Source organism: Hippopotamus amphibius, chromosome 5, assembly GCF_030028045.1.
Source record: "Hippopotamus amphibius kiboko isolate mHipAmp2 chromosome 5, mHipAmp2.hap2, whole genome shotgun sequence".
Lineage (NCBI taxonomy): Eukaryota > Metazoa > Chordata > Mammalia > Artiodactyla > Hippopotamidae > Hippopotamus > Hippopotamus amphibius.
In genome coordinates, this window is record NC_080190.1 from 137523132 (window position 1) to 137731495 (window position 208364).

Sequence of the window (208364 nt, forward strand, 5' to 3'; positions counted from 1 at the left end):
CCATATCCATGGTTCCTCTGTATGTGCAATTTTGCATCTGTGGATTCAGCCAACCACAGATCTTGTAGTACTGTAATGTTTACTATTGAAAAATATCTGCATTGGGCTTCCTAGGTGGCGCAGTGGTTAAGAATCCGCCTGCCAATGCAGAGGTCATGGGTTCGATCCCAGCTCCAGGAAGATCCCACATGCCGCGGAGCAACTAAGCCCGTGTGCCAAAAAAGAAAAAAAAAAAAAAAAGAATGAAAAATATCTGCATATAAGTGAACCTGTGCTGTTCAAACCCGTGTCATGCAAGGGTCAACTGTGTAGTGAATACTCAAGGAATATTTGTTGAGAGACTACTTGAGGAGCAAAACATAGTTCCTTAAGGTCTGAGATAAGCAAAACATTTTTATTCTTCTAACCTAGATAGAAGATGTTTTATTCTAAGTTAAAAGTTTTTTATAGTCTTATATGTCATGTGTACAGAAGAGCTGTAGTTTTCAAACTGTGGAAATAAAACAAGCCAAACTTTATTTGGATGATAGGATTGCTCTAGAGCAGACTGTCAAAAAACCACTTGAGCTTCCATGTTACTTAAATTTGGTTTAAAGAATTCCTGCAAAAAAAAAGAACAAGAAATGATTGAAACATAAACAGCTTGAGAAAATTTAAATCCAAAACAACAAAAACAAAAGCTTACACAGAGTTGTAAGAAGGATCAAAAAAGTTAACAAACGTGTCAGCGCACCCTAAATGTTAGAGGCATGGTGAGGTTGGTCTAAGGGATGGGGGAAAGGACAGAGGACACACTGATAGGGATAAATCAGAAGAGAAAAAAAGATAAGCAGGCTAAGACCATAAAGGCCTGCTCATCAAACCCTCCCAAGAACCAGAAAACTAAGGATTTTGAGAAACAAAAATCTAAGCTACAACATGGAAGGTAAGAAAAAGGGGACTTTTACTGGGTTCTTTAAGTATTAGGTCAATGGGTTACACACACATTACATTATACTATTATATGACTTTGTAAGGACATTGTTAAACTCTAACATCAGTATCTGATCAAAACTGTATAGTCACATCAGCATCTGCAGGAGAAAAGGACCCCGGCTTGATTTCCAGTTCTTTATTTTCAGTTCCTTCTTACATTCCCATCTTGGGAAGACAGAACTTAGAAAAATTCAGCTTGGGAAATCTTGGGAAACTGAGCCCATTCTTCCATAAATGTTTTGTGGAACAGAAGACTAGATAAGGAGTAGATAGAAGCAATAAATGGTCATTCCCTAAGGGCCTTCCAATTCAGGAGGCTGTGCCATTCAAAAGGGAGGCAAGGTGCTCCTACCCATCAATTTGTTACTGGAGAGTATAAGTGTGTGTGTGTGTGTGTGTGTGTGTGTGTGTGTTGTGTGTGTGCACTGTGCAAGTGTGCATGTGCACTAGTCTGTGAGTCAGAGGGACATGGATGGGACTGATCAATGCAGTCTCTGACTTATCTTGTACCTATCAGCAGCAGGGTATACACTCCCATGAGTGCTGTCACTCTGGAAATGGGATGCAGTTTTGGGTATATGTCATAGTCTTTCCTCCTCAGTAGAGGAGAAAAAACAGAGACAGAGAGATGGGACATACACACTCTGAAATTCTCCTGACTTGGGAGTCAGAGCAGTTGGGATGGAATCAGTCCTCATCCCTTCCTGCCCTCTCCAGATGGCTAGGTGAGAGGTAGAGTTCTAAAGATAAGGAAGAAAGAACTGAAGGCAGACTCTCACATGAAACTCACTCTGGATGTTGTGGGAAGATATGGTCTTTTTCAAAGACATAGTGGAAGCAGTAGACTTGAAATTTGTAAAAGATGGTGTGGCTACACGAAAATAAGAGAAATAAGGGAAACAGTGAAGTAATCATTAGCAAAGTCCTCTAATATTAATCTGTGATATAACAAAGCAATCCTATAAGCAAAGAGCAAAAATTACCTGCAAACAACTTTCTTTCTAGTTCTTCTTGAATTTTAAGAAGAATCCTTTCCTGTTCTAAGGCTTCTATATACTTTGAGTAGCACCAAGTTGGCTATAAAAACAATTTTCAAAATTAATTTTGGAAATATTTGCCCCAGGAAATAGACTAAAGGTAATATAGCTTATGTCAGCTCCCTCATTTAAACCTTTTATTGTTGAAACATAAACATGCACATTTCATAAATTTATATGAATTTTCACAAACAGAACTTACCAATTAATCTTTTAACTGGGCACCACAAATTGTTATTGATCTACATTTATGTAGGTATATTTATGATGAAGTAAAAGTACTTTTCTATAGCTTTGACCTAAATTTTTAATAATTAAATTTTTCTTCTAGTTTTATTGAGATATAATTGAAATATAGCACTTAAAGGTGCACAACAATAATGATCTGACTTAGATATATCATGAAATGATCACAAGAGGTTTAGAAAACACCTATTATCTCATATAGATATAATATCAAAGAAATAGAAAAAAAATTTTCCCTATGATGAGAAGTTGTAGGATTTATTCTCTCAACAGCTTTCATTTGTAACATACAGCAGTGTTAATTATTTATATTATGTTGTACATTACCTACCTAGTTCTTATTTATCTTATAAGTAGAAATTTGTACTTTTGATTACCTTCATCTAATTCACCCTCCCTCCACCCTCCACCTCTGGTAGCCGCAAATCTGATCTCTTTTTCTATGTGTTTGTTTGTTTGTTTTTGAAGTATAATTGACCTACAACACTATGTTAGTTCCTGGTGCACAACATATTGATTATTTGATATTTCTATACATTTAAAAATGATCATTGTGATAAGTCTAGTTGTCATCTGTCACCATATAAAGATATTACATAATTATTGACTATATTCCCCACACTACACATTTCATGCCTGTGACTCATTTATTTTGTAACTGAAAGTTTGTACTTCTTGCTACCACTTACCCATTTCTCTCTTCCCACCAATACCCTCCCCTCTGGCAACCATCTGTTTGTTCTCTGTGTCTATGACTCTGTTTCTGTTTGGTTCTCTTTGTTCATTTGTTTGGTTTTTTGATGCCACATACAAGTGAAATCATGCATTATTTGTCTATCTCTGTATAATTTATTTCACTTAGCATAATACCCTCTAGGTCCATCATGTTATCACAAATGGCAAGATTTCATTCTTTTTATGGCTGAGTAATATTCCAGTGTGTGTGTGTGTGTGTGTGTATCACTTCTTCTTTATCCATCCATATATTGATTGGCACTTAGGTTGCTTCCATATCTTGGCTATTGTAAATAATGCTACAATGAACAAAGGGGTGCATGTATCTTTCAGAAGCAGTGTTTTGGTTTTCCTCAGATAAATACTCAGCAGTGGAATTGCTGGATCATATGATAGTTCTAGTTTTAAGTTTCTGAGGAATCTCCATACTATTTTCCATAGTGGTTACACCAATTTACATTCCCTACAACAGTGTACAAGGATTGCATTTTCTCCACATCCTTGCCAACACTTGTTATTTTTTGTTTTGTTTTTATAATAACCATCTGGAATGTGAGGTGATATATCATTGTGATTTAGATTTGCATTTTCTGATGATTAGTGATGTTGAACATCTTTTCATGTGCCTGTTGGCCACCTGTATGTGTTCTTTGAAAAAATGTATATTTGGGTCCTCTGTCCCATTTTTTTATGGGTTGTTTGCTTTTTCGATGTAGAGTTGTATGAGTGCTTTGTATATTTTGGATATTAACCCGTTGGATATACTGTTTACACATATCTTTTCCAATTCAGTAGGCGACCTTTTTGTTTTTTTGATAGTTTCATTTGCTGTGCAAAAGCTTTTTAGTTCAGTGTGGTGCCATTTGTTTATTTTTGCTTTTGTTTCCTTTGCCTAAGGAGACATATCCAAAAATTTTATTAAGTCAGGGTGTACAGCATTTGACAGCAAAAATTTTACTAAGACAGATGTCAAAGAATATACTGTCTATGTTTTCTTCTAGAAGTTTTACAGCTTCAGGTCTTATATTTGTCTTTAATCCTTTTGAGATTATTTATGTATATAGTGTGAGAAAGTAGTCCAGTTTGATTCTTTTGCATGTAGCTGTTCAGTTTTCCCGACACCATTTATTGAAGAGGCTGTCTCTTCCCCATTGCATATTCTTGCCTCCTTTGTTATAGATTAATTGCACATATCAGTGTGGAATAATTTCTGGGCTCTTTATTCAGTTCCATTGATATATGTGTATGATTTTGTGGCAGTACTATACTGTTTCGAAGATAGTAGCTTTATAGTATAGTTTGAAATGAGCATGTGTGATATCTCCTGTTTTTATCCTTCTTCCTTAAAATTGTTCCAGCTATCTTAAAAGTGTTCCAGCTATTCGAGGTCTTTTGCATTTCTACATAATTTTTAGAATTATTTGTTCTATTTCTGTGATGAATGCCACTGGGATTTTGATAAGCATTGCACTGAATCTCTAGATTGCCTTGGGTATTGTGATCATTTTAACAATATTAATTCTTTCAATCCATGAGCACATTATATCTTTCCATCTGTTTGTGTCATCCTCAATTACTTTCATCAGTACTTTATAATTTTCTGAGCATAAATCTTTTATACCCTTTGTTAGATTTATTCCCAGTTATTTTATTCTTTTGAATGTGATTGTGGAAAGGATTGTTTTCATTTCTCTTTCTGATAGTTTGCTGTTATTGTGCAGAAATGCAACAGATTTCTGTATATTAATTTTGTATCCTGAAACTTTGCTGAATTCACTGATGAGTTCTAGTAGTTTTTTTGATGGAATTTATAGAATTTTCTACATACAGTATCATGCCATCTGTAAATAGTGATGGTTTTTCTTCTTCCTTTCCAATTTGGATTCTATTTATTTCTTTTTCTTGCCTAACTGCTGTGGCTAGGACTTCCAATACTATGTTGAATAAAAGTGACCAGAGTGGGTATACTTGTCTTTGTCCTGATCTTAGAGGAAATGCTTTCAGCTTTCCATCATTGAGTATGATGTTAGCAGTGCACCTGTCATATATAGCCTTTATTATGTTGAGGCATGTTCCTCTATACCCATTTGTTGAGTATTTTTATCATCAATGAATGTGAATTTTGTCAAAAGCTTTTTCTGCATCTATGGAGATGATCATATGATTTTTATTCTTCAGTTTGTTAATGTGGTGTATCACAGTGACTGATTTGCAAATACTGAACCATCCTGTATCCATGTGACAAATACCACATGATCATGGTGTACGATCCATTTAACATATTGTTGAATTTGGTTTCCCAATACTTTGCTGAGGATTTTCACAGCTATGCTCATCAGTAATATTGGTCTGTAATTTTTTCATGTGTGATATGTCCAGTTTTGGTATCAGGGTGATGCTGGACTCATAGATTGAGTTGGAAGCATTCCTTCCTCTGCAAAGTTTTGAAATAGTTTGAGAAGGATAGGTGTTAACTCTTTTCTAAATATTTGATAGAATTCACATGTAAAACCATCTGGTCCTGGACTTTTTTGATTACTGAATCAATTTCATTACTGTTAATTGGTCTGTTCCTATTTCCTATTTCTTCCTGATTCAGTCTTGAGATATCATACATTTCTAGGAATTTGTCCATTTCATCTGGATTGTCCATTTTAATGACATATAATTGTTTGTAGTATTCTCTTATAATCCTTTGTATTTCTATGGTGCCAATGTAATTTCTCCTTTTTCATTTCTGATTTTATTGATTCGAGTCCTTTCTAATTTTTTATTGATGAGTTTTGCTAAAGGTTTATCAATTTCATTAATCTTTTCAAAAGCCAGCACTTAGTTTCATTGATCTTTTGTTTACTTTTTTTGGTCTCTATCTTATTTATTTCCTCTCTGGTCTTTATTATTTCCTTCCTTCTGTGACTTTGGGCTTCATTTGTTCTTTTTCTAATTCTGTTAGATGGCAGGTTAGGTTGTTTATTCAAGACTTTTCTTCTTTCTTGAGGAAGGCCTGTATGACTATAAACTGTCCTCTTAGAATTGCTTTTTCTGCACCCCATACAGTTTAAAAAAATTGAAGTATAGCTAATTTACAATGTTGTGTTAATTTCTTCTGTACAGCAAAGTGATTCAGTTATATAGATATATAATATACACACACATATGTACAATCTTTTAAATATTCTTTTCCATTATGGCTTATTACAAGATATTGAACATAGTTCCTTGTGCTATACAGTAGGACCTTGTTGCTTATCCATTCTATATATACTAGTTTGCATCTGCTAACCCCAAACTCCCACTCTATCCTTCCCCCACCCCCTTCTTCCTTGGCAACCACAAGTCTGTTCTCTATGTCTGTGAGTCTGTTTCTGCTTTGTAGATAAGTTCATTTGCATCATATTTTAGATTCCACATATAAGTGATATTATATAGTATTTGTCTTTCCTTTTCTGACTTACTTCACTTAGTATGATAATCTCTAGGTCCATCCATGTTACTGCAAATAGCATTGTTTCATTCTTTTTTATGGCTGAGTAGTATTCCATTGTATGTATGTACCAAATCTTTATTCATCTGTTGATGGACATTTACATTGTTTCCATGTCTTGGCTATTGTAAATAGTGCTTCTATGAACATAGGGGTGCATATATCTTTTTGAATTATAGTTTTGTCCTCATATACGCCCAGGAGTGGGATTGTTGGATCATATGGCAACTATATTTTTAGTTTTTTGAGGAAATTCCATACTGTTTTCCATAGTGGTTGTACCAATTTACATTCCCACCAACAGTGTAGGAGGGTTCTCTTTTCCCCACATCCTCTCCAACATTTGTTTTTTTGCAGACTTTTAAAATGATGGCCATTCTGACTGGTGTGAGGTGGTACCTAATTGTAGTTTTGATTTGCATTTCTCCAATGATAAGCAATGGTGAGCATCTTTTCATGTGCCTGTTGGCCATCTGTATTTCTTCTTTTGACAAACGTCTATTTAGGTCTTCTGCCCATTTTTCAATTGGGTTATTTGGTTTTTTGTTGTTGTTGTTGAGTTGTATGAGCTGTTTTTATATTTTAGAAATTAAGCCCCTGTTGGTCATATAATTTGCAAATATTTTCTCCCATTCTATAGGCTGTCTTTTCCTTATGTTTATGGTTTTCTTTGCTGTGCAAAAGCTCATCAGTGCTATTCACTCAATTTGTTTATTTTTGCTTTTATTTCTATTGCCTTGGGAGACTGACCTAAGAAAACATTGGTACAATTTATGTGAAAGAATGTTTTACCTATGATCTCTTCTAGGAGTTTTACAGTGTCATGTCTTATGTTTAAGTCTTTAAGCCATTTGGAGTTCATTTTTGTGTATGGTGTGAGGGTGTGTTTTAACTTTATTGATTTACCTGTGACTGTCCAACTTTCCCAACACCACTTGCTGAAGAGACTGTCTTTTTCCCATTGTATATTCTTGGCTTCTTTGTCAAAGTTTAATTGACCATAGGTGTGTGGGTTTATTTCTGAGCTCTCTGTTCTGTTCCATCGATCTATATGTCTGTTTTTGTGCCAATACCATGCTATTTTGATTACTGTGTCTTTGCATCCCATACATTTTTGAGTGTTGTGTTTCCATTTTCATTTACCTTGAGGTATTTTCTAGTTTCCTCTTTGATTTCTTCATTGACCCATTGGTTTTTAAGTAGATTGTTGTTCATTCTTTTCCCACTTTTCTTTCTTAATTGATTTCTCATTTCATAATGTTTGGTAGGAAAAAATGCTTGATATAATTTCTAGCCTCTTAAATGTGTTGAGACTTGTTTTGTGGCCTAACATGTGATTTATCCTTGAGAATGTTACATGTGCATTCAAAAAGAATGTGTATTCTGCTGTTTTAGGATATAACGTCCTATAGATATCTAATAAGTCCAACTGGTCTATTGTGTTATTTAAGACCACTTATGCCATATCGATTTTCTTTCTGAATGATCTGTCCTTTGATGTCAGTGGACTACTCCTACTATTATTATATTATTGTCAATTTCTCCCTTTAGGTCTGTTAATATTTGCTTTATATATTTAGTTGCTCCTGTATTGGGTGCATGTATGTTACAGAGTATACTGTTCTCTTCTTGTAGTAATCCTTTTATCATTATATAATGCTCTTCTTTTTCTTTTGTTATAGTCTCTTTTAAGTTTATTTTGTCTGATATGAGTATTGCTACTGGAAATTTGTCATTTCCATTTGCATGAAACTTCTTTTTCCATCTCCTTACTTTCAGTCTGTGTGTCTTTAGCTCTGATGTGACTCTCTTGTAAGCAACATATTAATGGATCTTGTTTTTTAATCCAATCAGCCACCCTATGTCTTTTCATTGGAGTATTTAGTCCATTGACATTAAAGTGATTATTGGGACTTCCCTGGTTGTGCAGAGGTTAAGAATCTGCCTGCCAGTGCAGGGGACATGGGTTCAGTCCCTGGTCCAGGAAGATTCCATATGCCACGGAGCAACTAAGCCCAAGTGCCACAACTACTGAGACTGCACTCTAGAGCCCACAGGCTACAACTACTGAGCCTGCCTGCCACAACTACTGAAGCCTGAGTGCCTAGAGCCCGCACTCTTCAACAAGAGAAGCCACTGCAATGAGAAGCCCATGCACTGCAACAAAGAGTAGCCTCCTCTTGCTGCAACTAGAGAAAGCCTGCATGCAGCAATGAAGACCCAACACAGCCAAAAAAAAAAAGGGGATTATTGATAAGTATGTACTTATTTTGTTATTTGTTTTCTGATTGTTTTTGTAGTTCTTATGTTTTCTTCTTCTTTTAGTTTATTCCCTTGTTGCTTGATGATTTTCTTTAGTTGTATGCTTGTGTTCCTCTCTCTCCAATTTCTGTATGTTTATTGTAGATTATTGATTTGTGGTTTTAATGGGGTTCATATATGTTGATGTACAACTATATCTGTTTTAAACTGATAGTCATTTCAGTTCAAACATATTCTAAAAGATCAACAGTTTTTACTCCCCTCCCCTACATTCTGTTTTTTGATTTCATATTTTACATCTTCATGATTAGCCCCATTTATTTAGTTATAGTTGATTTTATGAGTTTTGTCTATTAATCTTCATACTAGCTTATTTAGATGGTTGATTCACAGCCTTTACTATATATTTTATTTTATTAGTGAGGGTTTTCCTTTTCTATAAACTCTTCTTGTTGTATCCTTTTATTTCCGCTTAGAGAAGACCCTATGCAGTCATCATGATCCCAGTGGTTTGGTAGGAGGGCTGGATATGAAGTGAGCACAGGTCATGTCTTCCCCCAGGGTGCTGTGGCAGCTATCACCTTTGTGGACTAGAGTTATCACCAGGTATAAGCAAGGGCCTCTCCTATGCTCAGTGGCCATCACCACCCTATCAGGGATGGGGGTGGAGGTCCAAAGTTGCTGGAGCAGAAGTACTGAGGGTCAGGTCTGATTCCTTGCCCTCTAAATGTGCACTCTCTTTCCTCCTGACAATGGCATGTTCACCCTAGAGGGAAAGATCACCAAACAAAGAGGGGCCAGAGCAGGTGCTGGGATGGCCATGGGAAGCTGGCCAGAGTTCTGGGTAGTTTCAATCTGCTTCCTCCACCTTTTTTTCCTTTGGGAGTAAGCAAGCATAAGGGAAGTCTAGGTTTCTTATGGCCCTTCAGTAAGTCCTATTGGTTTTCAAACTAGCAAAGGGGACTTGTCTTCCTCATGTTGGGTCTCAGAGCTGGGGTTCCCAGTATATACTTTGAACCCCTTACTCCCCAGGAAGGATCTCTGAGCCCATGGTATCCCCCTCCTCTTCTGTGTCTCTTTCTGGAGGTGCAGGTCCTGACCTGATTGCTTCCCCTCACTTCCTACCTGACTCTGTAGATCTTTCCTTACAGCCTTGGTTGTAGAACAGTCTTTCTGCAAATCTACAGGTTGTTCTCACTGAGAACTGTTCCACAGTAGATGTATTTTTGATATGTTCATTGGGGAGCTAAGTTCAGCATCCTCCTATCCTGCCATCTTGATCTCCCAATCAAAAGTAATTTTTGATTGGTACATCTTTATTGACATTCTATTATTTGTTTTGGGGTTGTCTGTAGTTCATTTTCTTCCCTTTCTTCTTTTTTTCTTTTCCCTTTTTATTTGATGACAATTTTAGCATTATATTTGTGTTCCTTTTTTTCCTTTGTGTGTGTATCTATTATAGGTTTTTGGTTTATGGTTACCATGAAGTTTATATACAGAAATCTCTCTCTATATGGTTATTTTATGTTTCTGATCTCTTAGGATCAAATGCATTTTAACAACCCTGCTTTTTTACTGCTCCCCACCCAAATTTACTAGTTATGACTTCATATTTTACATCATTTTGTTTTCTGTATCCCTTAACTACATATTGTGGCTATAGATGAGTTTTTTTTGCTAAAACTATTTTTTAATTAATTAATTAGTTAATTAATTTTGGCTGCATTGGGTCTTCATTGCTGAGCACAGGCTCTCTCTAGTTGTTGTGAGCAGGGGCTACTCTTTGTTGCAGTGCATGGGCTTCTCATTGCAGTGGTTTCTCTTGTTGCGGAGCATGGGCTCTAGGCACTCGGGCTTCAGTAGTTGTGGCACTTGGACTCAGTAGTTGTGGCTTGCGGGCTCTAGAGCACAGGCTCAGTAGTTGTGGCTCACAGGCTTAGTTGCTCCGCAGCATGTGGGATCCTCCCAGATCAGGGTTTGAATCTGTGTCTCCTGCATTGGCAGGCAGATTCATAACCACTGCGCCACCAGGGAAGTTCTAGATGATTTTATGACTTTTATTTTTTAACCTTCCTACTAGCTTTATAAGTTGTTAGTATACTACCTTTACTGTATATTTGCCTTTAACAATGGTATTTTTCCTTTTGTACTTTTCACATTTCTAGTTGTGGCCTTTTCTTTTCCATGTAGAGGAGTCCCTTTAACATTTCTTGTAAGGTTGGTTTCGTGGTGCTAAACTCTGTTAACTTTTGTTTTTCTGTAAAACTTTTGATATCTCCTTTAAATCTGAATAAAAGCCTTGCTGCATAGGCTGTAGGGTTTTCCCTTTCATCACTTTAAATATATCATGCCATTCCCATCTGGCCTGTAGAGTTTCTGCTGAAAAGTCAGCTGATAGCCTAATCAGAGTTCACTTGTACATAACTTGTTGTTTTTTCCTTGATGCTTTTAATTGTCTCTTTTTATATTTAATTTGTCCATTTTAATCAGAATGTGTCTTGGTACAATCCTCTTTGGGCTGATCTTGTTTGGGATTCTCTGTGCTTCCCAGGCCTGGATGTCTGTTTCCTTTTCCAGGTTAGGGAAATTTTCAGCTATTACATGCTCAAATATGTTCTCCAGCCCTTTCTCTCTCTTTCTTCTCTTTCTGGACCCCTATAATGTGAATGTTAGTATGGCTGATGCTGTCCCAGAGGTTTCTTAAATTGTCCTCATTAATTCTTTTTTCTGTTCCACTTCAGTGATTTCCACTACTCTGTCTTCCAGTTCACTGATCTGTTCCTCTGTATCATCTAACCTACTGGTGATTTCCTCTAGTGTATTTTTAATTTCAGTTGTATTCTTTGGCTTTTTTTGATTCATCTTTATATTTTCTAACTCTTTGTTAAAAACTTCTAACTCTTTTCATCCATTCTTCTCCCAAGTTCTTTGAGCAACTTTATGATCATTACCTTAAACTCTTTATTGAATAGATTGCTTATCTCCACTTAGTTCTTCTTCTAGAGTTTTATGTTATTCCTCCGTTTGGAACATATTTCTTTGTCACCTCATTTTGCCTATTCACTGTTTTATTTCTATGCATTTTGTAGGTTGTTTATTTTTCCAGATATTAGAGAAGTGGTCATATGTAGGAAACATACTATGGGGCCAGAAGTGCACTCCTGTCTGGCCACCAGATGTTTATGATTCAGGGGTGCTCTCTTTGTGGACTGCCTGGGTCCTTCTGTTGTGGCAGGCTGACTACTATGGGTGTATTGGTAGGTGTGGCTGGGCCCCTGTCTGGTTGGTTGCCAGGACCTGCCTTGTGTAGGGACTGCCAGCCACTGGTAGGGGGGGCTAGGTTCTGGCATAGCTGGCTGCAAGATCAAGGAAGTCCCGTTCTTGGTCCACCAGTTGGCAGGACCAGGTCATGAGACTGGCTTTTGAGCCAGGGGTCCTGGAGCTAATGTAGGCCTGCTGATTGGTGGGGCTATGGCCCAGGGCATCCCAGGATGGTGCTGGCCTATCAGTTGGTGGATCTGGCCTCAGAGCTGGCTGCCAGGCTGCTGTGGTCTTGGGGCTGGTCTAGGCCCTTGATCTAAAATGTTTAACTCCTTGGCCCTAGGTTGGGGGTGGGGTGGGGAGCAGAGATGTGAGAGTTATGATGTACTATTTCTCAATGAATCAATGTTGCAAAAGTTTTATAGATTTCTTGACAGCTATTCAGTCACATTTGTACATTCAATTCGACTATGAATTTAGGTGCTTAGGAAAGATCCAAGTTTTTTGGATCAATTACCATTTTTCAGTGTGCAAAATCTATCTGAGACAAATGCATATACAGAGCATCCACACTTGCAAAATCACAGTGTATTATTATTTTACCAATTACTAGAGTAATTCAAGATGTATACCTTAAATAGCAACAATAATAATTATTTATATTTATAAAATGTCTGGTTTCCAAAAGCATTTTAGTTTCTTACAAAAGTCTTAAGATATATGACAGGATATCATCATCATCATCATCATCATCATCATCACCTATTCTCTCTCTCTTTTTAATAGATAAGGAAACGCGCTCAAAGGAGAAGTGAGTTTTTTTTAGGCTTCAAAGTAATACTGACTTGTAAGTGACAGAGTAAAAATTGGAGGCCTAATATCTCTAATCCCATATCTCCCCCCTTTTTTACACAGTGTTTCTGAAACTTAATGCTAGTCATTTGCTAATAAATGTACTTCCAAATGGCATTATTAGGTATCACACACTTTTAGATATACCTTTTTCAACATACAGTTCCATAAAATTGGACATTTTTCTTCTCTCAATAATAGCTTCATAATCTATCAGTTATCTTAGCTGGGTAGCTGAACACATTTGACATTCTCAATTATCAAAAAAGATTATTTCTTAAGCTACTATTATCCTATCATACAAACACTTTCAATACCAGTCTTTAAATTAAACTCATGAAATTTCTGGCACATGATATTAATGTATGTTATAAATGTAAATATAAACATAAAAACACTATGTGTATTAGTTGATGATCATGTACTAGCCAATTTTATGACCACTTCAAAGAATTAAAAAACTGAAACTAGTATTTGACATTCTTCTTTCTTCTCTTGACCCAAGAATATATCAACCTATATATATTCTCTTATTCTATATCATTATCTCTTTTCCAATAATATAGTTATTTCAACTTCTGCCACTAAAATCTTCATATGTACCAAGAAATTACTTTCCCTGATTATGCTGTCCAGGATCAGCTGAAATTTTAATGTTCTCTGAAGGCTCTGGGAAATTCTCTTCTAATCTCTTTTAGTGATATAATTTTAGCCTCATTTTCAAACATACCTCTACTACTATAAAAATGACTCAGTTATTGCACCCTGCTATCCAATGCTCTGTAGAAGAAGTGATATCTGTGATATATTTCCTGCCTACCTGTTGGCCGTATGCTTGCAGGCCTAAACCTGGGTCACTGATTAAAGCAGCTGTTTTGATAGCAGATCCTGAAGTACTTGGATATTGTTTGATTCCATCCTGTAATTATATTAAATTAAATTATTACCAAAAGAGGTAATACTATATTAACATAAACTTACAGTTCAGAAGTTATAACATCATTTGAAAAAATATATTGTGGTGAGCACCACACCTGAGGTTTCATAAAGTCAATGTCATGAATATGACATAATACACTTTTATGATCTTTAATTTTCTTTCATACTAATATAAAAATACTAAAAAATAAATGAGAGAAATTATAAAGTAGAATGTAAAAATCACCCCCAAATTCTAGCTTCCAAGAAAAACCACTACAAACATTTTAATGAACACCCATCCAAACTTCTCACTAGAGAAATGCTTAGATATCATCTACAACTTTAACATTGATATTTTATTGCATAAATTTCACACAAATGGAATCACACCATACGAACTCCTTTAAAATCTGCTTTTTCATGCAAAATAGCATGAAAACATTTCTCTGTGAATAAATAAAGAATGGGAATATAAAGAAAGGGTCTTTGTATCATTCAACAAGTATGCCTACTACAGAACACACAGTATATCCTCAAATATTTGTTGGATGATGAAATGCATAAATTACATCATTTTCAATGGATGAATGGTCTTATGCGCTCAAACATTTGTTGAATGATTAAAGAATAAACTACATTATAATTTCAACAGGTAAATAATATTCTAGCAAAGGAATGTACCATAGGTGATTTAACCAATATGCTATTAGAAATTTAGGTCATTTAAAATTTTTACCCATAAATAATGTGGTTTACAAACACCTTTGTGTACTTTTAAACTTCTCTCCTTTGGATTAAATGTCTAGAAGTCCATTTGCCACATTCAACGGAATGAATATTTTAAACAATATAGGTTGTCAAACTGCCCTTCAGAAACAAAGTACCATTTTACACTTTCTCCAATAATGCATGAATTTACAGGCCACTTCTTCATATCCTCAACCAACACTGAATATTTTCTTCTTTGCCAGTCTGCATATCTTTGGTCACTAGTGAGGTTGAACATCTTTTAACGCTTTTAATCATTTGTATTTGTTTTGTGAATTGCCTGTTAATGCCCTTTGCCCTATTTTTGTGTTGAGTATTTATGATTTACTTTTATAACATCATACATTTTACACTTTTCCAATTTGTCTTTTAACCTTGTTTTTTGTCATTTAAAATTTAAAAATTTTTATTGATCCTTTGTTAATGAATTTGCCACTGTTCATTTTAAGTACTTAATATTAAACTACATGAAAGTTTTTCATGAGATTCTTTCTCCTATCACAACTTTCTTCAGATTACCTAGTTTCATTTGATTCCTTTATAAGAATGATAGATGAAGGATATAAGTGATATTAGTATTTTTGTTATAAAGGAGGACAATTACTGATACAGTATTAATAAGATAACAGCCAACATATACTCTACGACATGTATTATGCTTCACATACTGTATTTAATTCTATCCTGTGATATAAGTTCTATTACTATCTCAATTGCCTTGAAATAAAATGAGGTTTTGGGAAGTGAAGTGGTTTCCCTGAGATATTAGAAGTGATAAATGGTAAGGCCAGGATTCAAAACCAGGCAGTCTATCTCTAGAAACTGCACTCCTATCCACTACACTATATTGTCTCAGATCAAATAATACCTTACAATTGTAGAGTGGAATACATGTTCTTTTACTCATATAATTTTGATTAATCCCTCTCAAATCATGTGACATTAATATTATCACCATTGGTTGATAGATGAAATTGAGGTTAAGAGGGTTAAGAGTCATGCCCGTGGTTCCCTAGAGAAATCCAATACTTTTCACAGTAACTTTTTTCAGAGGGTACATTTTTGTGTTACAAAAACAAATCATGAGTTTTCCATATTCACTTTTTCCAACATTTCCTCATCTGTCTTTATTGACAATAAAATCCTGGAACAGACATTGACTCTATTGATCTTCCTTAGCTTACCCGTTCGGTGTTAAAATAAATGAATGTGCGAAATTTGTAGTTACTAACAAGTGATGGCAATATGTTTATTGTAATAATAAGAATATTCAAAAGCAGAATTCCTATATTTTCTTTAGTATTATTCACCCTACAAAACAAAAGTCAATATTTGTACCTAACGCTGTTGACAGATATGGACAGATCAGAAGATCACTTAAGGATATTTGCATTTCTATAACTGAAGTATAATATGAACGATATAAACATACATCCTGGATTTTCTGGAGAAGTAGCAATTTAAGATTTTCTCTACCCTCATCACACCATATGTTCCAACTTTTGTTTCAGACAATATATTTACCATATATTTAAGCCAACCGAAAATACTTAGGATGGCACTTAGAGAGCTGTGAAGTCCTTCCTAAGAGTTTGGGATACAGTAAGAGATCTTTAGATCCTCCTTACTTCTATATTATTTATTCAATAAGTATATATTTAACCATTTGTTAAAATCCTACTACTTAAGACTAACTCAAACTTGTCTTTGTCTTTTCTTTGATATCCTTTACCTTTCCCCACAAATAATTAATTGCTCATTTTCTGGGATTTCAGTCTTTTGTTTATATTCTTTCCAGTTAAGTGTATGTGTGTGTCTATCTACCCTTACACTATATGTAAATTACATTCATATCCCTAGCATATGTAGTAGGGATCAACATATGAATAGATGATCAATAAAACTCTATGTAGTAGATGATCAGTAAAAGTCTGGTGAAAGAAGGAAGAAAAGGATTAGGATGGGAAGCTCTTTTGAGAGACTATTCAGGCCACATTAGGCCTAAATGCAGAAAGAAAATGCAGCAGACTTAAGTGAGACTCATCTGATTTGTGAACTCACTCACGTGCCACAGGCGGAATCAGAAAAGCGCTCCAAGCATACATAAGTTAGACAATATTCTACTTTTTCTCCCTAAATCAACTCTACAAATATATTTCCTTCCTGAGCCTACCAACTTAGGATCACATTCATGCAGCTCAGTCAGACATGGACTTGTCTCCAGGGACTGGAGAAGGTAAATGAGAGGATTTTTATTTAGTGAACTTTGTTTCTTGTCAGATCACATAGATTGGGCCAGATGCCTAGTTGGTTTGAGGGGGAAATCAGCTTTTGTATCATTTGATCTATTGTTTATCACCTAAACCACTGGAAGGAAAATAACTGCAGAAATTTATAAATAATCCAAAAATAATTATATTTAAGTTTAATAACATTTGGTTTCTATATATGGGATATATATAAGTATATATTTGCCCCCTGGTTAAAGAACTCATAATAATACATCAACAAAAATATGTGAAGCCACATTGTGAAGAAGTGATTCAGTAGAAGCAGGATTTTGCAGACACCTATACCTATTTTCTCACTCTTATGACTTCCCTGATTCCCATTCTATACTGGAAGTACCCTCAAACTCCAGACAATAGAATACATCAACCAAAGATAAGCTTCTGAAAATCTGATAATTTTTTGTAGCATCATTCATTTAAAAATGTTATTATATATTAAATACTTAGAAAAACATTTATAATGTTCACATAAGATATGAATAATAACAATACCACCAAAGCTTAAGAAATGCAATATCACCAGTACCTCTGTTCCCCTTTATGTCACTCTCCAATCCCATCATCTCTCTCCACCCAACCCACAAAGGTAACTGTTATACCAAATTTTGTATGTTTATCATTCCTTTTTCTTATTTATTGTTTCCCACATTTGTATTAATTAGTTTCATATGAATTTTAACTTTATATAAGCAGAACTGACTGGTCCTATTCTTTTGCAACTTTTCCACTCAGCATTATACTCCTGATATATAGCTATGTTTATTATTCTGGTTATAGTTTATTTGTTTTCCATCACAGCACAGTATTCTATTACACAAATTTGTTTTCCCAATCTCCTGTTAAAAGACATTTGGATAGCTTCTGATTTTCTGCCATTGAAAACATGGGTGCTATAAACCATGTATATAACTCCTGATATTTGTGTCCATGAATTATTCTAGGATATTTGTATATATAAGTAGATTTGATAAGTTGAAGGCTAAGTGCATCTTTTAATTTACTGGATAAAGTCAAATTGCTTTCTAAAGCGACTAATGATGTACACTCCCAACCACAGTATATAAGAGTTCTGACTGTTTCCTATTATGGTGGCTGAGAAAAATATAAGACATTTCAAAATGAACAGAAAATGTTAGGTTATATCTATGTAAAACCATTACAAGAATAAACAGAAAATGAGAACTCCAATATTTTAGTTGATGACAGTAGTCAAGAATTTCAATCACGAATCAGAGGAAAACTCTAATATAGCAGCCCAAAATGGATAAAATATTCCTGCACAAACATTTGCACATATGAAATAATACTCCAAATCATAAATGCAGAAACTCAGAACAGAGACAGATAAGAAATTTTAAAAGGAAAATGTAAACTGACAGTTTACTGAACTTAAAAAAAGACTGAAAAAAACAAAACTCTCTCAGAAATGAAGCTATAAGGTACCTAAGGGTTCGTGAATATGAATCATGAAGAAAGTATATATATACATATATATACATATATATAATATGAATATGAATTCTCCTCTTCCAAAGTTGGCAAAAGATATAAACATACAGACTTAAGAACTTGAGCAACGCTCAAATAGAATCAACCCAAAGAAATTTGCACGAAACATCATAATCAAAATTCTGAAAACTAAAGACAAAAAAAACAATCTTGAAAGAACTTAAGAAACAATACCTTACGTACAGGAAAAGAACAAAACAGAAGGGTTAAAATGGCAGTGGAGTAGAAGTATGTGGAGTTCATCTCTCTCCACAGATGCATCAGGGATACATCTATAGATGCAACAATTCTCACAGAAAACCAGCTCAACACTAGCAGAAGACCTGGAAAGGACTATAAAGATCCCTGCATAACTGGGTAGGATGAAAAAAAGAAGGGAGAAGAAGGAGGAGAGGAAAAGGGATAGGACCTTCACCCCGAGGCGGGGGGAGCTGAAGCAGAGGAGAGATTCCTGAATTTGGAGAAACCCCCTCTCTGATGGGGAATTCGATGGGGATAGAAGGGAGGCATCTGGGGCTGTCAGAAGAGGGTGAGGTGGCCAATCTGTGGCAGATGGGACAGAGAAATACACAGACAGTCCATACTGCGGCCCTGTGTGCCCTAGACTGAGATGTGTGTTCACAGGTGTGCAAGGGGGCTGGGGGCTGGAGTGTGGGGACTTGAGAACAGGCCCAGGGTGAGAACTGCTATTGGCTGTGCAGAGCTGGACTGACCGGATGGGAGGGAAGAAATCCACAGCAGGGTGTGCCTACCAGGGAAGACTGGGTGGCCATGGAAGCAGGGCAATACTGCTGAGTCACATGCAGGGGGAGGAGCCACTCTTGTAGCCTCTCTTTCAGCACCTGCAATGAACAATAAAGGAAGCCCTCTCCAGGGCTGGCTGTCCCATGCCAGTCAATGAGTAATAGAAAAGTCATCAAAGGCTGGCCATAGTGTGCCTGCTGCCTAGTGCCAAAAAAAGACTGGCCAAAGCTGGCCATCACTAGGGCCATATCTCTTACACCTGTGGCTGCCGGCTTCCCTGCACATTGGGCACTGCCACCGGGGCTCCCACAATCCAAGCAGGGAGCCACTCTTGAATTACATGCAGGGAGAGGAGCCACTGTTGTAGCCACTCTCTCCCCACACAACAGCACATACAGATGAACAATAAAGGAAGCCCTCTCCAGGGCTGGCTGTCACACACTGATTGCTGAGAAATACAAAAAGCCCCCTGAGGGCTGGCCTTCATGCGCCTTATGCCAGGCACTGGAAAAGGCCCTCACTAGGGCCATAGCTCTTGCATCCGTGGCCATTGGCTTCCCTGTACATTTGGCACTGCCGGGGTTCCCGCAATCCAAGTAGTCATACCACTGATGCACCCTGTCCTCACTGAGGCAGACCCAAGAGCTCCAAGGCAGCCTCAGGACCAGACTCCTGTGGATGGACCACACACAGATGTGGGGATAAAACCAAAGGTGAATGCCAGGGACAGAGGGACTAAGGAAGAGGATCAAAAATCTTGCCATCATCTGCACAAGCTGCAGATTAAATCCCAACAATCAACTAGGTAGACCCTGTGTCTGGAATATCTGAGTAGACAATGAATGTTCCGACAAATGAAAAAGGTCTAGTGCTGGCAGCTGTGGACTCTGGGGCAAGTTCATGCAGGAATTGGGCCATATCAGAGTCTAAGCAGACCCTACAGGGCCCACAGCAGGTCCAGAGTCCAACTCAGAGGCAGAGGAGGGCCTCTTGGGGAGGCAAAGGAGGCCTGTGGCTCAAGGCATATACAAGGACACTTACAGCTGAGACCCCAAGGAAACATAATTATTATTGTTAATTCTATTGTTTTGATTCATTCTGTTGCTGGTGCTGGCTTTTTTCTTTTTTTCTGTTGTTGTTTTGGTGTTTTTTTTTTTTTAATTTAGTCTTATGGGATCCTCCCATTTTATAAAATATATTTTTATTGTTATTTTTTATTTTTTTATATTTCTGTTTCTTGTTGGCTTTTCTGTTGTGCTGTGTTCTTTTCCCTTATCATTTTTTCTACTTTTTCTTTAATATATTTAAAATTTTTTCTTTCCATATTTCCATTTTTACTGTTTTCCTATTGTTCTGTGTTTTACCACTTTTTATTTTATCTTATTTTATTTTTAATCATTTTTACTGGTTTGTTCTGTTTCCTTGCTTTACTCTTCAGTTGACACACTGTTTTGGTTTTTGTTTTTAGGTTTTATCTTTTTCTTAGCTCTAATTCTAGTTGTTTGATTTTGTTTTGGGGTTCTTCAGTTTATCCGGTGGGTTCTCGCTCTTTGTTATATTTGGTCCTGTTTCTGTTTCTTTTACGTAAGTGTGTGATTCCTTATTTCTATTTTTGTTTGATTTTGTTTTCACCATTTCTCTGGGGTTTTGTTTTGTCTTTTTTTTCTCTTCCTTTTTTTTATATTTCCATTTCTATGCTGCTCTTCTGTTGTTCTGTCTTCTTTCCCCTTTCTCTCTCTCTCTAAAATCATTTTTGTCTGTTTTATTTCTTTGCATCAGTTTTTAATTGGCACTCTGGTTTTGTTTTTAAGTTTTTCTGTTTTTGTTGGTTTTCCTTTTAATTGTCTGATTTTGTTTTGGTGTTCTTTTGTCTGGTTGTTCTAGTGCTTTATGTTTCATTGGGTTCTGTTTTTGTTTCTTTCCTGCATGTATGTGTTTCCATGTTTCAGTTTTTGTTTGTTTGATTTAACTTTTTACCATGAGTCTGGGGCTTAGTTAGTCTCTCTCTCTTTTTTAAGTCCCCTTTATTGCAGGGATGAATGACCTGCGGGGTCTTGATTCCCCAACCAGAAGTCAGGCCTGAGGCTCTGGGGTGGGAGCACCAAATTCAGGATACTGGACAACTAGAGGATCCCCAGCCATAGGGAAGATTAATTGCTGAGAGCTCCCATGGAGACCTCTACCAGAATCCAAGACCTGGCTCCTCCTGACTGCCTGCAGCTCACAGTGCTGGATGCCTCACATCAAACAACAAACAAGACAGGAACACAATTCCACCCATCAGCATACAGACTACCTAAAGTCATACTAAGCTCATAGACACCCCAAAACATACCACCTAACATGGCCCTGCTCATCAGAGGGAAACAACTCGGCTCCACCCACCAGAACACAGGCAGCAGTACCTCCCATCAGGAAGCCTACTCAAGACATTGGACCAACCCCAACACAGGGGGCAGAGAACAGAAGCAAGAGGAACTATGACACAGCAGACTAGGAAAAGGAGACCTCAAATACTGTAAATTAGACAAAATGAGGAAACAGAGAAACATCTTGCAGGCAAAGGAGCAAGATAAAAGTCCACAAGACCAAATAAATGAAAAAGAAATAGGCAAACTACCTGAAAAAGAATTCACAGTAATGATAGTAAAGATGATCCAAAATCTCGGAAACAGAACAGAGAAAAAACAAGAAACATTTAACAAGAGCCTAGAAGAACAAAAGAGCAAACAAACAGTAATGAACAAGATTAAAAATACTCTAGATGTAATCAGTAATGGAATACTGAGGCAGAAGAATGAGTAAGTGAGCTGGAAGATAGAATGGGGGAATAACTGCCACAAAGCAGAATAAAGAAAAAAGAATGAAAAGAATTGAAGACAGTCTCAGAGACACTGGGGACAACATTAGGCACACCAACATTCAAATTATAGGCATCCCAGAAGAAGAAGAAAATAAGAAAGGGTCTGAGAAAATATTTAAAGAGATTATAGTTGAAAACTTCCCCAACATGAGAAAGGAAATAATCAAGTCCAAGAAGCACAGAGAGTCCCATACAGAATAAACCCAAGGAGAAACACACCAAGACACAAATTAATCAAACTAATGAAAATTAAACACAAAGGAAAAATATTAAAAGCAGTAAGAGAAAAACAACAAATAACATACAAGTGAACCCCCAAAAGGTTAACAGCTGATCTTTCTGCAGAAACTCTGCAGGCCAGAAGAGAGTGGCATGATATATTTAAAGTGATGAAAGGGGAAAACCTACAATCAAGGATACTCTACCCAGCAAGGATCTCATTCAGATTTGACAGAGAAATGAAATCTTTACAGACAAGCAAAAGTTAAGAGAATTCAGCACCACCAAGCCAGCATTACAACAATTGCTAAAGGAATTTCTCTAGGCAGGAAACACAAGAGAAGGAAAAGACCTACAAAAACAAACCCCAAACAATTAAGAAAATGGTAATAAGAACATACATATCAACAATTACCTTAAATGTAAATGGATTAAATGCTCCAACCTAAAGACACAGACTGGCTGAATTAATACAAAAACAAGACCCTTGTATATGCTGCCTACAAAAAACCTACCTAAGGCCTAGGGACACATACAGACTGAAAGTAAGGGAATGGAAAAAAGATACTCCATGGAAATGGAAGTCAAAAGAAAGCCTGAGTAACAATACTCATATCAGACAAATTAGACTTTAAAATAAAGACTATTAAAAGAGACAAGGAAGGACACTACATAATGACCAAGGGATCAATCCAAAAAGAAGATATAACAATTGCAAGTATCTATGCACCAAACGTAGGAGCACCTCAATACACAAGGCAAATGCTAACAACCATAAAAGGGGAAATCAACAGTAACACAATAATAGTAGGAGACTAACACCCTACTTTCACCAATGGACAGATCATCCAAAGAAAATAAATAAGGAAACACAAGTTTTAAATGATACATTAGACTAGATGGACTTAATTCATATTTATAGGACATTCCATCCAAAAACTACAAAATAACACTTTTTTTCTCAAGTGCACACGGAACATTTTCCAGGATAGATCACATCTTGGGTCACAAACCAAGCTTCGGTGAATTTAAGAAAATTGAAATTGTATCAAGCATCTTTTCCAACCACAATGCTCTGAGATTAGATATCAAATACAGGAAAAAAAAAATGTAAAAATATACCAACGTATAAAAAATATGCTACTAAACAACCAAGAAATCACTGAAGAAATCAAAGAAGAAATAAAAAAAATACCTAGAAACAAATGACAATGAAAACATGATAACCCAAAACCTATGGGATGCAGCAAAAGCAGTTCTAAGAAGGATGTTTATAGCAATATAATCCTACCTCAAGAAACAAGAAAAATCTTGAATAAACAACCTAAGCTTACACCTAAAACAATTAGAGAAAGAAGAACAAAGAGACCCCAAAGTTAGCAGAAGGAAAGAAATCATAAAGGTCAAATCAGAAATAAATGAAAAAGAAATGAAGGAAACAATAGCAAAGATCAATAAAACTAAAAGCTGGTTCTTTGAGAAGATAAACAAAATTGATAAACCATTAGCCAGACTCATCAGCAAAAAAACAGAGAAGATGCAAATCAACAGAATTAGAAAGGAAAAGGGAGAAGTAACAACTGACACTGCAAAAATACAAAGGATAATGAGAGACTACTACAAGCAACTATATGCCAATAAAATGGACAATCTGGAAGAAATGGACAAATTCTTAGAAAAGTACAATCTTCCAAGACTGAATCAGGAAGACATAGAAAATATGAACAGACCAATCACAAGCACGGAAATTGAGACTGTGATTAAAAATCTCCCAACAAACAAAAGCCCAGGGCCAGATGGCTTCACAGGTGAATTTTATCAAACATTTAGAAAAGAGCTAACACCTATCCTTCTCAAACTCTTCCAAAATACAGCAAGAGGAACACTCCCAGACTCATTCTATGAGGCCACCATCACCCTGACACCAAAATCAGACAAAGACATCACAAAACAAGAAAATTACAGGCCAATATGATGAACACAGATGTAAAAATCCTCAACAAGATACTAGCAAACAGAATCCAACAGCACATTAAGAAGATCATACACCATGATCAAGTGGGGTTCACCCCTGAAATGCAAGGATTCTTCAACATACGCAAACCAATCAATGTGATACACCACACTAACAAACTGAAGGATAAAAACCATATGATCATCTCAATAGATGCAGAAAAAGCTCTTGACAAAATTCAACACCATTTATGATAAAACTCTCCAGAAAATGGGCATAGATGGAAACTACCTCAATATAATAAAAGCCACACATGACAAACCCATAACCAACATCATTCTCAATGGTGAAAAGCTGAAAGCATTCTCTCTAAGAACAGGAACAAGACAAGGGTGCCCACTCTCATCACTATTATTCAACAGAATTTTGGAGTTTTAGCCACAGCAATTAGAGAAGAAAAAGAAATAAAAGAAATCCAGATTGGAAAAGAAGAAGTAAAATTGTCACCCTTTGCAGATGATATGATTTTATACATAGGAAATCCTAAAGATGCTACCAGAAAACTACTAGAGCTAATTGATGAATTTAGTACAGTAGCAGGATACAAAATTAACAAGCAGAAATCTCTTGCATTCCAATACACTAACAACGAAAGAGCAGAAAGAGAAATTAAGGAAACAATCCCATTTACCATTGCAACAAAAAGAATAAAATACCTAGGAATAAACCTACCTAAGGAGGCAAAAGACCTGTGTGCAGAAAACTATAAGACACTGATGAAAGAAATCAAAGACGATACAAACAGATGGAGGGACATACCATGTTCTTGGATTGGAAGAATCAATATTGTGAAAATGACTATCCTACCCAAAGCAATTTACAAATTCAATGCAATCCTTATCAAATTACCAATGGCATTTTTTCACAGAACTAGAACAAGAAATTCTACGATTTGTATGGAAACGCAAAAGACCCTGAATAGCCAAAGCAATGTTGAGAAGGAAAAACGGAGCTGGAGGAATCAGGCTCCCTGACTTCAGACTATACTACAAGGCTACAGTGATCAAGACAGTATGGTACTGGCACAAAAACAGAAATACAGATCAATCAAACAGGAGAGCCCAGAGATAAACCCATGCACATAATGTCACCTTATCTTTGACAAAGGAGGCAAGAATATACAATAGAGAAAAAACGGCCTCTTCAATAAGTGGTGCTGGGAAAATTGGACAGCTACTTGTAAAAGAATAAAATTAGAATACTTCCAAAAACCATACACACAAAAAAACTCAAAATGGATTAAAGAGCTAAATGTAAGGCCAGACACTATAAAACTCCTAGAGGAAAACATGGGCAGAACACTCTATGACATAAATGAAAGCAAGGTCCTTTTTGACCCACCTCCTACAATACTGGAAATAAAAACAAACAAATGGGACCTAATGAAACTTAAAAGCTTTTGCACAGCAAAAGAAACCATAAACAAGACAAGAAGACAACCCTGAGAGTGGGAGACAATATTTGCCAATGAAGCAACTGACAGAGGATTAATCTCCAAAATACACAAGCAGTTCATGCAGCTCAATATCATTAAACCAAACAACACAATCCAAAAATGGGTGGAAGAACTAAATAGACATTTCTTCAAAGAAGACATGCAGATCGCTAACAAACACATGAAAAGCTGCTCAACATCACTAATCATTAGAGAAATGCAGGTCAAAGCCACAAGGAGGTATTACCCCACACCAGTCAGAATGGCCATCATCAAAAAATCTAAAAACAATAAATGCTGGAGAGGATGCAGAGAAAAGGGAACCCTCATACACTGTTGGTGGGAATGTAAATTGGTACATCCATTGTGGAAAACAATATGGAGGTTCCTTAAAATACTAAAAATAGAACTACCATATGACCCAGCAATCCCACTACTGGGCACATACCCTGAGAAAACCATAATCCAAAAAGAAACATGTACCACAATGTTCATGGCAGCACTATTTACAATAGCCAGGACATGGAAGCAACCACAATGTCTATCAACAGATGAATGGATAAAGAAGATGTGGCATATATATACAATGGAATATTACTCAGCCATAAAAAGAACGAAATTGAGTTATTTGTAGTGAGGTGGATGGATCTAGAGTCTGTCATACAGAGTGAAGTAAGCCAGAAAGAGAAAAACAAATACTGTATGCTAATGCATATATATGGAATCTAAAAACAATGGTACTAATGAACCTATTGGCAGGACAAGAATAAAGACACAGACATAGAGAATGGTCTTGAGGACATGGCGGTGGGGGGAAGGGGAAGCTGGGATGAAGCGAGAGAGTAGCACTGACATATATATACTACCAAATGTAAAACAGATAGTTAGTGGGAAGCTGCTGCATAGCATAGGGAGATAAACTTGATGCTTGGTGATGACCTAGAGGGATGGGAGGGAGGCTCAAGAGGAAGGGGATATGGGGATGTATATGTAAATACAGCTGATTCACTTTGTTATACAATGGAAACTGCACAAAACTGTACAGAAATTATACTCCAATGAAGATCTGAAGAAAAAAAAAGAACAAGATAACAAATCTTGGAACATCAAAAAAGAAGAAAAATGGAAGGAGCAAAAGCAGGGGTAAATACAATAGACTTTTCATCTTGAGTTTCCTAATTTATGTTTGATGGTTCAAGCAAAAATTATAAAATTGTCTGATATGGTTCTCAATATATGTTGAGAAATATTTAAGATAATTATAAACAGGTGAGGGGAAAGAGACTTAAAGAGAGGTAGTTTCTACATTCAAACTGGTAAAATGTCAGCACCAATAGACTGCAATAAGTTATGCATGTATAATGTTATATCTAAAGCAACCCTGAAACATCTAAACAGAGATACACCAAAATGAAATTCTAAGAAATGTTCAAGTAATCCACAGTAATGCAAGACAAAAGAAATAGAAAAAAGAAACAGAGGGAACAAATAAAACAAAAAATAAAATGGCAGACTTAAGGACTAACATATCAATAATTACATTAAAGATACATAGACAAAATACACCAAAAAAAGACAGAGATTGGTAGAGTAGACTGAAAACAAAAAACAAACACCACCATGACCAACTATATGCTGCTTACAGGAAATTCAATTCAAATATAATGATATAGGTAGTAAAATAAAGGAATGGACAAAGATACCATGTGAGGGCTTCCCTGGTGGTGTAGTGGTTAAGAATCCTCCTGCCAATGCAGGGGACATGGGTTCCATCCCTGGTCTAGGAAGATCCCACATGCAACTAAGGAACTAAGCCTGTGCACCACAACTATTGAGCCTGCACTCTAGAGCCCACGAGCCACAACTACAGAGCCTGTGTGCCACAACTACTGAAGCCCACATGCCTAGAGACTGTGCTCCGCAACAAGAGAAGCCACCACAATAAGAAGCCCACGCACTGCAATGAAGAGTAGCTCTCCGCAACTACAGAAAGCCCGCATGCAGCAATGAAGACCCAATAAATAAAAAATAAAATAAATAAATAAATTAAAAAAAAAAAGAAAAAGAAAAAGATACCATGCAAAAATCAAGATAGCAAGATGGTCCTGTAGCTTTGGAGAAGTTTGGCAGTTCCTCAGAAGGAGCCAACAATTCCACTTCTAGGTCCCAAGAAAAACAAAAACATGACTATATATAAGGTTGTACAAGAATGTTCACAGCAGCATTATTATTAATAGCCAAAAAGTGGAAACAACCCAAATGTACATTAACTGATGAATGGATAAGCAAAATGTAGTACAGCCATATAGTGTAATATTAGTTGGCCATAAGAAGAATAAAGTACTGATACATGCTACAAAATGAATGCTAAGTGAAAGAAGCTAGTCATAAAAGACCACATATTGTATGATTTAATTTACATGATATGTCTAGATATAGAAAGTAGATTAGTGACTTCCAGAAGCTGAGAGGGAAGGAGGAAAGGGGAGTGACTGCTAATGGGTATAGAGTTTCTTTTTGGGGTGATGAAAATGTTCTAAAATTAAGTAGTAGTGATGGTTGCACAACTCTGTAAATATATGAAAAGCACAAAACTGTACACTTTAACAGTGTGAATTTTATGGAATATGAATTAAACTTCAATAAATCTATTATTAAATAAAAGCACTCAAATAAAAGAAGAAGAAGGAGAAGGACAAGGAGAAGGAGGCAAGAGTGACTATATTAACATTTTATTGCAATAGCCCAAAACAGGAACCAACTCAAATGTCCTTTAATGAGTGAATGTTTAAACTGTGGCACAATGTACCACAGAATACTACTCAGCAATAAAGAGGACTAACTATGGATATACACAACAACATGGATGGATCTCGAGGGTATTTATGTTGAGTGAAAAATGCCAATCTCAAAAAGTCACATATTGTATGATTCTATTTGTGTAACATTCTCAAAATAACGAAAGTATATAAAGGGGAACAGATTCATGGCTAACAGACATTATGAATATTGGATGGATATGACTTACAGTCACAAGGGACATCTTTCTGCTGCATCTTGAATATAGTATTGGTTACTTGAACCTACACATGTGACAAAATGACACAGAACTATACACACACCTTGTATCAATATCAATTTCCTGATTTTACTATTGTATATAGTTAATGCAAGGTGTAGCCACTAGGGGAAACTGGGTGAAGGGTACATGGGACTTCTCTACTATCTTTGCAACTTCCTGTGAATGTTAATGATTTCAAAATAACAATTTTTCTAAACAATAATTTGGAATTTTAAATTAAAAAAATACAGCACAGCATTATTTTGAATATGAAATACTTTAGAATACCTTTCACAAAATATATTCAAGACATGTCATTGAAAATGACAAATCAGTGGGATGAATTGGGAGATTGGGATTGCCATATATATATTACTAATAAGAAAAAAAATCAAATTGTACACCTTAAATATATGTAGTTTATTGTATGTCAGTTATATCCCAATAAAAGTCCTTTAAAAAAAAAGAAAATGACAAATCATTGATGAGAGAAATGAAAGAAGAACTAAACAGAGATAAACTGTGTTCATGGATTAGAAGACACAATATTATTATGACATCAATTCTCAAACTGATCTATAGGTTCATTATAATCCTGATCAAAATATCCAGATAGTTAACATGTGAAAAGTTGTTCCACCTTATTAATAATTAGGTGAATGTAAATAAAGGCATTGGCATAATGACATGCCACTTGTCATCAACAGACTGACAAAAATTTCAAAGTCTGAACATACCAAATGGGGAGAAGCAGGAATATAGATTGATACACGCACATACTCTATTACTCAGGCATTCCAAAAACATTTTTATACATGTGAATATGAAGACATTTACAGGAATATTGTCTGCAGTGCTGTTTGTAATGGTAAAAATTGGGAAAAAATCCAACAATAAAGAAATAGTTAAAAATAGTATATTTATTCATATGATGGAAATGCAGAAAATAAACTGAATAAATGAGATCTAAGTAGAACAGCGTGGGTAGAATTAAAAGACAAAATTGAATTTAAAATGTAAGATGTAGAAAGCACAATATGTTCTATGGAATGAGTTGTGTCTTCCCAAATTCACATGTTGATGCCCTAACTTCCACTGTGACTGTATCATGAGATAGGGTCTTTAACTGGTATTTAAGGTTAAATGAGGTCATGAGAGTAGGGTTCTAATCCAAAGGAATTGTGGCTTTATAAGAAGAGGAAGAGAAAGATCTTTCTCTCTCCAACTTGTGAGGACACAACAAGAAGGTGGCCATCTATAAGCCAGGAAGAGAGGTCTCACCAAGAATCATATCAGCTGGCACTTTGATCTGGGACTTCTAGTCTCCAGAACTATGAGGAAATTAATTTTTGTTGTTTAAGCCATCCAGCCTGTGATATTTTGCTATGGTATCCTGAGCAGACTAATAAAATGCGGTACCATTATGTAAGTTAAAATACATAAAAAATAGTCCTCTGTATTGTTTATGAGTCCATATACCCATATAAAACACTATCTTAAAAAGGAGCTGGGAGAACATATCCCAAACTTAATGGTTGCTCTTGGAGTTGGGAAGGGTAATAGAACTCAGGGCTGGGGTTAAGAGAGCATACTGTTCTGCAATATTTCACTTCTTAAGGAAAAATGAAAAGGAAATGAGGCAAATGTTAACAGCATTTATTTGGACCTGTGCAAATATCAGTGTTATAATCATATTACTTTTGTATCTTTAGATATCTTTTAAATTTCTTTTAAAAAACAGAATAGGGATAAACTTACAAATAAGATGAAATATATTACTTCTTACCCCTTTTCAAGCTAAAGAAAATAGATAAATATAAAGAGAGAGAGAGGAATTGATAAATGAATGGACAGACTAAAAGACAAACAGGCAGGCTGGACAAGTTATGACATATTTATAAATTTCACAATCAATGTATCAGTCTCTAATTTTAATATTGAAAATGCTGCCCCGCCCGGTACATAATATTTTTTCATTCATTCATTCATTCATTCCCATATTTATTTGGTAACTAATAATTAATAATTGAGAATGTGCTGGATAGTGGTGGTAGTGTTTAATAAGACAGATAGTATCTTTGAGGATCTCAGTCCAGTTAGAAAGATGCAAAAACTTACTCACAAGACAATATAAAGTGTTCTTCAAGAGACGTACATAGAAGAGATGATGCTTGAGATAAATTTTTTAAAGTTCGAAAACAAGTCTGAAACCTCTGACAAAAGGCTTTAAAAGCCACTAAAATCTGTATTCCATGACTTCTCTGTATTTTTGCTCAGCCCAAATTCTTCTACACATATCACATAACTTTTAAAAGTCTGATTAAACCCAAAATGATTGTTGTCTCACCTTTGCAAATTTTTCATCTTCTGTGACTACCGATTTTTTTTTCTGCTTACTATATTCTTGTCTTCTCTCCAAAACACTCATAATTTTTTCATCAGTTAAGTTCTTCCTAAACTCACAAAACTGAGGCCAAAATTTAAACAGAACTCCAAAAATTGTCATCTGTATAAAAAACAAAGTATGTCTCAGATTACAATTTTATACAAATGTACCAGTTTAAACTCTAATTCACCATAATAATGGATTAACTCTTCTATTCTTTAATATACAGCATGTTTCCTTCAACTTATTGTCTCCAGACATCTTGGTATAGTTTAGTTCAGCACATGCTTATCATCAATGTTTTTTTTACTACCAATGAGAAGTCTTTCTTTTAAAAAAAACATACACTTGAATACAGTTAAAAGTCACTTCATGCTTTATGTTTCCCTAACCAATTGATTGTATTAATAAAGGATCCATTAGGTCTTTTTAAATAAGAAATTTATGTTTTCTTTGAAAACATATACCAGTTGATCTGCTACACACTCTGCTGTTTTATGCAAGTATTCCAAATATTCGGTTCATCAAGGGGAACTCCTCTCCGCCCCTCTTTCCCTTCTTTTAGAGAAAGGAAATACTGTTTTGCCTCTGGAAAAGCTCTTAAACAAAGCTGCAGATCTAAGAATAAATCTTGAGTAACTTTTAAATGATATAATTTCTCTTTTATGTGAGAGCAAGAAAAGTAACATTTAAAAAGCAGAGTGGTATACTGGACAAATGCTTTCTATGAGGACACTTAATGTTACATTAAGTGATTAATTGTGATATTTATAGAGATAAGAATTGTTGCTCAAATTCCCATGCCAAGTTTCTCCATTAGTTCCAGAGGTATACATTACTTCCGAGAAAGTAGGACTTGCCACATCAGATCAAGTCCAACATCTTGTTGCTGGGAATGACCTATACCTAATGCCCTGGAGAAAAATGAACCATCCCATTAGGCTCTAAGCCAACTCTTCAGGGGGAAAGTGGAATTTTTAAAAAGTAAATGCTGCAGTGATCAAGAGCATCCTGAATTAATATATTTCATGACTCTTCGTTTCTGTACATGAATATCATCATTACTAAAATTATTTACTCCCTTTATAATACTATCTTGTCACTGAATTCTCTTGGGATTGTGAACACAAAAGCTAAAGCTACTTTATTTGATGAAGTGCAGGCTTTTTAAAATTTTTCACTTACAGTTATCCACCATGCATTGAATTAAGTAATCCCACGCTCCAATGTTAAATGATCGTGGTAGTTTTTATATACACTTCTTAAACTTAAATACGCCTCCTCCACCTCTATTTACCAACTATTGATCCTCCTTCTCAGTTATCTATCCAAAACCTGAGTTATTCCCAGCTCTCAAAGATATTTATTTTCATCTAGAAGGCTTTCCAGTAAAAGTCACCCTATTAGGACACAATTTTTCAAGGCAGACATAAAATCCCTCCACTTCTAAAAGTTGCAATTAAGATTAATAACATACATGATATTCATGAAAATTGTCCTGTACCTCCAGAATCTTAAAAGACAGCCAAACTATGGGTAAGAAAATGTTTTAATAAATATAGAGCTGCTTTGCTCACTGCCAGCAGATGGGCAAAGGCTCTAGCAGGAGTGAAAAGGGCCAGTGAAAATATGGCTGAGTGATGAAAACTTTCAAGCTATTAGGAATGCAGGTGGGGATAGGCAGATGCTATAGTGAAAACAATACTAAAATAGGCAAGTTTTTTATTTACTATTCAGCCCTTTTCCTCAACTTTGCTCTCATTTCCAATTTGATCTTTTCCTGTCATGAACCATCTCTTCTCATACCATTCAAAATATTCAAAAATGTTACTAAGTGTCTATTCTGTTCCAGGCACCCAGGCCACAAAGGTAAATAAGAAACATTCCCTACCCTCAAAGACCTTACAGTCCAATGGGAAAGTAAAGCATGAGAATAGCCATTTTCAATTTTGTGTGATAGGTGTTCTGACAGGGACAGATACGAGATATCACAGAAGCACAAGGGAGAGAAGACGATACTGTAAAAAGCTCTGGAAGGAAGAAAGTAAGCCCTCTTTATGTAAGTACAAATATTTCAGTAAGACTGGGAGATAGATGGCAGGGAGTGGGAAGACGTGGTTAGAGAGATATGTAGGAAGGAGTACGGTCTTCATTCTGAGGACAATGGGGAGTAATTGAAATTGAAAGCAGAGAAGCAACATGATCAAATATACATTTTGAAAAGATGGCTCTGTCTGCAGTGAGTTAAATGGTTTCAAGAGAGCCTAGAGGCAGGCAGTTGTGGTAATCAATCTGAGACCTTGCAGATTGAACTGAGGTAGTGGACATGGAGTTGGAGAAAAGTAGATAGAATATCAGACAAGAAGGAGACAAATGGATACATATTAGTGATTGAAGATCCCAAAGGGAAGGGAATGAAGGAGAGGGAAGACATGAAGATGGCAACCAGATCTCTGGCTTGTACAGCTGGGTAGGAGGTATGCCATTCTCTGAGCTTCCTCAGGGAATACAGGAACAATAAATTTGGTGAGGTGAAGCCCCTAAATATTCTCTTGTTTTCTGATACTCCAAAGTCCATATTTAAGACATGTCTGGGACTTTGTTTTGGGAAATCAGGTAGAAGGTATAAACTAGAGGACACCAATAACACTCACTGGTTGCAATCCCTGGACAGTGTGGCAGAACCAACCAACGTAAGCAGCTCCAGACATTCACCGTCAGACCTGAGGCTATGATCTAGATGGGCAAGCCTTGGCCTGGCTATCAGGAGACCTAAGCTAGGCTAAGTGATCTTTTCATTAACAGATGCTACAATTCTGACATCATGTTTTTTCTATTTCTCTCTAGCACATCCTCAATCATTCTCCTATATTTTTGCCTATTTTAATGCATAATTTGGATTGTGAGTCTACTTTCAGTTCCTTTTAGGACTTAGAACACAGCTGGCTTGCAAATGAATGTTAAGGAATAATGGTTTTATTCCATGCTCAAGGGCACTCATACCCTAAATCTCTGTTTCATATCACTTAAATCATGACATGGCCTTCCCTATTACCCCTATTATAATTTATTTTTCTTAATCGTTTTTCAGGAACAACATCACTAAAAGGCTTTTCCAAATGCAAATAAATTATGTTCAGCAAATCACTGTTTTCTATTATTTATCTTAAAAAGAAGTAACTTGAGCAGGTTAACAGGCATGATTTTCCTTTCATGAGCTTGTGTACGTTATGTTGGTTGGTTACCTAAATCTCCTCTCACTTATTTTATGAGCTATGTGAATATTCCAGCTTTTAAAAATACACAAATCTTGGGACAAACATATTTTACACATTTTTGTGGTAGCAGGTATTTTAAAAGGAAATATGAATGGTGGGAAAGGAAGGTGGAATTAGCTGGAGTTTTATAAGTTAAAAATAAAATGATTACCATGCAAAGTCAAAGTACAGAATTTAAATAATTGTATCTGCTGTATATTATCATCAACAAAATAGTAAGTTACTATGTTCTGTGGCATATGCGACATTTTTTTTAATTACATGGAATAAAGCCCAGGATTAGGAGGATTAGAACCTTGCCAAATATGAACAGTGCAAAAACTTTAAAAGAGTATCTAGACTGTCAATCTATTTTAAAGTATGTTTACTACATGCCCTGATTTCTTACCTGCGCCTCTCTAAATACATATGGTCCCAACTCCTTCCTGTGTTCAATAATCTTCCGGGCTTGCTCTACTGGAATGTCAATTTGTAAAGCCGGTGGAATACTGGAATTAATAAAGCAGTTGATAATAGTCATGATCTTCTTGTGGATGACAGACTCATCACAATGAGAATGGCACAAGTCCTAAACAGGGAGGAAAGATAAAAAATTTATGGTTAACGCATTAATAGAACACTTTATACAGTGTGTCAATATGTCTTTCAGATATATATATACGTGTATGTATATATATATATATATCTCTTAACTTTAGGTCAAGACGGTACTGGGACATGTCAAGACTATCTTAAAAATCATAGCTTTTACTCCTCTTGGGTTTGAAGAACCTAAGACTTTTTTTTCTTTTTTGGCTCCTAGCATGTGTCTTCATATCTATGTGTGTCTCTTATTGACAGCATCTAGTGCCATGTTTTTCCTACCCATTCTGTCAATCTCTGCCTTTTAAAGGAACCTAAGACTTTGATGCATATACCTTATGTAAATACTGGTTTCATTTAATCCTGATTGTTTCTTCTCCTGGCAAAGGAGCAGCTTTAGTGTCTACTTTGATTCATTTAACAAATCCATACTAAGTGCCTGCTATATGCCAGACACTGAGCTGAGCCCCAAGACACAGTACCTGTCCTTTAAATGGAAGAGAAGCATGAAAACACATTATTCCAATTTGAGATAGTTAACAAGTGGTAAAATAAAGGTATACACAGGGCCCTAGGAGAGCACTGAGAATAGGCAAGGTGCTTTAGGCTCAAAAAGGCTAGCAACACAAGCAGGAATATCGGTGGTGACAAGGTGTGTTATTATGCATCTCTTAGGATCTATATTTTTTCAGATAACCTATTACATTTGATCATCTCTGTAGCTAAAGAATTTTGAAAATAGTAATTGTACATTAAAAATACCCAGTTTTCTGTCACAGATATAAGGCTATCATTTTTTAAAATAAAGAGGTAGCTTAGCTTCAATTATGACATTTGTGTCCAAGACATTGTTCTCTAAATCACTAGAAAGCACACAAATTTGGAAATTTGTAATTCTAGACCAGAAATGAGCCAACATTTATTAAGTACTCACTATATGACAGGCATTGTAATAACTGTCTTATGGACAGTACTAAAGAAAGAAAATTTCTAGTGTTTGCTATATAAAACTTTACATACATAAGTTATAAGTTTGGCATAAGTTAACATGAAAAATCTTGATACAAATGTTACACTGAGACAACAGTTAGCATTTTTTTACTCAATTTAGTATTTCCTCAGAAAATGCCTATTCATATGCATATGTTTGGTATGTTACCAAAAATTACATTTTTTGCCGTTACTAGTGAAATTCTCATATATTTGGTGAGCCTCATTTATTATTATGGAATATAAGGATTGTGAAATAAAAACACAGTTGTGAAATTATATGGTTTTAATTTTGAGAGTGTAGAGATAGAATTCAGACAGAATCAGGATTGGTATTTTTTTCCAATTGTTCTGCCCTACTATACCATTAGCCAAGTTCACTTTTAGCTATTGTTAAGGTCTCAGTTTAAGCACACAGTTGACCCTTGAACAACGTGGGGGCTGGGGCACCAACCCTGTCTCACAGTTCAAAATTCACATGTAACTTTACAGTTGGCCATCTGCATCTGTGGTTCCACATCCTTGGATTCAACCAACAGTGTATTGTGAAGCACTGTAGTCTGAATTGAAAAAAAATTCACGTATAAGTGGACCTCACAGTTCAAACCCATGTTGTTCAAGGGTCAACTGTACTGTCCTCTAGCAAACATTCTGTGTCTCCCTCAGTACAGGAAATGGCCACTGCTCCCTGTGCTTCTCCCACCAGGGTACTAATCACACTCTTATAGTTGCCTTGTCTATCACGTGTCTGTCCCTCCCGTATCACTGTAAGCCTTGAGAGGAAACACTGTTTTGAGCACATCTGTATTCTCAAGATTTAGCCTGACCCTTGATAGGTGCTCAGAAAGTATTTGTTGGATGTATATATCCTTCCAGTCTTTTCTCTATGGGAACACAAACACACATACACACACAAATATATATTTTATATTTATAAAATACTGCTTTCTAGTAGCTAGGTTTTATATATATATAAAATACTGCTCTCTAGTAGCTAGGTTTTAAAAAATCAGTAAGATGAATATCTTTTCCCATCATTGATTAATCTCCTACAGCATAATTTTTAATGGCTTCAGAGTATTCTACTGCATAGATGTATAGTAAAGTCACCAATATCCTGTTGTTGAACACCAGGGTTCTTTTCAGTTTTTCACAATTCAGAACAATGTTGAAGATCACTGTAGCCATCTCTTTGCATGTTACTACAATCATCACTGGGAGGGAGCATAACTTAGCCGTTAAGGGCACAAGCTTTAGCAATAGAATGTCTTGGTTCAAATTCCAGCTCTACTGGTTAATTAACTATATGTTGTCAGAAGTTTCTTAATTTTTCTGTGCCTTAGCTTCTTCATCTGTAAAATGGTGAGAATTAACACCTCTGACCTAGGATTCTTATAAAGAATAGTTATTACATGAAAAGCATTAAGATAATATCCAACAGATGTAAACACAATATCAGCAAGCCATATAAAAGTGAGTTCAGTAAGACTTGCTAGGAGGAATGCTTTCCCCCCGGCAAACTTCCTCAAGACCCAATTCAAGTAACATTGCTTCTTTTGAAAAAAAAATGTTATGGAAGTATAGTTGATTTGCAATGCTGTGTTAGTTTCTGCTGTACAGCAAAGTGAATCAGTTATACATATACATATATCCACTCTTTTTTTAATTCTTTTCCCATATAGGTCATTACAGAGTATTGAGTAGAGTTCCCTGTAAGTCCTGTCACTTCTGCTGAGAACTCCCTGACCTACCACCCTCCCTGAATCATTCCCTCCTCTGTGCCAAAATTATAACTAGTTAGAACGTGGATCATAATCAACATTATTAGTGATATTTTATTTTCATGGATGATTCCCTCCTTGAAGGAGACCAATGTATGGTATCCAGTTTTTTATTCCTACAATCTAGCATAATAGCTGGTACATTAGTGATTTAGTAAATACTTATTGAATAAACAAATTCAATCCTATAGCATGATTTTTAATAGCTACCTAGTATTATATGTCCTCCATTCTATACCACAGAAAAGATATTTAAATGAAGACCAAGGGCAGGGACTTCCCTGTTGGCACTGTGGTTAAGAATCCGCCTGCCAATGCAGGCGACATGGGTTCGAGCCCTGGTCCAGGAAGATCCCACATGACGTGGAGCAACTAAGCCCATGCACCACAACTACCGAGACTGTGCTCTAGAGCCCATGAGCCAGAACTACTGAGCCTGTGTGCCACAACTACTAAAGCCTGTGCGCCTAGAGCCCATGCTTTACAACAAGAGAAGCCGCCACGCTGAGAAGCCTGCACACTGCTGACTACAACTAGAGAAAGCTCGTGTAGCAATGAAGACCCAAAGCAGCCAAAAATAATTAATTAATTAATTTTAAAGAAAGACCGAGGGCAGCCTTAAAGGAGAAATAGTCACAAAGTTAAGGATTGACTATGTATAAATCTATGTTTTCTTAAATGCTTATTTTGCACAGTTTATCTCATTACCTCATGTCCTAGCAGGGTTGGACTTATGTTCAGTTTAGCTTAAAGACTGTTCTGCCCACTCATAGTAATTTCCTGTTCTGGAAAACAGACTCTACCTCCTTTTCAATTTTCAAAAAAAAAATTTTAATATTACTTATCTTGTGACAGATTTTGAAAAAACTTATCTGAAAATATTTTTTTTTCCCCTGAGGAAATTTCTATGTTGAGAAAGGTACAAGAACTGTTGATAACAGAAAAGAGCAGAAAACAGTTCCATGGAATGCTGGAGAAAGTCTGGAAATAATCTTGTATTGAGTAACTACTAACTGTATAGAATAAACATGCTGCAGGGTATTAGTACTGCATAATATTACACATACTTAGATTATAAGCCAATTGAAACCATTATCCTCCTAAATTCCAGTTTTATTTTTACTCCCTATCTTGATGATGGGATTAAATAGGCTGCTTGCAAGGCAATGAGCCTGCTAACCCTGGAAACAGGGATGCCCACTCTCAGGGATTTCTAGACAACATTCCTATATTCAAGTATAGATTACATAATCTAGAAAGTCCTTTCCTCCTCTTCAATGCAGACATTCTATATAATTCCATCAAACAATTAAACCTGACAATAAACTGCTTTTGTACTTGACAACTTGTTCTTTCACTTATTTTTTAAGAATTTGGCCATTCTAATAGAAAAGCCTCTCTCATCTCTGCTGATTTATTTATCTGTAATCCACTATCTTTTATTACTATTGTTGCAAATATGGTTAGGAAGAATTCTTGTAAAGAAGTCTTGGTTAAAGTACTGAACATGAGTATCTTCAGGAAGAAGTGTGTACAGTACATTTACAGATAAGTGATATGGAGAAATATAGTTAAAACTTTTCAGGAAGATTCTCATTAGATCATAATAAATGTGAAACCTTGAAAAACCCAATACTATCATTTCAGGGCTAACTCTTACTCTTCACTATATAATAATAAATGTACTTAACACAGAACAATAAATACCTCAATATTCACATATTGGTATGAAAACATCAAAGTTGGGATATCTTATTACAAATCTTGCCCATAAAGTTAGGAATCTGATATGTTAATGCATCTCCTCCTTAAAAAGAAGTGGTTTTCTCTAGCTTCTAATACAATACCTTATATTTTTGTACTTCTTGCCAAAAGAGCACCCCATTTTCCAATAAATCTCCTTTTAGTGCAACAAACCGTTGAAATTGTCTTGCAGTAACTGGATTCAATAATGCCTTACGGAAAGCAATGATTTCACAAGATGAAGATATCCACTTACTCTCCACAGGCTATCCAAATCAGAGAATACAGAAAATTAGCTGTGTTCCAAAAATTAATAATAAAGTCACTTATTAGGCTAAGAATTACCAACATCTATCTCCTGTATTTTTGACTGTTGAAATTTATGGCATGGATAAATAGAATTTGGCAACTTTCCCCCTCTGCTCTCCCTTTTGTCTCCTTCATACTTTTATGGCATTTTTTTAAGAGGTGGAGAGAAAAAGAAATGATTGGATGACCTAGAACATATGACTACCTTAAGAATGTTAACAATTCATTACAGTTTGGGACTGTGGTAAAAAACTACACTTTGGTGTACAGTATGAGCTCTGTGCTTAAACAGAACAAAGTAATCATAATGTTATAATTATATATTATTATTTTATAATTATGTATATTAGACGTTATATATTAATATATAATTTTTCTGTCTTTTAAAAAGTTGAACTTTTTTTTTTCAAAAATTTTAGAAAAAATTACCAATTAATCCTACTAATTTACATAGGAAATTTACTGTGGAGCTTCACTATAATTCTATCCTCCAAAGATTATGGTTTTTTTTTTTTTGGCCACATTGCATGGCTTGCGGGATCTTAGTTTCTCAACCAGGGATCGAACCTGGGCCACAGCAGCGAAAGTGCTGAGTCCTAACCACTGGACCACCACGGAATTCCCGAAAGATCATGTTTTTAGGTGAGACATCTTTATATTATTTTTAAAATAAATTACTATTAATAATTAATAATAAAAAGAAATAATTATCAAAGCATATTTTTAATAATAAACTTTCTCTGACCCAGGATTCACTTTACACAACAAAAAAGCCATGCTGTTTCACTAATACTTAAAGGTATTACTTATTTTATCTTCACAATTTTGAAGTATATGATGTCTACTTTTTTTACCTTGACCATTTTAGATCACATATTCATCCTCCTTTAGCCTCTCAGATTAAAAAAAATAATAGATTTTATTGAATTTACTGAATAGATTTTGTTTTCATTAGATAAATTTATTGAAGTTCCCCAAATCTGAGTTTAGCCTACAACCATGCAAGGAAGCATCACTCTAAAGGCAATGTTTTAGATGAACTTAGGAACTGCGGTAACAATCAATGACAAACACCCACTGCACATGATAAATATCCATTACTAACAACGCGTAAAATAAGTTTCTTGAAACAAATCATATGTGACCAACAATATAAGTGTTTAAAAGAGCTATGTAAAAAGTCTATTAGAATACAAAGGAAGGAGTAACTAATTCTGCCTGGAGGAGTACGAGCTTTACATAGAAGGGCTTTGAGGATGACATCTGAGTTGGAAACTGAAAAGCCAAGGCAACTCCAGGCAGTCTAGATGAATGGTGGTGCCTTTACCCCAGATAAAGTGAATAGATGTCTATCACTATTTTAGTGAGGAACATGTGGTGTTCCAAGGACAAAAAGTTAAGACCCTCACCAGATGGTCTATATTAAAATTATAGCCCTATAAATAGGAACAACTATGTATTAGACTGGGTTGTTTATTTAAAACCCACTCAACAAATAATGTTTTAAGACCTGCTTTTTAAGATACTAAAACTTAGTAATTTAACGAAAACCTGTAATTTAACTAAACAGAAAGTAACAATATATAATGCACAATAATATGAAATATAAGCCCATTCTATTCAGTATTAAAAAAAATACATAGCAAAGGACAAATACAAGAACAGTTTATTTCCTTTCAAGAGGAAAATACGGAACAAAAGCATCCTAACAGATACATACACTCCTCTAACAGTCTAATAGATTTTTATCTTTGTTAGGTTGTAGGTGGTCACCTGGGTCTAGTCTGACATTTTATCAAGACCTATAGGAGGATGAATACACATAAATTTGTAGGCTCAAAAAGAAGACTGTGTTTATCTTGCTTGTTAAGAAGCAAAATAGGCAATTTCTAGGAAGGTATCATATTGTAGTGGTTTAAATAATCACCAAAATGATAGTTGTCTTAATTCTTTTAAAGTTAAAATGTAATTCTAAATAAAGAGGAAAATGTAAGATAATTTAAGTTGCTGATTCTGCTGCATACTCCTCATTCTTCTTGTGTAATCTACTCCCAATAATAAATAAACTACCATATGCTGGAATGAACAGCCTGTCTCAATAAATCCATCACAAGCAAAAGAACTAAAAATATATATTTAAAGTCCAACCACACACTTCTAAGGTTGAGCAGGTCAAGGACGTCTTTAAGAAGAGGGCTCTAGTAGAATCACACTTTCCCCCAGATTCCATCAGCCAATTAAGAACAGTGTCAGCGTCTGGTGGCTTAGAAAGCATTATCTACAATGAAGGCCTTTGTACAAGAAGAGGAAGAAAAACAATACTTTGACAGTGGAACTTACAAGAGGAAAAATATAATAAATATTACTTGCCTTCCAGACTCCGATTTTCCTTTCATGCTTCTGTAGTAAAAGCTCTTCTGCTATGTCTCTCATCTGTACCTAGAAGCAAAACCAATGATTTTATCCCAGTTATTCAGAAAGTCTACAGTGTTGAAATTGTTTACTGATTTAACACCTTTTTAAAAATGAAGTATAGGTCAGTGTGGATAAGAGAGAGAACAGGGAGAAAGAGGATAAGACTTGGAAATGGAAGCCCTGTCCAGGTTCCTGGGCAAGTTACTTAAATTCTCTTAACAGTTTCCTCATCTGCAAAATGGAGATAATAATACCTGAGTAGACAATAGTTTCACTTGGGTCACATGGAAACTGAAGCTGGAAGGATAATTAAGACTTTCCCAATTTTTGTGCTATTCTCTAGCCACAACTAATTTTAGAAGAGTATAAAAGTTACCCAACACAGGGAGGAAATAACAGAAGATATTTCTTGAGGTTATTGCCTATTCACAATATTTTCCCTTTTTTGGTAACCACTTCTGCTAAATCTGTGCTACGTGACTCTACCTCCCTGCCTATAGCAGGTAGATCCAGGAGCTGACCTAGAGAGACAGGTACTAGAATCACTGCAGCTGAGTCTTTTGGTAGTCACAGCCTGAAGAAAAGATCTGAGAAGTCTTCTTGCTGGGTTCCCAGGGCTGTCCTGGCCCCTGGCCTTTCTAAAGCTTGGGTGTCAACTCTTCCCCTAAGTGTGTGAGATGCTCCAGCATCATTTTATTACAGATTCTTGATCTCCCTTCCTTTTTGTCTTTGGCTTAAGGTTGCCAGAATCAGTATATATTGTTGGACACCCAAAGAATTGCTAAGTCAGGAAGGAGCTGTAAATTACAATAAAATTATTGTGGTAAACATAGTGAAATAATGGTAAATAATATTAGTAAGCCAAATATCTTTTTACTTGGCTTTGGATAGACAATTAAGAGTTAGCCTGAAGAAAGGAAATGAAGGAATCTGAGCTGTCCCAAAGTTTATTTCCAGGAGCTTTTTGCCTAAAACAAGTCAGGTCTTCGTCCCCATACTGTAAGTTCTATGTTCCCAGCTGTACTGTGCTTTCCATAACCTAAGGTACTCAGAAGACTAAGGATATTTCCAGATAAGTAGGACTCACAATGTGTGATAAATTACACACGGAGGCAGGGTTTTTACATTCTTCTTGATCAGTACTAATGGCACGTTCTCTGCACACTAAAGCCCAAAGTTATGTGCTCTTTACTCCTTCTGTTCTTTTTGTAAAGATCAGGTTTGCCTGTTTTTAGGTGTGTTAATGACATTTAAAATGATCGAAGCAATACATGCTTCTTATAAAATAAAAACTAAGCAAAGCAAAACAGCAACAACAAAAACCCTACTTTACAAAGTAAAAATCCTTCATGCTCCCCATACCCGTTCCCAGGAGGCAGATCCTTTATATAGATGGATAAATAGAAGGAAAGAGAGAACTGTGTAAATAGACAGATATAGAGATAGGAGTATACAAAAATGGGATCATCTGCTGTGTATTATTCTGCATCCTGCCTGTTTCACTCAATAAATAACATCTTTCATTATCAGTATATGGAGAATCTCATTTTTATAATCCCATTTTATATGGAAGTCTGCATAGTTTTCTACAGTATGGAATTATCATGATTCATTTAACTATTCCCCTTTGTACATCCTTGCCCATTGCCCATTTATATGAAGAGTCAATAATAATAACATAAAAAATAATAACTATATTAATAGGCAATATGTGAGGTGTTTGCTGTGTGCCAGGCACCATGCTAAGAAACTGCACATATGCCATTTCATTTCCTCTTCATAACAATCTTATGAAGCTATTACTCCTATTAACTCCATTTCTTTTCCCAATGAGAAAACTAAAGTTATAAAACCTAGTGTTGTACAATTAATATGTGGCAGTGCTGAAATTAAAACTTGGGAAGTCTGACTCCCTGCTTTTAAGCACTATGCCTTAGAAGTACAATGGCTGGGTCAACAGGTATGCACATTTGATATTTTGAGAAGTGCTATGAATTGCTATCCCAAGATTATACTGATTTATATACCTTTATCTTTTGACGTGCTGCAAACTGTTCACTTGCAAGAAACAATGGCAACCACACATTTTCTAGCCTATTTAGGACATGCTTCTGAATTTCAATTAGAACAGCTGCATCAAGCTGCTCGTGGAGAATCTTTCCCCAGCCGCCACTTGAATTCATTATCTAAGAAAATAAAAATGAAGCAGAAACAAAAAAAACCTTCTGTTTAGGTAAAGAAATACTAATAGTCATTCATTTATTCATTTACCCCAAGACCATTTGCTGAGCCCCTGATAGGTGCCAGAATTTTCATTTTCTGTGAAATAGCTCCTGGCTTTACTGTGTATAATAAAGACAGATAACTCCCCTAACATCAAACAGAGAATTGTGGTTTATGTGACAGGTGTTTTAGATGTATGATTTTGCTTATTATAATATATTTCAAAGAACACAGGGATTTTTATCCCGTGTGACAACTGCAATGCCATTTTTTCCCCATGGCTTTAGTTTCTTCAACTGTAAAATAAAGGTGTTAGTCTTTTAGCTTTCTGAGCTCTCGTCTAGGTCTAATAGTCCATGAATCTCTGATTCTACTCAAATGGACTTGTTTGACAAAGGATTTTCTTTTGTGTCTGAGAAAAACAAGGCATTAATTAGTTAAGAGACAACCTTGACTCAGATATTTAAAATATGCATGTTATCAATAAACATTGGGTTAGAGATGGTGGAATGATGGTGATGGTAGCAATGTAGGGCTGTTCCAACAACTTCTAAGAAGATAACAGAAATAGCAGGAAGTAGAACAAGGCCAGGTTATACAGACAGTAGTCTCTGACTTGCACAGGTAGCCATTTTATAAGATGTAATTTCTCTGTGGCTGAAATCTTCTTTCTACATAATTACTTGCTTCAACAATACTAATGGCCATAAAAATTAATTAATTAAAAAACAATACTAATGGCCATTTCCTACTATAAATCATTCTGGTTTTTAGCTGTTTCTGTGTACATACCTCTCAAAATTGGTGAGTTGTTTGTATACAGAAAAAGAATTGGACTCCTCATTGGAAAAATCACCTCTCCTTAGCTCTCCTTTGATTAATAAGATTAATTAAATCCTAATATTAATATTGCTTTATATAAAAACAAAAGAGAAACTATCTTAGCCATCCTTTAATAACATTAATCAAAAAATATTAACAATAATACAGTTTCTACATAAAAATAAGAAGATAAGAGAGTAAGAGCAAAGACTACGTTGCTAATCAAACTGCAAACTGGCAACACAACTAAGATTAGAACTAGAATGGTCTATATAAAACATAAGGTGATGTAGATATCCTTAAGTATAAAATAGGTAAATAAAAATAAAAGACAAAGATGAGGAACAAGGGTCATTTGGAAAACTCCTCTGTAGTAAGCACAATCATTTGCTATGACAGCAATGGGTGACTTTTTCTGCTGAAATTTTTAATTCTCAGCAAGTTTTACTATGGAAGGCTCACACAGTAGCATCAGATACCATGAAACCTCACGCAATGTAGCACAAGCCAAATAGAAAACAAATGCTTTCCATGTGTTTATTTCATACTTATGTTTATTGAGATACTCCCAGCCACTTTTGCTAATACATCCCAGATTTGTATCTTAGGGGACTAATGGCAAGACATTTTTGTCAAGGTTGCTTAATTCTAGAATTTCTTCTCTCTCTTACTCCCAAGGACTTTTGTTTATTCCCCCTGCCCCATCAAGGATCTAGATTTTTAATTTGGTATGCCCTACCTGTGAACACCTCTGAAATTTTCTTTAATTTACTGAATTAATCTGAGACTTGTATTTTACAAATGTATGCCATTAGGGTACACATCCTTTTAAACTATGAAAATAAAGAAATCAAATGTATTTGATTCAGCAAACTTCTAGTACTAGTAAACTTCAAGTTAAATAAATTATAACACAGTTTTATATTTCAAAAGCATTAAAATTGAGCCATATCTCATGTGATCAATTACATGAAGACTCAAACCCACTGCTGAATACCAATCTGACATTTTTGCTGTAAATAATGACATTGCATAGTTATTAATAAGTTGTGATTAAGGCCATATGATTTTGGCTCAACAAAATGGCAAATCTATGTTCCTGGTCAATAAAAATAGTTTTGGGAGACAATACAATGGCAAACATGATTTTTCAAAGATCAATTACATTTGGAGTAATTTCAGTTAAGAGAATAACAGAAAAGAGATAGAGATGGGGCTTAATGGCTAATAATGGCTGTTTTTTCTGCTTATTGTAAGGTGCAAGAACTTTGTCCACCTTGTTTACCACTTATCCTGAGCACCGAGAACAGTGTCTGGCATATCACAGGCACCTTTATTTGCTGAATGAATGGCTGAGTGGATGAATGAAAGTTGTTTTTATTCTATAAACTACTTTAAAAAATAAGCTTTTTTTTTTTGCCTTTTTTTTAAATTTTTATTTTTTTAAATAAGTTTTAATAATATATAATACTTGCGCGAATTTTAAGACATTTGTAGATAATTATGAAACCTAAAAAAAAAAAAGGATAACAAAAGTGTCTAAGATATGTCATAAAAGCAAAAGCAAAAAAAAGATAACTTTCAGATTGTTGGCAAAAAGAAATAAATTACTAGTTTTCATACTTAAATGCAGAAAATATGTTTCCATGTTGATACCTGATCCTGTTGATATAGAGAAGCTGGACTGTTGGGTCCAAAGAAATATTTTTTATTGAGGTACTTGTTTTTAATATATATAGATTTTGCCTCCCTTTGCTTTCGATCTCTGTAAGTTATTCTTCGGAATTGTTCAATGTCTGTCCAGCACATAAGGTCCATGCTAAAATGAAAACAAAGTACAGCCTTTCTTATTTATTTCTTTCAATTCTATTAAACACCAAACAAGTTGTTGTTTTGACAGAATTTAGAAAGTGCTGTATTGAGTAGTTATCACAACTAATGAGACCATGGAACTAATGAGTACAATATTGTGTCTTATCCTGGCTAAATATATGAATGAATACAGGGAGTACTGCGATCAGAATTCACCACCATACTGGTAGGGTCTCAGAGTTCTTCCATTAATGATGGACTAGTGTTATGAATTTAAAACATGGAGAAACTTCCATCTATTGCATGTCTATTTGGCAACATGCTAAATTTAGAATAATTATCATCACAAAGAAAGGAAACTATATATGTGAAATTTGGCTCCCAGGTCTAACTAGTTTTTGCTAACGTGGGAGAAAATTATTGGAAAAAATATGATTAATACTTCAGTTTATATTAGATAAATGTGTCATAAGGTACCAAGATTCTATGCAAAACTACGTTTCATTTATGTATTAACTAACAAAAATCACAAAATAGTACAGTAATTACAATAGCTTAGTGAAATATAAAAGAGAAACTTGTTGGAAATAGTAATTAGAGCACCTGTCTAGAAAAATGCAAAGGAAAGAAACATTAGAATAGGGAAAAATAAAACATACTGGTGTTTTAATTTAGCCAATGCTAAAAATATCAATAAATATTGTTTGACCGCTTAAAATAATATTTTGGAGGCTGCTGTTATCAAAATTCAATTCCCAACAAAAAGTTATCCACACAGGCTTCAGATAACAATGCTCATCAATTTTTACTGAAATGGGTAAAATCTAGCACCAAATCATTTTTATCATGTGTTGAATCAAAACAAGTAACTTAAAAAATAAGTAGCTTAGAAAAATGTTTTAAGAGAGAAATAAATTTTAAAATGGTTATGTTCCTCACCTTGAAGAATGAGCCTCAAGAAACTGACGGAAATGTTCAAACTCCAGCTTGTTGTTAAGCAGATCATTAAAATTAAAATGCCTATATTCTGCAGGAACATTATTCCAGTATTCTGTTTGTTTAGAGACATGAGGAAGTGATGAAATACCAGTTCCAATTTCACAAGTAGTGTCCTAGTGAAATAATACTTTTCATAAAAATCTCTTAAATACAACAAATTATTTTCCAAATTTAAAGAAAAACTGAGATAAAAATTAACTATTAGGCATTTATCAATTCAATGGTAGAACTGGGTAAAGAATCTAGAATCTGGTTCTAATGCACATCAAATTCTGTTCTGTTCCTTTCCATTCCATCCCCTTCTTTTCAGGAACATTAGTAAACATTTACTATATACTTGCTTATAAAATGTTAATTTTATTATTTTTGTTGGTACAGAAGTAATATGACTTTTGTAATAAAAAGAAAACAAAAAGCATACATAGTACTATCATTCAGAGATAACCACAAGTACTTTTATGTGTATCCTTTCAGTCTTTTTTGTACACACACATGTAGTTTATGAAAAATGGAAATAGGACTATACAACTATGTACGGTTGTGTAACGTGGTTCTTTTTCTTAAAGACATATCATGAACATAAAACATTATTTTGTCTATAAAAATTTTTAAGTTATACAGTAATACAAGATACTTTAGATGTAATCTTCATAAAACAGTTAATTGTTAGGTATTTTTAAGACCTCTGATGTTTTGCGAACAGTTTACAAGCACTGCAGGGCAAAGAGCTAGAGAGGTTTATTCTTCAGAAATCCTTCCTTACATAACTCCCTATGTAATTAATTCACCTCTCTATCTGTTTTTGAAAAGCATCAGACCATGAGATAAACTACCTATATTTAAAAAATCAATTTTTGATAGGTATAAGTATTATGAATAGTATTATAAATTTTTAAAAAATTTAAAGATACATTATAATGTACTATCTTTATGAATTTTACGTATCCTTTCCAGATATTAATAGAATCTCAAATAAAGAATTTGTGTTTGTAAGGCAATATCATGAAGGTTACATTTAAAAAAATAACTTTATTGTCTGTGTAAAACGTTATTATAAAAGAATAAAGATTTCAGATAGGTACAAAGTAGAAAATAAAAAATCACCTGAAACCTTAACACTCAGCGCTTACTATCTTTAATATTTTGAAGAACAGTTTTCCAGATAGCTTTCTGTGCATATATGTATACAAGCAGAATGCACGTATAATTTTATATGAATAGGGTTACATGATACCAGTGTTTTTGTTCCCAACATTTTTATATAATAATACATTGGGGGCATTTTCCATGTCAATAAATATGAATCTAAACTGTCATTTTTATGAAGATACATACTTTTAATCTTATGGCCTTATGGATCTATCATGGTTTACTTGGCCAATCACAAATTTGCAAATTTATAAATCAACATAACACTTAAATATCCTAGTCAATCCTATGACCTTTTTATTGACTCTTTTAAAGTTTTTGCATATTTTCTCTTTATTGTTTTGCTTACTGCTGTCATATAACACTTCTTTTTCTGTTTGGAAAACTCAATTTAATTCTACTGTGACGTGACAACAAATACAGCTGCTGCCATACAGAAAATAACCAGTAACATTCAAAGGAACATAATTTGGCTTGAAGGCTCTTAGCTAAGGCAAACAAGTATCTTGGTTCCCTATGCTATGTCATCTGCTTTATTTTTCTGGCTTTGTTGTTAAATGTGTCAATAAAATGTGATACCTGTCAAATGAAGCATGTTAGGCAAAGAAGCAGCAGAAAATGAAACTGCCTGTCCCTTACTTTATCAACACATGATCTCCTCAATATATGATCCCTACTCTCCCCTGCCCCCAATATATGCAGTGATAATCCTCTCCAGGTTAAAATCTTTGTTTTTCTAATTAGAGAGTCTCTTACCTCAGCTTTCTTGGAAACTGTCTCTTTATGCAAAGCCTGTAGCTTTCTGAAGTATGTGGAATCTAGCTGTCGAGTTTCTTCCATCAGCTCCACCTATAATAAAACAATAATAAAGTTTGTAACATCAAAAGAATGTGCATTATGAAAAAGTGGGGAAAGAATGCACATTTGCCAATAATAGTGGGCTAAAAAAACAAACACACTTGCCAATAAAGTAAGTTAGTTTGGAGGTCAAAGCAGGAAGACCCACATGGTGAAAAACATTAGCTATAACAAAGTCAGACTTCAAGTGCACATGATAAAAAATGCATACATTTCTATGCAATGATACAATGCCACCAAAGATCATTCCTCCTTTCTGGACACCCCATGTGAACTAACAGACAATGCAAACATGTTGGGTGGGTCACATTTCCAGCTTCTATTCATTATAACAGGATAACTGTCATGAAGATAGGCACTGCTAGCTTTAGGGACCAAATAATCCACAGCAGAACAAAAAAAATGACTGGACTCTATTTATTATTATTACTCTGTGAGCAAAGGTTATATTTCTATAGCAAGATAGGGGAGAGTCAATCATCAAATTTAACGTCTCAGTAGGACTTACACTTCAGAGTGTATATTGCACGTGCTTTATATAGTCAGGAGAACAAGATCATTTTCCATTTCTCTACTGCAGGGAAAAATCACTTTGGTTGACTGAGAACTTCCTGTATTTAATAGTTAATTTGGGTTAAATCTTCTTGTTTATCCTTTTTGGGAAAGAGTCTACATAATCCAGTCAGCTGGACTTTTAGAGAAGTCCTCTGGGCTGAGTTTAAGAAGTTTGTCGAATTAAGAGAAATTTATTTTTCCTCTTATTAAAAAGAGTGTATAATTTGTCCCAGACATTTCATAAGAATCACTGCTAATGCCAAAACTTCTTGGTTTAGGGAAGTCAGTTATAATTCTAAATCTGTTTTGTCATCCTAGGGCCATATCTCAGATCCATTTTCCTCTATACCATATACTGTATTTAAAATCACGACTGGGGACTTCCCTGGTGGTCCAGTGGTTATGACTCCGTGCTTTCACTGACGAGGTAGTAGGTTTGATCCCTGGTTGGGGAACTAAGATCCTGCAAGCTGCAAGGCACGGCCAAATTAATTAATTAATTAATTAAAAAAAATAAAATCATGACTGGAGAGAATTTTTCTCTTTTTTTTTCTCTTTTTAAAAAATAATATTTATCTTTTATTTGGCTGTGCCAGGTCTTAGTTGCAGCATGTGGGATCTTCGTTGAGGCATGTGAGATCTTTAGTTGTGGCATGTGGAATCTAGTTCCCTGACCAGGGTTCGAACCCAGGCCCCCTGCGTTGGGAGCATGGAGTCTTAATCACTGGACCACAAGGGAAGTCCCTGAAGATGATTTTTCGAAATTTTCATATAATATCCCAATTTTCCTAGTGTAAAGTATGTATTTTTGTAGTTGAAAGGATACAAATGTTAATTTTTCAGGAGAAAAAGAAATCAGGAATGAAAAATTCATTATTTTGGTCAAAGAATTTATTAAGTCATAGGGTTGTGTTGGTCACAATACAATAAGGTAATTCTATCTGAGGTGTTTCGTATTCATTTCATCTTTATTACCTAACCCACCCTTTCTGGAAGAAGACATGGCCAAGAAGTTGTTCAGGAGATCTGAACAAAGATGTGCAATACAGACACAGCAGGGATCCGCCTGAAATGACCTCAGGTACAGGGTCCGTGCGTTAACTTAATAATAAAAATACCCACAAGTGGTTTTAATCTGTGAATTAAAGAAATTTCCACCACCCATCAATAAGAATAGTGAAAATATTTAAGAACTGAGACTTAAAATGACCTCTTTTGGAATGAAAAAAGATGTACTGACACTTTTATCAAATCAAGCAGTCTGACCTGATGAACAGCTGAGGGTGCTTGAAGTCAGAGAATGTGCTTTCCACAACACATACAAAACGTTTATATTTTCCATGGATGTAATATTTACTGTAACTCATCCAGAATAAAAATAAACAGCCTCCATCCATTAATCAAAATTAAAGCCACTGATGAGAAATGGCAAGACATGACAAAGCCTGTATATTATCATGGCATATTTTGTTGGTTCACAGGAAACCAAAACAGATTTTTCTCTGCTGACATATTTATAGACAGAATTAAAAATGGCATTGATTTTAGTCTTTTCTTAGGAGACAACAGGGAAACTGGCAAAAACTAAGTTAATAAACAGTTTCCCTGCCCCAATTTTGTGTCTGCCCAAATTTTAACTCTGAGTCTCTGGCCCATGTGAAACCTTTTCCAGCTTTTCTCTCTTGTGAGTCAATAATGCTGCCTATCAATGGTTTTGTAGTAAACCTGAATTGTTCACACACAATTGATCAGTGCCACAATACCTTTCTGTAAGCAACTTGGTCTGATTTTACCATGTTTGTCCACGGCTCAAGAAGGAGGAGAAGGATATATTCTTCTGCTCTGTCAAAAAGGTCTTCAAATGGTGGCTGTATTTTCATATAAATTTCTTTTTTCTTTTCCTGTTGGAGTCCAATGTCAAGAGTGGCTGAAGGAGCAATGTATGTGGCAAAAAGATACTAAGGGAGAAGGGGGAGAAAGGAGAGGATATTGGAAGAAACCATAAAGGTTAGTAGATTCCTCAGCAAAGGCATTTTTAAAAAGGTGAGAGAAGGCAAACAAGCTCAAGTGATTGTTTTCTTGAAAAGATGTGTAAAACTACTTAAGACAAAGCAATGTACTTATTTAAAATTTTTTCTTTTTATTTTCTTCTCCTATTTCTTCGTTGGTAATTAGTCAGCTAGTCAGTGGATCTTATATAGGAGTATGTGATTTGAGTATTCCATTTTTTCTCAGATTACTACTATGTATTACTATGATTGATTCTAGGTTATGTTTCCTTTTTTCCTTATGTTCATGACATTTCTAACATATTTGTGCTACTTTCCAAAGTGGCTTGAAATGCCCTTTTGGGAAAAAGAGGCAAAAATACACCAGGGCTGAAAACTGGTTATCAATCTTCCAGAGACCCAACAGACTACCTGCCCTATCCAACTGAATTCCAGAGTTCTTAAATGTCTACCTCTGGTGTCCAATGCTGTGGAAGAGATACAAGAAGGAAATAAGAGTGAATGGAAGATATACATGGAACTTACAGCTTCCTAGACAAAGCTACATAAATGTCTATTCCATTCTACTCATGTCTTATCTCTCAATAAGAGCTATCTAAATCTGAGAAGCAATTTAGTAACATTTAATTTTTAAATTTTACATACAGGAATGCCATGCTCTGCACATCAGATTTAAATGAAGTTTTTTTTTTATTGTTTCATATTTAAAATTAATGAATTTTATGGCCTGTAAATTAAACCTCAATAAAGCCGTTAAAAATTTTAAAAGAAGAAAGACTATTAGTGATTTCTCCCAAAAGTGACAGATACTCCTCTATTTTACAGATTATCTGATCTCTATCATAATTTTTTCTTCATTCTGTTTTATTTACATCACTATATTAAAATAAGTAGTTATCTAAAAAAAAGAATCTCTAATTAACTGCATTTTATTTCAATTTTATTTTTATACTTAGACTTTGGACCTGATAATGCCTAGATTCAACCCAGGCAATAAGATAGATAGGTAGACAGATAGATACATATTTGTACCAAATACCAAATAATAGTCTTCTGTAAAATAATCTTTTAAAAGTTTTAAGGTTCACATTAATAACATAAGAATTTACTGCATATCTACTACATCTGAGACACCTGAATAGGTGCTATGTACATAAAGATTAATGAAGCCTGCCCGAAAGAAGCCACTTGGTGTGACATGGAGATGAAAATCACTGGTTACAATATACTATAACTACTATAATAAAGGTATGCATTGCAAATAAGATATTCAATAATTGCCATTCTTTTTAAGCTTAACTCCCATTAATCACCTCTTAGACTTTATACTCAGATACATATTGTTCTGTAATTTCCCTAAACTTTGATGTTTTGCCATTCTATACCATTGCACATATTGTTCCTTCAATCTTGTATATTTGCCCTACCTCATGCACCTTGTCTGCCTGGTAAACCCTGGTTTTTTCTTTAAAAACTGATATGGATTTCTCCTTTTTTAGGAGCCCTTCACTCATACCCTCCTCTCAAGATCATGCTTTCTACTACTATACCTCACACTATAATGCAATCATGTATTTATGTGTCTTCTCTTCTAGAACAAGGTCCCTGGGGGCAAATACTGCAGCTTAGTCTTCTCTGATTCTCTAACTTCTAAAACTGTTTTTGGTAGAGAATAGATGCTGTAAGTGTTTATTGACTTGTACTGAATCCACAGGAAAGACTCATTTTTGTCTTGGAATAGGGAAGGAAAAGGCTCAGAAACTCTTCCAAGAGAAAGATAAGCTTCTTCCTTAATCTTTAATCTGAGTCTTTTAAGACATAAGTTAGACAAGAGAGGGGAGATGATGAGAAGGATAGTTCAAGAAGAAGGAAAACATGGCCCAAGGCATGGAGGCCTAAGGGGGTTTATATAACCTATGGAGAAACTCTAGGCTCCAAGTAGCTAACACTGGCCACAGGAAAAATGTAGAATAAGAGAGGATGCTATAAAGGGAGTTAGGCTCCAGAGCATGGATATGATCTGTTAACTTTTGGTAAGGAATCTGAATTTTTTTTAAATAAATTTATTTATTTATTTATTGGCTGCATTGGGTCTTAGTTGCTGTGCACAGGCTTTCTCTAGGTGCAGTGAGTGGGGGCTACTCTTTGTTGCGGTGCTCAGGCTTCTCACTGCAGTGGCTTCTCTTGTTGTGGAGCACAGGCTCTAGGCGCACGGGCTTCATTAGTTGCAGCACACGGGCTCAATAGTTGTGGCTCATGGGCTTAGTTGCTCTGCAGCATGTGGGGTCCTCCTGGAGCAGGGATCTAATCCATGTCCCCTGCATTGGAAGGCAGATTTTTAACCACTGTGCCACCAGACAAGTCCCAGGGAATTTGAATTTATTTTTACCTAAAATTTTTACCAAAAAATTGAATATATTTTTACCTAAAGATATATGGGGAGGGACTTCACTGGTGATCCAGTGGTTAAGAATCTGCCTTTCAATGCAGGGGACGTGGGTTCAATCTCTGGTCAGAGAACTAAGGTCCCACATGTCTCGGGGCAAATAAGCCTGCGCACTGCAACTACTAAGTACACAAGCCACAACTAGAGAGCTCACGTAGTGCAACTACAGAGCCCATGCACCACAACTACACTGCCCAAGCACTGCAACTAGAGAGAAGCCCGCAGGCTGCAATGAAGATTCCACATGCCACAACTAAGACCTGAAGCAGCCAAAAATAAATAAATAAATAAATAAATAAATAAATAAATAAATAAATAAATAAAATATTTTAAAAATAAAGAAATGGGAAATCTCTGAGGAATGACATCATTAGATATGAATTTTAGAAATAAATCATTATGGCTTCATATGGGAGAAATGGTTTGAGTAGATCAAGATTTGAGGCAGTCTGGAAGTTATTTTAATAGCTAGACAAAAAACTGTTTGTTTTTTTGCAATAGCCTCCTAACTGGTCTTCTTAGATTCTTCTTTGCTTACACATGGTCTTTTTTTTTTTTTTGACCACAGCAAACAGAGAAATTCTTTTGCATATCACTCTGCCATTCAAACTCTCCAGTGACTTCCCATCTCACACAGAATCACAAAGTCCTTATAAGTAGCCACAATTGGCGTATTTGGACATTTCTCAGTGCTGACATAACATAGATTATAGTTCAGAACCTGCTAGGAGGGAAGCCCCTGTAAACACCCCAGGCTCTCAAAACACTCTAAGAGCAGGGGTGGATCAGATACAGACCCTTGCCTCGAGTCTCTGAAGTGCCAAAAGAAAATAACCACCAATCTGCCATTCTATATCTAGTAAAAAATACCCTTCTACAGTGAAAAGAAAATAAAGATGTCATAAGTCAATAAACAAAAGCAGAATGCATTGCCAGCAGACCTGCACTAAATAAATAAAAAAAATTAAAGGGAGGCCCTAGACAAAAACAGGATTGAATAGAGAACAACAGAAAGTATAAATGTGTAAGGAAATATCAGTACATATTGATTGTAAAATGTGATAATAATGAATAAGGTCAGAGAAAATAGTAAATGAGCCTAAGAAAAAAGAAGTCAGAATTGAAGGTTCAAAGAAATTTTATGATTTGTATGCAAATGCAAAAGACCCCAAATAGCCAAAGCAATCTTGAGAAGGGAAGATGGAGCTGGAGGAATCAGGCTCCCTGACTTCAGACTATATTACAAGCCTACAGTGATCAAGACAGTATGGTACTGGCACAGAAATAGAAATATAGATCAATGGAACAAATAGACAGCCCAGAGATAAACTCAGGCACATATGGGCAACTTATCTTTGACAAAGGAGGTAAGAATATACAATGGAAAAAAGACAGCCTCTTCAATAAGTGGTGTTGGGAAAACTGGACAGCTACATGAAAAAGAATAAAATTAGAACACCTCCTAACACCACACACAGAAGTAAACTCAAAATGGATTAAAGACCTACATGTATGGCCAGACAGTATAAAACTCCTAGAGGAAAACATAGGCAGAACACTCTATGACATACATCAAAGCAAGATCCTTTTGGACCCACCTCCTAGAATAATGGAAATAAAAACAAACAAATGGGACCTAATGAAACTTAAAATCTTTTGCATAGCAAAAGAAACCATAAACAAGACAAGAAGCAATGCTCAGAATGGGAAAAAATATTTGCCAACGAAGCAACTGACAAAGGATTAATCTCCAAAATACACAAGCAGTTCATGCAGCTCAATATCATAAAACCAAACAACCCAATCCAAAAATGGGTGGAAGATCTAACTAGACATTTCTCCAAAGAAGACATGCAGATGGCTAACAAACACATGAAAAACTGCTCAACATCACTAATCATTAGAGAAATGCAAGTCAAAGCCACAATGAGGTATCACCCCACACCAGTCAGAATGGCCATCATCAAAAAATCTAAAAACAATAAATGCTGGAGAGGGTGCAGAGAAAAGGGAACCCTCATGCACTGCTGTTGGGAATGTAAATTGGTACAGCCACTATGGAAAACAGTATGGAGGGTCCTTAAAAAACTAAAAATAGAACTACCATATGACCCAGCAATCCCACTACTGGGCACATACCCTGAGAAAACCATAATCCAAAAAGAAACATGTACCACAATGTTCACTGCAGCACTATTTACAATAGCCAGGACATGGAAGCAACCACAATGTCTATCAACAGATGAATGGATAAAGAAGACGTGACACACATATACAATGGAATATTACTCAGCCATAAAAAGGAATGAAATTGAGTTATTTGTAGTGAAGTGGATGGACCTAGAGACTGTCATACAGAGTGAAGTAAGCCAGAAAAAGAAAAACGAATACCGTATGCTAACTTACATATATGGAATCTGAAGAAATGGTACTGATGAACCCAGTGGCAGGACAAGAATAAAGATGCAGATGCAGAGAACAGACCTGAGGACATGGGGCAGGGGAGGGCGCAAAGCGGAAGCTGGGACGAAGTGAGAGAGTAGCATTGACATATGTACATCACCAAATGGGAAGCTGCTGCATAACACAGGGAGATCAACTCGATAATTGGTGATGACTTAGAGGTGTCAGATAGGGAGGGTGGGAAGGAGTCATGGGAGGGAGGGGATATATGTATAAATACAGCTGATTCACTTTGGTGTACCTCAAAAATTGGCACAAGAAGGTAAAGCAATTATACTCCAATAAAGAGCTTAGAAAAAAGAATTGAATTAAAGTTCAGAATTAAAGTGCAATTGAAACGACCAACCATGAGGCCCATTATACGTAGAAAAGCAAATGAGGTTAGAGTCAGGGTAGTAATACAAAAATAAGCAGGGCAGAGTATCAAAGAACTAGAAGTGAAGGTAAAGGAGGAACCCATGCAGTATAGTTAAAAGGGAGGCCTATAAAGTTCAGTATATAATAAGCACTCAATAAATACTTGCTAAATGAATGGAAGATAGTAGCCTAATCTGAAATTATGATCTGAAAGGGAAATTTCAGAGTTCAAAAATTTTAAGTTGGAGTAGTTCCAAATTATGATGAATTCTGGTATATGGCCATCCCTATAATTAACTTAGGAGAAATGGAGATAAAAGACATTGGGAATTGGGTAAATTAAGAAACACTCTAGCATATATAAGGATTATTAGTGTGGATGTTGAAAAAGCTTCAAGATGATAACAGGGAAAAAGTAGGGAGAAATTTCATGAGTCATGTATTGAAATTTTCTAGGAAGATAAAGAAAACTTAAAAGGTCTTTAGATAACATTAATGAGTTTCAGGAGAGAGGAAATGAGCAGATGGAGCAGATGTTAGTTCTGAAGCTATTAAAAGATGAGTCATGAAGAGCAGCAGAGAACATCTCTTTCTTCCTAAGTGTTGTGAAATACGGGAGAAGGGGCATATTTAAGAGCCATTCTGGATGCTCTATTTAATTAGGTAATCTGAAGTCTGGAAACTCCCTTCCCTGAAACATAGGTACACAGCCTGCTGGATTTAATAGTCCAAAGTGAACCATACTCTTACCAAGCGATTCTAAAATATTTAAAATGAAATTTGCTTCACATACACACGGCAATTTTTTCTAATCTTGGGAGTTATTTAGAAGAATGATCTCAATCTAACCTAACAAATCTACTCAAACATTTTCTAAATGGGAAGCTTTTAAAAGTGCACTAATTAAAATAACGTCTATACTAAGGTAAATTAAGAAACTAAAGCCAAACATGATCAAATTAACAACATTAAAAAATGTCTCTAGAATTTGTTTCGGTAATTTCAAATTTACCCCAAAGGAAAGTAAATTTGACACCCCAACCGCTTACGTTAAAATCAGTTCCTATTTAGAAAAAAAAAAATAGTAGTCAGGTTTTATTGGGGCAGGAATATCCTCTAATGGCAAAATAAAGCAACTGCAAAGCTGTGGTTTAAGAAGACTTGATGTGCCACATACCAAGCTCTTTGTATAGACATCAGGGTGATTCCTTTGATCTAAAAGCATAACAGTGAAGAGGGTAAAGTACAAAAGAAGTTGAAATGGTGACTAGAATAACAGTGATAGAAGTGACTGTGAGCTTCTGGTGGACATCCAAATCTATTCCTTTCCTTTCCACTCCCAGTCTTGCCTTCATTCCTCTTGTCTTTTAAAATCTACTGCTACCCACAGGCCTTATAAGAGACTCTACATGCCATTTATATACTCTATCATACCGTCTGGAATTTTGCTTTATGATTTTCTTCAGAATAACCTTCACTTCACTTTACCATTTACTACATTAATAGCACAGCGTCCTCTCTCTGACCATAACTCCTCATCTTTTTGTACCTCTCACCAAGCTTTGCTTTCCTTTCAGCACAATCTGTAGCTTCTTCCTGTCCTCTAAATAAATCATGCACTACCTACTTTGTCTTACTTTCTTACACAGTTGGGACTGAACACTGCCCATCATTTCAACTACACTCTTAAAACATCCTTAATTCCTCCCACATGGATCTTCTGCCTTGTCGAGGCCCAATTCTGGGTCAGCCTAATCATTCATTTGTGTTTCCAATTCTATCCTCAAGCCCCCAATAACAACTATGATAATTGGTTCAATCATAAATACTCTTTAAAAAACAAACAACAACAACAACAAAAAACCTCAGCTGTGATCGCAAAACTTGGCAAGATTTTGCTTATTTTTAACCTTTGCCAAGCTCCTTAAAGCTCCCAACCTTACTCTTATGCTTCTCCACATTCAGTGGACTTTATCTTCCACTTAACTGGAAAAACCACTGGTATGGATGCCCTCGACTGTCCTCTCAAGACTTCTAAATCTTTTTTTTTTTCTCTAATGTTTCAAAGGACTCCTTTCCAAGGCTAAATGATTCATGTGTGCTGTTGACTCCATTTCCCCAAAACCTTGCAACACCAATTGTGTCCTTAATCTACCTTTCCATAGATTTCACCTCCTTTCTAATGCTTCAAAGGTGTTCAAACAAAGCATCTCTCCTACTCTAAAATATTTTCACGGACTTCTCTGGTGGTGCAGTGGTTAGGAATCTGCCTGCCAATGCAGAGGACGTGGGTTCGATTCCCAGTCTGGGAAAATCTCACATATCACGGAGCAACTAAGTTCATGCACCACAACTACTGAGACCCCGTGCTGCAACTACTGAAGCCTGCACGCCTAGAGCCCATGCTCCACAACAAGAGAAGCCACCACAATGAGAAGCCCGCACACCGCAACAAAGAGTAGTTCCTGCTGTCCACAGCTAGAGAAAGCCAGTGTGCAGCAACAAAAGACCCAATGCAGCCAATAAAAATAAATAAAAATAAATTTAAAACTTAAAAAAATATTTTACCATTTTGTCCACAAACTATCATTCTTTCTCTTCCCTACAAATGTTCATACTCACTTTTCTCTCATTCCTCAATCTACTGCAATCTTGTTCTCATGCCAATTAAACTGATCTCTAAGATCACTAAGAACCACATAATTCCCAATTCAATAGTTTCTCTCCTTAATCTTCATCCTACTTGATTCCTTACATGGCTTTAACACTGTTGACTCTCTCCTCTGCCTTCAACATTTTCTCCTGATTCTCTGCCTACTTCCATTCTTAGGCTCCTTTGATGACTCCTCTTCCTTCATATCCCCGCCAACCAACCCCCCCCCCCCAAATGGAGGAAGGCATTCATTAAATTTCCATGTTCAACTATATTTTCTTCTTAATTCACAGTCTTTCAGTTTCTCACACATGCCACGCACTTTCTCAAAGGACTTTCACAGTATGTACTGTTTACCTTCGCTGTACTTCACCTTTGTTCTCTTTTCCCCTTTGCTGGGCTTACTCATCCTATAGGACTGAGTCTTCCTTGACTCCTGAAGTATAGCTTAGGTATCATTCCTTTTTTTTTTTTAAAGAACTTTTATTGAGATACAGTTAACATACAATAAACAGCATATATTTAGAGTGTACAATTTGGTATCCCAATCTCCCAATTCATTCCCAACCCTCCCCGCTTTCCACACTTGGTGTCCATATGTTTGTACTCTACATCTGTGTCTCTCTGCCTTGCAAACCAGTTGATTTGTACCATTTTTCTATATTCCACATATATGTGTTAATATGCAATATTTGTTTTTCTCTTTCTGATTCACTTCACTCTGTATGACAGTCTCTAGGTCCATGCATGACTCTACAAATGTCCCAGTTTCATTGCTTTTTACAGCTGAGTAATAGTCCATTGTATATATGTGCCACATCTTTTTTATCCATTCATCTGTTGACGGACATTTAGGTTGCTTCCATGTCCTGGCTATTGTAAATAGTGCTGCCATGAACATTGGAGTGCATGTGTCTTTTTTGAATGATGGTGTTCTCTGGGTGTATGCCCAGTAGTGGGATTGCTGGGTCATATGGTAACTCTGTTTTTAGTTTTGCAAGGAAACTCCATATTGTTCTCCATAGTGGCGATATCAATTTATATTCCCACCAACAATGCAAGGGCATTCCCTTTTCTCCACACCCTCTCCAGCATTTACTGTTTGTCGATTTTCTGATGATGCCCATTCTAACCGGTGTAAGGTGATACCTCATTGTAGTTTTGATTTGCATCTCTCTACTAATTAGTGATGTTGAGCAGCTTTTCATGTGCCTCTTGGCCATCCGTATGTCTTCTTTGGAGAAATGCCTATTTAGGTCTTCTGCCCATTTTCTGATTGGGTTGCTTGTTTTCTTGATATTGAGCTGGATAAACTGTTTATATATTTTGGAGATTAATCCTTTGTCTGTTGATTCGTTCGCAAATATTTTCTCCCATTCTGAGGGCTGTCTTTTCGTGTTGCTTATAGTTTCCTTTGCTGTGCAGAAGCTTTGAAGTTTCATTAGGTCCCACTTATTTATTTTTGTTTTTATTTCCATTATTCTAGGGGGTGGATCAAAAAAGATCTTGCTGTTATTTACGTCGAAGAGTGTTCTTCCTATGTTCTCCTCTAGGAGTTTTATACTGTCTCGACTTACATTTAGGTCTTTAATCCATCTGGAGTTTATTTTTGTGTATGGTGTTAAAGAGCGTTCACATTTCATTCTTTTACATGTAGCTGTCCAGTTTTCCCAGCACCACTTATTGAAGAGGCTACCTTTTCTCCATTGTATATCCTTGCCTCCTTTGTCAGAGATTAGTTGACCGTAGTTTATCTCTGGGCTTTCTCTCCTGTTCCATTGATCTATATTTCTGTTTTTGTGCCAGTACCATACTGTCTTGATCACTGTAGCCTTGTAGTATAGCCTGAAGTCAGGAAGCCTGATTCCACCAACTCCGTCTTTCCTTCTCAAGAATGCTTTGGCTATTCGGGGTCTTTTGCATTTCCATACAAATCGTAAAATTTCTTGTTCTAGTTCTGTGAAAAATGCTATCGGTGATTTGATCGGGATTGCACTGAATCTGTAAACTGCTTTCAGTAGTATAGTCATTTTCACAATGCTGATTCTTCCAATCCAAGAACATGCTGTGTCCCTCCATCTGTTTGTGTCGTCTTTGATTTCTTTCATTAGTGTCTTATAGTTTTCTGAGTACAGGTCTTTTACCTCCTTGAAGGTTTATTCCTAGGTATTTTATTCTTTCTGTTGCAGTGGTGAATGGGATTGTTTCCTTAATTTCTCTTTCTGATCTTTCATTGTTGGTGTATAGAAATGTAAGAGATTTCTGTGTGTTAATTTTGTATCCTGCAGCTTTACCAAATTCATTGATTAGCTCAAGTAGTTTTCTGGTGGCATCTTTAGGATTTTCTATGTATAGTATCATGTCATCTGCAAACAGTGACAGTTTGACTTCTTCTTTTCCAATTTGGATTCCTTTTATTTCTTTTTCTTCTCTGATTGCTGTGGCAAGGACTTCCAAAACTATGTTGAATAGGAGTGGCACGAGTGGACATCCTTGTCTTGTTCCTGATCTTAGAGGGAATGCTTGTGGTTTTTCACCATTGAGAATGATGTTTGCTGTGGGTTTGTCATATATGGCCTTTATTATGTTGAGGGAGGTTCCCTCTATGCCCACCTTCTGGAGAGTTTTTATCATAAATGGGTGTTGAATTTTGTCAAAAGCTTTTTCAGCATCTATTGAGATGATCATGTGGTTTGTATCCTTCCGTTTGTTAATATGGTGTATCACATTGATAGATTTCCATATATTTAAGAATGCCTGCATTCCAGGGATAAATCCCACTTGATTCATGGTGTTTGATCCTTTTAATGTGTTGTTGGATTCTGTTGGCTAGTATTTTGTTGAGGATTTTTGTATCTAAATTCATCAGTGATATTGGTCTCTAGTTTTCTTTTTGTGTAGTATCTTTGTCTGGTTTTGGTATCAGGGTATGGTGGCCTCATAAAATGAGTTTGGGAGCATTCCTTCCTCTGCAATGTTTTGGAAGAGTTTGAGAAGGATGGGTGTTAGCTCTTCTCTAAATGGTTGATAAAATTCACCTGTGAATCCATCTGGTCTTGGACTTCTGTTTGTTGGGAGACATTTAATCACAGTTTCAATTTCATGACTTGTGATTGGTCTGTTCATAGTTTCTATGTCTTCCTGATTCAGTCTTGGAAGGTTATCCCTTTCTAAGAATCTGTCCATTTCACCCAGGTTGTCCATTTTATTGGCATATAGTTGCTTGTAGTAGTCTCTTATGGTGCTTTTTATTTCTGTGGTGTCCGTTGTAACGTCTCCTGTTTCATTTCTAATTTTATTGATTTGAGTCCTCTCCCTCTTTTTCTTGATGAGTCTTGCTAGAGGTTTATCGATTTTATTTATCTTCTCAAAGAACCAGCTTTTAGTTTTATTGATTTTTGCTATTGTTTTCTTTGTTTCTATTTCATTTATTTCTGCTCTGATCTTTATGATTTCTCTCCATCTACTCACTTTGGGTTTTGTTTGCCCTTCTTTCTTTAGTTTCTTTAGGTGTAAGGTTAGGTTGTTTATTTGGGATTTTTCTTGTTTCTTGAGGTAGGATTTTATTGCTATAAACTTCCCTCTTAGAACTGCCTTTGCTGCATCGCATAGGTTTTGGATTGTTGTGTTTTCATTGTCATTTGTCTCTAGGTATTTTTTGATTTGCTCTTTGATTTCTTCCGTGATCTGTTGGTTATTTAGTAGCATACTGTTTAGCCTCCATGTGTTTGTGTTTTTTACAGTTTTTTTCCTGTAATTGATTTCTAATCTCATAGCGTTGTGCTCACAAAAGATGCTTGATACGATTTCAATTTTCTTGAATTTACCAAGGCTTGATTTATGACCCAAAATGTGATCTATCCTGGAGAATGTTCCATGTGCACTTGAGAAGAACATGTAATCTGTTGTTTTGGGATGGAATGTCCTACAGATATCTATTAAATCAAGCAGATTTATTGTGTCATTTAAAGCTTCTTTCCTTAATAATTTTCTGTGTGGATGATCTGCCCATTGGTGTAAGTGGAGTGTTAAAGTCCCCCACTATGATTGTGTTACTGTCGATTTCCTCTTTCAGAGTTGTTAGCATTTGCCTTATATACTGAGGTGTTCCTATATTGGGTGCACATATATTTATAATTGTTATCTCTTCTTCTTGGATTGATCCCTTGATCTTTATGTAGTGTCCTTTCTTGTCTCTTGTAACATTTTTTAAAGTCTATTTTATCTGATATGAGTATTGCTACTCCAGCTTTCTTTTGACTTCCATTTGCATGGAATATCTTTTTCCATCCCCTCACTTTCAGTCTGTATGTGTCCCTAGGTCTGAAGTGGGTCTCTTGTAGACAGCATATATATGGGTCTTGTTTTTGTATCCATTCAGCCAGTCTGTGTCTTTTGGTTGGTGCATTTAGTCCATTTACATTCAAGGTCATTATCGATATGTATGTTCCTATTACCATTTTCTTAATTGTTTTGTTTATGTTTTTGTAGGTCCTTTTCTTCCTTTTGTTTCCCACTTAGAGAAGTTCCTTTAGCATTTGTTGTAGGGCTGGTTTGGTGGTGCTGAATCCTCTTAGCTGTTGCTTGTCTGTAAAGCTTTTGATTTCTCCATTGAATCTGAATGAGATCCTTGCTGGGTCGAGTATTCTTGGTTGTAGGTTCCTCCCTGTCATCACTTTAAATACATTGTGCCACTCCCTTCTGGCTTGCAGAGTTCCTGCTGAGAAATCAGCTGTTAACCTGATGGGAGTTCCCTTGTATGTTATTTGTCGTTTTTCCCTTGTTGCTTTTAATAACTTTTCTCTGTCTTTAATTTTTGTCAGTTTGACTACTATATGTCTTGGTGTGTTTCTTCTTGGGTTTATCCTGCCTGGGACTCTACGTGCTTCCTGCACTTGGGTAGCTATTTCATTTCCCATGATACGGAAGTTTTCAACTATAATACCTTCCAATATTTTCTTGGGTCCTTTGTCTCTTCTCCTTCTGGGACCCCGATAATGCGAATGTTGGTGCGTTTAACGTTGTCCCAGAGTTAGGTCTCTGGTCTCTTAGGCTGTCTTCAGTTCTTTTCATTCTTTTTTCTTTATTCTTTTCCACATCAGTGATTATCACCATTCTGTTTTCCAGGTCACTTATTCGTCCTTCTGCCTCAGTTAATCTGCTATTGGTTCCTTCCAGTGTATTTTTCATTTCAGTTATTGTGTTGCATATCTCTGCTTGTTTGTTCTTTAATTCTTCTAGGTCTTTGGTAAACTTTTCTTGCAACTTTTCGATCTTTGCATCCAGTCTTTTTTCAAAGTCCTGAATCATCTTCACCATCTTATTCTGAATTCTTTTTCTGGAAGGGTGCCTATCTCTTTTTCATTTAGTTTTTTTTCTGGCGTTTTATCTTGTCCCTTCATCTGGTACATAGTCTCTTGCCTTTTCATTTTCTCTGTCTTTCTGTGGCTGTGGTTTTCAGTTCCACAAGATGAAATACTGCTGATACTGCTTGATTCTGCTGTCTGCCCTCTTGTGGAGGAAGCTGTCTAGGAGGCTCGTGGGTGCTTCCTGATGGGAGAGACTGATGGTGGGTTGGGCTGGGTGGGTGGAGCTCAGTAAAACTTTAATCTGATTTGGTAGGCGGAGCTCAGTGACACTTTAATCTGCTTGTCTGCCAATGGGTGGGGCTGTGTTCCCACCTTGCTGGATGTTTGGCCTGAGGTGACCCAGCACTGGAGCTTACAGGCTTTTTGGTGGGGCTAATGGCGGACTCTGGAAGGGCTCATGCCAATGAGCACTTCTCAGAACCCCTGCTGCCAGTGCCCCGTCTCCTCGGTGAGCCACAGCTGCCCCCAACCTCTGCTGGCAACCCTCCAACACCAGGTAGGTCTGGTTCAGTCTCCTATGGGGTCACTGCTCCTTTCCCCTGGGTCCTGGTGAGCACACTTTTTTGTGTGCCCTCCAAGAGTGGAGTCTCTGTTTCCCCCTGTCCTGTCAAGGTCCTACAATCAAATCCCACTGGCTTTCAAAGTCTGATTCTCTGGGGATTCCTCCACCTGCTGCTGGACCCCCAGGCTAGGAAGCCTGACATGGGGCTTGGAACCCTCACTTTAGTGGGTGGACTTCTGTGGTATAACTGTTCTCCAGCTGGTGAGTCACCCACCCAGCATTTATGGGATTTGATTTTAACGCAGTTGTGCTCCTCCTACCATCTCACTGCAGCTTCTCCTTTGTCTCTGGATGTGGGATTGTTTTTTTTTTTGGCGAGTTCCAGTGTCTTTCTGTCTATGATTGTTCAGCAGTTAGTTGTAATTCCAGTGCTCCTGCAAGGGGGAGTGAGCGCACATCCTCCTACTCCACCATCTTGATTCCAGTCAAGTATCATTCTTATGTGTGCCCACAGGACCCTGTATTTGTATGTTTTTCTCCCTGGGCCATAAACTCTATGAAGATAGATTTGGTCTACTTTGTTTATTACTGTATCTCTAGCATCTAGCATAATAATAAATTTAAAATGAATGAATCGATGAATGAATGAATGAAAGACTTCATCCACTGTCAGATACTTAATCAACTACATGTGGAAGAAACCCAAATATATACAGCTTTAGATATGATTTCCTTTCTGAACTGAAAATCTTTGCTTCTAGCTGCCTACTTTTTATAGCTACATGGATAGCCTATGGACCCTCCAACTCAATGACTCAGTAATATAACAAATTATCTTTTCCTTTTCCAGTTTTCATACCATTCACAGCACAATTTTTGACTCTTCCCCACTTTCCTCTCCTTCCTACTCAAATGCAAGTCCTATGAATTTAATTCTCTACAATAAAACAAGGAAAAACTGACAAGTATAAAAACATGATGAGGAAATAAGGGGCAGCAGTTTCATCCCAACAAAAAACATAATATAACACAGTGTTCTGTCCAAGCTAGAGCAGACCCTTTCCAGGCTACTGCCTACTTCCTGACCTCACACTCTTACTGTGCTCTACAAAGCCACAGGGGTCCATGTATACTTTTTGTTGTTGTTTGACTATTTTGTTCCAGTTTTATTGAGATAGAGTTGACATGTAGCACTGTAAAAGTTTAAGGTGTATAGCATAATGATTTGATTTACATACATCATATTGAAATAATTACCACAAGTTGACATCCATCATCTCATACAGAAACAAAAAGAAAAGAAAAAGGATTTTTCCCTTGTGATGAGAACTATTAGGATCTACTCTCTTCACTTTCATATATACCATACAGCAATGTTAACCACAGTCATCATGCTGCACACTATATCCTTAGTACTTTTTTATCTCATAACTGGAAGTTTGTACCTTTTGGCCACCTTCATCCAATTTTCCATCCCCACACCTCCCACCTCTGGTGACCACAAATCTGATCTCTTTTTCTCTGAGTCTGTTTTTTTCATGAATGATTTAACTGCATATCCCATAGCCTCAAGGAGCTGCAATTAGGGTAGCCATGTGACTTCATTCTAGTTTAATCCTACTGTCCTGGCATAATTATTAATAGTCCCTCTTTTATTTTCAAAAGAATCCTGGTTTAGATGATAAATTACATGATCTCTCTATATTTAACTGCCACCAGTTAGATAAAATTAAAGTTTCTCTAAAACAAGACTCCTAGAAGTGCCTGACACATATTTAAAGCTAAAACTAAAGGAAAGAAAGGCAGAGGATATTCCTGTGTAAGGAACACACATTTGTCTAATTTGAAACCATATGAATTGAACCACTGATATCAAAAGCCAAAATCCCAAAGCAGGAACATTTCATTTAGAACTTGGATTGAAGCTTCACAGACTTCCTTGTTAAGAATAAATGCTCTAAGTCAAAATCTTAAAGGAATTTTAAAATATTTCCTCTCTCTGTACCTAAATGTAGGTATTTGTTCAATTCCCCTCCCCACTTCTTTTTTTTTTGCTTTCTTGCAGCCAGTTTATCAGAACATTGTTCATTACCACCTAAGTAACTTCTCTTTGTTTAAGCATCAACCTCTACTATGATTACTAGCATAATCTTTAAAGTGATATACTCCCCTCATCTTCTTGACTCTTTACCAGTTTTATTATAAAATCACAGAACTGGAAGCATTAGAAAGGTTCTTGAAGGCCCACATTGTGCATGTTTATTGGCTTCCTTTGAGGCTTGGTCTCTGATCTCCCCCTCTTCCTCACCTCCCAAGGTGGGTGGGGACAAAGGTGTTTAAGGGGGTAAGGAGGAGAAAAGTGATTTGTCAATCCTTAATCAGGCCACACAGTAAAATTATAGTACATTAAACTTAATTTTGCCATTAAATCTGAAAATGTCTTTCTAATATGTGTTTCTAACAATCCAGAGATAATCTTTAAGTGGATAACTGACCAACTGACTATATATAACAAACATAAAGGATGTAATCATATATATGAAACAAAATTAAAAAGCTAAACAACACCTTTAAGATCTATAGACAGATGGTGAAAATCATTTTTAAGTTGATGTAAATTGACTTTAAAATGAAATATAATGATTATGTTTTATTATAGCTAAGTAATATAGTCTAATTACATGTTAGAAACATTGTTTAAGTATCCTGCATTATTTGCTTTTTTATTGGCCACCCAGTTCTTCCTTTTTAACCACTGAGTAAATAACAATGTAGCTAATGTTGGAAGAGAAAATGCTCCCTTCATATTCCAGTCAGCTATTCTAATTCACATTAAAGTGGACATTCACTCACTAACAGCTGTGGTGGACATGATTCCAACTTCAACATTAACCTGTGATGCTTTAACAACACAGCAGGGAAGTTTTTGAGAAGGGATACAAGCACTGCCTGTCTGTGATCAGACTGCTTGGCACTGCACTCAGCATGGCTCTCTCTAAACCCCATCTCTCCTGGAGACACTCAAAGGTTATATAATCAGGAAATGCACAGTGGGCGGCTTGCCCGGCCCTGCTCTACACCTGTGCCTGTGACTGGCTTTCTTGGCTTCTGTGTCAGATGTGAAAACAAAAAAACCAATGCCTCCTCCTGAAACATCTCTTACAGTCCTGAAATTCTGGTAGTTAATTTTCTTGTTTAGCTAAACTCTCAAGACTATGAAGAAAAAAAGATGTAGGACAGATAGATACCTTGGAGACAGAAGGAAGAATGGAACTGGAAAATGGAATGGAGACACAAACTAGGAGAAATGAAGATAGAGATAGAGAGAGAGAGAGACAGACAGGGAGAAACATTTTGATAAATATTTGCCTTCTAAAGGATAGTAAGATGACAAACAATATTTAATTTAAAGTACTTTTAATACACATGAGCTTGTTGGAATTATAGGAAAAAAACAAAAATGTTTCTGCTTCCTTTCAAGGAAATCTCAGATGCTTCATTACTTAGTGCTAATATCCTGAACACAACAACTGTACTGCACTACACAGGAGATGGCTCAAATTAAAATATGACATTTCCCATTGCAATTTATATTTTTTCCAATGCTAAGATATTTTCCATGCAAGATTTCAGCATTGCCACTTAATAGTTTTCAAAATCATTTTGAAAGTGTATGGTATGAGCATATTCTTGGATGAAAGTGGATCCCAATCTCCTTTCAAATTTTATAATGCATTCCAGGCTTGGTTTTCTGACATTTTATTGAGTCTCATAGACCCTGGAATGTATTGATGTTTTCTTACTGCATCATAAAGTCTAGATGAACATACCTGAGGAAGGAGAATTTGGGGTTTATTGAGTTTATTCTTGTTTTTAACAGTGTAAAAAGCAAAAAGAATAATGAAATAGCTTCCAAAACTATCTGTGCTATTTGGATTTCTCTTTGTACCAAAGACTGAATGATGACAGCTATGGGGTTAGATTCCAATTATCATGCTGTAGAAGCACCCAATAAAGTACTTTCTCTGTGCCAAAGGTGAGCATAGTCTTGGGGAAAGCATCTTTTCCATAAATAGGGGCCATTTGATGAGCTGCAGCTTGACACTCATGTGTTCCAATGAAAATAAGAATAATTTCTGTGTAGCCTTAAAAGGCAAAGTCAAGAATAACACCAAATGTTGTAGCACATGTGTTGATTTGCTATGTTACATTTCAGCTGTGAGTTATGTTAATGGAACAGTTTCACATAATTCATCTTGATGTATTTATTTTAATAATCATGTATATGTATCTTTCTATGATTGCCTGGTAACAGTGATTGCATGATGTTCTGCTGTCACCACCAGGCCAGGGCTGGAAGTAAGAAAGAGAAATGTAAAATTTCAACTGCAGAACTCCATGACATAAAATGAGTCCACTAGGTACAAGATGTGTAAAAAATTATATGCTGTGAGCGCTTAATACCAGATTACAGGACAACTAGCAGAGCATATCACCAGGTTAATAAAACTGGGGACATTTAAGAAGTAGATTTTCAAAATAACTTATTAAAGTATTTCATAGATTAGGAGAAAAAATTCATGCTTCAGCATTTGGTGTCATTAGCGAGTCCTTTTCCCTTAGACCCATTACTCCACTGCAATAGTAAAAGAAAGAAATCTAATCATGTAAGGTTACACAAAGATTATGTATCTTTCACCATCTTCTAGTAATTGTCCAACATGCCCACCAACAGAGTAGAGGAAATGTAAAGCCATCCGCTGTTGCTATTGCCTTCTACTTATTGGGAGGTAGTATTAGGGTCCCTGCCAGATGCTCTGACAGGAGGGTGTCAACAAAGACCTTGCTGGCCACCAGGAAGAAGAAATATCCCATAAAACCCATGATACTATTTCATATATTCGAAAGACCAAAGAAAGAAACAACTTTGGCTACTGAAATATACAAAGATTTTTCTTAAATTCTTTTTTTTTTTTTTTTTCAGTTTATACTAAACAAACCGTGCAGGCTCTTGAGATTCTGCAGCAAAGATAATATGCTTTCTTTGGTAGGTACAAGTAAGGAGTTCATATGCTGTCTCTAACGGGTAGAGAAAAAACTTGAAGGTGGAGGGTCAGGGTCTCCAGTAACAACATCAGAAAAACACAAGATTGAGAGGATCAGAGTGATCCTTTTCCCTTGTTATTATCTCTTCCTCCATTATGAACTGGAGCCAGCTCACAAGAGCCAATTCATGAATTTTCAGGAACTTGGTGAGTAGGTTGTTAAATTCAGTCACTATCAAAAATCATATAAACTTACAATTAAATAAATTATATTAAAAACAAAGATAATGAATACTCAAAACCCACTACTTCCTAATGACTTTACTGTTTTACGACTGTGCTCATGAGGTTATTTACCTCTATCTACCTGTCTGGTGAAAATACTATATAATGGTGGGCTGCTGCACCTCTCCTCCCAACTCTGTGTTCAGTCATGCCATGTTGGCAGCTTGAAATCATCCACGATGAGAGTATTTACACCCAGAGATCATGAAATGCTACAAATCAGGACTGCTTCTCCACTGCCCAGAGAGGTGGTTATGAAACATTTGTCATCATACCACTGATTATAAGGCAAAGATACTTCTCTTTTCTTATCATGATTACTAAAGAAAGAGAAATAAAGTAGGAAAAAAGAAATGACACCAACTAATTCAAATACTCACTGGAGGCACAGCCACATGCCAGAATATACTAATTCAGGCCAGAATATGCCAATTTATAACACAGTTAACTTCAATACTGTTTAACTGGCATCCATGATAAAAAAAAAAAAATACGGCTACAGTAAAGTTAAACTACAAGAGCAGGGCAAGTAAGTTTTTCTTTGAAATTGTTTGCTTACATTCTGAATAGTCTTTACTTAGAAAAGGGCAAAGTTAAGCTTCATATGTTAAATTTACCTTCAGTCCGATTAGGAAATCAGAAGAGCTAAGAGTTTAGTTGGGAAAAGCTTGTTAACTTGTCCTCATGAGCAAATACAAGGAGCAGCTACAAAGAAGAAACATTAAAGCATCATGAGAAATAAAACTGGTACTAATGGATCCTGATGCAGTCTCTGGACCCCAAAGAGACCAAAACCACTTCACAGATAATCTTGAACACAGCAGAACAGATGTGCACTACACTGTAACAACAACAAAAAACCGTATTACTGTACTTGAAGGCAAATAGCAAGTAATGTGGGATCTTCTCAACTGAGCTCAATAATTCCATCCTTGGAATTCATATAAAAAAATGAAATGAAACTGGGCTCCAAAAAGCTAAAGGCAAAGAGTCCCTAGAGGAGTTTATAAAAGGAATGTAAATGCCCTGATATGGGGACACTTTCAGAAATCACAAAATATTTACTTCAGCAAAAAAAGAAGTCTGTTTTCATAACTTCACAGCTCTAGCAGACATAGAACATCATTATCTGAGCTCATATGAGGCAGAAAAAAGAAAATAACGAGCAAGTTCAAGCAAGCCAATGTTTTTTTTTTCTGCAAAAAGAGGAAAAAATGATGATTTTTAACGACCTCTCATACCCCACAAGGAACTCAAAAACATTACTGAGGAGCTATGCCGAGAGGGAATAAATTACAGATGGAGACTTCCACAAATGAATTTTCACGTGAAGGACCTTGGGGTTTTTCACTTAGGAATCTTAAAGATGGGATCTAGAGATTGCAACATCCTGATACTGAGAGGCAAACTACTGCAGAGATCAACATGAGATGGAGTTGCACAAAAAAGATAATGTGATGACAATCAAACAGAGATTTTCTGGCAATTACTCAGACTCTACTAAGCAGAATTCAATGCAAAAGAGAAACTAAGAAAATGCCAACAGGATAAAAAAGTAAAACAAACTTGAATCATTTTGGACAGAATGAAAAATCAAAAGGGAAAACAACATATTAAGTAAAGCCAAAAACAAACCACAAACTCAAGGGACAAAATAGACTAGGCTTAAGACTGACTTGGGCTATTGCTTAAGGTATTTTAAGCAATATTGACTAAGTATATGATAGAATAAAATAAAAAAAAAAGTTATTACTAAGCAGTTCAGGCAACCTAAGCAACAAATGAGGATTTTATTTTTATAAATTTTGGATTCAATTTAAAAAACATTTTAACAGACAAAAGCAACATATATATTTAAACTAATGGAATTATTTAACCTCTAATAAAAATAATTCATTGAAAATCAGTGAACAAAGAATAATTCAGTAAGCAAAGCATGACTATATTAACATTTTTGGCCTAAAAAACCTGCCTCACAGAGAAGCTAATCCATGCCAACAAAGCACAAGAAACTGATCCTAAAACCAGCGCATCAAGGAATTTCTTTACAATGAGAAAATCAACCACCAAACAGGTGGGATATTTATATTCACCAGCACGGCACCTTGGAAAGCAAGCTCAAATGTAGCAGGTTGCTTGGAGTCAGAATAAGGGAAGTTAACTATGATCTTATGAATGTTCTTTCCTTCCAGATCTATCAGGCTGATCAGGTGCTCATAGGAGCAGCTGGCTGAGGATAGCGCTTCAAGTACGTAGACAAGGACTGCCTCTGTGACACTTCCCTTTCTACATGCTGCTGCTGATCAATGCCTCTTCTTGCCCGGAACGCTCTTTTTTTAGATGTATTGATATGTTCATTACAAGTCTTAAGGCCTGTGAAGCCATTCTGTCTCTAGACCACTGCTCATATCCGTTCTGAATTATTACACACTGATTTCACAGCTTAAGTTTCAGAAAGCAACCTTATTTTTAAGTTCCTTGAGTGAGGTGGGAGGAGACAGGGAGATTCATTGCTGCTCCAGTGAAGCTTGTAAAGAGCTCCTTATTAAGAGCAATCTTGGACTATAAACACAGTATGTCTGGAAAGACAGAATGTTGATCATCGTTGAAGCTGGGTGATGGTATATGGGGGGTTATTAAGCTATTTTATTTAAAATTTTTTTAAAAATTAAAAACACCTGGTTGGCAGTCATTTATAAATAATCAATTATTATCTCTAATTAGGTTTATAACATGTTGCTAAGAAAATAAGAATGCCAATGAGTTCATTCAGTCATTCAAAATATACTATAGCACCTTTTATGTGCCAGCTCCAGTTCCTGAATATACAAGGTAAACAAAGCAGACTGTCTTCTTGGAACTTAAAGTCCAGTGGGGGAAAATGTTAAGGGTGAAATTTGATATTCAATATTCATAAAGATATTTTAAGATGTCAAAGTGAAAAATTAAACAAGCTGATAAACAGGTACCCCTTTTTTTTCTAGAGACAATCAGAAAGCAATGACTTTGAAGTTAAGAGTATAGGGTCTGAGTTATTGCAGCACTCTTTACAATAGCCAGGACATGGAAGCAACCTAAATGCCCATCAACAAATGAATGGATACAGAAGATGTGGCATATATATACAATGGAATATTACTCAGCTATAAAAAGGGATGAGATGGAGCTATATGTAATGAGGTGGATAGAACTACAATCTGTCATACATAGTGAAGTCAGTCAGAAAGAGAAGGACAAATATTGTATGCTAACTCACATATACGGAATCTAAAAATGGTACTGATGAACTCAGTGACAAGAACAAGGATGCAGATACAGAGAATGGACCGGAGAACTCGAGGTATGGGAGGGAGCGGGGGGTGAAGGGGAAACTGGGACGAAGCGAGAGAGTAGCACAGACATATATATACTACCAACTGTAAAATAGTCAGTGGGAAGTTGTTGTATAACAAAGGGAGTCCAACTCGAGGATGGAAGATGCCTTAGAGGACTGGGACAGGGAGGGTGGGGGGGACTCGAGGGGGGGCGTCAAGGAAGGGAGGGAATACAGGGATATGTGTATAAAAACAGTTGATTGAACCTGGTGTACCCCCCAAAAAAATAAATAAATAAAAATAAATAAATAAAAAATAAAAGTCAAGGCTCTAGCTTCCATAGAGCCATGTAAAACTGAAGACATCTATAATTCAGTTCTCATTTTCTAAAGTGATACTTGTCTATCTACCTAGCTGCTTGCCAGTTTTGAGTCATGTTTATACATGCAATGTTAATCTTTTATCAATGTTTATGATAATTTTATTAATCACAAGAATAAAGCAAAATTACCTGTACTATTTAAAAAAAAAAAAAAGAGTATAGGGTCTGGAGTCAGAATACTTGGTTCTAGTTCCAAGCTAACTAATTGCTAAACAGAAAGTACTGCCTTAGGAAATTACTCAACTTCTCCAAGTCTCAGTTTTCTAATCTATAAAATGGAGAGAACACCCCTCTTAGAACTGTCAAGATTTAAATAAAATTATCCATGTAAAGTGATTTCTATAGAACCTGACAAATAGTAAACATTAAATAAAGGTCAGGTATAATGATAATCATGGTTTAGAATAGGTCAGGTGTTGATATTTCTGGAAACAAAAGGATTAAAAGGGGATCTTTTTTTGGTCCATAATACTATAACATTCAAAATTTTAGGACTGAACATGGGTAGCTGGTATAAATATCAGGAAAAGGGGAAAGAAATGAATAACTGTAAGCCAGAGGACTGGCTGCTAAATGTGTTCCTACTGAGTCCACGTCACTAGCAAATGCCACAAAATGTGATGGGAGACGAGAACCCTGCAGATTCCATGCTCAATGATTCACAGTGCTTGAGAGTCCAAGCCTGACGGCTGCTTGAGAGTCCAAGCCTGACGGCTACTTGAGACACCATCTCTCTGGTAACAAAAACAAATAATGTAACAAAGCCTGAATAATAACAGGCCTGACACTCAGAAACAACCTAATCATGAAGACACTAAAATTTACCATTAAGCTATAAAGAGGTACATGATTGTTCACATTTAATCATCACCCTAGAGAAAAAAGATGGCGGCGAAGTAGAGAGACGTGGAGTGCATCCCTCTCCACAGATGCATTGGGAATGCATGGAAGGACGCAGTCATTCCCACAGAGAACCAGCTGAACACCAGCAGACGTCCTCGGACACCAGAAAGGGCTGCGGGGAGCCCGACATAGCCGGTAGGGAGGCATCTACGACGGCTCAAAGAGGGTGAAGCGGCAGAGCTGTGGCAGACGGGAGGGAGTGAGAAACATACGGAGGGTCCAGGGTCCGCAGTGCAGCTTAGCGTTCCCGGACCGAGACATCGATCCGCAGCTGAACGGAGGGTCCGGAAGCGGAAGCGTGTGAACCAGAGAGCTGGTTCAGGGTGAGAAACATTGTTGCCGGTAGGTGACGGACTGAGAGGACAGAAGGGAGGAGGTCCGCAGAGAGGAGTGCCCGTCCCTGAGAGTTGCCCGGCCATGATGGCGGCTGGAGGCTGCAGGCTCACGGGCGGTGGGGAGGAGCCGCGCGCGTAGCCTCTCTCTCTCTTTCGGTGCCTCTGCAACAGGCAGTGGAGAGACACCCATGGGCCACCTAAGGCGCTCAGGGATAACAAGCACCCTCAGGCACTTGGGCGGGGCTAGATTAAAACCCCTTGCATCGCCAGCAGCAGGGACGCTGCTGAGAGAAAAAAAAAAAAAAACAACAACAGCATTAAAAAGAAAAAAACCCCGAGAGAGGCCCAACTCTAAGACTTTCTGTTTACGCCTGAGCCACCAGCGTCCCTCTGCAACAGGCACCTCCAAGCCCGACTGAAACAACAGTGCGCCACTGCTCACTCACTCCCAGAAGGAGCCACTATTGTACCCTCTCCCTCCCCACACACCGACGCTTACAGACGAACAATAAAGGAACCTCTGCTGGTCACAGAATAACGCAAAAAAACCCAAGGCAAGGAGAAGGACACTTACAGCTGAGACGCTAAGGAAACAGAAATAGTAGAATCAATACCTATTGAACTGGTCCATTCTGGGATCAGTTCTGGATTTTTTTTTTTTCTTTCTCTCTCTCTCTTTTTTTTTTTTTTTTTTTTTTATTAAACACGATCTTAGCCCTAAGGGATCTACAAGTTTTATAACATAATTTTTTAATGATATTTTTTATTCTTTTTTTTTTTTTTACCTTTTTATATACTTCTATATCTAGCTAAGTTTTTGCTGGTACAGACAATATATCTCTCATACTTTCCTTTCATCCCTATCTTTTATACATTTCTATACCTTTCTTTTTATTTGCATATTTCCAACCACATTATGCTCTTCTGTTCCCCTTTCTTCCAGCCATTTTAAGTTTATTTTATCTTAACATACTTATAAGCAACACTATCGGTCTGCTCAGAATCCTTGCTCTATTCTCCAGATGACGCACCACTTTGGTATTTAATATTAGGCTTTTGTCTTTATCTTAGTTCTTAGTACAGTTGTCTAATTACATTCTGAGAATCTCCATTCTCTCTGGTGGTACTCTAGCTCTTTTTTATATTTGATCCTAGCTTACAAAATCTCCCTGGATTGATGTTTGTATGTGTAGGGTGTTATTTGTTTGTTTGTTTGCTTTTGCTTTTGTCTCTGATTTGTTCTGCTTCAGTTGTCAATTTCTGTTGGGTTTCTCTTTGAATATCTGATAGCACACTGGGGTTCTGTCAGGTCTTTCTAGAGCCTTATGTCCTAACGGATTCAGTAATTGTGTGTCTTATACGTGTATGTGTTTCCAAGACTTAATATTCGTTTAATCCAATACTTGGACATTAGTCTGAGGCTTGGACAGTCTTCTATAAACACCTCTATCGCCAGGACAAGCAACCCCAAAAGTTTGGACAACCATGAGGAAACAAAGAAACACCATGCAGGCAAAGGAGCAGGAAAAAAACCCACAAGACCAAATAAATGAAGAGGAAATAGGAAAAATGCCTGAAAAAGAATTTAGAGTAATGATAGTAAAAATGATACAAAATCTCGATAACAAAATAGAGAAAGTACAAGAAACAGCTCATAAGAACTCAGAAAAACAAACAGCAATGGATAACAAAATAACGGAAATTAAAAATACTCTAGATGCTATAACCAGCAGAATGACTGAGGCAGAAGAACGAATAAGTGAGTTGGAAGATAGAATGGGGGAAATAACTGCCACAGAGCAGGAAAAAGAAAAAAGAATAAAAAGATTAGAAGACAGTCTCAGAGACCTCAGTGATAACCTCAAACGTACCAACATTCGAATTATAGGCATCCCAGAAGAAGAAGAACAAAAGAAAGGGTCTGAGAAAATCTTTGAAGAGGTTATAGTGGAAAACTTCCCCAACATGGGAAAGGAAATAATTAACCAAGTCCAAGAAGCACAGAGAGTCCCATACAGAATAAACCCAAGGAGAAATACACCAAGACACATATTAATCAAACTAACGACAATCAAACACAAAGAAAAATATTAAAAGCAGCAAGAGAAAAGCAACAAACAACATATAAGGGAAAACCCATCAGGATAACAGCTGACCTTTCTACAGAAACTCTGCAGGCCAGAAGGGAATGGCAGGATATACTGAAAGTCCTGAAAGAGAGAAACCTACAGCCAAGAATACTCTACCCAGCAAGAATCTCATTCAGATTTGACAGAGAAATCAAAAGCTTTCCAGACAAGCAAAACTTAAGAGAATTCAGCACCACCAAACCAGCCTTACAACAACTGCTAAAGGAACTTCTCTAAGTAGGACACACAAGAAAAGGAAAACACCTACAAATACAAACCCAAAACAATTAAGAAAATGGTCATTGGAACACACATGTCAATAATCACCTTAAATGTAAATGGATTAAATGCTCCAACCAAAAGACAAAGGCTGGCTGAATGGATACAAAAACAAGACCCTTCTATATGCTGCCTACAAGAAACCCACTTCAGAACAAGGGATACATATAGACTGAAAGTAAAGGGATGGAAAAAGATATTCCATGCAAATGGAAGTGAAAAGAAAGCTGGAGTAGCAATACTCATATCAGACAAATTAGACTTGAAAGTAAAGACTATTAAAAGAGACAAGGAAGGACACTACATAATGATCAAGGGATCCATCCAAGAAGAACATATCACAATGGTAAATATCTATGCCCCCAGTATAGGAGCACCTCAATACATAAGGCAAATGCTAACAGCTATAAAAGGGGACATCGACAGTAACACAATAATAGTGGGAGACTTGAACACCCCACTTATATCAATGGACAGATCATCCAAACAGAAAATAAATAAAGACACACAAGCTTTAAATGACACATTAGACCATCTCGACTTCATTGATATTTATAGGACATTCCATCCAAAAACGACATACTACACTTTCTTCTCAAGTGCACACGGAACATTTTCCAGGATAGATCACATCTTGGGTCACAAATCAAACCTCGGCAAATTCAAGAAAATTGAAAACATATCAAGCATCTTCTCAGACCACAACGCCATGAGACTAGATATCAATTACAGGAAAAAAACTGCAAAAAATACAAACACATGGAGGCTAAACAATTCACTCTTAAACAACCAAGCAATCACTAAAGAAATCAAAGAGGAAATCAAAAAATATCTAGAAACAAATGACAACGAAAACACAACAACCCAAAACCTATGGGATGCAGCAAAAGCAGTTCTAAGAGGGAAGTTTATAGCAATACAGTCCTACCTTAAGAAACAAGAAAATGATTGAATAAACAACCTAACCTTACACCTCAAACAACTAGAGAAAGAAGAACAAAGAAACCCCAAAGTGAGCAGAAGGAAAGAAATCATAAAGATCAGAGCAGAAATAAATGAAAAAGAAAGGAAAGAAACCATAAGAAAAATCAATAAAACTAAAAGCTGGTTCTTTGAGAAGATTAACAAAATTGATAAACCATTAGCCAGACTCATCAAGAAAAAAAGGGAGAAGATGCAAATCAACAGAATTAGAAATGAAAAAGCAGAAGTAACAACGGACACCTCAGAAATACAAAACATCATGAGAGACTACTACAAGCAACTCTATGCCAATCAATTGGATAACCTGGAAGAAATGGATACGTTCTTAGAAAAATACAATCTTCCAAGACTGAACCAGGAAGAAATAGAAACCATGAACAGACCAATCACAAGTACAGAAATTGAGGCAGTGATTAAAAATCTCCCAACACACAAAAGCCCAGGACCAGATGGGTTCACGGGCGAATTCTATCAAACATTTCGAGAAGAGTTAACACCTATCCTTCTCAAACTCTTCCAAAATATTGCAGAAGGCGGAGCACTCCCAAACTCATTCTACGAGGCCACCATCACCCTGATACCAAAACCAGGCAAAGATGTCACAAAAAAAGAAAACTACAGACCAATATCACTGATGAATATAGATGCAAAAATCCTCAACAAAATACTAGCTAACAGACTGCAACAGCACATTCAAAAAATCATACACCATGATCAAGTGGGGTTTATCCCTGGGATGCAAGGATTCTTCAATATATGCAAATCAATCAACGTGATACATCATATCAACAAATTGAAGGATACAAACCATATGATCATCTCAATAGATTCAGGAAAAGCTTTTGACAAAGTTCAACATCCATTTATGATAAAAGCTCTCCAGAAAATGGGCATAGAAGGAAATTACCTCAACATAATAAAAGCCATATATGAAAAACCAAAAGCCAACATCATTCTCAATGGGGAAAAACTGGAAGAATTCCCTCTAAGAACAGGAACAAGACAAGGGTGTCCACTCTCACCACTATTATTCAACAGAGTTTTGGAAGTTTTAGCCACAGCCATGAGAGAAGAAAAAGAAATAAAAGGAATCCAAATTGGAAAAGAAGAAGTAAAATAGTCACTCTTTGCAGATGACATGATATTATATACAGAAAACCCTAAAGACTCTACCAGAAAACTGCTAGCACTAATTGATGAGTTTAGTAAAGTAGCAGGATACAAAATGAATGCACAGAAATCTCTTGCATTCCTATACACTAACAACGGAAGAGCAGAAAGAGAAATTAAGGAAACTCTCCCATTCACCATTGCAACCAAAAGAATCAAATACCTAGGAATAAACCTGCCTAAGGAGGCAAAAGATCTGTATGCAGAAAACTTTAAGACATTGATGAAAGAAATCAAAGACGACACAAACAGATGGAGAGACATACCATGTTCCTGGATTGGAAGAATCAACATCGTGAAAATGTCTGTACTACCCAAAGCAATTTACAGATTCAATGCAATCCCGATCAAATTACCAATGGCATTTTTCACAGAACTAGAGCAAGAAATCTTACGATTTGTATGGAAACGCAAAAGACCCCGAATAGCCAAAGCAATCTTGAGAAGGAAAAATGGAGTAGGTGGAATCAGGCTTCCTGACTTCAAACTATACTACAAGGCCATAGTGATCAAGACAGTATGGTACTGGCACAAAAATAGACAGGAAGATCAATGGAATAGAATAGAGAACTCAGAAGCAAGCCCAAACACATACGGGCACCTTATCTTTGACAAAGGAGGCACGAGTATACAATGGAAAAAAGACAGCCTCTTCAATAAGTGGTGCTGGGAAAATTGGACAGCAACATGTAAAAGAATGACATTAGAACACTTCCTAACAGCATACACAAACATAAACTCCAAATGGATTCAAGACCTACATGTAAGGCCAGACACTATAAAACTCCTAGAGGAAAACACAGGCAGAACACTCTATGACATCCATCAAAGCAACATCCTTTTTGACCCACCTCCTAGAATCAGGGAAATAAAATCAAGAATAAACAAATGGGACCTCATGAAACTTAAAAGCTTCTGCACAGCAAAAGAAACCATAAACAAGACTAAAAGGCAACCCTCAGAATGGGAAAAAATAATTGCCTATGAAACAACGGACAAAGGATTAACCTCCAAAATATACAAGCAGCTCATGCAGCTTAATACCAAAAAAGCAAATAACCCAATCCACAAATGGGCAGAAGACCTAAAGAGACATTTCTCCAAAGAAGACATACAGATGGCCAACAAACACATGAAAAGATGCTCAACATCACTCATCATCAGAGAAATGCAAGTCAAAGCCACAATGAGGTATCACCTCACATCAATCAGAATGGCCATCATCACAAAGTCTGGAAACCACAAATGTTGGAGAGGGTGTGGAGAAAAGGGAACTCTCCTGCACTGTTGGTGGGACTGTAAGTTGGTACAGCCACTATGGAAAACAATTTGGAGGTTCCTTAAAAAACTACAAATAGAACTACCATATGATCCAGTCATCGCACTCCTGGGCATATACCCAAAGAAAAGCATAATCCCAAAAGAAACTTGTACCATAATGTTTATTGCAGCACTATTTACAATAGCCAGGACATGGAAGCAACCTAAATGCCCATCAACAAATGAATGGATACAGAAGATGTGGCATATATATACAATGGAATATTACTCAGCTATAAAAAGGGATGAGATGGAGCTATATGTAATGAGGTGGATAGAACTACAGTCTGTCATACAGAGTGAAGTCAGTCAGAAAGAGAAGGACAAATATTGTATGCTAACTCACATATACGGAACCTAAAAATGGTACTGATGAACTCAGTGACAAGAACAAGGATGCAGATACAGAGAATGGACCGGAGAACTCGAGGTATGGGAGGGGGCGGGGGGTGAAGGGGAAACTGGGACGAAGCGAGAGAGTAGCACAGACATATATATACTACCAACTGTAAAATAGTCAGTGGGAAGTTGTTGTATAACAAAGGGAGTCCAACTCGAGGATGGAAGATGCCTTAGAGGACTGGGGCGGGGAGGGTTGGGGGGACTTGAGGGGGGGGGAGTCAAGGAAGGGAGGGAATATGGGGATATGTGTATAAAAACAGATGATTGAACCTGGTGTACCCCCAAAAAAATAAAAAAAATAAAAAAAAATCATCACCCTAGCCTTACCCCTCACCCATGCCCATTCACCTTTTAGGAAACACAGCTTGATTCTTAATACTACTGCTGTATGAAGAAATAACGATCTCTGTTAGTGCACCTGAAAACACACCATAAGCCTAAAGAAGGAGCACTTAGCTCAGAGCACTTTAATGAAAATGTCAGGACCACCCTGAAGTACTTAAGTCCTGTAAATGCCAAGTAAAGAGAGGAGGTAAACAATTAAGGTAATGGATGATAGCAAGCAAAGAAAAAAACTAAGCTGATTACCAAAAAAATCTTCAATACTGCCCCTCTTATGCCATAAAATTTTTTTTCAAAGGAATCTGTGGTCAACACCCAAGGTTTGGGTTACCTAAAATTAGCTCAGACTTCATTGGATAACATTGTCAGGACAATGCAAATTTTATAGAGAAAGAGCTACATGGTCTCTTTCTTAATCTGTCTAGGACCCTCTGGAAAAGTAGGCAAAAAAAAGAGCACATTCTTGAACTTTGATAGCATTTGGGTGGTAGCACCTGTATGTGCTTTGTTCCTCAAGGTGCTCCCAGCATGGATCAGAGCTTCGTGTATAATAGTTGTTTGATAAATGTTTGTGGAAATATCTGTAACATTTTTAGGCTAGGGCAAATGTGCTTCCAGTTTATATTTATTTCCTGTTTCTACAGTAATAGAAAATGGAGCAGGAGCAAAGGGGTCAAAAACATGGACATTCCTGTAGAACCCTGAGGTAGCTCACAACCTGGAATGAGCTTCATCTGGATCCACATTGTGCCTAAGATTACCTAATAAAAAATGTAAATGATTGGGGACCAGAGAGGATGAGAGGGATAGCAATAAATCATTGTTGAATGAATACACTAATAAATTCTGCCTTATTATTATATCGCAACTTACGGCTTCCTAAAAATACCAACAGACAGTATAGGTCTGAGGACATTAATTGACTTAGATTTCTTGTTTCCTTTCTCTCTTTTGAAATTTTGCAAATGTAAGAGTAAACCCTCATAGACCCTGGGCACAGACGGGTAGTCACTTAGACTGACTTATTTACCATGGGACCCATCAGCTGATTTCTTTGTAAGGATATAGAGGCACAAGAGTTGCTCGCTAGAGCATTAGGCCAGAATATTTCCAAGCTGTCAAATTACTGGGTGGAGATGTTAGGAACTGGACTTCCAAATATCAAGATTTCATCTAGCTATGATTAACGATGCTGAAAAGATTTGAGATTTAGTTTAAGTTGTTGATATGAATAAAGCAGAACAGTATAATTTTTTTGTTTGAAGAGTTGTCACCCAAAAGACAGATTTATTTTGTATTGCTTCACAGGACAGGAATAAGACCAAAGGGTAAACGTTTTTGGCTCAAAAATGTAAAAGAAAAGGAAATAGTTCCCTCCCTTCTACCCTTCTACAGGTATTTGAAAAGAAGTTGATTATTTAAAAAGAAAAAAAAAAGATAACCAACTTTTATTTGCTGACAAAGAAAGAACTTATCTAATTTCTGGTTAAGATGCTATTATCTGGTTTTATTTTAAATGTGACTGAAGCACCTCCATAGTTATCTCTCTCCCCCACTAGAGAGTGAGCTCTTTAAGCCAAGAACTTTGTCCTAATCATCTTTGTATTCACAGAACGTCACTTGGCACATAGCAGACTCACTGTGAATGTTAATTAATAAGTGAGTAATAGAATATTTAAAATATAGCTTAAAAGGTTATAATTATATGAAGCATATTTTTATTTAAGTGGTATTTTGAATCTCAGAATAAATTATAGTACTGGTTGAATGAATAGCTATTGGTTAGGAACTGCTGTTCTTCCATCCCATTTTCTTCAATTTCTTCAAATTCCTGTCTTCCTTCCCCACCAACCAGGTAACTGATAGAACCTTAAGCACTGACTTTAATAATAATAATACCTACTTATTTCATAGAGTGCTCTACATTAAACTGCGAAATATTTTCACCTACATTATCTTATGCAGACCTTACAAAGTCCTCAGAGGTAGACATGATGAACTTATATATGTAGAGCAGAGACGGCAAAGTACAGCATTGAAGTAGATTTTGAACCTCAAGTTCGAGCTTAATTTTATTCGCAGCTATGAAATCTTGGCAAGGTTAACATTTCAGAGATTTAGATTCTTTTTTATCTATAAAAAATAGGATAAAAATACCTCACATGCTTACTATGGGTATTAAATTAGAAAATATATGACTGCTTCTTGCAGAGCCTCCCTTTATTTGGTATGCTGGCAGGCTAGATTACTTGAAACTTTTTCTCTATAAACTGCCCAGAAATAACAAATAAAGTATAACTAATATCCTCTTAAATTCATAGGTGCAGTAATAAGGAAAATTACCATGGGTCAAAATTAAGGAGTACACTGAAAACCAGGGCACTAAGCATGAGCCGATGATGAGACTACCATGGGGTGAACCAAGGATGTGGGCTATAAGAGCCACAGGGTACAGGAGATAAGGCCGTGGACCTTCACAAAGAGAAAATGTGACACTGAGACTCACACAGACACCATGGTCCTCGAAGGGGTACACACAAAGTGAAATGTAGAGTGGGAAAAAATGTACATATATACACCTACCAACCTAGGAAATAAAAAAGAAGCTTGCTTGTCTTGGCTTCTACTCTATGTAAAAGAAAAAATATCTCCTGAGGATTCACTATCATGAGTTCACCATCATTTGGGTTTGGTTTTAAGGATTACACTTGGCAAATCAGGAAACTCCAAGATGACAAAGTAGCATTAAAAATATGCCTCGCAGAAGCACCACAGATAAAAACCTCATTATAAGAGCTCATAATTCAAAATTACTCATACAAAACACACAAGGAAGGAATCCACCAGGTCAGCAAAAATAATAAATAGCAGAACTAGTTCTCCCAAGAACTACAAATCATGGAATTATTGGATATTGTAGCAGTCAGACTCTAGGGTGGCTCCCATGAACAGTGTCTCCTAGTGTTCATTCCCTTTCATAACCTTCTCCCCCTAAGTGTGGACATAACATGTGGCTTGCTTCTAACCAACAGAATATAGCAACACTGATGACATTTATGCGATGATGTGTACATGATTATGTTACATAAGATGGTAATGCCAATCTTACGAAGAAACTCTCCCTTGCTGGTTTTGGAGAAGCAAGCTGCCATGTTATGAGCTGCCATGTGGAGAGGGCCACATGGCACAGAGCTGAACAGCCAGCAAAAAACTGAGCTGTTATTCTGGTGGCCTACAAGGAACTGAATGCTGCTAACAACCTGTGAGCACTGAAGCAGACCCTTCCCCAGCTGAGCCCCAGATAAGAAACCAGACCTGGTCAATATCCTGATTTACAGCCTTGTGGAGGACCCAGCAAAGCTGTGCCCAGACTTCTTATCCACATAAACTGTGAGGTAATAAGTGTGTGTTGTTTAAGCCACAAAGTTATGATAATACTTTTATGCAGGAATAGAACGCACAGCTACAAACTATAAGAGATGTTTAAAATGCTTAGACACATAAAAGAAGACGTAAAAACGTGAAGAAAAATAAGGCAAAAAGATAAAACACCAGGAAGATTTAAAAAACACAAGTGGAACATCTAATTATAAAAAAAAGTAATTCCTTAAATGATTTAGCTCAATGGATGGGTTAAACACCAGATTGAAATCTGCTGAAAAAATAATATACAAACTGGAAAACTGATTAAAGAAAATTGATCTATTTCAGATTACAGATATTATAAGACAAAAAACCTTGAGAGATTAAGGGACATATAGGATAAAACACCAACACTGACCAAAGAATCCAGAAAAGAGAAGTAGAAACACTGAAAGAAATAATGGCTGAAAAATTTCCAGAACTGATGAAAGACATGATTTCTCAGATTCTAGGAGGAACTTAGACCCAAGAAAGATATTTGTAGTAAACACAATGAGGTAGCATGTAGAACCCCAAAGTCAAAGGGAAGATTATAAAAGCAATGAGAGGGGAGAAGAAAGATGGTGGCAAAGTAGAAGGATGTGGAATGCATCCCTCTCCACAGATGCATCAGGAATACATCAAAAGATGCAATAATTCCCACAGAGAACTAGCTGAACAACAGCAGAAGACCTCTGACACCAGAAAGGACTGCAAAGATCCCTATGTAATTGGCCTTTTCATATATTTCTCTTTCTAGCTAAGTTTTTTGTGGTGCTGATTGTATCTCTCCTACCTTCTTTTCATTTCTATCTTTTATACATTTCTATTTCTTTCTTTTTCTTTTCATATTTCCAGTCATACTACGCTCTTCTATTGCCCTGTCTTTTATCTTTTTTTAGTTTCTTTTGCCTTAATATACTTATAAGCAATATTATTGGTCTGCTCTGTTTCCTTGCTTTATCCTCTAGATGACACACTGCTTTGGGTTGTTTTTCTAAGATCTTTATCGGAATATAATTGCTTTACACTCTTGTACCAGCTTTTGAGATACACCAAAGTGAGTCAGCTGTATTTATACTACTTTGGTTTTTATTATTAGGTTTTATCTTTATCTTAGTTCTAAGTATAATTGTCTGATATCATTCTGAGAATCTTCAGTCTGTCTGGTGGTACTCTTGCTCTTTATTATATTTGATCCTAGCTTTCAAAATCTACCTGGATTTGTGTTTGTGTGTGTGTGGGTTTTTTTTTTTTTTTTTTTTTTTTTTGGTTTTGAATTTCTCTTGGTTTTCTCTTTGATTGTCTGATGGCATACTGGGGTTCTTCTACCAGGTCTTTCTAGTGCCTTATGTTCTACTGGATTCAGTATTTGTGTGTCTTATACATGTATGTGTTTCCTTGATCTAGTATTTGTTTGACTCAACACTCTGCCACTAGTCTGGGGCTTGGACAGTCTTCTTTAAACCCCTTTATTGCCAGGACAAGCAATCTCTGAAGTCTGAACTACTCCATCAGAAGTCAAGTAGCAGGCTCTGGGGAGGGAGCACTGAATCCAGGATGCTAGACTACTAGGGAGTCCTCAGACACAGGGATGATTAACTGCAGAGAACTCTCACGGAGCCCTGTATCAGAGTCTAAGACCTGGCTTCGTCCAACTGTCTGCAACTGCCAGTGCTGGACACCTCACACCAAATTACAAACATGACAGGAACACAAACCCTCCCATCAGCACACAGACTACCTAAAGCCACATTAACCTCACAGATACCCTAAAACACACCAACTGACATGGCCCTGCTCATCAGAGAGAAAAGACACAGAGCCACACACCGGAAAGCAGACACCAGACCCCCCACCAGGAAGCCTACTCAAGACACTGGACAAACCCCACCACAGAAGGCAGAGGGAAGAAACAAGAGGAATTACTACTAGGCAGCATACGGAAAGGAGGCAGCAAATACTCTAAATTAGACAAAATGAGAAAAAAAAGAAACACCATGCAGGCAAAGGAGCAGGAAAAAAACCCACAAGACCAAATAAATGAAGAGGAAATAGAAAAACTGCCTGAAAAAGAATTCAGAGTAATGACAGTAAAGATGATCCAAAATTTCAACAACAAAATACAGAAAATACAAGAAACAGTCAATAAGGACTCAGAAGAACTAAAGAGCAAACAAACAGTAAAGATGATCCAAAATTTCAACAACAAAATAGAGAAAATACAAGAAACAGTCAATAAGGACTCAGAAGAACTAAAGAGCAAACAAACAGTAATGGACAATAAAATAACCAAAATTAAAAATACTCTAGATGGTAAAAACAGCAGAATAACTGAGGCAGAAGAATGAATAAGTGAGTTGGAAGATAGAATGGGGGAAATGACTGCCTCAGAGCAGGAAAGAGAAAAAAGAATAAAAAGAATGGAAGACAGTCTCAGAGACCTTGGTGATAACATTAAGTGCACCAATATTCGAATCATAGGCATCCCAGAAGAAGAAGAAAAAAAGAAAGGGTCTGAGAAAATATTTCAAGAGGTTATAGTGGAAAACTTCCCCAACATGGGGAAGGAGATAATTAACCAAGTCCTAGAAGCACAGAGAGTCCCATACAGAATAAACCGAAGGAGAAACACACAGAGGCACATATTAATCAAACTAACGAAAATTAAACACAAAGAAAAAATATTAAAAGCAGCAAGAGAAAAGCAACAAATAACAAATAAGGGGAAACCCATATGGATAACAGCTGACCTTTCTGCAGAAACTCTGCAGGCCAGAAGGGAGTGGCAGGATATACTGAAAGTCCTGAAAGAGAAAAACCTACAGCCAAGAATACTCTAGCAGCAAGAATGTCACACAGCTTCAATGGAGAAATCAAAAGCTTTACAAACAAGCAAAACTTAAGAGAATTCAGCACCACCAAACCAGCTTTACAACTGTTTAAGGAACTTTTCTAGGCAGGAAACACAACAGAAGGAAAAGACCTACAAAACAAACCCAAAACAATTAAGAAAATGGTAATAGGAACATACATGTCAATAATCATCTTAAATGTAAATGGATTAAATGCTCCAACCAAAAGACACAGACTGGCTGAATGGATACAAAAACAAGACCCTTCTATATGCTGCCTACAAGAAACCCATTTCAGACCAAGGGATACATATAGACTGAAAGTAAAGGGTTAGAAAAAGATATTCCATGCAAATGGAAGTCAAAAGAAAACTGGAGCAGCAATACTCACATCAGACAAATTTGACTTTAAAGTAAAAAATATTACAAGAGACAAGGAAGGACACTACATAATGATCAAGGGATCCATCCAAGAGGAACATATCACAATTGTAAATATCTATGCACCCAACATAGGAGCACCTCAATACATAAGGCAAATGCTAACAGCCATTAAAGGGTAAATTGACAGTAACACATAATAGTGGGAGACTTGAACACCCCACTTACATCAATGGACAGATCATCCAAACAGAAAATAAATAAAGACACACAAGCTTTAAATGACACATTAGACCATCTCAACTTAATAGACATTTATAGGACATTCCATCCAAAAATGACAGAATATATTTTCTTCTCAAGTGCACACAGAACACTTTCCAGGATAGATCACATCTTGGGTCACAAATCAAGCCTCGGTAAATTCAACAAAATTGAAATCATATCAAGCATCTTCTCTGACCACAATGCCATGAGACTAGAAATCAATTACCTGAAAAAAAATGTAAAAAATACAAACACATGGAGGCTAAACAATACACTATTAAACAACAAAGAAATCACTAAAGAAATCAAAGAGGAAATCAAAAAGTATCTAGAAACAAATGACAATGAAAACACAACAACCCAAAACCTATGGGACACAGCAAAAACAGTTCTAAGAGTGAAGTTTATAGCAATACAGTCCTACCTCAAGAAACAAGAAAAATATCCAACAAACAACCTAACCTTACACCTAAAACAACTAGAGAAAAAAACCCCAAAGTGAGCAGAAGGAAAGAAATCATAAAGATCAGATCAGAAATAATTGAAAAAGAAATGGAAAAAAAGAGCAGAGATCAATAAAATTAAAAGCTGGTTCTTTGAGAAGATAAATAAGATTGAGAAACCATTAGCCAGACTCATCAAGAAAAAAAGGGAGACGATGCAAATCAACAGAATTAGAAATGAAAAAGGAGAAGCAACAATGGACACCATAGAAATACAAAAGATCATGAGAAAACTACTACAAGCAACTCTATGCCAATAAATTGGATAACCTGGAAGAAATGGATACATTCTTAGAAAAATACAATCCTCCAAGACGGAAACAGGGAGAAATAGAAAATATGAACAGACCAATCACAAGGATGGAAATTGAGACAGTGATTAAAAATCCCCCAACACACTAAAGCCAAGGACCAGATGGCTTCACAGGTGAATTCTATCAAACATTTAGAGAAGAGCTAACACCTATCCTTCTCAAACTCTTCCAAAACATAGCAAAAGGAGGAACACTTCCAAACTCATTCTACGAGGCTACCATCACCCTGATACCAAAACCAGGCAAAGATGTCACAAGAAAAGAACATAACAGGCCAATATCACTGATGAGTATAGATGCAAAAATCCTCAACAAAATACTAGCTAACAGAATCCAACAGCACATTAAAAAGATCATACACTATGATCAAGTGGGGTTTATCCCAGGAACGCAAGGATTCTTCAATATACGCAAATCAATCAATGTGATACATCATATTAACAAATTGAAGGATAAAAACCACATGATTATCTCAATAGACACGGAAAAAGCTTTTGACAAAATTCAACATCCATTTATGATAAAAACTCTCCAGAAAATGGGCATAGAAGGAAATTACCTCAACATCATAAAAGCCATATATGAGAAACCAACAGCCAACATCGTTCTCAATGGTGAAAAACTGAAAGCATTCCCTCTAAGGACAGGAACAAGACAAGGGTGCCCACTCTCACCATTATTATTCAACAGAGTTTTGGAAGTTTTAGCCACAGCAATCAGAGAGGAAAATGAAATAAAAGGAATCCAAATTGGAAAAGAAGAAGTCAAACTGTCACTCTCTGCAGATGACATGATATTATACATAGAAAACCCTAAAGATTCTAACAGAAAACTGCTAGCACTAATTGATGAATTTAGTAAAGTAGCAGGATACAAAATTAATGCATAGAAATCTCTTGTATTGCTGCACACTAACAACAAAAGAGCAGAAAGAGAAATTAAGGAAACAATTCCATTCACCAATGCAACAAAAAGAATAAAATACCTAGGAATAAACCTGCCTAAGGAGGCAAAAGACCTGGATGCAGAAAACTATAAGACACTGATGAAAGAAATCAAAGACGATACAAACAGATGGAGGGACACACCATGTTCTTGGATTGGAAGAATTAACACTGTGAAAATGACTGTACTACTGAAAGCAATTTACAGATTCAGTGCAATCCCTATCAAATTACCAATGGCATTTTTCACAGAACTAGAACAAGAAATCTTACAATGTGTATGGAAACACAAAAGACCCCGAATAGCCAAAGCAATATTGAGAAGGAAAAATGGAGTTGGTGGAATTAGGCTTCCTGACTTCAAACTATACTACAAGGCCACAGTGATCAAGACAGTATGGTACTGGCACAAAAACAGAAAGGAAGATCAATGGAACACAATAGAGAACCCAGAGGTAAACCCACACACATATGGGCACCTTATCTTTGACAAAGGAGGCAAGAATATACAATGGAAGAAAGACAGCCTCTTCAATAAGTGGTGCTGGGAAAATTGGACAGCAACATGTAAAAGAATGACATTAGAACACTTCCTAACACCATACACAAACATAAACTCCAAATGGATTCAAGACCTACATGTAAGGCCAGACACTATAAAACTCCTAGAGGAAAACACAGGCAGAACACTCTATGACATCCATCAAAGCGAGATCCTTTTGGACCCACCTCCTAGAATAATGGATATAAAATCAAGAATAAACAAATGGGACCTCATGAAACTTAAAAGCTTTTTCACAGCAAAAGAAACCATAAACAAGACAAGAAGACAACCCTCAGAATGGGAGAAAATACTTGCCAACGAAGCAACGGACAAAGGATTAATCTCCAAAATATACAAGCAGCTCATGCAGCTTAATACCACAAAAGCAAATAACCCAATCCACAAATAGACATTTCTCCAAAGAAGACATGCAGATGGCTAACAAACACATGAAAAGATGCTCAAGATTACTAATCATTAGAGAAATGCAAGTCAAAGCCACAATGAGGTATCATCCCACACCACTCAGAGTGGCCATCATCAAAACATCTAGAAACAATAAATGTTGGAGAGGATGTGGAGAAAAGGGAACTCTCCTGCCTTGTTGGTGGGAATGTAAGCTGGTACAGCCACTATGGAAAACAGTTTGGAGCTTCCTTAAAATACTAAAAATGGAACTACCATATGACCCAGTAACCCCACTGCTGAGCACATACCCAGAGAAAAGCATAATCCAAAAAGCAACATGTACCATAATGTTCATTGCAGCACTATTTACAATAGCCAGGACATGGAAGCAACCTAAATGCCCTTCAACAGACGAATGGATAAAGAAGATGTGGCACATATATACAATGGAATATTACTCAGCCATAAAAAGGAATGAAATGGAACTATATGTAATGAGGTGGATAGACCTAGAGTCTGTCATACAGAGAGAAGTAAGCCAGAAAGAGAAAAACAAATACCGTATGCTAACTCATATATATGGAATCTGAAGAAATGGTACTGATGAACCCAGTGACAGGGCAAGAATGCAGATGCAGATGTGGAGAATGGACTTGAGGACACGGGGCTGGGGTGGGGGGTGGGGGGCGAAGGGGAAGCTGGGATGAAGTGAGAGAGTAGCATTGACATAGATATACTACTAAATGTAAAATACATAGCTAGTGGGAAGGTGCTGTATAACAAAGGGAGATCAACTCGATTGATGCTTTAGAGGGCCAGGACAAGAAGGGTGGGAGGGAGTTGCGGGAGGGAGGGGATATGGGGATATATGTATAAATACAGCTGATTCACTTTGGTGTACCTCAAAAACTGGTACAAGAGTGTAAAGCAATTATATTCCAATAAAGAGCTTAAAAAAATAGTTAAGACCACCTGGTGGGTATAAAACAAAATTAATATATATGTATATTCTGAATCATTGTTGTATACCTGAAACATTATAAACTATACTTCAATAAAAAAATGTTACCCTGATGTTCAATAAGGCAAAAATCTCATATTGCTGCAAGAATTTCTTTATATTAAATAACACTGTGATAAAAGTGCTGTGGATTTACCTAGCAATCCTCTTACTCCTCACTTCTATTTCACTCTTATCTACTCTCTCTACTCATCAGTTCCTACATTCTGCACATAATTTTTCTCCTAGGCTCTAATTTTTACTGTTTTTTTCTCTCTTCCTCCTTCCCATTGATTTTTTATTTTGAACATGTTTATGTGTATGTGTGTAAACATGTATAATACTTATGCATCATACACATTTACTAATTTTTTAAAAACCTCCATGTATATGCTATGGAGAGTGGTAAATTCTAAATGTATAGTCTTTGTTGGGATACAGTTTGTTTGAAAGATTTCTACAAAGATGGAAGAAGTTACAAAAGACAGTGGTACCCAGATCCACTTCATTCTATTGTAGTGGTGTATCACTGAAGCAAGAACGTAATGTTTAAAAAGCAGTAGGACTATTGGTGGCAGCAATCTCGGCTCCAAATCTTGGCAGCGATAAATGGTCTCCTGGCAAATTGTTGCTACAATCAAAGACTGTATCTCTCCACTCTGATGGTGATTCCCTTCCTCCTTGCCAAGAACATTTCATTTGGTTTCTAACTGAATGATTCTGTCTTGAAGCTGTGCAATGAAACCTTCAGGATGTGCCCAAGACTGTAGTTCAAACTCTTGGACCACAGTTAGTCATGTTAAATCACTGTCACTGACCTCTCATTTGGTCTGCCTACAGATATTTCTGCAATACTTCTTGAGGTAATAAAACTTCAAGGTATGTAATTTGTCGACCAGCATACAGAAAAGCATATGTCTTTTATAATCACCTCTTGTTCTCCTACTATGCAGCTCATCAGATGTATAAAAACAATACAAAAATCAAGTTCACAGCAACTTTAACACAGTGCCAGCTGATTATATTCTGCCATTGGCATGATCAATCCAAAGATCAGTATTGCAAATCTACCCTGAAGGAAGCTATACAGCATTTCTATTTTAAAGAAACCAATAGTGTTTCATACTGTGAAACAAATCTATAGGATCATGGTACTAGAAGCAATTCTTGCATCTGGAGGCACAGAAATCTCAGATAATTAAAACCTAAACCAATTTAGACAACTGTTCCACTAACCGAAAAATAGAATAACCATGGATACAAAAAGCAAGTCAAAAAGATCACACGATTTGCTCCTTTTATTTCCCCTGATTAAACTAAAACCAATGTCTCCATCGCTCCCCTTCCCCCACTCTGTTTTGACTCCTCAAAAGAGAAGCTAGGGAAGGATAGAAAATTTACAGGCCTCGATAATCCCAAATCAGAATAATCCATCTCAGAATAACCAAAATTTGAGTGTATCTTGTTTCACAATAATTTGTAGCTAGTTGAACACCATTACAGAGAATTAACGTGTACCAAGCTTAAATAGAATTTCCACTTTTACAAGTACATGGAAATAATGTGATTACAACAGCAACAAAGAAACCTACTTAACTGAGCTGCTGAAGATTTCTGGAGGAGTAAACCTTGCAGCAGTGAAAACATAATAAAAATAATGGGTGGCACTTTAGCAGTCAGAAGCAATAAGTTAAGGGAAGAAGGATAAGTAGAGAATTACAGGTCAAGGATTAACAAGCAGAAGAGCCAACTGTGTGGTCTCAGAAAATGGTACTGGCAAATTAGAGATATAATGTCATGATTTCATGGGGCCACATCTGGGCTCTGTAGGACCCGAAGCCCTAATTCTCATGCTAAAAAGTACAAAGCTCTGTCAGCTGATTTATAAAACATATAATAGTTATTAATGCCAAAGTCAGGGTGGTGGAGGTAACAACAAATACCTAGTAGTACTCTCTGATGTCCTGAATAAGATTATAATAATATAATAAACAATATGACGAAGCTAATCTCCTCGGCATTGTTCAGGGAAAGGTCCCCTGGAATGGAGTTATTTCAGATTATAAGAACCACGTAAGTGGTCAACAGATATAGAAGTGATTAGCAGTTTTCTAGGCTTGATGACCTCACTCCATAAAAGATCAGGAGAGCCTAAGAAGAAAAACTGAGAAGTTAGCTTCAGTCATAATTCTATTCCCTTTCCTTCTCCCCTCAAAAAATGGCTACTCTCTCTCTCTCTCTCTTTCTCTCTCTGCAGAGAATCCTCTGTGCTTCATCTTCTCTTTTGCTTTGGAGAGGGCTTAAGATGTTCTTTCCTCCAAGTCTGATTATCTGTCTTACATGGCGTGTAGCACAGACGCCCAGGTGATGACACAGGGCCTATGCCACACGGAATCAGTCAATATTCTTTCCCCCTCTTTAGACAAGCCAACAGCCTAAGTATTTCCAACAGCTGATTGCTGCCGGAAGCTCAGAGAACAGCTTTGCTCACGGCCTCTGCTCCCAATCACTTCAATGATTCATTACAAGTCCTCTCCCAGGGTTCTCTTTTAAATCACTCACAACCAATCCCAAAAGGCATAAATTAGAAAAAAAAGATAAGCTGTCCTTTACTGGAAGAACAATTAATCGGCAGCAAAAAGAAAATAAGGCAAACCAAATAAAACAGGTAAAGCTGAGAACCCAGCAAATCAGATTATAAAACAATATTCTATTGACATTTAAATAAAGTAATTCAATGGCAACAACTTAACTGCTGCCTTTTCGCCCACACTCCCAGATTTCTCCTGTTTGAGGCTGCACACAACTTTTCATTGCTGTGTACTTTGAGCTTCACATTGAACCAACATTATTTACCACTTACTTGAGCTTGCTTGCATACTTTAAAAGGGTGAAGTGTTTCTTGGTAGAAAAGCTGATGATAAGCTTGTAGGTCAAACCAAAAGTACACACTGTTCTTCCACAACTGCAGATGGAAAAAGTACATAAATCATTACCACCCAATTATTAAAGCCCTACAAATTTCTAATTTCAAATAAAAATAATTGTTTAGCTCCTTGGTGTTACTATAAATCAGGTTCAATTTAAGATGATTTTATCTTCTATCACAAACTGGCAACATACAAAATATTTATTGGTATTGTCACTAGATCATTATATCTTTCCATATATGTTTCTCACATAATTGGTCAGTAAAACAGTAAGTGTTCTAGTTAATAATTAAAAAATAATCATGTATCTCTTGTATGAAACCAAAATCTGAAGGTATTTTGATCTCTATGGGCAAATGTATATTATCCCAGAAGCAAACACTACTCTAAATAATAGAGCTAGTGAAATAGTTTTCATTTGAGCAAAATAAAGACTGTTTGTGACAACTAAAAAACAAACAAACAAACAACCTGGAAATAAGTTTGTCACTATTCATCACAACTGTAATTGTTAGATTTATTAAAAATAAAAATTAAAGGATTGATAGAAATCACCACTGAAGTTAATATATATTACGTTGAAACAAAGTTATATGAAAGTTATAATCTATTGTTAATAATGCAAGTCAACCCTTGTTTATCTATATTTTACTCTTCTTTGTAATTTTAGTAGGATAGTGAACCAAAGAGAATTATAATTAAGATATTTTAAATTTTACTAAATATTTAGCATGAAATTTCTTACCAGAGGAGATGGGAATTTTAACATCAAATATAATTACTTGAGCATTAAATTATTTCAATCTCTCATTATAAATGAAATAAGAGTATAAAATTAGATTTAAAATAATTATCTCCTACCTTGTTCCCTGAGTTCTCACAGAATTTAGTAAAGAAGAATCCAGCTCTATTTTCTACATACAAAGATTGCAATAAATTTTCCATGTCAAATCCTCCCAAGGCACCATCTGCCATGGTTTTAATCTAGATAACAAAACAGAAGTATATTATCCACCCAGAAACACTGTAATTTTTTTATGGCATTGTACAACAGGGTTTCATAAATTGTGCCAGGCTGTCATTTCCCCACTGGACTATTTTATTTTATTTTTGTACCATATATATAATTAATGCAGTATGTTTGCATCTGACTGTCGCACAAGATTCATTTATGGAGCCAACTATAGCAGCAGAGTTCATTCTATTATAAACCAATCTGATTTCAAACTTAATGTTAAATTGACTTCCCAGCCTCAACTATTTTCACATTTCAGGCGCAGTGATACCACTTTAGGAGTCTTCCAAATCTCTGTTGGTGGCCTCTTTCCTACATATTTACTGTTATTTTAGCCTTGAGTTGCTGCTATAAGAGCTACAAGAGAGTTATAAAAAGAAATATCTTCAAGGCCTCTCAGTGCTGCTCATTAACTGTCCTTATGGGGTCCCTCTTTGGACAGTCTCACCCTATACAGGTCATGGCCTTCGGTGTGTAAATGGCAGTATAAGTTCTCATAAAACTGCTATTTATGGGCTTCTCTGCCAACAGTGCTGGCAAGCCTAAAATCGTTTTTTACACAGAAAGCTGGCTATTTCTCCAAGCACAAGAGTAACTCTAGAATAAGAAAGGGCATCCACTATTCACATGAGCTCTTTGCTATTTGTTGCGAGAAACCCGGACTTCTTTGTAACCTTAATATAACTGTGGAATGGATGATTTAGGGTTTAAGTCAGGTTCTTGCTCTCTGTTTTAGTGTCTCTCTACCTCTCCCTTTATCCCCCTACTAAACAAATTCTGAGGTGAAAATTTAATGTTTTTATGATGTTTAACCACTGGCATGTCAAAATTAAAAAATCATTATTTGGGTAGGAAAAAACACTAAATAGAAGAAAAGAACTGTTTGCTTAGAATAAAATAAATAGTACAAAATTATACCTAAATGTTCAGACCATATTAGGACTACCTAGGTTTCTACCTAAAATATAATTGCTAGAGAATGTGAAATTTTCATTTAGAACTGGTGTGTTAAATTCACACTATCAAGGTAACCACAGTCTGGAAATACGCTGCTGTATAAAAATTCTAACCTTTCAAAATATAACATCGAATATTATTTTTTATAAAATGTTAAAAATTTAATAAAAATCCTAGAGGGTCTTATTTTGTGTCTGAGGTGTGATACCAAAATCAGAACATAGCTGTTTTTGAAAACAGTAATCAATGGAGTATACAGCAACATGGTACTACAAAAGGAAATAGAAAGGTTTTGTATAAATAATTTTATATAAAATTATTGCAATTTTATATAAAATTATTGCAAGGAAAAAATAAATCTTCATTTAGTAAAGAAAAAAATTATTATGGTAAATCAATAAAAATTATCTAAAATCAGAGGACATTGATTAGTTTAAAAGAAGAATCAAATTACTCAGTTCTCAAAATACTTACCAAAGGTTCTTCTGTATAAGTATATCTTCTATCCAGCTGGGGCTTCAGACATTCAGAAATGTCAGTAAAAGATGTTAAACGAATAACTTTACTGCTTTCTGACATGTGCCTTGACCTAAATTATAGGGATGAGAACTAACTGATCAACAAATATTTTGAGCACTTTTGGTATACATGCACCAAATCTTAGGAGTGCTTCTAAGCATTGTGAGAGTTAGAAAAACAAAACAAAAGTATAAGCATCAGGTCCAGCCCTCAAAAGGCAGCTGAGAAAATGAGGTGTAGTCATACCAAGAGACAACTCTCCATAAAATAACTGGGACTTCCCTGGTGGTGTGGTGGTTAAGAATCCACCTGCAGTGCAGGGGACACAGGTTCAATCCCTGGTCCAGGAAGATCCCATATGCCACGTGCGAATATGGGAGCAACTAAGCCCGTGTGCCACAACTACTGAGCCTGTGCTTTAGAGCCTGCAAGCCACAGCCACTGAGCCCCCATGCTGTAACTACTGAAGCCTATGTGCCTAGAGCCCGTGCTCTGTAACAAGAGAAGCCACCGCAATGAGAAGCCCACACACTGCAATGAAGAGTAGCCCCCAATCGCTGCAACTAGAGAAAGCCTGCGTGCGGCAACAAAGACCCAACACAGCCAAAAAATAAAATTAATCAATTAATTAATTTTTAAAAATTAAAAATAAAGATAAAAATCACCAAAGAATTTGAAAAAAAATAACTTCTGGCTGAATGAATTCATGAACATATCACAGATGCCAAATGTCTGGGATGGATAATAAGATGATGGGCGTGTAAGAATGAGAAGTCCCTTAGAGCTATCTTATTAATTACAGAAATGAGATTTTTCCTGAATAATGCGTAGAAGATATATATTCTGTGTGTGTGCGTGTGTGTGTGTGTGTGTGTGTGTGTGTGTGTGTCTTTAGAGGGGTTCTTCACATGGGGAGAATAGTGAACAATATATGAAGGTAAGTAAGGAAAGTCTTGTTTAAAATGCAGCAAGTCAACTAATTTTCTTAGGGCAAGAGAACACTAAGAGCTAAACTGCATACCAAACACTGTGCCAAATATAATTCATATGATCATATTTAATCCTCATAACAAGTGGGATGCATAACAGTTTATATGTGGTAGTTTGAGAGGAGATGATGGAAGACTCTGGAGTTAGACTAATGACTTTGGACATTATCTTTCTATTTTTTCTCATCCAGCTCCCTCTCCCACAGCCCACACTGCAGTTATTCCAAACCTCATTTTCCAGCTTCAGAACATGTGTCTGTTCCAACTCACCCGTCCTCCTCCACTCCAACCCACCAGCAGATTACTCTGCAGGTTCTTCTCAGACAAAATGTAGGTACAACATGCTTCAGTTTCCCCTCCCCCATGTAGCAGACACTGTTAATTGACTGGCTAACTCAACACCCATTTCTGGTGACATGATTCTATCACCAGCATCACTGAAATACTAAAAAAGCTAAATATGCACTTAGGAAGAATGTGGGGGGTGGGGGGTAGTCATGTAACACAGTTGTGACTAACAAGGTATAAAATGAACTCTGCTGGGGAGCATCTATGAAAGTCTGCTTTCCTGACTACAGGGAGAGAATTAATGCATATTGCCCCTCCTTCTTCTTTATGATTTGAAAGCCTGAGTCAGGAGCTGTAACACCACTGACTATAAGGGAATGGCCAAGAGCATTACAAAGATTTAGGCCCTAATATTCAATACTTCTGATCTGGTGAACCAATACTGGCAGTTGCCTACACTCAGATTTGTTGTTCTGTGAAAAAAATAAGTCCAATTTGTCTAAGCCATTGTTATTCAACTTTTCTGTTATTTGCACTGAAAGAATTTCAAATTTATCTATCAACAAATATATTCACCTATACCCATTTGTACTTCTTCCTGTCTCAGGAAGAAGTGTCCTATCTCTTGTCCAAGATAGCCTCATTGCCTTGGTTACTGAACCCTTCCCTCTATTTTTCTTTGAAAAGAAAGGTACAGAGAGTAGATGAGTGGTTACCAGGGCTTGGGGAGGGAAGAATGAAAAGTGACTGCTAATGAGACAGAGCTTCTTTTTTGGGTGATGAGTTGTTTTAGAATTATATACTGGTGATGGTTTCACAACTTTGAGAACTAAAAATCACTGAGCTGTACACCTGAACATGATTAAAATGATGAATTTTATGATAGGTAAATTTTATCTCAATAAAAAAGAATAAAAGTGAAGTAATAAATCATTGAACGAATAATTATCCACCAGCAGACCAGACCCCATGCCAAAGTTAATACAAAAGGGTATTTTTTTGGACTTCCCTGGTAGCACAGTGGTTAAGAATCCACCTGCCAATGCAGGGGATATGGGTTTGATCCCTGCTCCGAGAAGATGCCATATGCCATGGAGAAACTAAGCCCATGCACCACAACTACTGAGCCTGCGCTCTAGAGCCTGCAAGCCACAACTACTGAGCCCGTGTGCCAGAATTACTGAAGCCCACTCGCCTAGTGCCCGTGTTCCACAACAAGAAAAGCCATCACAGTGAGAAGCCCATGCAGCCCAACGAAGAGTAGCCCCCACTTGCTGCAACTAGAGAAAGCCCACATGCAGCAACAAAGACCCAATACAGCCAATAAATAAACAAATAAATAAATAAATATTTTTTTAAAAAGGTATTTTTTCAGGCTGAAGCAAAATAATTCCATTTGAAATAAAGAACAAGGAAAAGGATAAATAATTGGGCAAATCTAAATGAATTTTAAAAACATACTGTATTAAATATGTACAATATTATTGAGAGTATTTTGAGTTCTCAAGTTTGAGAAATATTACGGAGCAGGGAAAAGAAAGAATTGAAGGGCAATCTTTTCAGAGATGTCTTTTGATTGTATAGCTCATGAGAAGCTAGAGATCATAGCCACCACCCCTTTAAAATTAACAATCTCAGGAATTCTACTCTTAATTTAGAGTATGCATGGAAGTGTAACCCTCTAATATCTATCACTGAAACATAAGAACTCATGTAAAAAAATGAAAGTGCTATTTTCAATTCCTATTTAAATTTTAAATTCTTCAAAAATTTTACCATTGCATAAAAAGCACTTGGAACACAAAAAGCTGCACCTACCCTTTCTCAATCACATCATCCTTAGAAGAAACTGGATTCAAAGACTCACTCTTCAAAGGTTTTTGAATTGCTGTTTTTACTCTAGGTGGTTTCTTGAGAGATTTAGAAAGTTGTAATAAACTAGATTCTTCTTTCTAAAAAGTAGTAAGATAATGAACATGATGAAAAATGGGCAAAATGGGGGGGAAAAATAAAGCATAGCTCTCCATATACACCTCAAATTTGTTTTAACCATTAGAGGATTTCTTTCCTCACTCTATCACCTACTATGCTATGCAGGTAAATATAAAAATATTCTTCTTCTCAAACTCTGACTTTTATGCAACCAGAAGGCTGAAATCCCTACACCTATTTAGAGCATTAAAAAAAAAAAAAGGCCAAAGGCTTTACATTAATATGAAAGAAGACTCTTTCCTGTAAAAACTTTTCTTTATTCTATAACTGAATAGGTTTTAGTTCTCTGTGCGTGTATGTATACGTGTATGTATATGTGAATGTGTGTGTGGTGGGGTGGGGAATGCAGGTAGCAGGGCAGGAAAGGATATGTGGATACCATTGGTCCTTAAGAGACTTTTACCTTAACAGAACTATTTCCTTCCATTTTTGGACATTTTATTTTCATGGGTATTGTTCCCATTCTTAAATGTTCTTTATGGTGAAAATTAATTATTTAAATCTAGAACATGAAATGCTATATATAAGAATCAAAAAAGTACAAACACCTAAATGTCCAAAGAGAGGAGAAAGAAACAATTATAATATATACTTATATGCGCATATATATATATATTTATATATATATGTAACATTATACTTAAAAGGATTATGAAAATTATGACACACATAGAAAAAGTGATGAAGATGTTAAAAGAAATTACCAGAATCAAAAAATACAAGTAAATTAAAACTAAAATTCACAAAAAGCCTAAGAGAAAGCAAATTAATAGCTGTCTAGAAGTTGGTGAGATCAGAGTGACTTGCCTCTTCAGTTTCCAAATTTACAGTACTTTATTACTTTTATAATCTGAAAAAGAAACAAACTTTTCTTATATGTCAACTTCAATTAGAATGTAACAGGAGAAGAATCAAGATGGCGGAGTAGGAGGACATGCGCTCACTCCCTCTTGCAAGAGCACCGGAATTACAACTAACTGCTGAACAATCATTGACATAAAAACACTGGAACTCACCAAAAAAAACCACCCCACATCCAGAGACAAAGGAGAAGCCACAACGCGCAATCGCGTTAAAATCAAATCCCATAAATGCTGGGTGGGTGACTCACAAGCTGGAAAACAGTTATACCACAGAAGTCCTGAGGGTTCTGAGCCCCATGTCAGGCTTCCTAACCTGGGGGTTCAGCAACAGGAGGAGGAATTCCCAGAGAATCAGACTTTGAAAGCCAGACAGATTTGATTGCAGGACCTCCACAGGACTGGGGGAAACGGAGACTCCACTCTTGGAGGGCACACAATTAAGTGTGCTCACCAGGACCCAGGGGTAAGGAGCAGTGACCCCATAGGAGACTGAACCAGACCTACCTGCTGGTGTTGGAGGGTTGCCGGCAGAGGCGGGGGGCAGCTGTGGCTCACCGAGCAGACAGGGGAACTGGCAGCAGGGTTTCTGAGAAGTGCTCATTGGCGTGAGCCCTTCCAGAGTCCACCATTAGCTATATCAAGAGAATGTAAGCTCCAGTGCTGGGTCGCCTCAGGCCAAGCGACCACCAGGGTGGGAACACAGCCCAACCCACTGGTAGACAAGCAGATTAAAGTGTCACTGAGCTCCACCCACCAAATCAGATTAAAGTTTTACTGAGCTCCACCCACCCAGCCCAACCCACCATCAGTCCCTCCCATCAGGAAGCACCCATGAGCCTCCTAGACAGCTTCTTCCACAAGAGGACAGACAGCAGAATCAAGCAGTATCAGCAGTATTTCATCTTGTGGAACTGAAAACCACAGCCACGGAAAGACAGAGAAATTGAAAAGGCAAGAGACTTTGTACCAGATGAAGGGACAAGATAAAATGCCAGAAAAACAACTAAATGAAGAGGAGATAGGCACTCTTCTGGAAAAAGAATTCAGAATAATGATGGTGAAGATGATCCAGGACTTTGAAAAAAGACTGGATACAAAGATTGAAAAGTTTACCAAAGACCTCGAAGAATTAAAGAACAAACAGAGATATGCAACACAATAACTGAAATGAAAAATACACTAGGAGGAACCAACAGCAGATTAACTGAGGCAGAAGGACGAATAAGTGATCTGGAAGACAGAATGGTGATAATCACTGATGCAGAAAAGAATAAAGAAAAAAGAATGAAAAGAACTGAAGACAGCCTAAGAGACCTCTGGGACAATGTTAAACACACCAACATTTGCATTATAGGGGTCCCAGAAGGAGAAGAGAGAGAGAAAGGACCTGAGAAAATACCGGAAGAGATTCTAGTTGAAATCTTCCCTAACATGGGAAAGGAAATAGCTACCCAAGTGCAGGAAGCTCAGAGAGTCCCAAGCAGGAGAAACATGCCAAGACATATAGTAGTCAAATTGACAAAAATTAAAGACAGAGAAAAGTTATTAAAAGCAACAAGGGTAAAATGACAAATAACATACAAGGGAACTCCCATCAGGTTAACAGCTGATTTCTCAGCAGAAACTCTGCAAGGGACTGGCATGATATATTTCAAGTGATGAAAGGGAAGAACCTACAACCAAGAATACTCGACCCAGCAAGGATCTCATTCAGATTCAATGGAGAAATCAAAAGCTTTACAGACAAGCAACAGCTAAGAGAATTCAGCACCACCAAACCAGCCCTACAACAAATGTTAAAGGAACTTCTCTAAGTGGGAAACATAAGAGAAGAAAGGAACTACAGAAACAAAAACAAAACAATTACAAAAATGGTAATAGGAACATACTTATCAATAATTACTTTGAATGTAAATGGACTAAATGCACCAACCAAAAGACACAGGCTGGCTGAATGGATACAAAAACAAGACTCATATATATGCTGTCTACAAGAGACCCACTTCAGACCTAGGCACACATACAGACGGAAAGTGAGGGGATGGAAAAAGATATTCCATGCAAATGGAAATCAAAAGAAAGCTGGAGTAGTGATACTCATATCAGATAAAATAGACTTTAAAATAAAAAATGTTACAAGAGACAAGAAAGGACACTACATAAAGATTGAGGGATCAATCCAAGAAGAAGAGATAACAATTATAAATATATATGCACCTGGAATTCCTAGGTGGCGCAGTGGGTAAGAATCCACCAGCCAATGCAGGGGACATGGGTTCAAGCCCTGCCCCAGGAAGATCCTACATGCCGCGGAGCAACTAAGCCCGTGCGCCACAACTATTGAGCCTATGTGCCACAACTACTGAAGCCTATGCACCTAGAGCCTGTGCTCTGCAACAAGAAAGCCACTGCAGTGAGAAGCCCACGTACCACAACGAAGAGTAGGCCCCGCTCGCCGCAACTAGAGAAAGCCTGTGTGCAGCAATGAAGACCCAACACAACCAATAAAATAAATAAATAAGTAAATTTATAAAAATAAATAAATAAATAAATATGCACCCAATATAGGAGCACCTCAATATATAAGGTAAATGCTAACAACTATGAAAGAGGAAATGGACAGTAACACAGTCATAGTAGACTTTAACACCCCACTTACACCAATGGACAGATCATCCACACAGAAAATTAATAAGGAAACACAAGCTTTCAATAACACAATAAATCTGCTTGATTTAATAGATATCTATAGGACATTCCATCCAAAAACAGCAGATTACATGTTCTTCTCAAGTGCACATGGAACATTCTCCAGGATAGATCACATTTTGGGTCATAAATCAAGCCTTGGTAAATTCAAGAAAATTGAAATCATATCAAGCACCTTTTCTGAGCACAACGCTATGAGATTAGAAATCAATTACAGGAAAAAAACTGTAAAAAACACAAACACATGGAGGCTAAACAATACACTACTGAATAACCAACAGATCACGGAAGAAATCAAAGAGCAAATCAAAAAATACCTAGAGACAAATGACAATGAAAACACAACAATCCAAAACCTATGCGATGCAGCAAAGGCAGTTCTAAGAGGGAAGTTTATAGCAATAAAATCCTACCTCAAGAAACAAGAAAAATCTCAAATAAACAACCTAACCTTACACCTAAAGCAACTAAAGAAAGAAGAGCAAACAAAACCCAAAGTGAGTAGATGGAGAGAAATCATAAAGATCAGAGCAGAAATAAATGAAATAGAAACAAAGAAAACAATAGCAAAAATCAATAAAACTGAAAGCTGGTTCTTTGAGAAGATAAATAAAATTGATAAACCTCTAGCAAGACTCATCAAGAAAAAGAGGGAGAGGACTCAAATCAATAAAATTAGAAATGAAACAGGAGACGTTACAACGGACACCACAGAAATAAAAAGCACCATAAGAGACTACTACAAGCAACTATATGCCAATAAAATGGACAACCTGGGTGAAATGGACAGATTCTTAGAAAGCGATAACCTTCCAAGACTGAATCAGGAAGACATAGAAACTATGAACAGACCAATCACAAGTCATGAAATTGAAACTGTGATTAAATGTCTCCCAACAAACAGAAGTCCAAGACCAGATGGATTCACAGGTGAATTTTATCAACCATTTAGAGAAGAGCTAACACCCATCCTTCTCAAACTCTTCCAAAACATTGCAGAGGAAGGAATGCTCCCAAACTCATTTTATGAGGCCACCATACCCTGATACCAAAACCAGACAAAGATACTACACAAAAAGAAAACTAGAGACCAATATCACTGATGAATTTAGATGCAAAAATCCTCAACAAAATACTAGCCAACAGAATCCAACAACACATTAAAAGGATCATACACCATGATTAAGTGGGGTTTATCCCTGGAATGCAAGCATTCTTCAATATATGCAAACGAATCAATGTGATACACCATATTAACAAACGGAAGGATACAAACCACATGATCATCTCAATAGATGCTGAAAAAGCTTTTGACAAAATTCAACACCCATTTATGATAAAAACTCCCCAGAAGGTGGGCATAGAGGGAACCTCCCTCAACATAATAAAGGCCATATATGACAAACCCACAGCAAACATCATTCTCAATGGTGAAAAACCACAAGCATTCCCTCTAAGATCAGGAACAAGACAAGGATGTCCACTCGTGCCACTCCTATTCAACATAGTTTTGGAAGTCCTTGCCACAGCAATCAGAGAAGAAAAAGAAATAAAAGGAATCCAAATTGGAAAAGAAGAAGTCAAACTGTCACTGTTTGCAGATGACATGATACTATACATAGAAAATCCTAAAGATGCCACCAGAAAACTACTTGAGCTAATCAATGAATTTGGTAAAGCTGCAGGATACAAAATTAACACACAGAAATCTCTTACATTTCTATACACCAACAATGAAAGATCAGAAAGAGAAATTAAGGAAACAATCCCATTCACCACTGCAACAGAAAGAATAAAATACCTAGGAATAAACCTTCAAGGAGGTAAAAGACCTGTACTCAGAAAACTATAAGACACTAATGAAAGAAATCAAAGACGACACAAACAGATGGAGGGACACAGCATGTTCTTGGATTGGAAGAATCAACATTGTGAAAATGACTATACTACTGAAAGCAGTTTACAGATTCAGTGCAATCCCGATCAAATCACTGATAGCATTTTTCACAGAACTAGAACAAGAAATTTTACGATTTGTATGGAAATGCAAAAGACCCCGAATAGCCAAAGCATTCTTGAGAAGGAAAGACGGAGTTGGTGGAATCAGGCTTCCTGACTTCAGGCTATACTACAAGGCTACAGTGATCAAGACAGTATGGTACTGGCACAAAAACAGAAATATAGATCAATGGAACAGGAGAGAAAGCCCAGAGATAAACTACGGTCAACTAATCTCTGACAAAGGAGGCAAGGATATACAATGGAGAAAAGGTAGCCTCTTCAATAAGTGGTGCTGGGAAAACTGGACAGCTACATGTAAAAGAATGAAATGTGAACACTCGCTAACACCACACACAAAAATAAACTCCAGATGGATTAAAGACCTAAACGTAAGGCCAGACAGTATAAAACTCCTAGAGGAGAACATAGGAAGAACACTCTTCGACGTAAATAACAGCAAGATCTTTTTTGATCCACCCCCTAGAATAATGGAAATAAAAACAAAAATAAATAAGTGGGACCTAATGTAACTTCAAAGCTTCTGCACAGCAAAGGAAACTATAAGCAAGACGAAAAGACAACCCTCAGAATGGGAAAAAATTTTTGCAAACGAATCAACAGACAAAGGATTAATCTCCAAAATATATAAACAGTTTATCCAGCTCAATATCAAAAAAACAAGCAACCGAATCAAAAAATGGGCAGAAGATCTAAACAGGCATTTCTCCAAAGAAGACATATGGATGGCCAAGAGGCACATGAAAAGCTGCTCAACATCACTAATTATTAGAAAAATGCAAATCAAAACTACAATGAGGTATCACCTCACACCGGTTAGAATGGGCATCATCAGAAAATCGACAAACAGTAAATGCTGGAGAGGGTGTGGAGAAAAAGGAACGCTCTTGCACTGTTGGTGGGAATGTAAATTGATACAGCCACTATGGAGAACAGTATGGAGGTTCCTTGCAAAACTAAAAATAGAACTACCATATGACCCAGCAATCCCACTACTGGGCATATACCCAGAGAAGACCATAATTCAAAAAGACGCATGCACTCCAATGTTCATGGCAGCACTATTTACAATAGCCAGGACATGGAAGCAACCTAAATGTCCGTCAACAGATGAATGGATAAAGAAGATGTGGTATATACATACAATGGACTATTACTCAGCTGTAAAAAGCAATGAAAGTGGGACATTTTTAGAGACATGGATGGACCTAGAGACTGTCATACAGAGTGAAGTGAATCAGAAAGAGAAAAACAAATATTGCATATTAACACATATATGTGGATTATAGAAAAATGGTACAAATCAACCAGTTTGCAAGGCAGAAACAGAGACACAGATGCAGAGAACAAACATATGGACACCAAGTGGGGAAAGTGGGGAGAGTTGGGGGGAATGAATTGGGAGATTGGGATACTAAATTGTATGCAGTTTATTGTAAAAAATAAAAAAATAAAAAGTTAAAAAAAGAAGAAAAAAAAAGAATGTAACGTGTTGCTGGACAGCAAGACATATATTTGTTTTTTTGTTTTGTTTTTTTGGCACACGGACTTAGTTGCTCCGCGGCATGTGGTATCTTCCTGGAGCTGGGATCGAACCCGTGACCTCTGCATTGGCAGGCGGATTCTTAACCACTGCGCCACCTAGGAAGCCCAACATATATTTGTGATGCTTTATTATCTAGAACAAACCATAAAATCTTATATACACTCTAGGTGCCTAATGGCTACTACGAGGGTGAGTCAAAAATTACCCGCACTCTGGCTGTGTAATTTATAGAGGTTTTAATATAACCGGAGTGTGGATACTTTTTGACTCACCTGCATATTTTTTTTAGAGAATTGTATTAAAAAATTAATTAGTTAAGTACATTTTACATATAACTTTCTAGGTATCAGGGCTCACATATGTTTTAGTAATTCAGAACAAAGCATGACTTTAAGTAATATCACTAAATGAGTGGGACCACAGGGTTTATTAAAAGTGTATCATACAAAAGTGGTCAAATTCATAGACACAAAGTAGAATGGTGGTTACCAGGGGATGCAGGAGGGGTTGGTTAATGGGTATATAGTTTGAAATTTTCTAGATAAAATAGTTCTGAAGATGTTTCACAACAATGCAAATATACTTAACCACTGCAGTGTACACTTGAAAATGGTTAAGATGGTAAATTTTGTTATGTGCTTTTTTAACACCATAAAAAAGTTTTCTTAACACAAAAAAAAATTAAGCGTATTATACTTAAAATGAGAGGATGGCCTGAGTTAGAATTTTTGAGCTTTCTGGCTTGGGAGAAAGCTAGAAAAGTAGCCAAAGAAACTGACAGAGAAAAAAAAAAACTGACAAAAGAGCACAGTAGAATCAGGGGGCAGATAAAGGAGCTGTTCTATATCATGACTGTGATGGTAGCTACACAATGTATATATTTATCAAAAATTACAGAACTGTAGTACAAAAAAGGGTGAATTTTACTGTATATAAATGATAACTTCTAAAACAGGAAAAATAAAGAAATAGAATCGAGTTCCATTACTTACACTGTTTTCTGTGGGTGAAACAGAATGAGATCAGAATGAGTTATCCAGCTAGAAAACACCAACGACAACATATGCTGATGGTACTCAGAAAGCCAAATGTTATCAGATGATGTGCTCCCTACATTACACCTCTAAGATTTGTATTCAGTTGGTGACTGGGTCACAAAGTCACATGGGCAGGAAGCTCAGACTGATCAGTAGAGTGGTTTATGAAAAGGCCGCAAGTGCAAAGGAGGCCAGAAACAATTGCTAAGAAACCATTAGTTCACTACAGTGACACTAACTCAAAGTGTGGTCCCCAGACCAGCAGAAAGAACATCACCTGGGATGGAGTTTGTGAGATATGCAAATCTTTGGGCCCCATCCCAGAGCTACTGAATCTTGATCTTTAGGTGGAGCCCTGAAGTATCTATTCTAACAAGCTCTTCAGGTGACTCATGTATGCTGAAGCTTGAGAACCACCAGCTTGTAGCTTTGCATACGAATTACCCAGGCATCTCATTAAAATGTAGGTTCTAAAATGTGACTCTAATGTTCAGGCAGGATGAGAACCTCAGTTCTAAGCCAACCTCCTGATTTTAGACAGTGACTCGCACCCAGTCTATATCAATTAAATCAGACTCTCTGAAGGCGGGACCAGGCATCAGTGTGTTTAAAAGCTATGTGATTCTAGTATGTATACAGGATTCAGAACCCATTAACAAAAAAATTGTACGGTATTTCCAGTTCTAAAGCACTACTTGTAGAAGCAGAAGTTTTAAAACTATATTATACATCTTCCCGACTTTTAAAAATAAGATATCCTGATCATAATCTTTTTTGAAGGGGTTGTGTGTGACTATGGCCAATAACACTTAACATTCTGTGACACCTTTAAAGGCTAGAAAGATTAATAAGGCTCTTATTAATGCAAGTCTTAGCTACATTTATTATATCTCTCTGCCAAAGCATGGAGGGTTATTTACCTCTTCTCTGTAAAGCTGGTTAACTTTTCTTCTCTTTGTGGACTTTTCCCCCTCTATTTTTTTGTACTATCTTATTCTTCCCCATCGTGAAAAAATGCTCACTGTTTCTAATTTTGTTCTAGGCACTGAGGAAAAGCAGTTAACAAAGAAAAGTCCCTTATATTCTAGTAGGAGGTGAAAGACAATAAACATAAATCATGTGGTCTTAAGCACAATAAAGCAAAATAAAGCAGAGCAGAAGGCTCAGATAGTGAGGGAGGGCAACTGTGCTGTCGTACACAAGTGTGCTTATATGGAAGAGTCAAGGATAGCCTCTGATTAAGTGATATCAGAGCAGGCACCAAAGTGAGTGAGGGACAACATATCTGGAGGAAAAGTGCTCCAAGTGAAGGGAACAGCATGTGCAACCCTCTCAGGTTTTTGCTTGGTGTGTTCTAAGAACAGCAAAGAGGCCAGTGTGGAGTGGTGCAAGCTAGAGAAGAATGCTAGGAAATAAGGTCAGGAAGTTAGTTGGGGTGTGGGCAGCTGTGTAAGACTCTGGCTTATATTCTGAGTGAGAGAGGAGGTCACTAGAGAGTTTTGAGCAAGTGAGTGACATGACCATGCATTTTTAAAAGATCACATTGGCTGATTGGTAGCGAACAAACCATAGGTTTTCTTCTTTTCTAACTGTTGCAGCGTGTACATTAATAACAACCAAAAAGAAATCTTATGATGAAACTTAAGTACTAGTGTATAAAACCCAAGCATGGATATTTTACTACAAACTCAAGAGATCAAAGCATCAATGTACATCCTACCTGTATCTCAGATATCTGTGGAATGCAAGACTTAGGTCTTAATGGCAAGAGAGTTGCCATTTGTGGAAAAGGGTCAACATCCTTCCTTGGTTTCTCTTGACGAAGGTGCCAGAATTTCAGTTCAGCACTAGCATGTTTTGTTGATGATGAATGAGTAATACAGAATCTTGGTGCCCTAGTTAGAGGAAAAACAAATTTAAGATTAAACCAGGCAATAAACCTCAAAAATCAAAAGCCTACCAAATATATAATATCTGTGCTCACAATTATCAGTCTTGCCACATCCCTTTTCTAATAATTTCTTCTTCTTTTTTTGCTGCCTAGCCCCTCCCTCCAATGTTATTCTATGATTTATCAACTGCCTGAAATCACATTCACTTCTACAATATAAAGAGGCAATATACATGAAGAATAAACAATTAATAAAATTACATTCACATTATTATCTGCTTGATAAGAAAAAGAAATCTATATATCTATTCGATGAAGGAATTTTTAAAGATAATGTAAAGTTTCTAGTAAAACAAACATAAAATGAACCTGTGATCTGTTTGAAAGCAATTTAGAGTTTACATATAGTTACCAAAAAAAACTAGTGGATAAAATTAACATTTAAAAATATATAAATGTTTTTATAATGCTTAAGTAGACTACTAAAGTGGATTATGAGTCATATGATATATTTTCAAGCCTTAAATTTAAAGGTAGGAATTAGTTTTATAACAATTTATATAATAAATGAAAGACCGATGCTACTGCCAGAAATTTAGGAAAAAGAATGTTTGGCACAATATCAAGGCCCCACTTAAATGGATGGATATTCCCGTACTCAGTCTGTGGGCTAACTCTACATTGGCATTAGGGTTAACTTCAGCTGTCAGGGCCTGTTGTTAATTGCTTCTTGGACTAGGTTTCCCCCCTGGTGCCATGGCCCAAAGACTAATTCCCACTTCATATTTCAGGTCCTGGTAGAAAATTGCCTCCCTTTAAAAACAGGAATAAGGTAGATATTTCCCTGATGTGAACACTGTTTAGGAGTGGAAGAGAATCCAAAGTCCATAATTAGTTTAGGATCAGAAAGCACCCTGTAAAGATCTGGGTGGTCATTTTACACTATATTTCAAAACTTTTACTTGCAGACTTGGAAAAATCCAAAATTCACTCTTATTTTCATGCCAATTAGTAAGTGGGCATATTTACAAGATCCTTATCAAATAAATCATACATGTGCTGGACAGGAAATCTAGGTATATCAATTTTCTGATTCCCATCATTACAATATATTCAGATGACTCCATAAGTCCCTACTGCCTTGACCATTTTAACCTTGCATTCTTATTTAATTCATTGCATTGATTTTTTTATTAGCCACTATGTGAATTCATCAAATACTGTGGACTACATTTCACAGTCAGTCCTAAGCAGGTATTGCATTCTTTTTCACACTTCCATCATACAGGTTCTCATGTACATTGTATACCTCTTAACTCTGCAGCTCTAGAGAATGGGAGAAGATATTTGCCACATAATTCACCAAAGGGACTGTATCCAATATATGTGTGTGTAAACATGTATATGTATATGTGTGTGCATATGTGTGTGTATATCTATCTATATCTATTTATCTATCCATCTATCTGTGTATCTCCCAATAGAAAAATGGGCAAAAAAGATAAATAAGCAATTCACGAAATTGAAATCCAAATGACCACTAAATATTGAAAAGGTTATTAACTTCAATAATCAGGAAAATGCAAGTGAAAAACATAAGACACCAATGGCATAGCAAATACATAGGCAAAAATTTAAGAATCTGACAGTATTAAATGTTACCATGGATTTGTAGCAATGGATATTCTCATATTCTGTTGGTGGGAGTGCAAATTGGTATAACCATTTTGGAAAAATGAATATGCTTACAGCACTGCTTGTAATTGTGAAAAAAGAAAATGACACATTTTTTAAAACAATAAATAAATTACGGTATATTCATGCACTGGAATATCATATACAACAGTGAAAAAATTAATAAAACTCTTAAATACACTTACAGTCATATCTTACAAATATAAGGCTGATAGAAGACACCAAAGAAGGTATACAACATGATTCCATTTTTATAAAGTTGTAGAACAGGCAGATAAAAAAACATGTTTAGGGATTTGGACTTCCCTGGTGGCGCAGTGGTTAAGAATCCACCTGCTAATGAAGGGGACATGGGTTCAAGCCCTGTTCTGGGAAGATCCCATATGCTGTGGAGTAACTAAGTCCATGAGCCACAACTACTGAAGCCCAAGTGCCTAGAGCCCATGCTCCACAACAAGAGAAGTCACCTCAATAAGAAGCCCACTCACCTCAATGAAGAGTAGCCCTCCCTCACCACAACTAGAGAAAGCCCACGAACAGCAATGAAGACCCAATGCAGACAGAAAATAAATAAATAAATACATTTATTTTAAAAAAATACATGTTTAGGGATTTATTTGCATACGTGGTTGGTAAAACTACAAAGAAAAGCTAAGTGAGGATCACAAAAGTCAAGATAGTGGTTACCTCCAAGTGGGGGTGAGGATGTTGTGATCATGAAGGCATCTTCAGGGGTCTTGGAAATGCTTTATTTCCCAGCCAACATGGTGGTTACATGAGTGTTTGTGTTTAGGTTTGAATTTTAAAGAATACACAGGATTTATCCAGATCAAGAAAAAAGGTAAGAAAGGATACTGGGAAAATGGCAATGTCAGCAATATTGTTTTTCTACCTCTCAGAATCCCTTCGTAATATGTGGAACCCTTCATTTAGAGAGTCCCCAGTATACTTCCCTCCCCTTCCCAAGGAAAATCCCACACGTGTCTAATTTCAGATTTTCTCTTGCAAGCTGTTTTCTTTCTTGCCTGTATGGTCTTCTGTTGTTTGATTTGTCCTGTTTTTGTTTTTTTTTTTTCAGTGAATTAGTCTTCATAATTAGTATGGTGACTTGAGTTTGTAAAAGCTGGGTTTTCCATTTGCACCTCTAATTCCAGTTCATCACCACAGGATTCAGTCTGTTCTCTTCTATATCTTCTATATTTGTAACTCTTCCACATTGATGAGAACTCTGGTTCCCATTATCCACAATATTTTTACTTGTTTGCTTAATCTAGATGACTGGCTTATTATAAAAGGATATAACTCAGGAATAGCCAGATGGAAGAGAAGCATAAGGCAAGGGATGTGGGTGCACCACCCTCCCAGCACATCTACATGTTCACCAACCCAGAAGCTCTGAAAGACCCTTTTAAGAAATCTTTGGAAAGTTTGTCTTTAAGAAGACAAGCTATGTAAGACTTCCCTGGTGGCACAGTAGTTAAGAATCTGCCTGTCAGTGCAGGGGACTCAGGTTTGATCCCTGCTCCAGGAAGATTCCCATATGCCAAAGAGCAACTAAGTCCATGTGCCACAACTACTGAAGCGAGCATGCCTAAAGCAACATGAGAGAAGCCACCACAATGAGAAGCCCCTGCACCACAACAAAGAGTAGCCCCCACTTGCCACAACTAGAGAAAGCCCCCATGTAGCAACGAAGACCCAACACAGCCAATAAATAAAAATAAATAAATAAATAAATAAATAAATAAATAAATAAATAAATTTATTTTTAAAAAAAGAAGACAAGATTGGGACTTTCCTGGTGGCAAAGTGGTTAAGAATTCGCCTGTGAACTGCTGGGGACATGGGTTCAATCCCTGGGCCAGGAAGATCCCACATGCCACAGAGAAACTAAGCCCATGTGCCACAACTACTGAGCTCACGTGCTGCAACTACTGAAGCCCGCACGCATAGAGCCTGCGGTCCGCAACAAGAGAAGCCACTGCACCACAACGAAGAGTAGCTCCCCTTCACCACAACTAGAGAAAGTCCTCACACAGCAACAAAGACCCAACGCAGACAAAAATAATAAACAAATAAAAATTTAAAAAAACAAAAAAAATCCACAACAAAACAAGCGCAAACAAACTCAACAGGAATCTATTAAAAAAAAAAAGGAAGACAAGCTAAAGACTAGAAGAAAATATTTGCAAACTATATATCTGACTAATGGCTAGTATCTAAAGCATAAAAATAACTCTAAAACTCAATAATGAGAAAGAAAACAATCCAATTAGAAAATGTACAAAACACACATATATGTCACTGAAGTATATGCATATAGAAGATGTTCAGCATCATTAACAATTGGAGAGATTCAAAGTAAAACTATAATGAGATATCACTACACACTTACTAAAATAAGTAAATAAGCATTTACTGGCTAAAACAGAAAATTGTGACAACATCAAACAATTGCAAGGATGCAGAAAAACTGGATCATTCATACACTGCTGGTGGGAATGTAAAAGGGTACATCAACTCTGGAAAATAGTTTGGCAGTTTCTATTGAAAATAAAAATAGACTATATGACCCACTAATCTTACTCTTGGACATTTATCCCAGAGAAAGGAAGACTTATCTTCATGCAGAAACCTGTACATGGATGTTCACAGCAGCTTTATTAGTAATATCAAAAGACAGGAAACAACTCTAATGGGTGAATGAATGTGTAACATCCATACAACAGAATACTACTCAGCAATGAAAAAGAATAAAACAACTTGGATGGATCTCAAAGGAATTACGCTGAATGAAAAAAATAATCCCCAAAGATTATATACTGCATTATTTCACTTATATGATAGATTAGTACTTTCCAGGGATTATGAGAAAGGGGGAAGGAAAGAAATATGTATGGTTATAAGAGAGCAGTACAAAGGGATGAATGTGGTACTGTAACTGCTCTGTATCTTGACTGTAATGGCAAATGCATGTGATAAAACTATATAAAACTAACTATACACAGAGAAATAAATGCATGTAAAACTGGCAAAATATGAAAAAAGATTGGAGAGTTATACCAATGTCAATTTCCTCATTGCAATATTGTACTAGAGTTATGCAAGATGTTACCACTGGGAGAAACTGGGTGAAAGGTATATAGAATTTGCATTATTTCTTACAACTGCATATGAATCTATAATTATCTCAAAATGAAAAGTTAAATTAAAAAAAGGAAAGCTTCTACTGTATCAGTAATATTTTTTAAGTTGGGTGGTGTGTACATAGGTGCTTATTATAGTACATTTATACCTTTCTTCATTTCTTAAATATTCAAGTATAGAAGCTTATAAAGAAAGAGAAAAACAACATTCTCTCTATATATATAGAAAAATACAAAGTATACAAGTAATCTGGAATACCTAGATGGGAGATAATGTCAGAGACGGAGGCAAGGGACAAATCATGATGATTTTATTTGTTAACTTAAGGAATTTGAACTCTACACTGAAAGCTTTGGGGTAACTAGCGAAAGACTTAAAGCAGAGAAGGAACATAACCAAACCCATCACAGCCACAATGGACAGCCCATTGATCCTCAGATGGCACATATTTTCCCCACTAGGTCCATTCTCTTTTTCTTGCATAGAGTCCCTCAAGTCCCAGGTGAAATATGACCTCTTCTCTGTATCTTGTGCATTCACCACACTTTCTTTTATAACACTCATTTCACATGCATGTTCCTCCCAGTAGACTAGGATCACTAGACTTGCCTATGTTTTACCCTTGTATCCTTAGCACAGCACTTTGTCCATAGAAGGTGCTCATAGAATGTTTATTGAGATGATAAATCTAACTCAAGCTACATGTGCACACACTCACATGTGCGCACACGCATCAATTTGTTGACATACTGAGCGTAAAAAGGTCAGGTGTAGAAGGATACGCTCACAAAGTTAAAATGGAACTTAAGTACTGTCCAGACTTATTAGGGATTTAATGTCCCTCAAATATCAAAATTCTCTAAAGGATAGATACTTTAAAGAAGGCCAAAGATGTAACAATCTTGTCATTTAAGATTTCCATAAATGTTATATCCTCAAGACAGAAAAGTATAATTTGTAACAAGCTTAAGAAAAGTGAAAGCAAATAACTCTGATTCACATTATTTTTTCTTACCAATAAAGAAGTAAGGGTTTTACAACCTCAGTCTGAATATTTTTTAAGTGTTCTTCATTCCACTGAGATCCATCTAGCAGTTTAAATTTTGATAAGATTTCTGTAGAAAGATAGCAATCTCCATTGCTCACTAGATAGCATTTTTTCATCTTCTCAATATGTCTGAAATAAAATACATACACAAATACATACACACACTGACACAATATTCAACTAGCTAAATATTTTCCCTTCCAAAATGTTTCAGGCAAGTAATGAACTATCTTAAAACCAAAACAGGGAGATAAAAATATTTCTCACAGGTACCGGAATGGGAGGGGTATTTTTGGTAGGCCTTACAAAGATGTCTATATCCTAATCTCTAGAACCTAAGGATGTTACCCTACATGATAAAAGGGACTCTCCAGAGATTTTGAGGAGATTATCCTGGACTATTTAGTTGGTGCTGATGTAATCGTAATAGTCCTTCTAAGAAGGAGGCAGGAGGGTAAGAGTCATAGAGAAAAGATGTGAGGATAGAAGCAGAGATCAGAGAGGAGAAAAGACATCATGCTGCTGGCTTCGAAGATGGAGGAAGGGTCATGAACCAAGGGAAGCAGGTGGCCTCGGAAGCTGGCAAAGGCAAGAAGATGGATTCTCCTCTAGAGTGTCCAGAAGGAATGCAGCTCTGCATACCCATTTTAGATTTCTAATCTTTTAACTGTAAGAGAATATATTTGTGTTGTTTTAAGCCATCTAGTTTGTGGTAATTTATTACAGCAACAATTGGAACTAATACAATATTAATTCTGAAGAACCTATGTAGCTTGTTTTCATATCCCTTCCCTAACATGTCTTGGAAAGTGGTAGTGGCCTTCCACCCTGGGATCAATCAGGTCATGCTTCATAATGAACCATTTGGTAACCCCTGCTCTTATAACTATATACAACAATGGGCTTTACAAAATGAATGCCACTGAAATAACTGGAATAATCCAGTCACTAGCACTTACTCAATCAAACCTTTAATAGGAATTGCCGTCTACTATAGTTGATCTGCTTCAGAGCTCAGAGCAGAGCAGTAGAACACTGACAAGATAAGGACTTTCCTAAAGCAGAGTCCTGTTAAGGTTAAGACTCATAGTGACCTAAAACACATGGAGCGGCCAAAGACCTGCACCCCATCAGACCTTTAAGAGGCTCTCTAGAGGATATCCAGCATCATATCTAGCAGATATGTGATTCAGATATAAATGTCTAAGTAGCAGCTGACTAAACACCATAGAATTTGTTAACTGAGCAGGCCCCTTACACTGGCATAAGGTATCTTTTATGTAAATCAATATTATAATAAATCTTATTATTATTCTTTCCTCTAAAAGTATAAATTACACTTATATATTTATTTCAGGCTTTCTGCTTGTGCTTAAATGACCCAAACTAATATTCTATAATTTGGTTTTAAACTATTGAAAAATAAAAAAAGAGAAATACCTTTGATGTCTTCCAGGATCCTTAAGAACTTTTAACCTCTCAATATCCATCCATAGGCACCAATATCTCTCCCCTAATGTACCTTTTATAAATTTCTTAAATCTTTCGAACTCCTTTCTATTGCCAATGTCATAAGTTTTGTGAGAAATATACCAATCAGCCCTGCTTTCTAGTCCAATGCTCTCAGTTTTTGAAACTGCTTGTTCTAACATGTCTTCTGACTCTTCCTTTAGCATTTCACTTAGTGAAACATTCTTGCCAGAGGTAGGCCCCCAAAACTCATCAAATACCACTTCTGTTACATTTCTGAAATTTATACAATCTGGACTCTCTCTAAGTGGTGCTCCAAGAATTTGATGAATTGCCACTCTCAAAATAAAGCTTATATAAGATCTTAAAAATTCTTCACATGTTGAGAAACGCAATGTCAGGCTTTCATCAACATCCTGTTGCTTTTCAAGGTATATCCTCAGAAGAGCTTGAGAAGGAGTGTCTTGTAGAGATACAGACCCATCTTCTTCAAATTCGGAAATTAATCTAGTGGTTTTAGATGGGTCTTTTTTCGTCCTGGGGTGAACTCCATCATCAAAGATAAAACTCTCTGTATTAAATCATAAAAGGCTATTAGATCAGATATGAATGTAAAAGTTTTCTTTTAATTATTAACTAGACATTATAGAGTTAGGATGGCAAATGGTTTATCACAGGTAGTGACTGCAGGGACCAGTGTTGTGAGGAGTCTAGGACACAAATGGGACTAGTAGAGAAAAAAAACTGCCAACAGGGATTAGCCATGTCTTCCCTGGACATGAAAGGGGATATTGGTGGCAGATGAACTAAATATTTGATATCCTTAATAAAGGGATCTTCAAAAAGACATTATAAACTTTTAAAATGTAGTATTTCAGGCTGATAGAGAATGTCCACATACAAAGGCCAAATCTATTAAAGACTTAGAATATGTACATCAAACGATTATATGTATGTACTTTAATATTTCATGTTGTATGGCAAAATAAAATTAGCTTCCATAGATGATGAGACGATAGATGAACAGACCAGAACTGGAGTCATATTAAGCAATTTAAGAAATTCACTATTTTATCAAAAAGATTCAATTACTACTATACTTACAATCAATCTATCATTAAAACTACAAAATTGCATAAGGCCTTTGTGAAGACTTACAAATACAAATGGACTGCTTTTACATTTTTTCTAAAAATATACTCTAGTCCCTATTTTTTTGTCTTTCAGAAATCAGTGAAATGTCTGCTATCAGTGCTTTATTTCACACGGCACATCTACCCTTTGAGAAGCTGTGGGTCAGGAAAACCCTGATCCATGTGTCCCACCCTCAATTTTCTTAGTAACAGATTTCAAATCTCAATGAACTGGAAATGTTTAATTACAATTTTAATTGAAAATAAATATACTAAATTTCCCCAAAATTGAAATTAGACTTTTGTAAACCTGTGAAAGGATACTGGGTATGCACTCAACCCCACAGACTTGGAGGTAGAGGACAAGCCTGGCACTTCTGCTCACTGCCTTCCTGCTATCCTTTCTTTTTCTGTTTAATAACTTCACTCTCCAATTTTCTACTTTGCTATCAGAAGGAAATAGTAAGAAGTCTATAAATTCAGCAATTTCCAATTAGGAAGATGATTTCCCCCTTTATCTAGATTTAGGTTCGATTCTAAAGAATCCAGCCTTATCACCTCCAGAGGTTGCTTATATTTTTCAAAGGAATTATGTAACATCTGTTAGTGAATTGCTGAATTCCCCTCCTAAATCACATCGCTAGATGTTTTTCCCTCTAGCAGTATCATATGTTAATTACTCCCATTTTTGAAAGGTTCCCTTTATTTATGAAAAGTTTGTATCACCCACAAAAGTTCCCCACAGTAGAAATTTATTTGCTTTTCAAGGTGAAAAATAGTCTGAACTTAAAATCAGAAGGAAAACTCAAGTTCCATAAATCACTATTTACTTTTGGAAGGAGAGAAAGGTTGCACCCACTTTATTTCAAAAGCTTAATAATAAGAATTTGTAAACTGTGATAGGAAATAATGACAAGACAAACATTTATTGACTGTCTCTTAGGTACCAAGCACTAAGCATTTTCTATACATTCAATATATATGTGTCATTAGTTTAATCTTACAGATGAAAAAAGCAAGGCTCCCAGAAGTGGATAATTTGCAGAAGTCACAAACTAATAAGTTTGGGTTGGGTAATAATAAGTTGGGATCTAAACCCATCCTCTTTTCACTATATCAGATTGTCTCCTGAAAATAGTAGAAGGTGGAGTTGCAGGGGAGATAATTTTTTCTCTCCATCCACTAAGTGTTTCACTGTTAGTTTAGAATGACAACAACAAAAAGATGTAAAAAGGGTTCTGAGGTCATTCTTGTCCTTTTCTGCTTACCAGAAACAGATGAAACAACTGGTGATTCAATTTTGTTGTGGAATACACAAGACGGTAATGAAAAAGTTGATACTGTTTGCTGACTTTGTTTTGCTAATGTAAACCAATCTTTTGTTTGAGTATAGGAGGCCTAGGAAGAAAGGAACACACTTGTTTAACATAAGATTAGCAGTATTCTCCCAATCATGAATCTGGACAAATTATTATAATATTCAATTTGCATAGTACAATATGTAAAGGAAAAATTATGCCATTAAAGAATGTTGTACACAGAAAAATTCATTAGCTGAGAATAATAGTAAGGAAATTTCAGTTCAGATTATTTTCCTATTAGATGATCAAAGGGAAAAAATGAACCCACTACCCATTAAATTCTTCACTCTTTCACCAGTAGCATGCAACTCTGCTTCCTGGATTCACTACAAATTCACGCCATATAACTTAAATTTAGAAGTCACCATGGCTCATCAGTCTTTGGATGCACCTTTTGCCAGCTGCTCCCATTTACAACTTTCCCAATTATTTCATGCCCCCAATTCTGTCTGGCTTGGCTCAGTGTTTTTAACAACTCCTCCTTAATATGACAAAAACTTACTGTCAGTAGCACTGGAAACCTCTCCATGCTCAACTTCCCCTTTACCTCAGATTCAGTTTTCACAGCTTTGCTTGGATTGGATGCTTCCTGAAGGCTGATTCCTGACTCACCTACCCCTGGATGGAGCCTTCAATTTTTCCTCTCTTTTGTGTACTCCTGAGCCAGCTGACCCAATTCTCAACCTGACACGCAGCTTCTAGAACCCTAGTCCTAAAAAACTCCATCTCAGATTTCCTGGGAAGATTCTTCTTCCTGATTCTCAGTAACGTCCTCATCTACTTTTGTAGGATAATCCAACTTGTTAAACGGAAGCAGAGAAGGGAGTGTCCAGCATTACTCTCATTTCTCCTTTCTCCAACTAAGTCAGGTGGTTGGCCCTTAGCCTAAGGAACACTCATAGAGGAGACAAGGCTCAAATGGAATAGAATTGTTCCCTGACTACTATGCAGAATTAGCAGCGCAGGTCAGGCCACACAATAAGACCAAAAGCAAGAGAGAGAAATAACAGGTGCCATCGGTGTAGTCACTGCCCCTCTTAGACGTAAGGTTTCCTGGGTAAATAAAAGCTTTGAATCTAATTTCCTTTTGTTTCTTCTTTTCCTTCCTCTAAAACCAAGTCATTTATTACTAATTATATGTTCATTCAACATATTTATTGAATGACTACTCTATTCCAAGTAGTATCCTAAGCACTGAGAGGAGACCAAAATAATTAAGGAACTTTCAAGGAATTGAGAGAGACCAACATACAACAGTCCTTGCTATTTCAACTGCACGAAAAAGATGAGAGAGTAGAAGATAGGGGAGAAAAAAGTAGTTAGCCAGACATAAAAGCTGTTAACTATTCCACTTTATACTCTTAAAAGATGGGTCAACTGTTTGTGTTTATATGGTATAACTGAAGACTCAAAGAAATATTACCAATTATATCAATCATCCCTATCTATAGTCATAGTTTAATAATTTAAGAGCCCAAAGAAAACTGAATCCTCAAAGTTCAAAGGCTGTTAAAAAGATAACATATACTTCAAGTATTATTCAAGTTGACAGAAATGAGTTTTTTTCATCACAGAAAATAGTAAAAGTAATCTAGCTTGGATTTTTATTCTCTTATATTTGATTAAAGTTACACATAAGGAATCAGAACTTATCCCCCTAGATTGAGTTTTTCCTTTGTATGTTTATTGACCCCTAATATCAGAACATTTTTTGACATCCCTAACATTATTACAACACATAGGTTAAGAGAAAACAATTCCTAAAAATAAATATAAGAGAAAAGAAAAATTTGCCTTCAGTACATCCCTGAGCATTATTCAGAGGAAATAATGGGACTGGCATAATTTTTTTTAACATTTTTGCCAAATATTGCTGATAGAACTGTCAAACTACAAAATTAAATAGGAGCTTACACACGAAAAACAATGTTCAGATAAGATAGGATAAGGATATCCATTCCAACAGAGATGGCAAATAGTTTTCCTCTTGTGTGATATCTTTGATCAATTGGAAGTCCCTGCCTAGAATGCTGTGTTGAAAAGAATTTGGAGCCAAGTCCTAGCTCAGCAGGAAAATTGCCATGATTGATTAGCAATGTCTGTCATGAATGGAAACTAGGAGAATAGCAACACATGGGTAACATATTTGCAATTCCTGGTTTTGTAAAGAATCTTGTATTGGAAATGTGTTCCCAGAGAGAAGACTTGATAATCAGAGGCTAAAGAGAAGCAGAATATGTGACCACAAAATATGCCATGGCATGTGCATTACTGTGAGCTGAAGGACATCACAACCCTGCAGACTCAAGAAAAACTTTAACTACCTAAAAGAATTTAGATAGGGGACCTGGCTCAGAGAGAGCCAGTACTAGAGATAACTTTTATCTGAATGACTGACCTGTCTATATGGCAGGCAAACATCTAATTACATCCCATCTTCTTATAGTCCTGTGAATTACCTTCCTGCCCTTTGAAGCCACAAGCCGCTATCCCATTTCCTTAGCTCAAGATGGCATATACGCCTCAACTGCCCAACTTGCTCTTGGGTCTCATATTCTTATAGGGCTCCTGTACATACTAAATTACATTTGTTTTTTTCCTGTTACCCTGTCTTATGTCATTTTTTTTTTCTTAGACAAGCCAAAGAACCTAGAATGGCAGAAGGAAAATTTTTCCTCCCTGGCAAAGGCAAAGATCAAACAACAGTTTTCACTATACCACAATTCTCCAAAAGGACATTTGATTCTAGGTTGGATCTCTTCAAATGTACCCATACCACCCAACATTCTCCAATCACTGAGGGCAAATTTATCTGGTAACAGTTAAACAGTAATGCATTTTACTACTGAAGAATAATCTTGACAATAGGGAGGAGAAGGCCCAATTTATCAATGTTTTGTACAAAAATTATAGATTCCAATTAATAAAAAATTTGCAAGGAACAATGAAACCCTTGCTTCCCAGGTGAGGATGTTCTTCAATTTTGCAATTTTTCTTTACACAAGAGGATAATAATTCTAATTGCATTTCAGGTGAAAGAGTGTAGGGCAAATAAATCAGCATAAATCCAAAAGAATTTTTGCTAAATCTAGTTTAGAAGTATTTTATTTTATTTTTTTATTTTTATTTTTTGATGATAATGGTCATCATCAGTATTACCACTTTTATTATTTTTTTGAACTTTTATTGATACAGTTAACATACAATAAACTGCATATATTTAGAGCGTACAATTTGGTATCCCAATCTCCCAGTTCATTCCTCCCCAACCCTCCCCGCTTTCCCCACTTGGTGTCCATATGTTTGTTCTCTACATCTGTGTCTCTATCTCCGCCTTGCAAACTGGTTGATTTGTACCATTTTAGTTTAGAAGCATTTTAAATCATTTTTCTATTCAAGTGGTACAAATGAAATTCATATTCCTAAAATGAGAAGTTTCACTGAAGTGCTGAGACACAAAGAAAAACACTAATACTTTTACCTCGCCAAGAGAAACGTAGAACTTTTTCATAATTACAACATCATCTTCTTCAACAGGAGGTGGTGGTAGACTGGGTGGTTTTTTCAGGACCCAGGGAGAAAAATCTGTACCTAATGTGATATTCATGCCTGATTCACTCCATCTTACTTGTGAAACCAATTTGGCCAACCTGCATTTCAGAAATCATACAAACTTGAAATAAGTTTCAAATACGGTAGAATTCAGAAAAAAAAAAAACAACTAAAATTTTGTTTTATGTGTTCAAATCAATCTCCCCTCCTAACTCTGCAGGATGATTCTCTTAGGATCTGCTAAAATTAATAGCTTATTCATAGAATTACTAATTAATAATTATTTTGTTTTAATTTATTTTATTTTTGTTTTAAAAATGATTGTTCTAAGCAAAGGTCAAATTTTAGTAAAAGTTCAGAAGGTTTAGGTACTTAAACTTTAAAAGTCAAGGAGCATGAAAGAAAAACTTGGCCCTGCACTACAATATTCTGTCTTTTTTATGACACATATTCATTTTTTAACACCCTGAACATAAATACCTTTATAGAAATAGAAAAAATTTAAATATAATGATCAAAGAAGCAGAATTGAAATATATTTATTAGGTACTGTTTCTATGAAATCTCTTTGGAAAAGTTAAATGATTTTTACCAATGCTCTATCTTATACTACACAGCAAGTGGAATATAAACTCTAATGGGTTTAAAGGTATATGATTTTATTAAGAAAGTACAGAAAAATGATTTTTGGTGAAAAAAATTTAAAAATATGTATATTGATGGGATTACAATACCTGTATTCAAAGTAGCAATCACTTTCCAGAAATGCTGGAAGTCTTTCTTTTTTGACCCAGTGAATACCTTGTTCACGACTGAGACACTGTTAGAGGACAATTGAAAAAGAAAAAGTGTGTCAAAGAAAATCGCCACTTAGGACAATGATTGCCTAATCACTAGAGTAATATTACCTCTAAAGCTCTGTCTGTACCTTCCATGTGGACAGGAGAGAGTAAGAACCCCGAGTCACAAGTACTTCTTTAATTCTCTCAACAACCCTATATCAACTATTATCTACTTTTTACAGATTAACAAACTGAATGCAGAAAACTTAAGTAACTTATTGAAAGAAAGAGAATGACAGAAAAGTCAATCAGTCTCAGTATTTTCACAGTCATAAAATCGGTTAAAAATAACCACAAACAGAAAAAAAAACTAACCAGAAAACTTGGTGAGACTGCTAGAATAACTACAAGCCCTTCGCCTTTCCAATTTTAGAAAATTTTGCTAAATATTGAATATCACCAGGCATTATCACTGAGGACACTAAGGTTAACAAGAAAGATAGGGCTCTTCCTTTAAGGAGTTTACAGATAATTTAATAAGCAATAATAACAGAGTGCTGTAAGCGCCAGAAATTCAGGATTCTAAGGGAGGCCACATGGGCACAAAAACCAGTAAAGGGTTCCCACAGAACATGACTGAGAGAGGGGACAGAGTCAAGATGGAGGAATAGGAGGATGTGGAGTTCATCTCTCCCCAGAAGTACATCAAGAATACATCTACATAATGTTTACAGTTTTATGGAACAGTTCATTTTACATTGGTCAGTATGTTCCCTACACTACCACTGAAATGAAAAGGAACATTTTCATTTAAAGCGTAATACTTAAAAAAATAAAAACTTCATTGAATGATAAAAAAAAAAAAAGAATACATCTACAAATGGAACAATTCTCAGAGAGCACCTGCAGAAGACCTTGGACACCTAAAAGGACAAGAAAAATCCCCATGTAGCCATGTAGGACTTAAGAAAGAAAAAAAGAAAAGAGGAAACAGGACAGGACCTGAAACCCTGCGGGGATGCTGAAGGAGAATAGAGGTTCCCACACTCAGGGAAGCCCCCTCACTGACGGGAAGATCAGCTGGGACAAAGAAGGAGCTTCAGGGGCTCGGAGGAGAGTGCAGCAACCAGTGCAGGCAGGACAGAGTAAGACCTACACTGACGGTCCGTGCCACAGCCCTACATGCCCCAGCCTGAGTAGTGTGTCCAATGGTGCAGAGTGGGGCTGAGTGCTGGAATGTGGGGTTTGGAGAGCAGACCCAGGCAGGGGACAGCTGTTGGCTGTGAAGAGACAGCCTGAAGGGAGAGAGTAAGTAGGTCCACAATCGGGAATGACTGTGGAAGAAGCCTGGACTGCCACAGAAGCAGAGCTCCATTGCTGAGTGGCACAAAAGGGGTGCGGCCACCATTGCAGCCCCCTTTCCCATGTGTTGGCTCCTGCGTCCACAGGCACTAGGAGGGGCACCCACCTGAGCAGGCTTGCGAGCCCCACCCATCACCACCTCTGTCCCCACCCACCTGGGTGGGCATGTGTGGTCCCAGGCAGCCTGAAGAACAGATGCTGGTAGGAGGAACACATACAGAGGTCCGGATGAAACCACAGCTGAGCCCCAGGGACCATGCAACTAAGGAAGAAGAGCTAAACTCTCTCCTCGAAACCGCAGGAACCACGGATTTACACCCCCGCTGTAGGGGCTGTAAATTCAGTACCCGCAGAACGTCTGAATGGAAGAGTGCTACCACAGCTGAGACGGGTCTAGCTTTAGCAGATGTAGGCTCTGTGGGCATGTACATGCGCGGATTGGACCAGGCCAGAATCCGAGCTGCCTCCATAGCTACCACAGCGAGTTCAAGTACACGACTACCATAGTCCTTGGACCTGACTTGAGTGGATCTGCACTGGTGGCCTGGTGAAAACACTGTCTGACAGACGCCAGGGCCAATTGCCAGCATACCCACAGTTAAGTAGGGGGCTGAGAGCAGCTCCAACAACAGTGTAATTTGTGAGCTGACACAACAGGTGAAAAGTGACATGAGAGAATACATTCACAGTGAACAGCTCCAGAGGAGGAAAACTCAGTGGCTTCTCCCTCAGTAGGAGTGCTCCAATCTCACCTATCATGAACTACAGATAAGAAACACAGCTCAGAAACAGATTTAGGGCCTCTATTCCAACAATTAGGGAGCAGACCCTGCCCCTGACAGGGAAATAACAACCACAGAGCAAAGAGGAGACTCCATTCAATACCCAGTGCAGGCTCAGGTCACAACAACATCAGTCATCTCCTATGAAGGGGATAACAGCCAGCATACACTGAGGAAAGAAGTAGCAGACATCCATACTAGAAACAGCCCTTGCATCAAAAAAAAAATTAAATACACAGAGACTATACAGAGACATTCCCACATAAAAATAGTCCTCCAAGACAGTCTGAGGGTCTGGCATTGGGAGGAAGAATGCCTGAGTACAGGAGCTCCACAGGAGTCTCTGGAAGAGAGACTCTACTCTTGGAGTGTGCACACAAGACTTCATGCATGCTGGGACCGAGCACAAAGCAATACCTCCAAAGGAATCGGGGCTAGACCTAACTAGGGGTCTGGGAGGGTCTCCTGGGAAGGCTGGGGTTGGCTGTAGCTCACTGTGGGGGCAAGGACACTGGTGAAGGAGGCCCCAGAGAATACTGATCAGCATGAGCTTTCCAGAAGTCCCCATTTTGGCACCAGGACCTGGCCACACCCAACAGCCTACAGGCTCTAGAGCTGGAATGCCTCAGACCAAACAACCAGCAAAACAGGAACACAGCCCCACCCATCAGCAGACAGGCTGCCTAAAGTCATACGGAACTCAAAGCTACCTCAAAACACACCCCTTGTCACAACCCTGCCCATCAGAGGCACAAAACCCAGCTCCAGAGAGCAAGCACCAATCCCTTCCACCAGGAAGCCTGCATAAGCCTCTGGACCAATCTCACTGACCAGGGGACAGACACCAGAAGCAATAAGATCCTGCAGCCTGTGGAAAGGAGACCACAAACACAGAAAGTTAGACAAAATGAGACAACAAAGAAACATGTTGTAAACAAAGGAATAACATAAGAACCCACAAGAACAACTAAATGAAGAAGAGATAGACAATCTACCTGAAAAAGAATTCAGAGTAATGATAGTAAACATAGTCCAAAACCTCAGAGGAAAAATGAAGGCATAGATCAAGAAGATACAAGAAATGTTTAACAAGGAACTAGAAGATTTAAAGAACAAACAAATGAATAATACAATAAATAAAATGAAAAAATACCCTAAAATAAATCAATACCAGAATAACTGAGGCAGAAGAACAAATAACTGAGCAGGAAGGCAGAGTGGTGGAAATCACTGCCACAGAACAGAATAAAGAAAAAAGAACAAAAAGAAATGAGGACAGTCTCAGAGACCTCTAGGATAACTTAAATGCACCACCATTCATTTTACAGGGGCCCCAGAAGGGAAAGAGAAAGAAGAAGGACCTGGAGAAATTTTTGAAGATATTATAGCCAAAAATTTCCCTAACATGAAAAAGGAAACACATATTCAAGTCCAGCAAGTGTAGAGTCCCATATAGGAAGAACCCAAGGAGGAATCTGCCAAGACACACACTAATCAAGCTGACAAAAACTAAAGACAAAGTAAAAATATTAAAAGTAACAAGGAATGGGCATCATCAGAAAATCTGCAAACAGTAAATGCTGGTGAGGGTGTGGAGAAAAAGGAACACTCTTATACTGTTGGTGGGAATGTAAATTGATACAGCCACTATGAGAGAACAGTATGGAGGTTCCTTAAAAAACTAAAAATAGAACTACCATATGACCCATCAATCCCACTACTGGGCATATACCCAGGGAAAACCATAATCCAAAAATAAACATGTACCACAATGTTCACTGCAGCACAATTTACAATAGCCAGGATGTGGAAGCAACCTAAGTGACCATCAACAAATGAATGAATAAAGAAGATGTGGCACATATACAGAATGAAATATTACTCAGCCATAAAAAGGAATGAAATTGAGTTATTTGTAGTGATGTGGATGGACCCAGAGTCTGTCATACAGAGTGAAGTAAGTCAGAAAGAGAAAAACAAATACCGTATGCTAACTTATATACATGGAATCTAAAAAAAAAAAAATGGTACTGATAAACCCAGTGACAGGGCAAGAATAAAGATGCAGATGTAGAGAATGTTTTTGAGGACATGGAGGTGGGGCGGGGGGGACAGTGAAGGGGAAGCTGGGATGAAGTGAGACAGTAGCACTGAGATATATACACTTCCAAATGTAAAATAGATAGCTAGTGGGAAGCTGCTACATAACACAGGGAGATCAATTCGATGATGGGTGATTACTTAGAGGGCTAGGATAGGGAGGGTGGAAGGGAATCAGGGGAGGGAGGGGATATGGGGATTTATGTATAAATACAGCTGATTCACTTTGTTGTACAGCAGAAACTGGCATAACACTATAAAGCAATTATATTCCAAAAAAGAGCTTAAAAAAAAAAAAGCAACAAGGAAAAAGCAGCAAATAACATACAAGGGAATCCCCATAAGGTTATCAGCTGATTATTAAGCAGAAACTCTGCAGGCCAGAAGGGAGTGGCATGATATATTTCAAATGATGAAAAGGGAAAAGCCTACAACCAAGAATACTCTACCAGCAAGGCTCTCATTCAGATTTGACTGAAATGAAAAGCTTTACATACAAGCAAAAGCTAAGAGAATTCAGCACCACCAAACCAGCTTTACAACAAATGCTAAAGGAACTTCTCTAGGTGGGAAAGAGACTAGCACTTAAAATCACCTTGTACATATAAACACTGCTGTATCAAAACCTCATGGGAACAGCAAACCCCAAAACTGCAATATACATACACACGAAAAAGAAAAAGCAACCAACACAAACACAATATGAAAGATAGTCATCAAATCACAAGAGAAGAGAACAAAAGAGGAAGGGAAGAAGAAAGACCTACAAAAACAAATCCAAAACAATTAAGAAAATGTCAATAGGAACATACATATCAATAATTACTTTAAATGTAAATGGATTAAATGCTCCAAAGACACAGACTGGCTGAATGGATACAAAAACAAGACCCGCATATATGCTGCCTACAAAAGATCCACTTCAGATCTAGAGACACATACACACTGAAAGTGAAGGGATGAGAAAAGGTATTCCACACAAAGGGAAATCAAACACTATGGAATTAGAAATCAATTACAGGAAAAAAACTGTAAAAAACACAAACACAGAGAGTAAATAATATGTTACTAAACAACCAATGGATCACCAAAGAAATCAAAAAATACCCAGAGACAAATAACAATGAAAACACAATGATCCACAACCTATGGGATGCAGTAAAAGCAGTTCTAAGAGGGAAGTTTATAGCAATTCAATCCTACCTCAAGAAACAAGAAAAAACTCAAATAAAAAATCAAACCTTACACCTAAAGCAGCTAGAGAAAGAAGAATGAACAAAATCCAAAGTTAGTAGAAGGAAAGAAATTATAAAGATCAGAGTAGAAATAGAGATAAAGAAAACAATACATAAGATCAAAGAAACTAAAAGCTGGTTTGTTGAAAACATAAACAAAATTGATAAACCTTTAGCCAGACTCATCAGGAAAAAAAGGGAGATGACTCAAATCAATAAATTTAGAAATGAAAAAGAAGTTATAACTGACGCCACAGAAATACAAAGGATCATAAGGGACTACTAAAAGCAACTATATGCCAATAAAAGGGACAACCTAGAAGAAAAGGACAAATCCTTAGAAAGGTAGAACCCTCCGAGACTGAATCAGGAGGAAATAGAAAATATGAACAGAACAATCACAAGTACTGAAATTGAAATTGTAATTTAAAAACTTCTGCACAGCAAAGGAAACTATAAGCAACACGAAAAGACAACCCTCAGAATGGGAGAAAATATTTGCAAACGAATCAACAGACAAAGGGTTAATCTCCAAAATATATAAAGTTTATCCAGCTCAATATCAAAAAAACAAGCAACCCAATCAAAAAATGGGCAGAAGCCCTAAATAGGCATTTCTCCAAAGAAGACATATGGATGGCCAAGAGGCACATGAAAAGATGCTCAACATCACTAATTAGTAGAGAAATGCAAATCAAAACTACAATGAGGTATCACCTCACACCGCTTAGAATGGGCATCATCAGAAAATCGACAAACAGTAAATGCTGGAGAGGGTGTGGAGAAAAGGGAATGCCCTTGCATTGTTGGTGGGAATGTAAATTGACACAGCCACTATGGAGAACAGTATGGAGGTTCCTTGCAAAACTAAAATCAGAGTTACCATATGACCCAGCAATCCCACTACTGGGCATATACCCAGAGAACACCATCATTCAAAAAGACACATGCACTCCAATGTTCACTGCAGCACGAATTACAGTAGCCAGGACATGGAAGCAACCTAAATGTCCATCAACAGATGAATGGATAAAAAAGATGTGGCATATATATACAATGGACTATTACTCAGCTGTAAAAAGCAATGAAACTGGGACATTTGTAGAGTCACGCATGGACCTAGAGACCGTCATACAGAGTGAAGTGAGTCAGAAAGAGAAAAACAAATATCGTATATTAACACATATATGTGGACTATAGAAAAATGGTACAAATCAACCGGTTTGCAAGGCAGAAACAGAGACACAGATGTAGAGTACAAACATATGGACACCAAGTGTGGAAAGCGGGGAGGGTAGGGGGGAATGAATTGGAAGATTGGGATACCAAATAGTACACTCTAAATATATACTGTTTATTGTGTGTTAACTGTATCTCAATAAAAGTTCTTAAAAAAATAAAAAATAATAAAAACTTCCAACACACAGAAGTCCAGGACTAGATGTCTTTGCAGGGGAATTCTATCAAACACTTAGAGAACAGTTAACACCTATCCTTCTGAAACCCTTCCAAAAAACGGCAAAGGAAGGAATACTCCAAGCTCATCTACAAGGCCATCATCACTTTGACACCAAAATCAGACAAAGATACAACAATAATGGAAAGTTACAGGCCAATATCACTGATGAACACAGACGCAAAAATCCTCAAAAATTACTCGCAAACCAAATGCAACAACACATTAAAAGATGATACAACATGATCAAGTGGAATTTATCCCAGGGATGCAAGGATTCTTCAATATACACAAATTAATCAATGTGATACACCATATCAACAAACTGAAGGATAAAAACCACATGATCATCTCAACAGATTCAGAAAAAGCTTTGGACAAAATTCAACACACATTTATGATAAAAACTCTCCAGAAAGTTGGCATACAGGGAATCCACCTCAAATTAATAAGGGCCATATACAACAAATCCACAGCAAACATCATTCTCAATGGTGAAAAAATGAAAGCCTTTCCTCTAAGATTAGGAACAAGGCAAGGATGTCCACTGTCATCACTTTTATTCAACATAGTTTTGGAAGTCCTAGCCATGGCAATCAGAGAAGAAATAGAAAAAAAGGAACTCAAATTTGAAAAGAAGTAAAACTGTCACTGTTCACAGATGACATGATACTATACACAGAAAACCCTAAAGATGCTACCAGAAAAGTACTAGAGCTCATCAATGAATTTCGCAAAGTTGCAGGATAGAAAATACACAGAAATCTCTTGCATTCCTATACACTACCAAGGAAAGATCAGAAAGAGAAATTAAGGAGACAATCCCATTTACCTTCACATCAAAAAGAATAAAATACCTATGAATGAACATAAGAAGGTAAAAGACCTGTATTTGGAAAACTATAAGATACTGATGAAAAAAATCAAAGATGACACAAACAGATGGAGAGATATACCATGTTCTTGGATTGGAAGAATCAGTATTATCAAAATGACTATACTACCCAACAATCTACAGATTCAATGCACTTCCTATCAAATCACAAATGGAATTGTTCACAGAACTAGAACAAAAAAAATTTTAATTTGTATGGAAACACAAAAGACCCCAAAGAGCCAAAGAAATCTTGAGAAAGAAAAACACAACTGGAGAGGAGAAAAAATGGCGGCGAAGTAGAGGGACGTGGAATGCATCCCTCTCCACAGATGCATTGGGAATGCACCAAAAGACGCAATAATTCCCACAGAGAACCAACTGAACACCAGCAGACGACCTCGGACACCAAAAAGGACCGCAAGGGTCCCGACATAACCAGTAGGGAGGCATCTATGACGGCTCAAAGAGGGTGAAGAGGCGGAGCTGTGGCAGATGGGAGAGAGTGAGAAACACACGGAGGGTCCGTACTGCAGCTCAGCGTTCCTGGACTGAGATGTCGATTCACAGCTAAACAGAGGGTCCAGGAGCGGGAGCGTGGGAACCGGAGAGCTGGTTCAGGGTGAGAAAAATTGTTGCCAGTAAGGTGACGGACCGAGAGGACAGGAGGGAAGAGGTCCGCGGCGAGGAGTGCCTGCCCCTGAGAGCTGCCCGGCCATGATGGCAGCTGGATGCTGCAGGCTCACGGGCAGGGGGGGAGGAGCTGCGGGCATAGCCTCTCTCTCTCTTTTGGCGCCTCTGCAACAGGCAGTGGAGAGACGCCCTGTGGGCCACCTAAGGCGCTCAGGGATAACAAGTACCCTCAGGCACTCATATGAGGCTAGATTAAAACCCCTTGGAACTCCAGCAGCAGAGAGGCTGCCAAGAAAAACAAAACAAAAAACAAAAAAAAAAAATAAAAAAACCGAGAGAGGCCCAACTCTGAGACTTTCTGTTTACACCTGAGCCACCGGCGTCCCTCTGCAACAGGCACCTCCAAGCCCGACTGAAACAAAAGTGTGCCACTGCTCACTCACTCCCAGGGGAAGGAGCCACTATTGTACCCTCTTCCTCCCCACACACCAACACTTACAGACCAACAATAAAGGAAGCTCTGCTGGTCACAGAATAATGCAAAAAAACACAAGGCGAGCAGAAGGACACTTACAGCTGAGACTCTAAGGAAACAGAAATATTAGTATCAATCCTATTGAACTGGTTCATTCTGGGATCAGTTCTGGATTTTTTTTTCCTTTATTAATTATGATCTTAGTCCTAAGGGATCTACAAGTTTTATAACATTTTTTTTAAATTCTATTCTTTATTTTATTTTTATTTTTTTGCCTTTTTATATACTTCTATTCCTAGCTAAGCTTTTGGTAGTATGGACACTTTATCTCTCATATCTTCCTTTCATCCCTATCTTTTATACATTACTATTCCTTTCTTTTTATTTGCATATTTCCAATCACACTACGCTCTTCTGTTCCCCTTTCTTCCATCCATTCTTAGTTTATTTTATCTTAACATACTTATAAGCAACACTATCGATCGGCTCAGACTCCTTGCTCTATTCTCCAGATGACACACCACCCTGGTATTTAATGTTAGGTTTTTGTCTTTATCTTAGTTCTTAGTACAATTGTCTAATTTCATTCTGAAAATCTGCATTCTGCCTGGTGGTACTCTAGCTGTTTTTTATATTTGGTCCTAGCTTACAAAATCTCCCTGGATTTGTGTTTGTATGTGTAAGCTGTTATTTGTTTGTTTGTTTGTTTTTGCTTTTGTCTCTGATTTGTTCTGTTTCGGTTGTCAATTTCTGTTGGGTTTCTCTTTGAATATCTGATAGCACACTGGGGTTCTTCTGTCAGGTCTTTCCAGAGCCTTATGTCCTAATGGATTCAGTAATTGTGTGCCTTATAAATGTATGTGTTTCCTAGACTTCGTATTTGTTTAACCCAATACTCGGACATTAGTCTGAGGCTTGGACAGTCTTCTATAAACACCTCTATCGCCGGGACAAGCAACCCCAAAAGTTTGGACAACCATGAGGAAACAAAGAAACACCATGCAGGCAAAGGAGCAGGAAAAAAACCCACAAGACCAAATAAATGAGGAGGAAATAGGAAAAATGCCTGAAAAAGAATTCAGAGTAATGATGATCCAAAATCTCGATAACAAAATAGAGAAAGTACAAGAAACAGTTCATAAGAACTCAGAAAAACAAACAGCAATGGATAACAAAATAACTGAAATTAAAAATACTCTAGATGCTATAACCAGCAGAATGACTGAGGCAGAAGAACGAATAAGTGAGTTGGAAGATAGAATGGGGGAAATAGCTGCCACAGAGCAGGAAAGAGAAAAAAAGAATAAAAAGATTAGAAGACAGTCTCAGAGACCTCAGTGATAACCTCAAACGTACCAACATTCGAATTATAGGCATCCCGGAAGAAGAAGAACAAAAGAAAGGGTCTGAGAAAATATCTGAAGGGTTATAGTGGAAAACTTCCCCAACATGGGAAAGGAAATAATTCACCAAGTCCAAGAAGCACAGAGAGTCCCATACAGAATAAACCCAAGAAGAAATACATCAAGACACATATTAATCAAACTAATGACAATCAAACACAAAGAAAAAATATTAAAAGCAGCAAGAGAAAAGCAACAAATAACATATAAGGGAAAACTCACAAGGATAACAGCTGACCTTTCCACAGAAACTCTGCAGGCCAGAAGGGAGTGGCAGGATATACTGAAAGTCCTGAAAGAGAGAAATCTACAGCCAAGAATACTCTACCCAGCAAGAATCTCATTCAGATTCGGTGGAGAAATCAAAAGCTTTCCAGACAAGCAAAACTTAAGAGAATTCAGCACCACCAAACCAGCCTTACAACAACTGCTAAAGGAACTTCTCTAAGTAGGACACACAAGAAAAGGAAAACACCTACAAATACAAACCCAAAACAATTAAGAAAATGGTCATTGGAACACACATGTCAATAATCACCTTAAATGTAAATGGATTAAATGCTCCAACCAAAAGACAAAGGCTGGCTGAATGGATCCAAAAACAAGACCCTTCTATATGCTGCCTAAAAGAAACCCACTTCAGACCAAGGGATACATATAGACTGAAAGTCAAGGGATGGAAAAAGATATTCCATGCAAATGGAAGTCAAAAGAAAGCTGGAGTAGCAATAATACTCATATCAGACAAATTTGACTTTAAAGACTATTAAAAGAGCCAAGGAAGGACACTACATAATGATCAAGGGATCCATCCAAGAACAACATAACACAATGGTAAATATCTATGCTCTCAATATAGGAGCACCTCAATTCACAAGGCAAATGCTAACAGCCATAAAAGGGGACATCAACAGTAACACAATAATAGTGGGAGACTTGAACACCCCACTTACATCAATGGACAGATCATCCAAACAGAAAATAAATAAAGACACACAAGCTTTAAATGACACATTAGACCATCTCGACTTATTTGATGTTTATAGGACATTCCATCCAAAAACGACAGACTACACTTTCTTCTCAAGTGCACATGGAACATTTTCCAGGATAGATCACATCTTGGGTCACAAATCAAACCTTGGCAAATTCAAGAAAATTGAAATCATATCAAGCATCTTCTCAGACCACAACACCATGAGACTAGATATCAATTACAGGAAAAAAACTGCAAAAAATACAAACACATGGAGGCTAAACAATTCACTCTTAAACAACCAAGCAATCACTAAAGAAATCAAAGAGGAAATCAAAAAATATCTAGAAACAAATGACAATGAAAACACAACAACCCAAAACCTATGGGATGCAGCAAAAGCAGTTCTAAGAGGGAAGTTTATAGCAATACAGTCCTACCTTAAGAAACAACAAAATTATCAAATAAACAACCTAACCTTACACCTAAAACAACTAGAAAAAGAAGAACAAAGAAACCCCAAAGTGAGCAGAAGGAAAGAAATCATAAAGATCAGAGCAGAAATAAATGAAAAAGAAAGGAAGGAAGCAATAGCAAAAATCAATAAAACTAAAAGCTGGTTCTTTGAGAAGATTAACAAAACTGATAAACCATTAGCCAGACTCATCAAGAAAAAAAGGGAGAAGATGCAAATCAACAGAATTAGAAATGAAAAAGCAGAAGTCACAACGGACACCTCAGAAATACAAAAGAGCATGAGAGACTACTACAAGTAACTATATGCCAATCAATTGGATAACCTGGAAGAAATGGATACATTCTTAGAAAAATACAATCTTCCAAGACTGAACCAGGAAGAAATAGAAACCATGAACAGACCAATCACAAGTACGGAAATTGAGGCAGTGATTAAAAATCTCCCAACACACAAAAGCCCAGGACCAGATGGATTCATGGGCGAATTCTATTAAACATTTAGAGAAGAGCTAACACCTATCCCTCTCAAACTCTTCCGAAATATAGCAGAAGGAGGAACACTCCCAAACTTATTCTACGAGGCTACCATCACCCTGATAAAGACGTCACCCAGGCAAAGATGTCACAAAAAAAGAAAATTACAGACCAATATCACTGATGAATATAGATGCAAAAATCCTCAACAAAATACTAGCTAACAGACTGCAACAGCACATTAAAAAAATCATACACCATGGTCAAGTGGGGTTTATCCCTGGGATGCAAGGATACTTCAATATATGCAAATCAATCAACGTGATACATCATATCAGCACACTGAAGGATAAAAAACATATGATAATCTCAATAGATGCAGAAAAAGCTTTTGACAAAGTTCAACATCCATTTATGATAAAAGCTCTCCAGAAAATGGGCATAGAAGGAAATTACCTCAACATAATAAAAGCCATATATGACAAACCAAAAGCCAACATCGTTCTCAATGGGGAAAAACTGGAAGAATTCCCTCTAAGAACAGGAACAAGACAAGGGTGTCCACTCTCACCATTATGATTCAACAGAGTTTTGGAAGTTTTAGCCACAGCCATGAGAGAAGAAAAAGAAATAAAAGGAATCCAAATTGGAAAAGAAGAAGTAAAATTGTCACTCTTTGCAGATGACATGATATTATATATAGAAAACCCTAAAGATTCTACCAGAAAACTGCTAGCACTAATTGATGAGATTAGTAAAGTAACAGGATACAAAATTAATGCACAGAAATCGCTTGCATTCCTATACACTAACAACGGAAGAGCAGAAAGAGAAATTAAGGAAACTCTCCCATTCACCATTGCAACCAAAAGAATCAAATACCTAGGAATAAACCTGCCTAAGGAGGCAAAAGATCTGTATGCAGAAAACTTCAAGACATTGATGAAAGAAATCAAAGATGACACAAACAGATGGAGGGACACAGCATGTTCTTGGATTGGAAGAATCATCACAGCGAAAATGGCTGTACCACCCAAAGCAATTCACAGATTCAATGCAATCCCGATCAAATTACCAATGGCATTTTTTACAGAACTAGAACAAGAAATCTTACGATTTGTATGGAAATGCAAAAGACCCCGAATAGCCAAAGGAATCTTGAAAAGGAAAAATGGAGTTGGTGGAAGCCTGACTTCAAACTATACTACAAGGCCACAGTGATCAAGACAGTATGGTACTGGCACAAAAATAGACAGGAAGATCAATGGAATAGAATAGAGAACTCAGAAGTAAGCCCAAACACATATGGGCACCTTATCTTTGACAAAGGAGGCACGAGTATACAATGGAAGAAAGACAGCCTCTTCAATAAGTGGTGCTGGGAAAATTGGACAGCTACATGTAAAAGAATGACATTAGAACACTTCCTAACACCATACACAAACATAAACTCCAAATGGATTCAAGACCTACATGTAAGGCCAGACACTATAAAACTCCTAGAGGAAAACATAGGCAGAACACTCTATGACATCCATCAAAGCAACATCCTTTTTGACCCACCTCCTAGAATCAGGGAAATAAAATCAAGAATAAACAAATGGGACCTCATGAAACTTAAAAGCTTTTGCACAGCAAAAGAAACCATAAACAAGACTAAAAGGCAACCCTCAGAATGGGAAAAAATAATTGCCTATGAAACAACGGACAAAGGATTAACCTCCAAAATATACAAGCAGCTCATGCAGCTTCATACCAAAAAAGCAAATAACCCAATCCATAAATGGGCAGAAGACCTAAAGAGACATTTCTCCAAAGAAGACATACAGATGGCCAACAAACACATGAAAAGATGCTCAACATCACTCATCATCAGAGAAATGCAAGTCAAAGCCACAATGAGGTATCACCCCACACTGATCAGAATGGCCATCATCACAAAATCTGGAAACCACAAATGTTGGAGAGGGTGTGGAGAAAAGGTAAGTCTCCTGCACTGTTGGTGGGACTGTAAGTTGGTACAGCCACTATGGAAAACAATTTGGAGGTTCCTTGAAAAACTACAAATAGAACTACCATAGGATCCAGTAATCCCACTACTGGGCATATACCCAAGGAATACCATAATCCAAAAAGAAACATGTACCATAATGTTTATTGCAGCACTATTTACAATAGCCAGGACATGGAAGCAACCTAAATGCCCATCAACAAATGAATGGATACAGAAGATGTGGCATATATATACAATGGAATATTACTCAGGTATAAAAAGGGATGAGATGGAGCTATATGTAATGAGGTGGATAGACCTAGAGTCTGTCATACAGAGTGAAGTAAGTCAGAAAGAGAAAGACAAATATTGTATGCTAACTCACATATACGGAATCTAAAAATGGTACTGATGTACTCAGTGACAGGACAAGAATAAGGACGCAGATGCAGAGAATGGACTTGAGAACTAAAGGTTTGGGGGGGTGAAAGGGAAGCTGAGATGAAGTGAGAGAGTAGCATAGACATACGTATATATACCACCAACTGTAAAATAGATAGCCAGTGGGAAGTTGCTGTATAACAAAGGGAGTTCAACTCGAGGATGGATGATGCCTTAGAGGACTGGGATGGGGAGGGTGGGGGGGAGTCGAGGGAGGGAGGGAATACGGGGATATGTGTATAAAAACAGATGATTGAACTTGGTGTACCCCGAAAAAAATAATAAATTAATTAAATTTAAAAAAAAAACAAACACAACTGGAGGAATCAGGCTCCCTGACTTCAGACTATAGTATAAAGCTACAGTAATCAAAACTGTATGGTATCCACTCCCCTCCCCCACCACAGGCCACTGGGCCCACTCCCTGCCCACCTGCTGCCGCCAAGGTTCCTGTGTGTAACGCAAGTTATTGGCCACACCCTCCCAGCAGAAGGGGAAGCCCACCAACACCAAGGGTCACGCAGTCAGTACCACCTTCCCTGGGAGAATGCACAGCACACCTTAGGCTCATGCTGACCTCTGCTGTTGCAAGCATTCCCGCAGATTTCAGTTAGACTGCCATATCCTTCCTGACCCCCTGACCTGAAGTTACAAGTGAGCCCCAATCACCCTCCTTCGCCCCCTCTTGCCTGGGCAGGGAACTGACTCTTGAGACAAACCCACATGCAAAGTGGTGACCAAAACCAAAACTGATCCCTGAGGACTCCAGGACCAAAGAAAAGAAAGAGAAACAGCTGCAGGAGGAGCAGATTTAATGCCCACAAGAGGCTTGATAGAACCTGCATCTGTGGATCACCTGAATAGACAAGTGTTTCTACAATAGAGACTGTAGACATAGGTGACAACAGGGGACTGTGGGGACAAATACAGATAGGACTAATACCAGCTCACAGCCTGAGCTCTCCACAGTCCTCTCCACAGCAGGTGCAGAGCCATACCTAGAAGTATTGGAGGACTTCTTGGTATGTTTGTCGTTTCTGGTTTTAGGCATCTGTTAGTTAAATTTTTACTGTATATATTTGTATGTAGATTTGCTTGTAATTGATATGAGTATGCTCTTCTTTCTTTTCTTTGTTCCCTCTTTTTCTCTTCTCTTTGGTTTCTTTTGCTCTTCTCTTTTTGCAAGTGAAAGTGTGCACATCTTGTCATATGATTTTGACTGATTAGAGTTGCTTTTACCACCAGTCTTGGGGATCTGTCTGTCCTTTCCCCTTCTTCTCTTTTTTCTTCCTTCTTTTCTTTGCTCTCCTTCTACCTCCCTTTTCTCCATGTCGTGCAGCTTCCAGGGTCTTGGTGCCCCAGCTGAGGGTTAAACCTGGACCTCTGAGACAGTAAAGCGGAGTCCAGGACACTGGATCACCAGAGAACTCCTGACCCCATGGAATAATAATCAGCAAGTGCTCCCCCAGAGTTCTCATTCTCAACACCAAGCTCCAAATCCAACCAAAAGCCAGCAAGCTCCAGAGCCTGACACCTCAAGCCAAACAGAAAAGAGATAAGAGGAATTTCTACTAGGCAGCATACAGAAAGGAGACAGCAAATACTCTAAATGAGACAAAATGTTTAAAAAAAGAAACACCTTGCAGGCAAAGGAGCAAGATAAAAACCCACAAGACCAAATAAATGAAAAAAAAATTGGCAAACTGCCTGAAAAAGAATTCAGAGTAATGATAGTAAAGATGGTCCAAAATCTTGACAACAAAATAGAGAAAATACAAGAAACAGTTAATAAGGACTTACAAGAACTAAAGAGCAAACAAACAGTAATGAATAACACAATAACTGAAATTAAAAATACTCTAGATGCTATAAACAGCAGAATACCTGAGGCAGAAGAACGAATAAGTGAGTTGGAAGATAGAATGGGGGAAATAACTGCCACAGAGCAGGAAAGGTATTGAGAAAACTGGACAGCTATATGCAAAAGAATGAAACTAGAACACTTTTCTTACATCATATACAAAAATAAACTCAAAATGGATTAAAGACTTAAATGTAAGACCTGAAAGTGTAAAACTCCTAAAAGAAAACACAGGCAATATTTCTCTGAAATTAGTCTAAGCAATTTTTTTTGGATCTGTCTGCTCAGGCAAGGGCAGCAAAAGTAGAAGTAAACAAATGGGACTACAGCAAACTAAAAAGTTTTGCACAGCAAAACAAACCATCAACAAAACAAAAAGGCAACTTACTGATTGAGAGAAGATATTTGCAAATGATACATCTGATAAGGAGTTAATACCCAAATTATATGAAGAACTCACACAGCTCAACACCAAAAAAAACAATCCAATTTTCAAACCTGGCTGAGGACCTTAATAGACATTTTTCCAGAGAGGACATACAGATGTCCAACAGGCACATGAAGAAATGCTCAAAATCACTAACTAGAAGGGAAATGCAAATCAAAACCACAATGATATATCACCTCACACCTGCCAGAATGGCGATTATCTAAAAGACAAAAAATAAAGCGTTGGAGAGGATGTGGAAAAAAAGAGAACTCTTGTGCACTGTTGGTAGGAATGTAAATTGGTACAACCACTATGGAAAACAGGATGGAGTTTCCTCAAAAAATTAAAACTAGAACTACCACATGATCCAGCAATTCCACCTCTGGGTGTTTATCTGAAGAAAACAAACACGTTAATTCAAAAAGATATTAGGTGGCCGCTCGGGGCAGCAAGGGCATGCAGGAGGCGGTGGCCAAGGCTCCTGCTGCCAATGCTGCCACCACTGCTGCCACCTCAAGAAGGGCGAGGGATGCAGACAGCTCCCCGCCGGCTCCCTGCACCTCCAGAAGCTGAGGTCCAAGCAGCAGCCACTGCCTTGGGTGGGTGGGTGACAGGGCTGCGCTCAGCGCTCTTAGCTGGGGCTGCAAGGGTGCAGGACGCAGCAGGCAGTTCAGCAGCGGCAGCCGCGCTCTGCGCCTTCTCGGGGCACAGCACTTGGGAGCATGACATGCGCAGGGCTAATGCTGCCACCGGAGCTGAGGTCTGGCCTGGAAATTCGAACAAGACACCACGTCAACCGGTGCCAAAAGTCCCGTGAAGACATTAGGGCGCCAGGTGCGCAGGCCACTAGGACCTCAGCGGCATCCAAGCATGGAGCAGAGGGGCGCGAACTGCAGTTGCTTGGAGGAATCGAGATGGCAGAGCAGGAGGACATTCACTCACGCCCTCTTGCAAGAGCACTGGAATTACAACTAACTGCTGAACAATCATCGACAGAAAGACACTGGAACTCACCAAAAAAAAAACACACCCCACATCCAGAGACAAAGGAGAAGCTTCAATGAGACGGTAGGAGGTGCACAATCGTGTTAAAATCATATCCCACAAATGCTGGGTGGGTGACTCACAAGCTGGAGAACACTTATACCACAGAAGTCCACCCACTAAAGTGAGGGTTCTGAGCCCCACATCAGGCATCCTAACCTGGAGGTCCAGAAATAGGGGGAGGAAACCCCAGAGAATCAGACTTTGAAAGCCAGTGGGATTGGATTGCAGGACCTCCACAGGACTGGGGGAAATGTAGACTCCACTCTTGGAGGGCACACAAAAAATGTGCTCACTAGGACCCAGGGGGAAGGAGCAGTGACGCCATAGGAGACTGAACCAGACCTACCTGCTGGTATTGGAGGGTTGCCTGCAGAGGTTGGGGGCAGCTGTGGCTCACCGAGGAGACAGGAACACTGGCGGCAGGGGTTCTGGGAAGTGCTCATTGGCGTGAGCCCTCCCAGAGTCCGCCACTAGCCGCACCAAAGAGCCTGTAAGCTCCAGTGCTGGGTTGCCTCAGGCCAAACATCAAACAAGGTGGGACCACAGCCCCACCCATTGGCAGACAAGCATATTAAAGTGTCACTGAGCTCCGCCCACCAAATCAGAATTAAGTGTCACTGAGCTCCACCCACCAAATCAGATTAAAGTTTTACTGAGCCCCGCCCACCCAGCCCAACCCACCATCAGTCCCTCCCATCAGGAAGCACCCAGGAGCCTCCAAGACAGCTTCCTCCACAAGAGGGCAGGCAGCAGAATCAAGCAGTATCAGCAGTATTTCATCTTGTGGAACTGAAAACCACAGCCACAGAAAGACAGAGAAATTGAAAAGGCAAGAGACTTTGTACCAGATGAAGGGACAAGATAAAATGCCAGAAAAACAACTAAATGAAGAGGAGATAGGCACCCTTCTGGAAAAAGAATTCAGAATAATGATGGTGAAGATGATCCAGGACTTTGAAAAAAGACTGGATGCAAAGATAGAAAAGTAGCAAGAAAAGTTTACCAAAGGCCTAGAATAATTAAAGAACAAACAAACAGAGATATGCAACACAATAACTGAAATGAAAAATACACTAGAAGGAACCAACAGCAGATTAACTGAGGCAGAAGGATGAATAAGTGACCTGGAAGACAGAATGGTGATCATCACTGATGGGGAAAAGAATAAAGAAAAAAGAATGAAAAGAACTGAAGACAGCCTAAGAGAGCTCTGGGACAATGTGAAATGCACCAACATTCGCATTATAGGGGTCCCAGAAGGAGAAGAGAGAGAGAAAGGACCTGAGAAAATACTGGAAGAGATTATAGTTGAAAACTTCCCTAACATGGGAAAGGAAATAGCTACCCAAGTGCAGGAAGCGCAGAGAGTCCCAGGCAGGATAAACCCAAGGAGAAACAGGCTAAGGCATATAGTAGTCAAATTGACAAAAATTAAAGACAGAGAAAAGTTATTAAAAGCAACAAGGGAAAAATGACAAATAACATACAAGGGAACTCCCATCAGGTTAACAGCTGATTTCTCAGCAGAAACTCTGCAAGCCAGAAGGGAGTGGCACGATATATTTAAAGTGCTGACAGGGAAGAACCTACAACCAAGAATATTCTACCCAGCAAGGATCTCATTCAGATTCGATGGAGAAATCAAAAGCTTTACAGACAAGCAACAGCTAAGAGAATTCAGCAGCACCAAACCAGCCCTACAGCAGATGCTAAAGGAACTTCTCTAAGCGGGAAACATAAGAGAAGAAAAGGACCTACAAAAACATAAACAAAACAATTAAGAAAATGGTAATAGGAACATACATATCGATAATGACCTTGAATGTAAATGGACTAAATGCACCAACCAAAAGGCACAGACTGGCTGAATGGATACAAAAAGAGACCAACTTCAGACCAAGGGAGACATACAGAGGGAAAGTGAGGGGATGGAAAAAGATATTCCATGTAAATGGAAATCAAAAGAAAGCTGGAGTAGCAATACTCATATCAGATAAAGTAGACTTTAAAATAAAAAATATTACAAGAGACAAGAAAGGACACTACATAAAAATTGAGGGATCAATCCAAGAAGAGATAACAATTATAAATATGTATGCACCCAGTATAGGAGCACCTCAATACATAAGGCAAATGCTAACAACTATGAAACAGGAAATCAATGGTAACACAATCATAGTGGGGGACTTTAACACCCCACTTACACCAATGGACAGATCATCCATCCACACAGAAAATTAATAAGGAAACACAAGCTTTAAATAACACAATAAGTCAGCTTGCTTTAATAAATATCTATAGGACATTCCATCCAAAAACAGCAGATTACATGTTCTTCTCAAGTGCACATGGAACATTCTCCAGGATAGATCACATTTTGGGTCATAAATCAAGCCTTGGTAAATTCAAGAAAATTGAAATCATATCAAGCACCTTTTCTGAGCACAACGCTATGAGATTAGAAATCAATTACAGGAAAAAAACTGTAAAAAACACAAACACATGGTGGCTAAACAATACACTACTGAATAACCAACAGATCACGGAAGAAATCAAAGAGCAAATCAAAAAATACCTAGAGACAAATGACAATGAAAACACAACAATCCAAAACCTATGTGATGCAGCAAAGGCAGTTCTAAGAGGGAAGTTTATAGCAATACAATTCTACCTCAAGAAACAAGAAAAATCCCAAATAAACAATCTAACCTTGCACCTAAAGAAACTGGAGAAAGAAGGGCAAACAAAACCCAAAGTGAGTAGACGGAGAGAAATCATAAAGATCAGAGCAGAAATAAATGAAATAGAAACAAAGAAAACAATAGCAAAAATCAATAAAACTAAAAGCTGGTTCTTTGAGAAGATAAATAAAATCGATAAGCCTCTAGCAAGACTCATCAAGAAAAAGAGGGAGAGGACTCAAATCAATAAAATTAGAAATGAAACAGGAGAAGTTACAACGGACACCACAGAAATAAAAAGCACCATAAGAGACTACTACAAGCAACTATATGCCAATAAAATGGACAACCTGGGTGAAATGGACAGATTCTTAGAAAGGGATAACCTTCCAAGACTGAATCAGGAAGACATAGAAACTATGAACAGACCAATCACAAGTCATGAAATTGAAACTGTGATTAAATGTCTCCCAACAAACAGAAGTCCAAGACCAGATGGATTCACAGGTGAATTTTATCAACCATTTAGAGAAGAGCTAACACCCATCCTTCTCAAACTCTTCCAAAACATTGCAGAGGAAGGAATGCTCCCAAACTCATTTTATGAGGCCACCATACCCTGATACCAAAACCAGACAAAGATACTACACAAAAAGAAAACTAGAGACCAATATCACTGATGAATTTAGATGCAAAAATCCTCAACAAAATACTAGCCAACAGAATCCAACAACACATTAAAAGGATCATACACCATGATTAAGTGGGGTTTATCCCTGGAATGCAAGCATTCTTCAATATATGCAAACGAATCAATGTGATACACCATATTAACAAACGGAAGGATACAAACCACATGATCATCTCAATAGATGCTGAAAAAGCTTTTGACAAAATTCAACACCCATTTATGATAAAAAACTCTCCAGAAGGTGGGCATAGAGGGAACCTCCCTCAACATAATAAAGGCCATATATGACAAACCCACAGCAAACATCATTCTCAATGGTGAAAAACCACAAGCATTCCCTCTAAGATCAGGAACAAGACAAGGATGTCCACTCGCGCCACCCCTATTCAACATAGTTTTGGAAGTCCTTGCCACAGCAATCAGAGAAGAAAAAGAAATAAAAGGAATCCAAATTGGAAAAGAAGAAGTCAAACTGTCACTGTTTGCAGATGACATGATACTATACATAGAAAATCCTAAAGATGCCACCAGAAAACTACTTGAGCTAATCAATGAATTTGGTAAAGCTGCAGGATACAAAATTAACACACAGAAATCTCTTACATTTCTATACACCAACAATGAAAGATCAGAAAGAGAAATTAAGGAAACAATCCCATTCACCACTGCAACAGAAAGAATAAAATACCTAGGAATAAACTTATCCAAGGAGGTAAAAGACCTGTACTCAGAAAACTATAAGACACTAACGAAAGAAATCAAAGACGACACAAACAGATGGAAGGACACAGCATGTTCTTGGATTGGAAGAATCAACATTGTGAAAATGAGTATACTACTGAAAGCAATTTACAGATTCAATGCAATCCCGATCAAATTACCAATGGCATTTTTTACAGAACTAGAACAAGAAATCTTACGATTTGTATGGAAACGCAAAAGACCCCGAATAACAAAAGGAATCTTGAAAAGGAAAAATGGAGTTGGTGGAAGCCTGACTTCAAACTATACTACAAGGCTACAGTGATCAAGACAGTATGGTACTGGCACAAAAACAGAAATATAGATCAATGGAACAGGATAGAAAGCCCAGAGATAAACGATGATCAACTAATCTCTGACAAAGGAGGCAAGGATATACAATGGAGAAAAGGTAGCCTCTTCAATAAGTGGTGCTGGGAAAATTGGTCAGCTACATGTAAAAGAATAAAAGTAGAACGCTCCCTAACACCATACACAAAAACAAACTCAAAATGAATTAAAGACCTAAATGCAAGGCCAGACAGTATAAAACTCCTAGAGGAGAACATAGGAAGAACACTCTTCGACGTAAATAACAGCAAGATCTTTTTTGATTCACCCCCTAGAGTAATGGAAATAAAAACAAAAATAAATAAGTGGGACCTAAGGAAACTTCAAAGCTTCTGCACAGCAAAGGAAATGATAAGCAACATGAAAAGACAACCCTCAGAATGGGAGAAAATATTTGCAAACGAATCCACAGACAAGGGATTAATCTCCAAAATATATAAACAGTTTATCCAGCTCAATATCAAAAAAACAAGCAACCGAATCAAAAAATGGGCAGAAGCCCTAAATAGGCATTTCTCCAAAGAAGACATATGGATGGCCAAGAGGCACATGAAAAGATGCTCAACATCACTAATTAGTAGAGAGATGCAAATCAATACTGCAATGAGGTATCACCTCACACTGGTTAGAATGGGCATCATCAGAAAATCGACAAACAGTAAATGCTGGAGAGGGTGTGGAGAAAAGAGAATGCTCTTGCACTGTTGGTGGGAATGTAAATTGATACAGCCACTATGGAGAACAGTATGGAGGTTCCTTGCAAAACTAAAATCAGAGTTACCATATGACCCAGCAATCCCACTGCTGGGCATATACCCAGAGAACACCATCATTCAAAAAGACACATGCACTCCAATGTTCACTGCAGCACTATTTACAGTAGCCAGGACATGGAAGCAACCTAAATGTCCATCAACAGATGAATGGATAAAAAAGATGTGGCATATATATACAATGGACTATTACTCAGCTGTAAAAAGCAATGAAACTGGGACATTTGTAGAGTCATGCATGGACCTAGAGACTGTCATACAGAGAAAAGTGAGTAAGAAAGAGAAAAACAAATACCGTATATTAACACATATATGTGGACTATAGAAAAATGGTACAAATCAACCAGTTTGCAAGGCAGAAATAGAGACACAGATGTAGAGTACAAACATATGGACACGAAGAGGGGAAAGTGGGGAGGGTTGGGGGGGAATGAATTGGGAGATTGGGATACCAAATAGTACACTCTAAATATATGCAGTTTATTGTACGTTAAAAGAAAAAATATAGGTATTCCATATTCAGTATAGCATTATTTACAACAGCCAAGATAGGAAAGCAACCTAGACGTCCACTGATAGATGAATGGATAGAGAGGATGTGGCATTACGGAGCCATAGGTAAGAATGAAATCTTGCCATTTGCAACAACATGGAAGAACCTAGAGGATATTATGCTAAGTGAAATTAATCAAACAGAGAAAGACAGATATCCGATGAGTTCACTTACATGTGGAATCTAAAACACACAACAAACTAACAAACATAACAATACAGAAACAGGATCATAGATACAGAGAACAAACTAGTGGTTGCCAGAGGGGAGGGGGCAGGGGAATGGGCAAGATAGGAGAAGGGAATTAAGTCGTACAAACTTCCAGTTATAAAATAAGTCTCAGGGATGAAATGTACAGCATAGGGAACACAGCCATTAATATTGTAATAACTGTGTATGGTGACAGATGGTAACTAGACTTACTGTGGTTTTCATTTCACAGTGTATAAAAATACCAAATCACTATGTTGTACACTCGAAACTAATATAATAATTAAAAAACAGAAATCTCAATTCCCAAGTGTTTGATACAATAGAACTCAAATGAACTAAATTCACTGGGCATGCATAACTTGTTTTATTCTGTTTTGCTTTATTGTGCCTCATGAATACTGTGTTTTTTACAAACTTAAAGTTTGTGGCATCCCTGTGGCAAGCAAGTCTATCAGCACCATTTTCCCCACAGCATTTGCTCGCTTCATGTCTGTGTCACATTTTGGTAATTCTTGCAATATTTCAAAAATTTTCATTATTATTACATTTGTTATGGTGATCTGTGATGAGCTATCTTTGATATTACTACTATGACTTACTGAAGGCTCAGATGATGGTAAGCATTTTTTAGCAATAGAGTATTTTTTAAATTAAGGTATTTTTTAAGACACAATTCTATGGTACACTTAGTAGACTACAGTGTAGTGTAAACATAATTTTCATATGCACTGAGAAACCAAAATAATTATGTGACTTGCTTTATCATGATATTCACTTTATTGTAGTGGTCTGGAGCCAAAGCTGAAATATCTCCAAGGTTTCTAGAATGCATCTATTTATACTGCCCCAAATTAACCTTACTTTCTAGTTACTCAGTAAATTATATGTACCTTCTCATATTGATAATCAAATGTCAACAAACTGCTAGACTAAACTGGCCATTTGATATGAATAAGATGATACAACTAACAAATACTTTGTGTAAGTACAATAAAATTTAATAAATACAGATAAACTTCAGAAAGGGAAGCCCAAGCAACCTGATGTTAATCTTACTTAATGCTTATCTATCTAGCAAGATATAAGCTCAAATATACTTTCTTACCATGATATTGTAGTTGACATTAATGGTCTCATCTTCATAAGTGGCATTCACTTGAACAGGTTTAACATCATTCTTTCCTTTTCTTACAACGTCATAGATGGGATTTCGAGGTTGCTGGTTTAGTAGAATTTTTTTCAGTTGCTTTTCCAGAAGTTGTGGAGCATTGTTAACTACTTCAAAAACTCCATAGTCCACATTAAATCTAATTGCCTCTGAAAAGGTCTGCAAAATAAATTTGTAGAAATACGTCTTAAAATTTTAAAAACCAGAAACTCACTGTCTCCAAGAAGACTTGATACTTACAGTATGCAAATATGCTTACACAAAATTTTTCATTCTTAATCATTACTTCTTTCCTTTTAGGAGCTTAGAAATCTCTTGACTACAGGTAAGGGAACCCACTGGATCCTTCCTTCCAAATGTACTTATGCCGTGAGATAAGTATCAGGATATGTTATGGCATAAATTCCCTTTGCATAAACCTGTTATCTCTGTGCTTCTTTGAAACTGGAAAGAAATACACAACTGGTCTCTATGAAGCAATGTTATTGCCTTAGAAGGGGGTGGATGACTAGAGAAGAATGAGTAAAGTAAGAAGAAATAACACTCTTGTTGTCTCCTTTATTCCCAGGAGCCATGAAAGCTAAGTCTCCCTTGCCCAAAAGGAGAAAATTAAGTACAATGTGTTCTTCATTTAATACTATTTCAACACCATTCCATTCACTGAGACCAAAAAAAAAAACAAAAAAAAAAAAAGGAGAGTGAAAGACAATAACATTTCTGAGCTTTTCTCAGTAATTACTAAATGCTGCCAACTTTTATTTAAAGTCAGTCAGTTAATATACAACAGTCAGGAGTCTTGAGCTTGAATACCAGCTTGCCAATAAGTAGCTCTGTGACTTTGGGTAAATCACTAACATGTTTGGGGCCTTTATCTCCATAGCAAGTATATGGTGGATTGACTCTGTCTTTTCTCATTTTGTGCTCCAAATCCAGAATCAGGTGCATTTTTTCAGAACATTAATTTATTTTAGGATACCTTCAGTGAACTGCATACTCATGTAGATTAATGTATATAATTTTAGCCAGGTAGTAGAAGACATTAAACCCTTCCCCTTGGATCAATAAGTGTACTAGGGAGAGCGTCAATTCTTCCAAGTTTTACTAAGAGATTGCTAGATAGACTTAAGTTAAAATTTAATAAATGGCAGGATTTTATAAAATTAGAGTTAGAAATATGTGTATATGTATAAATACCTATTATGTATTTGTGTGTATATGTATATACATGTACATATATATGTAAATATATAGGTATATACAATACATACACACACACACATATATATACATATATACATATTTTTTAATAAAGACTCATCCTACAGCAAGATGGCATATTAAGAAGATACTGAATATGCCTCCTCCAATGGACACACTGAGTCCACAGTTACATGGAAAAATTTCCTCATAAAGAAGCCTAAAGCCTAGTTGAGTGATGACTACACATTGCACAAACAAGACAAAAACCACATCAAACAGGTAGGAGAAGCTGGGACACAACCTCGTCATAAACCCCACCCCAGGTGCAGTGACCCTGTGAGGCAACTCAAAACCCAGAGTTTCTCCATGAGGAGCAAAAGGTTCAAACCCCACATAAGGCACCCCAACTTTTAAGACCTACACGTGAGAGATGAGCCCCTGATTTTGAAAATCAACAGGGCTCACATCCCAAGACATGAACTGAGATGTGAGACAAGGGAAAGGGGTCCTACAGTCAGCACATAAGGTAAAATCATATTTAGTCAAAACTTGCCCTTGAAATACTTGAAAACAGTACAGTGTTGTTTTATCTTTCAAGAAGTTCATCACAGTCAATTTTTCCTCTGACACTGAAATCTGTCACTAATCCTTTAGGGAGCAGATAAAGTGGTGGGCTTGTGTTTAAAGCTCATGTTACACAAAAATATGTATGTTTAACACTAGAATCACCTTCAGCATGAGAAGATGACTACGCTAAGAGGCAAGAAGGATAAGAGCCACTGAGGGAATGGCAGATTCTCATCTTCCAGCTCACACCCTCTCTAGGATGCGCACAGACTGGGCTATGTGTGTTTGTGGACTGGTAAACAGACAAAGTCACCCTCACTCTCTAAATCACCCTCGCTCACTCTGCAGAGCACGAATAATTCATTTTCAGTAATAACGCATGTATAAGGCAAGTCCCCTTTAACACACAATAACTACGATGGAAGTATATACAAAGTAGAGTGACAGCACAGAAGGATCTGCTAACTATCTTTAGGAAATTAAGGAAGTTGTATAGAGAAAGCTGAGTCTGGAAGAATAAACAGGCATTGTCAACAGGCAGACGAGGGAGAGAAGGGAATTCAGCAAAAGAAAGAGCAAGTGTATCGAGAAACTTGCATAAACCATAGACAAGAGGCAACAGACAACAGGGCACCTTTGAGGACCCGCAAGCAGTCTGACACTGCTGAAGATAATATCCAAGGGGAGGATAACAAGACAGAAGCCTGGAGAGAAAGGCAGAGGACAAGTTCACCAAGAACTTTCTATTTATGCCATGACTCTCAACGTACTCTCTCAAATCAGTGATTCTCAGAGTATGTCCCTGGACCAGCAGCATCAGCATCACCTAGGAACCTGTTAGAAATGCTGATTCTTGGGCCTCAGCCCATAATTAGAAACTCTGGGGGTGGGTCCCAGTAGTCTGTGTTTAACAAGCCCTCCAGTGATTCTGATGCATGCTCAAATTTGAGTCATTGCTTTAGAATGACGGGGAGCCATGGAAGAGTTTTTAGCTGGGGGCAGACAATCCAGGTTAAGCAAACTTCAAAGCCCACATTCTGTTTGCTACTTCATGCTGACTTTCATATGTGTTCAAGTACATGGAGAGGCTGGCCATCTATGGCCTATGCATAGGAGAAAGAACTCTGGGTTTTATTCCCTAAAGTCTTGTTGTCTGCTTAAAAAAGAATCTCTCTCACACATCGTGTCCTCTGTTTTTACCATTTCTAAGCTTATCTACACAATTCCTCAAATTAGTTTAGTATGTGACAATAAAAGACACGTAAAGTGGGGGAGATAGAAATGAACGATAGAGGAACACTTTCCCCTAGAAAGCTGAGTAGGCTGATTTAGAGAACACTCAGCTTTTAATCATGTGACAGGAAAAATCTTCAGTTTGAGCCTCAAACCCAATCCTCTGCCAGCTGTTACAGACTGCTCTTTCCCTTACTTAATTTTCTTATTTCAAGGGTATCATTTTCCAAATGTTCTAAAATGAATTGACCTGAAGGTGGTGAAAGCTAACTTTGTAGTACCAGTCATCCATGTGCGAAAAATATTTTCACAGAAAAAGCAAGTGCATGAAAATATTTTTACCACAATAAATTGCTGGTTCCACATTTCTTTGAAAAGAGGAGGAAAAAAAAACCTGTGAATAATTAGTGATGTGCTTTAACTGCCAGCCCAGCACCACTGAAACTTACCGGGTGCCAAATTATTTAGCTGAACAGTATTTAAATTAAAAACTAATGACTAGGTTAATTTAATACATGTTCATCTCTGCTCCAACTCTGTCTCTACTAATTGAGCTCCAAAGCTATATTTTAAACATGCATCTTAGTCAGTGAATGAGAAACATCTGACTACTTGAATGTAACAACTCAGTTACCAATAACAACTTCTTTTAATCTAAGTTTTATTGTCATTTTAGATGTTTGACCATAAACTATTTACTGGACATACTCGCCAGTGGAATGGAAGGAATAATGTGCCACATAAAATGCACAGAAGATATCCCTAGTTAATAAAATGAGTTACTTTAGGTAATTTGAGTGCTTTATGTTTGAGCTACAAGGCTTATCAAAGCACCCATAGGGACAAATGCTGAACTTAGCAGTACTACCTAGAGCTCCATCAATACCTTTAAAAATCAGTCTCTGAGTGTTTAAATTTTGTCAGGGTAAGACCCAAGTCCTTCATCCCACCCATTCCCCAAATGGATACTCTCTCTCTCTTTCTCTCTCTCCTTACCCAACAATCTAACATATAACTCTTTCATAAAGCTGCAAGAAATTATAATAGCTTACAGATTTTAAAAAAGTGTGCAGAATCATTCCAAAAAAAGAAGTTATGGTAAAATTCCAAAGGCACATAGTTAAGCATGGTCTGGCAAACACATGACATACCTATCCTTGCAAGGAGGGTATAGAATAGGCCACCCCTTCTGCTTCTGCAAACCATAAATGTCACAAACATTCTAAACCACCCACAGAGGACCAACCTAAATCTGTATGTGGGCTCATCTACTCAATCCCACAACAGTCACTGAGCATAAAACACACAAAACAAAACCAAAGGGGGAAAAAAGTGTTTTCACACTATAGCATAGAAGAGAATTTAATAAGCAAACACTTGCCCATAAAGAGTTGACAGCAAAAAAAACCTCCCAGACATCAAATGAAAACAATATCTGAATGCGAACCTGGCACCAGAACAAACGGAATGAAGTTATGAAAGCTAGGATTTGGAAAGTGCCATAATCATTTATAATAGCAGCAACTGTCCTGGATTCCCCTCATCAAAAAATAACATGGAGGCAGGCTACCAGCCGTCAATTTCCGGATCTTACAATGTGTCTCAAGGGTGTACTGGTGTAATGGAAAGAAATGGTGTAGGAGACAGAAAGCCAGATTCCTAGGCCCACTTGTGCCACAATCCAGTTATGGGACCTTTGGCATTTCACTACAGATGTGGAAGAAGTCTCATAAATCTAGATGACCTAAGAGCTCTTTTGGATATACCTACACTCTCAGGTTTAGATTGTTGGGGACTTTTTTATTTTTTGGATGGTGGAGGTGGTATAGGAGAGGAGGCAGAAGAAGATCAGAAGGTTTATTTATTTATTTCAAGGATCTTACATGGAAGATGTAAAAATAAAAACAAAATCATCCTCAAGAAGTTTAGGGAGATACAGAAGAAAGCGACCTATCCTGGCCGCAGGAAATTTACCATGTAATTCCTGAGATAAAAAATAAAGTTAGAGGAGAAGAAATTAATCAAATTTTCTGTAGCTGAAAAAGTCTAATCTCCCACCCAATATATATATCCCCTATAAAACATTCCCCCAAATGATTACCTATACCTGGATATCTTCAATCACAGTGAGTTTAGTCCTTCACAAGCCAGCTCATTCTATTGTTAGAACACAATCTTTAAACATCTTTCTTCTAGTGAGTGAAAATCAATTTCCTCATAAATGCTGGCCCTGGTTCTGCCCTCTAGCTTCACAGAATATGTTAACCCTTCGTCCTCAATCAGATCTTCAAATATTTGGGAAGAGCTGCTTCATTACAATACTTCTACACATTCCCAAGCCAGGTTCAACACCCACTCATCTTTCAACCCTCACTTAACTGATGTTGCTTCCAGAGCATTCATTGGCTGAGAATCCCCGAGTCTGGTTTGGCAGAGCAACTCTTAACATATGGCACCAAGAATGCAACACAATATTCCAAATGCAGTCTGGCAATTCAATCTGATTCAAAAAAACAATTTATTGAGCGTCTTCTATGCTCCAGACTAATATTTTTCTTGATGTTAACTATATTTCTACTCATGCACCCTAAAAACACATTAGCTCTGTTTGTGTTAGCCCAGTGCAGACTACCATGACAAAAATAAGACCAGACTCTGTTATCCAAACTATTAGTTTATTCCTCTGCTGCCATTTCTATAGTCACTACAGTGCAGTAAGACAAGTTTTGAGCCCTGTGGACCTGAATGAACCCTGCTGTCACGTACTAGCTGAGTGACCTTAAGCTGGGAAAACACTGGTTCACTTGCAATGTTTCATCCAAGTCTCTGATAAAAAATAAATTTTAAAAGTCAAAGCCAATGACAGATTTGCATGGGACAGATTATCCTCTAGAATGACAATGATCCATCGATCCAATTAAAGAGTGACTGCCCCTCATGTTTTGGGAATGGAAGACAAGATGGGCTAGTTAGTGAAGGGGAAATAAAAAGAATTTTGTGCCAGGCACTCATTTCAAAACAATCTTGTAAGATATTGTTTTTGTAGAGAAAGGAATTGAGGAATTAAGTAATTAAGGAATGTGTCTAAGATCACATGGGTAATGAGTGGAGAAGCTGAGCTCAGACAGCTGTCTCCCTCCTCTTTTCAGCCGTTACACTGGGAGATGAGCACAGGAAGAATGCATGTGGCCAAGGTGGGTGAGGCTGGTTTATGGAGGCAGGAAAGAGTGCACAGAGTGACATAAGAAGTATGAAGCTAGAGATAAAGCTAGAAAGGTTATATTGAGGCCAAATTGCAAAAGGTCCATATTAAGGAATTTGGACTTCAGTCTGTGAGCTATTAAAAGTCAACCCCTTCTAGGGACTTCCCTGGTGGTCCAGTGGTCGAGAATCTGCCTTCCAATGCAGGGGGCTCAGGTTCAATCCCTGGTCAGGGAACTAAGATCCGACATGCCATGGGGCAATCAAACCCACACAATACAACTACTGAGCACATGGGGCACAACTGGAGAGCCCACGTGCCACAACTACAGAGTCCATGTGCTCTGGAGCCCATGCGCCACAACTAGAGAACCCACATCACAACTACTGTGCCCTTGAGCCACAACTGGAAAGAAGCCCATGCACTACAGTGAAAGATCCCACATGCCGCAACAAAGATCCCACATGCCCCAACGAATATCCCACATGCTACAACTGAGACCTGATGCAGCCAAAAATACAACAAAATAAAATAATTTAAAAAAGAGAGTCAAACCCTACTAGCTATAGTTAGTGAACTCTTACAAATATTTGAGAACAAATTTCACAGATAATGCAGATAATGATGGGGCTTTGAAGACACATACAGCAGCATAAGTGGAGCATGTGTTCAGTGTATTACTTTAGACAGGGTTGGGAGGGAAGGCTTTCTGAACAGAAGCAATTTAAATCAGAGGGAAAGTGATACAAATATCTCAGGGAAGAGCCCTCCAGGCTGAAAGGCCCTGAGTACATTTGGCATATTCATGTTTGAGAAACATAAAGAAGGTCAAGCTTTTACAGTTAGGCTGGAAAAGAATTAACAAGGGGAAGAGGCACAGGAAATAAAGACAAGAGATGGTAAGAGCCAGATTATATAGAATTTTGGATTTTATTATTAGTTTAATGAGAAGCCACTAGACAAAGTTTTGAGCAGGAAGTAACATGGTTCAATTTATTAACATTATTATTGTTTACTGAAATCTTAATACATTAAATTTATGGTTCCCTAAAGTGCCATTTCATAACTATCCCAAAAAAAAGAGAGAGAGAGACACAGATTAGTTTGGTTCACTAATTCTCAGTAAACCCATGCTGGCTTCTAATTCTTAGCTAAGTGCTCATAAACCAAACATTATTAATCTGTTCTAGAATCTTTCCAGGAACTTGGTTTGAGAATACATTATTCCTTCTCCTCCCTGCCCCAAATTCTTTTTGAAAACCTGGGACACTTCCCCTTCTCCCATCTTGTGACAGGAATTGCCTAGAGGCAAGAAATTTAGTTTCTTAAATTTTTTTATATTCTTATCACCTCTGTTCAAAGCTTAAAATGATACCCAAATACAACTGTATCCGATTCTGTACAGAATGTTTTTGATTGTTAGAAAATTCCAGCTTTCTTTTCTTTATTTATTTTTATTGTAGTATAACTGACCTAGCTTCTTCAATAAAAATAATTTCTAAATATGATTCAAACCCAAATGATTAACTCCATAAAAAGATACAAAATTTATCTAAATGCTTTAATTAGTATTTTTAAAAAATATTATCCCTGACAAATTTGTCTCACAAGATAATCCAGTGTTTACGATATTTTGCTTTGATAATATATTCCACAGAATATGATAATACTCACTGGAAGGCTTAGGAATTCATTAAAGTAGTCCACAAGGAAATCATCTGTTGCCAAAGAATCTTCCTGCAAAAATACAGAAATACAATATTATGCTTATACTAGGATGTTTTAAAACATGCCAATATTATTCTCTAATTCTGATACCAACAGATTATAGTGTAAATCTTCAAATCTTTTTCAGTCATTCAACAGTGAACCCAAACTATAAACAGAATACAGTGTTACAATCTCTGGAAGGCAGAAATCAGAAAATAGAATGGAGCATCCTCTTGAAAGACCTTGCTGCTGTACTTAGCCACAAAACAGAACACACCAGAAATATACCACAACACTTAAAGAAACATCAAGTACAAAATACTACACGTAGTAAATTTCCCATGGACTTATTAAAAATATTTATTTCATAAAATTAAAGGCAGAGTCAATAAAGATACAACCAGTATTTGGGGTTAAGATGAAATTCAGAATGAAAAATTTCATAAATTGCCTAATAGAAGTGATAAACTAAGTGAAAGAAATATTTCACTGCCGCCCCCTTAGAATGAGATAGTTTTATTAATCTGTGTCCTACTTAAGTTTTGCATGAAGAAACTCTGACAATGCATGTGTTCTAAGAATAAAGATTATACACATTTTTTCCCATAACTATCTCATCCATCAACACAGTCACTTCTAAAGTTGGCAAAATTGGAAAGCCACTGCCAATAACAAAGTCTCTCTTGTAAATAAAACACCTTAACACCTTATTTTACTGGTAATTGTTTCCATTGTGTCAAAAGCACATCATCACACACCCTGCTGTATAGTATGTGTGTTTATTTTGTTATTCATAATATTTCAGTTTTACAAATCTAACATGAAAGTTGACAATATGACAGAATGCTATTATTTCCATATGGCTGGTTATTTTCTTCTTATACTGGCCAATTTTTAAAACTTTGTCAAAGTACAGTGTGAAAGTATAAGGAAGATATTACAGTATATTAACACCTACTTTGGAAAACAGATTTTCAGGGTAATTTCTTTAAGTAATTGCAGTATCAGAATAGAGTTATGAATAATCACTTATAGGATTTATATCAAAGAACTTAGTAAAAATCTGAATTGGTTAGAACTAAGGGTTTAATTTGCTAAAAATCTCAGTTGATTAAAACAACAACAAAAAACTCAGGATCTCACAAACATATTACCCTCATAGGCATACTTTAGTAATACATGCTTAAACAAAATTCTGATTGGCAAAGGTTAAATAAAGCAGAACAAGGCATATAACATTTGGTGAAGGCTAAAAGGTTAATCATCTTTCAAATTTCACCTTTCAAAGTTACTTTAATTTTCTGGACTTCATTTAGCAAACTAATAAATTAACTCAATAAATATTTTTAGGATTTCCTGGGTAAATTTCCTAGGTAAAGGCATTGTGCTACAATGAGGGTGGCCAAATTTTACACTACTGGGCTCATGATCAAAAATCCACAGATGGGAAAGGTGAGTATTTTAAATTAGTAACTGTAATGGAGCACAGTCCCTGTTAGTTTTTCTAAAATAGCCATTTTGATTTTAATTTTTGGCTATAAAACAAAATGCATATTTCATAAATACACATGGACCTAAATATCACTTAGAATTTGGCCGGTCACATTACCAGAAATTTCTAGGGAATCCTCAGATTCATATGTTCATTTCCAAATGCCTCACACTTCTAAGAGACTAGCTCAATGCTTTCGAAACACCTGTGACCAAGTACCTGTTTTTTGTTTTGTTTTTCCCTAATCAATTTCAGACAGATAACTTTTGTAAAATATAATAAGTATGAATTACTAGGAAGTGAAATAAAAATATACACAGTACAAGCCCAATGTTTTTTATTACTAAATTCAATACTCTGTCAAATTACCATAAGGTTTCTGAACACTTACTCTCTACTTCTGAGTTCATCTCTGGATGGACAGACAGGAGTTGTCAGGCAGCACCAGTCCACACACCTGATTCCAGCAATATCGCCCTGACCCTTGATAAGCAAAAGTGCTCTCAGATCCCTCAGGTCCCCCTGAGGGCATTCCCTGGGCATTCAGTCACATCCTCAGTTTGCACTTACAACCATGGACATTATTACTCAAATACATCAAAATCTGTATTTCTTTTCTGAAACTGTATCTTAATTTCTACCAATATTAAACAGAAGTGTTTCTGCTGATATCAGGGCAGTTAGTTCCACAATGGAAATAAGTATAGCCTTCAAGTGTCATCTGCTCAATCCTCTTGCCACACTTTAATGGGAAGGCCTCTCTAAATAAATGAGCATATTTTCCCACTGCAGTTTCTAGTTCAGTGTGTTCAGATATCTTGTCACATCAGTAACAAAGTCTTGTGAACCAAAGAGGATCTGATAAACCCTTTATTCTCCAAACCCTTTAGCTTAAAAAACAAAATTTTTAAGGCCTTGATCTGGAGAAGCAGCTCAGTTACTCTCAATAAATTATTTCCACAATCCAGTCACTTGGCTGTAGTAAAATGAACTAAGTCTCCATATTCAGGTTTAATATCTTCCAAATAACCAATAAGCCGGTGATAGTTAGTGGCACAATCAAGAAGAAAATTGAGTTACAATCAATTTCTCCATTACATCATTCCATGAACCTGACTGCAAAATTTGCAACATAGATTCTCTGCTGAATGATGCAATGGAAGGCAGGAACATTTTTTCAGAATTGAATGCACTCTTGAAACCTGTTTTTTCATGTATTACAGGTGTGCCATCTGTGAAAGTGAAGTCAGCTTTTCCATTTTTAGTCCAAACTTCTCAAATTTCTTCCTGATGAGGGTTAAACAAAATAGTTTATATGTACTTGTTAATTATAATAGCTAAAAATTTTTATTCCTTAAAAAATCATTTTGCTGGACCCTCAAATGAGATAAACTACAACTTCTTCACAACTCTAAAAGATGCAAAATATACAAAGAAGACTTTCTAAACAAGAAGGGGAAATGAGATAAATATAGACAAAAACCATGGTCCAAGAAAGAACATATGAGGGTAAGTCAAAAATTACCTGCACTTCAGCTGCAGAATTTATTTTAATTAACTTTTAGAAAAGACAAATACATCATTTTGTGACATAATCTCCTTGCTTTTCAATACACTTTGTCCATCTTATCAACAATCTTTTGTATTTCCTCATTAAAAAATGTTTTAGGCTGATCTGCGAGCCACAAATGCACCACTGTCTTCACTTCTTCATCAGAAGTGAATCTTCATCCTTGTAGAGCTGCTTTCAGGGTACCAAACAGGTGAAAGTCCGATGGAGCAAGATCACAACTATAGGGAGGATGCTTTAATACCTCAAAACAAAGTTTTTGCAGAGTGTCGATAGTGTGGGCAGAAGTATGCAGACATGCACATCCTCAGACAACAAACAACAAATCACTGCAAGCTGCTCTTTTTTTTTTTTTCCATCACTGACCTTTCAATTTTTTTTCGTTCATGATTTTTTTTTCCCTACATCTTCAGAGCGTAGTATCTTTTTTTTATTATTATTTTTTTTATTTTTTGGGGGGTACAACAGGTTCAATCATCTGTTTTTATACACATATCCCCATATTCCCTCCCTTCCTTGACTCCCCCCCTCGAGTCCCCCCCACCCTCCCTGCCCCAGTCCTCTAAGGCATCTTCCATCCTCGAGTTGGACTCCCTTTGTTATACAGCAACTTCCCACTGACTATTTTACAGTTGGTAGTATATATATATCTGTGCTACTCTCTCGCTTCGTCTCAGTTTCCCCTTCACCCCCTACCCCCTCCCATACCTCGAGTTCTCCAGTCCATTCTCTGTATCTGCATCCTTGTTCTTGTCACTGAGTTCATCAGTACCATTTTTAGATTCCGTATATGTGAGTTAGCATACAATATTTGTCCTTCTCTTTCTGACTGACTTCACTCTGTATGACAGACTGTAGTTCTATCCACCTCATTACATATAGCTCCATCTCATCCCTTTTTATAGCTGAGTAATATTCCATTGTATATATATGCCACATCTTCTGTATCCATTCATTTGTTGATGGGCATTTAGGTTGCTTCCATGTCCTGGCTATTGTAAATAGTGCTGCAATAAACATTATGGTACAAGTTTCTTTTGGGATTATGCTTTTCTTTGGGTATATGCCCAGGAGTGCGATGACTGGATCATATGGTAGTTCTATTTGTAGTTTTTTAAGGAACCTCCAAATTGTTTTCCATAGTGGCTGTACCAACTTACAGTCCCACCAACAGTGCAGGAGAGTTCCCTTTTCTCCACACCCTCTCCAACATTTGTGGTTTCCAGACTTTGTGATGATGGCCATTCTGATTGGTGTGAGGTGATACCTCATTGTGGCTTTGACTTGCATTTCTCTGATGATGAGTGATGTTGAGCATCTTTTCATGTGTTTGTTGGCCATCTGTATGTCTTCTTTGGAGAAATGTCTCTTTAGGTCTTCTGCCCATTTGTGGATTGGGTTATTTGCTTTTTTGGTATTAAGCTGCATGAGCTACTTATATATTTTGGAGGTTAATCCTTTGTCCATTGTTTCATAGGCAATTATTTTTTCCCATTCTGAGGGTTGCCTTTTAGTCTTGTTTATGGTTTCTTTTGCTGTGCAAAAGCTTTTAAGTTTCATGAGGTCCCATTTGTTTATTCTTGATTTTATTTCCCTGATTCTAGGAGGTGGGTCAAAAAGGATGTTGCTTTGATGGATGTCATAGAGTGTTCTGCCTATGTTTTCCTCTAGGAGTTTTATAGTGTCTGGCCTTACATGTAGGTCTTGAATCCATTTGGAGCTTATTTTTGTGCATGGTGTTAGGAAGTGTTCTAATGTCATTCTTTTACATGTTGCTGTCCAATTTTCCCAGCACCACTTATTGAAGAGGCTGTCTTTTTTCCATTGTATACTCGTGCCTCCTTTGTCAAAGATAAGGTGCCTGTATGTGTTTGGGCTTACTTCTGAGTTCTCTATTCTATTCCATTGATCGTCCTTTCTATTTTTGTGCCAGTACCATACTGTCTTGATCACTATGGCCTTGTAGTATAGTTTGAAGTCAGGAAGCCTGATTCCACCAACTCCATTTTTCCTTCTCAAGATTGCTTTGGCTATTCGGGGTCTTTTGCGTTTCCATACAAATCGTAAGATTTCTTGCTCTAGTTCTGTGAAAAATGCCATTGGTAATTTGATCGGGATTGCATTGAATCTGTAAATTGCTTTGGGTAGTACAGACATTTTCACGATGTTGATTCTTCCAATCCAGGAACATGGTATGTCCCTCCATCTGTTTGTGTCGTCTTTGATTTCTTTCATCAATGTCTTAAAGTTTTCTGCATACAGATCTTTTGCCTCCTTAGGCAGGTTTATTCCTAGGTATTTGATTCTTTTGGTTGCAATGGTGAATGGGAGAGTTTCCTTCATTTCTCTTTCTGCTCTTCCGTTGTTAGTGTATAGGAATGCAAGAGATTTCTGTGCATTAATTTTGTATCCTGCTACTTTACTAAACTCATCAATTAGTGCTAGCAGTTTTCTGGTAGAGTCTTTAGGGTTTTCTATATATAATATCACGTCATCTGCAAAGAGTGACAATTTTACTTCTTCTTTTCCAATTTGGATTCCTTTTATTTCTTTTTCTTCTCTCATGGCTGTGGCTAAAACTTCCAAAACTCTGTTGAATCATAATGGTGAGAGTGGACACCCTTGTCTTGTTCCTGTTCTTAGAGGGAATTCTTCCAGTTTTTCCCCATTGAGAACGATGTTGGCTTTTGGTTTTTCATATATGGCTTTTATTATGTTGAGGTAACTTCCTTCTATGCCCATTTTCTGGAGAGCTTTTATCATAAATGGATGTTGAACTTTGTCAAAAGCTTTTTCTGCACCTATTGAGATGATCATATGGTTTGTATCCTTCAAGTTGTTGATATGATGTATCACGTTGATTGATTTGCGTATATTGAAGAATCCTTGCATCCCAGGGATAAACCCCACTTGATCATGGTGTATGATTTTTTGAATGTGCTGTTGCAGTCTGTTAGCTAGTATTTTGTTGAGGATTTTTGCATCTATATTCATCAGTGATATTGGTCTGTAGTTTTCTTTTTTTGTGACATCTTTGCCTGGTTTTGGTATCAGGGTGATGGTAGCCTCGTAGAATGAGTTTGGGAGTGCTCCGCCTTCTGCAATATTTTGGAAGAGTTTGAGAAGGATAGGTGTTAACTCTTCTCGAAATGTTTGATAGAATTCGCCCGTGAACCCATCTGGTCCTCGGCTTTTGTGTGTTGGGAGATTTTTAATCACTGCCTCAATTTCCGTACTTGTGATTGGTCTGTTCATGGTTTCTATTTCTTCCTGGTTCAGTCTTGGAAGATTGCATTTTTCTAAGAACGTATCCATTTCTTCCAGGTTATCCAATTGATTGGCATAGAGTTGCTTGTAGTAGTCTCTCATGATGTTTTGTATTTCTGAGGTGTCCGTTGTTACTTCTCCTTTTTCATTTCTAATTCTGTTGATTTGCATCTTCTCCCTTTTTTTCTTGATGAGTCTGGCTAATGGTTTATCAATTTTGTTAATCTTCTCAAAGAACCAGCTTTTAGTTTTATTGATTTTTCTTATGGTTTCTGTCCTTTCTTTTTCATTTATTTCTGCTCTGATCTTTATGATTTCTTTCCTTCTGCTCACTTTGGGGTTTCTTTGTTCTTTCTCTAGTTGTTTGAGGTGTAAGGTTAGGTTGTTTATTCAATCATTTTCTTGTTTCTTAAGGTAGGACTGTATTGCTATAAACTTCCCTCTTAGAACTGCTTTTGCTGCATCCCATAGGTTTTGGGTTGTTGTGTTTTCGTTGTCATTTGTTTCTAGATATTTTTTGATTTCCTCTTTGATTTCTTTAGTAATTGCTTGGTTGTTTAAGAGTGAATTGTTTAGCCTCCATGTGTTTGTATTTTTTGCAGTTTTTTTTCCTGTAATTGATATCTAGTCTCATGGCGTTGTGGTCTGAGAAGATGCTTGATATGTTTTCAATTTTCTTGAATTTGCTGAGGTTTGATTTGTGACCCAAGATGTGATCTATCCTGGAAAATGTTCAGTGTGCACTTGAGAAGAAAGTGTAGTCTGTCGTTTTTGGATGGAATGTCCTATAAATATCAATGAAGTCGAGATGGTCTAATGTGTCATTTAAAGCTTGTGTGTCTTTATTTATTTTCTGTTTGGATGATCTGTCCATTGATGTAAGTGGGGTGTTCAAGTCTCCCACTATTATTGTGTTACTGTCGATGTCCCCTTTTATAGCTGTTAGCATTTGCCTTATGTATTGAGGTGCTCCTATATTGGGGGCATAGATATTTACCATTGTGATATGTTCTTCTTGGATGGATCCCTTGATCATTATGTAGTGTCCTTCCTTGTCTCTTTTAATAGTCTTTACTTTCAAGTCTAATTTGTCTGATATGAGTATTGCTACTCCAGCTTTCTTTTCACTTCCATTTGCATGGAGTATCTTTTTCCATCCCTTTACTTTCAGTCTATATGTATCCCTTGGTCTGAAGTGGGTTTCTTGTAGGCAGCATATAGAAGGGTCTTGTTTTTGGATCCATTCAGCCAGCCTTTGTCTTTTGGTTGGAGCATTTAATCCATTTACATTTAAGGTGATTATTGACATGTGTGTTCCAATGACCATTTTCTTAATTGTTTTGGGTTTGTATTTGTAGGTGTTTTCCTTTTCTTGTGTGTCCTACTTAGAGAAGTTCCTTTAGCAGTTGTTGTAAGGCTGGTTTGGTGGTGCTGAATTCTCTTAAGTTTTGCTTGTCTGGAAAGCTTTTGATTTCTCCGTCGAATCTGAATGAGATTCTTGCTGGGTAGAGTATTCTTGGCTGGAGGTTTCTCTCTTTCAGGACTTTCAGTATATCCTGCCACTCCCTTCTGGCCTGCAGAGTTTCTGTAGAAAGGTCAGCTGTTATCCTGATGGGTTTTCCCTTATATGTTGTTTGTTGCTTTTCTCTTGCTGCTTTTAATATTTTTTCTTTGTGTTTGATTGTCATTAGTTTGATTAATATGTGTCTTGATGTATTTCTCCTTGGGTTTATTCTGTGTGGGACTCTCTGTGCTTCTTGGACTTGGTTAATTATTTCCTTTCCCATGTTGGGGAAGTTTTCCACTATAACCTCTTCAAAGATTTTCTCAGACCCTTTCTTTTGTTCTTCTTCTTCTGGGATGCCTATAATTCGAATGTTGGTACGTTTGAGGTTATCACTGAGGTCTCTGAGACTGTCTTCTAATCTTTTTATTCTTTTTTTCTCTTTCCTGCTCTGTGGCAGCTATTTCCCCCATTCTATCTTCCAACTCACTTATTCGTTCTTCTGCCTCAGTCATTCTGCTGGTTATAGCATCTAGAGTATTTTTAATTTCAGTTATTGTGTTATCCATTGCTGTTTGTTTTTCTGAGTTCTTATGAACTGTTTCTTGTACTTTATTTTGTTATCGAGATTTTGTATCATTTTTACTATCATTACTCTAAATTCTTTTTCAGGCATTTTTCCTATTTCCTCTTCATTTATTTGGTCTTGTGGGTTTTTTTCCTGCTCCTTTGCCTGCATGGTGTTTCTTTGTTTCCTCATGGTTGTCCAAACTTTTGGGGTTGCTTGTCAGCGTGGTCCATGTAGCAGCAGCAGCAGCTTCCTCTGGCAGCTCCTTAGGACTGCAGACGAAGCTGCTCTTCTTTTGTGCAAATCACAAGTGGGGCATCCATCTTTGCTCACACCACAGTTACAAATGAACTGATATAACATGTTCACACCTGCACAGCAGTGACTGGGGAGACAGTAGCCTTGAACAGAAAGCACTAAGGCAGTGTGGTCAACAGAAGTTTTAATATAACCGGAGTGCAGATAATTTTTGACTCACCCTTGTAATACATGCCATAAAAAAAATTACAACATAAAACATTTCTTCCCAAAGGAAGGAAATATATTATTTGGTAGCAGGAATCAGAAAAGACTCAAGTGGGGAAAATGGCATTTGAATTGTATTTCAAATAACTTCAAATTTTATTTTGAGAAACATACACATGAGAGGCTAATGCAGAGTAAAGAGAGAAAAGCATAAGGAAAGAGAGGTTGGAAAGCAAAACATAGTAATCAGTTAGCTAAAACACAAGTAGAAAAATAACCCAAGTTTCCAATTTCTTTTTAAGCCATTCACACATTAGCCAAAGCCATTCATCTAACTTGCAGTGCAGAATCCTAAACTGACGCACTTTAGACTGGGAATGCTATCATCGATCAGGAAATAGGCTTAGACCATATTTCCAAAATTATACGTATCAGGATGGACCTATTTCTGCTTCTTCTTCCTAAAGTACATATAAATTCTTTCTTTTCTCTTTTCTAAACAGGCCAATCACTAGTCTCTCCCACCAGGTATGGCCATGACACATGGTGGTGTGCAGACAATGGAGTTCACTTGGTCAAGTGAAAGTGGACCTCTTCAGGCCTCAAGGCAACCAGGCACAGTCAGGGATGGCTGGTGATCCCAGGATGGTGATCTCTGCTTGTGAGCAACCTTGTTTGGGACTCCTCAGATCCAACTCCTTTCCCTGGAGACAGTGATTTATGAGCCACATCCCACACCCAAACACTGGGCAGAGCCAAACAGCTGCTCAAGCCCCCGGACATGGATTTATTAGCTAGCTGCAGAGCATACCACTGCTCTTTGAAGCTGCAGAAGGAGTTTCTGTGTGAGATGTCCAAGAAGACAGTTCACAGCCAAAGGTGCTGACAGCTTGGAGGAAAGGGGGAGGGGAGATCCTGGAAGGACAATGGTCCCAAATCTTTGCCTTTACATACAACAGATACTTCTGTCTGTTGGCAACTGATGGATCCTTGTGGTCGTATACCAGCTAGATACAAGGCAGTCACTTAAAGAATATATGCATATACTGCAATAAAGAGTTTCATCATTATTTTGAAACAATTGGAACATTTTATTGACTTCTAAATTTGTCACGAAAAGAGGGAGTACTGTTAAATTTAAAATTTAATTTCAACTCTTGCAGTTTGGAATGGTTGTAAAAAAGTCTAAAACGTTTTAATACATATTGGGAGATACAGCTTCTCACCAAAAGAGACTATACAAGAATATTAAAAGATCAACATTAAAAGTCTTGATTAGAAATTACATATAGTCACCTCAAGCATAAAACCTAATATTAAAAAGTTATGTACATCCAAAAAGGAAATTAAGAAAATAATTCATTTACAGTAGCAGAGAAAAGAATAACACCCAAGGAGGCAAAGACTTGTACAATTAGAGAAGATATAAATAAGTGGAAAGACATGCCATGTTCATGGACTGAAAGACCATATCACTAAGATAACAACACTACCCAGAACAATCTACAGATTTAATACACTCTCCATCAAAATTCCAATGCCTTTTTTTGCAGAAATGAAAAACCCACCCTAAAATTCACAAGAAATTTCAAGGGACTGTGAATAGCCAAAATAATATTGAAAAAAGAACAAAAATTGAAGGGTTCATATATCTTGATTTCAGTACTTACTACAAAACTACAGTTATCAAAACAAAGTGGTACTGGCATAAAGACAGACATACAGACCACTGGAATAGAACAGAGTCCAGAAATAAATCCTCTCATACATGGTCAAATAAGTTTCAACAAGGGTGCCAAGATAATTCAGTGGAGAAGGACATTCTTTTCAACAAATGGTGCTAGGAAAACTGGATATCCACATGCTAAAGAATGAAGCTGGACCTTTCCCTTATAACATAATACAAAAATTAACTCAAAGTGAATCAAAGACCTACACATAAGGACTAAAACTGTAAAATACTTACAAGAAAACATAAAGATAAATCTTCATGACCTTGGATTTGGCAATGGATTCTTAAATATGACATCTAAAGCATGAGCAAAAATAGAAAAAAACAAATGAGACTTTACAAAAATTAAAAACTTTTTTTCAAAGGACCCTACTAGGAAAGTGGAAAAAGAACCTACAGAACGTGACAAAATAGTTGCAAATCATATATCTGATAAGGGTTTAATATCCAAAATATATAAAGAACTCTAAAAACTCAGCAAGAAAAAGATAAACAACCCAAAATTTTTTTAATGGGCAAAGGACTTGAACAGACATTTCTCCAAAGAAGATATATGAGTGGTCAATAAGCACATGAAAAGCTACTCAACATCAGTAGCAACAAGAGAATGCAAATCAAAACCACAACAAGATATCCCTTCACATCTACCAGGATGGCTACTTTTTTTTTTTTTTAATGAAAATAACAAGTGCTGGTGAGAAAGTGGAGAAATTAGAACCCTCGTACATTGCTGGTGGGAATGTGAAATAGTACAGCCACCATTCCTCAAAAAGTTAAACATATAATTACCATAGGATCCAGGAATCCAGTTCTGGGTATAAGAAGAACTGAAAGCAGGGACTCAAACAGATATTTGCACACCTGTGTTCACAGCACCATTATTCACAACAGCCAAAAGGTGGAAATAACCCAAATGTCCATTGATGTATGAAAGGATAAACAAAATATGGTACGTACATAAAATGGATTATTATTCAACCTTAAAAAGGAATGAAATTCTGATATATGCAACAACATGGGCGATCCTTGAAAATGTCATACTAAATGAAACAAGCTGGACACAAAAGGACAAATATTGTTTTATTCCACTTATATGAGTTACTTAGAATAGGCAAATCCATAAAGACAGAAAGTTGAATAATGGTAACTGGAGACTGGAGGAAGGGTATTGGGAAGTTATTGTTTAATGCGTACAGAGTTTCAGTTTGGGATGATGAAAAAGTTCTAGAGATGGATAGTGGTGATGGTTGCACAATGTGAGTGTGCTTAATGCCACTGAAGTCATATACTTTAAATGGTTAAAATGGTAAGTTTAACTTTATGTATATTTTACCACAATGAAAAATTACATACATGCCAGAATCACACAACATGGAGAATCTCAAAAACATTATGCTGAGCAAAAGTAATTTTACACAAAAGAAAACCAACTGTATGATTCCATTTATATGAATTTAAATCTGTAATCCAATGGTGAAAAAACAGTGCAGTAGTCTTTGGGGAATACAGGAAGAATCATCTGGAAAGAGGCTTGAAAGCACTTTCCAAGATTATGGAAATGTTCTATATTTGATGGAGGTTTGGATTACACAGGTGTATACATTTGTCAAAATTTGTCAAATGGGACTCAAAAGTTTTCCATTTCACTGTGCATAAATTTTACATCAACTTAAGAACCATAAACTAATACTGAATACTAGTTCATGATATACAATGCTGAAGTGTTTAGCAGTGATCTGTATCATATCAATGCCTGCAGCTTATATTCTGAAATGCATAAAAAATAAAATGGATTGATGGATGAATGGTGCGATGGACAGAAGGACAGAATCATGAAAAAGCAAACGTAGCAAAATGCTAATAACTGTGAAACTTTGGTGACGCGTATATAGGTATTCACCATACAGTTCTTTTAACTTTCCTATGTGTTTAAATTTTTTCATTAAAAAAAATGTTGGGATGGGGGGACATATCTACAAGAACTTATGTATCATGTTTCTCTGCACCTATAGATAGCCTTCTTAGCCTCCTGTGTACTAAATGACAGACCCTAAATCACTATCATCACATCTAGAGTAAGTCCCTGGCTAGTTACAATCTTCTGACCACCACCCTGAGATCCCATGCACTAATGGTCAGACCCCTGGGACCTCTGCTTCACCCTCCTGTCCATATGTGCCAAACCTCATCTTCCTACTTCTCCTTACCACCATTACAGTATGGATCAAACTTTCTAACAACACTACAACCGATACAAGAGTTCCACCTGTCTCCCAACCCCCCATCCTTTTCTACAACACACAAAAAAAGGCTTACAGTGAATGCGATTTGGCTCCTGCCCAGCTGTCTAGCCTCATCTCATACCACCATGCTCCAGGCACAGTGATTCTTTTTAACAGTTCTGCACGTTGGCACATGCTGATTATTCTACCTGGAAAAATCCTTTCTCCTCTTATTTACCTATCTATCCTTTTTTCTTCTCCAAAAGTCACATCTATGTTTCCCCATCATACTTTAATACTTCAGACTGTAATTGTCTGTTTAGATGTCTCACTCTCTGGACTGTGAATTTCTGGAGAAAAAAAGACTGTTTCTTACTTAGCATTTTAAAAATTGCCAATGCTAAAAGAATCTGAAAAAGAATATATATGTATAACTGAATCACTTTCCTGTACTCCTGAAACTGACACATTGTAAATAAACTATACTTCAATAAAAAAAATTCCCAATGCTTTAGATAATAGTTTTCTTAAAACTTTCATTGAGTAAAAGCTTGAATGATTATACTGAGGACATGAAACCTAAAGAGAAGAGACTGATAACATAAGAAAGACTCTAATAAAGCAACACTAATAAAATAAAAAGGAGAGATGTTGCCAAAAAAGGAAAACAAAAAAAGAACACAAGGGGAAACAAACTTTACAAAGTGGCTTGATGAAAGTATATTTTGCACAGTTCAACGGCACTTTGCAAATTTAAAAGCCAAAAGCCCATTTATCAGATCCTCACTGGACTGCAAAACTATGTACTGTATTATGAATATAGTCTATGAAGGAGGGAGAAAATAAGAGTGGCTCAAGCAATGAGGAGCAAAAGTATGGATCTCCTCCTTTTATTACCGGGGGTTATCATCACATATTACAATCAGCATCTACCCCGCAGTACTTTTCCATTTGGTTTCCGTTCTCACTCTGTCTCCTGGAGGAAACTCTCAAAGGCCTGGGGAAGGTAAAGGAAGCTCTCAGTTCCCTTTTTAACCAGTCTCACTGTCTAATTACACCTACTTGGCTTCAGTCAATTCATTTGGCCAAATACCCTAAGACTTTCTCCCTGTACAAAAGTCCTTACAACCTGATATCCTAATTTTAAAAGAGAGTATCTCACACTCTTTATCACCTTTTCTCCCATCCTACACCTTACTGATGGATAAAAAGCTTCTCTAAGTGCACTTTTGGTTCAAACCTCAAAATTCACACTTAAGTATAAACTGTGTCCTCTTACTGTTTCATATTAAAGACCACCTCTCCAATCAGAAGGTATACAATTTTTGGGAACAGTGAAGGACAGTGTGTGTCCCCAATAGAGCCTAATACCGTGATAAGTGCAAGTAGTTTCTTAATAATATACTTGTTGACTAACATATTGATGGGACTTCTAACGTACTTTCTGCAGTTCCAAAAAGCATTAGAGAATTTGATTCCAACCAGAGAACTGGACTCCACAAAAATGCAAGGATTCCAAACAGCCTAACACTTTCCAAAGGACCTCTAGGAGCAGTCTCAGTTTCCATACGACTTGTTGGAAACACATCCCGCACCTCACTCTGCACCCTCTTATAAGAAAGGGCGGGGGAACAGGATGGTGCCTCCATCCACCTGCTCCTAACCTCCACCACTTCCACATAACGCCACCTAGAGTCTCAGCGGAGTGTGCTCTCACAGTTCATCCAACCCAACTGATGTGCAGTCAGCCATATTTACAATCTGAAGAGATAAACACCAAGTGGTCATTAATGTTCATACAGTTAGTCTTGTTCATGAGGACTGGAACATATGGATCTTTCTGCATATTACATTAGAATAAGAATATCCTCACGTTTGGGAAATGCTCTATGTTTATAATAAATTCATTCACCCTATACAAATAACAGAATATGAATTTGAACAGAGTAAAGATTAACTAAAAATAAATACCATTTTTAACAAGTAAAATACAGAAAATACTGCTTGAAATTACAGCCTCTCTTAAATTTATGGTAAAAATAAAGAGCGTCTGCTTTTTTTAAAAAACTTTTTTCTTTTTTAAATGGCATCTGCTTTTAAATTTGAAAAGGCAGGTTTTATATAGCAGAAGTCCTTCAACAAAAGTACATCATTATATTTCAAAATTTTTACAAAGACTATTTTTGAAGCATGACATATCTATCTGCATAGTTTCCATTTTTAAGGCACAAGAAAAAAATATTATTTTGATTTAAAGAGTCAAGTACTTAAGTCTTTAATACTAATTTATTTTCTATTTTAAAGTTAAAAAGGATTTTAAGGGTCACTAAACTTTAAACTTTTCTCAATGTATACCAAACACACAATCAAATCCCAATGTATCATAAGGCAGTCTGAACTCTACTATTCTTGCTATGACAGATTTATATTTCAGTTTTTATGGAATATGGAAAAGAGGATGGGATTGAGGGAAGTAATGAAGAGAAGCATTCACTTTATCACTTTTATTATCTGAATTATTTACAAGAATGTATTTACACATTACTTATATAATTAAAAATATACCCCCAAAGGAACTAATGAGAAAACTAAATATATGAGTTTTTCATATATATTTTCCCTAAGAAAATGATCAAACGTCAATCAAATACAAAGTTAATAAAGACACTAAAGTAGAAAAAAATGTCAGGAGAGAGGTGCTTAGAAAGAATATATATCAAATGAAGCTTTGCAAAAAATTAATAACAAGTGAAGCAATTACATTAATTTATTAATCATCTAATAACATATCCTGGGAGTTGTGCTATTCACGACAGAGAGTATTAAGGTGTACTGAGTCACAATACTAGCCCTGTAGGAGTTCACAATTCTGTTAAGAAACTGCAAAATTTACAAACAAAACATTTAAATATACACAAAGCAATGTGTCCCTGACAAAGAATGATTTATTCTAAATGTTATTGTCTCATTTGAAGATGAAGACCCTATGTAAAGGTTAAAATATTCTGCAGACATACTTAATAGCACTGTACTTTTTATATCACTGGGTTGAGAAAATGCAATAAGAAAAAAGTTCCTATGGCTAAGCAAGCACTTTATATTAGTATAGGACTCCGCTACCAGTAATGGAAAACCAAAATAACACTATTTAAATAACACAGAAGTTTATTTCTCTCATGTAATTAAAAGCAGTTCAGAACCAGCAATACTAGCTTCCCAACATATCAGGAACCCAGGCCCCTTTGATCTTGTGACTCTGCCATCCTCAAGATGCCACTTCTACCTCAGGATCCAACATGACTGCTTCAGCTCCAGGATCACATCCTCATTTCAGCCAGCATGAAAGAAGAAAAAAGGCATGTTCTCTCCCTTTACACTTATCTGAGTGTTAGAGTCATAATGACCCAAGTGCTAATTGTGGCTTGACCAGTAACTAGCTGTGACCCAGGGGTTAGTTATTTAATCTGTAAACATCAGCTTTCCAGAAGTATGACACAACACTTCTGCTTACATTCCATTTTAAGCAGAATTTGGTTTGCAAGGGAGGCTAGAAAATGTTGTAATTATTTTGGAGAGTAATATGTCTGGAATGTATTATGGAAAACGGTAGAATGGATTTTGGGAAACCAGAGATCTCTGTCACACAATTTCTTCTAAAAATATTAATGAAGAAACAATGTTACACTTTTGAAAAAGAAAGATAAATATTATGTGCAGGACATATGAATTGTTTAATCTATAGATAATGCTTGGTGAGCATATGAATTTGAGGATCTGGTCACAAACTGGTCACAACTGAAAGCTGCATGGGGCTCAAAGGCAATCTGCATGATTTTAGGTTGGAAAGGTTTCACAGAGCAGATGAGCTGGACCTTGAAGAATGCGCAAGCTCATGAAATGGATGGAGAAGGGCAACTGAGATAAAACTCAACAGCACAGGCAAGGAGGCAAGCAGGGCAGTTTGGCTGGAGCAGAGGATATGTGGAGGTACTTTATAAACCAAAAACAGTGTGAACATTGTCTTTATCACACAGAAAGTATTGGAAGGTAAGGGTAAAGATGGCTGAAAAGTTATAGAAAAGATTCTGAATGTGAAAGAGAGGGTTTTGACATTCTGGCTCTACCAGTTACTAGATGTGTGGCCTCCAGCCAAGTTAGTTAGCCTCTGTGAACACTGACTTCCTCATCTGTGAAATGTGGGTGTTAATAACCACCTAAAAGAGTTGCTTTGAGGTTAAATACTAACATGCAGTCTGTGTTCAATAAATAGTAGGATTAATAAAACCTCTGAGTAATTGAGTAACATGGTAATTTTTTAAAGAGTTAATAGCAATCTGATAGCAAGGTAAGACTGATGGGAGAAGGAAAAAATATAAAGGTAGAGCAAAGTCATAGCAAGTCATCCAGCACAGTTGACACACAGGAGTGTGCTCTTTATGCCTTAGGTAAAGGAAAATTAAGTTGGCAGAGGGACTATTGGAGGCAGTGATATCAGTTAGGACTACTGCCAAAGTCCATGCTCAGGGATGAGGGCCTGTATAAGACAGTAGCTATGAGGATGGAGAAAAAGATCTGACTGTGAAAGGAACTTGGTAAATGATCGCAGGTGGGAGGTGAAGTAAAGAGAAGAAAGGTTCTGCCTAGAGTGAAAGGAATGGCCAGGGGCACCATTAACCAAAATAAGAAAAAGAGGAAGAAAGACAGAATGGGGTGGGGGGGGGGGGTGATTAACTCAGTTTAGACTACTGAAGTGATGCAGGGTCATCCAGATTATGAAGATGTCCAATAACCCAACAGATACAGAGTTCTAGCATCATAAGAGGTATGGGGGTATGTAGATTGGGGAGTTCTGTGAAGTAAGAGTAGCTGAAGCCATAGGAGGAGAGGAGTTCTTCCAGGGAATCCTGAAGAAGGTCAACACTTTCTTGGGTAAGGAAAAGAAGCAGCCAAAAAAGGGGGACATAAAAATGAGAGATTGGAGAACTGAGAAACAGTGATATCAAAGAAACCAAGAGAAAGAAGAGTGGCTAACAGAATCTTCAAGATGTTATGAGTTCCCATAAGCTGGGAAAAGACCTGGAAAGGTTAGCAGACAGCTCAAATGTTATCGGTAATGTCACTGGGTGCTTGTCAGTTTGTGCTGGAGTTGTAAGGGAAAGGGTTACCTCCAGAAATACTTACCTCCTGCTGATGTGAAGAACATAGTAAAGAAATCTATCACTATACAGTGTGATGCCAAGGCAACATTAAGATGGCTGGAGGTTCTGACACATTCTTTGTGCCTCTATTTGGGTCTCCCTCTCTTAGTGGTGGAACAAAGGTCTGGAGGGGTGAAAGTGGAAAGTGCTAGCAAATGCAGCTAGCAGAGAGCTTCTATTCTCATAGCCCCTACTAGACTGTGAACTTTTTGAGACATCTTCAGCATCTAGCACTGCACTGTGAATATACAGACACTCACGTTTGTTGAATAAAAAGCCAAAAGCAAATAAGATAGTTGACCAACAAGAGAACTAAGTGCTATAAGAACATAAGCAGATGATCCAGAGAAGTTGTTAGAACACTTGGAATCAAACCTTAGTAAGAAGTAGGCTCTGCTGCCTCCAATCTTATGTATTACCTCGGGCAAGCTCCTTAAACACACCATGGGAATCACAGTAGAGCCCACCACCCTAGATACAGCACTCTCCTAAATGACAACGAATATTATGTACTTGACCAAGTACTTATTATTACTCAACTCTCCAGAAGTCTGACCTGAGAACAATATTTAGTACTTTTTTAAAGGAATTATAACAATAGACCACTTGTTATCAATTAGTGCCACCTCCTAATGTTTACTGTAACCAGGAACTACACAGCCCCATCACAATAAAACCATGGAGATGAAATCTACCTTTCATGGAGTCATTAACAAGTTCAGCAAAATTAAACGAGGCCATTTACCTAAAAGAACTTTAACAATGAATAGCACCCACCATAAAAATCAGTTGGCTCCTTCTTAAAAATGTACCTGTTAAAAAATAAGAAATTCTTGTACTCAGCACCATTGTTATGAAACGAAAGCTTCTATTATACCCATTTGGCAAAAAGAAGAAAAGAAACAGCTTTTTTTTTAATGATCTATGATTTGCTATTTTTAAAAAAAAGCCGAGAAAAAAGTAGCCCTCTAAATTGTACTTACAAATCCTTCTTCTGTAATAGTTGGTGGCTCTGAAACAAGATAAAATATTACATTATCTCACTCAAATCTGATTTCCTTTTATAGTAAATGAAATAATTTGAGACAGTACTTAGCCCTGCTTTATACGTGGGCAAGCTCAGTAAAACTCTTGGACCTCTGTTCATTCTCTGCACATGGATTGAATTTTAAGTTGGAATTCAAGGTGGAAGTGGGGAGGAAAGGTCTCTGGAATCCAGCTTGGTCACTAATTGACTGCGACCCCGGAGTTAACCTTAATAGATGGGGGCCTCCATTACTCCCGCAGCAAAAGGGAGAATTCAGCAAGATAAAATAAGACGGTGCCAACGAGGCACTGGGAAAGGGGGCGGGGGGTTCAATTCCTTACAAAATGCGATGCGACAACTCCCGAGGCAGCGCTACGAAGGTTTGGAAGAGGGGACGCCGGGTCAGAGAAGGAAACACAGAGGCGGTGCGCAGCGGGTCCAGCCTGCGGGCGAGACCGCCGCCCGCGCCCCCCGGCCCCGGCCCCGACCCCGGCCGCCGCACCTACCGGCGGTGAGCCGCCTCTCAGGCATGCCGCCGCCGCTGCCCGCGCCCCGCGCCCCCCGCACCAGTGCGGGCCGCCAGGACGCCACGGGCGCGGGCCGCCAGGCCCCGGAGTGGAGGCCGACGCGGAGCGGCGCGCGGCCCCGGGCTGCGCGGGCCACCGTGGCCCCCGCCCGGCCCGAGTTGCTATGGAGCTGAGACAATGTGGGCGCGGAGCAGCGGGCCGGCACGCGCCTTCCCGCCCCCCAGCCCCGCGCCGAGGAAGGGACGCCGGCCGCCCCAGCCCGTCCTCCTCCGGGCCAGGGGCCGGCGGCGCCGCCAACGGCTGCGGGACGACGCGCGCCCCGACCCCGCCGTCGCCACCGCGAGGGCCCTGGCGACGCGTCGCCCTTAAAGCTCGAACTGGCCGGGGTCTCGTTACTATGGTGACTGCGGCTCAGGCCTGCCCTCCCCGCGCGAGTTCCGCCCGCACCGTCCACAGTAAGAAAAGACTCGCTCCGAGCGGGTGCGAGGGTGGAGGCCGACTTGGCTCATCCTGAGAAGAGGAGGAAGAAAGCGAAGAGTTTTCTTGATACCCAGGGAGGATGAGTCCTCTTCACACACAGCTCCTGAGAGCATTCAGTTATATGAATGCCTGCATAAAAAGCTAAATATTCTTGTGCTATAGGAACCAGATCTTCCCCACACTTTTGCTCCAATCGGTCAGGGCAGCCAAATTCTCAAGATAGCTAAGATTTTAAAATTATCGGAGGAATCATGAAGAAGGGACAATAAACTGAGGATGCCCATAGTGTGTGTTCCCGGAAGTTATGACAGAGGAGTTTAAGCGAAGAGCGCAATTTGAAAAAACAATACTTCTAGTTAGGAAAAAATTAGCATTTTTAGCAATGTCGTGGCTAACCCAAAATTCCAGCCCAGACCTCTCCCACTGAACCTAAGAACCCTAAATCCAGTTGCTACCCGTGGTAGCTCTTCCTGGGTGTTTCCAAATCAAAATGTCCGAAAGGAAATGCACGTTTATCCCATTTCTTATTTTCAAATTTCATTTTCTTACATAAATCCCATATTCGGTAAGTGGTGCCTTCAACCACCAAGTGACTCAAGCCAGAAACACCATATTCACTCAAGCACTAGGTCCTGCCAATTCTACCTTAAAGTATTTCTGAAATCTGCAATCTTCTCTCCCTTCCCACTAACAACCAGAGTCCTAGCACAGGCTGCCATTTGGACTGCTGTAAAAAAACTTCCTAATTTATCTCACAGTCGTTGCTTCCAGTGGAGTTACCCTTAAATCCATTCTCAACTCTGAAAGCAAAATTATCTAAATGCAGATCTGACCTGCTTGAAACCTTCAGTGGCTCCACATTTGCCTCCTAGGGCCCACAGGTGTGTGAGTGCTTATGCAAACAAGAAGTCTTAGTAAAAGAATGGGTGCTGCTACTGCAAGACACCATAACACCTGCTTAGTTATATTTATTTCCTTTTCAGTAGTGCATAGGCAAACACAAAATAAAATAAAAAATAAAGCAATAAACCACTGCCTTGGCCAAACAGAATCAGTGGGCCAAATGAAGTCAAGGGAGAGTAGTGAGGAGAACAGGAACGGGATGTGTGAAGGAACAAATCAACAATGGCTTTGTCTGCTCTTGTAAGGACTCTGGCTTTCATTCTGAGTGAGACACAAACTATAGGAGTTTTGAACAAAGTAGTACCACAATTTTACTTTTATTTGAAAACGAGCACTCTGGGTGCTGTATAGGGAATGCAGATGGGCCAAGTAGTAGCAGGCTAGAGTGGGTGGCTCAGAACAGGGGGTAGGAGTAAGGTTTGAGATGGACTCAGATTTCTACATATATTTTAAAGGTAGGGCCAAGAGGATTCCCTGACAAAGTGGATGTGGGAATGAAAGTAGTTAAGAAAATTTCCAAGGTTTTTGCCATGAACAGCTGGGAGGATGGAGTTGCAGTCATTGGAGATGGAGAAAGCTGTGAGTGGACCACAGGTGAGAGAGAGGTTAAGAAGCCTATTAGCCATCCAAAGCAAAGATTTTGAGTTTGCAGCAGATATAGAAGCCTGAAATTTGGGAGATATAAATTTGAGAGTCAACATACAAATGGACTTTTCAGGCATTTGCTTGTACTGTTTTTTTGTCACCAGGGTAGCCCTTCTGGCCTTTATCAGGCTAAATTTTCTCATTCAGGACTCAGCTTGGGTGTCATCTTCAGAATACCTTCATGTGATTTCCTTTCATTGGCCTCTCCTCTTGCTCCTATATAGTTAGTACAAACTCATATCTTAAAGGGATACCCTCTACTCTCAGTACCACTCACCAGACAGTAAACTCCTGGGGGTGAAGGAGATTCATATTCTTTTAACAACACCCCCAACCCCACCCAGCACTCATTACTGAGTGCCACCTCTCAGTACATATTTGTTGAAACATCTTCTCTCCATAGTAATCATTCTGCCCTGCTCATAGACAAGATTCCTGTTTTAGATAGCCATACTGATAAGTCAATAATTACTTTTAACATTAAGTGTGACTAACACTTACTGCACACACCGTGGGCCTCTAACAATAATCCTAAGAGATTGATATTATCCTCAACAATTTAAGAAACCGAGACTTAGAAAGACTTAAAATTTGCTCAAAGACAAACAAAGCTTGAAAGTGTTGAAGGCACCAGCTGATCCAGGCCTGTCTGATCCAAAGTCTTTGCTCTAACAGGCAAGGCAGCTTTTCTCTCTCAAAATAATCTCATTAGAGATTTAAAAAACAACATAAGAATCATAAAAACAGTAATTTGAACCCAAATGCTTAGGTTATAAGCTATTCTAATGTTTTGATGATTTTGTGGTGACAGTTTTGAGATGTAATTCACATATCATAAAATTCACCTGTTTAAACTGTATGATTCAGTGGTTTTTAGTATATTCATAGCTGTGCAACCATCACCACAATCAATTTTACATTTTCATCACTTCAAAGAAACCGCAAACTCTTTAGCTGTCACCCCTATTATCCCATCCCCACCCAAACCCTATGCACCCACTAATCTACCTTCTGTCTCTATATATTTGCCTATTCTGGACATTTCATATAAATGGAATCACACCACATGTTGGTCTTTTGTGACTAGTTTCTTTCACTTAGCATAATGTTTTTAAGATTCATCCATGTTGTGGCATGAATCAGTTCTTCATTCCTTTCTGTTGCTGAATAATATTAAATTGTATGGATATACCACAATTTGTCCATTCATTGTTTCTACTTTTTAGCCATTATGAATAATGCTGCTATGAGCATTTGTGTACAAGTTTTTGTGTGGACATATGTTTTCATTTCTCTTGGATGTAAACCTAGGAGTGGAATTGCTAGGTAATGTGGTAATTCTGTGTTTAATTGTTTGGCAACTCTGTATAATTTTTAAGGAACTACAAGGCTATTTTCCAAATTGGCTGTACCATCTTATATGACCACCAGCAGTGGATGAGCGTTCTGATCTTAACACATCTTCACTAACACTTGTTAACATCTGTCTTTTTGATTCTAGACATCCTACTGGGTGTGAAGTGGTATCTCTTTGTGGTTTGGATTTGTATTTCTCTGATGACTATATTTTACTTACTTTTAACACATTTTATTATGTTTCTGCCCCCCAAACTAGCTAGTTTTCCCAAAAAGGGCTTTTTCTACTACTGGGCTATACCATTGTTGAAAACCTAGGCAGTTCAAAACCAAAGTTTACAGTAAGAACTATATCTACATAAAGGGAATTAAGTTTGTTTATTCTCTTCTAATTTTGGACATCTTGTTAGAGAATCTGAAGGATGTATTTGGGATAGACTTACTAAAACATAGACTTTGTAGTACACCTAAAATCAGTTTGGGGGAATCTTGGAGAGCATCTCAGACAGTCTCCCTGCAAAACAGCTAAAACTGTGATACAGCTGTGGAACAGGACAGAAGTGATATCATGTTAAGGTGCTGTAGACAAAGAAAAATTATCAGGTTTTCAAATATGAACCCGAGACCAATGTCACAAGGGCTGATCTGAATTGCAAGGATTAATTTGCATTAGGGCTACTCTTTGTATCCTACTCAGTGAGAAGCTACAGGGATTTATCCAGTGATTCTCACAAGTACTGCTGGAAAGACTGGATGTATAGGCACGCATACGTGTATGTGTATGTATATGTGTATGTGAAAATATCTCCTTGACAATCAAGAGCAGATTTTTCAGGCATCCTACTTGTTTAGTGATTTAAATACAGTGGTCCTTCCTTGGGTTTGGTGTGGTATGGTCAAACTTAAGCCTAGTTCCAAACGTTTCTAAATGTGAATAGGAATAGCATCAAAGGATGAAATTCATATTATCATTGTGATTTTATTTAATAGAGAGTCTGAATGTACAAATGGACAATGGCCAGACCATATATGACAACAGAACTCTAATAACCTCTGCAACAACCAGCCTGGGAAGCCAAGCCACAACTTCTGCAGCAATAGGCCCCAAATGATCAGGACTTCATCAGTAACTGCCAGTTTCTCTCATTTTTGCCCCCACTTTCAACTAAGGACCAAGCAGAGAAAACCAAATATGCTTCCCTAACTAGTAACATAGGATGCCTGTTGGATCCTAGACAGCCTACTTCCAGCTCCCCCTACTAACAACCTCCAATCAGAGCATACCTGAAGTTTTCCCCCTTTTTTTTACGACACAGCTTTCCCACTCTCTTGCTTGCCTTTGAGTCCCTGCCACATGTAAATGATTCTGGCTGATTCCTTGGCTAAAACAAGCTCTGAATAAATAGCTTTTGCTTGTTCTCATTTGGGTTGTTTTCACTTATTTCCACATAGCTAAACTATATCCTTCATTTTTACATGAATCATTTTTATTCATGAATAAATGAATCAAAATGACAGGATGATGCAGTATAATGTTTTCCCTAGGAGCTGCATGGCAACTCGACATCTAGTGATACGTGATGCCATCCCCCATTCCAATCCCTAAAATAACTGCAGTTGCGGCAAGGAGATCAGAAAACACAGGTTATAAAATTTACATTTTGTTTCTTTCCATTCTCTTTTTGATAATCACTGATTCTTTCCTTTTTGTGAAATTACATATCTATATTGGATAACATCTACATACACTCTGTATCACATTTAACTAGAAAACAGCATTCTTTCTGTTTCTTCACTTAGTTCATAATTCTTTGAAGGAGGAACATAATTGGTTTAATACATTCATTAGGCAATTGCTTAACGTATTCAAGATAACTACCATCTGGACCTGCTGGTTTAGATTTATCCTAATTGTCAATATATTCCATTACATTACTTTGTTTCTTTCACAAACTGATGAGATAATTCAATTTTTTAACCCTTCCCTAGTTAAAGTTTTAAAATTCTAATATTGCTGTAGGGTTTTGTAATTTTTACAAATAGAGAATACATTATTTTTTATTTATCTCCTTTTTTTTTCCCTCCTCTCCTCTGCTTTTTTTTTTTTTTTTAATGAATTTGAGCTCTAAGGGATTTTTTGACCTGTGTGGGTCTCTCCTATAGGCCCAGCACCTGGAATAAAACCTGCCATGATATAGTAAATGCTCAATAAATATGTATTAAATTAGTGAATTATATTTAATGAAGAAATAAAGATTTTATTATTGGAAGTTATAAAATAAAACATCAATGAGATACCACTACAAACCTTTTCAGAAGGTTAAAATCCAAACACCGACAAACACCAAATGCCGGTGAGGATGTGGAGCAACAGGAACCACAACATTGCTGGTGAGATGGCAAAGTTTATAGCCACTTTGGAAGACAGTTTGGTGGTTTCTTATAACACTAAACATAACACTAAACATACTCTTACCATTTGATCCAACAATTGTGCTCCTTGGTATTTACCCAAAGGAGTTAAAAACTTATGTCCACAGAAAAACCTTCAAATGGATATTTATAGAAGCTTTATTCATAAATACTTGGAAATACAGCAAAACTTGGAAGCAACTAAGATGACTTCAATAGACAGATAAACCAGTACATCCAAACCATGGAATATTACTCAGTACTAAAAAGAAAAGAGCTATCAGGCCACAAAAACAAAAAACAAACAAACAAACAAAAAACATGGAGGTAATTTAAATGCATATTACTAAGTAAAAAGCCAATCTGAAAAAAGTTACATACCATATGAGTCCAACTACACGACATTCTGGAAAAGGCAAAACTATGGAGACAGTAAAAAGATTGGTGGTTGCCAGAGGTTAGTGGAGAGAGAGGTGAATAGGCAGAGCACAGTGGATTTATAGGGCTACACTACTCTGTGTGATATTATAGAGGTGGATACAAGTCATTATACATTTGTCCAAACCCACAGAATGTACAACACCAAGAGTGAACCCTAAGGTAGACTGTGGACTTTGGGTGACTATAATGTGTATATGCAGGTGCATCAGTTACAACAAATGTACCACTCTGGTGGGGATGTGGATAATGGGGTGGCTGTGCAAGTGTGGGGACAGGGAGTCTACAGGAAATCTCTGTAACTTCCTCTTAGTTTTGCTGTGGACCTAAAACTGCCCTTAAAAAAGTCTTTTTAAGAAAGTTATAAAGAACATTAGATTGGTCAAAATAAAAGATCTCAATCTTTAAAAACTGAAGTATAGTTAATGTGCAATATTGTATTAGTTTCCGGTATAAAGCAAAGTGGTTCGGTTATACATATATGTGTATATATACATATCCATATATTTTATTTTCCATTATCCTTTATTACAAGGTATTGAATATAGCTCCCTATGCTATGCAGTAGGTCCTTGTTGCTTATCTATTTTATGTATGGTAGTGTGCATCTGTTAATCCCATGCTCCCAATTGATCCCTCCCCCCTTCCCCTTTGGTAATCATAAGTTTGTTTTCTAGTCTGTTTCTGTTTTTTAAATAAGTTCATGTGTACTATGTTTTAGATTCCACATATAAGTGATCTCATATAATTTTTGTCTTTATCTGTCTGACTTACTTCACTTAGTATGGTTACCTCTAGGTCCATCCATGTTGCTGAAAATGGCATTATTCCATTCCTCTTTATGGCTGAGTAATATTCCATTGTGTGTATGTATGTGTGTGTGTGTATATATATATATATATACATACACAACATATTCTTTATACATTCATCTGTTGATGGATACTTAGGTTGCTTCTGTGTTTGGGCTATTGTAAATAATGCCACTATGAACATTGGGGTGCATTATCTTTTCAAATTAGAGCGTTTGGCTTTTCCGGATATATGCTCAAGAGTGGGATTGCTAGAGGATCTTAATTTTTAATCCAACAATCAGGTATCAGTGATCAGGAAAAATAAAAAGTCCATTAGCTTGAATTTCCTATCTCCTTACCTGAAGCCAAACCAACAGCAAGTGGTTCTCTAATAATCAGGTAGCAGGAGAACCAAAGGTTTGCTGCCATAGGAGACGGATACTTTACTCAAATTAGTATAAGCAGACAGAAAGCCAAGTCTAAATATCTGGAGTCAAATAGCCACCATTTTAACCTCAGGCCTAAATTCACTAGCGGGGATGAACACAATTTTAAACTCTTCTAAGCCTTATCTGAAAGGGGGAAAAAGGCAAATAGTAATGGTACCACTCTCATAACACTGCTTTTAATATAATGAGATAATGCCTGTAAGATACATGGTTCACTTCCTGGCTAAATTAAAAATTAGCCACCAACAGTAAAGATCTATAAATATTTTAAATTGAGGTCACTGTCTCATGATGCCACAGCCCATTTAGTCAACATTTACTGTCTCTCCAATTAAACTTGTAGGCACTAGAGCACTGGAGAGTGCTAAGAAAGAACAGCCCCTTCCCTTGGGACATTTACACTCCTCATGAAACAATTCAAAAGCACTTACAAAGTAACTTGAAAATGAGTGCAGATTATCCTCTGTATCAGTACAAAAGGAGAGAGGCACCAGTGTACACTTCCCTGGCAGCAGGGAATAAGGAGAAAAGAGGCCTTTCATGACAGCAGCCTTGACAACTCCTCATTTTCAACAATAACACAGAGCTCCCTCTCTCTGTGCCCCAGGGGTACCCCATGTATGCCTAAGCCAGGCTGGGCATGGAAGAGGTGGCAGGAAGACTTTTGGCAAACAGTGAACTTCTATTCAATGCTTAGGCACTAGACTAAGTACTGGGGACTCAGACACAGGTCAGAGGACTTCACTGTCTAACAAGGAAAGCATAAAAGTTCTGATAAATGCTGTGAGAACACAGATACAAGGGCTCTCCAGAGAGTGGCATAACCAGCCAGGGAGTGATCAGCCCTGGTGTCCACTAAGCAGAGTTGTAAAAAGCAGACAGGAGTGAGGCAGAGGGGAAGGGAGAGAATGACAATCCAAAGAAGAAAGCAGCATTGACAAATTCTAACTGGTTAGAGGGCTGGAGCAAAGGGGGTATGGAAGGGGCAGTGGCTCAGTCTTAACTCTCTCAAAAGCAAACAACTATATTTGAGGTGCCCTATAATATCAGATGAAAAAGTAAAGAAAACTGAGATTTGGATAAAATTTATTTGATATCAGCTGAAAAAGAAAACAGATTTGGATAAAATTTATCTCATATGATAACCTATTATCATTAATTGAGCAATTCAATTAAGATTGTAAACAAACGAGAGACACACACTCAGATTTGTACTTCAGCAAGATCACCCAGATCATAATTGTTTTCTTCTTAACCCATGACTTTATTATTATTAAAATATTTATTTTAGATATATAAGCTTATTCAACTTTTCTCAGGTGACACCCAAATAAGCCTTAATTCATTAATATTTACCAAAACACATGAAAACATTCAAGAAATAAAATTACATTCAATTCTAAGATTAAAAAGTTGTGGGGACTGTAATGTACAGCATGGTGATTGTAGTTAATGATACTGTATTATACACTTGAAAGTTGCTAAGCTCATAAATCTTAAATGTTCTCACCAACAAAAAGAGAAATAGTAATTATGTGATGGGATGGAGATGTTAGCTAATACTATGGTGGTAATCATTTTGCAATATATAAGTGTATCAAATCAACATGTTGTACACTTTAAACTTACATGCTGTCATATGTCAATTCTATCTCAATAAAGCTGGAGAAAAAAAGGAAATAAAATACTTTTTTTCCTTTAATGTAAGTACTATGTTTTGAACACATATTCCCTTCTTTAGAATACCAACACACAAAAAATAAAATATCTTTGCCACCCTAGCACATAAAAATTTGTATTGTTTGCTTTCTGCATGTAATAATATACCACTTAATCATAAAGTGATGCATACTTCACCTCTAAAGGCCAACATCCTCTGTCCCTAAACACCTAACATAAGCGTATGTATATACACATCTATGCATGCATATCTTAATTCTCATTCGTAATAACATTATATTATATATCATTATCATATGATTCATTATTATATCGTGTGATAATCCTTACTAATTCAGCAATTCATTTAATACTTGCTGCATCATCTATCATGCATAAGACATTCTGCTAAAAGAGACAGAGAAGTGAATAAAACCACTCTGCTCTTAAGGAACTTGCTAATGGCAGAAGCATTTAATACAAATAAGACATGCCAGAAATACCACAAGAAAGGTATGAATAAAAACTAGATTCAAAGAAGGTATGAATTTCGTCTTGTTGGAGAGATCAGAGAACGAGTCATGGAAAGAAACTAAGGATTAGCTGTATTTGATGGGATTTAGTGCAGCAAGTGAGAGAGGAAGTGGGAGAAAGCACAGGGGAAGTTGAGGAAACAGTATGGAGTCTGGTTTGGCTAGAACAAAGTGTACAGAGTGGAATGATGGGAGAGATTGCTAGAAAGTTAGGACCATTAGGAAATCCTAAATTCTGCTACATCTTTAATAGGAAGCAACATTACTAGAGCCATGTTTCAGTACAAATAACCTGGCAATGGACACTTAGGACAGAGTCAGATGGGAAAAAAATAGAAGCAAAGAGACCTAATAGGAGGCATTGAGCAGAATCTAGGCAGGATGTGATTAGGACCTGAACCAGCACCATCTTTCTGCAGAAATGAGAATTCCAGAGTGAAAAAATTGGTAGCATGCCACCACCATTCATAATCAGGACCCACCTCTATGTTTCTGCTGCTCCTTCCACTACTCTGACTCCACAGTCTGTGATGAAGGAGCCAGGATGGCAGAGCCATTGGGCAAGGGGATATAGATGGCCAAGTTACAGACCCAGCCGCCAACAAGGTGTTCTGTTAAAAGGCATCCAGGAAAACAGTACACTCTTGCAAGCCAGCTAAAATATTTTAATTACCAACTCTTAGTAATAACTATTACCCAAATTTATTCTATATACACTTTAAAAATTAAGCCAAGGAACATTTCCCCTATCTGGCAATGTCACACCACATCAACGTCAAATATATAAAAGCTAAGTTTACTCTTTTGCAAGGGCAGCCAAAATCATCATAAATGAGTCTTTGGTGCCCCCTTGTGGAATGTTTAGTGTGAGCTTTGAAATATTTACCCTATACACAGAAACAATGATGGGTATTTCCATCTTTTAATATATTACACTATTTTTAAGAGACACAATTTAAAATAAATTCCTATGAACAACTTAATGCAAACCAGGAACATAAGATATCAAATGTAGAAAATGTTCAGTAAATTTTTGTGTCATAAGCTTTTGATGGTTTTGCTTTGTGTCATAAATTAAGCAAAGGTAATCCAAAAACTTAGCTTTACACAGTGCTACATAAGTATCAGAAACGTTTTCTCAATAGTGCTTCTACCATTAAATTATTGCTAAGAATTCCATAGGACTTCATTAAGTCTTTAAATAGCTAGAATAAATTTTGAAATCTATTAATTTTGCCCATAGAAATGCTAGAATAAAATGATCAAATAGCTCTTAAAGTGTTGCTTCCCCTTTATGACATCACAAGTTTATCACCATTTTTTCCCAAACTGGGGGGTCAAAATAAGAAATATCTGTCCTTCTGGAATCAAGCAGAAGTCAAATAGAAAGAATGTTCTTGCCCATTTGCTAGCAAGACTGCAAGGCGGACACACCATAGGGAGAAAAGATAAATTATCCTAAATCATTAGAAGGTAAAGAATTGATTGGTTTTCCCTAGAATTAATACTAATTCTTTTTCTAATGTCTTCATTAAGAAGTGAAACAGAAGAATAAAGTGCAAAATTTAATCATCCCTCCTGTTTTGGAATCTTCTTGGGAACTGAGTAGTCCCATCAATAAATGATTGGTGAGCTTTTTCTTATTGCTTACTCTCACCCAATAATCACAACCTGTAAGAATGCAGTCATTACTGGAATGTGGTAATACTTATTCTTGTCTTCATGCCTTGTGTTTCGGTTACAAAGACCTTGGGATGGAAGCAGTGGCCTTTCTCTGGAACTGAGCTCTCAAGATAATTGTATTCATGTGATTCATTTAGTTTATCAAACGAGATAGTTGTTTAAGCCACTCATGAGCTAAGGAACTACTTTATTCCTGGCAGAACTGTGCTAAATTAGAATTTTTTTCCTGGTATTTCTTCTTAAATGGCAAAGCAATCTTCCATTTAAGACATGGTAATTATGCATCTTGAATTTATCAACAAAGGTTCTGCAAAGAGTTTTGTCACATACAAGTGGCAGACTACCTCTGCTAGAATCCTGGCTCCCCACACTTACTATCTGGTGTGATTTTAGATTATTTAACCTGATACTTGGTTTCCTGATATAAAAAAAGGAATGATATTATGTAGTTATTGCTGCATTATAGAGTCACTTTGAGGAATAAATGAGTTAACTCATGTAAAGGACTTAGTGCCTTACATAGCAAATGCTCAATTAATGGTTTGCTGACTTTTTTTTTCAACTAGACATTTTTTACAAGCAGCTTAGAGGTTGACTTTACAGTTTCATTCAGCATAGTGCTAATGATATCAAGATCATATGCTCTATCCCCACAAATGTTATTTCATTTTATTATATTCACACACAGCCAAATGTGTAGTAACACTGATTGGTGTAACAGAGTACTTTCACAGTATATCATTTCTTTTAACTTCCCTTATTTATAGTTAAAGAAATACACTCGGAATAAATAAGTGACTTGCATAAGGGCACAGCTAGTAAGTGGCTCAGGATACCAACACAGGCTTTTTGATTCCTGGCCTGGTGTCCCTTCCATTATACCCTAACTAGTTATAAGAAGAATCAGCTAGAGACTTCCCTGGTTGTGCAATGGTTAGAACCTGCCTGCCAATGCAGGGGACATGGGTTTGATCCCTGATCTGGGAAGATCTCACATGCCACGGAGCAACTAAGCCCATGTGCCACAACTACTGAGCCTGTGCTCTAGCGCCTGTGAGCCACAACTACTGAGCCCGCGTGCTGCAACTACTGAAGCCTGCGAGCCTAGAGCCCGTGCTCCACAAGAGAAGCTACTGCAATGAGAAGCCTGCACACTGCAACGAAGGGTAGCCCCTGCTCGCCACAACTAGAGAAAGCCTGAGCAGAGTAATGAAGACCCAACGCAGCCAAAAATCAATCAATCAATCAATCTTTGGGGAAAAAATCAGCTAAAAGGAGTAGACCAAACAAATCTATTGATTACATGTTTAAAAGCACTTTTAAGAAATCATTTAGATTCTACTTTTGTGTGTAATCAAGCATTAAACAATGAAATCAAGCATTAAAAATTAACAAATTATTAGGATAGCATTATAATGGTTTACTTGGATAAAAAATAACACTGGTAGCACTAAAAAAAATCCACTCATTCAATAAATATTTACTGAACACCTGCTGCTTTCCTGGCACCAGGCTAGGCTTACAATGGTATTTAAATCAAATATGACACAGTCCAGGCCTTCAGAGAGCCTACAGTCTCATGGGGAAAGAAAATTAAAGAAACAAGTTAAAAAAGTACCACGACAGAAGCACAGGACGCTATTGGGAGATATGGCTAGGATAGCTGCACCAGCCAGTTACTATAATACATAAGAATTTACCGCAATTAGGATAATGATGATGATTTCCTGAATAGCTGGAGTCTGTCTAATAAAGCTATTCATGAATACCACATGATTTCCTTCCAGGTAACCTACCTACCTCTTGACCTCATCACAAATGTAAAACCTACCGATAAGAAGCTTGGAATTAGCTTTATTCATTAACTTTTAAATTCCTACTCTCATCTTTTGTCTTCAGAAAGTTTTATTTTTATTAAAACTCATTTAAATACATGGTATTAAGTCCTTACACTATTTCACTCATACTGACTTTACTATAATACTCATCCCAACTTAAAGCCAGAAATATTTTTTTAATTGAACTTCCATTGTTTAACAGTTCCTGCAGTAGAAAGGAACACATGTAGATTATTGCTTTCTAAAACTAAATGTGGTAAAATCTACTTTTTCACCACCGGAGTGAAATAAAATATTACATTCCTAATGGACTTAGTAACCATAAGATGACAAATGTGACACACTGAGCAGGAAATGTGATTGCAATACCTAAAACAATAACAAAGTGCCTCTTAATGGACTAGAGGGAGGATTCCAGATTCCCACAATGCACTACTGACAATTTCATGTGCAACAAGGTAAAAAAAAAACTTATGTGTGACTTATGGGGGTTCATTAACTAAGACTCTCGTAGTGAATAACCACATATATCTAATAATTTACTTTTTACATCTTCTTAGTTATCAATATTAAGTAAATTTTATTTAATCAGAAGTCTGCCCAAATATGACACTCACTAAATTAAGAGAAAGATTGAGATTATAGGCTAAATTCAACAGAACTTCTGAAAACATTTTATTTATATTTCATTTGTCAAATATTCAAAGATTTTGAAATTTATAAGGCCACCTGTCTCAAGTTCAAAATTTTTAATCTTATTTGGAAAAATATTTTTGAGAAGTGACTGAAGAACATTTCAACACATGGTGATGAAATGCACAATTTTTTAATGTTACATGAAACAGTTAAATACATATACATATAAAACACTGCAAATTCTTTATTTAAAAACACTAAGTTATTAAAATGAGTAAAAATGACAGTAAAATAAGATTTTTTCAAAACTCACTACCTTAAAGAAAACATATGACATGGATCATAATATATACAAAATAGGAAACAAATCATCATCTGTCATTGATGGGAAGACCTGTATGCTTTCAAAATATTCATAATTAGGTCAAACAAAATGTTGCTTAGAGGGAATGCTTCTTCTATAAGTCTCTTTAGAGGCGTTTTAAATTCTGCTTACTCTGGGCACTTCCTGGAAGAGCATCTTTTCTATTTCTTGGCTTTGCTGCTCCTCTACTACATTCTTCAGACCCATGATAAGCACACAAACATAACACACAAAAGTCAAAACCACAGGCTGTGCGGCTACATAGTCCCCTTTTCTTATAAGGCTGGTACTTAGCAGGGGATTGGCACCTTGGGCAAGGTTTTAATGCTTCATCAATAAAAAGTGTTTTGGCAACCTGCAGTAAAAGCACACACACTAAATCTTCCATTTTCGCATAGAGAATTGCTTTATTTCAAACTCTGTAAATATTTGCTTCTAATAACTTATGATAAATACTCACCTTAACATATTCTTCCTGTTTACTACTTAAGTGAGTAACAGAAGGGCTCACTATAGGTGTCAAAACTTCTCCCCAAGGAGAAAATGTTGAAACTTGTTCTTTCTGAAAACCTGGTGTCCTAGCCTGTGCTTGCACAGATCTTAAAGCTGATCGATTTAAAAGATGAAGCCGAGTGGCAGCATCCTCAACATTTAATATAGCCCCCTGTGGTAAAAGACAAGAGGGGTCAACAATGTAATATCAAAAGTTCCAGGACAGCTTTCTGATGCACATGTATTTATATGTTTGGAAGTGGTTTTACACCACTAGAATTTTCTCCCTAAATCTTTCCTTTTTAGAAAAACAGCATTTCTCTCATCTAGCATTTAAAAGTCAAAGAAATATAAAATGAAAAAATTAAGACAATAAATGATAGATTTAAGTCTGCATGATTGGTTCTTTTTCTACTTAAGGCATGGGTTTGCAAACTTTTCCTGAAAAAGACTAGATAGTTGCAAGCTACTCAATTGTCGTTTTACATTTTAGCAAACACAGCTATAGAGATATGTAAATGAAAGAGCAGGGCTGTGTTCCAATAAAACTTACTTTAAAAACACAGGTGATGCACAGGATTTGGCCCACAGATCAGAGTTTACCAAGTCCCCTTTTAAGCCAAGGTGTAAGAGGAGGTGAATCTTTTCAAAGTTTGCTATGGAACATCATGGAATTCTTTGAAGGTTTCTTACCTTAGCCACATGTCAGAAAAATAATGGGCCCGGTTAGACGATGAAACCCAATTTGTTTGGCTGGTTTTTATAAATACTGAATACCTGCAATATTTGATTAATTTTTACACTTGAGTTTTAAACAGCTTTGATATTTTAAAAGGAGAAAAAAATGTCTCTTATTTGAACTGGATCTCCACATTACTCAAATATTTAGCTAAGAAATATTTTCAGTGAATAATCCTTATAGCCTTCTATTTTGTTAAGGTTGGGAATGAGAAAAAATAGCAAGTTTTTTTTTTTTAACAAATTGGCATTCATAACCAATTATCAAAATAAAATGTACTACAGGTGAATTTCCTCAAGTATCCAACTATAATTGTGTTTCCTCTCCCTTGACAGTCTCCTTTTGCCAGAATTGGCTTCTAAAGGGGGAGAGTTAAAACATGAGAAATGATAGCAGGATAAATATAGGAATGAAGTTAGCTGGCTGTGAAAAATTACACCATTAACAGTGTAACAACATATGCATAAGTGTAATGGATGAATATTGGTTTTCAGAAATTAGAATGAATACATTTGAACTTAGTCAAGGATTCAATACATTTCTTTACGTTACATTTTATAAATGATTTGCAGCCTAGGCTGGAAGCATATGACATAAAAGCATACTAAAAGAAAACACCCATTAGATTTTGATGCAGTTGGCAAACACAGTGATGATGCATGCACCAAAAAGTGAATAGAGATATGCTGTTGAAGCAAATTTCAGCCACAAAAGCATTCATTCATTTAACAAATATTCATAAAACATCTAATAGGTGCCAAGTGAATAAAACAGTCTAATCCCTGTCCTCCTGGGGCTTAAAATGCATGCTACTATCTCTGAACAGTATAAGGTCAAGCAGTCAACAAAAGCACATGTTCGTGAGCACCAACATTTTTCAAAATATAGCCACCATCACATTACCAGGAAATATTTAAATGTAACAGGGGAGTCACCTTACTGATGTTCATTTCCATGATTATAAGACAACAGTGAAGATTACAGTAAATTAAGAAATTCAGTGGAAAAAGTGTGATATTCCAATTTTAATGGTCATTCTCACTGCTGCAAAGCAAACAGATAAAAGTGAGATCCTATTACACGTAGCTGGTGTATACCTTTTAATTTTTACTTATAAGGAGCTTTCAGTGACACTATATGAGGAAAACCACCAAAAAACTTCATTTTACAATTTTTTTGTTTTGGTTAGTGATATACATTAGGGTAGTTCAGGTAGAAAGCAACCAGTCCATTTCAGAATAGGAGGGCAAAGGGCATCTGGAAGGATGTCTCTGAGGAAAAGAAGGAACAAGGAGAATAGCTGATTTATTCAGACTTACACAGAGGAGATTTCCAGTTCTGGGGGATAATAGGAGATGAGTCAGGGATCTGTATAGGGAAACACTAAGCAAAAAAAAAAAAAGAAAAAAGAAAACAAGAAAAATAAAAGAGAGAAAGAAAAAGAAAAAAGGAAGAAAGAAAGAAACTGGGCAGTTATTAACTCTGAGGAAAAAAGTTATATAAGAGAAAAGGTGTAACAGGTATAATCATACTGTACTACTTGTTACAGCTGTCAAAAAGTCATAATAATCTCAACACAGTCTTAACAATGTCAGCACCTAATTCTAATTCACTCCCAAATGATGGTGTAGTTACATTCATAAGATAGGAGAAAGGACTTTAGAGGGAGAGGTGGGTAGATAGGTAGTGGTGAGAGGTTAGAGACCTAACTCAGTCCCTCTGTAGAAAAAAACAAAACAAGAAATAGCAGTAAAGTCACGCCATTTAGAATTATGGAGGTAAATATCAAAAGGAACAGCTAAAGAGTTAAAAGTGATTGTCTCGATGAGGCAAGAATCAAGAGTAGGAAGGACAGGAGAATATGTGTTTTTTTTAATAAGTCTTAAAGTCCAATTTGATGTTTTAAACCACGTACTTGTTTTTACGGAAAAAAAAAACAAAGCAAATCAAAATAGGAGAAAAAACTCAAGCAAGGAAAAACGTATAGTTCTTTAAGAAACCAACTTTAAAAACAAAAAGTCGTGGCTAGGATATGAAGGTAGAATACTTTGTCTACAATTACCGGAAGGCTTGCCAACACAACCACATAGAATGTAAGGAGTACATGGAGCTAAAAGTTTAATATTAATAGGTACTTGCTTAAAAATTTGTTTTTTGGTCTGTCCCTAGCATGTAGGGCACCACGCTAAAAAGACATGTTAAGAAGGAAATTAATATCTTCAATATTATAAGCTCCCAGAGCCAGCAGCTGCAGCATTAAGTAGCAAAGAGCCGTGAGTAAGTTGTAAAGGATTATCATAGGTGAGAAGGTAAAACTTGTCTTCAAGTAAAATAGAAAGTCAATACTTTCGTTAATAGCAGTCCCTAACATTTCCTTGGAATGAGAAACCCCCAATCTATATCTAGATGTTCATATTTGTTTATGCCATCCTTCATCTCAGTTATTATATTTAGCCAAATTATAAATTTATGTTATTAAAAACTTTTTACTAGAACAAGAATAAGAAATCCTGAGTTTCTTTTGGTATTGATGCCTAAGAAAGGTCTAAAAGTTGAATATACAGTAAATATAGGTGCCAGCGTCATCAGAGGCCTGTTACACAGAGCAGTATCCCCAGGAATGATTAATCAGCTTCCGTAAAACTTTTCTAGTAACTTCAATGCTGGACCTCAAATCTTCAAGAAAGTACAAGTTTACAATGCTTTACAAGTACTAACCTGCCATGCTCACTCACCTCCAGGCCTTCATATATGTTATTCCCTCTGCTGAAACACCTTCCCTGCCTAACTCATTATTCAGGTCTCAGCTGAGATGTACTTCTTCTTTCTCGTGATCTCCACTCCTTTTAAGTGTGCCAAGAGAGCTAACTCTGGGCTTCCTCCAACACACCTGTACTGTAATCGCCTGTTTATACCTGTATCACCACAGGGTACAAAACCCAGTAAGATGTTCTTGATGTCAGTTAGTCTACTCCACTTATGGACTGGATAGAGATGCAGTTTGGGAAAAACAAAGAGTTTATGAGTGCATGAGTTCCCTGGTGCCCTAGTGGTTAGGATTCCAGGCTTTCACTGCCGTGGCCAGGGTTACATTCCTGAGATTCCACAAGCTGCACAGCATGCACCCCCCCTCAAAAACAAAAAAAAATTTATGAGTGAATGTTGGTAAGTGGAAAGTTTGAAAGATGGCAAAATATCAGGAAAACCAAATTAGGTTGTCCAGCCATATAGGATTATTAGATATTTATTCAAATCTGTTTTAGAATAGTATTATATACATTACCTCAGAATCTGTTTTCAGTTGTGTGATATGAAATTTCCTCCTCCGATATGCTTTTTTATCTTGAATAATAATTTCTCGCCAGTTTCTGCTCACTTTCCAAACACTGTAACAAAAAGATCAGTCCTTATTTGTATATATTCCACAGAATTAATATTTTTCACATATGGCAATATGAAAAACTTGTTTTAAAGTTTGGATAGTTTATTTAAAGCTAAAATTTTACATTAAAAATATGACTTGATCTGCATAGTTGTGAAAGAATACCTATTAAAATATGCCAGCATCATATTGATAGATTACTATCTCATAAATGGTTAAGGAAAAAACAAAGTTTCATATAAACCCAAATGAGTCCACTAAGAGTCTAATTAAAATTTAACTTAAACGTGACACTAAGATTAAATTATTTGGAACATGACATGCAGCAAATGATTATCAACTATAGTGCAAGAGATTCTATAAATTTCTCCTATTGTTGTATTTAACAAATTTCTGCCATTTTAATTAAATAAACACAAAAGGAATCAATCCTTTACTGGAAGTACTAAGTGCCAAATACAGCTGATCCCTGAACAACATGGGCTTGAACTCTGTGGGTCCACTTACATGTGGATTTTCAATAGTAAATACTGCACAGTCTGGCTGGTTGAGTCCAGGGATGTCAAGCGGCGGGTATGGCGGAAACTCAGGTATGGAGGGCTGACTATAAACTATTCAGAGTTTAGATTGTAGGGCAGAGGGTCAGCACCCTAATCTCTTGTTATTCAAGCGTCAAGTTTAAGAGATATTATCATGAGCAGCACTACAAAGTTCCTATTTTATAAAACAAAGTTTATGAGAATAAAGCAGCTAAAGAAAAAAACAATTTATGTATAGTGATTGTTTATTTATCAATAACTTTGACTATGCTAATTATTAAAGAAAAGCTAATCCTGCAACTGTTAATCCGGTCTTTTTTTATTACTTTAATTTAGCAAATCACTCAAAGTGAATGGGGTCAGGAGAAGGTTATGGAGGGCCCCAGGTTATACTTGAATTGTCAACACTACTATTCTTCCAGCTACCATGGCCACTTCAGTTACCACTGCCTCTCCCTAAGCATATGCCTCATATCAGATAGATGGAGAGGAACAGGCAGAAACTTACTCATTAACTGGGAAGAAATGATACATATTTGGGTATTTGCCTCAGCTGTTTCAACAGACTATAATCTTCACAGTACCAAGAATAAGCACTGCCAAGATTATACATGCACTCTGCAATACAATACTATAAATTTGGAGGGAGGGAAGGAAAGGCAATTATTGAAATATGACTGAATATCATTTGCTCCCACAAACAAGCACCCAAATGAGTCACCCAAGTTTTAATTTTAACTGATCTGTATCCAAATACTGCAGTATATAAAAATAAAATTCCTATATTGTAGCCATCTCCTTAGTTTTTTAAACAAATAATTTATCTCATTTGAATATTTTTTAAAGGTACATGCATATAGAACAGCAATCTGCTTATTATCCTACTTGGGTTACACCAAAGACATTCCTGATCAAGGCTATTCTGAAAGGACCTAAATCTTAACAAGAGTTTGTGGGGGAATACAGGCTTAGAAATCAGAAGGCTCGGTTGTAGACCTGGATCTATTCCTGCCTCCTTGAGTGACTGTTGGCTGGTCACTAAACTTCTCTGGAGCTCAGTTTCCTCATTTGCAAAATACCTGACAGGACTACACATTTCAGAAGACATCCAGCTATAAAATTCTACAATTCTCTACAATAGCCTACACTTAATTTATGGTGAAAAGGTAAAGAAGGGTTTTTATAGAAGCAGGGTCCATAAAAGAGTAAGGATTCTATGAACCCAACTCTTGACGTATACTTATGGAAAAAGAGGCTCACTAACTCTCTTGCATGTCCTCCCCCAACTATGACCTTGCCAAAATCCTGTTCCACATGGCTTCCCCTCCTGGTCCACATGGCTTCCCCTCCTGGTCATGGCATACCCAAAGGGCTTGTCTTCTGATAGTCCTGCACTAAGCAAAATTGCCAGTATAAACAGTCTCACTTTAGTCTTGTAACCCTAGTTCCTACCCTCAATACTCCTATATATGCGACTTGGTTTCTCTTTACTTATGAAGCAACATTCAATATACCGAAATTTCTGTGAAATTTCTGTAACACTGAAGAATTTCACTAAACCACCTTTGATAAAATATAAAGTAACCAAGATAATAAAACAAAATTTTAAAAACATACTCAACTAATAGAAAAGCTTTCCAACTTAAAAAAAAAAAGTAATAAAAGGCAGTTTCATTACAGAAAACAAAAATTTCTTACCTGCATAGGCTTTCTGCAGTCAAGGAATCTAAAACCATTGCAAGAACATGCTTTAAATTTCTATATTTTAATTCTGTTAAGATGTCCAGTTTTCCTATACCCATTTTCTTACCAATCAGTCCTGCAAGTACATGCTGTAGTATAGCTATTTTCCCCCCGTCCCTTTCTTCTAACAATTCATGTGCACTGCTTTGCTGGAATCTTTTCCTTTTGCTTTTCATAAACAGCTCATGCACTAATTGCAAGGCTGGGGTCTTTGATAAATTCTTAAAGCTTAAACTCAAATCCCCACTCTTATTCTCACTGTTCGGCTGACTCTCTGAGACATCTAAAGTGGCCGCTGGTGTTGATTCAGAGCCAGAGAGGTTGGTCTGCTCTTCTTCTGCCTCAGATTGTGAGCCTTGCTCCCTAAGGGTGGACAGTCTTCTTAATCTTCCAAGACGCCTTGACTTTTTTATGGTGTCCCTGACTTTGAGAGTTCCCTTATGTTTCTGAAGCAGTTCTTGGAAAGAGCCCTCTTGGTCAGAGAGGGGATCTTCTGACTTATCCAAGCAAAGTGAGTTAAAACCACTGTCTTCAGGTGTTGAAATATTGCGTCTTACTTCAGCTGAAGGAGAAAGCTTTTGACTTGCATTAAATTTAACATTTGCTACAAGATTACTTATTGGAGTCACAAATATGTCCTCATCTGTTCCACAAGTTGTTCCACCAACAGAAGAGCCCAGAAGTTCAGGATATGTATTCTCATCGTTAATACATAGACTGCTGTCGCTAAAGTCATGTGTGATGGAGTCTTTAAAACTGTTGCCCTGAATCGGAGATATACACTCAACTTCAAACAGGCTACAGTTATCTTTGGAATCATCAACTGTGGATGTCTTCTGCTGAGAAAAATTAAGTCTCAGTTTTTGACTGCTGGAAGTCACTTCTTCTGTTTTCAAAGTGCTAGTAACCAAAGAACTAAAATTATTTTGCCTTGGAAAACCTGAATCACTGCTTGGAATATTTTTTTCTAAATTGGGAACTTGGCTTGTACTACTTTCAAGAGAACTATTTTGTGATTCAAAGTCCCCCTTTAGAAGGGAAAAAGATATGTCCAATCTTCTGCGCAGTAAAAATTTTTTTCCACTGACTTTAGGAGTTTCACAAAGTTCTGGGGTTTTATCCTTTTCCTCTCTGGGGAAGACAAATCTCTTTCTTTGAGTGGGAGACTCTAAACTATGTGTTAAGGCTAAACTTGAAGTTTCAGGGTGTTCATGGATTAATGTTGAGCCTCTTTCTTTCTTTCCAAATAATTCTTTATCTGTATTATCAAAGCTGCACGATTTTAGCTCACTGTAGCCACTATCTTGAAATGAAGATAAGGAACAAAAGTCTCCAAAGGTGAAGGACTTGACATTGACAATAGGAGAGTCCACCTCATTTCCTGCTCCAGTGCCAGCTTGACCTGAATGCCTTTCTGACATCTTCAAAATCTGTATTTCTACAAAGTGAAAGCAAATTTTATTCTTCCTTTGAAATGAATAGTCTGACAGCTTATACCAAAATACATTGCTTCTTATGAGCACAAACAATAATGGAACATTGTATGGCAATAAAAAAGTTACTTTAAAAAACAAATCTACTCTACAATATACTCGTGTATCTTATTTAAAACAATGTTTTAACATCATGAAAACCAAAATTTCCAGGATATAAATATTCACAGATTACCTGACTAAGCATAGTGTAGGCACCATGCACAAACATTTTCTTGAACTACACCCGAGGAGAAAAAAAATCTCATGGCATCATTTTCAGATGATTTATTACTTTATGAGTTTTACAGCACTAAAATACATTATTGTAGTTTTAATATTCCAGCTAATTTTGCTGGCCTATATTTAGTCATAAATAAATAAAGCTGCTTTAAAATATATATATATATATATATATATATATATATATATATATATGCTGATTTTTAAACCTGTCTTTGGGAAATCTGTCAAGTGAGTGCTGCCACTAAACTGCAATTCGGCTAAGCAAGTCTAGGGTAATGTTATTCATAGTCGTAACATGGGCCTGTCTCAGAAATTCAGTCCTCCTGACCATTCACAAGGTCTAAACTCCCAGATTTTCACCTTTGCAAAGACTCTGGCTCACTGATAAATTACTAACATATTCTTGAGCTAACCAAAATGAACCACTGCCCCACAGATATATGGCCATCTCAAATCTGGCGAGTTATACTTATTCATGTCTCATCTTCAAATATTTTCTATTTGAGGGAAACCCATCCTTCATAATATTCTCAAAATTGTAAATAAAGAATTCAAGTACATTACTTAAAGAAGAAATATGATTCAGTAATTATATTTGTAGGAGATGACACTAGGAAATACTTTACTCTTTTTTTTTTAAGGAAATACTTTACTCTTTAACCTTTTCAACAGTATCATCACATTCCTTCTTTTTTTGGAAACGAATTAAATCTCAAAGTATAAGAAAAGAAGAAAGTTATCATAGTATATTTCTCCAGATTATTCAAAGGACGCTAAGAAAATTGTCATTCTTTAAAAGTTTTCTCCAGACCAAGTACATGATTCTTCTCTATTATATTTTAGTTGAGAATAATGGAAAGTAATTTATTTATGCTTAAGTTTACATCAGTTAAATACATAAGTGAATGAGCTTTAAAAAAAATCGGTTCTCTAATCACAAAACCAACTAGTTTCTTTATGGTGTAATGATCATTAGGAGATCATTATTACTGGGCAAAATAAGTGTTTTTCAATCTTTAAAACCTATATTCCGTTTTGGTAAATCTCACACATGTTCTCTTCTGATTTAGATTCCCTCGGATTGTGACAATCACTGCTCTCCTCTGTACATGCTTACCAGCCAAAATTATCAAACTTTGCTTTCTATAATTTATATTATATTTTAAAACAATTTTTGTTTTCAAAATATTAAGCTAATAATATAGAATGTGTTTTCAAATTACACCTCCACCCACGAATACTTCCCCCTCTCTGAGAATCACTCTATTAAGTAACAGTTTTCACTCATATCATTTGGTACAGTTTGGTCCCAGTCTTTTAAAGTTAAGACAAATGTAACTATTCTGCTACTTCACCACTAGGTGTCTCACCATGCTAGAATTTGGGAATCTGAGAAAAAAATTGTTAGAAACAAAAGCAAGGGGTGCAGAGATCATCGTCTCCCTGCTAAAAACCATGGACCGCTTGCTTTAAACATACAGAAAATTTCCCGATATTTTTTTCTGTTCATCTACACATTTGAAGTTGCTTCCACCGTTCTTTCTCTGGTGTCATCATTTTTTTCATCTTTCATCATTTTCAACCCAAGACATTGGTCTCAAACAAAAAGTGGTTCTTTAAACTTTAAATTTAAAATTATTTATGCAAAATCGTGGAATGCCTGTTGACTTGTTCAATTTTACTGATTCAACAGTTTACTGATGAATCAAACAAGCCTCTTCAATATTCATTTTTTAAAACCAGACTCCTGATAAGGATTGAGAACACATCTCTATAGTGCTCTTTAAAAAAAAAAAAAAAAAAAAGGCACTGGTTAACTCAGACAAGGAAGTACTTAAAATATAATAAATTAACCAAATTTCCTTCATTTGTTAAAGTGTAAAATCTTACCATCAGTAAATCTTGAGTTCTTAGATGTCAACGCTATGCAGGCTTCCAAAAAAGGAAATCTCTCACTTTGCCTTTAAAATTCATGCCAAAGTAATACCACTTAAAGAGAAAACTTTAATCTGAACAATTAATTGAAACGTGCAGTAGCACGATGCAGGCTAAAATTTGAAGGATACGTAAAGTACATGCCACAGGGATTATTGCTAACACTTGAAAAGGCCTAAATCATTTTGAATTTCTCCAGCTTTCCAGACAACAGTAATTTTACTATCTTTGTTTTCTCCAGCTAGTCTTGGAACGGAGGAAACTTCCCAAATTCGGGTTTCTGACAATGCAGTGTAAGCTGCAGCGCGGTCATCTCCTCCCCCAGGTGCCGTCGGCGGAGGGGTGCCTAACGGTCTCCCCAGGGCGTCGACTAGGCCTCTAGTCCCTCCGTGGGCCCTGCCCAGGCCAGGCTGTCAGAGGGAGGCCCAGCAAGCCACCGACGGGCAGAGGGTGGGTGGGCGTCGCCTGGAGCAGAGCGAGCGGAAAGTGAACGGCGTCGGGGCGCCTCTCTAGTCCCAGCACCTGGGAAGCAGAGCGGGCGCGGGGCCGAGGACGCCCAGAGGCCCGCTAGCCCTCACACCTGTCGTCCCCCGCTCCCGCCCACCTAGAGACCCGGCGCGGCCGCACCCACTGGGCCGACGGGCGGGCGGGGACGCAGGTGGCTGCGCTGCAGCACGGGAGAGGAGCCGCGGCCCCAGGGAGGCCAGGCTATGGCAACGCCCACGCCAGCTTCGCGTGGGGCCGCCGCGTTTCCCTCCTTCGGTTTGAACTGCCCGCCCTGAGTAACCGCTACGCGCCGCCCCGCCCCGCCCCGCGCCGCGCCGCCCCGCACCGCCCCTTCCTCCAGCTCCGTGGCGCCCCCGTCGGCCACCCCGCGACCCGCAGCCCCCCGCCCCGCCGCCGCCCGAGGAGGTCTGTCCTTGCTTTCCCACACCCCCTCCCCCGCCCCTCCGGAGCACCTCTGGGGCTTCCTAATTTGATAGGCTCTACTTCTCCCCAATTTTACTTTGAGGAACACTGTATAGAAAGGGTAATAGGTTCTATAGTGGGATGCTATTAAAAATAACGTAGGAGAGCGTTCATTGGAAAATGTTTCCGGAGGTGAAATCAAGTGTTAAAAGCAGGTTACAAGCCAAATGACTCCTTTTAGGTTAGAAGTACAGCTATTCACAGGATAAGGTCTGAAAGATATGACTAACTTGGTTACAGCATCTCTAGACGGCATTATCTTGTTTTTTTAGGCATCTAAAAAGGGATGTTTTATGTGCCAGGCTCCATCCTTCTGCTCTTGGCAACTTCTACCTAATCGGTCGCTCTCTCTCTCTCTCTCTCTCTCGCTTCTTTTCTTCTGCTTACTCCCTAAATGGGCATCCTACCCAACTTTTTTCTTACTTTACCATTCTGTGCTTACATAATTCTCATTCAGAGTTAAAAGCATCACTTTAAAGCCAATAACAGCCACTGCTACCACTCTCCTCAGACAAAACATTTCTCCATCTGGATGCCCCTTAGTTATCCTAACTGCCATATATCCAAAATCAAACTAACAATTATTAAGCTCTGACTATGTGCCAATTACTGGGTTAGGTACTGGGAATACAAAGATGCAAAGGCTCAGTTACTGCCCTGAAGGGCTCACTGGTATAAGTGCTATAGTAGAGGAATGGTAGTAACACACAAGAAAGAGGGATCAACTAACCCTACAGGAGAAGAGTGGGCAGAGCTAACTTTATAAAGACTGTGATATGAGGTGGACTTTGAAGGACGGTAGCATCTTTAAAGACAGATAACAGGTGATTCTAAAGCCGAAACAAAATGTGCAAAAGCAGGAAAACTGTTGGGCACATTAGAGAAACTGCAAAACATTTGTTATAGCTGGAAACTAAGACTTGTTTGAGGAAAGGGCAAAAAAACAAAAAAAATTCTCGACAAGCAGAAGAAGCCAAGCCATGGTGAATTTTGGATGCATGTTAAGAGTCTGAAGTTTATCCTACAGGCAATGTAGAGCATTTTAGAAGGACCACTCTGGTGGCAGAATGAAGAACAGAAGGAGGAGAGGTGAGGGTGCCTTAGGAAGCTACTGCATTATTCTGCAAGATAGTGGGGGTGGAGAAGTACCTAGACCTGATTCAGTCGGCAGGATCAACTGCATGGAGCAGGGGGTGAGGAGCGAAGAGTACAGGTTTAGTAGAAAATAGGATGAATTTAGTATGAGGTTGTTAAGTTTGAGGTGCCAGTAGGACTTAAGGTAAGGAATTGGTAAACTACACATTCTTCAAGATGGCACCACCCTGAAGCCTCCCTCACACGTTTAGATGTGAGTAGTGTCCTTTCTAGGTCCTCAAACAAGTCTCTGTTATAATCTAGTCTCTATTTTGCCACTCTCTGCCCAGCACTTGCAATCCTCCTCTGCTGAATTTTCTCCATATAATTTATCACCTTCTAAAATACTGTATTATATACTTACTTTGTGTAAGGTCTGCTCCCCACTGCACTCTAACGTAAACAGGGAGGGAGAGTTTGCCTACGATTAAGTAAAATCCACACGACCCCAAAACACCATTTAAACATTGTCCTTTTTCTCTAGTTAATTCTTCTTTAGCTATTTTGTTACACTGAAGAGTAAAAGAGTATATCATCACTCCTTCCCATCTATTCTCAGAGAACAATTTTTACACTCCTCCCCACCAAAAGATGGCAAAAAGACACCTAGTTACATGTAGCTTGCCCTAGCTTTACTCATATACCCCAAATTTAAGCCACCGAGCTATGTTTTCTTATTTTTTACCCATCACAATCTGTGGCCTTTTCCCTTCCCTTTCTGGATTGGGTGTAATCTCATTACTGACCTCAAAATTCTAAAACCCATATGTTTTCCACAGATCTAATGCTTCTTTTGAGAACCATCCAGGAAAACATAGTGAAAGGCTTTTCCATCACATGATACTCAAGTTATGCAGGCACACTAAAATGAATATGATCAAGAAAAAGGAAAACAGATATCCAGGGGAAAAATAGCAACTTGCACTTCCATAACCACTTTATTGTAATATAAGGATTTAAGCACTAGTATCCAAGTTGGCAAGACAAATGCCCTCATTAGGAGAAGGCAGTGCAATGATGCCTGGCACATAATAAATGTTCAAGAAAAGTTAGCTGTTACCACTGATAACAGCTTCCACTCACCATGCTCCAAAATGACCCTAAAATTACTGGTTCCTGCTGATAAGAAAGAGAATGTTGGATTGGGAACTAGCCACAACATGAACTCTTGTTGAAATTCTGGATCTCCTTGCTACAGCAAGTTATAACTTGTCTTTACCCTGACCCTCTGTAGGGTCCCAGGATGCATTTGTATTCTACATGTGTTGATCCATTCTGATCTCCACAGACTGTATGTGCCAGCATCATCTTGATACCTCAAGCTGGAGAGTTAGAACCCAGGTCAGTTTGCAATGATTAAAGTTACACTTTCTGCATCACCCCATAATCTTTCTCTTATGATGATAATGGTTTTATCTAATATTTCTTCAGCGAAGCTAATTTTGACTGTTCTATTGGATCACCTCTTCCCTTTGGCTAAGAGGGTAAGTACTTTGTAAGAGAACTGATGATCAAAATATTTATGTTTTTTATTAGCCTGTCTGTGGAGGAGGAAGCAGGACACTCCACTGTATTTCCTGGAAGTTTAAAAATTGGCAGCTAGGAAGACTGGGAAAATCGAGTTAAATCTCTCAAACTGTTCTCTGGAGGTGTAACCAGTTGGAATTCCTTCTGGAAGTGAAAGGTGAGGCTCAAGGTTCCCAAGTTGCTGAATGGAAGACTGAAAAGTAGTATAGCCTGCTTAATAAGAGACCAAAGTAGTGCGTGTTGGGGAGAAAGAAACCTGCTTCTCAGATTAACTATAATATTAACTGGTTCTTAATTTTAATAACTTCAATTTCTTCTCCCTCCTTCTCATATAAGTAAAATACCTGCTGTGAAAGAAGCAAACGAATGCAAATGTTGTAAACCCAACTGTTAGCAGTCTCACTAAAATTCTGATCTTTGAAAGAACACGCCTCCACTGGGCAAGTCCTTTTGCTCTTCTAGGGAGGAATGAATACATAGGACGAAAGGCGGG

The 208364-nt window shown here is 37.2% G+C and overlaps 2 protein-coding genes across 2 annotated transcripts; both read right to left on the reverse strand.

Moving 5' to 3' along the window:
* Positions 1–317: 317 nt before the first annotated feature.
* On the reverse strand, positions 318–179509 carry RGS22 (regulator of G protein signaling 22). Its single transcript, XM_057735472.1, has 27 exons — positions 179483–179509; positions 178933–178961; positions 159896–159958; positions 151957–152178; positions 126782–126867; positions 125977–126145; positions 122403–122532; positions 119972–120572; positions 118499–118660; positions 112471–112645; positions 102403–102536; positions 99263–99377; positions 97678–97800; positions 96750–96851; positions 52343–52537; positions 49923–50015; positions 47958–48130; positions 46863–47025; positions 44189–44347; positions 42117–42185; positions 39542–39703; positions 34730–34909; positions 31025–31183; positions 13673–13771; positions 1959–2052; positions 1766–1846; positions 318–601 (listed from the first exon to the last, which is right to left on the reverse strand). Exons 1-27 carry the CDS (start codon positions 179505–179507, stop codon positions 591–593), a joined length of 3774 nt encoding a protein of 1257 aa, XP_057591455.1. The 5' UTR covers positions 179508–179509; the 3' UTR covers positions 318–590.
* A 14290-nt stretch (positions 179510–193799) lies between these two features.
* On the reverse strand, positions 193800–202024 carry FBXO43 (F-box protein 43). The gene is made up of 4 exons (XM_057734199.1): positions 200544–202024; positions 198208–198310; positions 194154–194357; positions 193800–194048 (listed from the first exon to the last, which is right to left on the reverse strand). The coding sequence occupies exons 1-4, from the start codon at positions 202007–202009 to the stop codon at positions 193800–193802; spliced, it is 2022 nt and encodes a 673-aa protein (XP_057590182.1). The 5' UTR covers positions 202010–202024.
* Between the last annotated feature and the right edge of the window lie 6340 nt (positions 202025–208364).

What these genes read in the sequence shown, in the direction of transcription:
- RGS22 (XM_057735472.1), bottom strand. Translation starts at nt 179,507, where the DNA reads ATGCCTGAGAGGCGGCTCACCGCCG. An exon ending in GGAAAATCGGAGTCTGGAAG is followed by an intron (nt 39,704 to 42,116) that starts GCAAGTAATATT and finishes TGATTTGGATAG; the next exon opens with CCTGTGGAGAGTAAGTGGAT. An exon ending in AAGATGAAAAATTTGCAAAG is followed by an intron (nt 13,772 to 31,024) that starts GTGAGACAACAA and finishes ATATAATTACAG; the next exon opens with GATGGAATCAAACAATATCC.
- FBXO43 (XM_057734199.1), bottom strand. Translation starts at nt 202,009, where the DNA reads ATGTCAGAAAGGCATTCAGGTCAAGCTGGCACTGGAGCAGGAAATGAG. An exon ending in ACTGCAGAAAGCCTATGCAG is followed by an intron (nt 198,311 to 200,543) that starts GTAAGAAATTTT and finishes TTTTTGTTACAG; the next exon opens with TGTTTGGAAAGTGAGCAGAA. An exon ending in AACTGAAAACAGATTCTGAG is followed by an intron (nt 194,358 to 198,207) that starts GTAATGTATATA and finishes CTTTTACCACAG; the next exon opens with GGGGCTATATTAAATGTTGA.